Here is a 288358-nt window from a genome sequence, read left to right as displayed (position 1 = left end):
CTCAATTTACAAATCGGCAGTAAACGGGGCAAGAGTGGGGGCAGGGAGAGATTGCAGGAAACAGAACAATTTGCATTTCAGCAAACACCAGTGGGAGGGAAGAAAGACTATGGAGCTTTCTTCACCACCAGACTCCATGTTGCCTTCCTCACAGGTTGAATAAACTTTACTTTGAGGGGTAATCCTCAGAAGATTCCATTTCAATGGCTTACTGGTCGATAAAGATAGGGGGGTTGAACCTTAAGTGATAAGCAATTGATTTAACTCATTGTACACAATATTACTGTATTATAAAAGTGTATATAGAGTGAGGGTTTTCCTGAAAGCCAGTGTCACACTGGTGATTAACATCATTGTGTAATGTGTGTACTAGCACTATATGAGGAAATATGGAAACAATGCCATTATGCTTTTAAGTCTGTGGCCAAACAGAGAGAAACAGATTTCCTCTCAGATGGGAGAGAACGCAGCTATCTACCTGACATCTATGTAAATGAAGCAAGGTGTGACCAAAAACAATGGAAGCCTCATTTACATAGAAAATCAGCAGGGGAATGGGAAGTCCACAGGAGAGGAAGAACGGCATGAGGTCGTTCTAACTCTTGAAGCAAGGTCATTGATCTTTGGAAGATGTAAGCAAAGACAGAAGCCATCTTTGGCATCCATCACTAGACAGATACCGGGGTCAAAGCTCATGTGAGCTAAGCAAGATGGGTCTTCACACAAGGTGGGAGGATTTGAAGCATAGGTGCCGATTTCTGCTGGTGCCAGTGGGTACTCGACCCCCCTCTGCCCCTGGCCCCGCCCCTACTCCACCCCTGCCCCACCCCTCCCATCTCTTCCCACCCCTTCTCCAAAATCCCCACCCCAACTCTGCCCCCTCCCTGCCCCTACTCCAACCCCTTCCCCAAATCCCCATCCCAGCCCTGCCTCTTCCCTGCCTCCTCCCCTGAGTGCACCGTGTTCCCACTCCTCCGCCCCACCCCCCGGAGCTTGTTACGCTGCAAAACAGCTGTTTTGCAGGAGCAAGCGTTGGGAGGAGAAGTGGGGACGCGGAGTGCTCAGAAGAGGAGGCGGAGGTGGGGCGGGGAGGGGAGCTTGGCTGCTGGTGGGTGCAAAGCATCCACCAATTTTTCCCAATGGGTGCTCCCCATGCATCTGACAAAGTAGGTATTCACCCACGAAAGCTTATGCTCCAATACGTCTGTTAGTCTATAAGGTGCCACAGGACTCGTTGTCGCATATTTATCTTTGTCACCCTGTATTAATTATCCAAGAGAATATTTTGTCCTGTCCATAATTCTGTTTATATTTAAAAAGTGTAGTAACGATAAATCTGTTAATTTCAACATCAGGAAACAAAATATTGTTTAAAAATGTAATACTTCTCATGAGTTCAAATGGTGCAATCATGCAACAGTGTATAACTGTTCATTGTACTTCTATTAAATCCAGCCTAACCTCGTTCTCATTCTAAATTTGAATAAAAGACACACTTAGAATGAAAACTATAGACTATCCATGAAAATTAATTGAAATAGATGTTGAAGAAGAAATGTACATGTTAAAATCATCAGTCTAACTATGATATGAGGGGTTAATTCAACAACTGCAATGGCCTTGGATCTTCTTAAAACATGCATATTTGTTATTAAATATTCTAAAAGCACTATTAATTATGCCAGCACTGAAAATGTAGCTACTATGGGAATGAACAATAATATATAAAGGCTAGTATAAAACTACGGCTTTTCTTGGCAAAATATTAGTGTTAAAAAAGGAGAACTTTGACATTTTTAGGTAACTGGAAAGTTATTGAAAAAAGAGAGAAGTCAGTCCTAGATTAAGCCAGCTTTTGATCTGGTATTTATAAGAGGCAATATGCACTGTGATCTGATTTACATATTAAACAAATATAACAGATTAACTCAAAAAGTAATTGCTTTTTTAAATCATTTCTTTTGAAGCACTAAGTTCTCCAAGCAGTAAGTGAAACATCTACTCACAGAAATATGGAAGTTAAAGATGATAGTGTTTATACTTTTACTACTTTGGGATATGGCACACAAACCCATTTGGGACCCAATTCTTCACTTGCGGGTGTGTAGGTAAAGCCTAACCAAACAACCATGGCACCCTTTTGACCCTGATTAAGGAAAGCATCCCATTCAGGGAAGCACTGAAGTCAATAGGACTTAATCACATGCTTAAAGATAAACATATGCTTAAGTGCTTTCCTCATTCAAGTCTTAATAAGAGTTAAAAGAAAATGCAACATTGTTACTCCAACTTGAGAAACAGGATACTGAATTTACAAACATAAGAAAAACATTTCCTTGTTTTACTGTTAGTGTAAAGGAACACTTAAAAGACTTGTATAACCAGTTTTATCAGCTGGGAAAAATGGTACACAGCAGTCATGGGAGAGAGACTCTCAGTCCTCAGGGGCTGAGTGGGCCCAGAGGGCGTTGTATATAACAGTGACGGACAAATTACGAAAGTGCTGAGGCATTGAGGAAGACCTCTGTGACTGCATGGAGCACTACTGACTTCAGCGGTGCCCTGCAAAACAAAGAATCCACCAGCACGTATAAGATTGCAGAATCAGGTCTAAAGGACAAACAAAAGGACTCTAATGAAACACTGCTTCAATACTGTAGTTAATGTATCAGGAGACAAAAACAGTGAAGAATTACAATGTGAAACATTTTTGAAGGGTAGGAATAGAAGAAGTTATTGACAACCAGACGGTAACAAAGTAATGTAAAGAGTTTAACTTTAAATAGTTCTTTTATTAATTAAACTTAAGGGGACTGATGCCGCTGTCCTTGAAGTTGTTGACAAAGCTTCAACTGACATAAGTGGGTGGAGAATTGGAGCCCAAGGCTCTGATTCTGAAAAGCACCCACCCGCGCCCAACCCCTGACAGCAAATGAGAATTTTTTATTATTTTTCCTTAAGGAGTCTAACATGATATTAACATTTGGTTTGTGAGAGCATTTCTGCTAGCAAAACCTAACTGCCCTGATTCAGAAAAGCACTCAAACCACAAGCCTATGTGTGTTGCTAAAGAGGGACAGACTGAAAAAGTGTAGGTATCATCACTCGGGGAATCAAAATTTTAAATTATTGTTCCTGAAAAGGAGCTTAACATTTGGGTTGTGAGAGCATTTCTGCTAGCAGAACCCAACTTCACAAGGGTTTACAGAAAGTGAATGCAAACTGGATGTGAACATGGCAGAAACAATTATATTTTAAAAATAAAATAATATATAAAAGGATTTTTTTTAACTATTCACCCAACTCTAGTTTAGGGAAACATTAAAGAGAATATTAGCATCATGTGACAAGCTGAGAATGTTAATTGTTGACTGCCTATATAAATTATAGAAGTTCTTTAACTGGATATAGAAAACTCCATGGAAGAGGAAAGTTATTCTTACTGGTTTCTTTTAGAAAAAGGGGATCTTGTTTAAGAAATCTTTCAGTCTCATTGGACACTGCAGATCTGTAAGGAAACATAGGTGTTATTATGTGACCGATCAAAGTAATGAAGATATGTTTTATTGATTCAAATAGCCAGGAAACCTAAAATAATATTTATATTGTTTTATAAAATATATATATATAAAATGGTTGCAAAGGTTTGCAACCATTTTATATAAATATCATCTTATACTATGTTATATTATCATAGTGAAGAAAAAAAGTGGTGTATACACACACTGAAATCTGCTATCACCAAATGCCACTCCATCTAGCCAACGTTCTTTGAGTGATGTCTTTTAAGTGACAAATAGTTATTGAAGAAAGATTTGAAAGAGGAAATAGAAGAAGTCTTGTGGATTAATTCACAGAAATCAAGTCACATGTAAGGGGCAACTCAGAACGAAGTTGGGGGCTGAAGTAGAGCTATTGTATAATGCCTTAATCTAATCACGGCCATCTAATCTAATACATACTGAACTTAATTTTCTCTTGTCTTGTACCTTGTGCAACCATTTTTACAGCAGTTCAAAGTGGCCACAAAATGCTACCCACTCACCATTTCATTTCAAAATGCTTTACCACTTCTATGTACAAGGTGCAGGACAGCAGAGACTGATGTCTACTGTATTATAAATACAAAATTAACAACAACTTTTGACTATGTAGTGTGTCTTTTCCTACAAATTATAAGAAAGTCCCTTAAAACTAAAAGTAAAACATTTTCTGAGAAAACGGAAGCCAACAGAAGAAATTTAATAGGATGGTAACTGCTGAAAGTTTGTAAAGCCTACTGCATGATGCCTCATATACCTTAAGGGTATTACAAGTGTTTTGAATTATTCTTTTTTTCCTACCCAGTAATTTCTTTTGGATCGAAGAAAATGGATAGAAACATGCCCCTTGGTGCTATGTAATCATGTTTGTATCTTTATAATACATACAGTGCTACACTTAGAAAAATACATTGTTTATCTTACTGGAACCCATATCCCTGCGTCTCTTGATGACAATATTGCCACTTCCCTTTCTTTCTCAGAAAGGTGAGAAATGCCTTTTTGCATTGCTTTTTGTAATAATATTAATTACCTCCAATCTCAAAAATGTTTACTAATAGATAGAAAGGTAACTTTCCCCAAGGGTCTGACTTCTTTAGAGGTGAGTCTAGATGAGAAAGTAGAGCTAGATCTGCTAGTTAATATATTATTTGGTTGGAATTAAGTCGACATGACTTTTAAAACACCTTTGTTTGTCTGAAATACTGGCTGGAAGATACTGCTTCAACCTTTGACAGCGTGATGATGGCCACACAATGACACACTCCAGCTTACCTTCATTTAACTTCATATGATCTCCAGTTTGATTTGGGCCCAGCTTTATTATTTCTATAGATCAGTAGATGTACACAGTATTCTACAATGAGCAAACATGCCAAACAAATAACAGAAAGCCTGCTCTGAAGTGCTTATTGTCTAAATGCATGACATTCTAACAGAGAACGATAAACACAGAACCAACAAATAGTACATGTGGTCTTCTTAGCAGGATCCACACCAGTCAGCCGCCTATCTGTCAGATGTATAAGGAGATCTCAAAAATGTGTGGCAACTTCCAAAAAATAAGGGTATTATTTTTTCTCTGTTTTTAGTGATATGCTTAGCACCTGCACATTTCTCTTAGCCATTAAAAATCCACAATAGTTGCTCTATATTTCTAACTTATTCCCTCCTATCAACTCTTCTCATTTTCTTGCTTCTCTCATCCACTTATTTTCTTGCTCCCTCCTTCCTACAGACTTTTTCTGCTCTGGTTTTTCACTTCCCTTTTTTCTTGAAACCATTTTCTCTCTCAGTTCCTCCCCTTATCACTCTTTACCTATTCTCCCTCCCACAGCCACCTGCTTCCACCTCAGCCTCAGGCTCCTCAGAAAAGCTTCCAGTTTCTGTACTTGCTGCACCCACAACAGATCACATTGAGAGAGGATTCCCAAATTCCAGAATATTCCTGTCCATTCACTTTTAAATTATCAGGCAAAGTGTAAAATAGACATCAGATGGCAAGAACTTTTGGTCAGTATCTGAGACATATTTAATCTAATGATTTATAAGTACAGGCTTCATATAACATTACTAGTCCAGAATCCATTCTACTCTATTCAGGTTCACATAATGCGCCCATTACTATCATACCTGAGAGCCTTCCAGAAGTGTACTAAATTATGTGACTAGCATCTGTCATGTGTGATAACTTCCTTATCTCCTCCCCCCAAGGGACAATTCTGTGTGGATATTTTCAAAATATTACTTTCTATTGTAAATACAAAAAATTAAGTATGCTAGCCTAGGGGATTCAGATCCTGAGAAGTCTTTCTGAATGCAGGAGATCATTTCCGTGAAGGAGGATAATTCTTTGGAATGTTTGACTCTGCGTTCTGATGTGGACTGTAGGCCATCAGGGTTGATGAAGTGGTTTACTGCTCTGATATGATTTGGTGGCTGTTATAGAGGCCAAAGGAGTAAGTTCTGTGGCGTTGTAATTCATCCGTGGCATAGGCTTGGATAAATCCTTTGTGTTTCACCCTGTCTATTTCAGTCTTCATTTTCTGCCACCATCACTCAAGCATCTGTCCCTCTCATCTTCAAACGGTGAAGGTTATCCAAAAACCAAGGAGCTCTTGGGTAGACAATGGGGGAAGAAGAAGCCATGTAGAGGTCAGAATGTCACTATTTGTGGCTAGAGTAAGATGATGATAGTCAGAACTGGTCAAAATATTTTCAACAAAATGTTTTTTTGGCTTGCAGGGGTGGAGGTGGGAAGAGACTCTCACACTTTATAGCCTGCTGGTTAGGACACCTACTTTCACATCCCTGCTCTGTCTTAATCAGCATGATCTGGGATGAACGCTGCTTTGAATGAGGCAGAGCAAGGACTTGAACCTAGGTGTCCCACACCCCAGACCAGTGCCCTAGCCACCACATTACTTAGACCCTCTTCTTGAATAAAACCACCTCAGGTTTTCAATTTAAAACAGTGACATTGACATAATTTGGTTTTCATGAAAATGTTTGAAAGGTTTTGATTTTGTTCCAGTACAGAACAAAAATAATTTTTGAACCCTCAAAAGTTGTCACAGAACAGAACTATCATCCTTCTCTTAGCTCTAAAATTGGTGCCCAAGATCCTGAACACCTTGATGTGCAGGTGGAGTACTACTTTCTTTTAGCATGTTCTGGAAATGGACCCTGTTATTTACTATACTGAACTAGATTGTTCCTTCCAACGGGAAGAGGGTAAAGACTGTCCCACTTCCATGAAAATGCAGAAGGAACTGTATTTAATTTTTTTGGGCTATGTTTATGGGTATAGCTGAATGATGGTAATAAAAAAAAATCCAAAGGCTCATGAGAAAGAAGTAGTATGGGTAGGAGGAAGAATGATTTCTTAGACAGAAGATGTGGCAGAACGGTAAATTCAAAGGGGTGTCAGAGTTAGAGGCTGGATTTACATTAATGGAAACTGAGACAAGGTGGGTGAGGTAATATCTTTTATTGGGCCAACTTCTGTTGGAAGGGACAAGCTTTTAGCTTCACAGAGCTCTTCGGAAGTATAATGTGGTGCACTCACCTCATGGGCGCCCCCTGGCTGAGTGTGTATGCCTGCCCCCTCCCCCTCTGTGTTTGTGGTGGGTCTTCACTGACTCAGCCCTCCAGTCAAGTCATACATTGTCTGTGAGATAAAAGCAAAGCAAACCCCCTCTGGGGTACAAGTCCAACAGGTACCTCTCTCAGAGCCCTCTGTAATGTCTCTCAAGTTGTCCCTGCTCTGGTAGAGAGCGGTACCCCAGGGCTCCCTCCCTGGAGGCAATGTCTTCACCCTCTCAGGGCCTTTCTGGCTGCAGTTCTCCAGCTGGGCCACTGAAGTTTAGTTCCCATCCTGGGGTGTATCAAAGTCCAGGCCACTTTCCCAGTGGCTGGTGGCGGGACCCAGACCCGCCCTCTATGCCAGGTCCCAGCCCTGGGACCATATAGATAGCAGTAGTGCTGTGTCTCTTTATCTAAGCTGCACAGCTGCTCTAATTCCCTGGGCCACTTCCCAGTGGCTCCAGCACATTCTTCATCCATATCTCAGGGCCTTGTCTTCATAGAGACCCAGCAGGCAGCCCGGAGCTCCTTCGTGTTCCCCTTGGCCTCTGCCAGCACTGCTCTGTCTGAGGTCCTGTAGCTCCATCAGCTAGCCAGGCACACCAACTACTGTCCTCTAGGTCTAGCAAGGAACTGATCTCACACTGGCCCTGCAGTGCTTCTTATACTAGCCTGCTGGGCCCGATTGGCTGCTCTCTACAGCTTCTGATTGGCTGCTTCCCACATAGCCGCTCTGGGCAGCGTGGAGGACCTCTCTACTACCCTTTTTCTGGGGTGGGGTGTGGCAGTGCCATAAGGCCTCCAGCAGGGGGCCTCAGGGCCTGGTCCACCCCATCACAGGAAGAAAACAAAAATGTCACAGCTAAATATGAGCTGGGACAGATTGTTATATCCTGGGACCAACATGGCTAAAACAACACTGCAAACAGTAATATAAATTAACACCTTGAACTCCTTTCCACCTTGAATATAATGGGATAGATTTTTTACCTGGGTTTGTCTGAAGACTCTCCAGTGGTAGTAAATCTGCATGGGAAGGGCCACAGCAGTGCATACCATCCACAACCTTTGCTTCATTGAGAGTCCTGAAGCTGCCTGGCACAATCCTCAAAGTGGATGGGCTCAGGCAGTAGTGGAGCCAAGTTTTGAGCAGTGGCGATGGGTCATTAGTGATGCCACCTTTAATTACACCTATTGGCTTGAAAAGGTGCCACATACACACACTTAAAAGCAGCTGGGGAGACAGTCACCCCCCACCTCCAACCCACTATTAGCTCCCTCACTGATACCAGGTAGAGAGAGGCCTGCCCAATGATTTAGAGCATCTCTCAAGCTGTGCCCATGGGAGTGAAACTTGTCCCATACAGACAGGAGAGTTGTGTCAGCAGAGAATCACATCAGCAGTTCCTCCAGTCTTTATACATGCATCTCACCCTCTTTTCCCATTAATAACTCATCATGTGACCATGCGTGGTAATTACAATGTGCTTTAACTCATTTTTAGGTTTCACCAGAGATCTATATTTCCACAGACAGATCAAGGAGTTCTCTTCTCTAGACTAAATCTGGCTGCAGTACTTTCCCCAGGGACTTGTGGCTCACCCAACACACAGTGAAAACTGTTTACTGTTGTATCCAATAGGGTTAATAAAACTATGCTAATTTAGTGTCATTCAGCAAAAGCACACTGAAAAGTGCTCTGAAATATGTCCCTCTCACTGCAATCACTGTCATTCTTGTTTTGTTACAATGAAATATCAGCATGCTTCAAACTAACATAAGCTGCAGGATTCTTTTCAGAACAGTTTTTGATAAGAAGTGCATGGATGATTAGTAACTGCAAAGACTGGTGCATGTTTTTTCCCTGCTGAAATTTTGGACAGGGAAGGCAGAGTGAAGGAACTTTCTCTGAGAACTTTCTCTTACACTGACTTACACTAAATACTATATCTACAATATTTACACACTACCTGGCATCTAAAGTATTTACCGTACCTTTAGGATATTATAGACAGAAGACATTCCAGTCTAGATTTTATTCTTTCACCCTATGCAAAGGGAGCAAATAGCCAGGACAAAATCATTGAAGAAACTCTAAATGATCTCTGTGTGTCAGTATGCTCCTGGGCCTAGGGCCAGATTCTGCGATACAGCACTGGAAGCACAGCTTGTGTGCTGTGTGGAACAATGGAGACTTTATACCATCTTTGCATCTCCACCATTGTGAGATGGGCTAGGGACTGGCATGGCTTCCGGTGTAAGACAGAATAGCTCCAGGGCCTGCTCTGTTATAAGGGTGGCTTCTCACAGCTGACAACAGGCTGCTCCATAAGCCAGAACAGATGGTGCACACAGCGCACTCATACTCAGCCACTCCTGTGTATGCTCCTGCACTGGGGTTAGATGCATCCCAGGGAGATGAAGTGTGTCAGAGTGGGTGTGTGGGGGTATTTGTAAGGGGACGCTGTCCTCACAGGAGACTAGTCAGGAATCTAAGGGCTTGCCTTCACTGCAGTGTTAGCTTGAGGTATAATTTGAGGTTTGCCCCTAGCCCAATTCTGGCCCATACATACAAATCTGTCCCTTGAGTTATGTGATACTCTAAAACGTGAGCTAACTGGCCCATCAGGGGCTAGATGTTGAAGACTGAGTGCTGCTAACACTCAAGCTGGTATTGCAATGGGGATACAGCTACTCTGTGCTGCTAATCCAAACACTGTGTGCTGCTTAAGTGTTGTTCTGCAGTGTGGATGCACTCACTCAGGCTAGGATAACTTGGGAGGAGTCACCTCAAGTGCAAATAACTCGAGCTAACTCCGCAGTGAAGACATACATTTAATAGTAATGGGATGAGAAGCAAAGCACTGCCCTAGATCAGAAACTAGCTAAGAGCCAGGAAACAAAGGAGGAATAAATAGCCAATTTCCAGGTGCCCAATGTTCCAGCCTTAGGACTTGTGAAGATAAATCTATTAGTGATGTGGAGAGAAGGGATATCACCAGGTGAGAAAATTTGCAGATACCACCAAATAATTAAGTTAATCAAGATTAGAGGTGTCTGTGAGGAATTTCAAAATGAAAAATGAAAGGAAGCGGAGCACGGGACTGCGCCCCAGAAGCAGCTGTGCCTGTCAGGCATACAATTTAGCCCTAAATTAAAGATTCTGTCAATCTTTAGATTTTTCCTAGTACTCTAAAACTGAAATTTTAAAAGCAAACATCACGAATGCAAACTTATCTGTGCAGTTCATCTACAGAGAATTCTTATCAATTCCAGCACTAACAGGGAAGTTTCAAACCACCAGAAAAAAATAGCGTGAGCAGTAAAACTTGAGGCTGTCATTCCAAACATCTCTCACAGCCAACTCTGTCTGAAAGGGGGATAACTTAGAAAGTCAGGAAAACAGAGTGGGAATTGCTAGGGAGGGATTTTTGGTATTTGAAAGACACATACACTCATGAGAAGGTAAAGCAGCTGCATAGATTTCAGAAACATCCTCCGTTTCTCACTGCTGAGCTTTATTACAAACTAGAGGTCAGTTTTGTTTTCTAAAGGCCCTACTCTTCTGCCACAGAATGTGAGTAAATCCCATTGTCTTCCGTGAAGTCTTTGGCAGGAGAAAAGGACCCTCAGACCTTACTTCCCTTGATCTGACATGGTTTCCGAAAAGGAGTCATTGCAGTTTGATTTGTGCATTTTAACCCACAACCAAAAAAAGACATGCAAAATCACCTCTCCTCCAACACAAGTGAAGCAGTAGATATTTGCTTCCATGTTCAAAGACAGTTGCAGTCCTCGGTGATTAGCTGTGCTTTGGATGCAGTTAGTGGTGAAAAAATCAGAGAAAAACTGTTTGCCATGTCCCTCTGCTTAGAGGTTTAGCTATGTATTGGTGGGGAAGGGAGGTCACAGGATCTTGAGAGGACTGCTGAGCACTCACACTGACTTTCCCATTGACTTTCAGTTGGCATTGAGGGACCTCATGACCCCTCAGGAGGCCCGCAGCTGCTTGCAGAATCTGGTTCTTAGCGCAGGAAAAGAGAACACTGGCGGCTGGTCTGAAATGACATATGAAAACTCACCATGCCACATTTGGAGTGGATTTGACATTTATTTTATGCACCCAGACCAGGCTGGAGTCTTGATTACTTCTGACTGCATCTGAAGAAAACTGAATCTCAACCTTTGGCCTATCGTTTTCCTTTCACATGTCAAAAATATCAAGTTTAAGAACCTTCATTTTTAGAAGCAGGAATGAAATGCTAATAAGACATGTTGAACAGACATACAACGGAAGCACAGTTGGAAACACGGTATTCAAAGCAGGGATTGTAGGAAAACAATGTAGTATTCTACTGAGACCCTTCACCAAGACTGGAGAAAAACTTGTACAACTGAAAAAGAAAACAAAACAACAGAAATGTAACAGACTGAGTCACAGTAATGACTTGCCAAGTTTGAAGTAGATCAACTATTTCTATCTACACAGGACTGGATTCTCGGGATAGTACCCTGACAATGTGTAACTTTGAAACTTTGTACTTTTTACACGTTTAGTCACTAACACTGCATTTACAAACGCATTTCAATACACACACACACTACTTATGAAGAAATTGGCAGCCAAAAGTATAAAACAACTTCTTGCTTTATAAAAAATATAGAAGACACAATTATGTCTGATTTGTAATCAATTTGCAGCGTGGTGTTCTTCATGTGTACTCTGCTAGGGAATTTGTTTGAACTCTAGACTTTGTAGATGATTGTCTCCTCATTTTAAATATTTTTTTCCATTCAAAGAGCAAGGATGTCTTTCAGGGCTAACTTAACATTTCTGTATTCCCATAGGTGAAAATTCACAGACCTAGAAAGTAAAGCAAAATAAAGCATCTGTTTTGTATTGCACAGACAGGGAACTCAAATCCTGGGAGTTAGACTTTTACAAGAAATATCTTTACCTCTTATTAGTTCTGAGGGAAAATTCACCTTCTAGTGAAGAGGCCTCCAAACCTACAGTGAGGCCTCCTTGGTTCGACTGCAGAGTGAGTGGGTAACTGCCTAGCAAGCAAAAAAAAAACAACAACAACAAAAAAACCTTAACTCTACCTATGCTCAACACAGATGGCTTTACATCAGCTCTGCCCAGGCCAGCACAGAGGGGAGACTGGGGGTGGGCAGGAGTGGGGACCGGCCAATGTGCAGAGGCAGTGGTTACAAAAAGCCCAGGAATGCAGCAGGGCACAACTCCTATTCCAACACAGAGGTTGAAGAAGCAGCTACAGGGAGCTCAGGAGCCACTCCATTCGACACCTTGTCTGCTGGGTTAGGTGGCTAGGAGTCACTCTCACTGGACTACAATGTAGTTTACTAGCATATGTGATCTTGTGTTCACCTGAATTCCACCCTCCATGCCAAATGAAACAGTCGGATGTCAGCACAAGTTAAAAGGAATCATCAGTTCCTTAACAGTTTTTGAAAGCAAAAGTGGAAAACAGTTCTTTTGGACTCAAAACATATGATATGTTAAGAAAGCAAACTGGGGAAAAAACAGATCAGCCTTATTCAGGTATTGAGCTAAATTTAGCCCTGGTGTAAGCAGGCACAATTCCCCTGGACTTAAGTGAGAGCTGTGCACACCTATGCAAGGACTGACTAGTTCAGGATGCTTATAAACACAGCTATGTTAGAAATAGATCAGATATTTAAAATGGTTAAGTTGCAAAGGACACAATTAAGAGTACCTTGGTCACTTAAGAATGAGCATGTAGCACTCCCAGAGCACATGTTATGGCTCATTGTATAATAGCAACTGTAACTTTGTAATATACTTCCCTAAAGTGGCCTTTGAGATTGATTAAATGCTTCAATTTCATATAATCTATTAATCTGTTTCAGTGCTTCTTATGACTTTGTATGCTACAAATCAATAGAGATTATTCCTTAAATAACCTTTACAAAGTTGAGCAAGTGATATAGCTTTGCACTGTCCAGCATGCATAGGGCTCTCAGAAAATTATTTTCTGTGATTTAACTGGGGGAAACACACAAGGCTTTCAAACTAGGCAGGAAGTGTGAGTTTTTTTAAAATCAGAAGTGAAAGATGGATTACCTGAGTGTGCTTGATGATGAGCAAACAGTGATGCATGGTACCACTCAGCTGGCAGCAAGACAAGGGCAAAGAAAACAGACAATGCCTACGCAAGTTATCCAGTGAGTATGCTTAAGAAAATGATAGTATTATATGGAAACCATTATAAGGAAAACTAGAATCAATAGAAAGATCAGCCCAACCATGGCAGGCCCCAAAAGAAAGAAACCAACTAAGTCGTGGCTGAGAGCTATGGATCCACTCAAGAAGAAAAGAAACCCTGTGAAGGAATGCAAGGACCTTTCCAAATTATGTCCCTTCCTTCTCTGTTCCCCTACCCTGAACCCCCACAGAGAGCGAGCAGAATGAGAATCCTTGAGCTCAAGGAATGAAAGGACCCTGCAAGGCTAGTACAGCTACACCCACTTCCTCCTCTGCAAAAATAGCGAGGCTGTGGCCACATGCCACAATCCAGGCCAAAGACCATAAGCAAATAACACCCTGTTGTTCACTAGTCATGATTCTCCAGACTTCTGGTCACTCAATCTTGCCCCCCTAAAGCTAGTGGCACAGAAGCCAGCTGTAGCCTGTAACTCTCTTGTGAGGACAAGCAGTTTGGATCCTTTCTTTGGCTTTTTAAAAAATAATGAAACAAGGGATGACATGTTTCTCTTGCTGGGAGCCTCCTTCTCTTTCACTCAAACCTACTTCCCCCAACTTGAACTCCCATATACAAGGTTAGGGCAGTCGTCACAGATTCTGACCTTGGAAAAGGGGTATTGTAGAATGCCCTGATTCTGCATTCCCCAGCCATAGAAAAAGGCACATTTCCCTCCTAAGAATGAGCCAGCAGAAATAATCAGAATATCCTAATGGTATCAATCAACTGACTGAAAATCAGTAAGAAAGTTAAACTAAGAACATTCACAGCCTTTTAAAAAACAGCTAAAGGTTATTCTATACTTAGTTAAACAATCTGCAGGTTTGGAGGTATCCTGTATTCTTGCATGTAGTGGAGAGCACATCTATTATATCTGTCACTTCATCCACTGCTCCACTGGGCAGTAAAGGGTTTAGAGGAGACTATATAACCATTTGCATTTTTTAAAAGAAAAATGCCTCATCTTTAAACATATTCAGCCTTCAAAATTCATACATGCCACTTATCTATTATAAAACAGAATAATTCCTTGAGAGATCATGCGGGATGTCTTCATTGATTAAAAGAATTACAAAATCAATTGGTGATGCCATTAACACTCAAGATGCATATAAAGCAACGTTTCGTTAGAGCTAACATGGGACAGCCAGAGAGGTCAGGATCAATGAACCAATAGAAGTGAGAGGAGTGACACTTCCAGTGTCTGGTGAGGCACCGAAGCCTCACTGCAGAACTTCATGTGTCGTGTTTTTTGTTTGTGTAATTTCCCCCACCCCAGCTTGTTATGGCTGATTCTTTTAGTACACAGTAGCATAATATTTACAATGCCAGCTAGACTAGGCAGATATAAGCATCATTGTAGGGTGTGAAACACTCAATGGATTTTTAATTCCCCCGGTTCCACTCAATTGAAAAATTTTGTTAGGACAGTAGTTGCTATTAAAAACAACATTTGTCATAGAGACATAGGACTGGAAGGGACCTCCTGAGTCCTTGACTCCAGTCCCCTGCTATCACAAGCAATCCTATCCTATAATCCCATTCATAAACAAATCACAATCCACTGCAGGACTAGCTAGTTTTTTGCCCCTACTACTATTGTAATGCTGTTCCAGAACCTCACTCCTCCGATGGTTAGAAACTTTCTTTTAATTCCTGGCCGAATTTGTTCATGACCAGTTGTACCCATTTGTTCATGTGTCAACATTGTCCTTTAGCTTAAATAGTTCGTCTCCCTTCCTGGTGTTTACTGCAGTTACGTATTCATAGAGAGCAATCATATCCCCTTCAATTTGCTAGGATAAATAAGCCAATTTCTTTTAATCTCCTCCCATAAGACAGGCTCTCCATTCCTGTGATCATCCTAGCAGCTCTTCTCTGCACCTGTTCCAATTTAAATTCATCTTTCTGCAACATGGGTGACGAGAACTGTACACAGTATTCTAGATGAGGGCTTACCAGTGCCTTGTACAATGGAATTAATATTTCCCTATCTCTAGTGGAAATACCTCACCTGATACATCCTAGGATTGCATTTACTCCCGTCCCCCCTCCCCCAATTGTGTTATACTGGTGACTCATAGTCATTCTATGATTGACTAATACACAGAGGTCTCTCTCTTCCTCTCTTGTTTTCAACTGCTGAATCCCCAATTTATAGCAGATGTTTTTGCTGTTAGTGCCCAAGTGAATGACCTTGCACTTTGTATTCTTAAATTTCATCTGATTTTTATCACTCCGGTCCAACTGGTCATCCAGTTCTCTTTTCAGCATAACCATTTCCAATCTTCCCGTTAGCCATTTCCTTACACACCTTACAATTTTTGTATTAATCCCCATCTTCTCTCATTTAATTAGCAATTTTCCATGTGGTACTGTATTAAATGGTAAGTCAGAGAGGAGGGCTGCAAGAATTAGGGCAAGGGCCAAAGACGAAGCCAAGGCCGGCAGTGGGAGTGGAGAGGAAACTAGGAAACTGTATTTTAATTTTCCCCACTGGGCAGAGAAAGGAATTTAGATGATCCACTATCTGATTGATACTAGGATTTTGGCTTCATTCAGAATTTGAAGGAGATATTTGGCACACTGTACAAGCTTCTGACTTTCTTTTGCTTCTCACAAGTAAGTAAGCACTATGTTCCACTCTGAATCATGAATAACCCCTTCATCTCTCTTCTAGAATTTCCTGTAGCCTAAAAACAATTTTCATTTTTTCTTTGTAAATTATTAACCAAAACCTGCATGTTACAGGGACAAGGAACTGATCGTAGATAGTTTTCATAGCAAGAATTCAAGCTGTTTAGATAGTAACAGCACATCTTGCTATGACAGATTTTGAGAGAGAGAGAAATGTTTATTCATCATCAGGCCATTGATATATGCCAAATATTCACCAATGTACAAAAGGAGTATTGGTCTCCCCTCCATGTATGAATAAACCACAGTGCTCTCTGAAGCTCTGCAGGCATCAAAAGGAGAAAGGAACCATTTAAAAATATGCCCTAAATGTAGAGATCACCAATGTGCTTGCTGCCTGTGTTGGGACTGTTCTCTGTGTTTAAGGTTTTGGACGCTGGGCTGGCCAAGGAAAGGAGGCTTCCGTGTTCTCAACACTTAGGGCTGAGGAGGCAGAATGTAAAGGCAGGACATAGACAAAGATAATTTTAGAGTTCAGGCCCTAGGGTGTCATGTCACTTTAGCTGTGCTCCATTTTTGTTAGCTACATTTAATTGTGTGGTGTCATTTTACCCTGGCTCACTGCAAGATCCGGTCTCTGCTATACGTGGCATGTATAAATGTGCACGTACAAACACTCCTCTAACTGCAGCCTGGTTTCTTGACAGGGTAATCAGAACAGGAGAGCATCATAGAAGATAGTGGACTTGTGCATAAGGCCGGGAAATAGCATTTACATAGCTGCAGCAGAAAGGGTAATTCTCCTCAGAGGAATAAGCTGCCACTGTCACTCTGAAGCCCTAGGAGGTCTGCAGACTTCACAGCCCTGGAAGGACTTTCAGGCTGGATAATATAGTTTCATGATCAGGTTAAAAAGTATATAAAAAGTATAAAAGTCTTGAGGTGAATTAGAAAAAGAGGAAAATGTTTTATTATGGATCTTAATTCAAATACATGAGCAGACTACAGAGGTGAAATATTCTCTCAACAGGAGATGCACTTTGAAGTACAGTAGTGCATTCCAACTTCTTATGCTCCAAAACTCCCCCAGCAAGGATGTTAACGTATGAGCATTATGGACCAGATCAACTGGGGTAAATCAATAGTAGCTCCATTACTTCACCAGAGCTATAGCTGATTTACACAAGCTGAGGATTTGTACCTCTCTCCTCTCAGTCTCTGATCAATCAGAATTGGCCTTTAAAGACAACACTTTCATACACAACAGAGCTTTAGAGGGTGAAAATATTCTCCAAAGTGAGCCTGGAATGAAAAACTATTCACTGTTGCACAATCAGCTGTAGATTGGCCTTTTCAGCTCTAATTTGAACATAGTGAGCACTGAGTGCTTTCAACACTTCATGTCTATCTAGAATTCAACAGCAGCTCAACTACACACCAGAATGTCAGCCCTAGAGGCAAAGTATAAAAGACAACTATGCTCTATCTCAACTGGCTGGGAACGCATCTGGAAATTACACGCAGCACTCTTCCAGTCTACATATAGCTTTACCAGTCACTCATTTCAGTTTAAATTTCACTGGGACCTGCTGTTTCCTTCTGACACCTTTGTGCATTCTTCTGGCTTGCCAGCTTGACTTGGCCATTATCTTCCTCAGTAGAAGGGCTGACAAGGTAGTAACAAGATTAGCACTGTCTGATTAGAGTATAACAACTGTCGACAAAGGATCACTTCACTTGTCAGTGGAATATAATTTAAAACAAAGTGAATAATATATTCAGTAGGATAAAATAAAAATGTTCACTGCACAATATTAATAGATTCTTTTCAAACAGACATGCTATTAAGTGAACCTATTAATTTATTACAAAATTACTTTTCTAAAGCTGGTCCTTCACATTGTACAAGTGATGTACAACCGAAATAAATTAGTACAGGGGGAAAAAAGATGACAGCACACACATCTATCCAGGCATCTCCAGGTTAAATATAGTTCTTCTGACATCTGGAGTGAAAACATATTGTCAGAAGAGGAAAGAGAAGAACTGCACTCTATAAAAGCCCTTTTACTAAATCCTTAAATGGACATATGCATATTTATGTGAGACAAGATCATTCTAAGTAAATTGCGGGGGATTTTGAATTATGGCACATGCCATTTTTCCCAGTTAGATTAGATCACTGGCTGATGTGAGCAATATTTATTTTGACTTAACATAAAATCAAAACATAAAGTACTAGGGTTTGACCGTGATCCTATTGAAGGTTGTCATGCTGTCTGGAGTGGCTCACAACTGAGTGTGCCTACCTCAGGGCAGATTGTCAGAAAACAGAGAAGATACCACAATTAGATTTCACCAAGCCAGTGACAAATGTGAACTCCTGGATCACCATACCAGTCTTACCATGGAGTCGTAGGCAGTCCCCGTAGAATCTCCAGTCTATCTTGCCACCCAGACAAACTGGACTCAGTGATAAAAGGTCATTTAAACCAAAATCACACCACATCAGGTTGCTTCCAGACCCAAGAGACCAGTCATTTCCCCAAACCAATTGGTACTCTAGATCTTATACCAAAGACAACACTGGCAGCCAATTCTATAGTAAACTAACTAAAGGTTTATTAGATAAGAAAAGGATATGAGAGTTATTGAGAGGTTCAAGCAAGTAAAATATATGCACAGGTGAGTCACAGTTTGTAATTCCAGATGGTGGCAGTGATGTAATAAACTGCCAGTTTCCCAAAAGTCTTTTCAGGGTACCCAGATTGTTCCTGGGGACCTCTGCTTTGGATCTGGTACATTTCCCTGTAAGAGTCCAAACAGTCCAGAGATGTAGGATCTTTCTTTGAATCCATACTTATAGCATCTTCTCACAGAAAACAAGCTTACAGTGTCACTACCCACATGGACTTTTCCTTTGATGACGAGAGTGAGGAATGCATTGTGACCTCCGATCATCACACACAATGACCACTTGATTTGAAATTAGCACTTTTCTGTTAAAGTCCTTTATTTAAACAAGGCTTCTTTCTTCTTGTTTGATGGCTTGTTTGTTGGGTTATTTAGTTACAGGTGTATACACAAAGTAAATGTCTGCTCCTACATTATAATGGGATACAGATAAGTGAAAACAATGCAAGTAACATCCCACTAGTTTTCATGAAGTTTAAACACCAAATACACTCTTATATACATTTAACAATCACTTTCATCTATACTAATACACAAGTGAATTGGCCAGGGGGCTCTGACATGAGCTGATACCTGCTCTGCCAGCATCACAAAGGTAATGGGAAAACTACAGTTGACTTTAATGGAGTATTATCAAGGCCCTTAATACTTACTATAAATTACAAAAGGGGGTTTCTAAATATCATGTATTCAGAAAGGAGGATAGGCCAAAGGATTTGAAATCTTAATATTTCTGAGTTGCACTCATCTAGCTCCATGAGACTTCATTTCCTTTGGAAATGATTTCAATACAAATTCTGTATGCAGCAGGCTGGTAAAATCGAACTCTACATGCTATGCCTATAGGAATTACTTCACTCATTTTTGAAACCATCTTTAATTTAGAATTCTGGTAACAAGAAAACCAGAATAGGCTAAACTGTAAATGCAAAAATACTAAGCTTTAGAGAGAAATAAAAAGTGCTCAGAGTTTGCTTGCAATCTTGGCAGTTTCAATGCCAACAAGGCAGAAATTAGCATTTACTTGTTAACCCGTCCTCCCCCCTCACATACTATGATTTCTATAATTTTTAACTATGTCAAAATAATGTAAATGTTTATAATTTGGGGGACCACACAGATGAGCCACATCTGAATCAATTACACCAGCATAAATCTGAGGTAACACCAGTGAAACCAATAGAGTAACTCTGGACTTACACCAGTGCAATTGAGCGGAACGGGGACAGGGGGAAGGAGTGGAACGGGGTGGGACCATGGGTAGAACAGGGGCGGGGTAGTGGGGGAAGGGGCAGAAGGGGTGGAATGGGGGCGGGATCACAGGCGGAAGGGGTGGGGCAGGACCATGGTTCCAGTGCTGGGACCCCCCACTTCCTCTGGCTCAGGGCCCCAGGAGACCGTAATCCGCCTGTGATCCTAAGCCCTGTCTGTCTCATGGAGATAGGTGGCTAAGTCAGGCTGCAGGCAGGTGCCTATCTCCTCTAGTGATTCGTGAACCAGAGCAACCTAGACACTCATCCACTAAACTCATATGCGGGGCCTGATCTGATAGGTGTGCTCAGAGGCTACCTAACCAGGGCCGCCCAGAGGATTCAGGGGGCCTGGGGCAAAGCAATTTCGGGGGCCCCTTCCATAAAAAAAAGTTGCAATACTATAGAATACTATATTCTCGTGGGGGTCCCTGTGGGGCCTAGCGCAAATTGCCCCACTTGCCCCCGCCCCCCGGGCGGCCTTGTACCTAACTCCAACAAAACAGACAGTGGGGTGGGGAACAGGACTTCCCCTTATTACTGTTAGCTCAGTGGTTAGGGTACTTACCTGTTCAATTCCCCCCTCTGCCTGAGGCGAAGGGATTTGAACAGGGATCTGCCACCTCTACAGTGAGTGCTCCCTCCACTGAGCTGTGAGATATTCTGATATGCATCTCCCTCGTTCTGTACTGTTGACGTTTTTCCACTTGAAATAAATAATTGAATAATTAAATATTAATTGGGCCAAGGGAGTGAAATTCACTCTGCAACACAGTGGTTAGACCATATACCTGAGAGGCGGCAGATCTCCATTCAAATCTCTTCTCACCAGGCAAAGGTGGGGACTTAAACCAAGGGGTCTCCCACATCCCAGATGAGTACTCTAAACACTGGGTAAATGTAATAATGGGGAAGGCTTTCTCTGCCACTCCCCATGTGTTTTGTGTGGAATTACAGGGCTTCTGAGCCTACCGGATCAGGCCCTGCATCTGAGTTAGGCAGAGGAGTGCCTATCTTTCCCTGGTTTGTGGATCACTTTGGGGCTTAGGTGGGAGAGAAGCACCCAGGCACCTAGAGTGACAGCAATGCACATGCTCAGAGGCAGGAACATAGGCACATAGGGAACTTTTACTGCAAAAACTTAGATGTCAAGTAAGTTTAGGCACGTACAGGGTTAGGTGGGAGCTGAGCAGAAGTTTTGTGGGAGCTGAGCAGAAGTGGTGTCAAAAACAGGACTTGGACACCTAAGTATCTTTGTGGAACCAGGCCTAAGAGCTTCCAGTTCTTTAACTGGCATGTGTGCTAGGGACCGATGCCAACACAGGAGAAGCAAAAAAAAAAAAAAAAAAAAAAAAGAGAACTCCACTGACACTATTTCCTAAAGTCAGTTGAAGTTCAGTGTTTTGAGGCTGAAAACTGGAAGCCATTTCGGGCTATAAGAATATTGGACTGTTACATTGTACAAATTACATAAACCATCTAACACATCTTTGCTTTAATACTGGTAGCCAAAACAGAAAATCAAGTACACAATCCCATGCAATTTCAGGAGACAGTTTCCAGTGTAAGGAAATCATTGCCTACTGTTTCTTGGAGATTCAGGGGTGGGAGAGAGAGAACCCAAAAACTACCACACCAAACACCTCAAAACTCTCTGCTCTTGGTTATACTCATGCAAACCCACTGACTTCAATGCACGGATGTGTCAGAAGGCAGAATTTAACCCAGTGAATACTCTCTGTTATTCAAATTCTCACCTGACTTACACAGGTGCAACCATATTGACTTTAGATGAAAGTCTGGCTGTTTAAACTTGACAGTTACTGCATAATATGGGTATATTTAGAGCTCTGTAGTCGTGACAAATTATTACAGCTGCATAAAGCGAGAAAATGGTTTCTACATAAACCCTACATTTCTGACTGCCAGATACTGGGACTGGGTGATGGAGGATGGATCACTGGAAATTGCCCAGTTCTGTTCACTCCCTCTGAAGCATCTGGCACGGCCACTGTTGGAAGACAAGATACTGGGCTAGATAGACCATTGGTCTGACTCAGTATGGCTGGTCTTATATTCTGCACATTTTTCCATTCTTAAAATATAAGACAGTCCATCAAAGTAGTTGCTGCCATCTAAGGCATTTATTAATTACCAAAGAGACTAAATTACTTCCTAAAACCTATTATAGATTCCCCTTATTACTAAGGAATTTCATCTGCATGATTTATGATTTTCTTACGCAAAGGTAAGCACTTACTTATAGTGAATGGTGGTAATAGATTAAGGTTGCTACCGAATGATGCTGAAATGAATAGACTTAAATATATGGGTTTGAACTTGAAGTGGCTTTTAAAAAGCGTACTAGGGAAAAATCCAATTTTGCTTTTGCTATTTCAGCAGATGGTAATTTTCTGAAAGGAATAGCTCCGTATGGTAAAGGACAGGATACTTTTCCCCATGTAAATGTACTTCATTCTTCCTAGAAATGTGCAATAAAAATGATTAGAGGCATATAAAGACTTCCATGTGAGAAGATACCACAAAAATAGGGACTGTATAGTTTATGAAGGAAATAGGGCTGTCAATTAATTGCAGTTAACTCACGCGATTAACTAAAAAAAAATTAATCGTGACTAATCGCACTTATAACATAGAAAACCAATTGAAATTTATTAAATATTTTTGGATGTTTTTCTACATTTTCAATATTGATTTCAATTATAACTCAGAATACAAAGTGCACAGTGCTCACTTTATATTATTATCTTTTATTACAAATATATGCACTGTAAAATTGGTTAACAAAAGAAATAGTATTTTTCAATTCACCTCATACAAGTACTGTAGTGCAATCTCTTTCTCGTGAAAGTGTCACTTACAAATGCAGATTTTTTTTTGGTTATATAACTGCACTCAAAAACAAAACAATGTAAAACTTTAGAGCCTACAAGTCCACTCGGTCTAGGGTGACCAGATGTCCCGTTTTTAAAGGGACAGTCCCGTTTTTGGGGACTTTTTCTTATATAGGCACCTATTACCCCCTACCCCCTGTCCCGTTTTTTCACAGTTGCTATCTGATCACCCTAAGTCCTACTTCTTATTCTGCCAATCGCTAAGACAAACAACTTTGTTTACATTCACAGGAGATACTGCTGCTTGCTTCTTATTTACAGTGTCACCTGAAAGTGAGACAGGTGTTTGCATGGCACTTTTATAGCCGACGTTGCAAGGTATTTACATGCCATATATGCTAAACATGCGTATGCCTCTTTGTGCTTTGGCCACCATTCCAGAGGACATGCTTCCATGCTGATGATGCTTGTTAAAAAATAATGCGTCAATTAAATTTGTGACTGTACTCCTTGAGGGGAGAATTGTATGTCTCCTGCTCTGTTTTACCCGGATTCTGCATATATTTCATGTTATAGCAGTCTCGGATGATGACCCAGCTCATGTTCGTTTTAAGAACACTTTCACAGCAGATTTGAGAAAATGCAAAGAAGGTACCAACGTGAGATTTCTAAAAATCTCGACCCAAGGTTTAAGAATCTGAAGTGTCGTCCAAAATCTGAAAGGGACGAGGCGGGGAGCATGCTTTTAGAAGTCTTAAAAGAGCAATACTCTGATGTGGAAACTACAGAACCCAAACCACCAAAAAAGAAAATCAATCTTCTGCTGGTGGCATCTGACTCAGATGATGAAAATGAGCATGTGTTAGTCCGCACTGCTTTGGATCGTTATCAAGCAGAACCCATCATCAGCATGGTAGCATGTGCTCTGGAATGGTGGTTGAAGCATGAAGGGATATATGAATCTTTAGCACATCTGGCACGTAAATATCTTGCAACAGCTACAACAGTGCTATGCAAATGTCTGTTCTCACTTTCAGGTGACATTGTAAACAAGAAGCAGGCAGCATTATCTCCTGCAAATTGTAACCAACCTTGTTTGTCTTAGTGATTGGCTGACCAAGAAGCAGGACTGAGTGGACTTGTAGGCTCTAAAGTTTTACATTGTTTTATTTTTGAATGCAGTTTTTTTTGTACATAATTCTACATTTGTAAGTTCAACTTTCATGATAAAGAGATTGCACTACAGTACTTGTATGAGGTGAACCGAAAAATACGTTTTTGTTTTTTACAGTGCAAATATTTGTAATCAAAAATAAATATGAAGTGAGCACTGTACGCTTTGTATTCTGTGTTGTAATTCAAATTAATATATTTGAAAATATAGTAAACATCCGAAAATATTTAAAATACATGATATTCTATTGTTGTTTAACAGCGTGATTAATCGCGATTAATTTTTAAAATTAAACTAATTAAATTAATTAAATTAATTAATCGCTTGACAGCGCTAAAAGGAAACAAATAAGAGGGAACATGATACAGCTATATAAAACACTTAGAGAAGGTCAGTTCAGCATGGGGACTTATGCCCACTCATAATACAACAGCAAGACGATTTCTAATAAAAATTAAAGGTAATACATTTAAAACAGATAAAAGGGTTTTTCCAAACACCCCCATGCACCAGATACTTTCAGTAGCATGCAGGTGGTTATTTACATGTGTCCACAGTAAAAGCAGACATTTATTATCCCCATCTCCTAAAAGATTCAAGTCTCTCTGAATCTGGTATCATCACTGTGCATTACATCTCAGTTGACTCTAACAGTATATCTTAAGAACATAAGAAAGGCCGTACTGGGTCAGACCAAAGGTCCATCTAGCCCAGTATCTGTCTACCGACAGTGGCCAATGCCAGGTGCCCCAGAGGGAGTGAACCTAACAGGCAATGATCAAGTGATCTCTCTCCTGCCATCCATCTCCATCCTCTGACGAACAGAGGCTAGGGACACCATTCTTACCCATCCTGGCTAATAGCCATTTATGGACTTAGCCACCATGAATTTATCCAGTCCCCTTTTAAACATTGTTATAGTCCTAGCCTTCACAACCTCCTCAGGTAAGGAGTTCCACAAGTTGACTGTGCGCTGCGTGAAGAAGAACTTCCTTTTATTTGTTTTAAACCTGCTGCCTATTAATTTCTTTTGGTGACCCCTAGTTCTTGTATTATGGGAATAAGTAAATAACTTTTCCTTATCCACTTTCTCAACATCACTCATGATTTTATATACCTCTATCATGTCCCCCCTTAGTCTTCTCTTTTCCAAACTGAAGAGTCCTAGCCTCTTTAATCTTTCCTCATATGGGACCCTCTCTAAACCCTTAATCATTTTAGTTGCTCTTTTCTGAACCTTTTCTAGTGCTAGAATATCTTTTTTGAGGTGAGGAGACCACATCTGTACACAGTATTCGAGATGTGGGCGTACCATGGATTTATATAAGGGCAATAATATATTCTCAGTCTTATTCTCTATCCCCTTTTTAATGATTCCTAACATCCTGTTTGCTTTTTTGACCGCCTCTGCACACTGCGTGGACATCTTTAGAGAACTATCCACGATGACGCCAAGATCTTTTTCCTGACTCGTTGTAGCTAAATTAGCCCCCATCATGTTGTATGTATAGTTGGGGTTATTTTTTCCAATGTGCATTACTTTACATTTATCCACATTAAATTTCATTTGCCATTTTGCTGCCCAATCACTTAGTTTTGTGAGATCTTTTTGAAGTTCTTCACAATCTGCTTTGGTCTTAACTATCTTGAGTAGTTTAGTATCATCTGCAAACTTTGCCACCTCACTGTTTACCCCTTTCTCCAGATCATTTATGAATAAATTGAATAGGATTGGTCCTAGGACTGACCCTTGGGGAACACCACTAGTTACCCCTCTCCATTCTGAGAATTTACCATTAATTCCTACCCTTTGTTCCCTGTCCTTTAACCGTTCTCAATCCATGAAAGGACCTTCCCTTTTATCCCATGACAGCTTAATTTACGTAAGAGCCTTTGGTGAGGGACCTTGTCAAAGGCTTTCTGGAAATCTAAGTACACTATGTCCACCGGATCCCCCTTGTCCACATGTTTGTTGACCCCTTCAAAGAACTCTAATAGATTAGTAAGACACGATTTCCCTTTACAGAAACCATGTTGACTATTGCTCAAGAGTTTATGTTTTTCTATGTGTCTGACAATTTTGTTCTTTACTATTGTTTCAACTAATTTGCCCGGTACCGACGTTAGACTTACCGGTCTGTAATTGCCGGGATCACCCCTAGAGCCCTTTTTAAATATTGGCGTTACATTAGCTAACTTCCAGTCATTGGGTACCGAAGCCAATTTAAAGGACAGGTTACAAACCTTAGTTAATAGTTCCGCAACTTCACATTTGAGTTCTTTCAGAACTCTTGGGTGAATGCCATCTGGTCCCGGTGACTTGTTAATGTTGAGTTTATCAATTAATTCCAAAACCTCCTCTAGTGATACTTCAATCTGTGACAGTTCCTCAGATTTGTCACCTACAAAAGCCAGCTCAGGTTTGGGAATCTCCCTAACATCCTCAGCCGTGAAGACTGAAGCAAAGAATCCATTTAGTTTGACGTGCTCACCCAGATCATCCTATTGGATATATCATGTAACATTTCTAAAGAACGCCCACTAATTAACTAACTCACAGGAAACAGGCTGATCTTCACATATTGATCATCAAGGGATCATTTTTGTAGAGTATAGGTCATACGCCAGGAAGATTTCTGGCTCTTGGGAGGCAAGCAGGTCAAGATTCTTGGGAGAAGAGCATGTGAGAAGAATAAGATGAGGTTGGCAAACAAAGGATTTGAGGGAGTAGAGAAAACATGAGCCACAAAAAGAAGGGGCTGGAGTCACAGACAGCAGGGTTAAGGGAGAGGGATTATTTTACTCAAGAATTATTTTATTATTTTAGCAAGCAGGAAGGAAGAGGTAGAGGCTCCTGCTGGAGGGAAGGGGATATGAAAGATATTGTGGAAACTAGTTTAGCCCCCATCAGCCGCTCAGCGTAGAGGGTTTGGGATTAGCACTGTAAAGATTACGTGAGGTTTCCTTCTGTGAAATCTCCCTTGCCTAATGAGTTATGCCCTTTGAAGTGTTCAATCCTACCAAAATTGTTCCCCAAAACTGATTCTATTCTTATGCCTTTACAATGGTGGGAGAAGCAAAATCAGTTTACTAAATCTGCTATATCCTTGTCCTATGACTCCAGTTCCCACATTATCTTTTTTAGTGCACCAATTTTCCTTATCATCACTTCAGTCTTTTTGAATAAACTTTTATTGTTAGTTTAGGGTATTTTCTGTAGTTTAAACAGTAAATATGTATATATTTGCTCCTAGTTATCCTTCTAACTTGCACCACTTCATATTTACAGATCATTCTCCACACTATAGTGCTTGTCTTTCTGAAAGTTCTCCACTTATTGTTTTCATATACAGCTGGTTTATTTTAATTACAGTATCTTCGATATTTGTAATATTATCTGCAGACTTCTTATGTTTGTAGAAACCCACTTAAAATTCCTTGGTGAATTAGATATTTCCCCAAAGACAGATGTCCTGAGTCAGATGTCCTGAGTAACAAAAGTATTTGTGTTTATTTCTCTACACCAGAACCTTTAAAGACTACAGGTCACTATACAAATTGTTCTAGAGCCACTACCTTCCAACACTTTATGAATGACATCTTCAGGGATATCCTTGATCAGTTAGTGGTCACCTACCTAGACAACATTCTCATCTTCTCTGAGAACCAGAGCTCCATGACCACCACATACGTATTATTCTAGATCAGTTTTGCTAGGATCAACTCTATGCCTAGCCCAAAAAGTGAGAATTTGATACAGACACAGTGGAGTCCCTGAGTTACATCACTTCCCCGGCAGGGTTCACAATGGGCCCCTGCAAGGTAGTGGCAATCATAATATGGAAGGCTCTCTCAGATATGCATGTGGTACAACAATTCCTGTGCTCTGCAAACATTTACAAGTGATTCTTGAAGAGGTTTTCCAGCCTGGTTGCCCCCTTAAAGTCCCTCCTCAAGAAGGGGGTCAGATTCGCCTGGTCTGCCAATGTGCAGGCTGCATTCAATGACCCGAAAAGAACCTTCACATCTGCCCCCCATCCTAGTCCACTTAGACACACTCAGGCTTTCATCGTTGAAACTGATGCTTCAGACATTTCAGCAGGCTCAGTCCTTTACCAGCTTGCAGGTCTCACCCAGTTACTTTTTCTCCCAGAAACTGACTCCAGTGAAGCAAAACTTGGACAAGGAACTTCTGGTGGCAGATCTCTATTCAAATCCTTACTCATCAGGCAGAGGGGAGGGACTGGAACTGGGCCAATTCTTTTCTTCTTTTTCCTCTCTCTTTTTTATTTGCAATTTCAACGATTTATATGGATTTTTATTTTTAAGATTTTTTAATTACTTTTAACTACTTTTATTTTTACAGTTGCGGGAAATTAAGGAGGGGATAAGGTTGGGATTAGGGTTAGAGCAGTGCTGACAGTGGAGCTGCAGGGGGCTAACAGCATGTTCCCAATCCTGACTCTGGTTCTGACCTTATGACGCGGCTCTTGGACCCTGACTCCAGCTTCACCCTTGGACTGGTACCTGACTCCTGGGCCTATGCTCACCAGTGCTCCAAACTGCTGCCACAACCACCAGTCAAAGTCCTGTTCCACCCACACGGTAGGACACCCACACCCTGGCAACTTACACCATCTACTGCACATGATCAGAAATTATTCTGGGCCTAACCTAGTAAGACTAGTGTCATGAACAAGCATGGTATCATTTAGGGATAAATCTTGCAAGAGAGAGTAATGATAATGTGGCAAAAGACCACCTTGGCTTAACCACGAGATCTTGCATGATCTAAAAAATAAAAAAGGAAGCCTTGATGTTGTTGCTAATACTACCAGAAATTAGAATCTGTCTGTTATTACATAACGTATGAGTAGTGCATTGTTTCAAACTTAAAATTTCTGTTCACATCTAAGGCAAATATTGACATTTTAGCTTAAAAAAACACACTGATCATACTATATTTATTTATTCTGTGCTCTGGATCTTGCATGTACTAGGCTACATGAAAGTAAGATTTAGTCTGTAAGAACAGGCCATAGCTCTGTTGCACAAACCTTCACCATTTCTATCTAAGCACCTGTAGTTAAATAATAGTAAAAGGGTCACTCTAATTTTTAAAGATCATTAACCCTGATACCGTTACAGTCTTGTATTAACCAGTTCTCCAGAGGAACGCTGAATTGCTTACTGTAGGTGGACCTGGCCACGACACCTCTTGAGAAGGTTTTGATAAACGTTAACCAAGGAAGTGCCAGCCAAATTGCAAGTATATTTACACCTATTGAAGTGTCTCAACCTTTTATATTTGTAGTTGTTACTAGGTAACATTTATGTCAATATGTACAACAGGCTCATCCCTGTTTCACCAGACTAATCGATCAGCCTTTTGTTTTCACTAACATCTATACTTTTTGTGTCTGGATAACTCATCACTCTCCTGTTAGCTCATCCTACTTTTGCAGAAATGGTCCTCAACAAAGAATACACCATACTTTGCTTTTATCAATCCATTGAATTGTGCTACAACTTACATTGAATTGCAATCGATACCAACCAGTAACTGGAACCTACTTGAACACAGTTATGTCATATAGAACTTTGCTGTACCTCCATTCTTCCACAGATTCTCCACAGTTATCCAGTTTCTGATGTTTGCCCCATCCTGTGTTTTCAGTGTGGTCTCTTCAATGCACACATCCCACAGCTGTCCTTGCTGGTATTCCTCCCATTCTGTAACTCATACATTTGAAGCATGCCATATGTCATCAATTTAACCCTTCAGACTGTTTGTCTTGTGAACATCAACTTGTATTAAGCACTCTGATTTAATCTCTGAACACTACTACCAGAATTTTGTAAAAAAACTATTTTCCACACTTTTTACCTTTGAGAACATTTTACACGTAAGCATCTATTACAAAATCTGTTGCCAGTTTTGTAAAACTTAAATTGCTTGTGGATAATTATGCACTGCCTACTTTACTAAGAATTTCCCCCCTTATCCCATTGGGGGCCAATTTTACCTGTGGTGTGACCACCTGCTTCAGCAAAAACAAAATGTTCTTTTCTAGTACAGACTTCTGCAAAGCCTGGTAGAAAGCCGAATAATTTCCAGGTTCCCTCTCTCACCTCAGTCCAGACGTTATCAGGGCTGCCTCATGAATCAAGCAGCAGGTGTGATAAGATTAACTTTGCATTTACCAACTATACCTCGACATCTGAAGAAACATTATCCCCTTCTACATGGAAGGGGAAAAAGTAATACAAATATAAGCGGTGCTAACGCCGAAGAAAATCTTAACCATTTGTGAGAGTAGTGGGTGAGTGGCGCCGAAAGGGGTTTTGGCTACTAGGTTCACAAGGGGGGATTTAGGTGCTGCATTGCTGAGCCTAACTTTTCAACACCCTATACGCTACTGGAATTCGCAACCCTGAGTTAGATGCCCAGGATCTGCACACAATGCCTGAGGTTAGTTAGTCACCTACAAATGGGATTCACAGAAGCCAGAAAGCTGAGTGGGAAGCCCCTACACCAGCCAGTAGGAAATGTCAAGGAGAGGTGTTTGCCCTAGGCCCTGTCTGTGAAAGGGAGTTAGGTGCCAATCTCTATAGCCATGATCCCTCTCCAGGAGTGAGACACGTAAACCAAATCAGTCATTTAAAAAAAAAAAAAAAGGAGGCAGTGCCCCCTTATAACCTTTAGCCCAGTGTAGAGCACTTGACCAGCACATGGGACACTCAGGTTCACTTTCCCCAGGCTGCTTGATATGGAGCAGATATTTGAATTTGGGTCTTACCATCCAGGAGAGTGCCCTAATCATGGAGTTATGGGGTATTCTGGAGCAGCTTTCACTCAATTTCTCCTGTTGAAGTCGTTTCACTGGGTAGAAATAATTAAATATTTGTTGGAGAAAGGGGACTGGAACCTGGGTCATCCACATCTAAGGTGTCCTAGCCACTGGGCTATAAAGAATCAGTCTCTCTCTCTCTCTCTCCAGCCCAATGCATATTTAATTATTTATACATAGTGGAACTGTTTCAACAGAAGAGAGCCCGGGGCCCCATGAGCAGCATCGTTCTGGCTGGCCAGATTCCCCACACCAAACCTCAATGCTTTTCAGTGCCTGTCTGGCTCTCTATAGGTTCTACTCCCCTTTTCCACTACTTTTAGGCTCATGGCACAAAATTAGCATATTTTTGTTACTCTCTGTACCCCAGACTGGATGGAACCATTTAAACCCATAGTATTTCATCTCAGCATATTTTATTTATTGATATAGAGAAACAAAATATCTCAGGCTCTTTATCTCAGACATTAAACGTGCTCCCAAGCTCACCGATTATTAGGACAACCCTAGATTCCTCCTTAAGTATGAACATACTTTCCCCACACATCCTCATTGTCTGTCACCATCTGTGAAACCTTTCTAAAATTTATTCTTGGATTGCCCCTGTGTCTGCTAACATGCTTATCCATTTTCATGTCTCAAGCACTTCTCATTTTGACTATTAGTCATCCTCTGCTAAGGCCTGCATAAGTTCGTATATTCTATATGTCAAGGGCTCCGAAATACTGGTGTCTACAGACACTGCTCAAGGGCCTGGACCTTATCATCCGCTTTCCTTACACCTCCTTGGCATTTTAGCCATTTCCAAATCAAGTTTTCCTCCTATTTTGCAAAGTTCTCAGTGGACTCTCTGACCTTCCCATCCTGCTTACTCTGTGCTTCTGATCTTGTCCTCCTTTTTGTCTCCTCCAATGGTCTTTTATTGGTGCTACTCTATATAGCTGGAAGATTTTCCCACTAGCTGAGCCACTGGATTGTCTTAAAATTTTCCTTTTCACTTTAGCCTTACGCCTGGATCCACAAAGGAATTTAGGCATTACGACATTCCGCATCAGAATGCCTAACTTTTAGATGCCTAGAAAAATCACAGGAACAACACTGATTCACAAAGCCCGAGTTAGGCAATGAGGCTCCCAATACAATGAATGGGGAAGAGATAGATGACTGAGAATGTGATCCATGAAGCTAGCACAGTATGCAGGGAGCCGTCTAAGCTGGGTGACTGCGTGTCACTGGCCCTGTGGCCATGCTGGGAGCCCTCTGCAGCCCTGACAGTGCAGAGGGCTCTCTACGATGATACAAGGCTGGTCACACCCAATCCCTGGATGTAGAGCCATCCCTAGATAGGTGCAGGGCCTGGGACACAAGCATCGAGTTTCTAATCTGCTGGGGTGCTCCCCCCAAGGCCCCACCCCCACTCCACCCCTTCCCCCAGAGCCCCACCCCGCCTCTTCCCACCCCTACCCTACCCAGTTCTGCCCCCTCCCCCCGAGCGCGCTGCACCCTCACTCCTCTCCCCTCCCCGCCCAGTGCCTCCTGATGCCCTGGGTGAAACATCTGATCCACGCTAGGCGCTGGGAGGGAGGTGGAGGCGCTGATTGGTGGGGTCTGCCGGCAGGCAGGAAATGCTGGGGAGAGGGGGAAGTTCTGGTAGAGGGGCTCCTCCTTGTTCCCCACACCCGCCTTCCTGCCACTCGCCTCCCCGTTCGCCTCCTCACCCCACTTGCCTCTTGCAGGGTCCTCCAAAGCAGAGGTCACCCCAATTCACCGTACCCTAGGGACGGTTCTGCCCGGACAGACATGGAGGGGAGGCTGCACTCCTGCCAACTGTTACCAACCAGTATTTTTTGTCGTTTATTTCAGTGTCAGCTGAAATCAATATCTAATGACAGTTATCGATTTCAATTGAATCCTGCCAAGCCTGGATATAAGGGGAATGTCCTTGTCCGCCATGCTCCATTCCCCTCTCCCCAGCTGATTTGGGTGGAGTGAGGTAGCCTCTGAATATTCCTACCCAGTCAGACCCCACACGTCAATTTAGGCAGACAAGCGCCTGATTCGGGAATTGCTCTGGGGCAGGAGATAGGCATCCAGGCACCTAGATTTAGGCAGCACTGCACATACTGAAAGGCAGAAACACAGGCACCTAGGGGACTTTTACTGCAGAAAATATATGTGCTGAGTGAATTTAAGCAACTCCAGGCTTAGGTGGAAGCCAAACAGGAGTTCTGTGGATCAACGTGGTGCCTAAAAATGGGTCTTAGGTCCCTACGTTGGATCTGGTCCTTTCATACTAAATCAGGGTCCACTTTTTCAATCTCTCTCTCTTTACTATATTCTTGAATTCTCCTCAGACTAGTTAGTTTCTAGAAGTTTCAACTATTTGCATCTTTGCAGCTTTTACATTTAAGTCTTCTGTCCTTTTATTTTTTGCCATTTCCATGTATTGGTTTGACTTCTCTGCTGATGTAAGACTTGCTGCTCACAGCTCGGTGATGCATCAACTCCCTAATGCACCTCTTCCTGTATTGTATTCTGCACAAAGGGCACCATATAAAAATAGATGGAATTGCATTGTATCACCTTTTATTATGGATGAGAAACATACAGTTTGTTGCCGTGCCTCTTTTTTGTGTTATTACTCAGGTTATTTCCTCTCATTCTTTTATCCTCGTTGGCCTTCTTGAAAAGGATAATGGGGGATAGTAAATCCCAGTGTCATTTGCTACTACAAATCACTACTATAAATCACCACATCGGAAGAAATGACATAACTCACCAGTCAAAGCTGTATGAATTATCTGTAACAGTGGAGTATCAATTAACAGCTACAATGTGCCTGGACTAGCTGAACTGTGTTTCTCTATAGCTGCATTTAATGTAGACAGAAATACACACACTTCCTCCTTTATGGGGTTGTTAAACTTCTAGGGTATATTATGTGGGAATACATAACAGTATTGTAAAATGAATTGCAATTTATTTCACAACCATTATTTAGTTACTTTAGGCCTAATCCTGTACTCCTTGAGCCATTCCCAGTGGCTTCAGTGGGAACTTTGGGTATACAATAAATGCAAGGTCAGGTCTTTTATGGTGCAGCTGGTTCTCTACCTAAAAATCTGATGCTGAGGTCTGAGTTCTAAAATTAATCTGGAGAGTGCGTATACTTTCTATGGTATTTTCTTCCAACTTGCACAACATATTAATGATCAAATCTCAGAGTATTCATTCCCACATTGAGTAAAATTTCTCTTATGAAATGATGGCTTATGATGACTCAGAATATTAAATATGCATCATTTATACAATTATTTACTCTTATGTGAATGTCACCGGAATAAATTCAGAGAAAATGTTTTCCCCAGGAAATTAAGTTTTAAAATCATTTAAAATCTGGCAGGAAACCTATCCCATTTTTGAAATGTGAAGACACACGTATCCTTAAAGGGTATGCAGATTATAGCAATAGTTTTATTTGTTTAGGACCCACTTTTGTAGCTGAAGGCGCAGCAAGGTTTTTCATTATTTCCCCACCAAAAAGTACTATAAGGGGTAATTGTTCACCTGTAGTTCTGCTTCTCTGAAGATATTCTTTGACTGGATTCCTACTTTTTGGGTCTCAGCTCCCTAATGTGACACAGAAAACACAGACCACCATGAGCTCTCAAAAACATTGGGCTCATTGAGGCAGTGGTAATGCAGCTCCCTTCTGACACCAACTGGCAGCAGGAGCATCATGTCAGAAAAATTCAGGGTATTGTGTCTGTATCGTGTCTGAACATTTTATGTGATTTTTATTATATCCTGAAAAATCAGGGGTGGGTGGGAGGGAATGGAAGACATAATGGAGCATATAAAGCTATGAAAAGTCTGGGGGCACAAACCAATTGCCCCCCCCCCCTTGCTCCATAGCTAAATGACACGCTGGACTACAGGCTTTGGATCCTCTTTCTGGAACTTTCTGGTTTGGTTTCTTGATAAACAGGAAGCAGAGAGTCCATCAAGGTCTAAGTATAGAAGACAATTGCATGGTCTTTTAACCGTCTTCATCTTTAACTTGATTTTCAGTTTAGCAATACAAAGGTCTTTGCCCATGTCCACAGAATATAGACATATAGTTTGAGATAATCAGAGTGTAACAGGGCATAGCAGGGCCCCCGTTGGTCCTGCCTCTGCTCTGCTCCAGAAGCCAGTCAGAGCCCCTCAGGTTCAGCAATCACCGGTGCAGTTTATTTACAGTATGCAATCCCACCACCTTCTCACCAGCTACAACTTAGGGGTTTCAGCGTTAAGGGCTTCTCAATCTCTGCAGCCAGAAGGGATGAGCAACCCCTCTCCTTCCACTCTCTGGCTTCCCCTTTTCTACCCAGCCTGGCTTCCTTCCTCTGAGGCTTTTATGCAGCCCAAGGCTAATTAGGCTGGTAGCTGTTTCCCCTTTGCCAATCAGGCACAGATTTCTCTAGGCAGCTCCAATCTACCTCCCTTAATTGGAGCTGGCGTGACAGAGGGCTGGCTCAGCTGTTCGTACCCAGCACCCTGTCACACCCCTCCCCCTCTTACCTAACCGCCAGGTTCATCCTTGCCCGTCCTCTCTTCCCTCTACCAGATGGGGGAGTGTCCATATGTGGACAGCTCCAAATAATGAATAAGAAGCTGTGGCCCTAAGAACATACATGGGGGGCTGTTAACCGCATCATGTAAAACAAACTTACTATGGAAATGAACACCAGGATCCATAGTTGTGTTCAGCAGTCTTAAACAAGAGATCAACTTCATGTGATGAATACAACAGCCATTGGTCAAACCCATAAGGAAGCCCATGTTTTGAAAAGTCACTTGCTTAAGGCCAGATCAGTAAGGAAAATCAGATTTTGGAATGTGAGAACAATGTATGAAACTAAAAAAACTGCTCAAATAATTCAAGAAATGTACAGATACCATCTTGATGTCCTTGGAATCAGAACAGGTTCAAACAAAGTACACTTTAGGGAAACAAATAAGACCACCATGTACTCCAGGAATGTGGATGATAGACATTAAACTGATATAACAATTCTAATATTGAATGAAGCCGAGAAGACAGACTGAGTGTGAGTCAGTAAGAAAGAGTTATTAGAGCTTGCTTTCAAATTGGATTCTTCAAACTAACAGTCATACACCTATCCACCAACCAACAAAAAGTTAGCTGAGGAACAAAATGCCTTTTTTGATTTGTTACAGAATGTGTTAACGGAGGTCCCAAAACATTATATCATAGTGACTGGGTGATTTTAACACAAAGATTGGAAGTAACACTGATGGCTTGGATAAAGTTATGGGCAAGTACGGCAGGGGTCTAGACGTGAATCAAAATGGTGAATGATTAGTAGAAATTTGTAGTGTGACCAGCCTACTGATAGGCGGAACAATATTCCCTCAAAGAAATCCATAAAGTGAGACAGAACTCCCAAAATGATACTACAAAGAAGCAGATCGATCACATCCGCACATATTGGAAGTTTTACAGTTGGCAGTGTGTACAGGGGAGCAGACATGGACAAAGACCTTTGTATCGCTAAACTAAAAATCCAGTTAAAGAAGATGAAGAAGATTAAAAGAAGATGCACCAACAGTGCTTAATTAAAAGACCCAGTCATAAAAAGTGTTTTTCAGCTTGAACTGAAGAACAAGTTCAGTGCTCTAATGAAGTCAGCTGAAGAAAACCAAGACATTGATACTCTGTGGAAAAACATCAGAGACTGCTATCTAGAAAGTTAGTCCTAATAAAAACAAAACCTAAAGAGAAGAATGGATTATTAATGCTACCTGGGTAGCGATGGGAAAGAGAAGTGTAAAGCAAAAACTCATGAATGCTAAGACATATGAAGAGAAAAACAAGTGGCAAGAAGAATACAGAGCTCTAGACAGAGCTACAAAAAGGAGTGCTAGCAGAGATGTAAAGGTATATATTGACAGAAAATGTCGAGAGGCTGAAGATGCTTGCCAAAGAAGTGACCTTACAACCTTGTATAAGACAATCAAACAGCTAATAGTGGTACTGGAGACCCTAGTGAAGCTGCAAATGGAAAAACTCTTAGTACAGAAGAACAAAGGAAAGGATAGGCAGAACATTTTCAGGCAGCTTTAAATAGACCAAGCCAAGCGAACTACTAGAAATATGTGATGAAGCTCTACCAACAGAGCTTGATATTGATTTAGGATATATTACAATGGAAGAAGTTAGAAAAGCCATCAGTAAACTTAAAATTGGGAAAGCAGCTGGAGAGGATAGTACTGGAGAGATACTTAAAGCAAGTGACAAAATAGCCCTCCAGACTTTCCTGGGGTGGAAAAGAGGCCTCATAATAAAACACACACACACACACACACACACACAAACACCTTACTAACTGCAGTAAACGGCAAGGAATCCATGTTACTCTCAGTGCCTGGGAAAATCACGCGGGTGACTTTGGCTTCGAGTAGGCTGACGAGAGGAATCTCCATGAACAAGGAGCATCCCACTGAGTCCAAGGCCGCTTATATGGGTAGGGCATTGGTGGTCAGTAGGAGCTGGGCCAGGGACCTCCATCCCAGTCATGAGCCACATGCCAACCCTGAGAGCCAAACTGGTCCATTAGCGGTCCCTTGAGTTCATTGGGTGATGAGGAGTGGGAGTATGATGACTGACTCAGAATCAGAGCCCTGGAATCTCAACGATGTGGGCGGAGTGATGCCCGAGGGAATCAACAGGTGGCCTGATTCATCCATTGCCCAGAATGAGGCAGAAATCGGCACCCCCAATGAAGGTGATGCCACAGGCAGAGTAGGTCTCGGCACAAACATTGTACTGGTGCATCCAAAAGTGTCGTTGTTGATGGTGGTGAGAGCCACCATGGGAGTACTTGCGGCATAGAATGTGATAGGGCCAAAGAGAGTTCCAGTGCTGAGATGTCCTACATCGATCCTGGTACCCTCTCCATCTCCATCACAAGAAGAGCATCTGGATGCAGTGCCAACAGACACAGATTCAGCAGCTCAGTTAATCGGAATAGCTATAACTGGTGCAGCCCTGGAAAAATCCTGGATCAACGGAGAGGTCGGGACTGAGAGGCAGAGGAGGTCCGGCAACAACATGGACCCAGTCAGTACTGGCATCTCCATTGGTCGTACTGGACTCAATGGATGCCAGAACTGGAGTCACTTGGTATTGAGGAAGGGTCAGAGGTACCCACGCCATCCCTTGTGCTGGTCTGTGCTTTTCCTGGAGGAGGCAGAGGAGTTTCCCCGTGACCTGGAGTAGTCCTGATTGGTCTTATGACATTTCTTCTTCAGCGCCAATGCTGGACAACGACTCCTCCAACTCTTTGGCAAGGTGCCTGCCCCGGAACAAGAGATGGCAGTGCTCACTGAGCCTGAGGGCGATCTTTGACTTGAGGAGGGCCTTGGTAGTGGATCAGGACACATGGTCTGGTCAAGCAGGTGCTGCTTAAAGTGAAGGTCCCGTGCCATCCGAGTCTGTTTCTTAAACGATTTACAGATCGAACAGTGCTTTTTAAGGTGGGCCTCACCGAGACAAAGCAGGCACCGCATGTGGGGGTCGTTGTTGGGGATCAACATGAAGGACAGTGTTTAAATCCCGATGAGGGCATCACTGGGAAACACTAGCTGTTAACTAACACTATTTAACTACTAATTAACACTAATTAACTATATACAATAAACTAGGCTAAGACTAAATGCGAAGTTGTGAGAATACATCCACATAGAGCTCCGATTCCACACATGCAGTGAGAAGGAACCGAGGGGGGTTGGGGCAGCGCTGCCTCATATAGCCAGGGGAGGCGCCACAGCCACGAGGCAAGTGCCACCCCTCTATGGATACTGCAAGGCAAAAGTCTCCAGATCTGATGCGCTGGGCGTGCACACAATTAAGCGGAATGCACGTCTACTCGAAGAAGAACTGACAGACACCCATGCACTTGACAGTGCAGGAGGATAAAGAATTAGATACTCTGAAGGCTTCACCAAGACCTGACCCCCTTACACAACTCATAGGTCTCCCTCCACCTTCAGCAAACAGCTCTTATTTGACCTATTATCCCTTCTTAAGGGATGGGAGCTAGCTCTGATGATCTGCTTGTCCCTATGGAAATTTGCTGGGGTGGATGCTAGGTGTTTTCAGGAAGAGATGGCAGTTTTGCTCCCATCTCAGGGTATTGGTAGGAGCATGTAAATGAAGGTGTTATGCCCCATACTAACTTCACGCTTTCAACTTATTTACCCTAAGTTCCTTCTTGCGTTTTCTTTACCTGAGGTTCCCTTTTCCTCCATTCACCACTCAGATGATGTCCTCATTCCAACCATGTGCCCCCAGTCTCTCACCTTCTGCTCCCCACTCCCATCTCTCTGGTTTCCCTTTCCAAAGTTCCCTTCGTCCCATCAGTTTTCTGGCCCCCAATCTCTTCTCCTCCCACCCCCAAACTCCTCTTATCTCCCTCGTTTCCCTACGTCCCATAAGATTCCTTTTCTGCCGCGGCACTCCCCATCCTTAATTGCCTTCTGCTTTCCCATCTTTGGCTCCCTCTTGGCCAGACTCCCTCTGTTCTCCCATGTCTGGCTCCTCATATTCTGTTCCCCACACAACCATCCTCAATGGCCTTTCCTCAATGTTCTTGAGAGGGCAGTGTCTCTCTTCTCCTGTCTCCCTTCTCACTGTGTTGGGCCTGATCTAGTATAGCTGAACCTTTTCCTGACTAGTGTAGGAGGCCAAGGTCTGTGCCTCCTCTTTCTCCCTCTCCTCTCTGTAGTGAAGCTAGCAGGAGGGAAGCAGCTATCACTGACCCTGCTGGCTGCTGGTGGTGCAGCTTTCTTTCTGTACTATTGAACAGGAGCTCATCCTCTCTATTTAACACCAGCTGATTGGTGGGTCAGCTGGAAGCCAGAGAGACTAAGTAGGCTCAGCTGCTGGACTTCTCTTTTCCCTCCCCAAGTTTCTCTCTTCTTGATCTTGCACAAGGAGCTGAAAGTTGTGGGGAACATATTGTTTCCCTCTAAAGTTATGTCCCTGGCATCACTTCTGAGGGCTGGTCTACACTGGGGGCAGGAATCGATCCAAGATACGCAACTTCAGCTACGCGAATAGCGTAGCTGAAGTCGAAGTATCTTGGATCGAATTACCGGGGGTCCAGACGGCGCGGGATCGATGGCCGCGGCTCCCCCGTCGACTGCGCTACCACTGCTCGCTCTGGTGGAGTTCCGGAGTCGACGGTGAGCGCGTTCGGGGATTGATATATCGCGTCTTAACAAGACGCGATATATCGATCCCGGATAAATCGATTGCTACCCGCCGATATGGCGGGTAGTGAAGACGTACCCTGACAGACATAAGGATGAGAGGTCCTTAGCTAACACCTTCAGAAAGGAGCAGAAACAAAATGTGTTAGTGGTACTGGCACAACAGACCTGAACTACCTGAATATAAACAAGCCATAGATATAGATTGAAGATATATACTGTCTAGATCTTGTCTTTAAAGAAAAAATTCCACCACCCCAAACTTCATTCACACCATTTAAATGGTATCTCAAGACGCAAATGGCAAGTCCTGACCATTAGGAATGTACTAGATCAGAGGTGAGCAAACTACGGCCCGTGGGCCACATCCAGCCCACGAGACCCTCCTGCCCGGCCCCTGAGCTCCTGGCCAGGGAGGCTAGTCCCGGCCCCTCCCCTGATGTTCCCCCTCCCCCGCAGCCTCAGCTCGCTCCGCCGCAATGCTCTGGGCGGTGAGCTCCTGGGGCAGCACAGCTGCAGAGCCGGGGCCTGACCCGGTGCTCTGTGCTGTATGGTGGTGTGGTTGGTTCCAGCCGGGCAGTGCAGCTGTAGTGCCACCAGCCACCTGTGCTCCAGGCAGCGTGATAAGGGGGCAGGGAAGTTGGATAGAGGGCAGGGGAGTTCGGGGTGGTGGTCAGGAGACGGGGGTGTGGATAGGGGTCAGGGCAGTCAGAGGGTGGGAAACAGGGGTTGAATAAGGGCAGGGGTCCCAGGGGGCAGTCAGGAAGGAGGGGTTGGTTGGATCGGGGGGCGAGGGCAGTCAGGGGCAGGGGTTCTGGGGCAGTCAGGGGACAGGGAGTGGTTGGATGGGGCAGGGGTTGTGGGGGGGGCAGTCAGGAATGAGAGGAGGGGTTGGATGGGGCGGCGGGGGGCAGTCAGGGACGGGGGTTCTGGGGGATGTCAGGGGACAGGGAGGTGGATGGGAGCGGGGGGGGGGGTGGATGGGGCAGGGGTCCCGGGGGGCCATCAGGGAACAGGGGGGGTTGGATGGGGCAGGAGTCCGGGGGGGGGGAGAGGCACATCAGGGGGCAAGATGCGGGGGGTGGGGCTGGGCCACGCCTGACTGTTTGGGGAGGCACTGCCTCCCCTAACCAGCCCCCCATACAATTTCCGAAACCCGATGTGGCCCTCAGGCCAAAAAGTTTGCCCGTCCCTGTACTAAATGCACACTTAGTCAGACAGTACAGATGGCATTGTTATTGGTCCTGAATTCATTCCTGCAATAATAAAAAACGTATTAAACTGCTTATCAGATAACACAATCTGTCAAACTCCAAACCCCTGGCATTACTGTAATTTAAAGGAATCAATCACCAAAGCCAGGCAGCTTTTTTAGATGACAGGAATAAGACTATTATCAATATGTTCATTTTGCATTGCCGTCTAATGTTCTCACACATTTACTTAAATGAAATGTAAGCTTTGTCTCTTATTCCCTTTGGCCCTCCAATTGTTTATGTCCCTTACTACCAGAACATTTTCTTTATAAAACACTAAAACCAGTTAAATATACAACGCCTTAGCATGGTTCAGGGACACTGTTCAGTTGTATCTGTGCTACAGTAAAGAACTATATGCAGTTGGGTTGCTTAAAACAGCTGAGCGTATGACATAGATGGGCCTATATTAGCAGTATGCTCTGTTTCCCAGTTCATTTTTTCTGGTATCTGGAGTGTTTACCTGTAGGTTCCTTGGAGCTGGGACTGTGTCTGCCTTTATGTTGTTTAAAGCAACATGCACAATGTAGGCACGTAAAGTCGCAATTATTATTCTAACTACTATTTATCTTTTCAATAGAAAATGATATTTAAGTTATGTTTTAAATATGAAAGCTTGGGACTAGACAGTGCCTCTATGGCATTAGGGCCCATTGAAACTGGTGCACAATGCCTCATGGAGTTTCTGGGGAGCAGAGAGATTGTATGACTCCCTCAGAATTGCAATATGTGTTTCCCTTCTAGTAGGTAGAGCTCCACTGACTGATGGAGAGAGAATGCATAATCATGTACCCTCTTCCTTATTCCACTTTGAGTGACCTGAGCTCAGCGGCACCAGTAGAAAGCAGTCCCTGTTCAGGGCTTGAAGTCACAACATAAAAGAAGGTCTTCTCTATATCTCATTTCTGTGATAAACTTGAAATATAAATACTTTCCCCCCTTGCTCCTACTGAAACCAGAATGTCTTATTTACTACAGAATTGGGCCCCTGCTGAGCAAATCGATACAGAAATTTGCAGTATTTTAGACACCACAAGGCTTCTATATTTTTGTATCAAAACAACTGAGCATGACTAAAATATTGAACATGAAACTACTGAAAATGAATGTACACTGAATACAAAAGTAAACGATCAAAGCATGTATTAAAACTAAAGTTCAAATTGTGCTTTCTCATTCATACCAAGATTTTCTTGCATGGATAATTTCATGAAAATCCAATTTAATTTCACTGCATTTTTGCACCTTCAGCTATATTGTATATGATGCTAGGAATAGTATGTCTGAAGACCACCACAAAATTATTTTGTTTCAACTCTTGGTATCATGTCCAGTCAATTACCCAGATTTACCCTCAAGTTTGTTCCTGTAGCAACTCAAAATAAATGTGGTTTTATTTCCTTTTTTAAAAAGAAGAGTTTACTCACCCTGTGGAGTAACTGCAGTTCTTCAAGATGCGTCCCCCTATGGGTACGCCACTTCAAGTGATGTGCCTCTTGAGCCCTTGATTGGTGATTTTTCCACTAGCTGTGCCTGTTCAGCCCACTCATATGCCCTATGTCTTCTCATGCGGGACACTGAGGCTATATAGGGATGCACAGGTGAACAGCCCTCAGTTCCTTCACCACCCGAACGTCTCCACTGAGAACACTCTGGAGCAAAGCGGGAGGAAGTGCAGGTAGTAGAGCACCCAAAGGGACATACATCTCCAAGAACTGCAATTACTGTATACGGTGAGTAACCTCTTCTTCCTCCAGTAGTGTCCCCATCGGTGCTTCACATCAGGAGACTTCCAAGCAGTTTCCCTAGAGGGAGGAGGGTGTTCAGAACTGAGTCCAGAACTGAAGACAGTACTGCAGTACCCAGAGCTGCATCAGATCTGATGGCCTGGATTAAAGCGTTGTGCTTCGAAAGTATATGTACCAAAGCCCATGTAGTGGCCCTACATCTCTCAGACACCGGTATATTCTTAAGCAATGCTGTGCATATTGTTTGTGACCTGCTGGAATGTGCTAGCACCTTTTAAGGAGGAGGAATGCCTGTAGTTTCCTAACGAGTGACAATCCTTCCAGATATCCATCTTGAAAGTCTCTTAGAACAGCTCATGGATCCCATGGATCTATTTGCAAAAGAGATGAACAACTTGGGTGACCTTCGAAATTGCTTGGTCCTATCCAAGTAGACGGTCAGAGCCCTTCTATCATCTAGGGTATGAAAACAGGACTCCTGAAGAGAGAGATGTGGCTTTGGGAAAAATACTGGTAGATGAATAGATTGGTTACGGAGGAACTCCAAGAGAACCTTAGGTAAGCATTTAGGATGTGGGCATAAAGAAACTTTATCCTTGAAGAATACTGTAAAGGGTGATCTGCCATCAAGGCACCAGTATCCCCAGCTTTATGGGATGATGTGATGGCTACTAAAAAGGCCATCTCATAGATGAAGAGCTGAAGCCATGATGTCCCGTACATGACTATTACTGTGAAGATGGACTATTACTGTGAAGCAGTGTCTTCAGCGTTCAGAGATGTTTGCAAAACAGTCCTGGCCCAATAATTGGCACTCAAATGATGGACAGGAATTGCTCCCTATATTCCTGTGGCAGGTGTTCAATAAAGGCTGTCAACCTAGTATAGTTTGTGAAATTGTATTTGGCCGTGACCACCTAATAGTTCGTGATCCTGAACTGCAGGGTTGCTGGCACATAGGATTCTGTCCAAACCAATCCAGTCTCTTTTGGTCCTTGTCATGTGGAGTAGATGTGGAGAAGTGTTGCCTGCCCCACTCGTTTACCCCATCCATTACTAGGGAGTTAAGTGGAGGTTGTGAGAACAAGAAATCAGGGGAATATAATACTTTTAATCCACCCTTTTACATGTTGGTGGGATAGTAGCAGGTGTTTGTCAAACAGTCTTAGCTGGATCCAGGAATGCCTCATTGATGGGTAATGCATGGAGGGCGTTGCTGACTGTGGAAGATCCAACAGCTTGTGTTGTGAATTTTTGACCTCTTTAGTGGAATCTGAAGAGTGTCAGCTACCCTCTTTATAAGGTCTTGAAATGGCTGAAAATTGTCAGCCATGGAAGGCGGTGGAGGCATAACTGCCTTGTCTGGAGATGTGGAGAAAATGGGTGTTTGAGAGGTGGCTCAGCTTGAAGAGACTGAGTTCAACTCTGAGTTCACTTCTGCAATGCTGACTCATACAAGTAGCCCATACTGAGGTGAGCAGCCCCACTGATTTGAGAAGATTATTCGTATTAGCAAGGGTTGCAGAATTGGATCCAAAATTTTACACTATTTTCCTCAAAATCCTGATTCAGCAAAGCACTGAAGCATGAGTCTGACTTTAAGCTTATCAGAAGTCCTTTGGAAGTCATGTAACTACTCATATGCTTAAAGTTAGCTATGTGCTTAAGTATGTTGCTGAATCAGAGCCCAGATACCCCTGGAAAGAGTTGAATTTTCACATACAGAAAATGGGCAGTAATCTACTATAAACCAGTTGCAAATACAAGTGGGGCATATGGGCACATTTTGGAGGCAGTTGAAAATGTAAAGAAACAGGTGACTGTCATACCATTAAATACATTAACATTTTTAAGCCAATGCTTACGTTTAATGTTTCCTGTCTTATTTAAATGCAATGTGCTTTTTCTGTAATTATTGCTAATTAAAAAATTAGATTTGTAACTGGTAGGAATATAACTTTCAATAGGGTTGTGGGGCTTTGCATTCTGATTCTGTAGAGGGCTCGAGAAACTCAAAATGAGCATGAAGAAGGCATTAATAAAGAATTGCTTGTGCATTTCATCTTTCCCTTAACTCTTGCATGCTATGTTTTTCTGATCCCTTCAAGTTTTATCAAGCCTTATTTACAATGTTTCCTCCTAGTGATGTTCTGAAAGAAGAAATGTAATTATGAAGCATAAACTTTACTAGCTATTTTAACTGTGCCACAAATGCTCTTTGAATGCTACATAACATGTGGTAGCAAACAGCTTTGTCCCCTTTGGAAATTACCTTTAGACTTTGCACCCCTAGTGTCTGTTAGGTTGTTAAACAGATCTGGTTGGAAACTTTTTGATGAAAGTTCTTCCTGTTGAAAAATGCAGAATGATCAAAACTGAAGCTTTTTGCAGGAAAAGGTTGATTTTAATGAAATGTGTTAAGAAACTTTTCTCAGGTCCAGGATGGAATTTCTGGTCACTCCAAAAATGCCTATAGCCCAAGTGATTAGAGCACACTCCTGGGTTGTAGGAGACAAAGATTCAAATCCCTGTTCTGCCTGATTCAGACCCAGAACTTGAATGAGGGTCTCCTATATCCCAGGTGAGTCCCCTAACCGCCAGACTATTAGCTATTTTGAGGCAGGTCTTTCTCTGGTTTTGATTAGAAATTCCAATCCTGGACCTGAGAACCCATCCAGACAAAATTTTGTCAAAAACAATCAGGGGAGGCTCTGCCTTATTCAGAGCAGGGACTCAATCCTGGGTCTCCCAAATCCCAGATAACTGCCCTAACAATGTGGCTATGGTCTCTCTCTCTCTTCCTCTTTCCTTTTCCCATCCCTACACCCATTGGATTCTTTCCACTTTGCATAAATAATTAAATATTAATTATACCATAGAGACTGACTATAGAACCCAGTGGTAAGAGCTCTTACTTAGGCTGTGAGAAAACGTTTGTTGGGAACATTTCTCGGGTCCATGGGGGAATTTCTAGTCAAATCAGGGAGAACCTTTTCGCTGAATAGCCAATAGTGGGGTGGTCAGACCACTCAGCTGGGAGACGGGAGACCCAGATTCAACTACCTGCTTTGACTCTGGTAGAAAAGGGATTCGAATCTGGGTCTCCCACCATCCAGGTATGTTCTCTAGCCACTGGACTACTGGCTGTTCTGGGGCGTGCTCATTGTCTGTCTCGTTCCACATCAGAATGGTGACAAATTTCAAAACCTCAACATTTTTCATGACATGGAATACTTGTCTTCTGGCCAGCCCTATCTTTAAACAATCTTTGGGCAGCTGCAAAAGGCAATCAGTAAATGCTTATGTAGGTGCATAATTATGGCAATTTCCTTGCCCCTCATCACTTCTGCATTGTACTCCCGTAAATGGAGTGGCAGCTTCTATTCCCAATGGCATTATTTTTAAATAAACTCCCTTAAAGGCAAATAGAAATATGCAACAAAAAAGTAGATTAATGTTTTTTCTTAAGTGTGGAAACTGCTCCTGCCTAATCAAGCACTAGGGTCATTGGGAAATCATAATTTTATTGAGTGGGAAATGGGAACCAGTGAGGCATTAGGAAAGCTTTTTAACTGCCCCATCAGAGGATTATGCTTCCGTTATAATTACTACTTATTCTTACAAAGATTTGTACATTAATGGGTTCCAGCTCATTACTGAATAGCATTTGTTTCAACAGAGCTCATTGTTGACATTTGTCTAAACAACTAGGAGCTGCAGTTAATGGAATCTGATCTGCTGAATGAAATATTTAACACTCTTTCTCCACTGAGCCATTCTCAGGGTAAGGCCTTCTTGAATATAAAGTATTGAAACAGTCTTGCTTTATAGTAGATTGAGTGTTTGTGAGATATAAGGTATGTATAGCTAGGTTCTGAATGACACTATACTGGAATGCAAACAATGCTAGCTAAGGTTCAAACTGGAAATTGAAGAAAGTGAGAGACAATAAATATAGGTATCCTCAGCAACCCAGGTAAATATTATCTCTAAACCTATCAAAACAACATGGATGTCTTCCTCCCACCACACCAGCAAGGGGGACAGGGTAACAGAAAAGAGTGATGAAACAGCAGAGAAGTTAAAGGATGGTTTTGTATCAGGCTCTCCTCTAGAACACAAGAGGGAAATTCTGGTACAAAGTAATCAGGGCATGGCTGTGAACAGCTGATTCTTCACAGTTCCTGCCTCAGGATTGTTCAGCCCTCTCTATAACTACCTTCATTCTTACATGGCAATGTTTTGTGTGTGAAAATAATAAAAGATGGCTGATAAAGGATGCAGTGGGGCTTAGAGGACAGAATACTGGATTGGGTCTTGAGAGACCTGCGTTCAATTCCCGGCTCTGCCACTGGCCTGCTGGTTGACTTCTGGCAAGTCACTGTCTGTAAAATGGGGACAATGAAGTTCACCTCCTTTGTAAAGCAATCTGAGACTTACTAATGGAGAGCTAGGTATTATTATATGTGAATTTTTTCTTTCTTTCCCTTTTTACATTTTTTAACTTTCTGAATTGTGAGATATTGGCCCCTTCTCGAGACAGAGTGGCCCTGATTCTGCAAGGTAGTATGCACAGGCCTAAATTTAAGAAAATGAGTGGTCCCATTAAAGGGACTTGCTGAATCAGGGTCTTTATCAGGGACAAACCTTAACCTGATACAACATGACAAATCCTCTGTGGAAAATAAGGAGATTTTCAAAGGCACAAATGACAGTTAGGTGCTTAACTGCCATTTGTGTCTTTTAAATTCGCTCCTTAAGGTTTTCTCAAACAACTAGATGAGTACTATGGATGAGAACTGGTTCAGATAAACAAGGCCCCTCAGCCCAAACGGAAATCAAACTTGGAAAATGTCTGTTAATAATTCCTTACCTCACTTTGCATGCTTCTCTGCTTCCTGCTTTTGGCAACGAGTAGAAATACTATCAAAATAACTGCAAGAGTAACTTTTCCTGTGTATTCCAAAACTAGAAACTAGTATAGGATATCTGAAAAGAAAATGTTATCTCAAGTTTTTACCAACATAAAGAAATTTTTATTGGTTTACAGAGGTGCTGGAACTAGGATTGCTAGGGGTACTGCTGCACCCCCTGGCTTGAAGTGGTTTCCATCATATACGGGGTTTAGTTGTTTCAATGGCTCAGAGCACCCCCACTATACAAATTGTTTCAGCACCCCTGCTGGTTTAGTGTAGCTTCCCCCCACCCTGCTTGAGGGTGTGAGAAGAGCAGTTCTTAGCAGTTCCCACAGACAGCGACACAGAGGCGGGGGGAACTGAATAAGAGACTGCCTGCCAACTCCCTCTGTGGGGCCAAAACCAGGAGTCCATCTGACAAACAGGCAAACCAAATGTTTCTCCTCCTGAAGCCAATCTGATCTTCCAGGGTGGTAGGACTCCTTATTCCTCCCTTCTTGAGGATATGGGTTACATAAGCAAAACTGGGGGATACATAAGCAAAATTGAAGTAGAAGGCTTATTTCAAAGTAAGTGTCCTCACTCAGACTTGCACCAGAATAGCCAATGATCTGAATTAAATCTGAGTTAGTTGTTTTGGTGGAAGTTTGTGTGTAGACCAGCCCTTAAAGAGTGGTTCCTCCATTCTTGTTCAGTTTATATATAAGAGATTTTTTAAAAATAGGCTGCCAGTCTTGCAAACTCCCCCTGGAATCTGAAAACGAAGTTAATGTCTTTTCTTCACATCACTACCAGTAATAAAGATTCTGTAGGAGAAGATTCTGCCTTTGGTTGCACCTATGACACCTCTTTGTTTTCATAGAGATGGCAAAGCTTTAATTGATTGACTTTAAAATAAATTTAGGCTCTGAAAGTTTGCAGGCTGAAATGTGCAGATGGTCCCCCAGACCACACCGAACCACAATGAAGGCAGTGGAGCTCTGTGCATCTTGTAAATTGCAGAACTGGAACTGAAGGTCACAATTTTGTAGGTGCATGTGGTGAACCCCACATCAGCCAGGAAGGGATCAAAGGCCTCCTCTGGGCACAATCAGCCACAACTCAGCACACCGGCGAGGCTTGTCAAGCCTGGAGATGAACAGGTCCTTAAATAGCAGATCCCTGCTGAGTGTGGGGTGCCACTTTGAAGGAGCAAGGTTGGAACTCAGAGCTCCCCAGCTCCAGAAAGCTGGAATTTCTGACTGGGGAAACCTCTTGAGAGTGTTGGCTGCCCACGTGCCTCATGAAAGGAGAGGGTCCATTTCTTTTCTCTTTTTATTTTCTCCTTGGTTTTCCAAAGGGCTTTTGTGGGTTGCGGAAGCATCCTGACTTTTTTCATTTGGACTGCTTTACCCCTCCCCCTATAAGGGGAGCAGACAACCTGAACAGCACAATCCTCCAGACTCTGAGACAAGAGCGATGCCTGGCCTTTCCTCAACAGGGCGCCAGAGATATATAACCTACTACAGTGTGCAAGAAAGGACAGAATTCAGTATACTGTCCCATACTTGTGGTGACTCTGCAGTGCTAATCGGCAGAGAGGGCAATTAGAAACAAAACACCCCAAACACCATTTTTGTTACTACATAAAGGATTCTCACTGTGCACAATGAAGAGCTCAGATCTGTGTTTAAAAAAATGCCATTTTTATATTCCTGCATTTCAGATTACAGCTATTTCATTAAACTGCAATTGCAGTGATTTTTCTGAACCACAAAGAATCTTTCAGTCTCTTGAAGTTCTCTCATCACTAAAAGAAATTTGGCTTACTCTGTAAATATTCCACTTGGAAAGACTCTCAGACATTTCAATACATTTTGTAATTCTTCACATAATTACAATTTGTAATTCAACATACATATATTGTATATGCTAGAAAAGGACTAGACCCTAAATCTTGGATCTGAACAACCCCAAACCTTGCGTGTGGGAAAGTTGATCTTGCATACAAATACCTCTTGTTCTTACAATGGGCTGAACCACACCTGAACACCGCTCAATTTCTAGGTGTTAAAAATCTAGTTATGAAGTTTGTGGCTTACTCTTGTCTCTAGGATAATAGTAGAGCTCTTCCATTTACCAAGGCAAATAATTCCTTTTAAAAATAGTTCTGAGAAGTGAAAATTAAGATGGTCATGTTATGGGGTTCTCACTCACCACAAGTGGCGCCTCCTCCTGGATGCTCAGGGGGATTAGCTCTCTTCCAGGACCAATGCCTTCCCGTGTGGTCTCGCCATCTGTTGTCCTCTTTTTCACTCCAGGAGGTGCAGCTTCCTCTTCGTGACTTGGCCTTCTGGCCAGGTTACTATGTGGTTTCCCCTTCGGGGTATGCCCTTTCCTCAGGCCAGGCTCCTAGGGTCCTACTCTTTTCCTGGGTTACCTTCTTCCCTCTCTAATACATAGAAGGTGGCTGCATATTTCCTCACTGCCACCATTTCTGTTGCCAGCTTCCTGGCTTTACACTAGCCCAGCCCATACCTGTTTAAGTGAGCTTCATCTTCCAGTCAGAGGTTGTGCCTTCAGCCTATTCCCTCATGTGGGGCCAAGCACACTAACTGGCCCTTTCTGAGCTTCTTTAATCCTTTCAGGGTTTGTGTGGGATGGATACCCCATCACAGATGGTTCTGATGCTGCCTTTTTAACCAGAGGTGATGGAATTTGACAGAAAAAAGAACATGTAGCTTTAAAAAAAAAAAAACCTACACAGCAGCACAACACTTGTGTTATTAACCATCATTTAAGAATTGTAAATAAAAATGCTCCATTCCCTGTTCAAACTCCATTAATGGGAAACCATGTCCTATAAAAATTACATAGTCTTAAAGTGTTGTAAACTGTGAAAAGTAATAACGTTAGTTGCAGTGTCAACACAGTCACCGATTAGAAACAAACACATTCTTTGCGTATGGCACTAACAACACCCTCCCATATACTAAGAATAGGAAAAATAAAAATTGATTTTACTGCTCATTATTTATTAAGTTTGTTTGCCTCTCAGACTGATCTAAGGAAATCAATGAACTCACGCCGCTTTACTTGCAGGCTCTCTGTGCTGCAATGTTTCGGTTGGAAACACTTCAGGAGAATGACGGTTTAAAAACAGCTGTTTCCACCGTAACTTCAACCCACCTCAGGTTTTATAAAAGCCTGCTTTTACAAAATCTGCTTTGAGGCCCAGTTTCAACTAAAAAAAGCGTCCTCTACACAGGGCAAAGCTACAAGAGTCTTATTTTTCTGAGCTATTGCACTTTTCCCAAGGTTTTAACTATTTTACTTTCAGTTGTTCCCACTTACAGTAGTAACTGTTTCCTTTAGGACAGATGATAAATATCAGAGTTGATATAAAGATAAGCTCATTGGTGCTTATCAAAGATTTAAACAGGTGCTGAAGATGGAACTTGAATATATACATACAACTGGCACTCTACCTTTGATGATCCCATCCCAGGGGTCTGGCTCACTCTCCTCCAGGCCTTAGGCTGACTGCTCCATTCAAACTGCATGTACTCTGAAGGCTTCCGCTGCCTGATACATGCAATACTCCATGTGGACTGAAAATTGTCTAAAGGAGCATAAATAAAGGGTAGTGACAAATGGCAATGGATTGACTGGGCAGCTATCTTGTGGTTTGAAGAGGCTGCTAGGGCTGGCCTTATTTAGTGGGAGTAAAGAGCGTATTAGTGACTCCGATGATAATATCTTGGGAGGAGTTACAAACACAAATAAGTACACAGCTATACCAACGGGGACACAGTGATTGGAGCCATAGAACACAAAGATATTCAGTCACTGAGCAAACTAAACTTAATCCATATGGGAAGAAAATAATCTCAAACATACTCACATACATCCCTGGCTGAGCTTCCCTATTTCGATGGTTACCAGGATGCTACATGGGACCCAGCCTTTTTAAGCTTACTGGGTCTGAGCAGTTCCAGACACGGACTCTATATTTGGTCTTTCAGGCATTTTCCACTCCTGTGCTGGTACCTCTTCTTGGTATGTGGAGCCCAGCTGCCCTACACATCACGACTTCCCAGTCATGCATGCATGCCCCCTGAAGAGCTCTACCCTCAGAGGAGCCCTCGTTTGCCATTTAACTCTCTGAGAAGTATGCGACAGTTAAAGCAAGGGACACACAGAATTTGCAAAGGAATTTTTAAACCAGACACACTCACCTCAGACAAAGCACAAGAGATACACAGATCTATGGAAAAAAACAACCAACAGCTGCACACAAGACCCTGCTTTCACTTTCCTCCTGAGAGCTTTTAGGGTCTTAGTCAGCGTCCTCCAGGATCTTTCTGCACCATCTTCTCCTGCCCAGTCTTGTTTTCAGTTTCTCCTTGCTAGAGAGACCCTCCCTTTTAACAGCAGATTCTAACAGCTTTGTCTCTTCCCATCCTTCCTCACAGGTTTTTCCATTCACGAATCCTCTGTGTTTGTTACAGTGGAGAAGAGTTATTAGCAAGTCAATAGTTTTGGGGCAGTAGTCTTCACTGCCCAACTAGGGCCCTAGATCCATCCTATGCTGAATGTGGTTGTGCCCTTCTTGGACTTGGACAAAACAACAACAGCTCTTGACACTTGTACTCTTTGGTTAAGCATCAGTGATTGGGCTATCTATAACCATTCTCTACCTTACTGCAACCCCTCAGGAACAAGTTAACTCCTTTCACCCATGTAGCAGACAGCAGGATAATAACCAAATAGCAACAAAATATTCATAAAAATGCAGACATCTCCCACCTTCTTCACAAATACATCAGGGAGTGGGGACAATCTCACACAATCAATGGGAGGGAGAACCCAGGGAAACTGTAATGCAAAAAGAGACCTATTGGTGATAGTGGACAGCAAATCAGAGAATGCAATGTAATAGGGCTGTTTGCACAATTTTGGGCTGCATGTGTAAAGCATCATGATGTGGACAAGAAAGGCAACAATCACTAAATACAGTGCAGTGCAAGTGCTCCCAGAGCTGGAATGTTGCATTCAGTTCTAAGCCCCACTTTACCACAAATATATTAACAAATTGGTGCATATAAAAGCAGCAAAAATTAATGGGTGGCTGACTTTCATGGAAAAATTCAAACTGCTAATAAAGTAAAAAATGTAAGATGCGAGAAGGGACATAAAATATTAATGGGCATGTACTCCTATTTATCAGAGCTTTGTAACAGTTTAGAATATCACCTGTACATCTTGAAAATAACGATGTGCTATTCATTAGTTGCAAAATGATTAACGAAGCCTTTCTAAGTTCTAATCTTCATTAAAGTGTTTCCAATTGTTTCAGGATTTTTTTTGTCACTGAGCCTAAGGGCAGCTTCAGTGATTTGGTAGCCACAGATGTGTTTCCAAATGTTGTTTTTTACAAAATGGTCCTTCAAAAGGCAACAGGTTTTGGCAACAATTTCATAAGTAGCTGAGAATAAAGGTTACATTTTAGACACATAGCTGAGAAGGGTAAGGTCTCCTTATTGCCTCTTTGTTCCTTCCAATTGTCAACAATCAATGCAACCAGATCAACGGAAGGTGAAGAAATAAAGTAAACTCAGAAGCAAAATAAAGAGGAGAAAGCGCTTATAGGAGCTTGTTCACCAGAGTTCAAATCTTTAGTGGAGTTCTTGCAGATCCTCTTCTCTTGGTTTCTGTCATATTTACTCTGTGGGACCCTCAATATCCATCTTCCTCCTGAATCCTGCATTACCTACAAAGCAAAACACTCATTAAGGCCTGGTCTATACTGGGGGGGGGGGAACGATCCAAGTTACGCAATGTCAACTATGTGAATAACATAGCTGAAGTCGACGTACTTAGATCTACTTACCGCGGTGTCTTCAGTGTGGTAAGTCGATGGCTGACGCTCCCCTGTCGACTCTGCCTGCACCTCTCACCCTGGTGGAGTACCGGAGTCGACGGGAGAGCACTCGGCAGTCGATTTATCGCGTCTAGACTAGACACGATAAATCGACCCCCGCTGGATCGATTGCTGCCTGTCAATTCAGTGGGTAATGTAGACAAGCTCTAAATTAGCTTGAGTAAGGAGTGCAGGATATGTCCCTTAATTATGTTGGGGGGGGGCACACACAATGGCAGCTTGTATAAAGGTGAACAATCATGAAAAATTGAAGCAGATAGGGTGGACTCTTGGATGGTTCACTTTAAGCTGATCATGCATTCTCAGTGTTTCTCTCTAGTTCTACAATTGCCAATCAGTGTATAGGTGAATGTTTACATGTTAAACAGGTATTATCAAATTCACTGCATGAGCTATATGAATTCAGCTGCAAAAGTAACAGAACAAGTTAATGGTGGTGATGGATGTTGGATGCGGCATTTGTATTTGGTCTTGTCACAGAGCTCACCAAAACCCCAGAAATGCTACCTTTCTTTCCTGTTAAAAACCATCAGGGAACTTTGAATGAAACAGGATCATTAGTTTAGCAGTGAAGTGTTTGAGTATTTTTTAGTGGCCCTTGCTATCCTTTCCAGCATTATTGGAAACTAATGAATGAGTAAACAAGAAGTGTCAAAAACATTTACAGTGATATACCTGACTAACATGTACTTCTTTATACTGCTTGCTTGAATTATTGCCTAAAGTGATTCTCATGCTATGGTATAAATTTGCTTAAACAGATTTTCCTTCTCATTTTGAGGTAAGAATTAGAAATGTCAAACACAATCCTCAAGTTTATACTGGAGTCAATTCACTGCTTGCAGCTTAGTATGTCAATTTTATTTTATATAGTTACTTGGGAAAAAATGTGAAATGGGAGTATTCTGCACAAAAATATACAATATATGTGAAAATGCTTATAACTGTATCTTAGTTTAAACTACATAAGAATTTGGAATCAGATAGTATTCATACCATGCAGGCATTTTCTTCTGCTTCTATTAGCTAATATATCAGTATATTTTTAAGGCATGAGTATCACTCATTGAAATCCCTCTTGCAAAAAGATTCTGCAGTAACACCTGGCCAAATTTCTGTCTTTGATGGTATATCCCTGAACTACACATAAAGTGCATGCAAATATATAATCCAATGTCCTAATTGTGGCAGATGGGTAAAGCTTCAAAAGTTTGCACTGTTTGGTATTATCCACCTAACATTTTATATAATTCCAGAAAGAGAAGCAGCAAGGGAGCCCTTAAATATGTTTGTTTTACCCATTTCAGCAACCAGTGTGAAAAGATAGCATTGCTAAAATCTCTTGTCTCAGACTTTTAAATTTTCTTTCTGGGCTCTTGAAAATATCAGTAAAATAAATCGCAATTTGACCAGATTTCTGAAAGATCATCTACACCTCATCTCATCTATAGCATGAGGGACCTTCTGATAAGCTCTGTACCTGAAATAACTCCACCAAGCAATGGAATTTACTGATGTTAAATGAGGAGAGTTAGGCCTGAGATTTTCATTCACTTACAAAATCTTTAGTTTGACTGTCTCTTCTTTAACTAAGTAATAATCATTTACGTAAGTCTCTGACTCATGAGTTTTTGACTCAATTCTTTACAAAAACTACAAGTGTCGGAAAACTGTTTCCTTGGGGTAATTAAACTGTCCTCTCATCATGTATTAATGATCAGTCATTTTTTCTAATTCAAATTTGTTAAATAAAAAAGCTATAATGGTTAAATTAAATTAAACTGAGCAGTGATGGAGGGATGTTATCTCTGGACAAAGAGTGTGTGGGACAAGTCACTATTGCACAGGTGAAGAGGCTCTTTGTATCCTGCAATCCTGATCCATACAGATACTGATGAAGTCTCTGGGAAAAATTAGAGCCTCCTTCAAAATATGAGCCATCCCTAACCTGAGTAATTATTTGATTTCATTCATGGAACTCTTGTCTGTCCTCATCCCAACTCCTTCCCTAATGTCTACACTGCAATTGGAGGTGTGATTACAACTTTGGTTAGGCACACCACAGGCTTTAATCTAGCAAGCACAGTAAAAATAGTAGTGAAAACACAGTGGTGCCGGCTTCATCGAAGGCTTACAATACAAGTACATACCCAGGGTCTTGTACAGCCTGTTGCCATGTCTTCACTGCTACTTTTAATTATGATAGCTTGATTAAAGCTAGTGTGGGTATATGCCTAGCTGAACTGCAATCACACCAGCAACTGCAGTGTAGACATACTAAGTGTTAACGTCACTTGCAGAGTCAAATTTTAAAATTAGATCATTAGCTCTTTGAGGCAGGGTCCATGACTTTCCATTTGTTCTATACAGAGCCCCCACCTTTTGGGTGCTCTAAAATACTAATAACTGAAAAAAATAAGAATACTTTGCAATATTGTCATGAAAATTTACCAAACCATGCACACAATCTATGCACATCTCCTTTGTTATGACTGATAATGAAAAGCTAAGTTATTTCACTCATTAACAATGAATATAATTACTTGGCTGGGGTGTGTGAGCAAATAGTTTTGCAGAGCTGAAGTAAAAATTGTTGGTGCCATAGTCAGGGAAAATACAAGTGCTTCATGTTCAAAATGTTGCTCCAGGACTACAAATTAGGACCAAATTAGCATAGTAACTTGCATAACTTGATTGCTTGGATGACCATCTTCTGGGATTTATTCAGACATCTGCTACCCTTAATAAAAGGGAGTAGAATTTTGACAGAATCAGTGTTCCTCAATTTGTGCACAAGGCAGCTAAATGTTACGCTGAGAGTCACATTAGAAATCTTCAGATGAGGGTGTCAAACTTTCAGTTTGCACACTGGGCCTGGCTATTTGATGTTTTTCCATGGCACCCAATATTCAGATTCAGATTATTTTTATTGTTAAAGCACTCAGACACTATGCTAGGGGCCAGAGAGGCAGATTCTACAGGATGAAAGCATTCATTAATTTTTTCTGAGTTCTTAAAGTTGTGAAGGTAACCCTTGAAACCTCAAGAGAGATCCTGAGATAAGGGAGGCTTTGCACTGTATCCAGTACAGCTCAGTACTTTAACTGTATAATCTGTCTTTTAAATAGGTAATTTCAGGATATTTTAATCTCAAGAGCAGCATTTTCAGATGAAGATTTTTTTAAAAGTTAACAAGTTCAACTAAATTTGTCATAACAGATTGCTCAGCCTTACCCTAGACTATAATCTTTTATAGGCATTTACCATACACCCTATTAAGGATGATTTTTTCTCATTATTTTAATGAAGGATTTACAGTAGAATCAGCCATTAATGCTAACCGAGGTTATGTTCAGCAAGTCCCTTGGAGTAGAGTTCAAACCAAGATCAGGGTTATTTTAAATAACACAGATAAAAAGATTGTAGATTCTTCTCTTTTTTTAAAATAGTGAATCACAAGCCTCTTTTTAAAAAAAAATATGAATTGAAAATTCTTACAGTTGCTTTAAAATAGTTTCAACCACAATAAGATTTCTGATATTAAATCAGTCCTTTAATTATTTACCCTACTGTAATTCCTGTTTTAGATATTTATGTCCCAAGTTGGCTGCTTACTGAGTTCGGAATAATTGAATAAGGTCTTGAAGAACTGATAAAATATGAGTAAATAAGGATCCCAACAGTTAATATTTTTTCCTTATAAAGCAGAAGTAAAATCATCCATTAGTCCACAGTTCCCACACCAGATACAAGAATTTAAAAGCCTTTTTTATTTATACTTTCCTGTCTATATCAATAAGATACCAAAAATGAATTAGCCACTTCAGATACTGTTTAAAACTAGCTAAAGCAAATTGGATTTCGGATTAAATGATCTTTTTTACAGATATCAATACTGAATTTGCAAACCTAGTTACTTTGGAACAGTAAAGAAACCTGAATCATTCATTACTGGGAAGTTGCCAAATAGCCTAGATCATGATCTTTCACTGATGTCTTTTAAGCAAGTGATATTTTAAGGATCTGGTCTCCTCATAAGAACATGATTAAGAGCTGCCCTACTGGGTCAGACCATGGTCAATCTTGCCTAGTATTCTGTCTCAGACAGTGACCTGTACCACAGCTTCAGAGGGAGCATACAGAACAGGGCAATTATGCAGTGATCTATACCTGTCTTCCACTCCTGGCTTCTGGTACTGTACGATAGTAAATTATAAAGCATTCTTTTCATTTTGATAATGAGTGGTAATCCATTAGCTACTGAAAGGGAGAGAGAAAGATTACTAAGCAATTAATTGGTAAGGTAGAATTTCCCCTTGTATTGTATGCCAGGACATACAATAGATTGGAGTGTTAGTCACTACTGCAGTTCAAGAAAAACAAATCATGTAGATCATATGAAAAATACAAATATATACCAATCCACAACAATGACAAGACTGTTAATGACAAGATAACACCAATTACCATAATTGGCATTGTAGGTAAAACTTTCTGGTCAATGAAATAGTCTTTGGAGAAGAAGCAGATGCCATTTCAGCAACAGTGAAAAGGGAGTTTTTTCTTAAGTACTAATTTCTCTCCTGTAAAACAGGACACAACCATTAATTCTAATACTGGAGTGTCTCCTTCCTTGCCAGATGGAGAGATACACAAAACTGTCAGCCAACTAGGTGGCTACTGGATGGATCACAGTGTCCATGAATTTTGGAGACAATTTCAAACCTCTAAACAGCTGTATATTAAACTATTAGGCTTTTATGTTACCGCTAACTCTGTGCTATAAAAGAACTCTGAATATACTGAACTGTTAGAAATACAATTTACCGAGCTGCACATTACAGTATTTATAATAAAATCTTCCCATACATAAGGAAGGGCAGATTGGCATAGCAGAAGAGTGGACTCACCACTGGCACACCCCTCCATGGCTGTGCGTGGCATAGCGGGCTCTCCACATCTACCACCTCTGTTGACAGCTGCTCCAGGCCTGCTGTGGTCTGCCTCTTCTCATGTCTCAGCCCTCCAGACACCTCAGTTTAAAGTCTGACCTTTCTGAGGCAACAAAGTCCAACAAACAATAATTCTGTAGCCTCAGTCAGAGTCTTTGGCCCAAGTCCCAACACAATAGCCCTTCCATGACTGGTCTCTTCATACTACCTTTTCCGGTGGCCAGTAAGGGAACTCAGACTCTCTTCTCCAGGTCCAACACCCAGGGACCCTGTAAGAAGCAGGCAAGGTCTGTCTATTCAGGCCCCCTGCTTCCTCCCAGGGCATTTTTCTACCTTTTCCCTCCAGCCTCTTCCTGGGCTCACTGCATACCTGAGTTTCTCTCAGGCTCCCTGATATCTCAAGGTCCCTCCTTCCTTCAGGGCAGTGGCTCACAGGATTCCCCACTGGAGTTCTCCAAGAAATCCCAAATGAAAAGTACCAACTTAAACCACATCCATCTATCCCAGCCTTGAACTTTAGTTCTTCACAAGTCTTCCCTAATACTCTTCTCCTCAGCTGAATGATAACATCTCAGGGCTGCCTCCCTGGAGTCTTACTCCTATTTTGAGACTCACCACAGAAGTGAGCTACCCTTTTCTATCATGCCACTCTTAACAGTCAGGAACTCCCAATCTCCTCTCTCCCAGTTCTTTTAAGGAAACCTGACTCCTTTCCAGAATGACCTGCTCACTGACCTGCTTAATACCCCTCCAGGTGCCAGGAGGTGGGTTAATTGTCCTCTGAGGCTCCTGGTAACTCAGCACCAATGTGGAATTTATGCCCCACCACAGGCACCCGTATGGTTTTTTTTATAGAAGAAAAATTATCAGGCAAGAAGAAATGCCCCTTCTCCTGGCAAAGGCCACAGCTAGTAACCATAATAGTGAAGACATAGCTAGAGATCAGTGATGTGCTACCACAAGTTTTTAACAAAGGACTCCCTAAAAATATATATATATATATATATATATATATATATATATATATATATATATATATATATATATATATATATATATATATATATATATATATATATATATAAAGTTCTGCCCTATTTGTGATATATGTGACAGCCCCTAGGTAAAATACCTTTCCCCTACTTCCAAATATCCATCAACTCAACACTCCTACTTCTGTAAAAATGCATCAATTCCATAGTAATTCCCACTCCCCAGAAAACATCAATTCACACTCAACCTATTCATAACCCATCAATTTCATAATTTTGCCCTCCAGGCTCTGGCTGGGGTGGATGGTCAGGTAGACAGTGCTGTTTGGGGAATGAGTCCACTTTGGTTCTTGAGCTGGGTGGGTCTAACCTGGCTGGTGAACTCCCCTAACTAATGTGCAGGGTGGGGAAAGGCTGCACCATGGCAGGTGTGTGGGGATTATTCCCTAGTGATGGAAGGGAAAACGGGGATCAAGGCTCCTTCTCAGTACAAACTCTTTAGGCTCTTGGCTGGGTGGGCCTGCAACAGCAGAGAGAACAGCTCAGTGGCTACTCAGGGCAGCAATAGAAAATTGCTTCCATCTCCTCTATCTTATATGCAACTGGAATGGACAGGGAAGAAGGGGGGAATGATGCGAGGACTTAGTTGCAGTGATGGAGATAGCAGGAGGGATATTCCTCTTATGACAGCTGCCATGGCTGTAGCAATAGCAGATACAGCCAGCAACAGCTGGCTTGGTTGCAGCTTCAGAGAGGAGCAAAATCGTTGACAAGCTGAACCAGCATTTTTGGCTGGCATTTCAAAACAATTTCCCAAATAAATATGATCCTCATCTACCTTGATCACATCATCATAGACAAAGCTGTCCTAAAGATTTTGGGAATAGCATGTATGTGTTTGAACGGGCAGCTTCCTTGCATAAATAGTGAGCACTACAAAGCTTTTATAGCTAGCATTACCACTCTGCCGTCATTTAGAGGATATTTATCCTTTATTGACCCGAAACTGTGAGAAGAAAATTCTTGTGTGTTACCCAACATAGCAGGCTCACATCCATTGTGAGAGTCTCACCCCACATTCTCTGGATGCTGTAAAAATATACCTGTCATACTTTGCTTTCCCCACCACAGAATCTGTGACCCTAGGGGTACTGTAAGTCTCTTTTCCAATGAGAAGCCATTGGATTAATATTTGACAATTATTCTCTCAAAGGTTCTCACATGAAGATAAAACCACACCAATGTGCTTTTACAAGAAACCATGCCCCAAACTTTGAAAGTTACATAATAATGACTTGGATATTCTATTCTCGTGGAACCTGGGTGACAGAGTTAACCTGCTCCCTAGCCAGAAAGGTCCGACCCCAGATCCTTTTATGAAAACTCTAAGGTGACTCAACCATCAAGTTGGTGTGAGCTATTTTCTAAGTTTATCAAAGACACACACAGAAATCCAATATGTCTATGTCTAAGACAAAGCTTTGATCCGTATAGGAGAAAATATATATCCTGTCCTTTGTGAGTCAAGATGCAGCTACTGGCATTTTTTAAAACACTCAGTAAGAAAGGTACCATCTTGAACTGGTAGTTGACCAATTGCTGAATCTGCTCGCTCTCTCTCAATTACATCTTGAAGTATTAAGATGACTTGCATTTTGCCATTTTTCAAACTCTAATTTTCTTCAATTGTCCCATTTTTTTCACTGAAGCAAAAGCATTTTGGGGAAAATACTATTTCTTGAGAAAACTGATCAATTATTGCTAAAAAATGACACCCAATTTATTCTCTTTTCTGCCCATGGGAGGAGTGGAGATCTTTAAAAAGTTTATACCAGCTCCCTTTTGCTTTGTTAAATCTCAAGCAGACTGCGAAGAGCTACACAAGGATCTCACAAAACTGGGTGACTGGGCATCAAAATGGCAGATGAAATTCAATGTTCATAAATGCAAAGTAATGCACATTAGAAAACATAATCCCAACTATACATGTAAAATAATGGGGTCTAAATTAGCTGCTACCACTCAAGAAAGATCTTGGAGTCATTGTGGATAGTTCTCTGAAAACATCCACTCAATGTGCAGCGGCAGTCAAAAAAGCAAACAACGTTGGGAATCATTAAGAAAGGGATAGATGGATAATAAGACAGAAAGTATCATATTGCCTCTGTATAAATCCATGTTATGCCCACAACTTGAATACTCTGTGCAGATGTAGATGCCCCATCTCAAAGAGATATATTGGAATTGGAAAAGGTTCAGAAAAGGGCAACAAAAATGATTAGGGGTATGGAATGGCTGCCATATGAGGAGAGATTAATAAGACTGGGACTTTTCAGCTTGGAGAAGAGATGACTAAGGGAGATATGATAGAGGTCTATAAAATCATGACTGGTGTGGAGAAAGTAAATAAGGAAGTGTTATCTACTCCTCCTCATAACACAAGAACTAAGGGTCACCAAATGAAATTAATAGGCAGCAGGTTTAAAACAAACGGAAGTATTTTTTTCACATAACACACAGTCAACCTGTGGAACTCCTTGCCAGAGGATGTTGTGAAGGCCAAGACTATAACAGGGTCTTGTTATACCCTGTTATAATATCAACGGCTATTAGCTAGGTTGATGTCCCTAGCCTCTGTTTGCCAGAAGCTGGGAATGGGCGACAGGGGATGGATCACTTGATGATTACCTGTTCTGTTCATTCCTTCTGGGGCACCTGGCATTGGCCACTGTCGGAAGACAGGATACTGGGCTAGATGAACCTTTGGTCTGACCCACTATGGCTGTTCTTATTTTTGTTCACTTTCTGTATCTCTCCTCTTTTTCCCACCACCCTGGGACTTTTACCTTTTTCCTCCAACACAATGAGTAGAAGAGTTGACTAAGAAAAGAAAAAACAAAAAAACAAACAAACCCCAAAAGCAAACCCCTCAAAAAGTAATCATGCTAGTGGATGAGTGGTTGACAAGCTTAAAGTAGATATCTACTAAATTTTATATCTGTAACTTGTCACTATTGGAATTAGCTGATTTTCTGATGTGGCTATTCAGGAATAGTAGTTCATCTGTTTTATACATCAAATGGATTTTTGTTGAAATTAATATAAAACATGAAAAAAATGGTACCCCATGCTATAACTAAAACCCAAGTTTAATAACTCGAACATAATACTAGAGAGTGGTAAAACAGAAATCACAAGACAATTGCCTTAGTGGCCCAGTTATGCCTATATAACAGGAGTGTTGTTCTGTTGCAACATTATTGCAAAAAAATATTAGTATTTAGAAAATACAGTTTTGATCATTAAAATAATATGCATTCACATTTAATACAAACATCTTTCCAATGTTACTGAAGAGGTGTTTCACTGAATTTTAGTAACAGATAAAAACAGATTAAAATCAATATGAAGCAAACTTTGTGATGGGAAGAAACTGTTGAAATATTTAAAATATTTAATTTATAAGCAAATCTCACTAATAGAACTCATAATGATATTAATATTGTTTGATCTCCCTGAGAAAATTGTAATGTATTTGGAGGGTAATTGCTAAAATGTAACAAAAATTCTGGATCACTGTAATAACTGTTGGGCCCAAATTTTAAAGTTTTTATGTTTAAGAAGATTCCTACTAAAGTATATAAATATTTATGTAAATCCTGTATAAAGAAATGAAAATCCAAAAATTAGATACAATGTATGAACATTTAAATGGGATTTTATCTGTCTAACTTAGGATTTTTAGGTCCAAGCAATTACAAAATGAGCTAAATTAATACAGGTGCAACTCCGTTAACTACAGCTGAGTTAATTCAGAGTGAATTTGGCTCAGTGTTTATGCACGTACAATTAGTGTATATGCAATGTTTGCTGAAAGTGAGAAATGGATAAAAATAGACAAATTAAACATTGGTTATATCGGACATAAAACAAATATTTTGGTTAAGTTGGAGACTACAATAGACCTAGGAGAATGTGAAAAAATTATCTAAGTTATAGCTGTACTTAGCTAAAATCATTTTTTCTGAATATAACAAGGCTTCTGCATATGAATATATATCTATTTCCACCACAGCATACAAATCTTTGCTATATACAATTTAACCTTAACATATTGGCCAAGATTTAAAACAGTAATAAAATAAAATCATGGATGCCTACAGTTAGGCTTGTGAGTACATATTTAGGCACATAAATAAATGGTCTGATTGTCAAAAGTGCTGAGTATTCAATAGCTCCCACTGAAACATACAGAAACTTCTGGATGAGCAGCGCTTTTGAAAGTTATGCCACTTATTTATGTGCCTAAATATGGATTCATGAGCCTAACTGGAGCACTCAATTTTTTAAAGTCTTGGACTTAATCTAAAAGTTCATTTTACTGACTTATTCTAAATATCACATAAAATGACTTTGCTGCTCAACTTCCATTCATGTAGACAATGTAATACACAGGAGTTTCCATAATAAAAGCCAACATTTACCCACAGTTACTACACCGTGGCATTCAAGATATCACTCTTTTCTATATGAAGAATGGAAAAACAACCACATTATCTTAGTTATTGTTGTTTAGTATAATCATTGAAAGTCTTTCAGTAGTGACCATTTTCATGCTCTGGTTTTCCACAGCTATAATGAATATACTGCTAAAAAGAAGCCTGGCTGTTTTAAACAATTTGCATTTGAGATGAGTTCAAAAGAGCACCCAGTCTCCACATATAAACTGAAAACAATGGGAATTCATCAGCAAGATGGAGAATAATTTGATCAAGGTTCTGCAGAAATTTGTTTTTTTCTTCTCCATCACAGTCCGAGCTTGAAATGTTACCTTCTCCTGTCCCCTTCTGAAGAAGCTGTTCCAAAATCATGCAGAGAGAAAAAATATTCTCATATTGGGTAACATTATACTTGGCCTCGATCTAGAAATAAAGAAAAAGAAGTGCATAAGCATAAACTGAAAATGCTTTTGCAGTGCATCAATGCTCCAGAGAATGTTGTTAAAATTCTTAGCAATGTTTATATTGATATAATTGAGGATAACTGTACAATTATTTACATTTCCCCACAAAAAAATAACCTTTTCATTATACATGCCACCCTCCAAGCAATTAAATATATTTTAAAATCCAAAGCTTACCAGCTTCCATAGTAAACGGTTTAAGAAAGCTTATTTTTCCACTTAGCCATAGAAAGACCATGACATACTATAATGATACATGGATGTGCCAATCAAAATCAATGCAGTGGTACCTTCAGATCAGCTTTTTAAAACAAATATATTATAAACTGAATAAATCTTTGCTTAAGCCCTCAGATACCAAATAGCATAGTGTTATACTTTTACATGAGAAATTAGGTAATTTAACACCAAGGAATTAGACATCATAATGCACAATTATATTTCCCATGGAAAAAACAGTCTTGAAGGCTACTGAATCTCTCTCAGGCTACAAGATTGGGCACAGAAAGACAACACCAGTTGTTATGATGGATGATTTCTTACTGTCTATTGAGACATTAACACTCATTCTCCTGGACCTCTAGCTGGCATCTGATACCACTGATCACCAAACTATTCAGAATCTAGCTTGGGAGTAGAAATAGCCTTAAATGGAATGGTTCCTCTCAGACTGAACCCTGAAATTTGTTATACCAACTGTCCATCCACCTCCAAAAGCCTCTGACTTTCTCTCACTTATTATTCAACATCTACATACACACTTTGCATGGAGTATGCAGTGGTAGTGTCATCTTTAATTAAAATAGCTTAACAAAAGAAAGACTAAAGGGGGACATTATTACAGGCTACAAGTACCTATATGGGGAACAAATATTTAATAATGGTCTCTTCAGTTTAGGAGAGAAAAGTATAACATGATCTTTTGGCTGGAAGTTGAAGGTAGAAACATTCAGTTTGGAAATAAGGCATACATTTTAAACAGGAAGTGTAATTAACCATTAGAACAATTTACCAAGGGTTGTGGTGGATTCTCCATCACGGACACTTTTTAAATTAAGATTTGATATTTTTCTAAGAGATATGTTATAGGAATTATTTTTGGGGCAGTTCTATGGCTGGTGTTATAAAGGAGATCATACTAGATGATCTCAATAATCCTTCCTGGCCTTGGAATCTATGAAGCTCAACACCTGCTTCTTCAGACCCGGCAAGATTAAAAAGCCAAGGTCATAAAGGGGAAAATAAAAGGACTGAAACATCACAGAATATGAAACTATACGAGATAAACCCAAAGCACCAAGGATAGGTGGGTACATGGAGTTACAGTCAAGGTTTGTGTTGGAACCTTAAGTTCAAATTGCCTCAGTTTCTTGCATTTAGAATCTCCCTCTCGCCCCACTCTAATATAACATTATTTTAGTGTTATAAAAGGATAATACATTCTCAACCATAACTCCCACTTATTGTCCTGGAACAACTGTTGCATAGTCAGGACTATATCTTGAATATATTGTTCACTGTTTTTCTTCTGGCACCAAAGCTCTCCCTGGGACATCTGCAGGATAGGCGAGAAAAACCTTTCCATCCTCCGTTTGCTGATACCTTGGAAACTCCACAAGTGTGAACTCATGGAGTTTTTCTACTGTGGATTTGGGATATCCCAGTCATTCATTTAGTGACGGGAATGGGGACACAGATTTAATTGGTTGTATAATTACAAACGTGGACACACGCACACACACACACAAATGAAAAGAAATGTTACAGAATAATGAACTAAGAAAAAATGAATTTGTGGTTAAGGTACTGGAGGTCTGGGTTCAACTCCAGTTTTTCCAAATATTTTCTGTGTGACCTTAGTCAAGTTACTTAGGATGGAATTTTCAAAAACATCTAAGTGAGTAAGGGGCACCAGTACCACTGCTTTCAATTGGATTGGTATTCCAAAAATCACTGACTTTTGGAAAATCCTACCCTTAATGTCTCAATGCCACAGTTCCCCATTGGTAAAATGGAGAGAATACTTCCCATTGTCATAGGGGTGTTCTGAGGATAAATTCATTAATGTTTGTGAGGCACTCAAATACTACGATGATGGAACCCATGTAACCACCTAGACAGAATACTGCAGTAGAGGGGTTCACAGATTGAACCACATTCCATTTTGTTACAAAAACTCCTTTAAAATAGATGTATTTCTTTTTTTTAGCATGACCTAGGTCAGGGATTGGTAACCTTTGGCACACAGCCCATCAGGGAAATCCGCTGGCGGGCCGGGCTGTTTACCTGCAGCGTCCGCAAGTTCGGCCGATCACAGTTCCCACTGGCCGTTCCAGGCCAATGGGGGCTGCGGGAAGTGGCGCGGGCCAAGGGATGTGCTGGCCGCTGCTTCCTACAGCCCCCATTGGCCTGGAACGGTGAACCGCGGCCAGTGGGAGCTGCGATTGGCCGAACAAATATATATGGAGACAAATCTCTTCAAGACACCATTTCCTTGAATTTTATACAAGAATCTTGTATAAAAGAGACTGACAATATAGACATGAAGTGCTGTATATAAAATCTTGTGACCGATAACCATAGAATGCTGTCTCTCTTGAGGGACCACTCTCACAATAAGGTTTTCTTCACTCCTAATATTATTTACAACTCTTTTCCTCTGCTGTGGAAAAGAGAATAGGTACCTGCTATTCATATTCATCACATGTGGTCTGATAGTTTCCGTTCATGTTTTAATCCTGGTGGTGTTTCCAAAAACATCCTTAATATATTGTAAAAATATGTTCATTTGTAAATGCACTAAAATTCTAGGGCAGAAAACACTGATATTGTTGAGATATTTTGTACAATTTTCAAGAGTGACTAATGACTTTAGATGGCTCTATTTTTGAATGTCCAACTTAAAGGGACCCAATTATCAGAAAATGTTGGGCATACCTGCTCTTTGAAAATCAGACTCCTTTTAGGTGTCTCAACTTGGGCACCCAAAAATGAAGTCACTCCAAATCAATTTTCACTTTTGAAAACTCAGCCCATAATATACATACTATGGTAATGTTTTGGTAATTGCATTTTGTATTACATTACAAAACATATTACAATTTTAAAGTGCTATAATGGAAATATCAATTTTATTGTACAATTACATTTGTTATTGTATCATGTTGGCAAGCATATTAACCTGTGGGCATCACTAATTAAATACAAATGAATAATTATATACAGATTTATAGGCAGTTTATCATAATTGAATTCTGTTCCTGAGGATTATGAATCCAATCCTGCTCCTACTCTGCACTCAGTTGCAAGACTGCCATTGACAAGTAGTGAAGGATCACAACCTAAAAGAGTGACAGAGAAAACTTGTGGTTTCTCATAAAAGAGTTAGCCACCAACCTGGAGATCATACCAGTTTTGGCCCACCCAAGGAGAGAGGTAAGCTGGGTAGTCTCTCCCTATTGCACTCTACAGACCCTCAGGAGAAACAGTCCAATTTTGTTTAGTAAACTATCACCGTTAATGACACAATCAGAAACCTGCCCAAACCTAACCAATTAAAACTGCTAACAACTATAAAATGAGGAGGGTAGGAGAGATGTCCTGGAAGCCAAATTTAGGCTGCTAGGGAAGAGACTGAAATCCAGGACCTCTATGGTGGCATTTTCAGAAATGCTCCTAGTTCCACGCGCAGGGCCAGGTAGGCAGGCAGAGCTTCAGAGTCTCAATGCGTGGATGAGACGATGGTGTAGAGAGGAGGGGTTCACGTTCATTAGGAACTGGGGAAACTTCTGGGATGGGAGGAGCCTATACAGGAGAGATGGGCTCCACCTAAACCAAAGTGGAACCAGACTGCTGGCACTAAACATTAAAAAGGTTGTAGAGCAGTTTTTAAACTAGGAGATGGGGGAAAGCCGACTGCTGCAGAGGAGCGTGTGGATCAGACACAGACTTCTCTTAGGGGAGAGTCTGATGATAGAGAATCTCCAGGTTATAGTCAGGAGCAGAGGACTGAAAAGTATAATGTAAGGGCCGGATCAGATGACAAACAGCCACATAAAAAAGAATCTGGCACATCAGAAAAAGGCAGGCTAATAAACAGGGACAAGTTTTTAAAGTGCTTGTACACAAATGCCAGAAGTCTAAATAATAAGATGGGTGAACTAGAGTGCCTTGTGATAAAGGAGGATATAGATATAATAGGCATCACAGAAACCTGGTGGACTGAGAGCAATCAATGGGACACAATCATTCCGGCGTACAAAATATATCGGAAGGACAGAACAGGCCGTGCAGGGGGAGGAGTGGCACTATATGTTAAAGAAAGTGTAGATTCAAATGAAGTAAAAATCTTAAGCGAATCCACAGGTTCCATAGAGTCTCTATGGATAGAAATTTCATGCTCTAGTAAAAATATAACATTAGGGATCTATTATCGACCACCTGACCAGGACAGTAATAGTGATGATGAAATGCTAAGGGAAATTAGAGAGGCTATCAAAATTAAGAACCCAATAATAGTGGGGGATTTCAATTATCCCCATATTGACTGGGAACATTTCACTTCAGGACGAAATGCAGAGATAAAATTTCTCGATACTTTAAATGACTGCTTCATGGAGCAGCTGGTACGGGAACCCACAAGGGGAGAGGCGACTCTAGATTTAATCCTGAGTGGAGCACAGGAGCTGGTCCAAGAGGTAACTATAGCGGGACCGCTTGGAAATAGTGACCATAATACAATAGCATTCAACATCCCTGTGGTGGGAAGAACACCTCAACTGCCCAACACTGTGGCCTTTAATTTCAAAAGGGGGAACTATACAAAAATGAGGGGGTTAGTTAGACAAAAGTTAAAAGGTACAGTGACTAAAGTGAAATCCCTGCAAGTTGCGTGGGCCCTTTTTAAAGACACCATAATAGAGGCTCAACTTCAATGTATACCCCAAATTAAGAAAAACAGTAAAAGAACTAAAAAAGAGCCACCGTGGCTTAACAACCATGTAAAAGAAGCAGTGAGAGATAAAAAGACTTCCTTTAAAAAGTGGAAGTCAAATCCTAGTGAGGCAAATAGAAAGGAGCACAAACACTGCCAACTTAAGTGCAAGAGTGTAATAAGAAAAGCCAAAGAGGAGTTTGAAGAACGGCTAGCCAAAAACTCCAAAGGTAATAACAAAATGTTTTTTAAGTACATCAGAAGCAGGAAGCCTGCTAAACAACCAGTGGGGCCCCTTGACGATGAAAATACAAAAGGAGCGCTTAAAGATGATAAAGTCATTGCGGAGAAACTAAATGGATTCTTTGCTTCAGTCTTCACGGCTGAGGATGTTAGGGAGATTCCCAAACCTGAGCTGGCTTTTGTAGGTGACAAATCTGAGGAACTGTCACAGATTGAAGTATCACTAGAGGAGGTTTTGGAATTAATTGATAAACTCAACATTAACAAGTCACCGGGACCAGATGGCATTCACCCAAGAATTCTGAAAGAACTCAAATGTGAAGTTGCGGAACTATTAACTAAGGTTTGTAACCTGTCCTTTAAATCGGCTTCGGTACCCAATGACTGGAAGTTAGCTAATGTAACGCCAATATTTAAAAAGGGCTCTAGGGGTGATCCCGGCAATTACAGACCGGTAAGTCTAACGTCGGTACCGGGCAAATTAGTTGAAACAATAGTAAAGAACAATATTGTCAGACACATAGAAAAACATAAACTCTTGAGCAATAGTCAACATGGTTTCTGTAAAGGGAAATCGTGTCTTACTAATCTATTAGAGTTCTTTGAAGGGGTCAACAAACATGTGGACAAGGGGGATCCGGTGGACATAGTGTACTTAGATTTCCAGAAAGCCTTTGACAAGGTCCCTCACCAAAGGCTCTTATGTAAATTAAGCTGTCATGGGATAAAAGGGAAGGTCCTTTCATGGATTGAGAACGGTTAAAGGACAGGGAACAAAGGGTAGGAATTAATGGTAAATTCTCAGAATGGAGAGGGGTAACTAGTGGTGTTCCCCAAGGGTCAGTCCTAGGACCAATCCTATTCAATTTATTCATAAATGATCTGGAGAAAGGGGTAAACAGTGAGGTGGCAAAGTTCGCAGATGATACTAAACTACTCAAGATAGTTAAGACCAAAGCAGATTGTGAAGAATTTCAAAAAGATCTCACAAAACTAAGTGATTGGGCAGCAAAATGGCAAATGAAATTTAATGTGGATAAATGTAAAGTAATGCACATTGGAAAAAATAACCCCAACTATACATACAACATGATGGGGGCTAATTTAGCTACAACGAGTCAGGAAAAAGATCTTGGCGTCATCGTGGATAGTTCTCTAAAGATGTCCACGCAGTGTGCAGAGGCGGTCAAAAAAGCAAACAGGATGTTAGGAATCATTAAAAAGGGGATAGAGAATAAGACTGAGAATATTATTGCCCTTATATAAATCCATGGTTCGCCCACATCTCGAATACTGTGTACAGATGTGGTCTCCTCACCTCAAAAAAGATATTCTAGCACTAGAAAAGGTTCAGAAAAGAGCAACTAAAATGATTAAGGGTTTAGAGAGGGTCCCATATGAGGAAAGATTAAAGAGGCTAGGACTCTTCAGTTTGGAAAAGAGAAGACTAAGGGGGGACATGATAGAGGTATATAAAATCATGAGTGATGTTGAGAAAGTGGATAAGGAAAAGTTATTTACTTATTCCCATAATACAAGAACTAGGGGTCACCAAAAGAAATTAATAGGCAGCAGGTTTAAAACAAATAAAAGGAAGTTCTTCTTCACGCAGCGCACAGTCAACTTGTGGAACTCCTTACCTGAGGAGGTTGTGAAGGCTAGGACTATAACAATGTTTAAAAGGGGACTGGATAAATTCATGGTGGCTAAGTCCATAAATGGCTATTAGCCAGGATGGGTAAGAATGGTGTCCCTAGCCTCTGTTCGTCAGAGGATGGAGATGGATGGCAGGAGAGAGATCACTTGATCATTGCCTGTTAGGTTCACTCCCTCTGGGGCACCTGGCATTGGCCACTGTCGGTAGACAGATACTGGGCTAGATGGACCTTTGGTCTGACCCAGTACGGCCTTTCTTATGTTCTTATGTTCTTAGGATTCTTTACAGATTTGTACAGTCTAAGGCCAGAAGGAACCATTGTGATCATCTCCTCCACAATGCAAGCCATCAAGCTTCCGCAAAATAATTCCTATTTAGTTTAATTAATAAAGCAAAGGTTTTGATTGGATTAAGAAACGGCATAAAAATAAACAAACTGGTGGATGTCTCTATTATGGGAAACTAAAATTACAAGAAAGAAACATTTCCCCTCTTATACAATGACAATCACCAGTTGGGATGACACTGCTAGAAAGTAAAAGCAGAAAGATAAAGTGCTTCTTGGGGTGGAGGGCGGGATACAATTCATAATCAAAACATATATTGTTAAACGAAAATTCCTAATTCTTTGCCATTACTAAATAGTGAGGGAAGTCATCTTTGTTGAATGAAGTCATATACCAAGGTGGTGATTTGTTACAAGTGTGACAACTGTATACGTTATACAATTATCTCTATATGCAAATGGCAGTTTTGAATTCATTGAAGGCCTTCTTAGGATCATTATATATTAGAGTATCTAAAATCCTCTGGGCATTGGGTTTATTAAAGTAAAATTTTAATCCCTTTTTATGACCAGCATGTGGAGTTGCCTTTCCATTTCATATTAGGCTGTCAGGAACAAAAAGGAACAAGAAGAGAAAATGAAAAGGCAGTGTCCTGCTTAGTAGCAAAACCCATTCTTTTTTTCAGTACTATCTTGTCCTGAAAAGACCATAATTATGACGGTTAGATGAATACAGTTCCTAGCTAGCTGATTCTTCTAGCTAAAACAATAGCTTGTAGGAAATCAACTTTATACATGAGAAAGTTGAAAAATATGTTTGGTAAGGGTTGAAAAAATGGTTTGGATCTCTGGCAAACCGCATGTTCATATGCATACAAGCAGATCTCAACCTCTAGTTTCTGACTGTTTGGGCTATAGCACCAAAAATGTCGGCACTGAATTTCATTATGGCACAGATCATACAGCAATAAAATAGTGTGAAATAATACTTGAATGAGAACTGTTGGTCACCTCACCACTTTTGAAAAACCGGGCAAGTGCGTAAATGTGGATTTAGGATCTTATAACTTTAGCTTCCAATTTTATGAAAATTGTGACATAAGAGAGGACAACAGTTTTTTCATGTTCTTTGTGACAAACTCCTACTGATGGCAGTACGAGCTCTCCTGTAATTAAACAGTGGTTTATGGCCCTAACCTTGCTTGCTGCTCCCATCCAGGAACCATAATTAAAAATGTAATTTGGCTCCTTCCAGAAAATATACCTCTTATTGTAATCACCCTCTTCCAATTTAAATTTCTCACCTTATTGACTGGCTTTTTCAAAACTTGATGAATTGGACAAACATCCCTCATTGCTTCCCACAGCAAAATGGGAGAGGGAGAAGTTACCACCATGGCACGACTGAACATTGTGGTCTTCTTAGTATGGCAGCTGATAGGAACCTTTGTAGCACCGACCACAGATTCCTTTTTGTGATAAATGATAGCCATAAAACATACAAAGAATACTATCGAGAATTCAGAAACAGCAAAAGGAGAACATTTGAAATGCGACAAGACACTTTGAAATAAATATAGTGTAGCAAAAAGTGTTAAATACAACTTCAAACACTTTTAAAAAATACTACAAAAGCAAGAGATCACTGAAGGAGGAAATTAGAATGTTACCTAATATAAAATGAAGTCACAGAGCATGGCAAAATACCTAAAATATTAAATTAGAATTTCACTGATGTACAGTTATACTCCATCCAATAGCCAGAATCCTGACATGCAGTATAAATGAATCTAGCACCTGCATTCAATGGTGATTAAACTTCTTGACCTGGAATCCCTGAGTAATTCCCCCCCGCCCCCACAAATTTTTCTCCACATCCAAGCAAACACCTTCACTCATTCTGATAAAAAAGTATTCCCCCCACCCACTCCAATTACTAGTGCTTGAGGGCTCACAGATAAGCCTTTTCCAAAATTGTACTAGAAGATACAAAGTAACCTGGGACAGTATCTTTTAGCAAGTCTACATTGTAACTGGCTGGAAAAGGAGGGGACATAAACCTTTAGGATGTGTCTATACTTGCAACTGTACATTGATACATGTGCATTCTTGTGCCAGAATTCCCTATGTTCACATCTGAAGCATGTTTCTGAAGGATAGTCTTCTGTGTGAAAGTTAGCATGCATAAGGGGTGTAGGTATGTACATGCCTCTTTGAACCCAGGAAGAAGCACTTGGGAATTCCTCCCTGTGGGGTACCCTCAAGACCTTTCATCCCCCCCCCCCCCGGGGAAGAGCTGAGAAAACAAAGAAAATTAGCTGTAGTTATCAGCTAATCAAACAACATGCACAAACCTCTTAGGACACCAAAAATCCAATCCTGTCCTTTACATTTTATTAAAACAAAAAGGAAAAATACACATCTCGAACTAAGGCTTTGTCTTCACTACCCGCCGATCCGGCGGGTAGCAATCGGTTTTTCGGGGATCGACTTACCGCGTCTAGTCAGGACGCGGTAAAATCGATCCCTGATCGCTCTGCCGTCGACTCCGGAAATCCACCTCGGCAGGAGGCGGCAGCGGAGTCGGCGGCAGCGGTCGACTTTCCCGCGTCCTCACCGCTAGGTAAGCCGACCTAAAATACGCAACTTCAGCTACGGTATTCACGTAGCTGAAGTTGCGTATCTTAGGTCGGAACCCCGCTGCAGTGTAGACCTAGCCTTAGGCTTTTTGCTAGATCCTAAAAAAAACAATTACAAAAATTAAGCACCCAAAACAGCTTTCTTGGGGGTTCAGCTTACAAGCAACAAAAGCATCTGAGGTTAGCACAGAGGAAATCCACAAGCCTTAAAAAATAAACAAATAAACCTGATCGCGTCTATCTAAACATTCTGATCTACTTACACATTTGGAGTTCAGATAAGTAGTTCTAGGCATGATCTGATTTATGATCATACCTGACTTAAAGTTGCTTATAGCATGGCTGCTCTGTCCCTCCAGCCCAGAGAACAACAGACAAAGGGAAAGTTTCTTTCCCCATTTTAAAAAGTTCTAGCCTTCCCATTGGCTCTTTGGTCAGGTGCCCACTTTTTTCTCTTTACCGGGGGGAGGGGGGAACTTTTTAACCCTTTTCAGGTAAAGCAAGTAAAGAACAGCTACCAAGAGGGACTTTATTGCTAACTGGCTGGCTGTCCATAAAAGGAAGCTACCTCCCCACTTCATTTATCACAAGTGTGGATTGGGGTAAAGAGCAGGTACCATGTCACAAGTAGTAGCAAACTGTGCTTCAGAACAAGTAATCATGGTTTGAGTGCAGCCTCAGGGTCTCCGGAGCACACACGAGTACTGTTCAGTGCTTGGTCTCTGAATCTGAAGTGACTCATGACCCCATCCTTAACGCCATCAGCTGCATCATATGGCAGGATATTGATGAGTGGCAGGGCAAGGAGGCAGCAGAGACCTCTAACAATGCCCGAGAGGAAGCCCAAGAGACCCGGAGGAAGAGGAGCATGTGATTCTGCACCTTTACCTGGAGGAGAGGAATGCTGAGTTTCATCCTGTCTCTGCAGACCAGCCTGTGCTCAGCCCCCAAGCCCCATGCAGAAGACATCCCCATTTATTGCTTCCACAATATTCCGCGAGTGTTCCTCCCTTCTCAGAGAAATGGTGAGGGGAAGAATGAGGAGGCATCTCTACAGAAAGCAATGCTTGCCATTTTGGGGGGGAATTTGGCCTTTTTTTGGTTCATTTGTTGTTACAAACTGTTCTAGCTCTGTTTTTCATGCACATATGTAAATAAAAGTTACTGTTCACTTCAGTTGTATGTGCACCTTGTTTTCTGACTATGATCAATGGGATACTTCCCCAGAGGTTTGGGCTGAGGTAGCAAGATTCACAGCACGACTGTGTAACTGCATGAAAAATCTGGTGCCATGGAAATGCTCCTGAGCACCTGGCATCATGGATCTTTCCCATGTGTCCAACGTTCATGTTGATGAACTAACCACTCAGGTCCACTACACCCTGGAGAACTAGCGAATAGTAGTTCACATATTCAAAGGCCCCTTTTGGTAGGCAAAGTATAGGAATGTGTGTTCCATTGATGGCCCCCCACACAGTTTGGAAACCCCATCCTCTGAAATCCTGCTATAATTTCAGATATGGGTAATGTCAACCACCAGTGGGTAGAATATAGTATTGATAGCCCGGCAACCGGTACAACTGCCACTCTGACAGCTGACTTCCCAACCACAAACTGGTTGGCAACTGACCGGTAGCTGTCAGGTGTTGCCAGGTTTCAAAGGGCAATAGCCATCTGCTTGTGCACTGCTATGGGTTTCCCAAATCAAATGGTTTGGCACTGGAAAGTTGATGCAAGCTCCTCATGCAACTCAATGAAAGTCTGCTTCCTCAATCTCAAGCCATTGGTCACCATCTCAGGTTTCTAAGATAATGTGGTCCCACCACACATCCATGGGTGTACTGTTGCAATCCCGGCATTCAAAACATCTGTTCCATGGGACCTGAGTGGATTTTCATTCCTCCTCTAGGTCAGCCAACTTTACCATCTGACAGATTTCTGGACTGATTCCATCCAGTATCTGGTACTGCACTGCATGAACATTAATCCTGGGAGCAGTAGCAGAACCACATCTTCATGGACTTGCTCCATGTCTCTAATACAGTTTGGCAGAAGGGAGAGATGAGCAGGAGCTGCTGTCATCAAATGTGTGAAGGCGGCATACAGTTCCATCAACATGCAGCAAGGCAGTTCCTAGAATGTCTCCTGTGATGCACAGGACTCTGGGATACTCTTCCTGAAATTTTAGCACTAACACCACATATCGAAAAGGGGCAATATGGATGTGGGCATATGCCAGTGCACAGCATATACCATGCCCAGCAGAGCATATTTGGACACTGAGCACGTGTTCCAGAAGTACACACACAGGTAATCGTGTACACTAACACGTGTCGATGTTTGGAGAGCTCTGTGGATATGCTCCCCATGATACCTGCCATTATATACAATGGAGTGCATTCCAAAGACATATAAACAAATAAATACATGAAAATGTTCTGCAAAAGTATCTTTAAAGGCCCACAGATGAGAGACTGTTCTACTAAGCAACAGAGGGTCCTGTGGCACCTTTAAGACTAACAGAAGTATTGGAGCATAAGCTTTCGTGGGTGAATGCCCACTTCATCAGACGCAAGTTCTACTAAGGATCACTTAACAGTACTCTAGAGGCAGGGAAATCTCTGTCAGACTCCTGTTCATTATCTGTGACGCACATTAACAGGAACACTGTATTCATGTAATGACTACATAGGCTATGGACAGGGTCAGTTCAACCACACAGGTAACTCTTAAATAGGGACATTGAAATATTAAGAGGTAACAATCAACACCTTTTTTCTACAAGAAATTTGCATGGAACAATTCTATTGGAAGTAATGATTCAGTAGTATAACAGACTGGATGTGTGTCAAATGTTCTCCTGGATAGATTACTTGGCACAGGAACTTCATAGGAAGCACAGCACTGGATCAGTCTAGTAGCCTGGACAGTGCCCAGTGCCAGATGCTTCAGACAGAAGATGTAAAAAACCCTGCAGTATACAGATATGGAATAATCTGTCTCCAGCAGTGAGTCTCACCCTAACCCCTATTTATTAGAGATTGGTTTAAAACCTAAGGCATAAGGTTTAATATTCTTTCCAAAATGGGATTAGCTATTAACAACTCTGAATATTCATCATATCCATAGAAGTATCCAAGCCCTTTTTAAATCTTGCTACATTTTTTAATCTCAATAACATCCGGTGACAAGACTCCAACAGCCAAACTACATGTTGTATGAAAAAGTATTACCTTTAAAATTTTGATTTTGCCACTCTAACTTCAGTGAATATCCCCATGTCTTGTGTTATGAGACAGAATGAATAGAAGCTCTTAATCTACCTTCTCTATACAATTCATTATTTTATACAGTTTTATTGCATCCTTTTTTGGTCTCCTTTCTATGTTAAACAATCCCAGTCATTTCCTATTTCTCTTTATAGGAGAGTTGTTCAGGCTTCAAATTCATGATGGTCCACTCTGAACACCTCTAATTCCATAATATATTTTTGAGATGGGGTGACCAGTTTTTCACAACCGAATTCCAGATGAGGCCACACCATGATTTGCATAATGGTATATTTTCAATATTATTCTCCATCCCATTCCTTATGCAGCCTAACATCTCATTTGCTTTTTTTCCACTGCTGCTCCTGCTGCATATGGAGCTGAGGTCTTCACTGAGCTGTACACAATGTTGCTCAGGTCCCTTCAATGAGCCCCATGGTTAATTTAGAAACATGTAAGATGCACAAAAATATTATTTTTTCTCTACAATGTGTATTTCTTTGAAATTATCAAAACTGAACTAAATAGGGTATCAATTGCCCTTTTTCTGTGATTGATTAAATCCCTCTGAAGTTCCTCACAATCCTTCTTGGTCTTCACTATCCTTGACAAATTTGTATCATCTGCAAACTTTGCCATCTCACTGCTCACCTCCTTTTCTAGGTCTTTAATAAATATATTAAATAGTGGATGCCATCTTGCTGTTAACCTTTCACCACAATAAAAATGGACTTCTTAATTCTTTGTTTCCTGGCTTCCAACCACTTCATTCCTGACCATACTTTGTGTCTCACCCTCTCACTGCTTAGCTTCCTCTGAACTGAAACTAATCTAATTTTACTTAAACAAAATGCAAACGTAATAAGGTATGGAAATACACAGTTAAGACACTAAACTACCTTATCTCGGTCCTGTACTGAAACCATAAGAGGAAAAATATGAAAAAAAAACCTAATCTCAGCTTCATCTAACCTGAGACTACACACACTAAAATGTCTTAGTCATAACTGTAAGGTTATTGCACCATAATTGTAAGGTGTGACAAGATGGCCAACGTAGTATGGTGGGTCCTGCGCTTTTCTTGGTGGGGGGCACTTGCCCCTGCTCTTGGGGCACCAAGGGCCCCACTAGTGCCCCATGACGGTGGTAAAGGAGGGAAGCGGGGGAGGGGTCTTGGTTTGCTCCTTACTCTGAGCCCCAGCCCCTCTCAACCCCTGCAGGTTCTTACCCTCTTCCCCCTTGGGTGGGGTACCTTCAGTCCTTAAACACTGAGGGAGGCAGTCTCCCTCCCCTGCTGGGACAGGGTCTCCCTTACTCCGGTTTTCTGATCTTCAACATCTCACAGCACACCTCCAAGCTCCAGTCCTCTCTCCTTCCTCCTTCTCCTCTGACTGCCTGAAGCAGGGGGTTTTATTAGGTTGCTAACAGGGCCTTAATTGACTACAGGTGCTCCAATTAACCTGTAGCAACCCTCCCTAGTCTACAGGGAACCACGCCTTAATTAGCCTAGGGCTTATATACTTCCCCTCTCCCACTGCTCCCTGGCCCTCCTGTATCACAAAGGTTATTGTAAGGTTATCCCCGTGTAATTCTTGGTATGGGTAATTACAACATCCCTGTAAATGTTTTTCATTATATATAACTGTAGATTGGGTCCTACCTTTGTTGTTATGGGTTGGGCATAACTGTCACCATTCATTCAGGTAACTGTAAAGCAGTGGCTGAAACCAAAGCAGCAGCCCCCAAAACATACATATGGAAAAGCTTGAGTAGAAGCTGAACCAGGTGGCCCAAGGGGTTTCAAATACAGGGGCTAGTGCTTTGATTGTTGGAACTTTTTTTGTCTGGGTGTTTGTGACAGAAGGGAGACAGAATTGGCCAGACAGCCGCACAGACAGTAACAGAAGTGTTGGTAATGTGGCCCCGAGGGAAAGCTTTTGGGGTACAGGGTGCTGGTGGGAAAGGCACATCGGGAAGAGCAAGCACATGAACTGTATCCTGCTGTTTGACTCTTGCTGTGTTCAGGGAAATAGGACTTTATGTATAATCTTTGTAAATAAACAAGTCTATGTCAAAGAAAATACCTGGCTCTATCATCAGTTTATCCTCCTAGTGGGAACAACCCATAGAGTTTTGCATAATTAGTCCCTTGGGTCAAAAGGGGAAACAACATTACACACACACAAATACAGAATGCACATGTAATATACATACATACAGGCATGCATAGATGTGATATTCATGTGAAACAGTGCAGATTCATGCAATAGATTGATCACGCACCTTTGGCCATCTCAGCCCATTGATTCGTTTTCCTGGGACTCATTCCAATACTCTGACTCACTGAGCAACTTCAAGCAAAGAATCTTTTGAAATGTGTATGTTTATCTGTTAGATGAATCTTTCATTTTCCTCAAAAAATATTCCAGCAGAAACCAGAATGCGCAAGACTGAGTCCTAGGATAGCTCTTTCCATACATTAAAATATTATGACTACAAAAAGTGTTATCTTGGGCTCCTATAGGGCTAGAAACTTGACCTTTATAATACTGGAAAAGGGAAATTCACAGTAACTTATGGCACCGACTTCTAACCCAGTAAGGATCTGAGATGAAAATGTCAAGACTATGTACACAATGCTATTTTAGGTTATTTTCAGAGGTTTTATGGGCTCTCATAGTCATGTTCACAAACTCCTGAAGTGCAACTTATTTCAGCTGCAGGAGAACAGAAATCCATGCAGAACCACAGTGGCACAGAAAGGAATTCTGATAGTCTGGAACAAGAATTGTGTCAGACAAAGCTTGCCAGTATCACCATTTACTTTCAGGGAACACCTAGCAACAGTATACCAAATGTTCCTTATATTATTGCAGAACTGTCTTTGTGTGAGTAGGTCCCCTTTTGTCTGTCTCTCTTCGTTGTCCTTTCTTGGAAGCTGCCTCATTTTCCTATTGTTGCCCTTTTAATGATGACAGCAGAATTTGGGACCTTGTACGTAAGTTTCCCATTTAGAGCCAAAATCAGTGACACCGAGTCAGGAATTTTCTTAGTGTAATTTGTTTATTTACAAAATGTTCACACGTCCTGTTTCTGTGAATAAGGATGATAACAAATGGCACACAGGAGACTCCCTCTTGCGGAAACTTTAGATAAGGCATCTCTGTCCTGTCCCAGAAGCAGCTGTCCGGAACCTGTCTCTCTGCTTACCTCATGCCTCTTTTCCTCCCTAAACCCTTCCACTTTGCACCTGGGAAACCTCAAGGGCAAGGCTGCTCATTAAGACTATGTATCCTGGAAAGTTGTACCTGGTCATTTGCCTACTTTTTGTGCACTGCTCTGCATACAAAAGAACCTCAGAAAGGTCCAGGTGTGTGGAAAAAAATTGCTTTAACCCACACAATTATTAACTCATTGAGTGCAGTTACTGTCTAGAATCTTTAACTGTTTATTTTGGCATAACACTATTTTCCTCTAAAGGCAGTATGGGGAAGAGGAAAGATATGATCAGCCAGGGACTGCAAACACTATTTTTTTCAGAAGGTGAAGGTAAAATAGCAGACTTAGCTAGGAGGGAAGCAGGAAGGATTTATATACAATCTACAGCTAATTAATTTACCTTGTTTTCAAATTATTGAACAACACAGCTTGCTGTTCTAGATAAATCCTTTGTAAGATGGGAGAAGAGAGCACTGCCTCTGATGCGGATGAATCATAGGTGCTGGAACTAGGGGTGCTGGCGCACCTCCTGGCTTGAAGTGGTTTCCATTATATAGAAGGTTTACAGTTTGGTTCAATGGTTCTCAGCACCCCCACTATAAAATTGTTCCAGCATCCCTGGAACAAATATTGTTTCATTGTTTACTTGTACTTCTCTGCCTGTCTATATCTATCAGTTGTCTTCTGTCTTACAATTAGATCGTAAGCCTTTTGGGGCAGGGACCATCTTTTTGTTTGTACAGTACCTAGCACAATGGGGTCCTAGTTTATGACTGGAGCCCCACGGGCTAAGGTAGTATGTATGTATGTATGTATAAATAAATATTTTACTTATTTAAACCTAAAAATTTAGTTCACAATCAACATTTTGGACCTGGTGATAGAAATATGTGAATGAGGAGTAGCTAATGATCAGTGCTGGTCACTAGATTATTTTTTTCCACAAGTAAATCATGTTTCAATCTTATCTCATAAATTTAAATAATTAAATGATTTAATAACAGGGAGTCAGGCTTGAAAAGTTTAATTGGTGAAAAATCAAAGCAAGTTGAGAAAAACATTGAAAATGTTAGATTCAAAACATAAGGACCTACAAGAGGCCCATTAATAATAGGAAATATATTTCCAAATATTCAGTGAAGCAAAATCAGCAAGAGCTGCTCTCATAAGACTTCTGTTCAAAGATTACCCAAGAGAGCATCAAAATCTGCTCAACCAGGCACAAGCCAAAGACTAGATAAAAATTTCCTGGAGCAGCATCAGTGACTGCCCAGTCACACAAAAGCCAGAGGCTAAATAAAAATTGCCCAGAGCAGTGTTAAAGGGTGCTCAGCCAAGACTTAGATAAATTTGCCAGAAGCAGCATGAAATGCAGTCTGTACAAACAGCAGATACAAAGATCAGCAGGAGTTAATGAAAACAGCATGACATTTCCATGTGTTTAGATAGTTGACTAAATTCAGATCATCAATCCACTTTTAATAATAGTCAATATGTCTGTTCTTCACTGGTGACTTATCATCAATGCTTCATCCTAAATAAATTAGTCTGTCCAACTTTGGCTCCTTTTCTTTACTGCTAAAAATTGCAATGATGAGTTTATTTTTTTTAGAAACTACCATTGGGATAAATTAATCTCTTTTTAAAAAATGTGCTTAAGAAGACCTGACATATTACAGCACTTTAAGCTAAACTCATTAAAAACAAGTCAAAATGAACGTAAGTGCTGAGGACTTCTGAGAAATTGTTGTGCAGTGTTAGTGCTACAAAGTGAAGAAACCCCAAATAAGTTTTATGAAGGCAAAGAAATGTCACACTTTGAAGAAAGTGTTGACGATGACATGACAGTCCAAGATCAAAATAATCATGATTACAGTAGTTGATGCTAGCAGTATATAATGGTCAGAAATGAGATACTGTTTAAAAAAGAAATGTTTTAATAAATTACATTTTCTTCATCTATTTCCATATTCATCAACAGTCTCTTTTTAATCTTTATTTTCTTTGTGACCTGCAAGTTTCACCACTGGGTAGCTTCTTCTCTTTAGACTACAGAGCTCTGACAAATAGCTCCTAGCCATTCAATTTCACAATATGGCAATTTAGAACCACAGTTTAAATTCTGAGTTTTACTGCCAAAAATGTTGTACAATGATCTTCTGTCAAGAAATAGAAAAAACAGTAACTAACATTTCCATAACTGTTATTCTTCAAAAATGTGTTGCTTATGTCCCTTCCACATTAGCTATGTGTGCACCACAATCGGAAATTTTTCCCTCAGTGGTATCCATCGGGTGAGCTCTAGCATCCTCTGGTGCTTATGCACCAATATAAGGGGTGCATACGCCAGCCCCGTACCCTCTCAGTTTCCTTTTTGCTGGCTAACTCTGACAGTGGGGTAAGAGGGTGGGTCATGGAATGGACATGAGCAACAAAGCTCAAAGAATAACAGTGTTCTGTTATGGAAAGGTTAGTAACTGTTTTTTTTTCTTCTTCGAGTGCCTGTTCATGTCCATTCCACATTAGGTGGCTCACAAGCAGTACCCAAGGAGGTGGGCTTGGAGTTCATGGACATGTGGACTGCAACACTGCTCTCCTGATCCTGGCGTCATCTCGAGCATGTTGGGTGATGGGGTAGTGGGATGAGAAGGTATGCACTGATGACCAAGTTGCGGCCCTGCAGAGGTCTTGGATTGGAACTTGTGTGAGGAACACTGCTGAAAAGGCCTGAGCTCTTGTAGAGTGAGTGATCAGGATGGCCAGCGGTAGGACATTTGCCTGCTCAAGCATGCCCAAATATAGGAGGTTATCCAGGATGAGATTCTCTGAGCTGACACTGGGAGGCCTTTTATCCTTTCTGCTACTGCTACAAAGAGTTGCATGGATCTGCGAAAGGGTTTAGTCCTCTCGATGTAGAAGGCAAGGGCACTCCGAACATCCAATGTGTGAAGGCGCCGCTCTTCTGAATTCTTTTGAGGCTTTGAGAAGAAGACTGGCAGGAAAATGACCTGGTTGCTATGGATCTCTGAATCTACCTTTAGCAGGAAGGCTGAGTGGGGGCGCAGTTGGACCTTGTCTTTGAGTAACACTGTGTACAGTGGCTCTGATGTAATGGCCTTGATTTCAGAGACCCTTCTGGCTGAGGTGATCGCTACCAGGAAGGCAACTTTCCAGGAGAGAAGCAGCAGAGGACACGATGCTAGCGGCTCAAAGGGAGGGCTTGTGAGCCTCGATAGGATCAGGTTTAAGACCCATGGGGTGATCGGCTCACAAACCTGAGAGTAAAGTCTCTCCAATCCTTAAAAAACAAAAACAAAAAAACAACAACACTGTCATCTTGTGACAGAACATTGACCTACCACCCACTGGCTGGCAGAAGGCCAGAATTGCTGCTAGATACACCTTGATGGATGTGAGGGCCAGAGCTTGTTGCTTTAGATGGAGCAAGTAGTCCAGGATAGACTGAAGGGAAGACTGAGTTGGAGAGATGTCTCGTTGGGATGACCATACAGAAAAATGCTTCCATTTGGTGAGGTAGGCAGCTGTAGTGGACAGCTTCCCACTGCCCAGCAAGATCTTAGCCAGGATGGGTAAGGAATGGTGTCCCTAGCCTCTGTTTGTCAGAGGGTGGTAATGGATGGCAGGAGAGAGATCACTTGATCGTTACCTGTTAGATTCACTCCCTCTTGACCTGGCATTGGCCACTGTCGGTAGACAGGATACTGGGCTGACCCAGTACGGCCATTCTTATGTTCTTATCTGTCAAACTTGTTGCGAACAAGCCTGCTCTTCTGTGTTTAGCCATGCAACTTCCATGCAATTAGGTGAAGGGAGCCTTGGTTTGGGTGGAGTAACCAACAATGGTCTTGTGAGATCAGGTCCGGATGGAGCAGTAGCGGGGTGCTACTAATAGGTCTACTAGCGTGCCGAACCAGTGCTGGCGCAGCTATGGGGGGGCTGTAAGAATAGCTCTTGCCTTTTCCCGCTTGATCTTCAGAAGGACTTTGTGAACCAGGGGAACTGGAGGGAATGTGTAGAGTAGAAGCTCTGTGAATGGAAGCGGGAAGGCGATAGAGAGGGAGCCCAGGCTGTGCCCGCGTCACAAGCAAAACTGATGGCATTTCCTGTTCTGCTTGTTCATGAAGAGCTCTATCTGGGGAGATCCCCACCTTTGGAAGATGAACATGGTGACCTCTCGGTGAAGAGAGTGTGTGGTGAGAGGAGAAGGATCTGCTCAGGTGATCTGCCAGGGTGTTCCGGGCTCCTGCTAGATGTGAAACCTTGAGGTGAATGGAGTGCTTCACACAGAAGTCCCATAGACAGATGGGTGGAGGATCAAGCTCCTCCCAGCTTACTGATGAAGAACATGGCCGCAGTTTTGTTCGTCAGTATCTGAACTACCTTGCCTGTGATCTGGGGAAGGAACCCGCCCTGAGCTCCCTGACATTTATGTGCAGGGAGAACTTTTCCTGGGACAACAGGCCCTGCGTCCTGAGGCAGCCGAAGTGGGCTCCCCAACCTAGCTCTGAAGCATCAGAGACTAGGGACACTGATGTCTGGGGGATAACAAAGTGAACACCAACCATTGCTGACCGGGGGTCCTTCCACCAATTGAGGGAGGCCAGGAACAGTAAGGACCAAATCCCAGTGGTGTGTATTCAGGGAGTACACTGAAGCTAACCTCATCAACAGGGGCCTGAGGTGGAACCTTGCATGCCAGACCACATGAGTGCATGCAGCCAGGTGTCCCATGAACTTGTGGCAAATCCAGGCTATTGTAATCTGGTGGGTCATGACCTTAGATATCAGGTCCAACATAGTCTGGGATCAGGTCTCTGGAAGGAAGGCTCTGGCCTGGGTCGAGTGAGTACTGCCCCAATAAATTCTATTCTTTGGACTGGAATAAGAGTTGACTTGTGCTTGTTTATCAACAAGCCCAGCACTTGGAAGGTGGCTTGGACCACGCTGATGCTGTCCTTTACGTGAGCCTCTGAACTGCCCTTGATCAGCCAATCATTGAGCTATGGGTAGACGTGAATGCCTTGCCATCTGAGGAAGGAAGTTACCACTGCCATGCACTTTGTGAAATCTCCGGGGGCTGTGAACAGGACAAAGGGAAGAACGGTGAATTATTAATGAGTCTGGTTTACAATAAATCTGAGGAATCTTCTGTGGCCATGGAAGATGGAAATGTGAAAGTAAGCGAACCAGTCCTGTAGATCCAGGGAAGGGATGATGGAGAACAGGGAGACCATGAGGAACCTCAGTTCTGCAAAATAATTGTTGAGGTGATGTAGGTCCAGTATGGGTCGAAGGCCCCTTTTGGCCTTTGGGATTAGGAAATATCGGGAGTAAAACCCTTTCCCTCTCAAGTGTTGAGGTACCTCCTCCACAGCCCCCATCTGTAGGAGAGATTATACCTCCTGGGCTAGGAGTTGCTCATGAGAAGGGTCCCTGAAGAGGGACGGAGTTGGGGGGTAGAGGAAGGGGTGGATGAAAACTGAAGGGTATAATCATCCACCACTGTATTTAGAACCCAGTGGTCCAATGTGATGCAGGACCACACTGGGCTGAAGTGGGACAGCTGGACCAAAAGATAAGGGAGAGGCAGAGTCTGAAGTGGGAACTGGTATAGCACCCTCGGGCGCACCTTCAAAGGCCTCCTTGGTCCACCAGAGTCCCTATGCGACCCAGGCAGTGAGACTGAGATGGATTGAAGTAGTTGACAGCACTTGTAATCTCTGCCCTTTCCCTTGTAGGTGTCCTGTCTTGGAGGTAGGGCCGACAAGCAGGGCAGTTGTTGAGGCCTGAAGTGCTTCCTCAAAGTGGATGGAGCATAAAGGCCCAGGGACCTGAGGGTGGCCCTTGAGCCCTTCAGGTCGTGGAGTTTCATGTCCATCTGCTCTGCCTCATTAATGGGTAGAGCCACCTTACATGGTGCTGCTGCAGCCAGAATGTCAATGAGGCTGTGAGATGATTCCTCGACCTCCCCATTCTCTAGTGGGTTCCATCATGCCAGGATGTATGTGGTGCTGGAGGAGCACTTCACCCCAAGGCTGAAATGCTCTGTGCCGAATCTGAATGGCTTGGCTCCGAAGCCAGTCTAAGAGCGGCATCCATTAGGATAGCCTTCAGTCTGATCTCTCTGACCTTCTTTGTGCGAGGCTTGAAGTCCCGACAAATTCGACAGTGGTCTCTCATGTGAGATTCTCTCAGACACTTCAGACAAGTGGAGTGTGGGTCTCTCAAGGGCATAGGCTTGTCATGTAGGCACAAGGTTTGAAGCCTGGAGACTGGGGCATGCCTGATCCCAAGGGCAAAAGGAGCCCCTCGACGATAAGGAGCGGGGTTCTACCTATATTAGTACTATTTGCAATATATACACTACAACTATACTAAGACTAACAAACTATGATACAGAGAAAACCACTCAAAAGAAAGCCTTGCTGAAGCAAGAGGAGTTGTTTGAAGTATAATATACGCTGTATAAAAGAGCAAAGGTTCTCTACTAGAACTGAAAGTTCTTATCTATTTTTCTTTATTTAGAACTCTGATTCAAAACATCTTATCAGAGCCAGAGAAATTTCTTTTTTGCTCCCTGACTTAATAAATAAATTGGATTTTAAGCAAGAGAATTAAGTGAATGTTATTTCTTCAGATAGTTGATTATCAACCCTTACTTCTTTCCTTAATCTTCATTTTTAATTATTTCATTTCATAAAATTAGATGTTTAGACAGATTCTGTTCACATAACTTTTTAATTCATGTTTCAACCTTGTTGTGAGGAAAATTTTGTTCTTAAAAATGTTTGTGGAAAATAAGCCAAAATTCATGTAAAATCACAAAATAAAATTAGCTACATGAGAAAATGAAATACATTTCAGGCAGCAATAGTTTATAAAGGTTAGGTCATTCAACCAGGGTACAGAAAAAATATCCCATGTGACTTTACAGTGTTGGCATTAAAGCATTTTTCCCTTTCTAGACCTTACTACTGCATGCCCTTTGGTGCTTCTTAATTCAGATGCACTCAATAATAGCAGTATTCCAAAAAGAAATGTCTGTTTATCACAGATTCTCTGCAATCCCATTTCTGATTACAAGGTGGCAATACACATTTCTATTAATACATTCTCTTTGTTTAGGGTGGGATTTTCAAAGGAACCTAAGAGAGTTAAGTACCTAATTCCCATTAAAATCCACTTGGTTCCTTTGAAAATCCCAACCTTATTTCTTAATGAAATGGTCTAAAAACTCTATTGACAAGCTTATTGTAAATGTTATGCAAGGCTCATCTCCACCCCCATTCAACAGTAGTCAGTGGAATTGCTACCCTCTTTCTGACCATGAATCTTTCTTCCTGCTTACCATCACCCACTTAGATTGCTACACGCAAGTCAATCCTTTCAGTCAGCAATGAAAAACTGCACCTTTTTCAAGTACTAAACCCGTTCTGAATTACTTACTAAAATGAAGAATATTGACCATATGACAGGTGAATAACATGGGGTACATATTCCGAAGAATGCAGTTTGGTTTGTGAACCACACTGTTTGTGAAAACTTAAGAGTATATCAAATAAATGATGCCCAACTGTTGGATTTTGCATTTAGGATTTCAGAAGCTAAACAATGCTCCTTTATTGGCTATGCAGGGAATGCCTGGAAGGGTCATCTATTACGAATATCTAATATATAAAACAATGTTGTGAATTACATGAAATTCTTAAACCTTCTTAAGCAGTATTACTCTTATTTCTAATATGATTTCCTTGATATATTGTGGGACATTAAATATGCTAGCAATAACATATTAAGACTTTCACTTTGGAATGGTAATTCTAATAGTAATCACCTTAGAAGCAATCTGACCAGGAAACAAAAAGATTAACAAAACAAATTCAAATCAACATTATCCTTTTAAAAGACAGCTAAAATATGAGTCACTAAGAAATCTCATTTAGAGAGAAGCATACTTAAGGTGAATGTATGAGCCTGCTTTTATGTCCCTGTGGTAACAGGACTAAGAATGCCTAAACCAATCTCCCTCTACTTTACGATGCAAAAACCTCAACTGTCAGAACTGACATTCCATTATGTTATTTGTATGATGTATGCCTAGAAAAATCAATATCACTCTTCACAGCTGATGCTTGAAATACATTTTATAACAGAAAAGCTGAAATAGTGTAAAACTGGCTGCTAAAATACTTTCTCTCCAAACTAGAGGGAACCGCTGAGGAATATTCCTAGTTGAAAAGGTTTAATTTATTTAGGGCTGGTTTATTCACTCCAATGGAGATCTTAGGGGAAGAAGCACAAGGACAAGGAAACTCTAAGGATGATTTCATGGAAATTCTCAATTCTCAATTCACTGCCCTCAGATTGGACAGTGGGATTTTTGGGAGGGGGGGAGGGGAGAACAGCTCCCTACTCCTGGAAGCCCACAGAGGACAGAAACTGTAATCCTGCAGAGAGAGAGAAAAAGGGGGTCTGCAGAAGGCCGGACCTTCAAGACAGTTCTGTTGGTCCCCGCAAGCAGCACAGTTCCCTCTGGAATGTTACTTAATGCTACTTCAAAAGCACCACTGGATACACAAGAATCTGGGGCAGCAAGAGATGGTAACACAGTATGCTTTTCCATCCCTCTCCTTAAAGTCCTGTAGTTCACGTACCCTATAAACTTTCAATGGAGGAGCTTTCGTATGGTCAAGACAGGGAGGGTTGATGATGCTTCAGATGTTGCTCTCCCTGAGTAAATTCATCTGAGTAAGTTTCTACATGCTCTTGTTAACAGGGATAATGGGTAAAAATGTAAATAGTTTTAACATCAGGGTTTTTTAATAAGAAGTTTAAGAGTGAAATCCTTACTCTTCTCATACAGACGAAAGAAAGGCCTGTAAATGGGGGAAAGTCTCTGTGACACTCTCCTCCTCCCCAGCTGCTGGCTCTGAGGAAGTGAAGAAAGGGCTCCAGGGGGGTCTGCTGTTTCTCCTTTATGGTCAAGTGTCCTTTGAAGGGATTGGAGGTTGTTGTTCTTGATAAGAGCTCTATTTTAAACAAGTTTTTCTTGAATCTTGCTGTGAACAGAGACAGTAATGAGAGCTGCTCACTCTGCTTTGGAGTGAGCAGCTGCAGACTCTTTGCTTGGAGGTAGTAGAACTTAGTGAGTGCTGCATTTGGTCCCTCTGTGGGTTATTCCCACTTGCTGCGATCAGCTGTTCCGTGGCATGCAGTAGGCGCTGGGGGGGAGGCAGAGGAGCAAGAGCAGGATGCACTTGGGGGGAGGAGGCGGAACAGGGTGTGGGTGGAGCTGGGCCAGGAAGAGGCAGGGAAGGGGTGGGGCCTTGGGGGAAGAGGTGGAGTGGGGAAGAGGCGTGGGACACAGCAGGGGGTCAAGCACCCCATGGCACAATAGAAAATTGGAGCCTCTGCTCATGGGGGGTTAGACTCCAGTGTGTCCCCGAGTGTGCTCACCAGGCTCTTTCCTCCACCACTTGTTAGCTTGATTGCTTTGTTTATCTTATACGTAAACATACTTTCATTGTCCTCTGCTTGTAATTGAGCCAGGCAGACAGGTAAATCCACATTCCTTTATCTAAGGCAGACTTGATCTATTCACTACCTCCAAAACATAACGTATTTCCAGGACACATACATAACTCTTTATAGACAACTGCACATATATCACACAATGATATTATGACCAGCGTGTCTCCAATTGTTGTATGATACCTTACAAGACACTGTTTGACTAAATACTCTGACAACAATGTGCTGTGTGTACCCTTTGCCAGTTGGCATAAAGAAGCTTTTAGGATCACAAACAGGTTCTGCTCCATCCTCATTGGCAGACAGTAGGGAAACAGTATTTCCTTAGAGAATTAACCCTTTTGGGGCCCAACTTCTATCTAGTGTGAAGCTGCCACTAATGGCAGGTCATCTAACAAATATGCCGAGTACCATTCTGAGTGCTGTACTTGCTCATCTAGGATAGCTGATCCATAGTACATGCATACTTAATTTTTAGAGGTTGGATATATTGTAATATTTTTAAACCTATTCACAAGAGCAAGGATTCAGTCTGACTGAAAAATACCATTTATGGTCTCAGAGAAGTAATAATGCCTCTATGCCCCAGCCGCTATCAACGTAAGTTATTTTAGATCAGAAACTTTTCTCCCTCTTCTAGGAAAGGTCAAAAGACTCCCAGTAAGAGACCTTAAGAAAAGCCAACAGCGGGCCCAATGTGGAGGAAATAACTATGGCAAGAATTTAACCCACTTTCTGCCTGGAGAGATATTAGCAACAAAGGGCTATTGAATCTATTTGCAACAAAGATAAGCCACACCCCTTATTGTCTTTTGAACTGGTGGATGTCTGGGAAGTCATTTTGAATTTTCACTCCAAATAAAGAAATGGTAAAATTAGCTTATCTGTAATGTAATGTTTTGAATGGGTGTCCAATGCTTTATCAGGCCTGGATGCTGTATTTTGCCTACTCCTGTGGAGGCAAAGCAAATTGTTCCTTGTTCTTTTCACAGGGATCCTGCAAGCACCTCAGTCTTCTGCCTCAGCGTTTCTCTCCAGACTTCTATCTTCCCATTCATATGCCGAGATTCCTCCAGAGAGTTTTCTTTCAGGGATTTCTTCTTGAAATATTCCTGCACTCCCTCCAAAGGTTAATCTGAGTCAAATTCTTTCAATCAAAGTAATGAAACTTCACCAAATCGATGTGGTTGCACCAGTAAAATTTACAGCATAATTTTGAACACAGGACATTATTTTTTCCCAATATCTTTTAAGAAACGGATAGAACCATTTATGGGTCCAGCATTGATAGCACATTTCATATAAGATAATGTTATCTAATTGCAATGTATTTGTGCCCCCACTTCTTTTGAACATTTCCCACTTAATAGGCTCCTAAAGTGCTTGTTATGCTGGAAGGTTACCGTCTTGCATCTAGATCAGGGATCAGCAACCTTTGGCACGCGGCTTGCCAGGGTAAGCACCTTGGCGGGCCGGGCCAGTTTGTTTACCTGCCCTGTCCGCAGGTTCGGCCGATTGTGGCTCCCACTGGCCGTGGTTCGCCGCTCCAGGCCAATGGGGGCTGTGGGAAGGGCGGCCAGCACATCCTTCGGCCGGCGCAGCTTCCCGCCACCCCCATTGACCTGGAGCAGCGAACCGCGGCCAGTGGGAGCCGCGATCGGCCGAACCTGCGGACATGGCAGGTAAACAAACTGGCCCGGCCCGCCAAGGTGCTTACCTTGGCGAGCCGCATGCCAAAGGTTGCCGATCCTTGATCTAGAGGAAATCACGGATCTCCTTAAAACTGATAGGCTTGCCACCCACCTTTCATTCAGCCTGAAACATTAGAAACCATTGCCCAAGGCACTGGGCCACAAAGGAAGACCTGAGCAAGCACTCACACAGAGAGAATAAGAGAGGTTCCCTAGGGACTGATTGCAAATGGAGGGGCTGGTGCACTGATTGGTTGGAGCTGTGTGTGTGGCTGTGTGCAAGTGAGGAGCAAAAAACAACCAGAAAGTCAAGAGAGCCCACAGACAGCAAGAGAAACAGTTGTGACCTTCGGAGAGGCAACAGTGACAAAGCTCCTTGGCACAGGACTGGCTGAAAAGGCAGGCTTGTATTTCTGAGCAATGAGACTGCCTGCTGTTGTTTCTTCCTGCTGCGTTCAGGGAAACAGAACTCTGTGTACATTCTTTGCACAAAATTGCACGAAAGATTATAATAAATTTCTCCTCCTAAAGAAAACAACCCAGCAAGGCCCCACATATTGACTATAGTCCACCAAACAGCCATTATTTTCTAACAAGTTTCTGACACTAATACCGAATACTGGATTCAGTGGGAAACCTAAAGGGGCATGGTGCAAATATACAATTTCATGTAAAATCGAGAAGAAAATCAAGCTGTACTGCTTTTCTTGTTTAGTTTATGCAAAAGTTATGCAGGGGGTAAGTCTCTGAAGAATAAAAGCCTGAATGTGTGAAAAATCAAATTCTGAATAGAATATTAGGATTCAACAGAGTTAAAATGACTTAGCAGTTTAGCCGAAATCTGTGAAAAATTAAAAATTATAAGAACAGAATATTTGATTGCAAACCCTATGAGGCATGGAATACAATAAATTGGTACATCTGAAAGATTAAAACATGCTGTAAAGCTTAATTTTGGATGCAATTACTCCTTCTACTACAACATGACGACATTGATGGAAAAGTCAATAGATTTGTTTCTAATGTCTTTTCTGGACTTTCTATAAACTAAAATGGTCTGACTGTGACAGAGTAGGGTTTCTTCTACAACTTTAGTTTGCCATTAATCGTTTCATTATAGATCTTCTACATCTCAAAGAGAAACTTCTAAGTGTTTTCAATTTTTTCATATCAACATAGTGTTGTAGAAAGACAGGGCTAACTGAGCTTCATAGCTCATATTTGTTCATATTTGTTCATATTTTTGAACAACAATGTGCACTGACACAGAGAGGCAGTGACACACAGCCACACACTGCCCTCCTCTTGCAATTCCGGGAGGCATTCCACAGCTCCTGGGAAGCACAGGAACTCCCCTGACACTCCTTAGGAGAGAACAATGTGCAAATCTCTGCCAGGGCTACCATTGGAACCATCCTTCTGTAGGGATGTGTGAACACTGCATCATCATGCTAGTGCCAGAGAAAGCAAAATTAACTTGAACGGGGATTAAAACTAGAACCTTTCTTCATTATCCAAGCTGAGAGATATGCAAAAATTAGACAGCATTATGTAGCAAAAAATAGATATTTAGAATTCCTCCACTTTTAGTAAGTTAAAATATTATTGGTAACAGAATAAAGAATTTAAAAATAATATAAATTAATATAATAAATGAAGGGCCATATTCTGCAAGCCTTACACAGTTTTAGCTTAAACATATGGTTATCAACCTCTGACAAATCTCCAGCTTTGGGGCAAATTAATTGAGAAGGTTGTGATGAAGCCACTCCAGTAGAATTTGAGATCCTCTGATTTCTCTGACCTGGCTCAGACAGGTTCAAGGTTTGTGTATGGTAAGAAAAGCATGCTGGTGTTAGTGATCTGATTCTAATAACAGAGGAAGATAAAATGTGTGTTGACTGTTTTATATCTGTTGGCTGCTACTCTTACTCTCTCTTTCCCACTGCCCCCCTGGAACTTAGAAGGTAGCAATGGACTGTTGTATCCAACCTCGACTGATGATCCCATGTAGAAGAACATCAAAACCAGGGAATGTTGTCTGTCCATTAACAACTGCACATCAACATTCTGGTGAGAAGGGGGATCCTGAATGCAGTAATGAACTTCAGAGACCTGGTATTTTAAGACAGTCATCAAACCAATATCATGTTCTACATCAACTGCCAACCATACAAAAAAGGTACAATTGGTTCAGAACACAGAAGCCCCTCTATTCAGCAACACAGAATACAGAGAGCTAGCACCCCCAGGCTCCCCTTTCTTTACTATTTCTCCACTGAATATGAGGTCAAGCTCAAGGTTTTGGTACTTATCTTCAAAGCCTTCCATGGAGTGAACCCAAGCTACATAAAGGATTGTCTCACCCTACATGATCCGATATGTGCTACTTGTAAACTTCAAAAATGAAACTCACATCTGCAAAAGATCTAGTTTTCTTGCCAGCTGACCCACAAATCTGGAAGTTACTCAAACAAGAGATCAGGATGATAAACTGGATGTATAAACAGTGTCATATCAAGTATGAGCAGGGAGTGTATACTGAATTAGTATGATGACTACTACTGGAATACTCGGTGTAATTCTGAAGCACACATTCGAGAGACAATGTAGTCCAGTAGATAGGGTATTCAAGAGGGGCTCGGGAGACCCAGGTTCTAATTCCTGGATCTGCGATTTAAGGTACATCAATTCACCTCTCTGTGCTTCTGTTTCTCCTCCAACTCTTATCTATTTAAACTAATCTCCTTGGCACATGGACTGTCTCTTACTATATGTTTGTACAGTGCCTAGCACACTAGGACCTCTAGGCATGGCTGTAACAAAATAATAGGAAAAACTGAAAGGGTTCAGAAAAGAGCTACAAGAATAATTCAAGGTCTGAAAACATCCCTTAAAATGAGAGACTTGTGGAAATAGTTCTATTTACTTTACCTAAGTAATGGTTAAGAAACAACTTAACTATACTCTCTAAGAACTTATACCCAAGGAAAAGGTGTCTGATACAAGACAACTATAATCTAGCAGACAAAAACATAGCAGATCCAATGGCTGGAACTGAAGATATAAAACTTCAAATTCAAATCCACCATGACCCCCAGATCTGAAAAATACTTGGCGATTGTGGTGAATAATCAGTTGAACATGAGCTCCCAGTGGGACACCGTTGCCAACAAGTCTTAATGCAATTCTTAGATGGATAAACAGGGGTATCTCGAGTAGGAGCAGAGAGGTTATTTTACTTCTGTATTTGGTACCGGGGAAACTGCTGCTGGAGTACTGTTTCCAGTCCTGGTGTCCACAAATTCAAGAAGGATGTTGATGAATTGCAGAGGGTCCAGAGAAGAGCCATGAGAATGATTGAAGCTTTAGGAAACATGCCTTACAGTGATAGACTCAAGGATCTCAATCTATTTAACTTAACAAAGGGAAGGTGAAAAGGTGACTTGATTACAGTACTGTACCTACATGGTACATGTTAATGGGCTCTTCAATCTAGCAGAGAAAGGTATAACATGATCCAATGTTAACTTCAAAAATGAAAGGTGGGAGTTGAAGCTAGACAAATTCAGATTGGAAATAAGGTGTACATTTTTAACAGTGAGGGTAACTAACCATTAGAACAGATTACCAAGGGTTGTGATGGATTCTCCCATCACTGACAATTTTAAAACAAAGATTGGATGTTTTTCTAAAATATATGCTCTAGGAATTACTTTGGGAAAGTTCTATGGCCTGCATAATATAGGAGGTAAGACTAGATGATCACAATGGTCCCTTCTGGCCTTGGAGTCTATTAATCAAACTGGAAATAAGATGATTTAAAATGCATAATCAATTATGATAATTACCACTGGAAAAGCTTCCCAAGATTGTGATAGATTTTTTATCACCTGAAGTCTTTATATCAAGATATGGAGTGTTACTAAAAGATATGCTCCCATTCAACTGCAAATTGTTGGGCTCAATGAGGGAATTACTGGGTGAAGATGTAAGGTCTGGGTTATGTAGGTGGTCAGACTTAGATGATCATCATGGTCCCCTACTACCTTTAAAATCTATGAATCCTGAACCTCAGCAAAACAGAAAAGTTATTTTTTTGATCTGGTCTTCCCATAATGCCATCATTTTTAATATATCTCAAAATAAAAAAGATAAACAAATAAAAAAATATTTTTATGTCTATGTTTTATAACTCTTGGAGGAGCTGAGACACCATAATTAGTGCCATTTAAAAATCTGACAGATACTTGCTGCTACAGTGAATAGTGGATTTTGAAAATGGAACTGGGCAAGGGTGCTTATCCAAACAGTTTCAGAACTAAACAGAGCTTTGTGGAGATTAGATAAGGAAACATTACTGATATTTGGCTTTAGAGCTCCTTTGTTCATCCCTACCAATAATGTTAAACTTTAAAACATCATCCAAAACTTTATGTAAATGTAATGGTCCCTCACTCTCAAGGTGCTTGCATCAGGCAGCAGCACTCAATTTGGGTACCGTTGGCGGGGCCGAACAGCAAGCAGTCTATAGCTCATAGCCTCCTAGCAGGGACAATCATTAACAGTCTGGAGTTCTAGCCCCCTTGGGCAGGGCAGAGCAGTACAGTCTTTAGCCCAGCATCTCCCGGCTAGAGCTGCTGCCAATCAACAGTCCAGGGCTCTGACCCTAGAGCACAAGCAGTCTTTAGCCCACAGCCTCCAGGATGCTTAACAGTCTATCAGGGAAGCTCTGGCCTTTGGGTTGGGCAGAGCAGGAAGCAAGCTTTTGCCTAAGTCTCCTGGCTAAGGCAGCCTGCAAGCAAGCAGTGGGGCCCATTGTCTACTGGCTGGGGCAGACCAAAAACAATGAACAGGCCTTCTGGCCTGGGGTGAATAGGCTGCCACATCAAAGGTAGGGTTGACGGCAGGTGGTAGGGGGACCCCAAGCTCACCCTACTCCACTGGATCCCAGTCCAGGGTACTAACAGTGGCAAAAGATTCCATCCCCGGGTCAGCGGAGATCTTACCAAAACATGCTGACCTGTGCTCTTGCCACAAAACTGGACTGAAGTCTGGCCTCCCTGGGCTATTTCCTACCACAGTCTGGATGGGGGGCGGGGGCATTCCTGCAGTCCAAGGGTCCTCTGTCTCCTCAGGGTACACAGCAGATGGCAGTCCCAGCAACTCCTCTCCAGGGTCGGTCTCCTGTGGGCAGGGTGCTGCACAGCGCAGGCTCAACTCTGGAGTTCTGCAGTAGTCAGGAGACATCTGCCTCCTTCCCTGTCTTGCTCAACTGAGTTGCGGGGCCCTCCCTTTTTACTTCCTGCCCCACCGCAGAACTTCTGGCCAAGGGGGAAGAGTGGGGTGGGTTTGACCCTGCTCACCAGGGGGAGTGTAGTGGTCCCTCACTCTCAAGTCTGGAGAGAGGCTACTACATCTCACTACAGTAAAAATAAATAAAATGTCACAGCAGGAGAGTAGAGGAGTTAAAGGTGTTTGGTATGAAGAATGGCTTCTCAGAAAAGATTTTTTCCTTTTTGCATAACCAACAGTGCAACCTTCTTCAAACTATATTAGATGGACACAGGCTAAAAAGTAATAGCTTGTAATGGATTTAAAATGTGTGATGACAAAACGGGAAGTGTTAGGTTTAGAATATACAAATTGTGATTATTTTGTATTGATAAGGTTAGAAAAAATCTTTAAGAGCTGCAGAGAATGACTAACCTTCCGAAATAATATCTGAACCTCACAAAAGAGGAGGTGGTTTACTTTTGCTAAAGTGCATTCTTAACTAAAAGAAATCCTTGCATCTTGCCATTCAAAAACAAGAGACCCAAGATATTAAAAATGTGCTAAATTAGAAATATATGCTACTCAATTCTCTCCACACTCATTGCTTGTGAGTAGGTAATTCTATCCAATAATTAACAGTGAAATTACAGATAGCAAATACTTAAACTTTGTAGATGTGTAAATAACTAAGGCTTCCTTTACAATGCTTTTAACTGCACATGAACAGTGTTCTCTGCTCATGCATTATGCTTTGTTATTTTAGACAGATATTGTAGAACTATCAAATGTAATACATTGAATGTAATTTATCATGATTTCTTAAATTATTAAGCATGATTAAAGCCACTCTATTCCCAATAAATTAGTATTGTAAAAATTGCAATAACGTAAAAGTTCATATTAACAAATCAAGCTAAAAATACAGACCACCTATGTCTTCAGAATGATTTCAGCTAAACGCTGAAAGCATAATAAGAAAAATGTGACAGGAAGTTACCATAAAATAAATAATTAAACAGATAGGGATTAAACAAAGTCAAACCCCATCAAAATTAAGAAACACAAAGCTGCCTTGCTAGACTCCAGTTGACACCTAATAAATTACTGGTTGTAATAAGGTTAAACACCCATGAGGAATAATAATCAGAACAGCTAATAAAATGAAGCGCATGGCATAAAAAGCAATATAAAAAGTCAAGAGTGATAATGCAGGCATCAAAGCACCAAAAAATATAGGCGCTGAGGCAGCAACAGAAGTACTGCAAATAGAGGCAATGAAGTTCCAAAGCAGGCTCTCCAACTAACAAAAAGCAATGAAGTGGGACCTGAATCATGGAAGTAAGGTACTGAAGCATTAACAAAAACCTGAACAAGGGAACCAGAGAGAAAAATAGGCATGAAAGTGCGGCATCTGAAAACCAGCCAAAGTGCCCAAGGCAAAAAACCTCACTAAAATAATGTAAAACATACCTGGATCCACTTGGAGGAAAGGGACTTTTACTAGAAAAGATACCTGATTGATTTGAGCAATCCAGGGAGGAAAGATGAAGCAGAAAAGAAGAGCAGCGACAGCAGAGGATTAGCTCCTTGACAGAGCATTTTTACCGAGTGCCATTACAGAGAGATTTACTGGGAAGTTTCAGAGGCAGTTTTTAAGTCCAACAGCTGGTGCGCTACCACCAGTAGGGGAAATGGCAAATGCTCCATCCTGCTACTGGTGCCCTTAGTGAGTTCTACCAGTCTCATGTGAGCGATCTGAAACTGAGAATCTGCCAGGTAGTTTGTTTAAAGAAAAAATATCCTTTTATCAGATTAAATTTGCTGCCTCTCCATTTCAATGAATGCCCCCTAGCTCTTCTATCATGAAAAAGGGTTAATAGGAGTGCCCAATTTACTTTCTCTATACCATTCGCTGTTTGTATATTTCCATCAATAACCCTCTTATCTGTCTCCTCTTTAAATGAGCAGTCCCAATCTTTTCAATCTTAGCTAATAAGGAAGCCTTTTGATGCCTCTAATTATTTTTGATGCCCATATCTGAAACCACTAGTAGTATAAGGGCCCTACCATCAATCAAACCCTAACCCCGCCCCTTGACCCCTTAAACCCCGCCCCTTGACCCCTTGGTCCCTCCCACCTGTCACCGGAAGTCCCACCCCATGGGGGTATTACTTCCGGGGTCAAGGTGCCACCTGACCGGAAGCAAGGTGTGTCATGTGACCCCTCTAAGAACTCCCCCCACCACCCTCTACCAATCAGGAGGGGTTTCGTCCCGATAGGACCGCCCCGAGAGGAGATTTTGACCAATCAGGGTGACTTCTGGGGCGGGGTGACCCATCCGGAAGTGGGTCGTGTGACCCCTCTAAGAACTCCCCCCGCCACCCTCTACCAATCAGGAGGGGTTTTGTGCCGAAAGGACCGCCCCGAGAGGAGATTTTGACCAATCAGGGTGACTTCCGGGGCGGGGGTGACCCGTCCGGAAGTGGGTCGTGTGACCCCACTAAGAACGCCTCCCAAGGCCCTCCGCCAATCAGAGTGCAGCACCATTACCCCATAAATCCCAGCGCCAGACAGAGGAGGCGGCCATCTCTTACCAAGGACACGTGTTTTCGAAAGCGCGGAAAGGCTGCTGAGAGGAAACATGGACTCCTTCACCACCCCCGTGAGAACTTCGGACTTTGTTTTAGCCCCGAGGGTCTTTGACCGTCCGCGGAGAAAGCGCTACATCAGCGACAGTTCCGAGGAGGAGGAGGGAGCGACCGAGGGGAGCCCTTTGGCCCAGCCGTTGCTGGATACGCCGGAACCTGACCCCGAAACCCTCGTGAGACAGCCCGATGAACGTGACGGCCTTTCTTTGTCCACCCCCTCAGAGGTGGAAGGCGATCGCGGCTCGGGGGAGTCACCGGCGGACAAGGCGAACGGAAAAGACAGCGCTCAGGTAAATGAATGCTTAAGAAGCGATGGTCGAGGAGGGGTTGGTAACTCTGAGGATGATGGCTATGAGGAGTTTAAGAGGCTTTGCATAGAAAGCGTGGAAAGGCTGCTGAGAGGAAACAGGACAAGGCGAACGGAAAAGACGGCGCTCAGGTAAATGAATGCTTAAGAAGCGGCGGTCGAGGAGGGGTGGGTAATGGGTTAGGAACCGGGGGTTGCGTAAATTAAAAAACAAGCAGCGGGGGTGCTTACACGGTTTCTTTTCTGAAAATTTCTCAACAGGTCGACGATGCCTTTTTAGAGGCCTTTAAGAACTTACACATTGGAAGCCCTGTGGGAGTAAACATATCCTGCGTCAGCTGTTTTTGCTCATGTCTGAGACACAGATCTCAAGCCGAAAAGGACAAAATGGAAGAATGAACCATCTGAGACTCCCTTAGGGTAGGGGGTCATGGCATCCATTTTACAGGTGGCTGTAAAAGGTCGTGTTAAACCAGGCGATTAATAAAACTTATTTAAATGTGTCAATATGAATGTGTCCCCTTTCATACTTGTGGTAGTAAAAGACGGTACCAGTAACAGTCATGTCTACACAGACGGCGCTGTTAAAGAAAATATATTACGCCCCCGGGGAAGTTGGGAGCTTCGGCGGGGTCAACCCTCTTTTTCAAGCGGCCAGAAAGCATAGTAAAACTTTAAACAGAAGACAGGTAACAGCATGGCTTTCAGACCAGGATGCTTACACTTTACACAAACCGGCTCGAATACGTTTTAAAAGAAACAAGACCATTGTTTCAGAGGTGGATGCGCAGTGGCAGGCAGATTTGGTGGATATGCACCGGTTCTCCAAACACAACAGCGGTTTTCAGTACATCTTAACAGTGATAGACATTCTATCCAAATATGCCTGGGCCTTAGGCCTAAAAGACAAGACGAGTGGTGAGGTATCCAAGGCCTTTAAAGCTATTTTCAGTGAAGGTCGCGTGCCTCAAAAATTACAAACCGATCGGGGGAAAGAATTTTTAAACAAACCTTTAAGTGGATTGTTAAAGCGGCATGGAGTTCACCATTTTGTTACCAATAATGAAGTCAAAGCTGGGGTTGTGGAGCGATTTAACAGAACTTTAAAAACTAGGATGTGGAGATATTTTACAGCCCATAACACCTTTCGCTACATTGACGTCTTACCTGACTTTATAAAGAGTTACAACCAGAGCGTTCACAGAACTATACGTACCAGACCCATTGATGTTAACCCTTCAAATTCTCTGAAGGTATGGAAAACGGTTTACGGAGATGATTTTAAAATAAAACCGGTTATTGCCCCTTTTAGAAAAGGTGACCACGTGAGACTATCTAAAACCAAAGGCGCTTTTGAAAAAGGTTATGAACAGACGTTTACCGATGAGATATTCATAGTGGATGAAGCCTTAACCAGGGGCCAGAGACCTGTATACCGCTTAAAAGATTACGAGGGTGAGGCAGTTACTGGATCTTTTTACCCTGAAGAATTACAAAAAGTAAACCCCAAACAAGACAGGATTTACAGGATTGAAAAAGTTCTAGCAGAGAAAGGAAAAGGGAGAAAAAAGCAGCTACTGGTGAAATGGTTGGGGTGGCCTGATAAGTTTAACAGCTGGGTGGAAGCTTCTCAACTCTGTGACATCTAGACACGAACAAACAAACAAATAAACAACAACAAAAAAGATTCCTTCTGCAAGGACAGAGAGAGAGAGAGAGAGAGAGAAAAATGAGCGACGGCGGGTTTTACATTACTTTGCCCAGCAATGCCAGCTCTGCAGTTTTTCCCCAAAACACCATCTCGAACTTTACAATACGGCTAATTAAGCCCTTGGATCTCCCGGGTGCCTGGGAGGTGGGGTTAGTGGAAATACAATACCCGCACAGCTGGAATACTATCAACGAAGACACCCCTTTCGAAATCACCTTTGGAGCTACAACGTGGAATTTTATCCTACGACGAGGTTATTACTCGACCATACCCGAATTACTGGAGCATATGAACAGCAACGTGGCTCGTCATCCCGGACCGCCTGAGGTGGTCATGAACTACGATCCTGTGGGTAGAAAAGTGAGACTTAAATCTACCGATTTTATGTACGTGTTTTCTACTGACGGGGAGCTAGCTAACATTCTGGGTTTGGGCCACAAACGCAACGTCCAAAAATTCCCCTTCTCGGCAGACATCACAGGAGGTTTTAACTCCTTGTATGTATACACGGATATTGTAGAACACCAGTTTGTGGGGGACTTCTCTGTTCCCCTGTTACGCTGCGTCCCTGTCCGAGGAAGGAACAACGAGTTTGTTACCATCACCTACGACAAACCTCATTACGTCCCTGTCAGTAAACACCACATCGACACCATCACCATTGAAATAAAGACAGATCAGAACAGAGATGTCTCATTTCGCTTCGGCAAGGTGATCGTCAAGCTGCATCTGCGGCCGCGGAGAGAGCGAGGTTTCTAAAAAAAAAAAAAAAAGCAAAACCCTATTATGGCGATCCCAAAAAATTATGGCGACCCCACCATCTACAGGAACTATTACAAAGCCCAGGCTGGATACGCCCTTCCTGGATATCATGGGGCCCCCGTGATGTACGGGGCGGGTGTGGGTGGAATATTTCGTAGCCTCTTTCGAAAAGCCGTACCGCTTTTGAGGAGAGGGCTAGAGATTATTAAACCCCACGTAAAAACCGCCGCTCAAAACATAGCTAAAGATGTGGTAGGTCATGTCTCCTGGGCTGTTCTGGAGAAGGTGGGGAATACAGCTTCACAGGAAGGCTCGGGGCTGATGTACATTAAAAGGAGGAAGAGAAAGAGAAATACGTCATACCCGCGACGCACAGGTCCCCCGAAACCCTTTAAAAGAAGGGCTTTGACACGCAGGGCCGGCCATAAGCGAAAGTCCAAGAGGAAGCCTGGGCGAAAGAGGAGACGCGCTCTGCCTGGTAAAAGAGACATATTTTAATCAACATGGCTTTTGTTCACTGCGGGTCTGAAGAGTGCACCAAATCCGAACTAGACTTGTTTCAAATAGCCCCTACGCAGACCAGCATCGAGAAAAGCATCTACATCGAGGTGCCGCCTCTATCGGCCATTACGGAGTCTGCCCCCATTGACTTTTTTATAGCAGGGAATGGCATAGATTATATGGATTTAAACAACACGCTGCTGTACCTGTGTTGCAAGATTGTAAAAGGAGACGGAACTGAACTCGCCGCGGATGCTGAAGTGGGTCTGGTGAATTACCCCGTGGCCTCTATTTTCAGTCAGTTGGATGTCACGCTGGGAGACCGCCTCATAAGCCAAAGCAACAACTGCTACCCTTACAGGGCCTTTATAGAATCGGTGCTCAATTACAGCGACGACACCCTCGCCACGCAATTTTCCGCCGGCCTGTTTTACAAAGACACTGCTGGACAACATGAAGAAACAGAGTTGGATGGAGAGAATCTAGGGTTTGTGAGGCGTGCAAAGCTGACGGCCGGGAGCAGAACGGTAGAGCTGCTGGGCCATTTACATAGCGACCTGTTTTTTCAAGAAAAACTTTTGTTAAACGGAGTGGATGTGAAAATTAAACTGACGCGCAGTAAAGACGCTTTCTGTTTAATGGGCAGTGCAGCTGAAGGCTTTAAACTGCGCATTGTATCAGCGTCCCTTTTTGTGAAGAAAGTACGGGTGGCCCCGGGAGTCCGTCTGGGGCACGCGGAGGCCCTGCTTACCGCTAATGCTAAATACCCCGTGGACCGTGTGGGAATGAAAGTGTTTAGCATCCCCGCGGGCAGCAGGGTCAGTAACCAGGAGAACCTGTTCTTGGGACAGTTACCCAAAATGCTTGTCCTAGGGTTTGTGGATAACGATGCCTTTAGCGGAAGTTACGCTAAAAATCCCTTTCATTTTAAACATTATGATATTAATTTTGTGGCCTTGTATGTGGATGGTGAACAGATACCGACCAAGCCTCTGCAACCGGACTTTGACGCAGGACGCTGCGTGAGAGAATACATGAATTTGGTACAGACAGCTGGTAAACACATGAAAGATCGTTCTCTGTTAATCGACCGTGAGGAGTTTGCACAGGGTTACACCTTGTTTGCCTTTGACCTGTCTCCCGACCAGGAATGCGCTGATCACTATTCCCTGATTAAAACCGGGAACCTGAGAGCAGAAATACGTTTTGGGAAGGCTTTAACAGTTACCGTCAATATGATTGTTTATGGGGTTTTTGACAATGTCATAGAAATAAATCAGAGGAGAAACGTTCTGTTTGACTACATGTGAACATGGACACCGTGCAGCTCTCACGTGTCTTATCAACGGACCCTTACACGAAAAAGAATTTCTTAGATGTGTTCCCTTGCGATTGGCTCCCAGGAGGCAAGCTGTCTCAGAGACCCCTAGGCTTGGTGGTGAACACGCATCCACACAACCAACCGGGTGAACACTGGCTCGCCTTGTATCTGGCGGAGCGTAACCGTGGAGAGTTTTTTGACTCATATGGGCACCCCCCGAACAGTGTGTTGTTTCCTAAAAGCATTATGAAATTTTTAAACAAAAATGCCACAGACATGGTGTTTCACAATAGACAATTACAAGACCCCCGCTCCGTTGCCTGCGGCTATCACTGCGTGTTTTTCTTACATCATCGTAGCAAGGGTTTATCTTTTGATCGGATTTTAAATTTGTATTCTAACGACTTAGTGCAAAACGACCGGATGGTGATGAATTTTGTAAAAAGTAAATTTAAATTCTTGGGCATGCCTAGCCTTGCTCAAAACATGTTTCAACAAGCCCAGACATGTGTATCTTGCAATGATTTTCATAGCCATGTTACCCAATAAAGCACCCCAGGTGAGGGGTTTAAAGACAAATGATGTTTGGTGTGTTTTTTTGTTTGTTTGTTTGTTTGTTTGTTTGTTTTTTAAAAAACCAATTGAGGAAAAAGTACACAGATTTTTTTTTTTAAATTATAGAAATGTTTTATTTAAAGCAAAACATTACCAGTTTTTTAAATTTAGAATGTGAAAAATGTTACACATTGAGCCATTCGGCTCTTTTAGCCAATTTTCGTTTTTTAGACGGCAAAAAAGGGGTCATGGTTTCTCGATCCACCCCGGTGTCAGCAGCCGAGGCCTTGAGGCGTTCCAAAAGTTCTCTGTTGGCCGCATTGCCCATGACGGAAGATGGTACGTTCAGTTCCGCCATGGCATTCATAAACACATCCCAACCTTTAGGTACATGTCTGCTAGGAACAGAGCGAGTCTGGGTGACGGCCCTGACTAAGTCGAGCATGTTAGAACCATTAACCACAGAACCTTTGTACACAAAAGACCCTTTATCGTTCCATGAAGAGAGATTTTTATCCTGGCCCAGCTTATTTAGCAAGACTATTGCATTTTTCTTATAACGCTTATTTACGTTATCCAACACCTCCTGAGCAACAGAGTCTGAGTTCTTTGGTGTTTCTGGGGGTTTGGCAGGCCCGAAAACCTATGGGTATAAGCTGTCGGGTGGAAAGGCCTGTATGAAAGTCAAAGGTATTACCCTAAACGTAGCAAACTGCGAAAAGATCAACTTCGACAGTTTGAAAGATCTAGTCTTGGACTATTGCACGGGTCTGCAAGAAAACACCTCAAAAAAGATAGAGGTGCAACAGCCCTCTATCGTAAGAAACAAAAACCAGTGGCAAATAGAGACAAAAACCCTTAAAAAGACACAAAAAGTGGTTTACAACAAGAGGGTCCTAGGAGAAGGTTTTAAAACCCTGCCCTACGGCTTTTGAAAAAAAAAAAAAAATGGATACGAGGTGGAAACACCCCTTTTCTGCAATTCTCGCGGGGCCTAGCAACTGCGGGAAAAGTTACTTTATAAAAAACGTGTTGGATAATGCCAAACACACACTGTCTGTTATGCCTGAGAATATCGTGTGGTGTTACAGTTGTTGGCAACCTCTGTATAAAGAACTGCTTTGTAAATATCCCTTTATCAATTTTGTGGAGGGTCTGCCTGAGGCTTTTGACGATGACAGTTTGTTTCCTACTAATAAAGTAAATATGATTATCATAGACGATCTGATGAACTCGGCTTGTGAAAGCGATGAAATCGAGAAAGCCTTTACCAAGTACGTGCATCACAGAAACCTGAGCATTCTGTATATAGTTCAAAACGTATTTTGTCAGGGAAAAAAGAGTCGCACGATTAACCTAAACACAAAGTACATGGTTCTGTTCAAAAACCCCAGGGATAAATTACAAATTGCTACGCTCGCTCGGCAAATGTACCCCGGCAAAGCTCAATTCTTTCTAGAAGCTTTTGAGGATGCTACCAAAAGACCTTATGGCTACCTGGTGGTGGATTTAAATGCTTCCACACCAGAAGCTTATAGACTAAGAACTGGTCTTTTCCCTCCAGACTGGCCGGCGGTTTATACTTTGAAAAGAACAGCCGGGTATAAAAAGAGATGACTTATCGTCAGGCCCCTTTTTAACAGCCGGGGCTGCTGACTGAAAACATGTCTAGCTGCGTGAAGAGAAACCTGGGCCTTTTAAAATTACTTAGCAAATCGTCCCCACAGCAAAGGAGGGCTATCCTGTGTTCGGCCTCTGACGATCTAGTAGCGGCCATCTCAGAAATAGCGCTCAATACCTTAAAAGGAAACGTCCCTTTAACACAGAATCAAGTGCGTGTGCTGAAAAAGAAACGCACGCTTATAAAAACTTTGTGTAATAAAAGGGTTTCACTTAAAAGAAAAAAGCATCTGGTAAAGCAGTCTGGGGGGTTTATCGGACCTCTGTTAAGTTTTGCTATCCCTCTGATAACGGGGCTTTTAACTAATCGATAATGGAGTATGCAGAAAAAATGTTCCTGGTGCCCAGCCACCAGTTGGAGCAATTAAGGGCTCCCCCTCCGGCAGAGGAAAATATCAGAACAACTGCAACTCGCTTACTGGATGCTGAAATGAAGTCTGTTCTTCAAAGAACTGACTTGGCTGAATATGAAAAGGCTAAACTTTACAGCGCCGTGCTTCAAAGGTACCTAATGTACGTGAAGCAGAGCGATGCGGATAAAGGGAAAATAAGTCTGTTTCTACCGGAACAGGAACAAAGTGTGACTGCCAAACCCCCAGAAACACCAAAGAACTCAGACTCTGTTGCTCAGGAGGTGTTGGATAACGTAAATAAGCGTTATAAGAAAAATGCAATAGTCTTGCTAAATAAGCTGGGCCAGGATAAAAATCTCTCTTCATGGAACGATAAAGGGTCTTTTGTGTACAAAGGTTCTGTGGTTAATGGTTCTAACATGCTCGACTTAGTCAGGGCCGTCACCCAGACTCGCTCTGTTCCTAGCAGACATGTACCTAAAGGTTGGGATGTGTTTATGAATGCCATGGCGGAACTGAACGTACCATCTTCCGTCATGGGCAATGCGGCCAACAGAGAACTTTTGGAACGCCTCAAGGCCTCGGCTGCTGACACCGGGGTGGATCGAGAAACCATGACCCCTTTTTTGCCGTCTAAAAAACGAAAATTGGCTAAAAGAGCCGAATGGCTCAATGTGTAACATTTTTCACATTCTAAATTTAAAAAACTGGTAATGTTTTGCTTTAAATAAAACATTTCTATAATTTAAAAAAAAAAATCTGTGTACTTTTTCCTCAATTGGTTTTTTAAAAAACAAACAAACAAACAAACAAACAAACAAAAAAACACACCAAACATCATTTGTCTTTAAACCCCTCACCTGGGGTGCTTTATTGGGTAACATGGCTATGAAAATCATTGCAAGATACACATGTCTGGGCTTGTTGAAACATGTTTTGAGCAAGGCTAGGCATGCCCAAGAATTTAAATTTACTTTTTACAAAATTCATCACCATCCGGTCGTTTTGCACTAAGTCGTTAGAATACAAATTTAAAATCCGATCAAAAGATAAACCCTTGCTACGATGATGTAAGAAAAACACGCAGTGATAGCCGCAGGCAACGGAGCGGGGGTCTTGTAATTGTCTATTGTGAAACACCATGTCTGTGGCATTTTTGTTTAAAAATTTCATAATGCTTTTAGGAAACAACACACTGTTCGGGGGGTGCCCATATGAGTCAAAAAACTCTCCACGGTTACGCTCCGCCAGATACAAGGCGAGCCAGTGTTCACCCGGTTGGTTGTGTGGATGCGTGTTCACCACCAAGCCTAGGGGTCTCTGAGACAGCTTGCCTCCTGGGAGCCAATCGCAAGGGAACACATCTAAGAAATTCTTTTTCGTGTAAGGGTCCGTTGATAAGACACGTGAGAGCTGCACGGTGTCCATGTTCACATGTAGTCAAACAGAACGTTTCTCCTCTGATTTATTTCTATGACATTGTCAAAAACCCCATAAACAATCATATTGACGGTAACTGTTAAAGCCTTCCCAAAACGTATTTCTGCTCTCAGGTTCCCGGTTTTAATCAGGGAATAGTGATCAGCGCATTCCTGGTCGGGAGACAGGTCAAAGGCAAACAAGGTGTAACCCTGTGCAAACTCCTCACGGTCGATTAACAGAGAACGATCTTTCATGTGTTTACCAGCTGTCTGTACCAAATTCATGTATTCTCTCACGCAGCGTCCTGCGTCAAAGTCCGGTTGCAGAGGCTTGGTCGGTATCTGTTCACCATCCACATACAAGGCCACAAAATTAATATCATAATGTTTAAAATGAAAGGGATTTTTAGCGTAACTTCCGCTAAAGGCATCGTTATCCACAAACCCTAGGACAAGCATTTTGGGTAACTGTCCCAAGAACAGGTTCTCCTGGTTACTGACCCTGCTGCCCGCGGGGATGCTAAACACTTTCATTCCCACACGGTCCACGGGGTATTTAGCATTAGCGGTAAGCAGGGCCTCCGCGTGCCCCAGACGGACTCCCGGGGCCACCCGTACTTTCTTCACAAAAAGGGACGCTGATACAATGCGCAGTTTAAAGCCTTCAGCTGCACTGCCCATTAAACAGAAAGCGTCTTTACTGCGCGTCAGTTTAATTTTCACATCCACTCCGTTTAACAAAAGTTTTTCTTGAAAAAACAGGTCGCTATGTAAATGGCCCAGCAGCTCTACCGTTCTGCTCCCGGCCGTCAGCTTTGCACGCCTCACAAACCCTAGATTCTCTCCATCCAACTCTGTTTCTTCATGTTGTCCAGCAGTGTCTTTGTAAAACAGGCCGGCGGAAAATTGCGTGGCGAGGGTGTCGTCGCTGTAATTGAGCACCGATTCTATAAAGGCCCTGTAAGGGTAGCAGTTGTTGCTTTGGCTTATGAGGCGGTCTCCCAGCGTGACATCCAACTGACTGAAAATAGAGGCCACGGGGTAATTCACCAGACCCACTTCAGCATCCGCGGCGAGTTCAGTTCCGTCTCCTTTTACAATCTTGCAACACAGGTACAGCAGCGTGTTGTTTAAATCCATATAATCTATGCCATTCCCTGCTATAAAAAAGTCAATGGGGGCAGACTCCGTAATGGCCGATAGAGGCGGCACCTCGATGTAGATGCTTTTCTCGATGCTGGTCTGCGTAGGGGCTATTTGAAACAAGTCTAGTTCGGATTTGGTGCACTCTTCAGACCCGCAGTGAACAAAAGCCATGTTGATTAAAATATGTCTCTTTTACCAGGCAGAGCGCGTCTCCTCTTTCGCCCAGGCTTCCTCTTGGACTTTCGCTTATGGCCGGCCCTGCGTGTCAAAGCCCTTCTTTTAAAGGGTTTCGGGGGACCTGTGCGTCGCGGGTATGACGTATTTCTCTTTCTCTTCCTCCTTTTAATGTACATCAGCCCCGAGCCTTCCTGTGAAGCTGTATTCCCCACCTTCTCCAGAACAGCCCGGGAGACATGACCTACCACATCTTTAGCTATGTTTTGAGCGGCGGTTTTTACGTGGGGTTTAATAATCTCTAGCCCTCTCCTCAAAAGCGGTACGGCTTTTCGAAAGAGGCTACGAAATATTCCACCCACACCCGCCCCGTACATCACGGGGGCCCCATGATATCCAGGAAGGGCGTATCCAGCCTGGGCTTTGTAATAGTTCCTGTAGATGGTGGGGTCGCCATAATTTTTTGGGATCGCCATAATAGGGTTTTGCTTTTTTTTTTTTTTTTTTAGAAACCTCGCTCTCTCCGCGGCCGCAGATGCAGCTTGACGATCACCTTGCCGAAGCGAAATGAGACATCTCTGTTCTGATCTGTCTTTATTTCAATGGTGATGGTGTCGATGTGGTGTTTACTGACAGGGACGTAATGAGGTTTGTCGTAGGTGATGGTAACAAACTCGTTGTTCCTTCCTCGGACAGGGACGCAGCGTAACAGGGGAACAGAGAAGTCCCCCACAAACTGGTGTTCTACAATATCCGTGTATACATACAAGGAGTTAAAACCTCCTGTGATGTCTGCCGAGAAGGGGAATTTTTGGACGTTGCGTTTGTGGCCCAAACCCAGAATGTTAGCTAGCTCCCCGTCAGTAGAAAACACGTACATAAAATCGGTAGATTTAAGTCTCACTTTTCTACCCACAGGATCGTAGTTCATGACCACCTCAGGCGGTCCGGGATGACGAGCCACGTTGCTGTTCATATGCTCCAGTAATTCGGGTATGGTCGAGTAATAACCTCGTCGTAGGATAAAATTCCACGTTGTAGCTCCAAAGGTGATTTCGAAAGGGGTGTCTTCGTTGATAGTATTCCAGCTGTGCGGGTATTGTATTTCCACTAACCCCACCTCCCAGGCACCCGGGAGATCCAAGGGCTTAATTAGCCGTATTGTAAAGTTCGAGATGGTGTTTTGGGGAAAAACTGCAGAGCTGGCATTGCTGGGCAAAGTAATGTAAAACCCGCCGTCGCTCATTTTTCTCTCTCTCTCTCTCTCTCTGTCCTTGCAGAAGGAATCTTTTTTGTTGTTGTTTATTTGTTTGTTTGTTCGTGTCTAGATGTCACAGAGTTGAGAAGCTTCCACCCAGCTGTTAAACTTATCAGGCCACCCCAACCATTTCACCAGTAGCTGCTTTTTTCTCCCTTTTCCTTTCTCTGCTAGAACTTTTTCAATCCTGTAAATCCTGTCTTGTTTGGGGTTTACTTTTTGTAATTCTTCAGGGTAAAAAGATCCAGTAACTGCCTCACCCTCGTAATCTTTTAAGCGGTATACAGGTCTCTGGCCCCTGGTTAAGGCTTCATCCACTATGAATATCTCATCGGTAAACGTCTGTTCATAACCTTTTTCAAAAGCGCCTTTGGTTTTAGATAGTCTCACGTGGTCACCTTTTCTAAAAGGGGCAATAACCGGTTTTATTTTAAAATCATCTCCGTAAACCGTTTTCCATACCTTCAGAGAATTTGAAGGGTTAACATCAATGGGTCTGGTACGTATAGTTCTGTGAACGCTCTGGTTGTAACTCTTTATAAAGTCAGGTAAGACGTCAATGTAGCGAAAGGTGTTATGGGCTGTAAAATATCTCCACATCCTAGTTTTTAAAGTTCTGTTAAATCGCTCCACAACCCCAGCTTTGACTTCATTATTGGTAACAAAATGGTGAACTCCATGCCGCTTTAACAATCCACTTAAAGGTTTGTTTAAAAATTCTTTCCCCCGATCGGTTTGTAATTTTTGAGGCACGCGACCTTCACTGAAAATAGCTTTAAAGGCCTTGGATACCTCACCACTCGTCTTGTCTTTTAGGCCTAAGGCCCAGGCATATTTGGATAGAATGTCTATCACTGTTAAGATGTACTGAAAACCGCTGTTGTGTTTGGAGAACCGGTGCATATCCACCAAATCTGCCTGCCACTGCGCATCCACCTCTGAAACAATGGTCTTGTTTCTTTTAAAACGTATTCGAGCCGGTTTGTGTAAAGTGTAAGCATCCTGGTCTGAAAGCCATGCTGTTACCTGTCTTCTGTTTAAAGTTTTACTATGCTTTCTGGCCGCTTGAAAAAGAGGGTTGACCCCGCCGAAGCTCCCAACTTCCCCGGGGGCGTAATATATTTTCTTTAACAGCGCCGTCTGTGTAGACATGACTGTTACTGGTACCGTCTTTTACTACCACAAGTATGAAAGGGGACACATTCATATTGACACATTTAAATAAGTTTTATTAATCGCCTGGTTTAACACGACCTTTTACAGCCACCTGTAAAATGGATGCCATGACCCCCTACCCTAAGGGAGTCTCAGATGGTTCATTCTTCCATTTTGTCCTTTTCGGCTTGAGATCTGTGTCTCAGACATGAGCAAAAACAGCTGACGCAGGATATGTTTACTCCCACAGGGCTTCCAATGTGTAAGTTCTTAAAGGCCTCTAAAAAGGCATCGTCGACCTGTTGAGAAATTTTCAGAAAAGAAACCGTGTAAGCACCCCCGCTGCTTGTTTTTTAATTTACGCAACCCCCGGTTCCTAACCCATTACCCACCCCTCCTCGACCGCCGCTTCTTAAGCATTCATTTACCTGAGCGCCGTCTTTTCCGTTCGCCTTGTCCTGTTTCCTCTCAGCAGCCTTTCCACGCTTTCTATGCAAAGCCTCTTAAACTCCTCATAGCCATCATCCTCAGAGTTACCAACCCCTCCTCGACCATCGCTTCTTAAGCATTCATTTACCTGAGCGCTGTCTTTTCCGTTCGCCTTGTCCGCCGGTGACTCCCCCGAGCCGCGATCGCCTTCCACCTCTGAGGGGGTGGACAAAGAAAGGCCGTCACGTTCATCGGGCTGTCTCACGAGGGTTTCGGGGTCAGGTTCCGGCGTATCCAGCAACGGCTGGGCCAAAGGGCTCCCCTCGGTCGCTCCCTCCTCCTCCTCGGAACTGTCGCTGATGTAGCGCTTTCTCCGCGGACGGTCAAAGACCCTCGGGGCTAAAACAAAGTCCGAAGTTCTCACGGGGGTGGTGAAGGAGTCCATGTTTCCTCTCAGCAGCCTTTCCGCGCTTTCGAAAACACGTGTCCTTGGTAAGAGATGGCCGCCTCCTCTGTCTGGCGCTGGGATTTATGGGGTAATGGTGCTGCACTCTGATTGGCGGAGGGCCTTGGGAGGCGTTCTTAGTGGGGTCACACGACCCACTTCCGGACGGGTCACCCCCGCCCCGGAAGTCACCCTGATTGGTCAAAATCTCCTCTCGGGGCGGTCCTTTCGGCACAAAACCCCTCCTGATTGGTAGAGGGTGGCGGGGGGAGTTCTTAGAGGGGTCACACGACCCACTTCCGGATGGGTCACCCCGCCCCAGAAGTCACCCTGATTGGTCAAAATCTCCTCTCGGGGCGGTCCTATCGGGACGAAACCCCTCCTGATTGGTAGAGGGTGGTGGGGGGAGTTCTTAGAGGGGTCACATGACACACCTTGCTTCCGGTCAGGTGGCACCTTGACCCCGGAAGTAATACCCCCATGGGGTGGGACTTCCGGTGACAGGTGGGAGGGACCAAGGGGTCAAGGGGCGGGGTTTAAGGGGTCAAGGGGCGGGGTTAGGGTTTGATTGATGGTAGGGCCCTTATACTACTACCACTTATTTCTACTACTTTTTTCCCCTTGAGATGAGATCATCACAATAGGCCAAATCTCCCTAACTCAGAATTTCTTACTTTATGGGTATATCTCATAATCTTAATGATATTTTAATACAGTTGCTTTGCATTTAAATATACTAGCTCAAGATCTGTTTTCTGTACTTGTTAAATGACAATAAATTAAATTTATCTTCAGGAACAAGTTCAACCTGTTCAAGTATGAAACAAAACAATCATATACCACAATTACAGATAAAATTACGACTAATAATCTCTTCAGATTTAAATTTACGAGAGCTTACATAAACTTGCTACACTAATTGATGAAAGGCTAACGACACAAAATAGTACTATGCTTACAGTGATTTTTAATTTACTACAGTTGCTTTGCAGTACAATTTATTTTAGCTATTTCAGAAATGTACTTAACAGCATATCAAGAAAAGACAATACAGTATGTGAAACAAGTTTATTAATGCAAATGTATGTCATGATTCATACTGAAAACAAATTACAATGGTTTAATCAATAAAAATGAGTTTATAACAAAGATCTATCTCATATAAAGTAGCATATTAAGATTCTACACAGAGTGCAATTGCTGTTATGCTGGCTGTATAATATTTATGTTTGTAAGCAGTTTTGAATCTCAGTCAATTATCTAGTCTTTCTGAATGCTCCCCCTGCATCTCTTTATTACACTCCTTTGAGAAATTAGTGACTGAATGACAGGGATCATTCTGCAGCAACAAAGCTTTTCATGTTTTATGTTTATACTAACCCCACACGAGTTTAGGTATGACATATTTTTTTCATAAAGTTAAATGGTAAAAGTACAATATAATTAGGTAAAAAGAGTGATAGTTCTTTCCCAAACCCTTGAAAAAACTGGAATTTACACAAATGCCAAGATGACCACACTCATTGAACTGAACTTCCTCTTTTATTTCCAGCTTCACCCCCACTCTCAGAACTAACTACCTGAAGCTGTTTGTAATTTAGCCTTATTCTATTCAGAATTATTGCTGTTATATTACATATAATTATGGGGCACCTACTGATAAGCATCTAAGAACCATACAGAAGAACAATACAAAATATTTAAAATCAAGATGAAGAGCAAGTCAGCCCAAACATACAACCAAACCAAAGGATCTAGTATAAGGGAACGTAACAGCCTTCAAGCAAGCCACACCATCAGTTGAAACAGTTAACAATTCCCAGTTAAAAAAGAAGAAGAGAAGGTTGCAAAGGAGTAGTAGGGAAGGGATTAAAATAGCCAAATATTATTATAAATACTTGCACATGGTATAGTGGCATTGATAAGAGACTCTGATTAACCCCCTTCAAGTGAGAGTTCATCCTTCTTAGAAAATCCTATCTACGTCTCAGCCTTAGATGGCAGCTATCAAACAGGAACACAGGATGAGGGGCAATAACAGGTTTGATATGGCTCTATAAAACAGTTATTTTTTTAGTTTAGAAATCTAGTAAAAATATATCGTAAGGTGACCAGAAGATTATCTACTGAACAATGCTTGTAAATGGTATCTCTTTAAGTTGGTAATGGAATAGATGCTATTACATTGTACTTTCACTTTGAATGCAATATATTTTCATCATACAATGCATTGTAACTAAGGCTATAATTCCATGTAATGTATAACACAAAAACAGTATTCTTGTTTGCAGCTTCCCTGCTTAGTCCTAAATCAATTCTGAAGTTTCTCGTACATCTTGTAAGATAGATAGTTACTTTACCTTTCCTAATTTGTACATTATTTCCATTTGTAGAGGGTCAAAAATTGCTATTTAATAGTAGCTACTTTAATCATCCTTGAAGGGAGATACAGTTGTAAATCAAAAGTGTGGAAAAATAAACTAAACATGTACATCAAACCCATATACATTTTTCATAAACATTTTTATTGAAGTTTCTAGATGAAAGTAGAACTCATGCAACCAATGCAGTAATATCATTTCAGCATAAACTTTACTGAAGTTTTTGGTTATCTAGCAATGGCTGTGTTCATTCTAGATAAGCGTCAACCATTTAAGAATTCAGCAATAGCTAACGGTTTCATATATGGCCTACTTCTGAAAAAGGCTAATGTAGTGCCCACCTTTAAAAAAGAAAAGGAGGAGGATCTGGGGAACTACAGGCCAGTCAGCCTCACCTTAGTCCCTGGAAAAATCATGGAGCAGGTCCTCAAGGAATCAATTCTGAAGCACTTAGAGGAGAGGAAAGTGATCAGGAACAGTCAGCATGGATTCACGAAGGGCAAGTCATGCCTGACTAACCTAATTGCCTTCTATGACAAGATAACTGGCTCTGTGGATGAGGGGAAAGCAGTGGATGTGTTATTCCTTGACTTTAGCAAAGCTTCTGATATGATCTCCCACAGTATTCTTGCCAGCAAGTTAAAGAAGTATGGGCTGGATGAATAGACTATAAGGTGGATAGAAAGCTGGGTAGATCGTCGGGCTCAATGGGTAGTGATCAATGGCTCCATGTCTAGTTGGCAGCCGGTATCAAGTGGAGTGCCCCAAAGGTCAGTCCTGGGGCCAGTTTTGTTCAATATCTTCATTAATGATCTGGAGGATGGCGTGGACTGCACCCTCAGCAAGTTTGCAGATGACACTAAACTGGGAGGAGTGGTAGATATGCTGGAGGGTAGGGAAAGCATACAGAGGGACCTAGACAAATTAGAGGATTGGGCCAAAAGAAATCTGATGAGGTTCAACAAGGACAAGTGCCGAGTCCCGCATTTAGGACAGAAGCATCCCATGCACTGCTACAGATTAGGGACTGAATGGCTAGGCAGCAGTTCTGCAGAAAAGGACGTAGGGGTTACAGTGGACGAGAAGCTGGATATGAGTCGACAGTGTGCCCTTGTTGCCAAGAAGGCTAATGGCATTTTGGGCTGTATAAGTAGGGGCACTGCCAGCAGATTGAGGAATGTGATCATTCCCCTCTATTCAACATTGGTGAGGCCTCATCTGGAGTACTGTGTCCAGTTTTGGGCCCCACACTACAGGAAGGATGTGGAGAAATGGGAAAGAGTCCAGCGGAGGGCAACAAAAATGATTGGGGGGCTGGAGCACATGACTTATGAGGAGAGGCTCAGGGAACTGGGATTGTTTAGTCTACAGAAGAGAAGAATGAGGGGGGATTCGATAGCTGCTTTCAACTACCTGAAAGGGGGTTCCAAAGAGGATGGATCTAGACTGTTCTCAGTGGTACCACATGACAGAACAAGGAGTAATGGTCTCAAGTTGCAGTGGGGGAGATTTAGGTTGGAGATTAGGAAAAACTTTTTCACTAGGAGGGTGGTGAAGCACTGGAATGGGTTACCCAGGGAAGTGGTGGAATCTCCTTCCTTAGAGGTTTTTAAGGTCGGGCTTGACAAAGCCCTGGCTGGGATGATTTAGTTGGGGATTGGTCCTGCTTTGAGCAGGGGGTTGGACTTGATGAGCTCCTGAGGTCCCTTCCAAATCTGATATTCTAGGATTCTACTTTTAATGTTCTTTCAATAGGGTTGTCCACCTGGATCTGCTACTACTGATCCAAATTCAGTTGAAAAAAATTGCACAGCTTTCTGAATAAGCCTCAGAATAACATTTATTCTGCTTAGCCTGATGAACAAGAGGGGAAAACCTCCAAATTGTCGCACAGGATAGAATTGGTGAGAGAGAGGTGGAGGGATATGAATTTCATTTACATCCACTCTCCAGAGAAGCTCTGTGGCTCCCTGCTGCAGAGCAAGCTAAGATTTATTTTCTTTCTTGCTCATCTAGTCAACTAAGGTAAATTGTAGTGCACACTCAGAGCAAAATAAGTAGATGTAATAAGAAAAGTAGAGTTCTAGAGGGACCTGCTTTCTTACACCTTTCTAGTGAATGGCTAACACACTGCCAGCCAAAAGCTAACAATGGAGTTTCTGTGGGAGTTTGGCCTGAGAGGAAAGTGGTCATTTTGTGTTCTGTTCTGAAGGTGCAGGGGATTTTTTTGAGTGATTTGTTCCAGGTGTGTGGCTTGATTTAGTGCTTGCAGATATCCCTTAGCAAGGAGGTGATGTTGGAGGTGATGTTGACCTAGGTTGGCTATATTTAAAAGTTAGTAACTAGCGAACATAAAAACTATCTGAAATTTGCATCCCAAGAAAGGGGAGGAAATTGTAGGGAAAGACTCCAGACTGTGCCGGATGAATAACCACCTCAAAAAGGTTATTAGGAACAAGCAGAGAGCCCATAGGGAATAGGGTTTTTTTGTTATATACGTAGGAAGGAAGGATGTTGTTGGCCTTCTATGCAGCATGGATGGGAAAGAAATTAAAGAATCTAGGTATGGACCATAACTAAATGAATGTTTTGCCTTGGTCTTCAATATGAATGATAACATGAAACATGCATGAAGGCAGTATGGCAGACAAAAATGAGTGTCTAGAAATGGAAATTACCGCCTCTGAGATGGAAGAAAAACACAAACAGTTTAATGCACTCTAATCAACGGGATCGGATAATTTCCATCCCAGAATACTGAAAGAACTGGCATATGAGATTGCTAGTCTGGTAGAAAGGATTTTTAATAAACTTATCTATTTGGGGAAGACTGGAGAATAGCTACTGTCATATCTATATTTAAGAAAGGGGGGAAAAGCAATCTGGGCAATTACTGACCTCTTAGTCTGACTTCAGTAGCATGCAAGACTTTAGAACAAATTGTGAAGGAAATAATTTAATTCATAGAGGTAAGTGGTAAAGAGGTTGTAATTAGGGCTATCAATTAATCGCAAAAATTAATTGCGATTAAAAATTAATTGCAATTTTAATCGCACTGTTAAACAATAGAATACCAATTGAAATGTATTAAAAAATTTGGATTTTTTTACATTTTCATGCATATTGTATTCTGTGTTGTAATTGAAATCAAAGTATATTTTTTATTATCAATATTTGCACTGTAAAAATAAACACTTTTACTGCAAACTTCACAAAATGCAAAGAAGGTACCAACGTGAGATTTCTAAAGATAGCTACAGCACTTGACCCAAGGTTTAAGAATCTGAAGTGCCTTCCAAAATCTGAGAGGGACGAGGGCTAGAGCATGCTTTCAGAAGTCTTAAAAGAGCAACACGCCGATGCGGAAACTACACAACCCAAACCACCAAAAAAGAAAATCAACCTTCTGCTGGTGGCATCTGACTCAGATAATGAAAATGAACATGCATCAGTCCACACTGCTCTGGATCGTTATCAAGCAGAACCTGTCATCAGTATGGAAGCATGTCCCCCGGAATGGTGGTTGAAGCATGAAGGGACATAGGATATCTTTAGCGCATCTGGCACTACAACAGTGCCATGAGAATGCCTGTTCTTATTTTCAGGTGACACTGTAAACAAGAAGCGGGCAGCAGCAGCTCCTGCAAATGTAAACAAACTTGTTTGTCTGAGCAATTGGCCAAACAAGGAGTAGGACTGAGTGGACTTGCAGGTTCTAAAAGTTTACCTTTTTATTTTTTAATGCAGGGGTTTTTGTACATAATTCTACGTTTGTAAGTTCAACTTTCATGATAAAGAGATTGCACTACAGTACTTGTATTAGTACTGTGAATTGAAAAATACTATTTCTTTTTTTTTTTACAGTGCAAATACTTGTAATCAAAAATAAATATAAAGTGAGCACTGTACACTTCGTATTGTGTTGTAATTGAAATCAATGTATTTGAAAATGTACAAAACATCCAAAAATATTTAAACAAAAGGTATTCTATTATTAACAGTGTGATTAATCGTGATTTATTTTTTTAATCGTGCAATTAATCAAATTAATTTTTTTAATCACTTGACAACCCTAGTTGTAATACAACATGGGTTTACCAAAGGTATACCATGCCAGACTAACCAGATTTCCATCTTTGAGAAAACAACTGATTTTTTAGATAAGGGAAGTGTAGTAGATCTAATATAGCTGGTCTTCAGTAAAACATTTGACATGGTACTACATGGGGAATTATTAGTTAAATTAGAGATGATGGGGATGAGTACTAGAACTGAATGGTGGATAAGGAATTGGCAAATGAGAGAAGGCAACCATTTGTGCTGAAAGGTGAATTATCAGATGGGAGGGAAGTTACTAGCAGAGTTCCACAAGGATTGGTCTTGGGACCAATCTTATTCAATATTTTTATTAATGAAGTTGGCACAAAAAGTAGGGTACTAATGTTATTAGCTGATGATACAAAACTGAGAGGCACTGTCAATTCAGAGTAGAATCAAAATATTCTGCAGGAAGATCTGGATGACCTTGAAGAGAGTGGAGTGACAGAAGTCCGAGGAAATTCAATAGTGCACGGAGTAAGGTCATGAACTTATGGTCTAATAATAAGAATTTCTGTTATAAGCTGGGGGCTCATCAGCAGCGGAGGAGCACGGAGACCTGCATTGTGGGCTGATAACTGGATGACTATGAGCCACCAATGTGATGCAGCCGTGGAAAAAAAGGCAAATGCGAACCTAGGATGTATCAGGTGGGGCACTTCCAGTAGAGATAGAGAAGCATTAATGCCATTGCACAATGCACTGGTAAGATCTTATTTGGACTATCATCTACAATTCTGGGCACCCATGTTTAAGAAAGACTAATTTAAACTGGAACAGACACAGAGAAGAAATATGAGAATCATCAGGGGAATGGAGGGACTGTATTATGAGGAGACTGGGAGAACTTGGCTTGTTTAGTCTAGCAAAATGAAGGCTGAGAGGGGATATGATTGTTGTCTATAAATATATTGGGGGTAAAGATAAATACCACAGAGAATGAAGAGCTATTTAAGCTAAAGGACAATGTTGGCACAACAACGAATGGATATAAACTGGCCATGGACAAATTCAGTCCGGAAATTAGAAAGTTTCTAAACATCAAAGGGGTGAGGTTCTGGAACCACCTCCCCATAGGAGTTATGGGTGCAAAGAACTTAATTCATTTTGAGAGCGAGCTGGACAAATTTGTGTGTGATTGTATAATGGGGTTATTTGTGATGGTAGCAGGCAGGGCTCAACAGCTCTGGAACTCACTTCTGGTTTAGATCTTATATTCACAAAAGTTCATGCCTCAGGACTTCCGCTGGCCACCTGCAAGGGTCAAGCAGGGATTACCCCCAAAAGTGTTCACTCTCTTTTTTTAATCTCCTTCCTCTAAAGCCCCAGGGATGGCCATGACTGGAGACTGGACACTGGATGGGTGTGGGGGGGGAGGGAACTCTGGCACTGAGCTTTCTCTCTCTCGTGCTCAGTTGGCTGGTTCCTGTTCAGATGGTCAGAGTTTAACTGATTGTCATATATGGGGTCCAGAAGGAATTTTTCCTCACATCAGATTCGCAGTGACCTTGGGGTGCTTTCGCCTTCCTCTGCAGCGTGTGGTTGCAGATCACTTGCCAGGATTATCTGGGTATATCTCATTTCCTCAGTTCCTGCCATTCTAGGGGCCTTGAGCACTGGTGGTCCTTGGTCTCTCCTATTCTCTGCCTGTGGCACATAATAGTTTAGTCTCTTGTGGGCTGTAATACTTTGGTCTCATTTCAGTTGTTGGGTTTAGTTTGCAGGTGTTGGGTGGTGTGGGCAGAGGTCATACTACATGATCTGGTCATCCCTTATGGCCTTAAATTCTCTGCTGTTCTTCCTGTAACAATCTTTCTGTTCCTTGGCACATGAGCTACACTTATCTTACACACCAAATAATGCCAAATTGTTACAATTTACACCTGTAACCCATTTACATTAGCACATACAGTCATCACTGGATTGTCACAGAGACTGCAATGGCAATTGGAATAGAGTTCCTTTCTCCTGTCTCTTACATTTATATTTATTGGATCTTCTTTTCGGGGTCATGTCTTGCAAAGAATGTAAGCCTGTCACACACACAAACTCTGTCTCTGTACAGTAAGCATAAAGGGCAATGAGAACATAAGCATTAACAGCATATTCAGCAATTCGTTTGAGCCATAACTAAGTCAACTCATTCATGTGGGTTTTATTGAGCAGGTTATGGACGCTATAAGCCTGTGATAAAGGTTTGAGTAAATATAACATTATAGTGGAAGTCACAAGGTGGTGCTGTTAGAAATTTGTTTTCTTAACACTGATCACTGTTCAGTCTTTGAAGAAATGCTTGTAGTGTTGCTAGTTTTCTTTTGCAGTTTCTTATTTGGGGAGCTGTTGCAAGAAGTAGGAGAGGTTGTTCTCTCATTACAGGGAAGAGTTGCTCCCTGGACATTGGGCATTAGCATTTTGGCTGCAGTTCCTGAAACAGGGAACTGTGTGCAACTTCTGACCACTTTTATTCAAGGACTTCCTATAGCACAAAATCAGCAAGTTGCACTAAGAAGATATCCAGACTCCACATCACTGATTTCTGCTCAATGGTGAAGTGACCTTTGGATTAAAACCAATAGTAAGAGGTTTTACAGCCATATAAATAGGAAGAAAACAAAGAAAGAAGAAGTGGGACCGCTGAAGACTGTAGATGGAGTGGAGATTAAGGATAATCTAGGCATGGCACAATATCTAAACAAATATTTTGCATCGGTCTTTAATGAGGCTAATGAAGGGCTTAGGAATAGAGGCAGCGTGACAGAGGGGAATAAAGGAGGGGGGGGTTGACATTACCGTATCCGAGGTAGAAGCCAAACTCGAACAGCTTAACGGGACTAAATCGGGCGGACCGGATGATCTTCATCCGAGAATATTAAAGGAACTGGCGCGAGAAATTGCAAGCCCATTAGCGATAATTTTTAATGAATCTGTAAACTCGGGGGTGGTACCGTTGGACTGGAGAATAGCTAATGTGGTTCCTATTTTCAAGAAGGGGAAAAAATGTGACCCGGGTAACTACAGGCCTGTTAGTTTAACATCTGTAATATGCAAGGTCTTGGAAAAAATTTTGAAGGAGAAAGTAGTTAAGGATCTTGAGGTCAATGGCAATTGGGACAAATTACAACATGGTTTTACGAAAGGCAGATCGTGCCAAACCAACCTGATCTCCTTCTTTGAGAGAGTAACAGATTTTTTAGATAAAGGAAATGCGGTGGATCTAATATACCTCGATTTCAGTAAAGCATTTGATACGGTACCGCATGAGGAATTATTGGTTAAATTGGAAAAGATGGGGATCGATATGAAAATCCAGAGGTGGATAAAGAACTGGTTAAAGGGGAGACTGCAGCGGGTCGTACTGAAAGGTGAACTGTCAGGTTGGAGGGAGGTTACCAGTGGAGTTCCTCAAGGTTCGGTTTTGGGTCCGATTTTATTTAATCTATTTATTACTGACCTCGGAACTGAATGTAGAAGTGGGCTGATAAAGTTTGCGGATGACACAAAGTTGGGAGGTATTGCCAATTCGGAGAAGGATCGGGATATCCTGCAGGGAGACTTGTAAACTGGAGTAATAGTAATAGGATGAAATTTAATAGTGAGAAGTGTAAGGTGATGCATTTAGGGATGACTAACAAGAATTTTAGTTATAAACTGGGGACGCATCGGTTGGAAGTAACGGAGGAGGAGAAGGACCTCCGAGTCCTGGTTGATCGCAGGATGACTATGAGTCGGCAATGTGACGTGGTCGTGAAAAAAGCTAATGCGGTCTTGGGATGCATTAGGCGAGGTATTTCTAGTAGGGATAAGGAGGTGCTGGTTCCGTTATACAAGGCGCTGGTGAGACCTCATTTGGAGTACTGTGTGCAGTTCTGGTCTCCCATGTTTAAAAAGGATGAACTCAAACTGGAACGGGTACAGAGAAGGGCCACTAGGATGATCCGAGGAATGGAAAACCTGTCGTATGAAAGGAGACTCGAGGAGCTCGGTTTGTTTACCCTAACCAAAAGGAGGCTGAGGGGGGATATGATTGCTCTCTTTAAATATATCAGAGGGATAAATACCAGGGAGGGAGAGGAATTATTTCAGCTCAGTACTAATGTGGACACGAGAACAAATGGATATAAACTGGCCGTCGGGAAGTTTAGGCTTGAAATTAGACGACGGTTTCTAACCGTCAGAGGGGTGAAGTTCTGGAACAGCCTTCCGAGGGAAACAGTGGGGGCGAAAGACCTCTCTGGCTTTAAGATTAAGCTTGATAAGTTTATGGAGGGGATGGTTTGATGGGATAACGTGATTTTAGTCAATAGGTCAATAACGTGCCATCGCTGGTAATTACTATCAATGGTCAATGTGGGTCTGGCTGGAGAATCTTGCCCGCATGCTCGGGGTTCTGCTGATCGCCTATTTGGGGTCGGGAAGGAATTTTCCTCCAGGGTAGATTGGCAGAGGTCCTGGAGGTTTTTCGCCTTCCTCCGCAACATGGGGCAGGGGTCGCTTGCTGGAGGATTCTCTGCGACTTGAAGTCTTTAAATCATGATTTGGGGACTTCAACAGCTGAGTTAAGGGAGAGAATTATTCCAGGAGTGGGTGGGTCAGCTTTTGTGGCCTGCATCATGCGGGAGGTCAGACTAGATGATCATAATGGTCCCTTCTGACCTTAAAGTCTATGAGCCTATGAGTCTATGAGACCTGCAAGCTCTTGGACTCACATCTGCTATCAATTGGCATTGGAGTGACAACATTATTCAGTACAGCTGAACAGAGTTGCTTCATTAGGTTCCTACACCAATTAATATAATTGAGATACTGAAAAGAATGTGCAAGAACATTACGTTCTTTTGCAGCAGCTGCTTCAAGTACACTTTTGAATGTAATTCTGATGTTTTTTCTGCCTGTACTATGGTGCACCTTCCCAGCCTGTGAAACCTAGTACTTCTGTCAAAAACAAGATGCAGTTTATGTCTAGCATGCCATTATTTTAGGGTTACCATCCGTCCGTATTTCCCCAGACATGTCCGGCTTTTGCGTCTCTAAATAGCCATCCGGGAGGAATTGTTAACAAGGTTAAAAGGTCCGGGTTTTTTTCCCTCCTCGCCTCCCTCCCTCCCTTCCATGCAGAGTGCGGCTGCTGATTGGGTGGCTGGGCCGATTGAGCCGCTCCCATTGGCCTCCAGCAGCCAGAGCCCTCCCCTGCTCCCACCTCCCCCTGCCTGCAGCCCTGTGTAACACACAAACAGACCCACCCGGCAGCATGTTTTGCCTACACGTGGAGCCAGCATAGTAAGGGGAGTCCCGGGGGGGGAGTCAGGGAGCAGGGGGAGGGTTGGCTGGGTCCCCGGCCTCCACCTGCCACCCCCCCTCCCCCGTGGGTCCCCCCTCCCTGCCTGCCTCTCCATTGCCTGCTTGTACTGCCAGAGCCAGCAGCAACTGCTGTCTGCTGCCCCCGGGTCCTAGTGCCCCCCATCCACTAATGGGAAGACAGGCTGCCCTTACCCTGCCCTTCCACCCTAGCCCTGAGCCTCTCCAACACCCCAAACCCCTCATCCCCAGCCCTCATCCCCCCACACCCTAATCCTCTGCCCCAGCCCTGAGCCCCCTCCTGCATCATGAACCCCTCATCCTCAGCCTCAGCCAGAGCCCTCATCCCCCTGCACCCTAACCCTCTTCCCCAGCCCTGCATCATGAACCCCTCATCCTCAGCCCCAGCCAGAGCTCTCATCCCCCCACACCCTAATCCTCTGCCCCAGCCCTGAGCCCTCATCCCCCCGCACCCTAATCCTCTGCCCCAGTCCTGAGCCCTGATCCCCCTGCACCCTAATCCTCTGCTCCATCCCTGAGCCCCCTCCTGCATCATGAACCCCTCATCCTCAGACCCACAGCCCTCACCCCTGCACCCCCTCCTATCCCCAAACTCCCTCCCAAACCCCCTCCCACACACCACCTCCTGCCCTCAAACTCCCTCCCAAAGCCTGCACCCCCTCCCTTTGCACCGCCTCCCACCCCCAAACTCCATCCCAGAGCCTGCACCCCTCACCCCCTCCTGCACACCCACCCCCTGCCCCAGCCCGGAGCCTGCACCCAGCACCCAAACTCTATCCCAGAGCCTGCACCCTGCACCCCTCCTGCACCCTAATCCCCAGCCCAGGACCTGCACCCCAGACCTCCTCCCCCCACCCAACCCCCCTCCCAGAGCCTTAGGCATGTGGGGGGGGGGCGGGTTCTGGGCACCACCAAAATTTCTACAACCCTGCCACCCATGCGAGTGGATAAGGGTCGGGGCAGTCAGGGGACAGGTAGAGTCCTAGGGGGGCAGTTAGGGTGGGGGGGTTCTCAGCAGGGGGCAGAGGACAAGAAGTGGGAGGGGTTGGGGGTTGTGAGGGGGGAAGTCAGGGGGTGGGAAGTGGGAGGGAGTGGATGGGGGCGGGGCTTCCCCCCCCCCAGTGTCCTCTTTTTTTATTGTGGAAATATGGTAACCCTACATTATTTGCTCCTTAACACTGGAATGTTCTTCTCATGGATGCATAACTAGCACCAGGGTAAAGCACCATCTTGCAGTGGCTGAGGGGTCTTTATGCCACTGACAATCTGAAAAAGCAATAACCCATGCTAGAGAACAGAAATCCTTTGATGTACTAGAATCTGGCTGTTGCTCCTCTTTATATTGTTGCAAGGTAGCTCCATTCCCCGGTTTCCAAGTTTTAGCACTCAGCAAAAACCCCTCATGCTGGCAGACTCCCCTTTTTGAGCAAACCTTGGATCAAAGTTCCTTAGCCTCAAACAAACATTAACTCAAAAAAAAAAAAATAATAATCCTGAAACATACCTGTAGATACATTAACTGCAGGTATAGACATTTATACCCTGGTGGAGTTTCCAGACTACTAGTTTCCCTCAAAGAAAATTACTTTATAAGGGAGGACTAAGATCTCTCCTTCTGTCTGTGAGGAGCTCACCAATCTGAAATCTAGACTGTAATTAACAGAATCCCAGGTGAACCATAGGCAGATTTAGGCTTACGCAGGAATGCTGGGAAGGGGTGGTGTAGAGGGCGTGTGACTTCTCTTAGACCACAGTCCTGATAACTGTGTTCAACACAGTTTCTAAAAATGTCAAACAAAGGTGTGTACTGACCTCCAAATCATTGCCTGGAAGGATCAACGCTGCATAAACTCTTTCTGTACATACCTCTAAAGCAATGACTTGGCTCTGCACCCAGAAAGTGAGGAAGCCCTTCTGCTATGAAGAGCTCCTTAATGTTAATACGCGGCCATTTTGCTAGGACTGAAAGGGAGCACACATCCCACCCCATATTTGTACCAGGAATAGCATGGAAATAGAAGTTCACTTTGCAAAAAATGCTGGGATCAATGCAAAGAGAATGTTTATGGTTTGGACTGCAACTAAGGACCGCCTAGCAAGATCTTCAAACTAATAGATATGATTAAATACCAAAATCTTATTTTACACTTATGAAGTTAAAAATGATATGAAGAAGTGGATAAGTGATATATACTATTCATGGATGATCATTGCTGGGACTGTAATTATTTCTTAAATAGTATTTATAACATTCCAATTTATTTTAAGTGCCACAGTTCACTGCTCATGTTTCTGGCTACAATTGGCAGCTAATAAAACTATGGTATTCATCCAAGTGTATGTTTTATTTATTAACTTGGTAGAAGTGCATTTATTAGGTGTCACATTAACTGTTAATATTTGACTATGGTAAGGAAGCAGGTCTGAAGGTTTTGTTAGAAATAACTCAACTAGAACAAAACAACATTTTTCTTCATTGTTCAGGTGCAATCCTTTATACTTTGCTTCCATGAAGGACTTTAACAAATAAACTTCTCAATTATTTGCCAATAGTGAAAACAGTTTTAATAAGCCAAGACAGGTTTCATATACTCTTTATATGCCAAAATAAAAACTGACAGGCATTGATTTAAATATTTGAAACAAGCATTTCCGCAGATTGAGCTGGACAGTGCTACAAGCGGGGGGAGTAGGGACGCTACTTGGTGAAGCCACTGCTGCAGCATTTCTGACAAGAGCAGGATTTCATGAGATGAGCCTTAGAGGAGAGACAGTGGAATATACATCTGCTGCTGATCTAGACAGGAGCAGCATGCTGCTGACTGGCATAAGTGCTAGCCAAATAAGGGTGCTGGACATACATCACAGCTGGCAGACCACACTCTCCCACAGTTCTGATTAATGGTGGATATCGCAGGAAAGAGAAAAGATGGGAAGAGTGAAACTGATGTGACCTATTCATTAGTGATGAGACCTGAGCAAATTGAGACTCGAGGTTCCTAGCAGTAAGTTCCTCACTGGTGAACCTACACAGGCAGGTGATTCAGCAGTATGACCTGCTGTGCCTCTAGGCAAGGACTGTTGAAACCTTCCCCTACCATATGTAGAATGAAAGAAATAGTGAGTGCTATATGCTGCACTAGAGTTGACTAATTTAAAGGTTGGTAGGAACCTATGAAAACCTGTTTGAGAAAGTGGGATTACCACTTGCTTATTATCATTGTTAAGTTAGGACCAGTTAATTGGGTCATATAATTTAGGATTTGATCTAAAAAGCTGTAAAACAAATCTCCCCAATCCTAGCACCATTTAAAAAGTAGGGCAAAGACTAAACTGACACAGCAACTAGAACTGCCTTTATTATTTGTATCATGGAAATGCCCAAAGGTTCCAGTTAGGATCAGCCAAAAAAGAAAAAAAAAGTCTTAGTAAGAGACAGTCCCCACTTTGCAGGGCTTACATTCTAATTTGAAACAAAACTCAGTATGTGTAACAAACTATGCAGAAGGAGGGAGGGAGGGAATACAAGGATAATGTTAACATGATCACAAAGTTACATAGGCTAGCTATGCAAACACAAATCATTGTTTTTTTATATACAAAAGAAAAAAAACCAAATATGCTCACCTTCCACTCAACACAGACATTATTAGCTAGTCAGTTTCTTACAGGAATCACAACAGTGCTGGATGTTAAGGAAGGGCTTGAAGGAGAGTAAGTCCTTGCACATTAGTTCAAGGAGAACATCCCATGCATGAGAGGACACATGGAAGAAAGCATGGAGATGTTAAACAATGAAACAGATAGATGGACAACCAAGGCTGGCTGTCATTGATGGAACAGAGGCAATACCATAAGAGACAAGAATACTTAAGACTTTTAAATAGTTTTCGCTAAACTTTTTATTTTAAGCCCACAAACAACAATAATGACCTTGAATGATTTCTGGAGTACAGTCAATAATAATTATTTATGTACATGGAAGAGAGAAAAGAGATTCTCTAGAAAAGTAAAACTGAAGAGACCGTTCTGGGCACAAATAGATGATGTTCTTAGATGTATTCTGAAAATAAATATAAAAATAATTGTCACCTTCAATAAATGTCACATGTTTCATTTAGATGAAGAGCAGAAGTTTCACTACAGGCTGGAAAAGTGCACATTATTCTCAAGAGCAATGGTAACCTAATGCTTGAAAATTCCTGCTGAATATAAGAATTTCATTGCTAAAAGTTCTTAGTAAGATGTTTCTGAAGAGTTGATTTTTCTGAACTACAATAAATGCTATAAAACTGAGCAGACAGCGAGCCGTCGATAGGGATGTCACAATTACCAAAGTAACTGCACCTCTGAGCTCTTTGTAGTCCTCTTTGAGGGCACCCCATTTAGGTTTCGGGCCTTTAGCCATCACCTTTCTCAGGGCAGAATCCCATTACTCTTTCCCTCTAGGCTGGGGATTTAGGCTGCAATTTCTCCTACAATTCAGTGTGGTCACCTTACCAAGTCTGAATTTAGTTCAGTAACTGCAATCCTGTTCTCTCAGGGACAATGACAGATTTAAACAGTGACCAGCCAATCTTCATAAAGCAAAGATTTATTAAGAACAAAAGTATTGCAGAGAAAATGTATTCTGAAAACAATAAACAGCTTATATACAGGTCTTAGCTTACCATCTCCTGTATATTCTCCTATATCAAGTTGGTCACATACAATTTTTCAGTCCTTTGTTTGCCAAGCTTCTCTAACCAGGTATAACAAGTCTATGCAATTTCCCTCCCAGTGACTTTAGTTCCTGCAGGAAATTCAGGCCACTCCCCCTAGCCCATATAGATCATATAATACTTATAAAGTCGATACAATGGTCTTTGAATATCCTATGATTCTATAGCTTACTTCCCAGGTTCCCAGTTCCTAATAGCTCATTCATGCTTACATGACCTCTCCACAGTCACTGCATTGCTTGTCCTGTTTTAAGAAAGAAATTGACCTCTTTACATCTAGCAGGTAACAATTCAATGTGAAAGGGGAAACTGAGTCACACATTTTTTCATAAAAATAAATGATACGTTCCCCAGTTCTCCACAAGCTTCACAGCACACACTGCTGCTAAGAAGCATGAGTAACTAAGGGGAAGAAAATTCATAGATTCATAAATTCTAGGACTGAAAGGGACCTCGAGAGGTCATCGAGTCCAGTCCCCTGCCCTCATGGCAGGACCAAATACTGTCTAGACCATCCCTGATAGACATTTATCTAACCTACTCTTAAATAGCTCCAGAGATGGAGATTCCACAACCTCCCTAGGCAATTCATTCCAGTGTTTAACCACCCGGACAGTTAGGAACTTTTTCCTAATGTCCAACCTAAACCTCCCTTGCTGCAGTTAAAGCCCATTGCTTCTTGTTCTATCCTTAGAGGCTAAGGTGAACAAGTTTTCTCCCTCCTCCTTATGACACCCTTTTAGATACCTGAAAACTGCTATCACGTCCCCTCTCAGTCTTCTCTTTTCCAAACTAAACAAACCCAATTCTTTCAGCCTTCCTTCATAGGTCATGTTCTCAAGACCTTTAATCATTCTTGTTGCTCTTCTCTGGACCCTCTCCAATTTCTCCACATCTTTCTTGAAATGCGGTGCCCAGAACTGGACACAATACTCCAGCTGAGGCCTAACCAGTGCAGAGTAGAGCGGAAGAATGATTTCTCGTGTCTTCCTCACAACACACCTGTTAATACATCCCAGAATCATGTTTGCTTTTTTTGCAACAGCATCACACTGTTGACTCATATTTAGCTTGTGGTCCACTATAACCCCTAGATCCCTTTCTGCCGTACTCCTTCCTAGACAGTCTCTTCCCATTCTGTATGTGAGAAACTGATTTTTCCTTCCTAAGTGGAGCACTTTGCATTTGTCTTTGTTAAACTTCATCCTGTTTACCTCAGACCATTTCTCCAATTTGTCCAGATCATTTTGAATTATGATCCTGTCCTCCAAAGCAGTTGCAATCCCTCCCAGTTTGGTATCATCTGCAAACTTAATAAGCGTACTTTCTATGCCAATATCTAAGTCGTTAATGAAGATATTGAACAGAGCTGGTCCCAAAACAGATGCCTGCGGAACCTCACTTGTTATACCTTTCCAGCAGGATTGGGAACCATTAATAACAACTCTCTGAGTACGGTTATCCAGCCAGTTATGCACCCACCTTATAGTAGCCCCATCTAAATTGTATTTGCCTAGTTTATCGATAAGAATATCATGCGAGACCGTATCAAATGCCTTACTAAAGTCTAGGTATACCACATCCACAGCTTCTCCCTTATCCACAAGACTCGTTATCCTATCAAAGAACAACTAACAAAATCATCCAAATGGGAACTCAAAAGTGAATATGGTGAACACTCAAATTAATAAAAGGAAACTGATTTATATTTCTGTAACCAAACCCTGAGTCTATCATTTTAAATACTTATCAACATATTATTTTACAGGTAGCTCCCTGTATCACAAACATGATACGAATACCAAACCATCAGATCAAAGTCTCTATCCAATCCCCACTGAAATCACTGGGAATCCTTCCATTAATGGCAGGCTTTGAATCAGGGCCCCAAAAATTTAACCTCTGAGTTAGTACAAGCTTAGTAGAATACAGAATGTGTATAAAACATGTCAGAAATGCAAACTAACATATTTTGGCTATACTGTGTGCCTTTGCGAATATACTAAAATATGCAAGAACACACATGCATGAACTGGTTATACTAACATTTTTGTTACCACTAGCTAACTTTTCTAAACTAAAGGCTCTCTCTGAACAAAAAACCCCACGCTTGGGTTAATTTTATTGACTCAAGTTCCTCTATAAAGTTTTAGCTGCTTCGTAAGCTGCTTCATAACCTTTACTTGTTTAAATTGATTTTTTTCACCCTTTTTAACCGTATTTTCTAATATTTCAGCTGAACCATGTCTGCCAAAGCAATAAATCCATGTGTTAAACTTAAGATTTTAATGTGTAAGTGATGCATAGGTAGAATGCTAAATCACATTCTTGCCACAAAAGAACAAATGGTGTGTAATTTGAAAGAGTTTTTAGAGAAAGGTAACAGTATATTCCTGGAGATGAAGCAAGAGTACAAAAGAAGCTTTGTTGTGTCTGATTCACTGGCTGGCAAAATTAATTTGTTCCTGTTCACATTCTAAAAAGAACACTGCTCGGTGTCTTACGCAGTTGTAATTTTTAAGTCACTGTCAGGACACCCTAGAGCTTTCGTAAAGGAATTTTTTTTTTACTATTACCTAAATTGAAAGAAATAAAATAAATACATTTCAGGGCTAGAAAGTCAGACATTGTGAGCTGCTCTTAAGCTGGGAGGAAAATAATCATTATAAACAATGGAGAAAATCAATACATTAGATACCTTATTTATTTTGTCTTTCAAATATATGTTTAAAACTGTATGCAAACACATTAAGACGTTCTGAAATTTTGTTGTACACTACATATTTCAAACACAGAACATATTGAAAATAAATCTTTATTTTCTTTATTGTGTCACTAATGTATATTTAGAATAACATGGTTATGATGAAACAAAGTATTTAAAGTTAAGATGAACAGTATGCTATAAATAGCAAAAAAGAAGAATTTAAATATGGTGAATTCTGTGATTAGCAAAGTACTACTCAACTGTACTCAGTTGCTATTAATTGATATTTATAAAAATTCTTATATTGACAGACATCACCTCTGTAAGCACCACATTACAATCAACACTCCACTAGTTCTCAGCTAATGTTTCTGCCAGTTTTTGAGGGATATACTTTATCGCATTTAAAATATAATACTATTGTATATCTATTATATTACATGTTCAGAGTTACAGAAAGCAATAATTATATGACAGACAAGTCTTACAGAGAACTGTGAGTACAGGCTGAATTAGCACAGAGAAGCTGCTTCAGAACACAGTAGTCACAGGACTTCAAATCACAGAAATCCAGAAAACAGATGCTTGCTCTGCAGCAGAACTGACATTCAGAAGCAAGATCATCCAGCTATGATATTCCCCTCCACCAATCTATTCCACAGCTGAACTGCACAACTGTTCGAAGGAGAAGGGAGTTTGACTCTCCTGTGTTTCACAAATCCCGATTTACCGGCCTGCCAATCCTTTTTTAACTTACATGTGAAAAATTCTTACATTTTTGCTACGCCCTTCTCCATTACCATGGCAATATAAAAATAATGTTCTTACCTTAGCCTTATGTCAGAGTGCTCAGCACCATGCTAACAAAACAAAACAAAAAAAAAAGCCACCACAAAAAAAGTCCTGAAATGGGGTTTTACCAAGCTAATACCCTAGGGTCCATATAAAGCTAACAATATTAATAAATTCATTAATTTCAAAGTATTAAAAACTTCCACTTGTGGATTGTTGTACTCTGTTAACTTCAGAGAGAAATCAAATCCAGTCCATTCCCAGTTACACCCCTGAAACTCTACTGAAATCAGTAACAGTGGTATAACTCCAGTAAGGACCTTAGTTGATAAAATGGTACCTTTCCATTAAATTCAATGGGCTTTGGATCAGACCCTTAGAGCAGAAGCTCATACAATATCTCTACTCATGACTGATCTACACAAAGCAGCAACTGTCGTCCAAGTACAACTCCTAGGTATGCACGGAACAATACTACAAAACAATAAAAAGACTTGAGTTTGGTAAGTCAACATTATAACACTTTCTGAACAACTAGGTTTTGTCTATTTGTGCCCCCTTAGAAATATATTGATAGAAGTTGAATATATGGAAAATCATGTGCAAGGTTCCTATCAATGATGGGGAGTGCTGTATTTCCTGCACGTACAGATTTTTTTACAAAAAATATCAAATGGGTAAAGAGTGACCATAAAAGTGAAGAAATAAAAGCGTGTAAATGACATGGCACTATTTTTGGTAAATTGAAAACACTCGCCATTTAGATCAGTGGAGTCTATAAATCATGTCTAATCTCGTTATAAACTAAAATGAGTTTTAATGAACAATAGACAACACTCCATGTCATTAAACCACCTCACACAGTTTTGCATATTCCCTAACATTATCTGCATGGAAAATAGATGAGCTTAGGAAAAAAAGTAATAATGATGCTTACTACTTATATAGTAAGTACACTACATCGATATCAAGTGATGACCCCTAATGTGACAAAATATTCTGGAAAAAAAAGAATTATGTTGTTTAATTTCCATATACAGTCTTCAAAAACCAGTACAGCAGCTAAAATCCTGTTCCTTTTCTTTAAACTTTAAATCAAGTATTCTTAAAGAAGTTTCTGAGGCATTTTACTTCCACTGAAAGAAAGTTAACTTTTTTTCACCAACTTATACATTGGTATCTATACTGGGGGGGGGGCATGTTTTTACAGTGAGATTGCTATCACATGATAGTTATATCACTATATCACTGTAAAAATATGCCATTTTCCCACTGTAGATGTAGCCTACCAGGATTTATCCTGAAAAGCAGTTCAAAGAATAATCACTTTCTTAGTGGAATACTGGCAAGTTAACTACATAACTCTCTAATTCTTGTAGAAGGACTAGTCAGACCATTATCTCTAATATTTCAAATTAATTCTCTCACTTTTATACAGCTTTTCTATATACTGGTAACTAGCTGGTTTCAATCATGAATAGGAAGATCTAAAAGCAAATGAGTCTTTTGCCTGTGGAACCTTAATTCGGCCTACTTGCCTGTATGTACGTAGTATAATAGTCTTTAATTACATGATCACATGCTATTTTTTCCACAGGGCCCCTACCTCATTCAGTGCACAAGATAAATGGTGCTCAACTGATGAGCAGCTATTAAATATTTCTTTTATCTATATTGTTAAATGAGGCCTTATACACTGCAAGCCTGTCAAACTATGATCTGAATAAAGAATTCTTAATTTCCTCATTGGCTTTTCTAAGACACTCATCACTACAGTATCTAAGAGCTTCACAAACTTTAATTAATTTATCCTTACAACATCCCCGGGAAGTGAGGGAGTGGGTGTTACCCACTTTTTACAGATGGGGAACTGAAGTACAGAGACACTGAAGGCAAAAATGTTCATTAATTTTGGGTGCCCAATTTGAGAGAAGACCTGATTTTTCAGAATACTTAACATTATATAGAATTTTATATGTTCAAAGTGCAGCTCCCATTAATTTCAGTTGCAACTATGACTGCTCAACATTTGAAACTCCCTCCCCCTCAAAAAAAAAAAAAAAAAAAAAAAGTCTGAGGCAGTCACATGGCATGGAAAATTTCAGTCAAAATGGTTAAAGTTTAGCAAAATTATAAACACCTGAAAATAGGGTCTTATAATGAAAAAAGTTGGACAACCTTAACAATATGGTTAGGCGACAGTCTAGCTCAGTTTCACATCTCCAGAGCCATTTCTGTTTCCTTAGCAGCTAGGTGAACTAAGTGGGAGAAGCATCCTTCATACCTAGTATACCTGTGACCTTTTTTGTTTTTAGCAGTCAGCACACAATTAGCCTCTCAACCATAAAGCATTTATCTGAAACAAATGCAACACACTATCCAGACTTAGCTAAAAGTGCTTATGGAAATACCATACGGAATCATATGTCCGTGATCTCTGATAGAACACTTGGTGAATGGCCTCTGGTTATTTGGAAGGAGAAAGCAAAGAGTTTCTCTAGCTTTCAAGTCTTCATATAGCTCTTGTGTAGCAACTGGAAAATATCACCATTATGCAATACCTAATGGCATATTTCCACTATACTACTTGTGCTTTATGTATTTCAAAGGTTTTAGGAAGGTAAATTTGCAGTGGGATAAATTAACTCATTTGCATGTCCTGCATGAATAATTTCAGAGACCGTCATTGCTGAAAGAACAATTCTCTGTCAGGAGCATTCCCAGCCTGGATGTGGGCTGCTGCTGCTCTACTTGGCTTCATTCCAGGCACCTTCACTCTCTAGCTGTTGCAAAGTGAGAGAGGTTTGGACTTACTGCTTTTTCAAAACATTTCCTAGGCCAGAACATCCTCCAATCAATTTTGCAAGTTAAACGCACCAGGTGTATGATGAAAGTATTGTCTCGTGTCTATTAACTCAGACAACTCATTATAATATTTATGAGACATTTAAGTTTCTTGACTCCACAGACAGAATGCCTGAAAAAAATTATTAGAAGTTCCAGGGATAGCTAACTTCATTTCAACTTCTTGAAGTTAGAGATGGATAGAGGATCTCCTGTGGTCCATCCCATACAGCATTTGAACTATAACTTTCTCCAGAAAGATAGAATCAAGAACTATGTGCACAGATGACTTTTGGGATATTTCCTTATGGTAAATTCCATTCCATAAGCTCAAAGGTACTTTACAGCTGATGACCCTTTCTATAAGAAAAACTGTCAGTTTTCCCAATACCAGCATAATATACACGTGTGGCTTTTGCTGTAATTGTTATATTTCAAGGTTAGAAAAAAGTCTCACGCGTCATCACTTCCCAACATAGAATCATAAAATATTAGGGTTGGAAGAGACCTCAGGAGGTCATCTAGTCCAATCTCCTGCTCAAAGCAGGACCAACACCAACTAAATCATCCCAGCCAAGGCTTTGTCAAGCTGGGCCTTAAAATCCTCTACGGATGGAGATTCCACCACCTCCCTAGGTAACCCATTCCAGTGCTTCACCACCCTTCTAGTGAAATAGTGTTTCCTAATATCCAACCTAGACCTCCCCCACTGCAACTTGAGACCATTGCTTCTTGTTCTGTCATCTGCCACCACTGAGAACAGCCTAGCTCCATCCTCTTTAGAACCCCCCTTCAGGTAGTTGAAGGCTGCTATCAAATTCCCCCTCACTCTTCTCTTCTGCAGACTAAATAACTGCAGTTCCCTCAGCCTCTCCTCATAAGTCATGTGCCCCAGCCCCCTAATCATTTTTGTTGCCCTCCGCTGGACTCTCTCCAATTTGTCCACATCTCTTCTGTTGTGGGGGGACCAAAACTGGACACACTACTCCAGGTGTGGCCTCACCAGTGCCGAATAGAGGGGAATAATCACTTCCCTCGATCTGCTGGCAATGCTCCTACTAATACAGCCCAATGTGCCGTTGAGCTTCTTGGCAATAAGGGCACACTGGTGACTCATATCCAGCTTCTCATCCATTGTAATGCCCAGGTCCTTTTCTGCAGAACTGCTGCTTAGCCAGTGGGTCCGCAGCCTGTAGCAGCGCATGGGATTCTTCCTTCCTAAGGGCAGGACTCTGCACTTGTCCTTGTTGAACCTCATCAGATTTCTTTTGGCCCAATCCTCCAATTTGTCTAGGTATCTCCGGACCCTATTCCTACCCTCCAGCGTATCTACCTCTCCCTCCAGCTTAGTGTCATCTGCGAACTTGCTGAGGGTGCAATTAATCCCATCATCCAGATCATTAATAAAGATGTTGAAAAAAAAACGGCCCCAGGACCGACCCTTGGGGCACTCCGCTTGATACCGGCTGCCAACTAGACATCGAGCCATTGATCACTACCCGTTGAGCCCGACAATCTAGCCAGCTTTCTATCCACCTTATAGTCCATTCCTCCCTCCCATACTTTTTTAACTTGCTGGCAAGAATACTGTGGGAGACCATATCAAAAGATTTGCTAAAGTCAAGATATATCACATCCACCGCTTTCCCCATATCCACAGCCAGTTATCTCATCATAGAAGGCAATCAGGTTGGTCAGGCGTGACTTGCCCTTGGTGAATCCATGTTGATTGTTCCTGATCACCTTCCTCTCCTCCAAGTGCTTCAAAATGGATTCCTTGAGGATCTGCTCCATGATTTTGCTGGGGACTGAAGTGAGGCTGACCGGTCTGTATCACAGTACAGTATCACCAGGGAATGATTGTCATTGATCATTTCCTTTTGATTTACACAGTTGGAACCACTCTTTACCATAACAATGGGAAAAATTCTCCACCACATGCAGTTACTTTTGGGTCTCTCTTTAGCTGAAATCTGTACGTAAAGCTGGAATCAAGCATGTAATTGTTCCTAAGAAAATCCAAATGGTGAGTTAAACATGTTCTAAAGGGTGACTTGGATCTTGCTGACAAGGAGAACCTTGTCCATTGGAAGGAGTCTGACCTGTTCCCGAAGTGCACCCTTGTACTTGGATGAACACATGGGCAGATCACTGAAGAGGGAAATGAATTGTCTGCTGGTAATACTCATGCCTGAGTTTATCCTAAAATGAGAATTCTGAGGCCAATTTGTTAAAAATGTCCATGAATCTGAAAAGTTGGACTAAAAGTAGAGGAAGCAGAAAATTACAAGCAACAATTGGCTTGAAAATGAAGCCTGGCAGTAATTGCATTTACCTCCATAAATCCAGTAAAATCTGGGCATGTTTGCACCACTGTTGGTGTCTATAATATTTCCCACTGAGATTTCTGCTGCAGTGCTAGATCAATGAAAAGTGTAAAATTAATAGCACTGTTTCAGTGCTCAGTGGCACACACACAACGGTCAGAAAAGTAAATCTCAAAACCAATTAAAAGACTGATGTCTGTTCAGCATAGGTGAAATTGACCCAGAGCTGCTCAAGCCACTCCATATCACTTAAAGCCCCTTGTGTAAGGTGGGTTTGGGTGGCATGGCCACACAAGTTGGGGCCTCTAACACCTCCACATGTTGTGGAGGGAGAACTTTCTGTTGGCTCCAAAAAGGCTGCAATTGGCTTGGATGGGTTAGTGACAACAGGAGTTGCTTGTGGATAGGGTGTGTGAATTCTGCTTCCTTCACCTATGTGAGGGGAATGTGCATTTTACCCAAATGACTTCTTCAAAGTCATTTAACTGGTAGCAGCAAGTATTGGCTACAGAAGAAGGTAACACTTACAGATGAAATAGTAATTGTAAACTGAATTAGGTAGTATCCCTGAACCAGACAAATTGATCGACCTGTTCCCCAGCTAACGAAGGAAATAGAACTGAGGCTTCTGGCACTAACGAATGCCCTTGCCTTAAATGATACCCATTTTTCTCCGGCTACGTCTTCACTACGGGGGGGGGGTCGATTTAAGATACGCAAATTCAGCTACGCGAATAGCGTAGCTGAATTCGACGTATCGCAGCCGACTTACCCCGCTGTAGGGACGGTGGCAAAAATCGACCTCTGCGGCTTCCCGTCGACGGCGCTTACTCCCACCTTCGCTGGTGGAGTAAGAGCGTCGATTCGGGGATCGATTATCGCGTCCCGTTGGGACGCGATAAATCAATCCCCGAGAGGTCGATTTCTACCCGCCGATTCAGGCGGATAGTGTAGACCTAGCCTCCTACTGGCAGGAATAATCCCTGAATTAGTATAGGGTGCTAAAGCCAAAACATAACCAAACACCGTCCATTATATTTGCTCTATTCAATGTATTGTTCTTTCTCATCTTCTCTGCACACTTGAATGTACTATAATATGAAGGAAAGCTGCTAATGCATGTGCATGCACGCATACACAAGAAGGCACTCTATAAACACAGGGACAATTTGTTTTTGTTACATGCTTCATTTGTACATACAGCAAATTATATTGCAAATGTACACCTTGGATTTCACTCTCCCAAATGGGGAATAAGAATATTTTTTTTGGCCTGATATGACTTTGAATGTTAATTGTGAAGGCTGAACTAAGGACAAAAGCCGATTTATTATAAAACAGTATGAGCTTAAATTCTCCCTCTGCTCAGATCTTAATTATTTATATAGATTTACTATGGGTTTATTTCCAGTTAATTTTGGAAGTCACTTTAGGAAATCTAAAATAGCTTTATCTAATGCTCTGCAATTAACCTCCTAGTGTTTGAGATAAATTACTGGAAACATGTGTAATTCAAAATTGAAAATAAATAAGGGAACTGGTAATCAGAAAGGGTTCTTTACAACTGGAATTTGAGCTATACTCTGAAAACCCAGATAAACTAAAAGTAACTTTCATTAAAGGAATTAATTTTGAGGAAGGTACTGAGCCAAACAAATCTTGTTTCAAAACAAGAATCCTAGAGATACAATAGGATTTTTGACCAACTCAGTTCAAGGGGTAGCAGATGCCAGCAACTACAAAACATATTAGTTAATTTTCAAACACTGCTCTTTAAGCATGTACCGGCAATATACTTAACTTTGAAAGAAAAAAAAAAAGGCTGCCTGAATATAATTTACATACCATTTTATAGAGTAGCACCTAAGGTTACTATATATGAAAGAAATTAGAGACAAATATTGTCCTTTATTTTTCTCCAATTTGTTTAATTTGTGACTTTGACAGTGCTCTGTATGTAGTCCAATTCTCCTGTTTGTCTGGATTTTCTATACTGTATTAGGGAGACAAACCCCACTGTAAATAACAGGAATGTGTGACTGGAACACCTGATATGGATTCAGATGTACAGGTACTCCCTGGAATTAGTTTAACTCTATTTTATTAATTTATTTTTGCACTATAGTAGAACCTCAGAGTTACGAACACCAAAGTTTTAAACTGACCAGTCAACCACAATTTGGATCAACAATTCATTTGGAACCAGAAGTACACAATCAGGCAGCAGCAGAGACAAAAAAATAGCAAATACAGTACTGTTGTAAACATTAACTACTAAAAAAATAAAGGGAAAGCAGCATTTTTCTTCTTCATAGTAAAGTTTCAAAGCTGTACTAAGTCAATGTTCAGTTGTAAACTTTGAAAGAACCATAACATTTTGTTCAGAGATACGAACATTTCAGAGTTACGAACAACCTCCATTCCCAAGGTGTTCATAATTCTGAGGTTCTACTGTAATTGCATTTCAACTCAACAGCGACCTTCTGAATGCACATTTGAGCACGTAAATAGCAGCATTTTCAGAAGAGTAATTTAAGCACATAATGTGGTTGTAAATAAAATGAGTGTGTGTGTCATCTTGTGTATTTAACAGCTCACTCGGCCCTGTGCTATGATGATGATAGCTTTACAGTGCTTAGTTATTAGGTTTTGTACCAGTTTATGTTTAATATCAAACCTTAGATATACAATTCACATTTTTCCAAGCATTGCACAATCGTCAGCTACTCCTCATAACACCCTGGTGAGGTGTCTAAGTAGTGAGAGGTTTCAGAGTGGTAGCCGTGTTAGTCTGTATCAGCAAAAACAACGATGACTCCTCGTTGTTTAAGTAGTGAGAGTTATTCATAAACTCTATAGGTAAATATAATGCAGTATGTTTAAAAGTTCTCTCTTCAGCAGAATTTTTAGTAGGAATTGTGTCCCCAAAATGTGGGTCACTTGGCAGGTATAGGCACTATTTATTATGTGCAGCATTTTTCCAAACGTTTAGAGAAGAATGAGAACGGTGTGTGTGAGTGTGTGTCATAAATATAAAGGGAAGGGTAATCACCTTTCTGTATACAGTACTATAAAATCCCTCCTGGCCAGAGGCACAAAATCATTTTACCTATAAAGGGTTAAGAAGCTCAGATAACCTAGCTGGCACCTGAACAAAAGGACCAATAAGGGGACAAGTTATTTTCAAATCTGGGGAGGGGGAAAAGGCTTTGTTTTGTCTGTTCTTTGTCTGTCTGTTCTGTGTGCTTGCCGGAGACAGATCAAGAAAGCAAGCTATCCAACTCCATTAGTAAGTACTAGCGAATAAATGCGTTAGATTACTTTTATTTTGGCTTGTGATTTTCCTTGTCTAGAGGGAGGTTTATCCCTGGATTTGTAACTTTAAGGTTTTGCCTGGAGGGGAGATCCTCTATGTTCTTGAGTCTTTTGTTATTCTGTAAAGTACTTACCATCCCGATTTTATAGAGGTAATTCTTTTACCTTTTCGTTAATTAAAATTCTTCTTTTAAGAACCTGATTGATTTTTCATTGTTTTAAGATCCAAGGGTTTGGGTCTGTGTTCACCTGTACCAATTTGTGAGGATATTATTCTCAAGCCTCCCCAGGAAAAGGGGTGTAGGGGCTTGGGGGGTTATTTTGGGGAAGGTAGGGCTCCAAGTGGCCCTCCCTAATTGTTTGTTTAAATCACTTGGTGGTGGCAGCGTTACTTAATTCAATGAATAGGGGAGTTTTTAACCTAAGCTGGTAGAAATAAGCTTAGGGGGTCTTTCATGCGGGTCCCCACATCTGTACCCCAGAGTTCAGAGTGGGGAGGGAACCCTGACAGTGTGTATGTGAGTGAGAGAGAGAGAGAATAAGAAATCTTGTACTGTAAAAGCAGCAACACTTTTAAAATGAAAAATGAAATTAAGATCTGATTGGCAATCCATTATCTTTCCATAGTTCTATATTTTGTATTTTAATATACTTAACAAAATTGTTATTTATGGGCAATTTAATAATTAGCTATGCTAAACAACCATAATTAATGCTAGAGATACAGATTTTATGACTTATGCATTAATACCAGCAACCTTTTTCCATAAAAGTGGAAACATTTAAATAGTTTTTCACTATATTAATGAAATACATTTTAAAGAATCAAAAAAGTAACAAATAGGTACAAACCCATATTGTAAATCTATTGTGTAAGTATTTGTAACCACACAGATTGGTTTGGCTATAAAAACTAAGAAAAGCTCTTCTAATAAAACTCTGTGATGCATTCCTTGTCTTTCCTCCCCCAATACCACCCATAATATTTGCTATCATGTTTCATATCTATATTTCAATGACAATGTCTTTGAGGTAGGGACTTTGTATTGATACTGGTTTCTATAAAATACTTCAGTGAGGGCTGTCTTAAAATAAACAACACAGATTTTTAACAATCTTTTAAAAATATAGTTAAAACATCAAATCTCAGATTTTTCCAATTTTGTTAATTCCAAGTGTAATATTAAACACATCTAGAGATAGAGGGTCTTTTAAAATATAGCTATCAGTTGTAACTTAAATATTTTAACTACCACAAATGTACGTTTCCCTTTGTAATACCCTTACTTGCACTGACTCCTTGAATGCTACTCAATGCAAGTAAGGGTTTCAATATCTAATCAATGTTTGAAGGAAGCAGTGCTTACTTTTCTCTAGTACATTTCTTTTTGTAAATAAGCAGGAATGCCCAGTGAACAAAGCAGGTTAAAAGGTAGAATTCTGTCTTGTTTTCATTCAGCTATCCATCACACAGAGGAATTTGCCGAGAGGAAGCAAGCAGTAGTCAGAGGGAAAAAAAGGCAGTAATTAACACAGACGGTATGAAAGTAAAGCCAGAAAGCAGCATCCAGCTAGATGTTAATCACATTCCTTTTCCCTGTTGCAAGAATTAAAATTATTTATAGTAATTTATAATCATGGTATGGTGTGTCTTTTTCAAATCATACATAAAATATAAGCACAAAGGCTTCCAATAACATAAACCCATTTGTCTGTTATGATACAGTACATTCTGATTTTTACAATGATGGCTTTCCTCCCCCTCCATCACTTATTCTCTAGTGAATGAGATGACTCACCAACATTGAACTCTTCCAGCAAATAATTCTCTAGTCAACAGTAATAAAGAGATCCTTTCTTTCTTCATGAAATCGATATCCCTGCTTCTTCTATTCGCAAAAGCACCTGAGTTTTCTGATTATGTGTCATCTTCAATTTTGCGCTATGCCTAAGTATAGCTAAAGCAATGTTACTTCTCAGCTGCCTAAGAATACTTTAAATTCCTCTTTCCTTACTAGATTCCATGATAGTGTCAGGGCGAATTGCGCGGTTGTATGGCCCATTTATCACTTCCCTATTTGTCTGGCATGCCACATTATTTTGTATGTATCTTGCAATCTAATCTGGAATTGCAGAAGACATTAGCAGTAAAACTAGACCCCCAGTCTGCAATGTGTATGGCACTTGTGACCAGTATCAAGTTTTGACTGAAGAGGGGCAGAGTTTCAGATAAGAGCACTTCCCTTCCTATGGGTGATGGGAGAGTGTATGTAGTGGGGTGCACTATCCCTTTAAGGTACAGTATGAAACCTCCAGCCAAAACAGTCTGGGCACAGTCAAGGAGAACCTGGCTTTGCCCTGAGGCTGGGGTTGTATCTGAACAGGAAAAAGAAGCCGAGCAAGGAAGAGAAGGGATCAGAAGCCATGCTGGCTGCTATGGGTTGCAGGACCCAGGACACTAGCCAAACAGTACATTAAGTCTTTCAAGGCCCTATAGTCCATCAACATACCAAATACAGCTCTGGCATCTCTCACCATGCTCTGGCTCTCCAGTACAGCATTGGTGTCTCTCACCATGCTCACCTCTTAAGTACAGCTCCAGCATCTCTCACTGCCCCTCTACTAGGGTGCTTCCCCATCCTGTTTCTTTTTGAGGTATATCTCCAGCTTTTGCCCAGAGACATCAGTGGGCTCAGAGCACTGATAATTTCCCAGCCTTCAGCCCCCTCTGGCCTGGCTTTCTGGCCTGGAGAAGTTTGTAGGTGATTTCCCCCCGTCGCCCAAATTCCTTCCCACCTTCTCCTTTCAGAAGCTTGATCTACCTCCACCACTCACTAGGGAACTCTTACTTCTCCCTCCTGCAGGGGCACCCCCTCCCTGAACCTCTTAACCTAGTTCTGGTCATCTTCTGGCATCTCTTCCTCGGCCCTCTGGGTTCTGAACACTCCCACCTTTGGGCTCTCTCCCATTTTGTAACTCCAATGGGGAGCCCCACCCTCCTCATTATAGCAAACTAGGCCTCATCTGAACTGGAACTAGAGGGTTGTGCCTGGTTTCATTTAAGGGCCAGCTACCCTGTCAACTTTTGTTGTTGTTGGTTTGGTTTTGGTCTCCTGCTTCTTAGATCCTGAACAGTTTTGTAAGCTCGAAAGCGTGTCTCTCTCATCAACAGAAGTTGGTCCAGTAAATATCCTTGGACCAACACAACTACACCACCACCAGTCCAACTGGACATTTAATATCTCACTGACATGCATAGCTCTCAGAAAGTGTGGTTCCCTACCCACTGAAATAATTAATCTCCTTGTTTATTTCAGTAAGAAACTATTGCCATCTGTCTGATATTACAGTGACATGACTACCCGTTAGATAGTGTTGAAGAGCAAGCAGAAGAATATGAGATATTCTCAGTTCCACTAAACACATTGTACTTACGCTTCCCTTTTTTCAAACTTTCCTTGTTACCCCAACAAATAGTTGTTCCAAGTGATTTCTCAGTCTAACAGAATGTATTTGATGCAATAACCTCTGCATGTGATCTAGACTAGAACATGAATTGCTGCAGCACTTTTATCCTTTCTGTTTGCCCTGGTCCCAATTCAGCAGTCCATCTCTATTTAACAAAGCATGACCTTAAGTGCTTTGCTGAATATGAGAGAGACACGCTGAGTGAGGTAATATCTGTTATTGGACCAACTTTTGTTGGTGAGAGAGACAAGCTTTCGAACTTACTATGGACAGACTTAAGCAGGTGCTTAAATACTCTGCAGAACTGGGGCGTAAGTTAATAAATGAATCACTGTGAATGGAACTTGAAGGTATATTATAATTCTATCTTTTCCACCAGATAGGTAATAGGAATTTCTTATGTAGCTTTGCATAGGTTAAGATATCATATAATGTTTTTGTACACTTAACTCTCACTTAAGTCTATGATAGCTTTCCATACCGAAGGTCTGCAGAATCAGGTCCTTACTGACAGAAGAACTACATGCTTCCATGTATATTTTTGGCAGTCTTCCAAAGTAGTGGTAGTTTTCATAATATATATATATATGTGTGTGTGTGTGTGTGTGTGTGTGTGTATGTGTGTGTGTGTGTGTGTGTTTGCATGCACACACATTATATATATAAAAAGATATACAAAAGTATTTGTTAGCATGAAAATTACCATTTCAAAAATGTCACTAAAAATGCCTAAAATAAATATTTTACATGTGAAGAAGATATGGACAGCAACTATGCCTATTTGGAAAAACAATGTATACAATTTATATACTGTGCAAAAATGTTACTAATCTAACTACCCAGTAGGAATAATTAAACAAGAGCCTAAACAGCTTTTTAATAGCTTACATCATATCTGGCCCACACCTGTTCTCAAAAGTTAGGTAAGACGTCCTTGTGAGGTGAAACCTAGTATTATCAAAAAAGGTCTCACCAATTAAGTTCAACTTATTTTCTATTTAACAATTCTTTAAAAAAATGAAAATCTGAAAGCCTGGCAGGTTAGAAACATTCTTTCAATCAATACGTGCTTTCCATTTCTGATCCTGTGTCTCTGAAGCGATTATGAGGCATCGCCAAGGAAAATGTGCTACATAAGCACTCTGATTGAAGGAATAATCTACATTCTATAATACAGTTCTGGAGCCATAAATTCCATCTGCTCTACAGAGTAAATAATATTAAGCAACTCTGATTTTTTTTTTTTTTTTTGGTAAACATCAAGACACTCCTGTTCCTGCAGGATAGGTGTGATGTAAGGCTCTTACAATCAATTACAATTATTAATTATACAGCACATAGGTGGGCATGTTGCTTTTCAGTCAAAGACAACAAGCCATATACCACAGAAGTAACAATCAAAGAGGCCCAATTCTGTTTACATTAATATATGTACCTAAATAGAAAACAATGGCCCAGTCTGATGGGGTATACAAAACCCACACTGGGCTGGAAGAGGTTAAAGGACAGTATTGGGCCCAGCTAGCCTCATCCCTCCAATCTTGCAGAGGGTGCTCCAACTGGAGACAGGGTTGAAAAGCTCGGAAGGCTGGAGAGGAGTACATACCTACCCTGAAGGCACCTGCCAAAAGAGGCTAGTGATGAGTCCGGCTGGGGCTGACTGTTTGGTTACCTTTTTTCTTAACTGGTACCGGAAGCGGAGAGAAGTGGTAGGAAGTATCTCTGGGAGGGTAACTCTAATCCTGCTATCCTTCCTAGGGCCCTGGGTCAGAGGCTGGTGGAGCAGGTGGCCCCGGGCTCCCCTACCACTGCCCCACAAGTGAGTGGATGTTAACCAGTAGGCCTCCCAGCCCACCAAAGACCCTATTACACCGTCATTCAGCAAAGCATTTACGTATGTGCTTAACTTTAAGCACATGATTAAGAACTTTACAGAATCAGGGGCAATATGAGTAAAGTTACTCACTTGCTTTAGAGTTTGCAGCACTGGGCCCTTTAATTAGATATAATCCAATACACAATGACTGAACAAAAGCTGTGAAAAAATGGTATTCTGAGGATGAAAGTCAGTAAAAATTTAAAAGTGGTTTATTGCTATATAAGCATCTTAGCTGGTTTTATTTTATATATTAAAATATGGAGAGATGTGTTATAAAATGTTAGGCAAACCTTCATTATTCATACATTTCTCTTTCATTTGTGGCCTCTAAGACCACAAGATTTAACTATTCGTGAGGTTTCTAAAAGATCAGTATAACAATTTCAGGTAACAATTACTTCTTCTTTCTTGTTTCATTTGATTTGATCCATTCTCCTATACAGAATCTATTTTTTAGTCGGTAAAATTCAAGTTCAACATACAGCTTTGAAAAAGCTGTGAGATCTAGAGACATAGGTCTAGGCTCAACTGACACACCTCCGTTCTTTTTAGATCTTTTGGAATTCTTAAGTCAAAACCTGTCACACACTATAAACCTAGCTGGATCATAACTAAGATTCAGATTCTCGATTTTGTTCTGTTTAAACAGGATATCTGAAATGCCTATTGGAGCCTGATCCTGCAATCAAGCAAGATGTCCTCTGAAGTCAATGATAGTTTTGACAAATGAAGCAGGATCTGTCCATCTGTCAGTTAGTGACATTTGGTCCAGAGTATCATCTTTCTGCAAACTGTAATTTAAATGTTGATGGAGGAAGATCTTTAACATGAATTCTGTGCATTTGAAAATGATTTTATATTTTTACTTTGAGCAGAATAGCATACAGGATTTATATTAACTATTTTAATCCTTTTCTGAACTATGATACCTTTGTTAAACATAATTTCCCAAAATACTTATTACATGTAGGAAAAATATATACTTGTGTTTATAAGTTATTATAGGGACATTTTATTGAAACACTGGTAATTGTGCACATTTGAGGCTATTTTTGTGATCATTTTTTCAGAATCAGCAATTATACGGAAAAAATTAAAATACACAATTTATAAATTAATATTGAAAACAACTTTCATATCTAAGTAAATAGAATGAAATTTTACTTCAATGTGACAAGATCAAAGCTGATGTCATTTTTCATTTAGAATTCTGGTTTAATAAGACAAGCACAGGAATTATCCTACAATTTATTGTACTGGCTATTATGTAGAAAATTGTTTATGGATTAAAGTATCAACTCTTCTACATTTACAAATGAATTTAGTAGTGCAATATTCTCAAACCACATCATGGCTTTACAGAACAGCACTAACTGTATTTGTCATTGGAAAATCCACCTCTACGTTACACTATTAAACAGTATAATTTAAGGTTAAAAGCCATGGTGTATTAATTTAGCCCTGTTTATCATCTGCAAAATACACAATTTATAAACTCTCATGCCATAATCTCTTCATCAAACATAGGATTCATTCCAACTAAGTCTTACATACAACACAGAATAGCAACACACACAAAAAAATCTGTATGGCAAAATGAAATGAACTATCATAATTCTTGAGCTCAACACAGTCTTCCCAATAACCCAACAGAACCCTTACATCAACATGGAGCATAATGGATGATGCAACACACTTGATATGTGCTGTGTCAGCACTGGTGACAGCAATGTGCTGAAACAATGGGTGCATAATCTTGTGATTTTTACACAGGTGGGATTTAATCATGCCAGAATAGGTTATTTAATTTTTAAAAATTATTTTTTTAAATTACATATTTATATTTTTAAATGAAATGTACAGATTTTTGTTCAGTTTCTTAGATACTATCAAGAATGGCAGCATGTCACCAATGCCTTACTATAATGCAGGAAAATCTCATCCCTTCTTTTTCCTTTCATTCAATTTTTGCTGATCCTTATAAAGAATTTCAGGAATTTCTTTGTAATCTCATGTTGGTAATTACCTACCTGTTTTTGAGTAGCCAAAACGTATGTTCCACATAATATCATAATTAATACACAAGTAGTTCAACAAATGTATCACTCAAACTGAGCATAATGAAAAAAACACTACAATTAAGGTTGTTTTTTTGGAATATTTAATGTTGAAGAGAGAGGTGTTTATATGTTTGTAACAGAAATAAATGACATGGAACTCGATTAGAATATTTTTCTCTATGACTTTAATGAGTCATTTAGATACTTTTCAATACCTTGGGCTTTCCTTTTTCTCCAGATATTATGTTCTTGTTATGTGTTTTTTGTCTGTAGAACTTTCCAGAGCAGTGTATAAGGGAGCCATACTCTAAGAGGAGTTTAGGGGTCACTAGGAGTACAGTGGAGTGTCTATGTTTCTGCATGCAACTACAATAATGCCTTGGGATCTACTGGATTTCCCTGATCTCACATCTGTTCAGCAGATACTAATGATATATATATTTTCCCCTGGAGGTAATTTTTTTTAAACACTTGTTTCGTACTTGAAAAAGTATCCTTAGCCCAAGTATACAATCATTCTATTTCAAAATACAGCCAGCACAAGAAATCTTAAATTAATCTCCTATGAAATGAGCTCTGCCCAAGCCACAACCTCCATTCCATTCTGTTCTCCATACCTCATTCATTGCAATAATCTAATCTTGTGTTAACAAGGGAAGGGATAAGGGCAATTTGCCTGGTATAAATATTTGTATAGCTAGATAACCAATGCAAAAGCCATCTCTGAAAGGAAAGAATGTAGCTTCCCTGTCTGTGCCAGATCATGATAAGCACATAGCTCCTTGGGTATCCAAGAAACTCCCCAGGTTGCATGTCTGCATACCCCAACATTCAGGGATGCTGATACAATGTTTACCATCTCTTTCAGTTGCTTCTCAAATCCTGTAAGCATCATCTCAGTCTTGTATTAACTACTTGCTCTACAGCTAGGTAAATCTCCACATCTATAATTTCTGTTAGCCAATTATAAAGCTGCTCCACTGCACCAGCAGGGACAGAAAAGAGATATAAAATTCAGTATTAACATTCTGAAGGCTTCTCAAGACATTCTTCCTCAGTAACCCCCTACAAGCCCCATGCATACATTTAACAGAAAGGGTAAAAAGATGGAATCTGTGGGACAACATACAAGAACAATAGCCACAGATAAACAATTGCCCTTTGGGATCTCCCAGAAAGAAAGCCACTCAAGAACAACCCAGTCAGCTTTAATGAGGGTCAGTAAACAAATAACAATACCTTGTGCTCAATGGTATCAAAGATACCTGATCGATCTAAAAATGGATGCCTGAACTCCATGAATCACTAGGAAAGGATCAACCACAGCCACCACCAGTGCAGTTTCTCCTCTGTGGTTTGAGCATTGGCCTGCTAAACCCAGGGTTGTGAGTTCAATCCTTGAGGGGGCCACTTAGGGATCTGGGGCAAAATCAGTACTTGGTCCTGCTAGTGAAGGCAGGGGGCTGGACTCGATGACCTTTCAAGGTCCCTTCCAGTTCTAGGAGATAGGATATCTCCATTAATTTATTTATTAATTTAATTTTACAGCATAACCAGACCAAAACAGGTGTCAAACAGATCAGAGGTCTATTGTGCATGTATTTGAATTTAAGATATTTTGAGACCTGGTCCTAGTTGGGAAATTTCAATTTGCTGATCTTTCACTTAAAAGAAAATCACACGGTATTTTTGTAGAATGAAAAATTTAACTTTCAAAAATATCTGAAATTTGGTAGAAGATATAAATTTAAATCTGAAAGTCAACAACTTCTGTGGATCTTTTTGTTATTTTAAATTAAGAGATTGAAACAGAGCTCTAGTGTTAAAAAGTTGTACCATTTAAATAAGTATTATGGTTTACTTTGCTTCATGACAAAATTAAAATTTCAACAGAACAGTACCTGGTGGGCTTGCTGCAACTCATCAGCAAATTGATTTACTTCAGATAACAGCAGAGATATTATAGACTTTCTTAATATGTTGCATCTTCCCAGCAAAACAAGAGTGTGGGACACGGGATACTGCACCTGAAACTGAATATAAGTATCTGTAAGTTCCATCTTTTCAACATCTGTCCAAACCCCTACTTTGTATGATCTCTTTACTTATATATACATACATACATACACACACACACACACACACACACACACACACACACACACACACACACTTTTAAATTAAAAAATAAATATGTAAAAAGGAAGACATGAAAAAATGAAGATAAATTCAAAACTTACTTTTGACAGCTAAAAACTACATCACACACACACACACACACAGTAAGGTTTTAAATGTGAGGATCTTGGTGTCTTTTGGAAATGGGTGGGTGCTAGTGTGCCCAGGATCCCTCCCCCCCAGCACCCAACCAATACATTCAAGTTTCTCAGATTTAATATCTCACTTTGGCTGTCTCAACAGGTTTGTGTGCTGTCCGTTAGGAAACTGTAAGCTCCTTGGAGCAGTCATGTCTTCAGTTCCTTATATACTGCAAAGCACACTATCATCAACAATAATCAATGGCAGAATGTTCAGAACAGGTTGCTGACAAATCAGTATAAAAATATTGTGTGGGGACAGGAAGAGGTTGTACAAATTAGTTCACTGTGGGCAGAAAATAGTAATTTGCATTTCTAATCACACTTTCCATCTCAGGCACTCAAACCGCATTACAAACATTAACAAAATTAGCCTTTACTTCCCCATGAGTTAGTATTTAAGATTTTATAGAAGAGGAAACAAGAGGCACAGAGCTTAAGATCCTACCAGAAAGTGTGGCAGAGTAAAGAAGAAAACTCAGCCCTCCCAATTCACCTCTTGTTCCTTAAACACAAAGCCATGCAGGACATATCCTCACTAAACCCAGAATGGCTATGTGGCCTCCGTGCATATCAAAAGTATACATAAATCACATTAATCTTACTGCCTTATGCCAAACAAAATAATATAGGAACATGACTTCTTATAAAACCTTCAGAAATGGATGGTCATGAAGGAAACAATGAACCTCTACTTAGTAAAAGAAAAAAATTATGGAAGTAGAAGAGAATGGAACATACATTTATAACTGTGTTCACCTCCGCATATTTTGAAAAAACAGATTCACAGAAACCAGTGAAGGAACAATAGCATCTAGAGCACCTAACCAAGATTGAGATCCCATTGTGTTAGGCACTGTGCAAAACAGTACATGACAGTCCCTTTCTTAAAGAAAAAGCACTCGCAGTCGAAATAGACATGACAGACACATAGTAAGGGGAAAGAAATATACACATACAAACAGAGTGATGGTTCACAACCAGCATGAGTGACATAATTGTTTGTTTGGTTTACATATCAATTTGGGGGGTAGTTATTTTTCATTTCATGACATTCAACCAATTATAGGACAAAGGCAGTTAAGGAAGGGACTTAACTAAAAGGAACAACATAGGAATGGAGAGAGGACAATGAGGGGAGGGAGGCAACAGTGGTAGGGGAGGAAAGGAAGGAAGGATGGAGTGAAGAGACAGAGAGGAGCAGGAGAGAGATAGCAGCTACAGCCAGTCAGCCACAGCCCACCTATAGCTGCAATGAAGCAATCAGTCAAGTTGGAAGGAAATACCATACTGTTTTCTATCTTGGTCTGCCCTACACCATTTGAACAAGTTGTGCACGTACATTATCATTCATTCTACCCCTCCTGATAGCCATCTAAAAAGTTGGCATAGGGCTAAATCGACTAATTTGCCGTACTCAGGCGCATTACATATCAGACAACACATACCTACTTGTATAAAACGAATAGTAATGTGAGCAGAGCTGAAGAAAATTCACACAAATCTATAACACTAACTGTTGATACACATTAAAATATGGTTTTGCAAGATTATAGCTACATTGTGAAAAAAGTCTAGCTTTGAGCTGCATACGCGACAACATTTTCAACAACTCGCTCCTAAAAGCATAAATCAAACTGTGAGTCTAAACAAGGGAAGTAAATGGGGGTAACCATATATTTAATCCCCGCATGCTGCTTTTTTGTTTGTTTTTTGTTAGTTTTATGTATATTTGCAGTTTTCAAATATGATACACAGATTCTCATCTGTATATTTCCAGATCCAACAAAACCTGGTTGTCATAATACAATAGAACCTCAGAGTTATGAACACCAGAGTTACGAACTGACCAGTCAACCACACATCTCAATTGGAACTAGTAGTACCCAATCAGGCAGCAGCAGAGACCCCCCTACCCCAAAAAAGCAAATACAATACAGTACTGTGTTAAACGTAAACTACTAAAAAATAAAAATAAAGGGAAAGCAGTATTTTCTTCTGCATAGTAAATTTTCAAAGCTGTATTAAGTCAATGTTCAGTTGTAAACGTTTGAAAGAACCATAACATTTCGTTCAGAGTTACGAACATTTCAGAGGTATGAACTACCTCCATTCCTGAGGTGTTTGTAACTCTGAGGTTCTACTGTATGCAAAACTCATTCACAGATTCATTCAGTAAAGTCACTTCTACTGTCACTAGAAACCAAACCAAATATCATCATCATCATCATGACAGTACGAAATATACTGTAAGGTCCTCTAATATGATTACATTTTCACAGATAACAAATGGAAACAGTATAAATATGAAATTTATGTGAGGAAAAGGTAAATAAACGTCCAAACAATTAAAATTTCTTGGAACTTTATCATATTAAGAGATAGATCATATAAAACTGGCAACAATATTATCTTAAAACTTTATAAAGCATGTGTGGAGTTGATTGCAAACAGTCTTCAGAGTTATAGACTTGTCATAAAATAACATCTCATATCTTGACTCCTTCAGGATGTCCCATCACACCATATTACTTTACACACACATTTACTAAAGAGGAAAATCATGCAGGAAGTAACCATCCATTGTTTTCTCGACTGTCCCAGTGCAGGGCATACACATGGAAGGTGTTTTTTTTGTTTGTATTTTTAATAACACACCCCCCCCACACATCCCAAACTATAAACAATACTATAACTAGTTGAACAGCATAAGAGTACCTCTTGCTCTGATAGGGTGAAAGTACGCCAGAAAGCTACTATGTCTCCTTCATGCAAGACAAAATGATTCAATTTCCATTAACAATGAAGTCTATGTAATTGTAATTTGAGATCACAGGCACGTTGATCTTATATGGCCTTAAACCAGGACACAATGATATGTGGCATTTGTACAAGACATCATTCACAATGCCCTTGTTGCACTTTGCAGGAATAATTTAGACAACTACAGTTTTGAAAGATTTTCCGGTGTATCCACTAATAATATATAACTGGAGCAGCATTTGTTGTATGTGGCTCATTCTGCCTTCTAGACAGCTTACATAATCCCTGCAGATCTAAATAAGGTTAAGTACATTACAAATTGTTACACAGAGGTTTAGGCAATGCCACAAACAAACATGTTTCACATTTTTAGCGTGCAAGTCATCTTTACTGACTTCATTTCTCATTTTTATGCATTAAGGCTGGATACATATTTTACAAATTCTACATCTTTTACAGTATAACCTTGAGCATGTTAGCAAACTAACTTGCCTTTGGCAGTCAGGTATACCAAACCACCATGATTTCCAATGTCATTTATTTCAGGCTATAAAAAGTCAATTTCTGTATTATTTACACATGTTCTATCAGCCTAGCAAATATTTCTTGGGATGGAAAAAATATAAAAGAAATTTTATTAAAAAAATCTTATTACCTACAACTAGAGCCACCTCAAATACTACCCAGCATTTCATTTCTAGCCTTAATACAGGATTCCTAGTCACTTTGCTTTAAATAATTAGTCATTGCCAGTGCTGTATTCAGGTGTCTCACTAAAGTGGCCACCTTCAAAGTGAAGCTGAAATTTGACCATACTCCTTCAATTTATTAAGTTGGCTTTGAGCTAGTGTTCTAGTAAAAAACAGACTCAAAACCAGAGTGACTGGTCAGATGATTCCCCACAATGTAGGGAAGAGCCACTATAGCAGCTCCTGTGCTATCCGTCTCCCAGTATCTGTTGCAGCTCTCATGGCTGGGGAACAGAGTGAACAGTTGGTGAGACCCTGTGATCTCTGGGACCATTGACAACTTGCAGAGGTTAGAGCAGCATACTAATGCTTGCCTTGTAGTTACAATGAAAAGTTGTATATGAAGTTGTATGATAATTTCCTTATATACTATTGGATATGGGTTAGTCAAAGCAGAGGTAATGTAAACATTATACAGAATTCAGGTCTAACTTCATACAAATTAGGGTGGATAAAAATCAATGATTTTTTTTTAATCAAAAAAATCCTCCAAATATTAATGATTAACCTGTTGAATTGGAGATAGTTCACCTCCCAATGACTTCATAAATATCTGCTTCAATTACCTTTGGTAAATGAAATAACCAAACAATCATTCATTTTCTGATACAGCTGTAAAACTAATCCGAAAGTTTTCAAAATAAATCACTTAAAAATATATAGTGTATATCTTCTAAAAATGAAACCTACATCTATCTCTGAGTTGTGAAGAATTAAATCAAGTCTTCCTGACTAGTGATTTAAATCAATTTGATTTAAATCAAACCCACCGATACAAATATGTAGCTAGTCTATGAACTCCCACTTTATGAATACTATTTTGTTAATAGATATAACAAACAATAGCTTTTTACATTGTGGCAGTTCGCACAAGTAGCAGTCGTATTCAGTAAGTAGTGGCAAATGATCGATGAGAAAAATCTGCAATTACTGCTTAAAACTAAAAGATTAAAACATCACTGATGCAGATATAGGAAGAAAAATAAGCAAACTAACTGTCATGGAATAAAATAAAGCTTTGAAGAGATCTAGCTTTTCCCTCAATAAGCTCTTGACTGCAGAGAGTCACTGAATCACTCTCTTTAAACAGCGAAGACCATCACCTACTTGATGATTTTTTTCCTGGCTCTGGTCATTAATAATTCTACACAAAACCTCTGGTCTGATTATGTTAAATAAATTTTAATTCACTCCACTCTGTTATTTAAAATCCTTGGAAAGTTAAAAAGGGACTATACTTGGAATAAAGCAGATTTTGCTACCGTTTGTCCCAGATAATTCTACAATATATTGGGGTTTACTATGTGAGCAGCACAAACAAAGTTGACAACACTAATTAAAAGTTGTCTTACAGAACAGATTCCATACCCTCAAAATAATTCTATACATCAATGAAATTCCATCTTAGACTTAAGGTAATACCACATACCTCTTAAACATGGCAAATGCACCTGAATCAGTGAAAGCTGAGAAACAGGATTTCAATGAGAGTTTGACCTACTTTAGGAGCATAGGACTAGACCTTTGATGTTGTCTTTCTCCAAAGAATATACAAGCATAATGAACATTTTTTTAAACAATTAACACGTTAATATCATTTTTCCTTCGACTTCCTCACTTTTCTCCCTTCTTATTCTTACATTATAGATTTTTTCCATAGTTTATAAAAGCCACTGAAATGGCTTTTATATAAATCTATACAAATGTTTTTAGAAATTCTTGTCTTGATTTCCAGAAGCATTGGACACTCACAGCTCCCAGACTTCAATGAATCCTGCTACCAATGTAGCTAAATTCTAGGGCTGTCAATTAATCGCAGTTAACTCACATGATTAATTCAAAAAAAAATAATTGTAATTAAAAATATTAATTGTGATTAATCGCACTGTTAAACAATAGAATACCAATTGAAATGTATTAAATATTTTTGGATGTTTTTCTACATTTTCAAATACTGATATATTAGAATATATTAATTTCAATTACAACACAGAATACAAAGTATACAGTGCTCACTTTATATTATTTTTATTACAAATATTTGCACTGTAAAAAAGATAAACAAAAGAAATAATATTTTTCAATTCACCTAATACAATACTAGGTGAAACTTTTTATTTCACGGACCACTTGAAAATTGCTGAGGGTCTCACTTAATGACCTTTCCAAATGTTGTTTATACCCTTAGCTAACTATTGTAAAGCGCGTTGGATAAAACCGCTATATATAAAAAAAAAAACTTAATTTTTTTTGTTCTACAAATAAAAGCACACAACTCATATTTTAATATCAGTAGTCTTACCTTTCTAATGCAATGGATGTGCCCTCTCTCCCCCACCGCAGCAGCCCCCGAGCTGGCGGTTGGGAAGGCGGGGGGTCTCTCCCCACCACTGCAGCCAAAGATCTGAGGCTGGGAAGGAGGGCCGTCTCTCCCCAGGAGCCACAGCCCTGGAGCTGGGAAAAGTCGCCTCTTTCTCTGGCCACCGCAGCCCTCCACATCCCAAATTCCCCCCACCCCCTTTTCTCACCCCACTGCCTCCTATTCACCCAAAGGCCACCACTTCACCTTATATGTGCATCTTTTCCAGGGTCCAGGCACCTAATTAGTGGAGCCACACCTACATGGCTCCACTAATTAGGTAGGTGGCCCTTCATTCTCTCATGTGCAGCTGCCCAGGCGCACACCTTAGAGGGAACTATCCATGGACCACTTGAATGGAGCTTGCGGGCCACAGTTTGAGAACCTCTGCTGTAGTGCAATCTCCGTATCATAAAAGTTGAACTTACAAATGTAGAATTATGTGCAGAAAAACCTGCATTCAAAAATAAAACAATGTAAAACTTTAGAGCCTACAAGTCCACTCAGTCCTACTTACTGTTCAGCCAATTGCTAAGAGAAATAAGTTTGTTTACATTTACGGGAGATAATGCTGCCCGCTTCTTAATTACAATGTTAACTGAAAGTGAGAACAGGCGTTCACATTGCATGTTGTAACCGGAGTCGCAAGATATTTACGTACCAGATACGCTAAAGATTCATATGCCCCTTCATGCTTTGGCCACCGTTCCAGAGGACATGCTTCCATGCTGATGACACTCTTTAAAAAATAATGCGTTAATTAAATGTATTACTGAACTCCTGGGAGAAAATGGCATGCTTCCTGCTCTGTTTTACCCGCTTTCTGCCATATATTTCATATTACAGCCGTCTCGGATGATGACCCAGCACATGTTGTGCGTTTTAAGAACACTTTCACTGCAAATCTGACAAAATGCAAAGAAGATACCAATGTGAAATTTCTGAAGATAGCTACAGCACTCCACCCAAAGCTTAAGAATCTGAAGTGCCTTCCAAAATCTGAGAGGGATGAGGGTGGAGCATGCTTTGAGAAGTCTTAAAGAGCAACACTCTGATGTGGAAGCTACAGAACCCGAACCACCAAAAAAGGAAATCAACCTTCTGCAGGTGGCATCTGACTCAGATGATGAAAATGAACATGCGTCGGGCCACACTGCTTTGGCCAGTTATCGAGCAGAACCCATCATCAGCATGGAAGCATGTCCTCAGGAACGATGGCCGAAGCATGAAGAGGCATATGAATCTTTAGCGCATCTGGCACATAAATATCTTGTGATGCCGGCTACAACAGTGCCATGCGAACGCCTGTTCTCACTTTCAGTTGACATGGTAATTAAGAAGTGGGCAGCATTATCTCCCTTAACTGTAAACAAACGTGTTTCTCTTAGCAATTGGCTGAACAGTAAGTAGAACTGATTGGACTTGTAGGCTCTAAAGTTTTACATCGTTTTATTTTTGAACACAGGTTTTTTTTGTACGTAATCCTACATTTGTAAGTTCAACTTTCATGATAAAGAGATTGCACTACAGTACTTGTATTAGGTGAATTGAAAAATACTATTTCTTTTGTTTTTACAGTGCAAATATTTGTTATAAAAATAAATAAAGTTCACTGTATTCTGTTGTAATTGAAATCAATATATTTGAAAATGTAGAAAACATCCAAAATAATTAAATAAATGGTATTCTATTATTAACAGTGCAATTAATCATCAATTTTTTTTAACTGATTGACAGCCCTACTACATTCCCATTTACTTCAATTGCTACAGGATCAGCTTCCAAATTATAGAATCAATCAGAGAATCACAGAAATGTAGGGCTGGAAGGGATCTTGAGAGGTCGTCTAGCCCATCGACATGCACTGAGGCAGGGGCTAAACCACCCCAAGCATGTGTTTGTCTAAACTGTTCTTAAAAACCACCAATGGCAGGGATTCCACAAACACCTTTGGTAACCTATTACAAGAATTAAATATCCCTATAGTTAGAAAGTTTTTCCTGATATCTAACCTGAGGCTAGGTCTACACTGGGGGGGGGGGATCGATTTAAGATACGCAAATTCAGCTACGAATTCGACGTATCCTATTCGACTTACTCCGCTGTGAGGATGGCAGCAAATCGACCGCCGCGGCTCTCCCGTCGACGGCGCTTACGCCTCCTGACGAGGTGGGAGTACGCGTGTCGATTCGGGGATCGATTTATCCCTCTACATGAGACGCGATAAATTGATCCCCGAGAGATCGATTTCTACCTGCCGATCCAGGCGGGTAGTGTAGACTAGCCCTAAATCTCCCTTGCTGCACATTAAGCTGATTACTCCTTGTTCTACTGTCAGTGGCCATGGAGAATACTTGATCTCTATCCTCTTTATAACAGCCCTTAAGAAATTTGAAGACTTACCAAGTCCACCCTCAGTCTTCTTTTCTCAAGATAAAACACACCCTTGTTTAAAAAAAAAAAAAAAAGTCCTCATTGCTCAGGTTTTCTAAACCTTTTATCATTTTTGTAGCTTTCCTTTGGTCTCTCTCCAAATTTGTCCACATCTTCCCTAATGTGTGGCACCAGGAACCAGACACAGTATGCCTCACCATTGCCAAGCAGAGCAGGACAATTACTTCCCGGGTCTTACATATGACACTCCTGTTAACACACCCGAGAATGATATTAATCTTTTTCACAACTGCATCACGTTGGTTGACACGTTCAATTTGTTCACCATAACCCTCAGATTCTTTTCTGCAGTACTACTCCTAGCTAGTTAGTCTCCATTTTGCATTTGTCCATTTGATTTTTCCTCCCTGAGTGCAGTACTTTACACTTACCTTTATCAAACTTTAATCTTGCTGATTTCAAAACAATTTTTCAATTTGTCAAGGTCATATTGATTTCTAATACCGTTATAACAGACCCAAAATAGACACCTGCAGCACCACACTAGCTATATCCTCCCAGTTTGACAGCGAACCATTGGTATTTACTCTGAGTATGGTTTTTCAACCACTCGTGTACCCACCTTAGTGTAATTTTATCTAGACCTCATTTCCCTAGTTTGCTCATGAGAATGTCATGTGAGACTGTGTCAAAAGACTTAATAAAAACCAAGATGTGTCTACTGCTTCCCCCATCCACTAGGCCAGTGTCCCTGTCAAAGAAGGAATTTAGGTTGGCCTGGCATGATTTATTCTTAACAAATTCATATTGGCTACTGCTTATCACCCTGTTATCCCTTAAGGGCTTATAAACTGATTGTTTTATAATTTGTTCCAGTATCTTTCCAGGTCTCAAAGTTAGGCTGACTGGCCTTTGTTCCCTTTTTAAAGATATGTACTTCATTTGTCCTTCTCCAGTCCTCTGGGTTCTCCATGAGTCCTTGAAGATAATCCCTAGTAGTCATCTGAAGGGATCATCTAGATGACTGTCTTTATTAACTGCATCAATTCCTAATTATATAACATGAGTTGCCATTATTAAAAAGGCATATTCAAATATAGTCAAAGGTCCACTTTTAGGTAGATCTAGGCCACCAACATTACAAAAATATCACCCGTCTTAAGACAACTAAACTCACATTACCATCTTTACTGATGTCTTTGTATGTATTCACTTGTCTAGAAGATCTATAGACGAATAAAGGATTTACTTTCCACTCAACGCTACACAATATTTTCTCAGGAACAATTTTTCATAATGTCACATTTATTACATCAAGGAACTGTTTTATGACAAATAGACATTACAGTGTTTAGGGATCATGGATCTGTGGAATTAATAATAAATGTGGGTATCAGTCAAATAAAATCAAATGAGCAGAGAATAAACTCCTCTCTATTAAGGAACAAACATTTTCATGCATGATAGGAAGCAAATTGGAGTCTTTTTTCCAGAGTTAAATACAGGTATAGTTAGACCCTACAAAATGCTGGGAAGCTGAAATGGATTACATTAGAGAGGATATAATCAAGGAAGTAGATACTTAAGAAAGAAATAGAAAGTGCTGAGTACTGAAATTGAAAGCTTTAGAAAATATAAACAGACCATAAAACACAGGCTGTAGAGAACAAAGCAAAACTGCAACATTACGAATTTCACAAAGCATCTGTCAAGCTACCGGTGCAATAATTAAATGAAAATTCAACTGGAATTTCTGATTTAGAAATAATCCATAGAGTACTTACTTCATCTCTTACATCAACAAAACCAGCATTCTAAGACTAAAGGCCTGTATAAATATGTTGCTCCTAAAAAATAAAAGTTTGAGACCACCTTCCACATTACAATGACAAAATTATTGGAAGAAAACTGAAAATTCAGAACAGCATATTACATCGGATGAAGAGAAGAACACTTTAAATCAGAGAAAATCAGAAAGAATACCAGTTGGTCTCTGGCTCTGAAACTCCAAACCTCATCCCACCTCTGTTTTTTCCCCAATATAGAGTCCCCTAAAAGACAACAGAATGCAGACACTGCTGTCCTTCTCCAGTAGCAGCCTGCAACATCTCATCCAAAAGGGTATGCTGGTATAACATTTAGATGGTGGAGGCAGAGAGGCAGCAGATCCCTCCCATACAGGGTTGTAAGCAGCACCATCTCCATGCATGCACCCAATCATGATAAGGCTGCATAATTATCACAACCACACCAGGAAAATATGGTGGCATTTTCCTCACATGGTAAAAACGTCTGTGTTCTAAAAGGGGTGAAAGAAAATAGTGGGGCTAAAGAAAAAGACAGAACGATGGACCATGTGACTTGTACAAGCACCATTACATTGCAGAACCATGCATACAGATTAATTGTGAGAAGGAAGCCACTAGAAGCAGCACATTAGCTGAGCCTGAGAGGCAGACTGACTGACCTCCCCGATCCCAGGGACTCCTGTAATCTGATATCCAAGCATCTCAGAGATTTCCCTCTACCTCCCTCAGCTCAGCACGCCTTCAGAGCTCCTAAGGGCCAGGTGAACAGAGTGTAGAGCTCTCTGATCCTATAGCCCTTTTAGGTGCATGACTCACAACTGGCTTCCTTGAGATAGCTGCCTCCTTCTTTCCCACTCTCTCAGTTCCATATCTTGATTCCTGTGCCCAGTCCTAGGTTTTCCTGACTGCAGACTTTTTAACATCCACAGGAGCTGCTGTGGATCTTAGTATAGTTCACATGGGTCTGGCTGACCTAATAAGGCTGGACTTTACCAACATACAAAAGGGCTTTGTCACATGATGCGGAGATCTATGTAGATTCCTGAGAACTTCGAAGGAATCAACAGTCTCAGAGGCCAAGTTTATAACCAAACAGAAACCTTATTTCAAATTAATCCAAAATGAAACTAACAGTAAAAGCTCCACTGCCATGAAATAAGAGGGCAACAGAGAAGTCCAGCGATGAAGTCCTCTCCATCATCCACTTCTTAATGGTTACTGTACTGGAAGTTTTCATATTCATATTCTCTGACCTCCCCATAAAGTCTCTTTGGGACACCTCAGGCTCTGTTTTATCAGCAGAGGAGTGGGAAAGAACACAGCTTCTATTACAGAGCAACAAAAGAAGAAACTAACCTTCTTTGAGAATATTTCAAACTAGAGTTCAGTTCTTTGAGCTCCTGCCTGCAAAAAGCCTAAGATTAACTAAGGCTTACTGGTTCAGGTACCTCCTAAAACCTAGTGAGTATATCCTATAAATGGGTTTAAATTAACAGGAACCACTGAGGAAAAAGATGTGAGTTTGTGTTGACAGCTCAGTGAAAACATCTGCTCAGTACACAGCAGAATATCAGAGAGCAAACAAACTGTTCTGTTGTATTACGAAGGGGATAGAAAAACACTGGAAATACTATATCGGGGTCGGCAACCTTTCAGCAGTGGTGTGCCGAATCTTCATTTATACACTCTAATTTAAGGCTTCGAGTGCCGGTAATACATTTTAACGCTTTTTAGAAGGTCTTTCTATAAGTCTATAATATATAACCAAGCTACTGTTATATGTAAAGGGTGGCCTGCTGGGACTCCAGGCCCGAAAGCAGGATGAGCAAGGGCTGGAAACCAAGATTGGCAGCTGAGGTGAGTGGAGTAGGTGGCTGGTAGGCCTGAGCAGGGCTGGAGGCCTGGACCCTGTCTGCAAGAGAGCCTCCAACCGGAAGCAAGATGAGTGGAGCTGCGCGGTAGAGACCCCTGCTGGCGAGGGGCCAGCAGCCAGAACCCCAGAGCAGCGACTGGCTCGGCCTGCCGCTACTCTGGGGTTTCTGCCCCCAGCTCCTGCCAGCTGAGGTCTCAGCCCGCTGCCAGCCTGGGGTTCCTTCACCCAGGCCGGCAGCAGGTGCTGAGCTGGACCCGCGGGGACCCTGGCTGGCAGGAGCCGGCAGCGGGAACTCCAGAGCGGGGCGGGCTGAGCGGCTCAGCCTGCCGCGGCTCTGGGGTTTTCACCGGCGGCTCCTGCCAGCCGGGGTCTCAGCAAGCTGCCAGCCTGGGGTTCCTTCTCCCCCAGGCCAGCAGCGGGTGCTGAGTTGGACCCACGGGGACCCCGGCTGGCAGGAGCCGGCAGCGGGAACTCCAGAGCGGGGCGGGCTGAGCGGCTCAGCCCGACCCCCGCTCTGGGGTTTCGGCTGCAGGCTCCTGCCAGCTGGGATCTCAGCCCCCTGCTAGCCTGGGGGAAGGAACCCCAGCCAGCAGCCGGTGCTGAGTTGGACCCGCGGCGCGACCCCAGCTGGCAGGAGCCGGCAGCAGGAACTCCAGAGCGGCTCTGGGGTTTTCACCGGCGGCTCCTGCCAGCTGGGATCTCAGCCCGCTGCCAGCCTGGGGTTCCTTCCCCCCAGGCCAGCAGCAGGTGCTGAGTTGGACCCACGGCGGGTCCCGCAGGAGCCGGCAGCTGGCAGCGGGAACTCCAGAGTGGCGGCGGGGCTGAGCGGCTCAGCCCACGCCGCGTGCCAGGAAAAAATCGGCTCGCGTGCCAACTTTGGCACGCGTGCCGTAGGTTGCCGACCCCTGTACTATATAAATTGATGGTACTATAATTATATGTTGATTGTGGTAACACTACATTCAATTTTGGTCACTACATCTCAAAAAGCATTCACTAGAAATAGCAAGGGTTTAGAGGACAGCAAAATAGATGTTTTAAAAGAATTCTTATTGAGGTTGCAGGAACTAACCATCCCGACGTGTAGAAAGAATAGTAAATATGGCAGGCGACCAGCTTGGCTTAACAGTGAAATCCTGCTGATCTTATACACAAAAAAGAAGCTTAGAAGAAGTGGAAGATTGGACAAATGACCAGGGAGGAGTATAAAAATATTGCTCAGGCATGCAGGAGTGAAATCAGGAAGGCCAAATCACACTTGGAGTTATCCTTAACATCCCTTGCTAGCTGCAACAAGAAGGGTTTCTTCAGGTATGTTACAACAAGAAGAAAGTCAAGGAAAGTGCGTGCCCCTTACTGAATGAGGGAGGCAGCCAAGTGACAGAGGATGTGGAAAAAGCTAATGTACTCAATGCTTTTTTTGCCTCTGTCTTCACAAACAAGGTAACCTCCCAGACTACTGGGCAGCACAGCATGGGGAAGAGGTGATCAGCCCTCTGTGGAGAAAGAAGTGGTTCAGGACTATTTAGAAAAGCTGGACGAGCAGAAGTCCATGGGGACGGATGCACTGCATCGAGGGTGCTAAAGGAGTTGGCGGATGTGATTGCAGAGCCATTGGCCATTATCTTTGAAAACTCATGGCGATCCAGGGAGGTCCCGGATGACTGGAAAAAGGCTAATGTAGTGCCCATCTTTAAAAAAGGGAAGGAGGAGGATCCAGGGAACTACAGGCCAGTCAGCCTCACCTTAGTCCCTGGAAAACTCATGGAGCAGGTCCTCAAGGAATCCATTCTGAAGCACTTAGAGGAGAGGAAAGTGATCAGGAACAGTCAGCATAGATTCACCAAGGGCAAGTCATGCCTGACTAACCTAATTGCCTTCTATGAGGAGATAACTGGGTCTGTGGATGAGGGGAAAGCAGTGGATGTGTTATTCCTTGACTTTAGCAAAGCTTTTGATACAGTCTCCCACAGTATTCTTGCCAGCAAGTTAAAGAAGTATGGGCTGGATGAATAGACAATAAGGTGGATACAAAGCTGTCTAGATCGTCGGGCTCAACTGGTAGTGATCAATGGCTCCATGTCCAGTTGGCAGCCGATATCAAGCGGAGTGCCCCAAGGGTCGGTCCTGGGACCGGTTTTGTTCAATATCTTCATTAATGATCTGGACGATGGCGTGGACTGCACCCTCAGCAAGTTTGCAGATGACACTAAACTTGGAGGAGTGGTAGATATGCTGGAAGGTAGGGACAGCATACAGTGGGACCTAGACAAATTAGAGGATTAGGCCAAAAGAAATCTGATGAGGTTCAACAAGTACAAGTGCCGATTCCTGCATTTAGGACGGAAGAATCCCATGCACTGCTACAGACTAGGGACCGAATGGCTAGGCAGCAATTCTGCAGAAAAGGACTTAGGGGTTACAGTGGATGAGAAGCTGGATATGAGTCGACAGTTTGCCCTTGTTGCCAAGAAAGCTAATGGCATTATGGGCTTTATAAGTAGAGGCATTGCCAGCAGATAGAGGGATGTTATCATTCCCCTCTATTCGACATTGGTGAGGCTTCATCTGGAGTACTGTGTCCAGTTTTGGGCACCACACTACAAGAAGGATGTGGAAAAATTGGAAAGAGTCCAGCGGAGGGCAACAAAAATGATTAGGGGGATGGAGCACATGACTTATGAGGAGAGGCTGAGGGAACTGGGATTGTTTAGTCTGCAGAAGAGAAGAATGAGGGGCATTTGATAGCTGCTTTGAAGTACCTGAAAGGGGATTCCAAAGAGGATGGATCTAGACTGTTCTCAGTGGTACCACATGACAGAACAAGGAGTAATGGTCTCAAGTTGCAGTGAGGGAGGTTTAGGTTGGATATTAGGAAAAACTTTTTCACTAGGAGGGTGGTGAAGCACTGGAATGGGTTACCTAGGGAGGTGGTGGAATCTCCTTCCTTAGAGGTTTTTAAGGTCGGGCTTGACAAAGCCCTGGCTGGGATGATTTAGTTGGGGATTGGTCTTGCTTTGAGCAGGGGGTTGGACTTGATGAGCTCCCGAGGTCCCTTCCAACCCTGATATTCTATGATTCTATGTTTGGAAAAACTTTCATATGTGAAAGGTATATGAAGGTTAGAACTATTTAAATGAGAAAGGAGACAAGAGATGACATGATAGAGGTATAGGTCTTGAGAAAGTCAATCAGACACTTCTTTTCACCTCTTACAATACTAAAGCCAGGAGACATCCCACAAATTTAAAACGGAAAAGGAAATTTTTTAAAATGTATTTTTAACATCACAATTAACCTATGGAAATCACTTTAGGGAACAATCCAACCACTATTTGCTTGGGGTTGGGAAAAAGCTTCTCTTTTAGGCAGACCATTCTGCCTGTTCATTATGGAGTGAGTTTGTTTTCTTGCAAAATCCTCTGAAATATCTAGTATAATTCACAGTCAGAAACACTATTGAACTAGATGGATCACTTGTATTGCTATACTGGATGATACCAATGTGTCAATGAATCCCTACCTCTTTGAAAGAGACTCAAATGAATAATAATTTGTATCCCAGGGTCCCAGTTATGATAAAATTGCATAAGCTTGGATTAATCATGAAACTTGAATTATATTTAAATCTAGCTACCTAACACAGAATTGCCTCCATTTGCTAGAGACAATAGTAAAAATATTCAGTTTTACAAATATGTGCATGATGCAAATTGTAAATATTGAGCCTTTTACATATTTATTAATGTCTCTACCAGCTGATAGAGATGCAGTAAACCCACTTGCCTGAACTGGTACAGGAGGACGTTTGAGTATTTACAAGGCAGCTTCATCATTAATTGCATTCAGGCTAACCTTACATTGTCTAAGAAAGAGAGACCAGAGGGGTGAAGCAATATCTTTTATTGAACCAGCTTCTTTTGGTGAGCGAGACAAGCTTTCACCAACAGAAGTTGGTCCAGAAAAAGATACTACCTCACCCACTTTGTCTCTCTAATATCCTGGAACCAACACGGCTACAAATGCAAACAGCATTGGCTAAATAATAAAGTTATCTACAAACAGTGAACATATATAAAATTTCATCTCTCAGTGGCCTATTCATGGACCATCTTTTAGTTCTGTCTGGAAATAATGGCAAAATGAATTTGTCCTTAAATATTCAAATTGATATACTGTAAAATTCAAAATATTACCTGTCTTTTATTAGTAACAAAAATATAAAATATACTGAGCTCACAAAAATATACAGTACAAGGAAAAGAAACAAGAATCCGTTCAGTCTGTTCTTGGGCTGGATTAATGGTTTGGATCCAATAAAACCTATGCTGTTAGGAATCTATAAGCTTTTGTTTGTTTGTTTGTTTTTAAATCTACTGGCAAAAAAGTTATTGGACTCTGGACTTCTTGATAGTTCTTTACCACAGGAAAAATCCCAAGATATGAATTATTCATTTTAGAATTAGTTTGATCAGACTGTATTAAGACACCTCTTTCTGAAAAGGAGTTATCTGAAACTCAGAAATATTAACCAGTAGCAAGTTTCATAAAGGCAAATACTCTGAGTACTAGCACAATTCATGTTTCAACTCTGCATGGTTATCCAAAAACAAGTGCACTACATCAGAAACTAAGGAATTGTGTGCATACTTGTATGTTTGACTGATATACACCTTTAACTCCTTGGAGACGCAGCACCTGAATGACTAGCTATGCTGGTATTCCTAAACACTAATTTTAACATTTACTTTTCGATTAATCTTTTTTTGTTTTCTCCACTTCACTCACTTCGATTCACTTGCGTTGACATTTTAAAATTCTCACTCTTACAGGGATGGTATTCATTGTAACTATTCTTTCCTACCATTATTCTTTTATTAGCCTCCACCTTGCCACCTGCTTCCTTTATTAATTTTCTCATTAGCTTCTTACTGTAACTCACTCTTCTATTGTCATTTTAAATATTATGCTATTTCTCTTCTAAGCTTCAACTCCTTGGCATACTTTACTCCATTTTACTCATATTCTTCATCACTGTAACACTCATCTCAAGATCTCTCTCCCTCCCCCTTTTTAAAACTCCTTCTTGTAATGCTTCCTTTAAAGCTCCTTCTCTTCATCTTTTCCTAAACACAATATTTTATTCTCCCCCAGGACTACTTGTTGATGGTGTGGCCTTTGTTACCATTTTGCAGTGCTTTGAATAAAACATACTAAAATGCAGCAAAATATACAATGCTGCACTAGGAGACAGTGCTGGGCTGACACTGCTGGCAAGGAGTAGCCCTGAGCCACTGCAGGCTTCGTAGAGGGAGAGATTGGCAGCTGCTCCATGGTCAACAGTCAGGGCTCTATTCTATGTCCTCCCACCACGACCACCTTAGTTCTAAAGTATGGGACATATCAGCCAGAAGAAGGGAAGGCAAGAGAGGGTGCAATGAGACAAGGCTTGTGCTTAAAATTCTAACCCATCCATTTGTCTGTTTAGGTCATCCTCTGGACCACTTCACTGGATTTGGTGATTGTTTTTAGACTGTGGTGTTTTTCATAAATGATTACTATTTGACTTGAATAGCTATCTCCAAAGGAGATTGTTAAATTCAGTTAAATTTTCTAAGCAATTAGCAGACTCAGCCATTACCTCTCTCGTACTAGATCACAAGTCTGGCAAGACCACTCAATATTCCTATGACATAACTGTTGTTCTGTCATATAACTGATGTTCTAAAACCAGTCAAAATGTGCTGCTTCTCAATCGTAAATCCCCTTGGGTCTCAATTAATTCAAGGAAAGAGAAGGTTACTTACCTGTAACTGGAGGTTCTTTGAGATGTGTGGTTCCTATCTCTATCCCACTGTGGGGTTATGCATGTGCACCATGCATCCGGAGCATTTGAAAATAGTGTCCGTTGGTCCATGCACGCACCCTGGCTTACCTCAAGCCTCCAATACAGGGAATAAAGGGTGGGGTGGACCGACTGCCTCTCCAGTTCCTTTTCCACTGTGAATCAGAGATGCTCCGAAGCAGAGGGGAAGGAGGGTGGGCAGTGGGATATAGATAGAGACCATGCATTTCGAAGAACCTCCAATTACACGTAAGTAACCTCTTCTTATTCGGGTGATGGCCCTTATTATATTCCACTGTGGGTGACGGACAAGCAGTACCTAAGCAGAAGCAGAGTGTGAGCAGGTAGACAGTAGGGCTAAATGAAAGACAGTCATTACAAAGGAGGCATCAGCAGAGGAGTTGTAGACTACGGCACACAGTGTCTCATAAACATGTGAGCAGAGCCCACGTGGCTGCTTTACAGATCTCAAGGAGGGATACACCTCCTGAAGCAATGCCATAGTCGCTGCCTGTGCTCTCACGGAATGAGCTCTTACTCCATGGGGGTGGGGGGAGGTTCAATAGTTGATAGAGTAGAGTGCAGCCAGAGAACCATTTGGAGATCCTCTGGGTGGAGAGTGCTTGTCCCCTGATTCTTTCTGTTATAGCAATGAACAGTCTTGGGGACTTCCTGATTGGTTTTGTTCTGTGTAAATAAAATGCCAAGGCTCACCGGACACTGAGGGCATGGAGTCTCTGTTCCCGTAAGGAAGCATGCTGTTTAGGGAAGAACACAAGTAAGTGGATTGGTTCAAGTGAATTTCTGAAACAACCTTGAGGGTGAATTTGGGGTGTAAACATAATGAAACCTTATTTTTATGGAATACAGTGTAAGGAGGATCTGCCATCATCGCTCCAAGTTCACCAACCTTGTGGCTGAGATGATGGCTACATGAAATGTGACCTTCCTGGAGAGAAGGGACATGGAGCAGGAAGCTAGAAGTTCAAAGGGTGGCCTTGTGAGTGCAGAGAGAATAAGGTTCAAGTCCTACTGAGGGGTAGGTTTGTGAATAGGCAAGAAAGTTCTGATTAGGCCCTTCCAAAATCTTGAGGTCAGTAGGTGAACAAAGACCGAGTGGCCTGAGAAGGAGGATGGTACACACTGACTGTTGCCAGGTGGACTTATAAGGAGCTGATGGATAGGCCTGACATCTTTAGAGAAAAGGATACAGTCTAAAATGAGAGGAAAAACAACGAGGAGTCCTTGTTGCACCTAAAGGACTCCTCACTGTTTTTGCTGATACATACTAACACGGCTTCCACTCTAAAATGAGAGGGATATCTGTATTTTCTGGAAGAACATTATTTTGATGTGCTCAAGAAGAAAAACATTTCCACTGAGCCAGGTAATATCGTCTTGGGGAATCCTTCCTACAGTTGGAAAGTATGCAGAACATGAGCATTCTAAGGACGGTGCCCATCCAAAAATCAAGTCCTGAGGTGAAGCGAATGCAGATCAGGCTGATTTATCTTACTGTTCCGCTGTGTCAGAAGCTCAGGAAACGTCAGGAGGATGATTGGTACTCAGCATGACATGCACAGAAGATTGTGCATGTCATGTCAACCAAGATTGTGCATGTCATGTCAACCAAGATTGTTGGGGCCAGTAGCGAGTAATCAGTATAACCCGTGCCCTGTCCTACCAGATTTTGTTTAGAATTCATGGCAGAAGCAGTAATGAAGGGAATGCACAGTTCAGGTTATCTGACCAAGAAAGAAGTGTAGCATCCCTTTGAGCACGGCAACCTAGAACTCCTCTGGAGCAGTATGTGATGCATTTTCAGTTTGCTATAGAGGTGAACAGATCTCTGGTTTGGGTTCCCCATAGACTAAAGATGTTGTGCAGCACCAAGTCATGGAGTTCTTGCCCATGGTCGACAGCAATATGTCTGCTGAGAGGCTCCATGAGTGTATTTAATTTCCTGGGAAGATAGTGAGAGTTGGTTGCTGACGCACCAGTTCCACAAGCTGACCACAGTCACACACAGGGAAACAGGATTCATTCCTCCTGCCTGTTGATGTAGAAGATGGTCATGGTGTTCTCCGACAGTATCAGTGGTGAGCATCGATGAATGGAAGAAAGCTTCGCATGCCTTCCGGACTGCTCGTAACTCTAAAATATTGATGTGCATTCTGGACTCTCGGGGCATCCAGGTGCCCTGTGTTTTCTGGCTGTCCATGTGGGCTCCCCAACTGAAAAGAAATGGGTCTGTGGTAATGGTCCTGTCTGGAGAGGAGTGGGGGAGAAAGGGACACCCAGGCATATCTGTCAAGGATTCATCCACCACAGTAGGGAAGAAACCATCTTGGCAGGGATTGTTATCATGAAGCTCATGGGGTGGTGGTTCAGAGAACATACCAACTGGAGCCACGCTTGAAGACAACGAAGGTGGAGTTTTGCAACTGGCATGACATGAGTGCATGAGGCCATATGACCTAGGAGAGACAGGCATGTCCTGACTGGTACTCAAGGATTCTTTGTGATCTGGGCTATAATGTAGCTCACGGTCTAAAACCGGTCTGTGGGCAAGTAAGCTCTTGCAGTGACTGAATCCAGGGTGGCCATGATAAAGTCCAGAGATAGTGTGGGTGCGAGAACAGTTTTTCTGGCGTTTATACTGATCCTCAGGGATGAAAGGAGGTGTAGCATCATTAGAGTTGACACATGGGCCTCCTGGTGTCACATGGCAACAAGGAGCCAATAGTCAAGGTAGGGAAAGAAGAGAGAGACCAAGGCATCTGGGGTGAGCTGACACTATTGCTAATACTTTGGTGAAAACTCTGGAGGTGGTCGCTATCCCAAAAGGGAGTGCTCTGTACTGAAAATAGTCAGAGCCCACCACATATCTGAGGAAACATCTGAGAGCAGGATGAATATCGACATGGATATGCGTCCTTCATGTCGAGAGCTATAAACCATGTTCTTTTCTAGGAATGGTATTATAAAGGCCAGGATGACCATACAAAACTTGAGTTTAAAATGAAGTGGTTGAGGTCGAGAATTGGTCTTCATCTGCCCTTCTTTTCGGGTATAAGGAAGTAAGCCAAGTAAAATCCACTCCCTTGGTATTGAGGAGGGACATGTTCTATCACTCCTCGGTCTAACAGGGAGTCCACATAAGGCTATAATGAAGCACAGGTAGATGATCTGTGCCACACAGCCCTAGCTGGCTCTATTATAGCCTCATTAATGGGGAGCGCTATTTTGCCTGGAGGATGTCTAAGAGTTTGTGCTTGGATTCCTGAGCCTCTTCAAGAGGAATCTGAAGTTCACCAGCAATTCTACAAAAATGATCCTGGAACTGCCTGAACAGATGGCAGGGGAGAGGGAGACATAAGGGTTACCACCTCATCCAGAGATGAAGATGGCAGTTTTGCTGGTTCTGGAAGAGCCGCTAGATCCAGTGCATCTTGGTCTTCCTATTTGGAAGGATCGGGGGAGGAGGAGTCTGAGTGCCTCTTTCAATGGGAGGGATGACTCTAGCTAACCTGACTGACTCTGGTTTCAGGGCCCCCAATGTGGCCAGCAGGAAGGGTCAAAGGGGGACGCAGAGGCCCACATGGCATGGGGTGCCAGCAGCTCCAAGCTAAAGGTGGAGGTTGGTCTCACAGTGATGTAAGTCTTTTGGGTGGCAGAGAATACATAAGGTAACAAAACTTATGCTCCTCTTGATTGCAGTCTCCCAGTGAGGAGAAAGCTGATTCATGTTCTAGAGGTGGTACCGCCAGTGCCATTGGAGGGAAGTTGTATTTCAAGAAAGGAATGGACAATAAACTTCTCCAACCAGTTGACTCCACAGGTGGTGTTATGACATCCCTGGAAAGGAATCCAGATCCAGGAATGAGGAGATTTACTCCAGGGGGAGCCAGGCCTCATGCTTCCCCACAGGAAGAGTGGTTGTCTGTGCCCAGACCAGTGGAGCTGGAAAGGGTGCTGTCAAAGGCGGTGCCATGGATAGGGTGTGAACAGTCTTTTGTCAACGCCAATGAATCCCAAGGTTTAGGAGGGGCCAAGGATGACCGCACCAATGGATCATGTTCCGGTACCAATGGAGCCTGATGTTTTGGGGCTTTCTTGTTAAGCCTCTGGGACTTATCATAGAAGATTAGGGTTGGAAGAGACCTAAGAAGGTTATCTAGTCCAACCCCATGCTCAAAGCAGGACCAACCTAAGTCTTCTTGGGCTGAGGTACTGGGCTTGCTCAGAGATTAATCCGAAAGTATCAAAATGCATTTCAAGTAAGTTTCATGTGTACTAGTGCTTCCGGAGAAAATCCCACCAGGGAGTCTATGGGAATCGATTCTCTGGCACCAGTGTCAGACTTAGCAGCAGGAGGCTCATTCCTTCCTGCGTCAGGCCAATGTATAGGGGAGGAGGGTTCCTTGGCCTGGGTCCAATTAAAGTCTCATGGCTTTGTCCATGAGGTGGTTTTGGAGACAGAGTTCCAGCCCTTCTTGAGTACAGTTGGGGAATGAGCAGCAGATACTGCACCTCACTACAACGTGGGCTTCTCTGAGGCAGTGTAGGCAGCATTGGTGGATCATGAGCAGGAAACACAGAGTTTGAAGCCCGGAGTGTAGGGCATCATACAGTACCCACAAAAGGTATGGGGGACTGTTCCCCCAAAAGATTAATCTAATACTAAAACGAGGAAAACACTAAAACTATAAACTGTATACAATGCTAAAACTATTTACAAAGCTAAATCTTATCTTAAGAGATGAAGACGAAGCCTGTTCTGACCTGGACAACAGTGAGAAGAAACTGGAGAGGTAGTCGGTCTGCTCCGCTGTTTATCCCGTCGGTCAGTGGCACAAGGTGAGCCAGGGTGCATGCACAGACTAACATACATGATTTTCAAATTCTCCAGCTCCACATGCATGGTGCGCATGCATAACCCCACAGTGGAGACCATCACTCAAAGAAGAACTGAAGCCCACTAGCTGTATACAGTAGAACCTTAGAGTTACAAATACCTTGGGAATGGAGGTGGTTCGTAAGTCTGAAATGTTCGTATCTCTGAACAAATGTTATGTTTTTTTCAAAAGTTTACAATTGAACATTGATTTAATACAGCTTTGAAACTTTACTATGAGAAAAACGCTGCTTTTAACCATCTTAATTTAAATGAAACAAGTACAGAAAGGTTCCTTACCTTGTCAAATCTTTTTTTTTTTTTAAACTTTCCCTGTATCTTTTTAGTAGTTCATATTTCACACAGTATTGTACTGTATTTGGGTTTTTTTTGTTTAGTTGGGCTTTTTTGGTCTCTGCTGCTGCCTGATTGTGTACTTCCTGTTCCAAATGAGGTGTGTGGTTGACCAGTCAGTTTGTAATTCTGGTATTCATAACTCTAAAGTTCTACTGTAGAAACAGGATAACCTTGATCTATTTTTAAATATTATCTGTCCCTGAATAGGGAGGCTCTTGTACATTGATGAGTCAGGTAATGTCAATGTGACTGCTGACAACACAGACAGCAGGTTACAATTGTATACAGAAATTTAGTGTCACCTATAGCTAGTTTAGTTATTGTGTAACATAATAAAGCTATCTATATAAAATTATGATTTCTCTTTATTTGAAAATCTTAATCCTTGGTGATGCATATAATTATACCTGACTATGACACAGATTCCTGATCTTTTAGGCACTGTTTTTGACTACTTTAAGGTATATTTTTATATATAAACACACACACACACAATTCATAATTTAGTTGTCTGTTCTTGAGTTATCCAAAATTCTGTTTTGTGTTTTTCATTATGCTATATTTCAACATAATGATGTTTCCCAAAGTATTCAGGCTACCCGGTTGTCAAGCCCTTTAGTTATAAAGACATTAATCCCATGCTTGCAATTCTTGTATCTGCATTCCTGTTAAACCCATTATCAATCACGTTAGATTGTATTAAAATCTTGCATACAACCCATCTACTTTAAAGCTGAGCAGAAAAGATAGTTAAGACAATACTTTTATTACATTTCCCTATGGTGTTAATTTACATTATCTAGAATTAAAATGTGATGAATAATACAGAATTCACTTTTGAGTTCCATTTATGTTGCTTGTTCACGTTTCATAATATTTTCTTGATAATGTTTACCCCCATACTTATTTTGAAATATTGATTCATGCTTTTATAGTGTACTACAAATCTTTTTTGGAGAAGCTTTCTGACATAATTACATATAGGTTTTAACCTTCTTTTATAGCACTCCAGCAAGCATTTTGCAAATTTAGGAAAGCGATTCTATTAGTTGGCTCACTGTAAAATCCATAATAGTCTTTACCTTATCCTGAAATTATTCTGTTGCTGTGACATATAGTCTACGTATGAGATATTTCCCCATAACTTATTGGTAAAAAGCAACTGTTGGATTTTATGAATGTGCAACACACCCTACAATTGAAATTCATGACTCACACTTACATAAAATGAATCTCTACTGAACTGCTGTTGTCTCATGAAACACTATATATTTAGAAACAATAATTTTTGCTGGGCAGTTGCAAAAGGTAACTAGATAACCCATTCTGCAGGTGGGGATCAAATGTCTCCCCAACTTGAAAAGTTTCCGATTTTCCCCAAAACCCTGTTCACCCTTCCCTTGCAACTGTGTGTGTGTTTGTAAGCAACCCACAAAGAGGTAAAGCTCCTGAGAGCAAAAATTCTCCTCTTCAAACAAAGAGATGACTATCACTGTCTGATTTTAAAGAGACTGTCATCTCTCTTCAAACCAACAAAGAGATGTAGAACAAAGCTCTGGAGAAGACAACAGTGTTATAAGGAAAAACCATTTCTTACATTCCTTCTTTGCAGGGAGGAAGAACTTTAACAAAAATGTAGCAAGCTAGAAGATAGGTCACGTTAACACCAAAAACACGATTTACAGCAACTCTGAAAATGAAGAACTGTATGCTGGATTTTATGGACATTCTTTCCTGATAAACTCTAGACCTACAAGCCAAGTCACCCATTAATATAGAAGGCTCCCTAATTTAAAAACCTAGAGGACAGCAGGGCCCCATGACAATCCATCTTTCCAAAATTTCTGAACATCCAGATGAAACAATAAATCCTCTAGACAGTGTAGAGAAAAGGCGAATTATTTTGCCATGTGCAGAGAATTTATAGTAAGTTTAAGAAGGCACCTGAGACTGTGTGTTCAACAAATTATAGAAACAAGATAAATAATAAATATTTAACTATACAACCTACACAGCTCAACTCCAAGACTCCTGCAAAACTCTGCTTTCATAAAAACCTCAGGCACAGTCAAACAATTTCCCCTGCCAATGTGTGGAATAAATAAATACATCTTACAGCAGGACCTGCAAATCAATAGAGCCAGGCTATTTGGACCTTACTTATGGAGTCCAAGGGAGGGGAAATAGGTATTGCAAATCCTATTCATAGGAACAATGAAGGGAGTGAGAAGCATTCTGGTACCTCTTTGGACTGTCTCCCCCACCCACAATCTTCCAGCTACCATCAGCCTCCAAAAAATAATAATAATAATAATTCATTCAGCAGAGCATGGTGACATACTTCACCACGTGTTTTCTGTTATTCCTCAATGGATTTCTGAGTTAGCTTTAAGTACTACTTTAAGTGCCCTATCATTCATGCTTATTTAAAAAGGTGAATTCAGTGTTGCCAATACATCTATTATGAACAGTGGACTTCACACAAGTGGAAAAAAAGTCAGATTCCAAGCACCAGGGAATTCCCATAATTATTAATAATTTATGCCATCATTGAAGTAACTGATGTGACAGACTTGTGGCATGGGAGTGAGTTTCTTCCTTCAACAATAATTTGGAAACAGTAGGTTTTATTGTAAGCTAAATGATTGTTCAATTATTTTCATGGTTCAGAACTGTCGAAGGCAGAGTGGAGACATTTACAGCAAGCGGATTGTCGCCTATAATTGCACCCAATAGTTAAATGGTAAAATCCTCAGTTTATGTCTAGTGGTATGTTCGAAAAAGGATTTTTTTATGATGTTGGACTTTCCTTGTTGTTTTTGAATGACATCTGCTATTTTCAATTCTAATTATGAGGAGACATAAAAGGAAAGTAGATACAGAGCTCCTTTTGTAATTATGTACTATTCTATAATCGACTACTACCAAAGCATAGCAGATGATGTAGCTAATAAAAGCCTTTGCTGCCCACTAACTTCTATGAGATGGACCTGACTATATATACTATTTTATGTCAGTGAAATGATGCAAACCTACCGTACTTGAGTAGGCTGAAATTATCACAAAAAACTGCTTTCCAGTTATCAAATTTTTTAAAATAAATACTGTAAAATAATTCCACTGTGAAGTAGTTCTCTAACCCCAAAGAAAAACTTCATTTAAATGTCAGTTTATATAGACAGACAATTTGATATTTTTAACTATAGTTTCACTGAATCTTAATTAACTATAAGCATATTCCAACTTCATAAACACTTAAAAACTATTAAAAACAAACAGTTACTGTATTTAACATGCAATTACATTGTGGCCTAATTTAAAAAAAAAATTAAAAAGTGTCCTTAGGGATAGGTTTTGGCAACAGCCAGATAAGAGGCACAGCAAAAAAAACAGCTCCACTACAGAACTACTGTAATCCTGAAAATGAACTGCATGGAATAGAATTATTCAATTTTCAAAACTTCCTACAGTTTTGTGGGTTACTGTCCCTTGTCTTAAAATGGAAGAAATAAAAACACCACCAAACAAAATTAAACAAACACCACAACTGCCTTCAAACCAGAAGGCAAGCAAACCCCTTGAAGCACAACTCACCATAGACTGTAATCACTGAGAAGGTCAGGGAGGACACAAAGACTTAAGAAGTTTACCTAGAGGAGACTAATGCCAATCCAAGCAGATTTTAAGGAATTTGTAAACACCTTCGGTGGAAAAAGACAAAGTAACCCTTCAGATTACCAACTTTACAGTTACATGGATTCTCTGGGAATTGATCTATAGGACACCTTCAAAAAAATCTGTGCATCTCTCTGAAAATTATGCACCTATGAACTATTTGCCAAAGAAAAAGGAAATGGAAGTAGCTACTGTCTTCTTTTATTTTAGAGTTATACAAGACAAAGAGGTTTTATATTTTAAAATTAGAAGTATTTTCCTTAATTCCATCTACCTCATCCTGAAGAAAAAGCAATTTTTTCTTTAAATGTGAATTTAGAATTTCAGACCAAAATTTTGTATTTGAAGTGCCTAACTTGAATAAGTGGTCTTATCGGTTCCTACAGTATATTTTCTAGTGCTTTGTCCAACCTAGTGATAAATAACTCAAGCGATGAGATTCTTGTAAGTTACATCAAATGTCTCCGCCTCATTTTTTTCTCCCTATCTATACTATGGGGATATTTCTTCCCCACCTCTCAGCAATTTTTTAAAGTATTTAAGTCACTATTTGTAAACTGCTGAGATCCTTTGGTGCTCTAAGCAGTTACAATTAATATAATCCACAGCCAGATGGACCAAATTTCTGAAGCAGGTCTTGGGATTCTGTGGCACTCTGGGTGCATGGAGTGCATTCATACCCACAGTAGATTACATGTAGGGACTAGCACTTGAATAAGAATGGCTGGATACTTCTACTAACATGATCATCAGTGAAATAGCTAAGTGTTACTCTAAATTGCCATCACTAAGTTTCAGTTATTCTCTGTTGAAATTAATGGAAAGTTCACACCTTTTACAACTATTATTTCAGACTGTCTGCAACATCAAAGAGAGAATGCTGCACTGGTTTGTACTGGGTTCGCGTTTTCAAAGTCATCCTCATGAACATTAAGATTAGACGTTAAAAAAAGTTTCTACTTTATTCTGAAGGTGTTTAAGTGATCTGAAGTTTTCACCAGCTGCCAGTTTGCTACACACTAGCTATCTTGTTTTAAATCAATACCCTCCATATTTCAATCACTGTTTGGGTAAATAGCGATAATTAAAAGCTAAGCAAAAATGTCCCTGGGTGATATTAGATAAAAGACATATTAGTCATACAACTTCTATTAAAAATTCTACACTCCATTCTACTTAATTTTTTCCCCCCAACGCTGAGGCTGAAACTGAAACTAAAAATAAACTGTTCCATTTTTTTCTACTTAAAGTATCACTAAAACATCATTACTGGTATTAACTATATCAATTTAAATAGTTTTTCAGAAACTTAGCAATTACTACAGCATGGTTAACTAATTAATATATGTTTAAACAGATGTTCACTCAAACTACTTGAATGCAGTAATGAGTTCTATTAATATACTGTAGAGCATATATCATTTGTAATTTGGCAAAAAGTTGTCTATTTCAATGTACCAGTAGTTAAATAGTAGAGATGAAGCTGACTTGGAACTCATGAGTCTTCTTTCTGGGTTTGTCCAACGGGAAACACTGCTTCCAATCCCACACCCAGCTTTCTTCCTATGTAAAATATGCTAACTCCACCTCCCACCCGAGCCATGGTTCCTTCTCTCTTCTTCCTCCCCATCCCAACGATGAATCCCTCTTCCTGGATTCCCTCCCATATCCTCCTGATTCTATTCAAAAACAAACTCCACCTAGTTTCCACAGATTGTTTTTGTTTTTTTGGTGTGCTGTTGTGATGTATCATTTCTTCAGTTTTGTTTTTTTTCTATAAAAGTCCACTTGTTCTCCTCACCCACCCACCTCCAAGTAGGGAAACTCTAGATACAATCGATCCTCAAGAAGCCCTTGAAAACCACTCGACATCTGCTCTTCTCCCATCTCTTTAAACTACTCTCATTATCTTTGCTGTTGGCTCGTCTGCTCAGAAGTACAATGTTCCAAGAACTTCGCTCTGCATCAAGAGTCGAGAGTGGAGGGACCAGGAGCAAAGGAAAGAGAAGTCACCTGCTTTAGGAAAGGCTCAATGTACAGTACTTCCTCACTTAAAGTCGTCCCGGTTAAAGTTGTTTCATTATTAAGTCGCTGTTCTATTGGAGAACATGCTCGTTTAAAGTTGTGCAATGTTCTAACACCCTCCACCACCACCACCAGCGCCTGCTGGTGGGCCCCGCAGATCAGCGCCTCCCCTCTCCCTCTCCGCACCTCCCGCAATCAGCTGTTTCATGGCATGCAGGGAGGCTGGGAGGGGGGAGGAGTGAGGACGTGGCATGCTCAGGGGCGGAACTGGGCAGGAAGAGGTGGAGGGGCCTTGGGGGAAGGGGTGGGATGAGGGCAGGGTCTGGGGCAGAGCCAGGGGTCAAACACCCCCTGGTAGTTTGAAAAGTCAGCGCCTGTAGCCCCAGAAGCCTATGGCTGTCTCCAGCTGTGCAGAGATCTAGAGGCCTAGTGCCTCTGCGTTGTGTGTCCCAAGCGTACCATGCAACCTGACAGATTGGTTCCCTTAGGAGACGACTGGTCTCCCCAGCACCCTGGGGGTGGGGGCACGTTCTGGGTGACTAACTGGAGCAGGCATTTGTGTGATCTGCTGCTCAGAGACTGGCAGACACATCCCCATCAGTGCTGGGGAAGGATGCAGCACAGTGTCACTTCCTATGTGCTGCCGCTTGCCTGCTCTGCCTGGCTCCCATGTTGAGCCCAAACCCACAAAGCTTGCACGGAGAGGATTCTGCAGGCCTAGGAGTAGGGGTGTTGCTGGCCCACACCCTCACCAGAGCTCTGGGGCCAGAGGATATTCACTTACCTAGACACAGCTGTGAGTCAAACCGCACATAATGTCTTTTGTCTGGCAAAATTTTTTTACCTGGAACCTAACCCCCCCATTTACATTAATTCTTATGGGGAAATTGGATTCGCTTAACATCGTTTTGCTTAAAGTCGCATTTTTCAGGAACATAACTACAACGTTAAGTGAGGAGTTACTGTAGTCAGATCTATGCTGCTCTATTCCTTATGCCACAAGTATAGAATAGTTGGAATTCTCAAGCCCTTCCAAACTACTCACTAGCTAATAAATAGATGGGATGCTGAACAGAACACAACAAAGAAATCCAATTATGAGAACGTGTTGAAATTAGACATTTAAGACTCTGATCATGGAAAGACTTCTGCACATGAGTAGTTCTGCTGAACACTTTTCCCCTCAGTAAAACATACTGTACAATATTTAGACCCTTCCCCTTTCTTTTATATTGAAGTGGATTTTTGTATGTACTTAAAATACTTGAATTCTACATATTGTGTTCAGTTCTCATTACTCAAGAAAACAGAGCAGAAATGGAAAGTTCAAGGGCAGGGATTGGAAAAACCTCCACATGGAGAAAGACAGGGACTATTTAATTTGGAAGAGACTGTTACTTGGGATTTTTTAGAATTTAAAGCCGTGGTAATTTAATTGGTTTTATTAGGCAGTGTTAGGAATAAATTATTAAGGTGCATAGCTTGTTTGATATGTGATATAAGCAAGTGTGCTTTTATTTAAAGTTATTTATTAGATTTTAAGCATTATACACACGCACACACACAGACGTGCAATAGGTTTAGGATATTTTAGATATAGTTATTTATAGTTTGAGATGGTTTTGAGTGATTATTAGCCAGACTTTTAGGGGCTTTTTTTTAGTATAGCTGATGGGGAATTTAGATGTTAGCTTTTTGCTTGAAGAAATGCTTTTTTGGACTGTTTTAAAGCAAATTATTTATTTTTATAGTTAATATGAATACAAAATATATAATTTATAGTGATTTTCGTATAGTAATTTTATTGGGTTATATTTAATAAATTTATTATTTTAAAATGTTTTAGCATTTTAGTTATAATAATATGTTAGGAGTATTTAAAATTAAGGTTATTTATTTTTTAAATAAACAAAAAAACAAAATTAACAAAAAAAATTTCATTAGCAAACTGAAAGTATGCAGCTGTTTGACCTTGTCTTACAAAGACCTAAGATTATTTTTCACTCTGTGGTATTTGTTTTTTAGCTGGCAGTGGTTGAACATACAAAATGGCTGACAGCAGTACTGTCAAGTTCTGGGGTTCATGCAAGAATGTCAAATTCTGAGGTAACAGAGACAACTAATCAAAAATAGCATGATAGAGAAATATAAAATGATGTATGGTATACAAAAGGTAAAGTATGCACTCCTCTTTACTCTCATAATAGTGAGCATTCAATTCCTATGTTCCTTTCTTAATTCCTGTGTTTTATTTTTAAATATTATTTTCAAGCTTCAGGAGACTGGATCCCCAGATAATGTGAGTCAGTATAATTCCACAGACTTCAATGCAAGTATGCAGATTTACACCAGCTGAGGATCTGACCCCACATCTTTAATGCAGGCAAAAGAAAAAAAGATCATTGGACATATTTAGTAGCTTGTGTCAAACTATAAAATCGCCTCATGCAGCAAAGCAAAAAAAAAACAGTATTTATTCTGGTTTCCACAAATTTGTTTTGATCTGCATATAACCGGCTAGTTGGAGGATAAACCCTAAATTTGGGGCTGGAGGAGAACTTTGCATACATTCAGATAAAAGATTTTCAAATGCTGATATTCACTGAAATCCTATTCTTAAACAAGACGTGTGCTACAACATGCTCTCTTTTTTACATATTTACTTTTTCTTAGTCTCTGTTGAAAGTTCCAAGGAGGCATAATATTTTATTTCTAACTAACAATATTATTATTGTAAACTGTATATTTGGATTTCATGCTAACGTAGATAATGAGGTTGGAAGTTATTTCACTTACCCTATTGATATTGCTGTTGCTTAAAATAATCTGAACTAGGTTTTTCTTAAATTCTTCTAGCTTCTCAAAACACATTTTCAGAACATGATTAGATAAATTAGCATCAGTTATTAAATTGATCAAAACAGAAACTGCTTCTGTCAGAAAATTTGAGACAGGAAATTTAGGATTCTTGTAAAAAGTAAGCAGGCCATCAAGCAATCGAGAGACAGAATCTGATATTGTGGAGCAGTCGCTTTCAAGCTTTGTAAAGACTGTTTTCAGACCTCCTGCTTCTGTCAGTTTTCGTAGTTCAAGGAGATGTTGCAAGAACTGCATGTGAGCAGCCAGAGTTTTTTCCTTGCTAGTACAATGGGTATTCAATATGGGAAATATTTCAGAATTAAATGTACAAGATGAAGTGTTACAACTATGCTCAGAGTGCCCAAAGTTATGTGATATGTCTACAGTATCAAATACACAGTCACTAGATACATCACACCCAGAATCTTCTAGCTGACTTGAGCAATTTATTATAGGGTTTATATGTTCCTGATCCAGCAGAATTTCAGTAAAGGCATCTGGGTTTCCTGAAATACAAACAAGAAAGTTATATTTATATTTCTGAGACACTTTCACAAAGAATGTACTATATCTAATCCAATGTTAACATAAATCTTAAGTACAAAAAATGAATAATACAGTATAGGTTGTTTTCCAGTCATCAATTTTAATACTAATGGAATTTAAAACACATTTTAATAAAGTTAGAAATCTCTGAAAACAATGCTTATTGAGATTCTACCTTAAATAGATAGTCCAAACTGTATCTCTGATAAAATCCTTTGAGCATTTTAGGAGTAGCAGTTTTAAACTGATTTTAAATATTTTGATGGTTCAAAGACTTCATATAGTAAGTTTAATTGGTTGTACAATAGGACTTGCACTCCTATCAGTTCCAAAGGAGAGAACTGTATAACATTCCCCATCTTCCACTACCTTTTTCACTCTTTTTCCACTTAAAGAATAGTATTTTTGTAAATTTTAAAGTTAATTAACATAATTGTATCTACTAAGTAATCTCTTTCCAATTTTTAATTTGTCAAATATCCCTGAAAGTGACCTATTTACTTTGTCATTCAAGCAAATCAAATTATGCTTTTCATGGGAAAACACATGAATGTTCTACTCTCTTCCGCACTACGCAATGGAGGACAGCTTACGAGTATGAATCACATTATGGGTGCTGTTAGAAAAAAAAGAATTCTCGGTTTTGTCTATGCCTGGAAAATGGATTATTACTACTTTTTATTTGCATTACCGTACCATTCTAGAATGTGTTAACATGCTTTAAATAATATGTTCTTAAACAATTTAGAAGCTAATCTAGATTCAACTGGTTAAAAATGTGTAACTGATCACAATTAACCTTTAAAAAGAGAAACATTCAATCTGGGGGGAAAAAAGTCAAAGAACATTTTGGACGGAAATGTGTTATCTACAGTTGTTATAAGTAACACCTAAATACGAGAACTGAAAAAAAAGATTAGAGCAGAACGTTTCTCGGTTTTTTTCCCCACTTTACTTTGTGCATTTAAAAAACTCTGTACAGTCTCTGATGCCATATACTTCCTATGCACTAGAACAAGAGTCAGGAACAACTAACTGAGGGTATGTCTACACTATCGAGACTATACCGGCATAGCTAAATCTCCACAGCAATGCTGGCATAATCCCACAGAGTAAATGCAGCCCACATTGACATAATGGTTTTCCCCACTCGGGTAGGAAAACCACCTTCTTGAGCAACAGTAGCTATGCTGAAGGAAGCATTCGTCCATCAACATAGCTGCATCTTACTGGGGGTTTGGTCAGCAAAGCTACGTCAATCAGGGGTATGGATTTTTCATACCGCTGACCAACAAAGCTATGTCTACCTAATCAAATAGCCAACATTCAGAGCAGGAATTTTCCTTTCCTCTTTCAAACACACAGTAGCCTAATCAACACTGAAGAAAAATGCCCTGGGTACATCAATCCTAGCCAACTACTGCCCAATGTCAAACCTCCCATTCCTGAGCAAGATTGTAGAGAAGCTAGCAAATGGCTACATCAAGCTCTTCTAACTGAAGTGAACATTCTATATACATCTTATTCTGTTTTCAGGCCAGGACACAGAACCAAAACCACCTTAGTGGCACTGATGCATGATCTCCTCCTGTCAATGGATAGAAGACAGACATCCATCCTCATCCTCCTGGACCCCTCTGCAACACTGGACACTGATGACCATGATATTATGCTGTCTCAAGAACATAAGAATGGCCATACTGGGTCAGACCAAAGTATCCTGTCTTCTGACAGTGGCCAATGCCAGGTGCCTAAGAGGGAATGAAGAGGTAATCATCAAGCGATCCATCCCGTCACCCATTCCCAGCTTCTGGCAAACAGAAGCTAGGGACAACATCACTACCCATCCTGGCTAATAGCCACTGATGGACCTATCCTCCATGATGTGTCTCACATGAGAGAGAGGGCAGGGGTCCAGGATAATCCTCCAATTTGTCTAGGTCACTCTGGACCCTATCCCTACCCTCCAGTGTATCTACCTCTCCCCGCAGCTTAGTATCATCCACAAACTTGTTGAGGGTGCAATCTATCCCATCGTCCAGATCATTAATGAAGATATTGAACAAAACCGGCCCCAGGACACAGCATGATCTTGTCTGTGAAGACCGAGGCAAAAGAAGTCCCCTGCTGAGGGGTGCAAGGACGAGGAACAGAAGAGATACCGAAGGGAAGAGACGAGATATGGAATGGTCAGCCAGAACCAAGTTTGAGGCCATCCCCCTCCCCACTCCAAAGAACAGGCAGAGCATGTACAGTGAGCTGCTCTTATCACTGGGAGACAGAGTACTGGGCACATGACTCAGTTCCTGATCATTTAGGAACCAACACTTCTATCCCAGGATGACCAGTCTCCATAAATGCTTACAGATGTGGATACTCAAGAGCAGCACATTTCCAGACTGATGAATAGTGTGAATATAAAAACACCTAGAGAGTCACACTTTTTTCCCTTGATAATTAAAGAAAAGTGTGCAAACTTTAGCTCTGCCCCAAAATAAATACTATTCTTTCATCAGCAATCTTAAAATATCAGTATATATTTATCAATTAACATTTGTCACTTAACTTTGAAAATATTTTGATACCAAAATCAAGATAACAAAAATATATTTTTAAAAAAAATACAGGGATCAGAGTTAAGATTGCTGGGCTGAAATGTCCATTCTTTTTTACTTGATACAAATGTGTTTACATTTATTATGTGGGCAATTTGTTTATGCTAAAATTTTCAAAAGCACCTTAAGAATGAGCCTAAATCCCATTGACCTTCGATGGCTTAAATGCCTTAGTTGATAACATGGAACGTAGGTGGTTTTGAAAATTTTATGTTTATGTACTTAGATACATATCCATGCTTGTAAATGCTTGGATTTTGTAAAAGGTATGATAGGTAAGTACAATGTTGTCACTTAGGAACATTAAATGATTTTTTGAAATAAAGTTGGGGTTTTTTAGAATAAATTAAGCTTTACATCTCTTAAGTAACTTCTTTTTAAAAGCTGGGATGAGGTGGAACTCTGTTGTAAACAGTGAAAGGCTTTAGTTCTGTAAATATCATAGCTGATCAGAGAAGGGTCCCCAATCATAAAATACTTTAATTTCAATGTTTAGCATATCATCCCTGTGGCAATTACAACAGTTGCTTAGCTGTTAGGAATATATTTTTGGTTGGTAATGCAGGAAAGGAGGAGGGAGATCCAGCACCACGTGATAGCTAGCACCTTTACCACCATCTTGGGCTCCATGAACCGCAGTTTGGGAGCCTCTAATTTAGCTCAACTTCTTCTGAAAATCAAATGGTTGCCAGCAAGGATCAGATCTAATAAAACACAATGAAACTAATAATAAAAAAAAAAAACACTTAGGAACAAAAACAGATCCAAATTATTAATACCCACTTTGTGAATCAAACATGAAATCACTAGTCAATACATTCAGAAAAGAGAGGGGAACCGCACACCCAAAACCAGAATGTTTATTTATTTATTTTTTATTGCTGTCTCTCTTTTCACATTGAGGCATCCCTGTTACCCTTCATTAAGTCTTCAGTGACTGAAATATTGGTAGGTAGACTTTCATGAATGATGAATCAGGTTTATTCACTTCATTTTTCCACCCTTTCAACTATTTGTTTTTGTGGCTTTTTTTTTTTTTTTTAAACTGGCTTATTATGTAAGCCTCTCTCTACCATATTACTTTTTTGGTAACTATTGCATTCATTAAAAGCTAAGCTACTGGGTTTGCAAAAAAAACCCTCCTTCACAACTTCAAGAACTTGTATCTGTTTAGCACACTAATATGGTTATGGCAGTTATGGTCCCTTGGAAACAAGATCTGCTTTCATAGACCTTATTCCTCCCAGGACCTATTTACATCCTCTATGTATTATTTCAGAATAGTTCTGCAGATAGTAAATGCTTGCAAGATTCTCTATATTGAGCAAGCAACACATTTTCTCTTTAGAGAGGTTTTACATCAAGTACTCTAGGGTTTGCTTATATACTTCAGTGGACCTTTACAAAAAAATTAAAGAAAGGACAGTCTTTTCTGATTAAAAAACACAGGGCTGCGATTCAAGAAAACTGGTTGTACTACAGATTTCCCATTTAGGAACAGACTCAGAGAAATGAGCATGAATCAGACATTCAGAATTCCCAAATTCTAATTCTGATTCTGCACACACTCGTTGTTTGGTATTTGCCCAAGTCTCAGAGTCAGAATAATTCAAATTCACTTTCCTAAAATGACAGATTCTGATAAATAATACTTTGAGGAAAGAGCACAACAATTTCTCCTACAGCAGAGCCTGGTAAATCCCACTTAACAACGCACAACCCAAATCTTTGGATGTCAATTGCTCTCTCTATTCTGGATGATCCACATATCTGCAGGGTGAGCCAGGTCTTATTACTTGAAAAAAGGGATTTTTTAGATAAGCACAGGTATGTTTTCCTATTCTTCTTTATGCTAAGCACCACAAGTCTGTTACAGTGAGATTTTCATAGCAGTTTACCTTCAGTGTGAGAAGCAGGATCACCTTTTACAGAACAACATCCGAAACGAGGCAGATATACGTTTAAACCTAGACATTAAGATATGAAGAAGAGTTCTACCAAAAGAAAGGAAATGGCATTGTGTAGGCCAAAAGCCTAATGGGGAGAACTTGTCTCGTGTAAATTGTACTCCGTTTTGCTAGCTTTGAATTAGTAAGAAGAAATTGTTTTGGTTTTATTCTTTGCTTTACATGTTAATGATCGTTTTTAGAAGGATAGAAGTGTTATGGCTGTAATTCTTGCTTTTGAAATTATTTACTGTTTTGTGTATGAATGAAGAACGTATGGCATGCTAACAGAGAAGAGACAGGAGGCGCCAGTACTAATGGGCCAGATGGTCGAGAGGGGAGTGGAGAAGTTGAGAGGCACCAACCTTATTATCAGAATCACCCGAATGGCAGATTGATGACCCTAAAACAAGGCATACGCCCCAAGGACAAGATAAAGAGTGGAGCCAGAGGGACGAGATAAGAAACCGCTGTGGATACTCCCAGTAACAACCCAATATAATGCTGACTGGGAGCAGCCTTGACTACCTCGTGATTAACAGCTCCGACGAGACACAGCAAGGTCCATAGACTTGTATGGGAACTTATTACTATAAAAGAAGGGTGTATTGCCAGGGAACTCTGGGTTCGTTCTTCATCAACATCGGAGCTTCCATCGCGTCCAAAGACACAGCTTCAGCTCCTCCTCTCCCTCTTATGCTGTTTCAGCTGGCCACTGAAACTCAGCAAGCAACACTAAGGACTGCTAACTATAAGATCCAGCTGGTGTGTGTGTGTGTGTGTGTGTGTGTGTGTGTGTGTGTGTGTGTGTGTGTGTGTGTGTGTGTGTGTGTGTGTGTGTGTGTGTGTGTGTGTGTGTGTGTGTGAGAGAGAGAGAGAGAGAGAGAGAGAGAGAGAGAGCATATCCTGATTTTAATGCTTAAACTGTACTCTCAATAAACACCGTGGATTGCCTTAGACCCTTGAAAAAGATTCCGTGTGCTTCTTATAAGCATAACAATTATGTAAGATTGGATAATCAAGGTGCAGAATTTGGAGAATTAATGTACATCTAATGGATCTCAATCTAAGAGGCACAACTACTCTGCCCTGAGACTGTCAGTGCTCCTGAGGACTGGAATTCGATGCTTAACTGGAGAAGCAATGTTTGTTGAATTTAGTTATGGAATGAATGCTATGATAGTTGTGAGAGCTAGCTGTCTGAATTTAAAGTACTATATAACATCCCATTAGAGAATGCTCCCCACTTTAAATACAAAGCCTCGGCTGATTGGAGATAGTCTTCAGGACAGGAAACGTAACAATGCTTCCTGAAGAGGTCCAATCTGGGTAGTGCTGTGAGGAGCAGAATGAGGTTCAAAGGCCATGCTCTTTCTCCTTGCAAAGTTGGAATAAGGTCAATGCCCGCCCTATGGAAGCATTTAATGTTGGGATTTGTACAAAAAAAAAAAAAAAATACATCTGCCCACCCCTTGCCCAGCAATTAATTCTGCCCCCAAACCAATCCTGTTCTCCTAGTTCCCACTTCAATTCCACCCCCACAATTGCCTATCATACCAACTGTCTGTCCTCCAGCTCCCACAACTGCCCACCACCCATAACAATGCCGCACCCAGGCCCACATCTACCTCGCCCCCAGACCCACATCTGCCAGGCCTCCCAACCCCCCATCAGTTTTGCACCCCCCATCATCACTTACACTTCTTCTGCAGCCCCTGGGGTTCTTCGCAGCCCCCCTCTCCCGCACCAGCCTGGGGGAGCTGCAGTGGAGCTTGTCCCCATCCCTCCTTCCCAAGGTGGGTGTTGCAGTGAGGGGAGAGGAGGCACAGAGGAAGAGAGGCGTGGGGGAGCAGCACTGTGCTGTGCTGCTGAGCTCTCTGCTCCCTCCTCCCCCTCTCACTTCCTGCGAGTGCTGCAAGTGAAGGGACAGACTCTTCCTGCAGGGATGAACTTCAAGAGGGAGCTGAAGCTTCTCGCATCATCACAAGAAGAGTGCCTGTCCCCTCTTAAATCCCATCTCTCACAAAAACAAAACAAAAAAACCAGGAGAATCAGCAATAGTGTGTTCATCCTCAGCCCAAGCCTGTGATTGGCTTCCCTGGCATCACGTGTCTGGGTCTGTCCTAAATCCAAGATATTCCAGGAACCATCCCACTCCATGTGCTTGCTTTCGCTCTCACTAATCAGAGCCCAAATCAAAGAGTTTGTCCAGGAAGAGATAAGTGAATGTCCTTCTTCCCTAAAGACAGTACTATTGCTACCATGATTCTGGAGAGAGACCGGGGGCAGGAGACAGCACACATCTAAAATGGTACGGTAAAGCTTAAAAGCAAAAAGCTCTCCATCTGATGCACTGTCCATCTGGCTTCACTCCCCTACTGGAAGTGGGAAAGCAGGGGCTTCTTGCCCTGAAGTCAGTTGTTCCCTAATCCTACCTGGTTTCTTTCTTGTTCTGCCCCCAAGCTGTAAGCAGACTGGAGTAATGTATCGCTTTTGCGAACATGGGCTGCTAACAGGGAGTTTCGCAAGGGAGTTGGGAAGGGGGCGAGGGTCCCTTGCTGGTTCTATCTGTTTTCCCTTTATTCCCCTTAAAACCTATAAACCAAATACATTCAAAACTTCTTGCTTATACAACCCTTTCAGCGGACAGGGGGCTGCAGACAGGGGAATTTGAGAGGGAGGCTACGATGGTTAGGAAGACCCGTAACACCTGTGCCAGCACTGCTTCTGTCTCCTCCACCTGTGCCTGTAGCCAGACAGAGCGCCTGAGCATGGATGCTTCTACCCAGATCCTGGTGTGGTTTTGCAGAGACTGTAACTTGCAATTTCCACTTACTGTCATCCAGGCTGGGGGAACCATCCAATGTGAAAGGTGCCTGCTGGTGGAATCTCTCAGGCAGCAGGTGGGAGAGCTACAGGAGGAGGTGGCTAGGTTGAGGAGCATCTGAATCCACGAGCAATTCCTGGACAGTGTCCATGTGGAGACAGCTGAGGTAGTTGTCCCAGTACACAGGACTGCTGATACACCACTGGTGGAGGAGGAGATGGCTCAGGGTGGACACTGGCGGCTGGTTACTTCTGGCAGCAGGCAGTGCTCCACCCCTGCTCCGAACCCTCCCGCCATGGTAATAGGTAACCGTTATGCTCTTCTTGATACAGGAGAGAAGGAATCACCTCCTACAGTAAAGGAGGAGAAGCCTCGTACCCCTAAGGCTGGGAGGTCTGCTGCCACCACTGCGAATAGGAAACGTAGGGTAGTGGTGGTCGGAGACTCTCTGCGGGGGACGGAGGTGCCCATCTGTCGCCCTGACATTTCATCTCGGGAGGCATGCTGCCTGCCGGGGGCCCGTATCCAAAATGTTACGGAGGCATTGTCGAGGATTATCCAGCCCTCTGACTACTACCCCATGCTACTCATCCACGTGGGCACAAATGATATTGCGAGGTGTGACACTGAGCGGATCAAGAGTGACTACAGGGCTCTGGGAGTACAGGTGAAGGAGTTTGGAGCACAGGTGGTATTCTCTTCGACTCTTCCTGTCAAAGGTAGGGGCCCGGGCAGAGACAGATGCATCATGGAGGTGAATGCCTGGCTGCAAAGATGGTGTCGCCAGGAGGGCTTTGGCTTCCTTGACCACGGGATGCTATTCGAGGAAGGACTGCTAGGCAGAGATGGCGTTCACCTTTCGAGGAGGGGAAAGACCCTGTTTGGACACAGACTGGCTAACCTAGTGAGGAGGGCTTTGAACTAGGTTCGACGGGGACAGGTGAGCAAAGCCCACAGGTAAGTGGGGAACATGGAGACCTGGGAGATGGGTCGGAAACAAGAGGGAGTGTGGGCTATAATGGCAGAGAGAAAGGAGGGTCAGGGCAAAACTGGGAGCCAAGGTCGAACCAGTATCTTAGATGCCTATATACAAATGCGAGAAGTATGGGTAATAAGCAGGAAGAACTGGAAGTGCTAATAAATAAATACAACTATGACATTGTTGGCATCATTGAAACTTGGTGGGATAATACACATGATTGGAATGTTGGTGTGGATGGGTACAGCTTGCTCAGGAAGGATAGACAGGGGAAAAAGGGAGGAGGTGTTGCCTTATATATTAAAAATGTACACACTTGGACTGAGGTGGAAATGGACATAGGAGACGGAAGTGTTGAGAGTCTCTGGGTTAGGCTAAAAGGGGTAAAAAACAAGGGTGATGTCATGCTAGGAGTCTACTACAGGCCACCTAACCAGGTGGAAGAGGTGGATGAGGCTTTTTTTAAACAACTAACAAAATCATCCAAAGCCCAAGATTTGGTAGTGATGGGGGACTTCAACTATCCAAATATATGTTGGGAAAATAACACAGCGGGGCACAGACTATCCAACAAATTCTTGGACTGCATTGCAGACAACTTTTTATTTCAGAAGGTTGAAAAAGCTACTGGGGGGAAGCTGTTTTAGACTTGATTTTAACAAATAGGGAGGAACTCATTGAGAATTTGAAAGTAGAAGGCAGCTTGGGTGAAAGTGATCATGAAATCATAAGAGTTTGAAATTCTAAGGAAGGGAGTACAGCAAAACAGAGACAATGGACTTCAGGAAGGCGGATTTTGGTAAGCTCAGAGAGCTGATAGGTAAGGTCCCATGGGAATCAAGACTGAGGGGAAAAACAACTGAGGAGAGTTGGCAGTTTTTCAAAGGGACACTATTAAGGGCCCAAAAGCAAGCTATTCCGCTGAATAGGAAAGATAGAAAATGTGGCAAAAGACCACTTTGGCTTAACCACGAGATCTTGCATGATCTAAAAAATAAAAAGGAGTCATACAAAAAATGGAAACTAGGACAGATTACAAAGAATGAATATAGGCAAACAACACAGGAATGCAGGGGCAAGATTAGAAAGGCAAAGGCACAAAATGAGCTCAAACTAGCTATGGGAATAAAGGGAAACAAGAAGACTTTTTATCATTAGAAGCAAGAGGAAGACCAAAGACAGGGTAGGCCCACTGCTCAGTGAAGAGGGAGAAACAGTAACAGGAAACTTGGAAATGGCAGAGATGCTTAATGACTTCTTTGCTTCGGTCTTCACCGAGAAGTCTGAAGGAATGCCTAACCTAGTGAATGCTAATCGGAAGGGGGTAGGTTTAGCAGATAAAATAAAAAAAGAACAAGTTAAAAATCACTTAGAAAAGTTAGATGCCTGCAAGTCACCAGGGCCTGATGAAATGCATCCTTGAATACTCAAGGAGCTAATAGAGGAGGTATCTGAGCCTCTAGCTATTATCTTTGGAAAATCATGGGAGACGGGAGAGATTCCAGAAGACTGGAAAAGGGCAAATATAGTGCCCATCTATAAAAAGGGAAATAAAAACAACCCAGGAAACTACAGACCAGTTAGTTTAACTTCTGTGCCAGGGAAGATAATGGAGCAAGTAATTAAGGCCTTGTCTACACTACGAGAGTACTTCGATTTTAGTTAATTCGACTATGTGGAATCGATATTACTAAGTCGAACGTGTGTGTCCACACTAAGGACAGTAATTCGACTTTGTGAGACTTTGTGAGTCCACACTAACGGGGCAAGCGTCGACATTGGAAGCGGTGCACTGTGGGCAGCTATCCCACAGTTCCCGCAGTCCCCCCTGCCCATTGGAATTCTGGGTCGAGCCCCAAATGCCTTCTGGGTAAAAAAATGTGTCGAGGGTGCTTTTGGGCGCCTGTCGTCATCCGTCCGTCACTCAAGCCCTCCCTCCCTCCCTGAAAGCGCCGGCGGGAAATAATTTCGCGCGCTTTTCTGATTACTGACAGCGCGGACGCCACAGCAGTGCGAGCATGGATCCCGCTGCGACCATCGCTGCAGTTGTGGCAGTTCTCAACGCCTCGCAGCTTCTCCTCCACCTGTACCAGAGGCAGCTGCAGATCAATCATGAGAGGAGGCTACGGCACTACCGTGACGGCATGAAGTCGGACACTAGCTCCGACCTCTCTGAGAACATGAGACCCAGCGCCCAGGACATCTCGCTGTCACTGGGTCTTGTTGATACTGTTGAACGGCGATTCTGGGCCCGTGAAACCAGCACGGAATGGTGGGACCGCATAGTGCTGCAGGTCTGGGATGAATCCCAGTGGCTGCGCAACTTTCGCATGCGGAAGGGGACTTTCATAGAACTGTGTGAGTTGCTGTCCCCTGCCCTGAAGCGAAAGGACACCCGGATGCGGGCAGCCCTGACTGTCCAGAAGCGAGTGGCCATAGCCCTCTGGAAGCTCGCAACGCCAGACAGCTACCGGTCCGTCGCTAACCAGTTTGGCGTGGGCAAGTCTACCGTGGGGGTTGCTGTTATGCAAGTAGCCAGGGCAATCGTCAAGCTACTGCTATCTAAGGTAGTGACCCTGGGAAACGTTGAGCTCATCAGAGATGGCTTTGCCGAGATGGGATTCCCAAACTGCGGTGGGGCTATAGATGGGACTCACATCCCTATCCTGGGACCGGACCACCAGGCCAGCCAGTACATAAACAGAAAGGGATACTTTTCCATGGTGCTGCAAGCACTGGTGGACCATCGGGGACGTTTTACCAATATCTACGTTGGGTGGCCTGGCAAGGTTCATGACGCTAGGGTGTTCAGGAACTCTGGTCTGTGTAGACGGCTGCAGGAAGGTATTTACTTCCCGGACCACAAAGTAACTGTTGGGGATGTGGAGATGCCTACAGTCATCCTCGGGGACCCTGCATACCCGCTAATGCCCTGGCTCATGAAGCCCTACACTGGCGCACTGGACTCAGGGAAAGAACTATTCAACTACCGGCTCAGCAAGTGCAGAATGGTGGTGGAGTGTGCTTTTGGCCGTCTCAAGGGCAGATGGAGAAGCCTACTCACTCGCTGTGATCTCAGCGAGACCAATATCCCCATTGTGATAGCTGCTTGCTGTGTGCTCCACAATTTGTGTGAGAGCAAGGGGGAGACCTATATGTCAGGGTGGGAGGTTGAGGCAAATAGCCTGGCTTCTGATTACGTCCAGCCAGACAGCAGGGCGATTAGAAGATCACAGCGGGACGCACTGTGCATCAGGGAGGCTTTGAAAGCCAGGTTCCTGACTGAACAGGGTCTACAGTGACTTTTTACTTTGTGGACACAGATGCTGAACCTGCCCCCGTTTCTTTACCCAGTTACTGTTGACTATCCTTCCAAGTTACATACCCCCTTCCCCACCTTCCCAACAAATAAAATCTGTTCTGTTCTGTTAATGAACAAGGTTCCCTTTTCTACTGTTTTCGCGGGAATGTTTTAAACCGGGGACGCAGACTGTGGGGGGGGGCGGGCTTACTGTTTTGATGCAAATGATGCTTCTAAAGTCCGGGAATGACAGGCTCCGCAGTGCTGCGTTGGTTGTTTCAACGCAGCCTGCCAGCAGTCCTGGGCGGGACTGGATGTATGTGTCGGCCAAGTGACTTTCTGGCAGGGGGTGGAGGGTAACAGATCCCCTGCTGCGTGGCTCTGTGATCCAGGATAAGGACCGCGGCATAGGATCTCTAACTGCCCTCCCCCGACACAAAGTCACAGATCAACCCCCTCGCACCCCAGAACAAGAAAACCGCCTCCCAGACTGACCAGGGTAACTGGTGACTGTGCTGTGTATGTGTCCTGATGCTGGACCTGCCCCCGCCTCTGTAGCCTGCTACAGGTGACTGTCCTGTCCAAGTAACAAACCCCTTCCCCCCCTTCAGACAGAATCCCCTCCAAAAGACACTCTCGGAAACAGTACTTAACAGAAACAGATGTTTTATTACGAACCGCACATGAAAGGGGGGGGGGGGAAGGAAACTTGGACATGGGCTAGTGTGAGATGGGTAGGAAAGGACTTTTCAAAGTTTGGAACGAGAGCCTTCCATTGCTGCAGCAGTGTGCAGTGGCCGACTGACAGTTTTAACGGCCCTTGCCGCCCCTCCTTCTTTGTACTTTTGGTGAGGGGGGTGTGGGACTTGGTGGCGGGGGAGGGCGGTTAGAGATAGACAGCAGCAGTGCTCTGTCCTCCTGCCTCCGGTCTTGCAGAACATCCACTAGGCGCCGGAGCGTCTCCGTTTGCTCCCTCATTAGTCCAAGCAGGGTTTGAGTAGCCTGCTGGTCCTCCTGGCGCCACCTCTCCTCCCGTTCCATGACTGCTCTGTGCATTTGTGACAAGTTCTCCCTCCACTGTGTCGTCTGGGCTGCCTGCTCTCGTGAGCACTCCATAAGTTCATAAAACATGTCTTCACGAGTTTTTCTCTTCCTTCTTCTAATCTGCGCTAGCCTCTGGGAGTGTAATGCCAGGCTGGGTTGGGAGACAGTCGCAGATGTGTCTGTGGGAATGGGAAAAAGGGAGTAAATTCCTGAGCCAGATAAATGAAGTTGCTAACAAAGAGCATAGTCTTTCTCTGTGAACAACACCATGCACTGCACCTTTCACATGCGCACTCAGGACAAGGTCGAATTTTCGGCCCTCGCCTTATGTGTCTGGGGTCCTGCAGTTGCGATCAGAGAAGCGTTGCAGGACACCTCTACTTCTGCTGCGGGCAAACATGGTAAGCCGTAGACTTGTGGCAGCTTAAACATGTAATAGTAGCACTGGGCTCCTTTCGCACTGAATGCAAGGCCACTCTCTGCTGGCAGCAATCAGGGAAGCATGAGCTCTGCCCCTGTCCCACCACCTCGCGGCTGTCCCCGGGAAAGATCCCTGTATGCTGCCCCTCTGCCGCCTCCACCGCGTGGCTGTAAAGCAGTCCAAATACTAACATTCCCCTCCCTAATTTAAAGCAGGGCGTCATGTGACATAACCCTCATGAGGATCTCGGAGACCGAGAGGGGAAGGATGCTGCGTGAATGCATGCAGAGGCCTGGGCCATATGCCGCCATGCTGTGCCGCGCACTGATCCCCGACTACCTCATGGACTCATGGCGTGGGAACGTGTGCTACCACGGGGGACCAAACAAGATTGCCCTGCCGTTGAACCTCGTGCGCATGCTGGAGCGGTACCTCCAGGAGAGCTATGCGGAGCTATCCCAGGAGGACTGTCTGTCCATTCCCGGGCACATTGACCGCCTTTTCCTTTAAGTTGAGCATAACGGACTACAGAGTGGAGGGGCCGTGTTGTGGACTAATCATGAATATCCGGACAGTACTTGATTTTCTATACATAGTTAGTACTAAAAAGTTTACTAAGCCAAATAAATCATGAACAACAAATTACTGAAATAGTTATTATTCCTGTTTTGTTATAAATAAAAGTTTCTATGTTTAACTGAGTGACTGAAAAGCCCATTCTTAACAATATAAATATTCCACTTATGTTAAAATGAAATGTTTAGATGTTTAAAGCACTCACTGCTTGATCCTTCCCCTGATTCGGTGTCCGGGGTAAGGGCTGTGGACGGTTGGTAGGGGATCTCTGTAAGGGTGATGAAGAGCTCCTGGCTGTCGTTGAAATCAGCGGTGCAAGCGCTGTCGACTGCCTCGTCCTCCTCATCTCCTTCCTCATCTTCCCCGTCACCTAACATTTCCGAGGAGGAACCGGCCGTGGACAATATCCCATCCTCGGAGTCCACGGTCACTGGTGGGGTAGTGGTGGCGGCCGCACCTAGGATGGAATGCAGTGCCTCGTAGAAACGTGATGTGTGGGGCTGGGATCCGGAGCGTCGGTTTGCCTCTTTGGTTTTTTGGTAGCCTTGTCTCAGCTCCTTGATTTTCACGCGGCACTGCGTTGCATCCCGGCTGTATCCTCTCTCTGCCATGGCTTTAGAGATCTTCTCATAGATCTTTGCATTCCTTCTTTTGGAGCGCAGCTCTGAAAGCACGGACTCATCGCCCCAGACAGCGATGAGATCCAACACCTCCCGATCAGTCCATGCTGGGGCCCTCTTTCTATTAGATTGCACGGCCAACTCTGCTGGAGAGCTCTGCATCGTTGCTAGTGCTGCTGAGCTCTCCACGCTGTCCAAACAGAAAATGAGATTCAAACTGGCCAGACAGGAAAAGGAATTCAAATTTTCCCGGGGCTTTTCCTGTGTGGCTGGTCAGAGCATCCGAGCTCGAAGTGCTGTCCAGAGCGTCAACAGAGTGGTGCACTGTGGGATAGCTCCCGGAGCTATTACCGTCGATTTCCATCCACACCTAGCCTAATTCGATATTGCCATTTCGAATTTAGCGCTACTCCTCTCGTTTTCGAGGATTACAGAAGTCGAATTTAAAAGAGCTCTATTTCGAACTAAGTAGCTTCCTGGTGTGGACGGGTGCAGGGTTAATTCGATGTAACGGCGCTAAATTCGATATAAGCTCCTAGTGTAGACCAGGCCTAAGGAAATCATCTGCAAACACTTGGAAGGTGGTAAGGTGATAGGGAATAGCCAGCATGGATTTGTAAAGAACAAATCATATCAAACCAATCTGATAGCTTTCTTTGATAGGATAACGAGCCTTGTGGATAAGGGAGAAGCTGTGGATGTGGTATACCTAGACTTTAGTAAGGCATTTGATACGGTCTCGCATGATATTCTTATTGATAAACTAGGCAAATACAATTTAGATGGGGCTACTATAAGGTGGGTGCATAACTGGCTGGATAACCGTACTCAGAGAGTTGTTATTAATGGTTCCCAATCCTGCTGGACAGGCATAACAAGTGGGGTTCCGCAGGGGTCTGTTTTGGGACCGGCTCTGTTCAATATCTTCATTAACGACTTAGATATTGGCATAGAAAGTACGCTTATTAAGTTTGCAGATGATACCAAACTGGGAGGGATTGCAACTGCTTTGGAGGACAGGGTCATAATTCAAAATGATCTGGACAAATTGGAGAAATAAACTTCATCCTGTTTACCTCAGACTAACAAAGACAAATGCAAAGTGCTCCAACTTAGGAAGGAACAATCAGTTTCTCACATACACAATGGGAAGAGACTGTCTAGGAAGGAGTACGGCAGAAAGGGATCTAGGGGTTATAGTGGACCACAAGCTAAATATGAGTCAACAATGTGATGCTGTTGCAAAAAAATCAAACGTGATTCTGGGATGCATTAACAGGTGTGTTGTGAGCAAGACACGAGAAGTCATTCTTCCGCTCTACTCTGCGCTGGTTAGGCCTCAACTGGAGTATTGTGTCCAGTTCTGGGCACCGCATTTCAAGAAAGATGTGGAGAAATTGGAGAGGGTCCAGAGAAGAGCAACAAGAATGATTAAAGGTCTTGAGAACATGACCTATGAAGGAAGGCTGAAAGAATTGGGTTTGTTTAGTTTGGAAAAGAGAAGACTGAGAGGGGACATGATAGCAGTTTTCAGGTATCTAAAAGGGTGTCATAAGGAGGAGGGAGAAAACTTGTTCACCTTAGCCTCTAAGGATAGAACAAGAAGCAATGGGCTTAAACTGCAGCAAGGGAGGTTTAGGTTGGACATTAGGAAAAAGTTCCTAACTGTCAGGGTGGTTAAACACTGGAATAAATTTCCTAGGGAGGTTGTGGAATCTCCATCTCTGGAGATATTTAAGAGTAGGTTAGATAAATGTTTATCAGGGATGGTCTAGACAGTATTTGGTCCTGCCATGAGGGCAGGGTACTGGACTCGATGACCTCTCGAGGTCCCTTCCAGTCCTAGAATCTATGAATCTATGGGCCTTAGCAAAAAGAACAAACTAGTTTTAGAGGTACAGAAAGATTCCTTCTGCTACAGCAAGTATCTCCAGTAATTCATATCAATTGACTCTGATTAGTAAAATGAGCCAAATTAGAAGATGAGGGTGGGGGGAATGTACCCCTTGATGACTTTTGCTAAGATACATGTTGGCTAACTGAATTACAGCCCTTCAAATGCATTAATCTAAAGCTGTATCAGCCAAGGCAACAACATCTACCCTATAATACTCCATTCACCAGATGTATGCTAGAACGATTGGAGCCAATCTGCAATTTTCTGTCCATTCTAAGATTAGCACTGCCTTTTGAGCTGGAATACCAGGTGCGAGCTTTTCAAATCTCTGCTACAGAGACTGACTCACTTTTTTGCCAAGAAGCAACATGATTCTTGATTTGACGAGCTCTAATGATGGGTAAGGAAACCTGCCTCAGAGGATAGCTAAATGTATCCACTTTGTCTTTTGTGCTTCTCCAAACCAAAGAGAGACAGTCAGCTGACCTGAATGTTTTGTGTCCTTTTCCCTGGAAAATTGCCAGAAATCCCGTCTTTGTCATATTTCAGGTTTGAGCAGAAGAAAGGGGAAAAAACCTCTTGATTAATATGAAACCTGAATTCTTCCATGAAATGAAGCTTGGCACAGTTCTCAAAACTGTTAGGATAAAAGGTAACAAATGGAAAATTACAAGAGGCAGCTAGCTCATTTCTTGCCTGGCTCAGGTAATCACAACTAGGAGTGCCACTTTGAATTAAAGCAATTCTAAAGAAATAGTGGCCATTGAACAGTGGTACAGTGTTTTAAATATTAGACTGAATTTCCAAGGTGAAACAATTTCATGGAATATATGCAGGGCTTGATGGCTTTTAGAAACACTTTAACAAGGCATGAAACCCCACAAAGAAGCCATCCATAGATCCTCTGGTAGTAGTAAGTGATGGAATTTGACTCTTCAGGTCAGGGGAGGGCAAACTCTTTAGGTCAGGGGAGGGCGGGATTCCCAGCCCCGTGGTACAGCCGGGGTAAGGCAGGCTCCCTGCCTGCCCTGGCCCTGCACGACTCCCGGAAGTGGCCAGCACCATGTCCCTAGAGCCCAGGGTAGGAGGGGGGACAGAGGGCTCATGCACTGCCCTCACCTGCAGGCACCACGCCCCGCAGCTCCTATTGACCAGGAACAGGGAACCGCAGCCAATGGGAGATTCGGGGGGCGGAGGGGTGGTACCCGAAGGCGAGGGCAGCCTGCGGCAGAGCCGCCTGCCCCACGCCACCCCCAGGAGTCCCTGCTGGACATGCTGACCACTTCTGGGAGCGGCGCGGGGCCAGGGCAGGCAGAGAGCCCACACTCCAAACCCCTCCTGCACCCCACACCCCGAAACCCCTGCCTTGAGCCCCCTACCACACCTCTCCTGCATCCCACACCCCTCCTGCACCCCAACCCCCTGCCCTGAGCACCTTCCCGCACTCTGCACCCCAACCCCCGCCCTGAACTCCCAACCCCCTGCCGAGCCCCGTGCAACACCACGTACCCCTCCTGCACCCCAACCCCCTGAGCCCCCAGCCACACCCGCACCCCAAGTCCCTGCCCTGAGCTCCCTCCTGCACCCCAACCCCTTTCCCTGAACCCCTTCCTGCATACCACACCCCTTCCCGCACCCTGCGCTCCCTCCCGCACCCCAACCCCCTGCCCCAGCCCTACATTCATGGCCCTACATACAATTTTCCCACCAAGATGTGGCCCTTGGGCCAAAAAGTTTGCCCACCCCTGCTTTAGGTACTGTGACACAATTATTCTTTTCTGGCTGAACTGGAGAAAATTAGAAAATTCATAGGTAGCATATGAAAAGGGGAAATGCCCCCTATTTGCACAGCACAATGTAGGGAAACTCCAGACTCTTCTGTACTAGTCAGTGAGATTTGATAAAGTATATTGATGTCCGAGTTGGACATCTGGAGTTGGATGCCTGATCTGCAGGGATTAAAGGACTACTCTTCTACAACAGACACAAGTCCATGTAAGGACGAAACAAAGAGTAACTTGGCTACAGTCATCAAGGTGAGGTATGTGAACCACCTTCACTATGACTAAACTAGGGCTGAGAGACTCAATATCTCTTGATAGAGACTCCATTTCCCAGAACATATCTGCTCTTCTCTGCCTCAGGATTAATAGTGCCTCTCAAAGCAGAGCTTCACTCCTAGCCACTGGTTGATTGAGGAGGTAAGACGCCTCCGCGGACAAGATCGTAAAATACAAAGCTTGAAATGCAGAAGTTCCAGGTGAACTGATTTAATTTCCAGTCGGTCGACATGTTCTGCAGACCACACATCCCCAACTACAATATCCTTGGTAGCCAATACAGAGAAGCAGTCTATCCTGATAATGAGCCTCCCACATTCATATCTTTCAGCTCTTCAGAATACTAAATCAATCGCTGGCCATCTGTGACAAGAAGAGTGAGAGTTCCTCTTCTTGAAATACTGCTTAAAGTATGGTAGTGTGTATGGGATGGGGGTATGGAGAAAGGAGGCTGGGAATATACCAAGAAGGGAAGCAGAGATGTACAAAAAAGGGGACAAAGTCCAGAAACTGCCAGAATGGAGACCCCAAAATAACACTGAATGCGGAAGAGAGATGAACAGTATAAAATTGCCTCCTCCCCTCCTCCCCATTTCAAAAATTAGGGGAAAGAAACTCCTCCCATAGACAAAAGTTAAACTAAAACACTGGTGTGAAAAAAAATCATGCCACTACATAAAACTTGACCACATTTTGTTTTTAAAACAGACTGTCCTGTGAGCCAAATCACAGACAGGTGCACAGAGATCTACCAGCATATTGCACTAAAGCCTGCAGCATCTTGCAACGCAGTCTTCCTCCCCACCAACCAGTCACAATTTCTGGTCTCAGAACTTCTTAGACTTAAGATACATCAGACTTAAGATAAATTAGAAAATGATTAAGATATTATCCTCTATCATTTTTTTCACATAGATCAATATATTACATATTAGGCCCAATGCTCTGTTTAATGTGCTTAGAGATAGAAAACTAAGTTCATAAGGTAGAGTTCCAAATTTAAATATGGTACATTAATGTTCCCATTAAATTAAAACTAGTAGGCTATGCTGTGAAAATTTAAAAAGTCTTGTCATGATATCTTCTGAAATTATCCAATATGCTGTAGACAGCAACAACAGACTGAAGATTGACAGCCAAATCCTATGGTATTTTATTTTCTACTGTGAATAAAGTTTTTTTTTTTATTAACTCTGAGTAAATCTCAAAATTTTTACATTAATTCCTGTTATAACTGAAACTAGTGTCTCGCCACTGTACACTTTTTGGAAAAAAACAATAAAGATTCCTGCATTTAAGACAGGATACGTCTTACCTATGCATAAAAAAATACTATTGCTAAGCAAAAACATTCTGATATTTTGTCTTTCAAATGTTAGTGCAGTGTTGGATGTTATTCAAAAACAACTTCAGAGACTTACTATTTTCCAAGCAGAATCTTGGACAGATCTTGTTCAAAAGAAGCTCCTGACGTAATCTAAGGACTTCAGCTTCTAATGCTTCAACTTTTGATCTCCATTTAAAATCCTGTCCAGAAATAATTTTAGCAAGTTGCTCTGTGTATTCTTTGCTGCTTTTTTCTGGAGGCTTTGAGTGGATAATTGCCAAAGCCAGTGCCAGCTTTGATATTTTCAAGTACCATGCTTGATGTTCTTTTCTGTCTTTTATTCCTATCATATAATGAAAAAGTCACAGTAAGTTTTTTTGTTTAGTGAGTATGTTATGTATCTTATTTACTGATGGCTATATTCCACAGTGAAGCTAATTATCTTTTTCTCATGTGGCCTTAGATCAATCAACAGAAACACAAATCTAAACAATCACATATAGTATGAACATGAAACATGCAAAAGTAGCACGCAGGCAATGTCAGTAATCAAATTCAGTTTGGTAGTTTGAAAGTAATAGTGTGAATCTCAAACAGGCTTACCTTAGGAGGAAAAATATTCTAGTGAATATTTTAATGCACACTTTATCCCAACACTAAGTTCTAACCTCATGGTTGCAGAATGTGTACTGGATCGTACATACTTTATACAGTACATAATTTTGTAAAGTGTTAAAAATAAAGGAATATTATAAAAAGATCTTTATAAAATACCCCAGCTTGTCTTTTTGTACACTTGATATGTTTGGATCCAATGACAGTGACTCCATAATTCAGGCCCAGATACTGCAAGAGGATCCATGCACAAAGGCCCTCTTGCAGGATCTGTTTTAAATTGAACCCAAAAAGTTAGTTACAGCCTAATTTTTACATTCCTGCCTTCAACATCCTCAAAACACATCCTTTGAATCTGACGTGTCTCGAGTTGTTCTAATTACTTATACAGCCCCATAGGTGCATATTGCTCTTTATGAACATCAAATAAGCCCCTACTACTAAGGGGCTTACAGTAATGATGCCAACAGGTGAAAAAGCTTTCTCCAAAAGCTTTTCTCCCTTGGCAAACTATGAGAACAGAGTTACTATCGAAGGCAAACTGGGTCTTCAAGGTAATGACAAAGAATAGTGATGCGATACAAGACGAGGCAAAGAGCCAATGAAGAATTCCAAGGTGAGGAACCTGGTCTTTGTGGAAAGAGATTTTGGCAGCAGTACTTTCAGTAGGCAGGAGGGAGGCAGAGGGTCAGAGAAAAGAAGGTTGCTCTAGTGAGGAGCTAAAATGACTAAGGCATGAACAAAGTTTTTGGTGGTGTGAACAGAGTTAAGGAATAAGGTTGGGAAAAAATTAACAGAAAGGACAAGCAGATGTGTGCCAATAAGTTAAATTAGAAATTCTTAAAAATCTATTTTCATTCTGTACTTCACTGTAGCTTTTATTTTATTTATTACTGCCAGAATATTGAACAAGTGCTCTCTAAGATTTGACACTAGTCTCAACAAAATTGATTCCAAAAACAGCAATGCAGGTAACTAATTTCTCCCCCTCCCCTTTTTGCAAATTGGGGGTATTGTCACAATTACTATTAAAGTTCTCTGAAAATAAAAAAAATTACTAATTTACTTACTGTTTCCTTTCTGAACAATAACATTGCTTCAGAAGACTCAAACCCTTGACCTAGATGGTAATATTGCAGCCTTCCATGCAGACAATTTTGAGTTGCACTAACCTCCCACACACAACACAAGTCATACTAGCTCAAGTTTTCTTATTTTTAGGGCATTCTAAATTAGGGCTATCAAAGGATTAAAAAATGTGATTAATTGCAGTTTGAATTGCACTGTTATATAATTTATTTAAATAGTTTTCTACATTTTCAAATATATTGATTTCAATTACAACACAGAATACAAAGTGTACAGTGCTCACTTTATCTCGTTGTTTATTACAAATATTTGCACTGTGAAAAAGAGAAACAAAAGAAATAGTATTTTTCAGTTCACCCAGTTCACCTCATACAAGTACTGTAGTGTAATCTCTATTGTGAAAATGCAACTTACAAATGTAGAATTATTATTTTTTACATAACTGCAGTCAAAAATAAAACAATGTAAAACTTTACAGCCTACAAGTCCACTCAGTCCTACTTCTTGTTCAGCCAATTGCTAAAACAAACAAGTCTGTTTACATTTATGGGAGATAATACTGCCCGCTTCTCATTTACAGTGTCACCTGAAAGTGAGAACAGTCATTCACATGGCACTTTTGTAGCTGGCATTGCAAAGGTATTTACATGCTTCAGCCACCATTCCAGAGGACATGCTTCCATGCCGATGATGGGTTCTGCTCAATAATGAAGCTTCTACACCAGCCGTCCCCAAATTTTTGAGGGTTATGCCCCCCCTTGCCCCTGTCCGCACTCCCCCATCCCCTTCCCCTCCCTCCCCCCGGAGCCAGGACCTGGCTCTGGGGACAGGGGGGGAGGGGCGTGGACAGAGGTAAGGGGGCAGAGGCTGGGGCCACAGCTGGAGGTAGGTCTGGGCCTGGGAACGGGGCTGCAGCCAGGGCCGAGACTGGGGCAGGAGCAGAGCTGCAGTCAGGCCTGCGGCGGGGGCCACCAGCCAGGCCTGCGGCCAGGTGCAGCTTCACTCCCAGTCTTGCCCCTAGCCGGGAGCGGAGCCACGCCAAGGCTGGGGACGGGGCCAGGTGGAGGGCCAGGAGCTGGGGACACAGCTGGGGGTGGGAGGCACGGAGGGACTGGGAGGTGCTCTCCCCCCACTCCGGTCAGGGATGACCCATGCCCCTCCGTGCCCCCCAGATGTTCCTCCACATCCCCCTAGAGGGGTGCACCCCACACATTGGGGACCTTTGTTCTACACAGATATAACTGGGAACCCAACAGCCTTTGCAGCTACAGGTGCCTAAATGAGTGTCCTCAACTGTTCTGGATGAATCAGCTGCCAGAGATAAGTTTGAGGTGAGGTGTTAGGGAAGCTGTCTTTAATCTCTTCATAACAATGGTTTGAATGGAATACCATTAGCAAGACCTCACCACATCAACTGGATTTTTTTTTCAGGGAACTTCTGCATTGGATCATGGCAAGATTTTCATTTTTTTTTATAGAAATAAACATGACCTCTCCAAGGGCAACCAAATCTAAACTTTGCAGTGAATAAAAATAGATTTTTCTCTTTTTAAAAAAAAAATTTTTTTTTACTTTTTTAAAATTTAAATTAAAATACGAGTTTATTTTTTTAAATATGTCAACTTAAAATTGAATTTTAAATAGGTAATCTATGTTAAGGTCTAAACTTATTATAGTCTGTTAAAATCATTTAAATTAAATACAAAAAATAATATTAAGCAGTACACGTGTGCTACCAAGTTTAAAAGTCAAACCCCTCAACTAGTGGAAGTCACTAGCAAAACACCTGGAACCAGAGTTTGTTGAAGTGCTAAAACCAGCTTTTGACAGCAGCAGCCTCTTCTGCAGGTGCAGAGAATAGTTTCTTCATTTCAGTTTGATTCCGTGACTACTTCATTCAAAGTTAAGAAATCATTTGGAAGTAGAAAAAGCAGAGCAGCTTGTTTCCTCTTCTAATCTATGATTAAAAACTAGGTGTGAGAGAATGAGATCTGCTAGTTCTAAAATCTTGAAAGACAGTGACCAGAAATCATCAGTTCAATTCACTAACTACAGACACTTCATAGAATATCAGGGTTGGAAGGAACCTCAGGAGGTCATCTAGTCCAACCCCCTGCTCAAAGCAGGACCCCAACTAAATCATTCCAGCCAGGGCTTTGTCCAGCCGGGCCTTAAAAACCTCCAAGGAAGGAGATTCCACCACCTCCCTAGGTAACCCATTCCAGTGCTTCACCTTCCTCCTAGTGAAAAAGTTTTTCCTAATATCCAACCTAAACCTCCCCCACTGCAACTTGAGACCATTACTCCTTGTTCTGCCATCTGCTACCACTGAGGACAGTCTAGATCCATCCTCTTTGGAACTCCCTTTCAGGTAGTTGAAAGCAGCTATCAAATCCCCCCTCATTCTTCTCTTCTGCAGACTAAATAATCCCAGTTCCCTCAGCCTCTCCTCATAAATCATGTGCCCCAGCCCTCTAATCATTTTTGTTGCCCTCCACTGGACTCTTTCCAATTTTTCCATATCCTTCTTGTAGCGTGGGGCCCAAAACTGGACACAGTACTCCAGATGAGGCCTCACCATTGCCGAATAGAAGGGAATGATCACGTCCCTTGATCTGCTGGCAATGCTCCTACTTATACAGCCCAAAATGCCGTTAGCCTTCTTGGCAACAAGGGCACACTGTTGTCTCATATCCAGTTTCTCATCCACTGTAACCCCCAGGTCCTTTTCTGCAGAACTTCTGCCTAGGCACTCAGTCCCTAGTCTGTAGCAGTGCATGGGATTTTTCCATCCTAATTGCAGGATTCTGAATTTGTCCTTGTTGAACCTCATCAGATTTCTTTTGGCCCAATCCTTTATTAAACAAACTTCCTATGTTTAATAACCGTTAGTTTCAAATGCAAAAAATGTTTTGATAAACATTTTTATAAATCCAGCATATTTAACATAGTTTTATTTAATTTTTTTAAAATGTTGGTTTTGTACATTTTAATTAAATTTTCATCCAAATGAAATGACACAAAACACAAGTAAAAAATTAATCATCGTCCTGTAAAATGAGAAATTCATAATTCACCATTTCTAACATAACACAAAATGTAAAAATCAAGAGAGTTAATGTAAGTTAAGCTATATATTTATTTAAATAAATAATGCATCACCCTGGTTAGCAAAAGAAGCTTCAAATTTAGTATAGAGACTATATTTAGTTGCAAATCAACAAATTTTAATGGTTACCAACCAATGAGAATCAACCACTCTTTAGGAAAGTAACTAAAATGTACAAATACAAAACATGATTAATATTGATTATTTAAATCAAGGTTTCTTGCTTGCTGATTTAAATCTATGACTTAAATAATTAAGCGCTACCAAATGGCAATAGCACCCATAATGTACTTTGGGTAACAATACATACTTCACCAAGTGCGGGTCCTGAAAAGGAATTCAGACAAAGCAAGGGATTAGACAGGCAATTCCTTCATTTACAACCTCAGTTCAGATATTCCAGTCAGTTTTAACACCAAGCAAGGATATAAAAGAGCTTGATCCTGAGAGGTATCGAGTACTCAGGCCTCCATATAGCGAAAGCACTTGAGCATATGCTTAACTTTAAACACCTTAGTAGTCTCGCTGAAGTTGGTGCAATTTATGCATATTCTTAAAGTCCTTTACTGGATTGGGATAAATTCAAAACCAAGATCATGTACAGGTCCCGAAAAAGTTTATATATTTTGTAAGTTGCATTGAAGAGCCTTAATTTTGCCATACATTTTAGATGACAACATTGTAATTTAACAATGTAGAAACACATAAACAAATGCACACTGAATTCATTTAAATGAGTTAATTTAATCATTGTGAAAGATGGATGATGTTATATGAGAAGGTATGTTATCCAATTTTTCATCTACTTGTTTAGGGCAATTTTACTGCACATTAAGGATTCAAATAAATATGTTTATCAATCATTTCTGGAAGACTTGACGGGTCTGTCAAAAATGAAAACCAACTTTGTACAGCCATTATATGCTGGAATTATATTTTCAGAACCATGTAATGAATTTGCTTCTTTTAACTCCAAACGGTTAAAAACAGGGAAGAGACTACAGTATGTTTGAGAATAAGTCTGTAAAACTTGTTTTTTTCATTTTGTTCTAATACACCTCTACCCCGATGTAACGCGACCCGATAGAACACGAATTTGGATATAACGCGGTAAAGCAGTGCTCCAGGAGGGCGGGGCTGCGCACTCCGGCGGATCAAAGCAAGTTCGATATAACGCAGTTTCACCTATAATGCAGTAAGATTTTTTGGCTCCCAAGGACAGCGTTATATTGAGGTAGAGGTGTACTTTCTTTTGTTTTTGTACTGGAGTTTAACTGTTATGTACCGTGAAACCTCTCTTCCATGGCTAAAGAGACCAGTAAGAAACTGGTCTTTAGGAGTTGAATAGTTCTCTGAAAAATGCATGGTATACTTAGAATTATTCTCCTAAAATATGGTTCCAATTTGAGATGTCATTTTTGCATAACTTATTTACCAATCTGCTTCCTGCAAGTTTTCAGTTATATCTGAAAACGTCAGTGGAAAAAATAAAGTTTAATAAGTTTTACTACTTTTTTAAACACAGTTCTGGGATAGCAACTGGATTATTTCCTGATTCATACATCAACAGAAGTTTTCTTGTTCCAATTGCAGGGCCATGTGTGCAACTCCACTGCTTTCAAAATTATGACCTAAATTACACCTGTATAACCCCACTGAAACAATAGAGCTGCACAGGTATAACAGATGGCAACAATTACAATTGCAAAATCTTCTACTGTGATCCTGAAAACTGCTCTGCATGGATCTCCATAGGACTCTAGTAGTCAATGGGGACCAACATAGGGATCTGTCTGTGCAGAGCACCTTGCAGGGCAAGGATCTTTATTACTAGGGTGACTGCTTTAAACTATTCATGTGCAGAGAGAGCCTGAGCAATTTTTTCTTTATGCTATACTGCATAAAGAGGCTGATGTTCTCTAGAGCTAATTATTGGAAAACTTACACTTCCTTGAGCCTGACACGGATGTGAGCTTACTGTCTCAGCCTCGTTGACTTGTGACTATCCCTAATTTAGTGGACTTAATTTAACAATAATTTAGCAATATTTATGGTTCAGAGATTCAGAAAACGTTAAGCATGCCACCCTTATTGCCCCTGACATGTGGGAAGAAAAACAAGGAAAGTGGTTTAATTAGGCCGCAACTTCATTAACTGAACTCATCTGGGAACTATCCCACAGTAACTCATACAGTGCAGGTCATGATTCCTTCCTTAATAGTTTCCACCAGGTGGAAGGCTGCCATTAATCTCCTACTTCTCTGCAGCTGGTTCATAGCCTGCTGCTGTGACTCCTCTGCCCATGCTTTGAATGAGGGTTAAGGGGCTGGAAAAAGGGGGTTGTCTCCTTGCTGTAGCTCCACTTCCATTCCCTAGCTTCTTTAGGAGATGCCTTCCCCTAAGTCCCATTCCAATTCCAGTTTATCAGGGAATTGGACCCTCTGTAGAATGAATACCTGTGCTAGAGATGCCATCAATCAGAGTAGCTGGGCTGCCTCCTTCCCCAGAGGAATTCCCAGATAGTTAACAAAAATATATCCACTCCTCGGTTGGAAAGGTGTACCCATATTTCCTGAATAACACAGGTATCAAATATATTTTTGTTGTGTAATTACCGATCCTCGCTGTTCATGTACCATCTGGCCTTGTTAACCTGTGGAGGCTTGATGGTTCCCCATCCTACCCTCTGCTGCTGCATTTCAGACTGGAGGGAAAGGTCCCTGATCGGCCCTAAATTTCTGTTTGTCCTAATGACTGGGGCCACTTCTATACTAGAAAGTTGTATCTGTAGCATTTGTGCTTGCAAACAGTGGTTGACATAGCTATTTTGCTAGAGTTCATTTCAACTTTACTGGTGCATTGCACTCTCTGAGTGACAGGTTGTATCAGCAAAAGATGGGTGGCACTGCGGGTAAGCATCCAAGTACACTGCACCACCATCTGGTTTGCTAATTTCAGGGAAATTTTTGCAATGTATCAGTTCTCTCAGGAAATCATGCGAATTTGGGGACAAGTTCCTGCAGTTCCCTTTGTCCCATCTGACAGTCTTTTTCTCATGCTTAAAAAGAAAATTCCCACATTCTTTGTTACATCCCATAATATGATCTCCTGCAATCTGGCTGCCATCTCACTGTCAAAAGCATGGATGATGAACTGGTCAGTGGAGTTCTGTCCATTTTAGAGACACGGTGCCTGAGTTGTCATCTTCTATGTGGAAGTCGAGCTACCAGCACAGCAGCTGGTCATGCAGCAATGGATATGAGAAAACCGAGGAAGAATGGATGATGAAGACAGTGAGTGAAAGTGACTAGGTGCAGCTGTACACAGTGGAGCAGTGCTTCTGGTCCCGGGAAACAAGTTTCAAATGGTGAGATCAGATCACAATGCAAATCTGTGAGGACCAGCAGTGGCTACAGAACTTTTGGATGCAGAAGGCCACAAAATCTTGGAGTTGTGTGCTGAGCTTGCCTCAGGCCACCGGTACAGAGATACCAAAACGAGAACTACTTTGACAGTGGAGAAGTGGGTGGTGATCGTGCTGTGGAAGATTACAACACCATTGCTATTGGTGGTAGGCAATCCATTCCATGTTGGAAAGTCTGTAATCAGAGCAGTCGTCTAGATATGCAAGCCCATTAAAACTGTCGTGCTGCACTGGATTATGACTTTGGGCAATGTGCAGGTAACAGGAGGTGGGTATGATGCAATGGGCTTCTCTAACTGTGTTGGTGGCGGCATTGCTTCTGAGAACATAAAGAGAAAAGGGGGACTTTTCCACAGTTATGCAAGCTTTGGTGCATCACTGAGGATATCTCACTAACATTAACATTGGGTAGCCAGGGAAGATGTATGAAATGTGCATCTTTTGGAGTACAGGACTTTTCAAAAAGCTACTAGCAGGGACATTGGCACTGCAACCCCTCCAATGTGGGGACCCAGCCTTCCCTTTTCTTTGCATCATAAAGCCATACAGAACAGAAGCAAGGAAAGATTTAACCTGAGCGGTGCAGTATGACCACGGAGTATATGTTTGGCAGATTAAAGGGCCACTGGAGATGGTTTAGCACTAGGCTGGATCTCCATGAGCCAAATGTTCCCGTTGTTATTGCTGCATGTTATATTTTATATAATATTTGCGAGGCCAAGAGGGAAGTGTTACAGAAGGGTAGAGGGAGGAATTGGAAAGACTGATGATTTTGAGAAGTCTGGCACAAGGGCAGTTTCCAAAGCCTGTTGAAGCACATTACAGCTGAGGGAGGTCTTACAAGCTCACCTAGACCATGTGCTGTTTTTTATGTTTTGTATTACTTTGTGAATAAACAGTACATGTCCAGATTATGAATGATTATAAACGTTTATGAATCTGATGAGGGACTATTGATTTGGAGGGTTACATCTCTATTGTTAGAGGTGTAGCTGCCCCATTGCACTCCATCTTAGCAGAGTGTGGTTTTGGAGGTGCTCCCTGCCTCAATTTCCCTTCAACGGGCTTTTCAGTCTCAGGGATTCATATGGCTCAGCCCTCTGGCTGGATCCCACTCACAGTTCAATCCCCTTCCAGGGTAACAGAAGTCCAAACTATCAAAAGTTCTCCTCCTCACTTGTGCTTCTCTTCAGCTTGCCCTCTGCGCTCAGTTCTCAGCTCCTTCTGGGTTACCTTTCTGTCTTTCCTGCTCTGGGATACAGCTCTGACTCCACTGATTCTTCTTGACCCTGCTTTAGGGCCTGTTCATAGTAACCCAACTTGCTGGCTGTGGTTCCTCTACCAAACTGAGTTCTCTGGCATTTTATGAGGCCCAGGTGTTTATCAGGCTATTATCTGATCCCAGTTAGTCCTCCTCTGCTTAGCCTTGGAGGCAGCAAATTATGGCACATATGGGCTTATTGAACAGGGCTGACTAGCCCCAGGCCTCCTGGCTCTTGAAGTGCCAGGCCACCCTATTCTAAAGACAAAATAAATCCTGGTTTTCACCACACAGAATTATTGCAAAGTAGTAAGCAGACTATTAAAGATTAAAAAACAAAATGCAAGGTGCATTTTGCTTTGAGATGCATCTCAGGTCAGTGTAGGTGCAAGTCATAGCAATTCTCCTTTTTTCCCCCTACTGGGGTTGAGTAGAGGAGATACTGTTGCAGGGAATGCTCGTGCCTTGAGTGGAGGGATGGATGGCCCAGGCCTCATGAAGAGGATATTGTCTAGGCAGTGTAATGGCTGCTGTGGTGTAGGCCTTCAGAGGCTTTTCTCAATAATACTTTGGAGCATCTGAGTTTGCTGTCTGAGGATGCTGTCTTTGTGCATTTCCTGATACACACCTTGGTCCTTCTGCCTTTCCTTCAGCATGTGCCCCCTCTATTCCCAGTGATGATCCTGGTGGGTATACTGCTTATGAGGGTGCCAAAGGCCCAGAGAAGGTAGGTCCTTGAGATGGCTTGAGGTCACTGGGGCCATGTGCTACTGGCCTCTTTACAGCAATGGTGCCTCTGGAGCTGGTTGTAGAGGTGTGGAGAAACAAGGCCCCTAATCCACTCAGTGTGGTTGTAGTTGCTGGCATCTAGGGCTAAAGCAAAATCCATCAACAAGGTACAAAACCCTCTAATTTCCTAAACTGGTCTCCTCAGTTTAATATTCATGCATTTTACACAAACAATAAAGATGAGATCATCTATAAAGATGTTCACATTTTCTTTTTATCATATCCATGTCTAAACATTACCAAAGTATACTTGAATAGTTTAAAGCAGTTTCATTCTAAAATCACCAAACTTGGCAAAATATGAAGACCTTAATATAAAATGCATGCTTTGGTAAGGTTGGGAAATTTTTGGTAAGCATGGGAATTTGGGGAAATACCTCCAGGTTCCCTGACAGAGTCCAGTGTCCCTACCCCTATTATCCAGGGGCTCAGTAGACAGGCACTAAGTAGCTGGAATAATGCAAAAAAAGGGCTGTCCCTGGACCTTGCTAACAGTATTCAACGTGTGGGTGTACCAGAGATTTCAATAGTGGCATTATGAAATTTTCTGACTTATTATCTATCCTTTTCCTAATGGTTCCTAAGATTGTCAGCTCTTTTTTTTTGGCTGCCACTGCACATTGAGCAGATGTTTTCAAAGAATTATCCAGGATCCCATTTAAAAAAGATCTTGGAGTTTGCAGATAAGTTAGACCCCATCATTTTGTATGTACAGTTGGGATTATTTTTCCAATGTGCACTACTTCACATTTGTCAAATTTCATCTGCCATTTTGTTGCCCAATCACCCAGTTTAGTGAGATCCCTTTGTAACACTTGGCAGTCAGCTTTGCAATTAACTATCTTGAGTAATTTTGTATCATCTGCAAACTTTGCCACCCTACTGTTTACCACCTTTTCCAGAAAATTTATGAATATGTTGAACAGCACTGGTCCCAGTACAGATCCTGACCATTTATTCCTACTCTTTGTTTCCTATCTTTTAACCATTTACTGCTCCATAAGAACATCTTTCCTCTTATACCACGACCGTTTAGTTTGCTTAAGAGCCATTGGTAAAGAACTTTGTCAAAGGCTTTCTGAGAGGTCAAGTACATTATATCCACTGAATTACCCTTGCCTACACACGTGACAACACCCTCAAAAAATTCTAATAAATTGATGAAGCATGATTTCCCTTTACAAAAGCTATGCTGACTCTACCCCAACATATCATGTTCATCTATGTGTCTGATAATCCTGTTATTTAGTATAGTTTCAATCAATTTGCCTGGTATTGAAGTTAGGCTTACCATCCTGTAACTGCCAGAGTCGTCTCTATAGCCTTTTTAAAAAATTGGTGTTACGTTAGCTACACTCCAAGTCATGCGTTACAGAGGCTGATTTAAGTGATAGGTTACATACCACAGTTTGTAGAATTGCCTCTCCCCTTATGGGTTCAAAGACTAGCTGCTCCAAGCAGTCACTGATGGTATCTACAAATTTTATCTCTGCATCCAGTCCTGAGGTGACATGTATTCAGTCAATATGGGGATAGCTGAAATCCCCCATTAATATTGGGTTTTCTGTTTTTGTGGCTGTCTGTTTTATGACACTAAGTAACATTTAAATAAACTTGGTTTAATTGGTGCACCCAGCATGTTGCTAGTGTTTTATTTATGTAAAAAATAAACAATAATAATGGGACAACTGCATAATCAGGATGGACTCAAATCCACCTTATGTTCCAATTAAGCAGCTTCTAGTGTATAAATGTGAATTTATACTTGACTATGTCCTTTTTCGATAACACTTAGCAAATATATCCACAATGTATATCTGTAAGAGAAACTAAATCAGTTTTACTAACTTGAGCCCAAAATGAAAGCTCCAACATACTCATCTTTTTATATGGTGAGCATGTTCAGTTATTTTGCAAACTATAAAAATTAAAATATTAGGTCATATCTTGATCAAAAGGTGAGTTGGATTGATATCTTCAAACACTTCAACTCTAAAGTTATTTCAGGTTTTAAAAATAAGCCATTTAAGTTACCCACGTTTTTCTACTTTCACCAGCTACAATTTTCAAAAGTGCCTGAGACCCTCGCTCCTCACCAGATCTCAGAGCCCAGGCTCCAGCCTGAACCAAAACATCTATACAGCTATTTTTAGCCCCATAGCATGAGTGCAACTCAGGCCTGGTCTACACTAAAACTTTACTTCGACATAGCTACGTCTTTCAGGGGTGTGAAAAATCGACACCCAAGAGACACAGCTATACCAACCTAATCCCTGGTGTAGGCCAGCACTAGGTCAATGGAAGAATTCTTCCATCAATTTAGCTACCACCTCTAATGGAGATTGATTGCCCATGCTGAGGCGGAGAAGCCCTCCGGTTGGTATAGGTAGAGTTTACACTGAAGCGCTGCAGCTTTGCTGCTGCAGTGTTTTAAGTGTAGACAAGCCCTCAGTTGACCTGGGCTCTGAGATTCACTGCCATGGGTTTTTTCTTGCTGTGTAGACATACCTTAAGTGACATAAGAACCCAAATTCTACATTCAAAAGAGAGGAAGGCCACTGACTTTCAATAAGACTTAGGTGGCAACATGGCAACTCCTACAGAAAATGAGACTTGGGCTCCAAAATAACACCCTTTTGACCATTTTAACCTACACCTTGAATAACTAAAAAAACAAATCCATAAATTAATCTCTCTCTCTCTATATATATATATACTGTATATATATATATACACACACACAGACATATACACACACACACACATATACACACACTTTTTTTTTTTAAAAGAACCCCTCTGTTAAAAAGAAAGTTAAGGTTACAAAATCAAGCATTTAGAAGTTACCAAAGAAACAGAATTAAAGATGCATGGGCCACCTTAGTTTGCCCCGCTTGCACAAAGGACATGCATTTGGACTGAAAGGTTATATGAGAAAATTTTAGTTCAAGGTGATATTTTTCCCATCAGAAAGTTTATAAACCCCTATTTTAAGATGTTTTCTCATCCATAAAACTAATGTTGCTACTACAACTCTAAGATACATCTTGAATTAACTCCAGAAGTTTGGACAGGTTTGGCTTAGTGCTTTTTGATCAGATTCAGCTGACAGGTTTCTTAGTTATCATATCTCTGGCGTATTGTGTTTAGTGACATGCCCACTAGAGAAACGTCATACAAATTTTACATATAAGAATATGTAGTCACTCAAGACTTCAAGTCCCTCAATAACTGAAAAGACTTTAGATGTGTTGAGGCAAGGGAGACTGTGTGCACTACTGGAGCCTTACAGAGATAAAAGGATTCTTTTTTTCAGTTTTATTCCCATTAGAATAGGCCAAATATCAAAATCCTAGTGTAAGCTTGAGATTTCTGATCAATTTTAAGTTATGTATATATTCTCCCTACAAGCTGTTCTTCCTTTTGTGATCCCTTTATCTCCCATGACAAGCTCTCTTTGCTGTGTCATTTAGAATGATATCTACTGAATCTGGCATGCACTATTACCACAGATTTCCCCTGCCCCACCTGTACTTACACACACAGGGACGTCTTCACTACCCGCTGTATCGGCGGGTAGCAATCGATTGATCCGGGATCAATATATCACGTCTCGTTAAGACGTGATATATCGATCCCCGAACGCGCTCACCGTCGACTCCGGAACTCCACCAGAGCGAGCGACGGTGGCGCAGTCAACGGGGGAGCCGCGGCCGTCGATCCCGTGCCGTCTGGACCCCAGGTAATTCGATCCAAGATACTTCGACTTCAGCTACGCTATTCGCGTAGCTGAAGTTGCGTATCTTGGATCGATCCCCTCCCCCAGTGTAGACCAACCCACACACACACACAGAGTTACACAGGGACGTTGTCCCACAAAGTTCACTCTTCAGAAACTAAAGAATGACTTAGTGGTGCAGGTTTCTAATCTATCCTGTCTACATCCCTCTAGAATTTCTCTCTCTAAACGCATAACAGCAATTTTATTTTAGTTTTTTGTGGTTTTTTTTTAAACCTGAAATGGCCTAAAACCCCTTCTGTTTGGAGACATAAAATTACATTTCTTATCATAGCTTTGTAAGACAGTTCATATAACACAGGCCCTATATCATGTGCCTAGTTTCATGCTTGCTGCTAATCTTCCTTTGGATAAACTATAACTCCACCATAATAAAATATAAGACTGTAACAGACATTACTAATTCTAGGATTAACTTCAAACATGATTTTTTAGTTCATTTTACAATTAAATTTGCAAATGTATCCGGACTGACAAAAATTAAGAGTGAAAGGTTTCTGTTGATAGATAAAGAAGAAGTGAGCAGAAGTCACAATAACTAAAAGTCAAGATCTAAGGAAAGGGGGAGAACACATAAACATGGAGAAAGTCAGTACTGGAAAAGGTAAAACAGAGAAGAGAATAAAATACAAACAGAAAGTGCCCCTATGGAATTTAAATGATGAAAAAAGAAAGACTAAGTTTATAAAAGCCATTTGGGACTGTAGGAAATTACCGGTATATCCTCCTTTCTGTTTGAACAGTGCCATATTAGAAGGAGAATGTGGTGGTACATACCAAGCTCCACATGCTTAAGAAAATACTCCACTTACAGCAGATCTTTAGGATTCCTCCTTAACCTCTTTCTTTGCTTTGATCAGCCTTCAGGATTATTCACATAAGTAAAGGATACAATCCTGCAACTGATAATCACTGTGCATTTCTCCTTCTCCAATATCAAATCAATACACTGACCAAAACCCCATTAACCTCTTCCTTACCTATCATTCTCACTATGTCACCTCCCTATTTGAATCCCTCCATTGATTCCCCATCTTCCAGCAAATCATGTTCAAGTTTCTCATCTTCACCTTCAAATCTTTGACAGTCTGCTTCCTTTCTTACCTGATTTTGTGTCTTTTCTGATTGTCCCCACCCTTCTGCCCCATCAATTATCCCAGCCTTTGGCCCTTCGGCCTCTTTTTCGAAGAGACATTTCCACACTGAATGCCCTCCCTGAACTGGTCTGCAAGGCAGGCCCCTAACCTCTTCTCCTTCATCCCCTCCCTGTTATGATCACTTCCACCATAACACCTACAAGAAATCAGCTGGAGCAGCAATTGGGGATAACGGTCTCTTCCTTTTTAATAATAAAAACATTGATAGTATGTCAAGTATCAGGGGGTAGCCGTGTTAGTCTGTATCTACAAAAACAACAAGGAGTCTGGTGGCACCTTAAAGCCTAACAGATTTATTTGGGCATAAGCTTTTAGGCTTTAAGGTGCCACCAGACTCCTTGTTGTATTGATAGTATGTTGTCTCTGATCTTCCCCATCCACCCCTTCACTTGTTTTCTTCAGTTGTGAGCTCTTTGGGGGAGTGACGTGCCTCACTATATGTCTGGAGAGTGCCTAGCATATTGTGGACACAACAGTAATAGAAATAAATAAAACAGTAAATATGCCAAATATTAGTTTGTCTTTCTGTCTTAACAGCAAATGTGTCAAACTGTTGCCCAGATTTATTTCCTGAAATACAAGCAATGCCTGTTTGAATATTTTAAAAAGTGTCTCTTCACTTTCCATTCTCACTCCCATGAGACAATTTTCCATGTGCCTTGATCTTCACCTTAATCTTAAGAAACAATTAGTGCTCTTCCCCTTCCCAGACCTGCCTATAATAAATAGTGAGAGTTAAACCCACCCAGTGTTGATATACTGACTTATCTTTAACATAAATGTTAATCGGATTTGTGATGTGACACAGATTGTTTGACTATATTAAAATAGAATTATTTAGTGCATTTAGTCTCTGTTACTCCTATTACTATCAAAGACTGTCTCATTTCTAGAAAAACTGCTGCAGTTTAAGACCAAAAAAATGTAAATAAAAATTCCACCCCAATTGTTTTGTACTTAACTAATTTATAACAAACTTCTTGGCTTACATTTTTACATAAGAACAGGAAGATATTAATTCCTATGTATAGAACACACATGCCAATTTTCAGTTCAGAAACTTTGTTTTAATGAAGTTACAAGGAACAGAACTCTGTTGCATTCTCATTTTAAACTTTAAATAAGCTGGTGGACACTACCATTATTTATGCATTATTATATTAGCAGCTGTAGAGATAATTATGCAAGTGAACACCGACAAGCTTATAAAAGTTTAAATTTTAACAAGAATCTTATGAGATGTCGCAGAAATTACAAGTCTACCAGATTAATGCCTCTTAATGAGTTTTCTCTTAGAAGCAGTTTGTCGGAATTTAAGGCCATAATTCTCTACTCTAAAAAGCAACAGAGGGTCCTGTGGCACCTTTAAGACTAACAGAAGTATTGGGAGCATCAATACTCCCAATACTTCTGTTAGTCTTAAAGGTGCCACAGGACCCTCTGTTGCTTTTTACAGATTCAGACTAACACGGCTACCCCTCTGATACTTGAATTCTCTACTCTGTTACACCCATTTTATATATATCAGTAACTCGACGAAATGTAAAACGGGACTGCTTGGAGATGAGGGAATATCTGTAGAAGAGGTCAGAAGAGAGAGAAAAAGGTTGCTGGGAATCTGTTACAGTGACTAATGTACAGTGCCTAGAATCAGTCCAGAAAAAGGCAACGGCAAACTAGGCATAACTGGAGGGTGTGCTGGAGATATTTTTGGAAATGTGTATGTTGTGGCAGATGGAATAGTGATGTCTTGAGATCAGATGCAAATTGCTCAGGTTTAACTCTGGTGCAAGGGGATGGAGAATGAGGCCTGGGCTGCAGATTTACCTATAGTATGCAAACAGGCCAAGAATACACAACTTTTTTTAGAAATCAGAACTAAAAATGTCTGAATCTCTATGATCTATAATGCTTTGCACTGCCATAAGACCTTTCATTCAAGAATTTCATTTACAGAGATTAATTAGGCCTCTAAACATCCTTGTGTGGTATTTAAGGAACGTATTCGCCTAGACCCCTACATAGAGCAATTACCGGGATCTAAAGAGGCAGTTAAGAACAGCCCATAGCAAGAGGTCAGTACACATGGCGATGAATGCTGTACCCAATTGATAGAGCCCTGCGTGGATACAAAATTTGTATCTACACCCGTTCAGCAAAAAAGGTCCGTGGATAAAAAGCAGATAGAGCCCTGCAACTCTGCAGCTATCAATTGCAACGGCAAGGAGAATTTCTACAAGCAGAAGGCCCATTTGCAGACAGGATACCGGCCCTAAACTTATGAAAATATGTCACGGGTTCTTTACTGATACTGACCATAGCTGGGACCTCTGTTGTATCCCCTCTGCAAGAGGGGCGGCCTCCATGAGTCCAGCACTGCCAGCACCAAAGGGGCAGACCCACCCCGGCCATGCGCGCAGCTCGCCAACCCTGACAGAGCCGCGCCGGCTGACAGCAGGCGGGAGCCCGCACTGGGCAGCGCTCAGCCACGCCCAGGGCCAGGCAGCCGGGCTAGCAGGAGGGAGCGCACGGGGCTTGCGGCTGGTCTGCAAGGCCTGCACGTCGCCCGCGGCCCCCCGGCATCAGCCCCGGCCCCGCCCCTCAGGGCGGTAATCCGCGTCCTCGGGGCCACGCCACCCCGCATCGGGGGCACCGCGGCCGCATCGGGGCCAGCCAGCTCCCCCCCGACACCCACCTGCAGAGGAGCCCGGGACGCCCTCGCTGCCCGCCGGCTCCATCGAAGGCCTCGAGGCTAGGAGCCGCCGCCCTCACGTTCCCCCGCCTCGCTCGGCCCCGCGGCCCCCTGCAGGGCCCCGCCGGGCCGGCACCCGAGAGCAGCCCCCACGCGGGAGGGGGACAGGCGGCGAAGTGGGTCCCGGCCGGGACTGCCCGCGGTGTCGGGTCCCTGCGCGGGCCACTACTGGAGACTTTCTGTGGGGTTTCGTGACCGTGCAAAGCCGCAGTTACCCTGCTGAATTAATGGGCACCCTGCACCTCTGCTGAGTGTGCGCTGCCTTGAACAGGTGGAGCCTCCCTAGGGAATCGGCAACTCTCCCCACACACAAAAAACCCTCATCCAACAAACCTGCAGCACCCTCCCCCCGCACCTGCTCTGCTACTCCCCTGGCCAGGAGTCAGGTCTGGTAGGGGCCCACCCACCTGCCACACCACTCACTATAACAGATGGCCGGTGCCTGGGACTCTTTTCCATACCCTCCCTTACCTCTTACAATTTCATATAGGCTAACTCAACCCCTTTGGGTGGGCCAGACCTGTTTCTGAAGGGGAATAGTTACCAGATTTCCACTCATCTTGTTTATCTCAGTGGAGTCAAGGTACCTATTTGTCACCTGAAATGGCCCTGCTTATAATATTTTGTGCTGACACAGATATTATAATGGGCATCTAACACCAGAGTACCCCACTTCTCCAAGTGATGAGGTGCTTAAACTTGAGCTACTCCCTCATCAGTCTGTCTGTATCCAGCTGTTTTCCCTTCTTTTATACTTAGATTGAAAGCTCTTTGGAACAGGCACTATCATTTTGTTCTGTTTCTACAGTGCCTAGCACAATGGGGTCGTGGTCCAGTAGTACAAATAAACAATATTGAAGGGTATGGACTCACTGCTGCTAGAGTTTGGAGGATACAGACACAGGAGTTATTTGTTTGGGAGAGTAAGAACCTCTCAAACGTTAGGTATGGGCCCACACTCCTCTGTTAAACGGGAAATATATTTTTCATAGTATTTAACTTTGTTTCTTCAACTGATTGTGAGGTACCAAGGGAGCTTTTAAAAAGAATTTTTCACTTAAATAATTTTTCAGTCACTTGTGTTTCGATAACTCAAAAATAGCTTTGTTTCTAAAACTTCAAAACAACATTTATGTAGCTCTGCATAAGAAATGCAGCAAAGAGTCCTGTGGCACCTTATACACTAACAGATGTATTGGAGCATGAGCTTCCGTGGGTGAATACCCACTTCGTCAGATGCATGTAGTGGAAATTTCCAGAGGCAGGTATAAATATGCAAGCAAGAGTGAGTCAGGCTAGAGATAACGAGGTTAGTTCAATCAGGGAAGATGAGGCCCTCTTCTAGAAGTTGAGGTATGAACACCAAGGGAGGAGAAACTGCTTTTGTAGTTGGCTAGCCATTCACGGTCTTTGTTTAATCCTGAGCTGATGGTGTCAAATTTGCAGATGAACTGTGCTCGGCAGTTTCTCTTTGAAGTCTGGTCCTGAAGTTTTTTTGCTGCAGGATGGCTACCTTTAAATCTGCTATTGTGTGTCCAGGGAGATTGAAGTGTTCTCCTACAAGTTTTTGTATATTGCCATTCCTAATATCTGATTTGTGTCCATTTATCCTTTTACGTAGGGACTGTCCAGTTTGGCCGATGTACATAGCAGAAAGGCATTGCTGGCATATGATGGCGTATATTACATTGGTGGACGTGCAGGTGAATGAACCGGTGATAGTGTGGCTGATCTGGTTAGGTCCTGTGATGGTGTCGCTGGTGTAGATATGTGGGCAGAGTTGGCATTGAGGTTTGTTGCATGGATTGGTTCCTGAGTTAGAGTTACTATGGTGCAGTGTATAGTTACTGGTGAGAATATGCTTCAGGTTGGCGGGTTGTCTGTGGGCGAGGACTGGCCTGCCACCCAAGGCCTGTGAAAGTGAGGGATCGTTGTCCAGGATGGGTTGTAGATCACTGATGATGCATTGGAGAGGTTTTAGCTGGGGACTGTATATGATGGCCAGTGGAGTTCTGTTGGATAAATGTGTGCTTTGCTTTAAGAACTGTGATAAAAGCTTACCAGCTTAAAGACATTCAGCCACTGTGTCCCTAACTGGAGTAAGAAGCTAAGATAACTTTGATCAGAAATGATATTCTTTACATAAGTTGTCTTTTACACAGAAGATATTGTTATTCACCAGTAGACATTATAAGGATTATAACATAGAATCATAGAAGTGTAGGACTGGAAGGGACCTGGAGAGGTCTTTAGTCCAGTTCCCTGACCTCAAGACAGAACTAAGTATTAACCCATCTTAACATGCAATTCTAAAACTGAACAGGAAAGAAATATACTACTATAACTTCTGATGCCAAAAATAAAAATAAAAATCTCCCATTCAGAAGCAAGGCAGGGGAAGTAAGCTTAATTTTGGGAGAAGTGAAAGAAACAAATAAAATACCCTCATAATATGTAACAGCTTGCAACTGGTTATTGTGAAACTCTGTCCTGGGCAGATATCTAATCATACTTAATTTACATTTTGGCACCTTCTGTATCCTTATTATGCTAATAAAATCACTATTGTTTATATTTGGTAATTCTAAAAGGCCCCATTGTGTTACGTACTGTACTAATACTAGAAAGAGGGTCCTTGTCTTAAAAGTTTACAATCTGGAAGACACTAGTAAGGGTGAAAGAAAAGCATAAAACATATCAGCAAGTGGTCAGGATGACAGGCAGACTTCTGTGGGACTTTTGCTTAAAAATGGATGGGACGATATGGCATTTGCATTTCACCACTAATCGAAGGATATCAAAACACTTTTGGGGATTATTTTATTCTCTCCATACAAAACAACTGACTTCTGGCAAAAAAATAAAAATAAATAAATGATATATAAAAGTAGTTGTCATTGCTCTTATAATCTATGAAAGTCATACAAAAGTTTTGAATAATCTATGAAAGTCATACAAAAGTTTCAGAATCAGAAAGGAAGAAATAGTAGCTATAAAATAGTTAACCCATGATATAAAAGGTCCATGTTACACATTCACATCTGGTGAAAGAAAGATTTTACACCTCGTTTATAGTAGATCCAGAGAACGGTTCTCACTTTGGGGCTATTTTTTACATTCTTTACCTCACATATATAGTTGCATGCTACATAGTCCTGTTTCTGTGGAATGAACATTTGATCCAGTTTAGTCCTCACCGTTGATACTCTGAAAAAGTGAAGTGTCTTACATAAACTTTGTTGCTTTACCCTTATAAATAGTGGGGCAGACTCTCGGCTGGTGTAAATTGTCATATCTGAATTGAAGTCAGTACATTTGTTAAGCTTAAGATAATCAGTTAGTTTTTCCTGGTATCAAACATGGTTACTGAATTAGATGGTCAAAAATTTAGCATCTCAAAGCGCAGAGAAGGAAAGGTTTCTCTGTGTCCACCACACACAGAGAAGGAGGTAACAACACTGGAATGCTCACGGAGTACTAGCAAAGATAATAAAATACTGCTAGTGTTCTCAGTGCAATATTTAAACAGATTAGGTAACATTTTTAAAATGAAGTGGAGCAGTTTGCCATAAAAAGCTATGGAATTAGAAGTCATTTTTGTTGCCTGGCCAACAAATTTCAAACATGTCAACATCAGGAGATAAACAACGCATACTGTAATTCAGTGGTGCTCAAACTTTTCCAGCTGAGGGCTGATCATATTATTTCAAAAAGGTCAAGGAGTCACAATCTATGCTTTAACTTTTCCCCTAGGCTCAGGAAGAGCCAGTCAAGCTCTTATCCTGCTCTTCCTGGGGCTCCCACAGCCCACCAGAGAGACAGGCAATAGAGCAATCAAAACTTCCCTCTCCTCCCTCCCAGAAGCTGACCAGCTGAGCAGATGCAGCAGCGAAGGGAGAGCAGCTGCTTACAGCATTCTCAGATCACACCATTGTGGCTCATGAGATTGCAGGAGAAGTGGTGGCACTACCTCAATACAAATAATAATGAAAAAAATAATACCACCTCCTCCACTTATTGATGGGGCTGATTCAAACATATCAGTTAAAAATCACATGGTATGGCTCAGGAAACATTTCCTAATCCTAACCAAATACAAGTTTTCTTTCTAATACAGTTGTCCTTGAAGACCACTGTTTAGAGCAGTGGTCCCCAAACTGTGGGGAGCGTCCCCCTAGGGGGGCATGGAGCAACGTTTGAGGGAGCATTGCAGGACCTGGGCCAACCCCCAGGTGGGGCAGGAAGGGAGCGCCACTCAGGCCCGCTCTGCTCCAGACCCACTCCCAGCCATGGCTCTACTCCAAGTCCCAGCCCTGCCCCCAGCTTTGGCCCCTGACTGTGGCACAGCCATGGCTTCCGGCCACGGCCCCAGCTCCACTCCTACCCACAGCTCGGCCCCCAGCCATACCCCCCCAGCTGCTGCTCCACTCCAGGTTCCGGACCCAGCCTTGGTCCCCAGCCTTGGCTCTACTCCAGTCTGCAGCTTCTTTCCCGGCATTGCCCCTAGCTGCGGCCTCATCCCCCTTATCCCTGTCCATGCCTGCCCCCCAGGAGCCACGGCCTCACTTCTGGCCCCAGCTCCCATGGGTGTGGACAGAGGTAAGGGGGGGGGGGCATGACCGTGAAAAGTTTGGGGACTACTAGTTTAGAGCCTCAAGGTCCATCAGTGGAGCCTCAAGTCGGACACCACTGCTTTACTGAAAACTGTATCAGCAGGGAGAGCTGATGCCTTTACCACTGTGGAAAGATACCAATCAGCCTCCCTGACTGCATCTTAAATTTTCCCATGGAATGGACAGTCACCTATCTGCTAGGATTTATAGCTTATACTGCCTTTAACCATATTTGTTCTCAAAGAGAAAAACTATACTTGACTATAACTTCACAAGAAAATATAAAAGTTTTACAAGGTTGTCAACTCTGCTTCCTGAAAGAATTATTGAGATAGCTTAGCAGTTTATTCTACAAACACCTTATTGGATGGAAAGAGAATGCAATTAAAATGATTCTAGGTTTTACAGTATGCATACCTTTACAATTAAATTGAGCTGTCGTGACTTATATCATCACTAAAACCCCTCTGTGGGACATTTCCTTGTAAATCCATGAAACCTATGTTACGTGCATAGTTCATAAACAAAAAGTGTTATATTAATTGCAGTGCTCCTTTTATGTTAGGGTTTGGTTTAAATAAGACTTATTTTTCATATTATAATTTGTAAAATCAGTTTGGTTATTGATTTTAACTGCAAAATTTGATTTAAACTGTTCATGTACTAGATTTTATTATACACTTAACTGGTAAGTAATATATTTAGTTGAAAATGTTTTTAATTCTTTGGGTTCTATGGAAAAAGGGAAGGAGAAAACTGCAGTTTAGAAGGGGCAATTGCTTACTTTGCTGATTTGGGTAATTAGCATGAGAACATAAAGAAAGCTGAGTTCTGTGTAATATCTTGATATATGTATTACATAGAACTTACTTAAGGTTTGTAAGGAGCTAAACTGGAATTTAATCAGTTTATCTCTGAACTGATCTCTGGTTACCTAGGGTGAAATTGTACCATGTGAAGTATTTGTAGAGATAATCCTCTTATATCTATGGTTAGGTTAATTTGGAACTTAGTTTTTTTTCCTAGAGACATAACTTTCATTCCTTGTTCAGCTCCAGTATTTTGTAGTTTGCATATAATGTTAATATTTTATGGCCAAATGCTGCACATATATGTGCATGTAAAACTCCCTGTGACTTCATTAGAAATCAAGCACATATCTCAGGGAAAAATGGGGTCTCAAACTCGAATACGTATGTGCAATGTGGCACTGTTATGATTAGGTTTTGCAATTTTAAAATGTGTGACTTTATTATTTCCAAACCAGATTTCTCCAAACATGCCAAAGGCAATTGACTAGTAAGCCCCATGTTAGCCTGTAGAGATCCCCATAATAAATTGAAGTTACTGGAATTAGTGCGTAAAAAGGCACCTGAAACATTTTTCAGATGATGAAAAACACTATTTTTTCATATTCTCATAACTCACAACCAGCCAGGTTGAACTCTACCACATTTTCCAAAAATAATTTGTGTTTGGATGGTGAACAAACATGAAAAATATTAGCGCTAAGGGTCATATTTTTGACAAGTTCTAAGTACCATAAAATAGGATTTTATAATAGAACTGCCTCCTCAACCATAACTGTAGCCATTGCAAGAGAGATTCTATGAGCTACAAAATCTATTTTGTTATACATTCAAATTCTCTTAATTTTAAACATTTACTTTGACAGCCCCCAGAACAGTATATCTTGCTGCTAAATACCTTCAAGGAGCAACATTTTAAATGCTTCCAAGTATGAAGGGCTTTTAAGACACAGTCCACGTCGAGGGGAATCTCGGCTGGAACTAGCATTTTTGCCAGACCTGAGAAATTTTTTGCTGAACATGTTTCCCTCCAATCCAAAAGTACTTACTCCTGTCCCTGTTTTCAGGACTTGTTCTTGTCAGTTTTAAAGAAAATAGTATTTTGCCCTGTGTGACTAAAAGCACCCTTGTATTCACACCCTACACATCATCATCATAATGTTTGTGCAAAATATGTCTTCTGAGGTATCATTAAAAAACTAACAAACTGATTATTAATATTCTTGTGTAATGTATGTTTGAAATGCATATTGAATGATGAAAACAAGCTTAAATTATAACTACAATGTCTTTAGCAGACAAGTCTGAGGAGTGGGTAAACTGATTTCTCAAAGACAAAGGACAACTCAGTGTCTCTAGCCAGGTGTCTCTAGCCAGACTCCAATGAGAAACTGCAGAACTGAAATTAATTTGCAAACTGGACACCATCAAATTAGGCTTGAATAAAGACTGGGAGTGGATGGTTCATTACACAAACTAAAAACTATTTCCCCATGCTAATTTTTTCCCCTACTGCTACTCACACCTTCTTGTCAACTGTTTGAAATGGGCCATCCTGATTATCACTACAAATGGTTTTTTTTCTCCTGCTGATAATAGCCCATCTTAATTGATTTGTCTCGTTAGAGTTGTTATGGCAACCCCCATCTTTTCATGTTCTCTGTATATATATATCTTCCTACAGTATTTTCCACTCTATGCATCTGATGAAGTGGGTTTTAGCCCTCGAAAGCTTATGCCCAAATAAATTTGTTAGTCTCTAAGGTGCCACAAGTACTCCTCATTCTTTTCGCTGATACAGACTAACACGGCTACCACTCTGAAATCTTTAAGTCAGGTTGTAGCCATATGTGACCTCACCATTTATTTCCTCCAGAGATATGCATGTGGTAAAGGTGCTCATGATTTCTTTCTCTTAAAACTTAGTTAACAAATTAAATTGTTTATAAATTAAATATATGTATTCTTACAGATATCAGAGTCATTAATCCATATTCAATCCTAAAGCTTCAATCTGAAAGAACTCACATGTGAAATTGCGGAACTATTAACTATGATTTGTAACCTGTCCTTTAAATCAGCTTCTGTACCCAATGACTGGAAGATAGCTAATATAACGCCAATATTTAAAAAGGGCTCTAAAGGTGATCCCGGCAATTACAGACCTGTAAGTCTAACGTCAGTACTGGGCAAATTAGTTGAAACAACAGCAAAGAATAAAATTGTCAGACACATAGAAGAACATAAATTGTTGGACAAAAGTCAACATGGATTCTGTAAAGTGAAATCACGTCTTACTAATCTATTAGAGTTCTTTGAAGGGGTCTGTGACGGGTTGGATCACAGAAACCCCCCTGGGAGCTGCCACCTAATGTACCAAGACTACTTCTATTTCTGTTTTCCCTGCCAGCTCAGGACTCCAGCACCCTGTCTTGCTGAGCCAGACACTCCCGTCTGCTCCAACAAAGACCCAGGGTCTGAATCACTTGTCCCAAAGCTGCAAATTTACCTGAAAACAGCTCACAGAAGTGTGCTCATCTTTAGCACTCAGATGCCCAACTCCCAATGGGGTCTAAACCCAAATAAATCCGTTTTACCCTGCATAAAGCTCATAAATTGTTCGCCCTCTATAACACTGATAGAGAGATATGCACAGTTGTTTGCTCCCCCAGGTATTAATACATACTCTGAGTTAATGAATAAAAAGTGATTTTATTAAAGAAAGAAAGTAGGATTTAAGTGGTTCCAAGTAGTAACAGACAGAACAAAGTAAGTTACCAAGCAAAATAAAATAAAATGCGCAAATCTATGTCTAATCAAACTGAATACAAATAATCTCACCCTCAGAGATGCTTCAGTAAGCTTTTTCTCAGACTGGACACCTTCCAGGCCTGGGCATAATTATTTCCCCGGTACAGCTCTTGTTCCAGCTCAGGTGATAGCTAGGGGATTCCTCATGATGGCCCCTCTCCCGCCTTGTTCTCTTCCACCCCTTTATATATCTTTTGCTTAAGGCGGAAATCCTTTGTCCCTCTGGGTTTCCACCCCCCACCCCCCCACTGGAAAAGCACCAGGTTAAAGATGGATTCCAGGTCAGGTGACATGATCACATGTCACTGCAAGACTTCATTACCCACTTGCCAGCACACACATATACAGGAAGACTAACAGGTAAACACAGCCATCTGCAGACAATGGTCCTGGTTAATGGGAGTCATCAAGATTCCAAACCACTATTAATGGCCCACACTTTGCATAATTACAATAGTCCCTCAGAGTTATATTTCATATTTCTAGTTTTAGATACAGAGTGGTACATTTATACAAATAGGATGACCACACTCAGTAGATTATAAGCTTTGTAATGATACCTTACAAGAGACCTTTTGCATGAAGCATATCCCAGTTACATTATATTAACTTATTATCATATTTTTATAAAACTATTCCAGTTACATTATATTCACTTCTTATTATGTTTTTATAAAACCATCTAGACTGCACAACGTCACAGGGTCAACAAACGTGGACAAGGGGGATCCAGTGGACATAATGTACTTAGATTTCCAGAAAGCCTTTGACAAGGTCCCTCACTAAATTAAGTCCCTCACATAAATTAAGTTGTCATGGGATAAGAGGGAACATCTTTTCATGGATTGAGAACTGGTTAAAAGACAAGGAACAAAGGATAGGAATAAATGGTAAATTTTCAGAATGGAGAGGGGTAACTAGTGGTGTTCCCCAAGGGTCAGTCCTAGGACCAATCCTATTCAACTTATTCATAAATGATCTGGAGAAAGGGGTAAACAGTGACGTGGCAAAGTTTGCAGACGATACTAAACTGTTCAAGATAGTTAAGACCAAAGCAGACTATGAAGAACTTCAAAAAGATCTCACAAAACTAAGTGATTAGGCAACAAAATGGCAAATGAAATTTAATGTGGATAAATGTAAAGTAATGCACACTGGAAAAAATAACTCCAACTATACATACAATATGATGGGGGCTAATTTAGCTAAAACTAATCAGGAAAGAGAGTTTGCAATCATCGTGGATAGTTCTCTGAAGACGTCCACGCAGTGTGCAGCGGCAGTCAAAAAAGCAAACAGGCTGTTAGGAATCATTAAAAAAGGATAGAGAATAAGACGGAGAATATCTTATTGCCCTTATATAAATCCATGGTACGCCCACATCTTGAATACTGCGTACAGATGTGGTCTCCTCATCTCAAAAAAGATATAGTGGCATTAGAAAAGGTTCAGAGAAGGGCAACTAAAATGATTAGGGATTTGGAACGGGTCCCATATGAGGAGAGATTAAAGAGGCAAGGACTTTTCAGCTTGGAAAAGAGGAGACTAAGGGAGGGATATGATAGAGGTATATAAAATCATGAGTGGTATGGAGAAAATGAATAAGGAAAAGTTATTTACTTGTTCCCATCATATAAGAACTAGGGGCCACCAAATGAAATTAATGGGCAGCAAGTTTAAAACAAATAAAAGGAAGTTCTTCTTCACACAGCGCACAGTCAACCTGTGGAACTCCTTGTGAAAGCTAGGACTATAACAGGGTTTAAAAGAGAAATAGATAAATTCATTAAGTCCATTAATGGCTATTAGCCAGCCTCTGTTTGTCAGAGGGTGGAGATGGATGGGTGGACAAAGATCATTTGATCATTACCTATTAGGTTCACTCCCTCTGGGGCATCTGGCATTGGCCACTGTCAGCAGGCAGGATACTGGGCTGGATGGACCTTTGGTCTGACCTAGTATGGCCATTCTTATGTTCTTATGTAAATATCATCTGTACATATTCAAGCTACAGTATTTACAAGTTTTTAAGAGAAAATAAATTTTGCACCATTTGTAACTAAAAGAGATACCCTTAAGTTACATTAGTTATATATATTCACTACAATACACTTGCTAAATAAGTCCCCTGCACAACGTCTACATGGTTTCACAGAAACCCTTCAAAATCCTGTCACATATACGAAACCCCAAAAGGATTATAGATCCAACAATGCTGTAAAAGCCCTTGAAAATAGAACTTTGTAATGGAAATACCAAAAGGCCCTTAACTGTAGAGGCATAAGTGCAATACTGTAATCCAAATAATACTTTTATAAGCACTTAGACAGTGAGTGTTAAAAGTAGATCCTTGAAAGGGATTTTTGAGGTATTATTATTAGAAAAGCATTTTTTTTCCTGAAAGTCACTCTAAACAGTTCAAGCTTAAAAGGCGAAGTGATGAAAGACAGTTATTTTAGATAAAGCATTAAAATAAACAAGCCTCAGAATAATTTTGAAATCCAGTGCTCCATAAAACCAAAATGCTTAAAGGCACAAGCTATTTATAGGACTATTTTTTTCAATGTAGATTGGTAAAGGCTCATAGGTTTTGTCCATTTCTAATATCTCTGATCATTTCTTAGAAATTGCTTTGAAGTTGTTCAGAAGGTGCTTTTTAGTGAGATGCACACCAAAAAGACCCCTTCATTTCAAAAAGGGGGGAAGGGAAGAAAAGTGGTATGCTGTTTTAATTTTTTTAAGCTTTAGCTATATTAAATAAACTATAAATACTATAAAAGAAGATACACAAAATACACAGAAAGGGGAATCTTTGATTCAAAACGATCCAATAATGTTAAAGATAACATCAGTAACCATTTCCTTTTAGAGTGTCCTGTGTTTTATCTTTTCACTCAAGTTACCTGCTTCATAATATCTAACCTGAAAATATATTGAAAGGTCATAACATGACATTTTCTTGGTAAACAGCTGCTAAGGACATTTTGGAACTCAGGGCTTGTCTACGTGGGAACTGGAACTGAAAAAACCTCAATCAGTTGTAATTCACATCTTTAGTTATTTTGGTGCAAGTCTCTGTGTGGACATATTTCAGAATAAGAGTTCCCTGTTTCAATATAGCTTAAGTCAGCTCTTTACTGACTTAAGTTGGATCAAAATAGAGCACTATTATTCCAAAATAAGAATGTCTATATGGAGACTAACTAAAGGTCTGAATCACAACTTATTTAGTTGTTTTGGTTCCATCTTCTACATAGAGGACCCACAGTCAGCTGAGGCAATAAATAAAAATGAAGTACATCAACTTCACCATAAAATATCACCTAGTTGATATTGTCACACAGGGCACAAATCTTCCATCAGCTTTACTGAGAGCAGGATAGTGTCCTGAAGTGGCACATGTGGCATAGAGTACTAGTGAACTCATTATTTCTGTCGTTTGGCCACACCATCATGCCAGGTAATCAAGGTATCTAATATTGTACAGTAGGAGCCTATGGTAAATGATATGGAGATCAAGGAATTAGAATTACTGCAGGTAGAATTTGGTATCTTAGTATAAACTATTAAGTGTATACAAATTTATTTTTCATATTATCTTTTTCACAAGTTGTATAAAAAAAGATTGCTTCGATCACCTGTCTTTCACATGTTTCTTCTTTTAGAATTAAGCTCTTTGGAGAAGACATTAGAAGTCTTCCAACTTCCTATTGAAATAAATGGAAAGACTCTCACTGACTTAAAAATGGGCACTGGGTGTTGCTGTACATTGGCTAGCATTAAAGTAATATTATGGAGCTACAGTAACCACTTCACAAAGTAGATCCCCTAAATTCTCCCAAAATAAACGGATCCTCCTGAAATTCCACATGATACATCATAACTGATGTTGAAATTTTCTGTGAAGTTTGGGGGGGGGGGGGGAGGAAATCAGAAGACACCTTTGAATGATAGTGTTTTTAAAACATCTACTTGTTATTGACTTTTTGATACTCTTGCTAACGGCTTGTCAAAATGGCTTGGCTTCCAAATTTCATATTGCTTTGTTTTGTTGGTCTTGTTGAGGAGAAGTGCATTAATGCAAAATGTAAAAATGTATTTTACATCAGTGGGTTAATAGGAAAATTAAAGATGTATAATATTTGCAAACAACAGTTGCTGTCAAAAATAGAATTTAGGTTGAAAGTGTGTTTAAATGGAGTCCAGCTAACACCTCCAAACAGCAGCCTCTAAACTGGAACCATGTGTAGACCCTTATACCTCCACAGATGCCCACTAAAGACATGGGCTAGTCTGAACAGATCCAGTGCAAGATCATGGCCATATTTAGCACATCCAGATTTGTCTCTCATGGCTTTCTGCTAGTGATACTATCATAATGTTTATTAAAAGTAACATTTCAATTTATTAAAAATAACACTTAATTTATAAAACTGACGAGCTTTAGAGGCAGGAATATCTATTGTACATTTCTTTACATTCACTAGAGTCTCTAAAAATCACAAATCCATTTTTTTCTGCATGGTGAACTTACAGCTTATATTCAAACGATTAGAATATTAAGACCTTTGCTGCCATATTATTTTTAGAATAGAGACCTCACCAAAATTAATATTTTAATTTGATTAGAATCTAGGTTTTTTTCTAGATCCTCTTTTTGTTCTGTTTGAGTTTTTGACTCGTAGATTAAGTAGTAAGCAGTTAGTTACCACAGTGATGGGAGACCTAATGAAAAGATAGAAGGGAGAACATTTAGCTGGGAACAGAAGGATTCTGGTAGATACCAGGGCAAAATTATTTCCTACTGGAAAGATGAGAAGAGCAAATTTGGCTACAATAAGGAATCAGATGACAGTAATTAGAGGCAAGTATGGCTTAAACAAATAATTACCTTCACTTTATTTTTCACCACTGATCATTTGAATTAGCAAAATAGTGATGTGAGTCAGAGAAATATTACTCAAAATCATAAACTGAAAAAAAAAAAAACTTGAGATGTGATTTTCAGAAGTGCTAAATGTTGACCAAGCTACATTCACACTGAGGTCAGTGGTAAAACTCTCATTAACTTCAATAGAAGCAGAGTTAGGCTAATGCTGAACACTTCTAAGAATCCCAGCCTTCAAGTCCTGGCCCTTTAAGATTCCTTCTGCACTGCAGGAAAGGAATGATTTTTATATTGGTATTTGCCTGACAGAACACAAAATTCCTTGTAGAACAGAGTGAATTGGAAAGGGCTGGGAGTATAAAATGAAAGATTAGGCCCTAATAGCACAATGGGCTCTGAGCAAACTGACCCTTCTACCACTTGGGAGTCCAACTGACTACACTGGGGCTCAGCACAGGTGCAGGGTTTTGCTTGCATGGCATTCACTGCAAGGAAACTTGTCTGTATTGAGCAGGGCTATTGTTTGTATTGAGCGGGAATATTGGGTGATCTCAAAAAACATGCATCTGAAGAAGTGGTTTTTTACTCACAAAAGCTGATGCCCAAATAAATCTGTTAGTCTTTAAGGTGCCACTGGACTCCTTGTTGTTTTTATGTAAGTATATATTCAGGTTTGCCAGATTTCTCTTAACAAAAGCCTTCCATTTTCAGTAGTTCACTGAAAATTATTTTTCTATAGTGCAGAAAGATTAGTGTGTTTGGATACCAGGCTCTTTGGGACAGATTTCTAAAGGTATTTAGATGCTTAAAGTTCCAGGTAGGCACCCAGTGGGATTTTGGGAACTACTATTACACACACATCTTAGTTCCTCACTGAATTTTTTTAAAATCAATTTTATATGTTCAGATTTGGGGGCATGTTTGGAATGAGAACTAAGCTAGAGGTCAATGGTGGCAGGCTAATAATGCAAGACATTGCCATTTTCTTTTTCTGGGAAATGTAGAAACTTAACTATCATGACATAAATATTTTCCTTTGGGCTCTGACTTGCCTCTCAGAGCAGTACTCGCTCAACCTTATCATCGGGCACAACAGTGCTACTTAGACTGTAAGCTCTTTGGGGCAGGGACCACCTTTTGTTCTCTTTGTATACAGCATCCAATACAATGGGGTCCTGGTCCATGACTGAGGCTCCTAAGTGGTACCAAAATACAATTAATTAAATAATGATAATAACATTTAATGTCTCAGTGGAAAGTATATCCTGAATTTCAAGCTAAAAACTCATTACATTGGAGTTAAGGTAGGTATCTATATTTTTTTTAAAAATGGGGTGGGGGTCTTTAAAAGAACTTAGTGCACTGAAAAATACAGGACTATTGGTTTCAGGTAGAATTTTGCCCAAATAAGAAGAGAACAAAGATTTCAGGATTTGATACATATGCTCTGCTGAAGCTCCCCTGCCCACCCAAAATAACTGATAAATGTTTACAGCCTTGTCTTGTTTAATGACTGTTGTTAGTCTGGGAATTGCCTTTCAAAAACAAGGTTTAGGACAGTTCAGTGTCAGGAATTCCCCCAGAGTTTAAAGACTGCACAGGCAGACTGGTATAGTTGGTAAACTATGTCTGTGTGGACTCCACCTGGTCTCCTTGGTTGGCTGCTGCCCAGTCCCCTAGAAGGGAAGGAGAGGACATGCAAAGTGGTTTTATTTCGGGAATGGTCTAGAGACTGCTAAATTGAGCCCTCTTTGCTCTCCAGATAGGCGCCACGTATGGCTGGCTTTCCCCACACAGAATGAAAAGTAAACACAGAGAGATTAGCTTCCAAGCATTTGAACTGTCAACTGCTGTAAATACAGAATGTATCTGTGCCTTTAAGCCTTAGTAAAGAGGGAATTTAGAATTCGCAGGAGCATAATTGTTTCACAGTAAATCTAAAAACCACCCCCTCCTCCTTCCTCTCCCCAAAGACAGTTCCATTGACTTTGAAATGTTCAAACACCTGTACTTGTCCCTTTTCCCCAAATGTTGGTACCTTAAGTAAGACTGATTAGCATTAGATTGAAGCTTACTTTGTAGTTCAAGCCTCCAACATTTGCTAATATTACAGACTAATAACCAAAATGAAGAAATATTAACATGAAACCTAAGGCTGCCTTTGTTACTGTATTCTTAATGTGTTAATTTTCAAAATGTTTCTGTATTCTTTCTAATGCTAGTCTTATCAAAGTTAGAAGTTTTGTTAACTGACAACATTTTTCTTTTCCTCATGTTACATGTTGCCAGAGGCGAGAAAATGAAAAAAGACTCAATCTCTTTTGATATGCTGAAGGCTGTGATACTCTCCTTTCAGTGTCCTTAATCAGATAGAGCAGGTTAGTTTTGATGCATTGTTCTCATAACTTAATGTATTATTGACTTCTAGTTACTGAAGTCTTTGAATTAGAAAACAGATGAATTAAATGTAAATAGCTTAAGAGAATCAGTTAAATGGTCCTGTAATTAGCTAAATGCCTACAATTCCAAGGGGGCCTTCTGTCAAGGCAGATCCTTTCTGGACTGTTCCTGTTGGTTTCTTTGAGTTCTTGCAATCTTGATTTTCGGTTGTGTCATGGGGCCCACTCACCACTGGGGCACGTCCTCCTGGTTTCTCTGAGGATTAGCGCTTTACAGGTTCCATGCCTCCTTCTGTCGGTTCCTCTCCCTGTGATCTCTCTTTTTCTCTGGAAATCAGGGTGCTCCTTCGTGATTTAGCCCTCCAGCCAAGTCACTATAGTCCTCCCCGTCTGGGGTATCAATGTCCCTCTATACAAAATGACAGTCTTGCCTTCACTTGGATTAAACTCATCTGTAATTCAAACACTCTTATTCCAGAATAAGAGCATCCACATATGGAATTAACTGGGAATAGTAAATCTGTTTTAAATTCCCAGCTTACTTTATTCCAGATTAACTTTCATGTGTAGAGAAACTCTAAAATGCTACACAGCTTTCTCCTTGCTGATATCTTGCATTCCAGTGGTGCCCATGGGTTTATATTTCTTCAGAGCAGACATATTACACTTTGCAGTAATCTTCTGTTCCACCAACTGACACTGTTGCATGCCCTGCCCAATTATTAACTACTTCACAAATGCTGCTTGGATTACTGCTGTTAGCCATAAGATTGATTGTTTTTACAGTGCTGGTGTCAACACACTTTGGCCAAGATTGTCAAAAATGGTTGCCTAAAATTAGTCTCCCAAGTTCATAATTAGGTGCCTAAATGAATGGCCTGATTTTCAAAAGTGCTGAGCACACAGCAGCTCCTACTGACTTCAGTGTGGCCCACACATAGGCAGATAGAGGAGAGAACGGCTAGACTATGATTGCTGGCAGGAAACTGGAAATCTCTTTCCAGTCACATGAGCACTGTCAGGGTTCAGAAGGTTAATACTCCCATTTATATTAGAGGGGTCTTTATCTACTGATTCCATTGGCTGCAGTTAAAATGATCACTCACCAGTACTGAGAATGATTCAGGTGTCAACAGAATAATGCAAAGCAAATGGCTTTCTGCAGCAGGAATTCCTACTAAACCAAGAAACAATGCTTCTCACAATCAAAATCTCTAAATACAAGAGAGATTTCTCCCTTTCTATGCAGTTCCTTAGCTCACTATCGGGGCCAAGCCCCATTCTTTAATGGCAAGGCTCTTCAGTGGCAGACTCCCGTTAACCCTCTGCTCAAAAACTGGAATTTACACACTCCACAGATACAGTCATCACTACTAGCACATGTTGATTTGAATTGTTTGCACTCCCATCATCTAAGTGATTCTGCCAGTGAAAAGTCTCTTTAAACTTGAATGAGGGTTGCAGAAAAACCCAGCTAGTGGAAGCTGCCCAAAGACGCACTGTGCTGGTGCTTTTTTGAGGTAACGGTGAGTCCAACCCTGGGCACCTAGCAGAGCAGGAGTTAGAGGTGGATTGAACAGCTGCAACCCACCTCTAGGTAAATTTTCTGCCACAGGAATTCCACACCCTGGGTTTCACCAGCAAAAACCATCTGGAAGTGAACTGAGCCCCTTTTCTGTATACCTTGTCCCACAAGGGCAGCAAATCATCAATGTCTAGTGGGATGGAACAGTTTATCACTTTATTTTTTGTTAGCACATCAGTTTTTATGTCCTATGTTCCAATAATTTTTCTAATTCACTCTACAGAAATTCTCTCAATGCCTGCAAAGTATTTTTTATTAAAAAAAAGTCAAAGAAATAGATATGAAATGTTTTGAAAGTCCTGCAAATTCACTTACTTAACACTAATAGCATTTGGCTGATATTTCCTGCAACAAAGGTAATACATTTTTTTGGTAAGCATCTAGGACCCGCTGGTGCTAAGGGATTATTAAATCAGTTGTGTTTTTTCAGTATTTTGACATCTGTCAAAGTATTTTAATCTAGCTAGCTGGATGCTTTTCTGTGTGTTGTGTATGTTTTAATAGCTATTCTAAGATAACAAACTTCAACTCAACTTCAGGATAAGCTCAGTATAGATTCTTTGAAGTGCTGATGAGTGGACAAGTATGATCACCCTTCTCTTCCCTTTCTGTTTCTCTGATGTGATGTGATGGGGTGATGCAGAGGTTGCTGTGTTTACAAAATCAGCAGAGCTGTCAATTTAAGATGTGATCAAGGGTTGCTTATAAACTATGCAATCATTCAACTCAGTAAATGCATAATATCTAAATGGAAAAATATGGAAAATTTAGAAAATACTGGGATCATAATTTAAATGATAAATTAATTTATCTAATCTCTCTTTCTCTCTAATCACGGTACTTATCTGCCCCCTCTCACTGTAGTATCAGAGTACCTCTCATGTATTTAAAATGTTGTGTTGCCACTAAATTTTAAATAGGACAGGGTGGATTTGATTTAAATCATGATTTAAATCACTAGTTAGGAAGACTTGATTTAATCATGGATTTCTACATAAAAGTGAATTCTTGTTGGTTGTTATAACCTTAATACATGTTCTTCACAACTCAGAGATAGACAGTGATGAGCTGCCAAAATCTTAACAACTGGTTCCCTATAAAAAGTTCTGATCTAAGGGATGTGCCACAGTATGTATTTTTTGTACCAATAGGTTTACCATACGTCCATATTTTAAAAATTCCTCCCAGACAGCGATTTAAGAACCAAAAAGCCTGACATGTCCAGGAAAATACGGATGTATGTTAACCCTACCTAAAGTTCTTTTTTAAAAAGATGGGCCTGAACTAGAAATGAGCTCCGTTTCGCATGTGTGGGTCCCCGCCACTCCCTGGGGGTGTGCTAGGGTGACCAGATGTCCTGATTTTATAGGGACAGTCCCGATTTTGGGGTCTTTTTCTTATATAGGCTCTTATTACCCCCCAACCCCTGTCCCAATTTTTCACACTTGCTGTCTGGTCACCCTAGCGGTGTGCACATGTGTGGTTCCCAGCTGCTCTCTACCTCCCTCATTGAAGCAGGTTTGCAGGGTTACTGCCCTGGGAACTGCAGGGCACCAGTGCACGTGGGGCCGGCTGCAGACAGGGGCGTGGGGCAGGGCCAGCTGGAGGCAGGGGGTGCGGAGCTGGCTGGAGACAGGAGGGTGCAGGGTTGGCTGGAGACAGAGGAGTGCGGGGCTGGCTAGCTTCGGCCATGGGGGTGCGGCAGGGGTTGGCTGGAGACAGGGCAGGGGGTGCGTCAGGGGCTGGCTGCGGACAGGGGGTGTAGGGCTGGTGCAGGCAGGGCAGGGGGTGCGGCCCTCCGGCTCGGCTTTTTTTTTTTTTTTTTTTTGCTTCGGCAGCGCTCCGGACCTGCCGCCCCCCATGTGTCCCGGTATTTTGTTCATGTAATCTGGTCACCCTAGGGCAGGGCATGGGGTGCGGCAGGGGCTGGCTGCGGGCAGGGGGTGCGGGGATGGTGCAGGCAGGGCAGGGGGTGCAGCTGGGGCTGGCTGCGGGCAGGGGGTGCGGGGCTGGCTGGAGACAGGGGCTGGCTGCGGGCAAGGTGGCGGGTACTCACGGGGAGAGAGGCTTGGAGCAGCCCGAGCAGCAGGACGCAGCCCACGCCCAGCAGAGCAGCCGGGGACCCACCAGGCACTCCTCCGACCCCTGGGCCAGGGGTTGGGGGAGCAGCAGCAACAGGGCCCATGCCCAGGGCCAGGCAGCGGCCCACATGGCTCCCGCAGTGCAGTGCCCCCGGCGGCCGAAGGAGGAATTACATCACTTCCCAGCTGGAACCCATCAAAGCCGCAGCGCCCCCTCGCAGGGAAGCGGGTTAACAACCGGTTCTAAAACTGCTTCAAAATTTAACAACCGGTTCGCGTGAACCGGCTCCAGCTCACCACTGGAGATAGATGTAGGTTTCATTTTTAGAAGGAACACACTATACATTTTTAAGTGATTTATTTTGAAAACTTTTCAGATTAGTTTTACAGCGATATCAGAAAATGAATGATTGTTTGGTTATTTCATTTACCAAAGGTAATTGAAGCAGATATTTATGAAGTCACTGGGAGGTGAACTATCTCCAATTCAACAGGTTAATCATTAATATTTGGAAGATTTTCTTGCCATGCTGTATTAGGAGGAGAACGTCACCAGATAGACATTTAAATTGTTTTATTTAACTAAAACAACAATGTTATGTATTCTGGATTTTTTTCTTCAACACCAAACATAATATTTTAACAAAACAAGCATATTAATTTTTGAATGTAGTTAAACGTTCAAGTTTTTTAAAATCAGATTTGTTTTTGTTAAAATTGTTTTTAACTAAAATAGTTATGAAATTTTAATTTTTGTGTTTTAAAAAAAAACAAAAATTAAATCGGCTATGTCAGGCATTTGCAGGATCGCTCTCTTAATGAGTAGATCTTGCCAACAAAGAATTGGCTACAATCCAAAATGAGAACGTATACAGTGAAAACTGTCAGACGATCATTTTTTCCCCTACAGTAATGATCTCTCAGCATGCGTAGTTGTACATATTGATTTTATCATCATCTCTGGAAACAGTATTGAGTAAACACATGAAAAGGCACAACGTATGGAAGAGTTTGACACGGACATCTATTTATTCAAACTTCATCATAATATTGGGAAGAAGAAAATAAAATAATGATGACAAACTCACAGCCAGGTTTGTATCGGATGACATACATAGAGGGATATACACATCCTGAGAGCTAATGGAACTAACTCTTGGGAACTGACATGTGAATTACAGAATAATATTTTCAAAGTAGAATAATATCAACTGAGGCACTGTTAAGTCCATGAAGCATTGTCCCAGACACCGCAAGAAGGCAAGAAAAGACATCAGGAATGTGGTTTAGCTAGGCTGCAGCTTTATTAAGTAACAGTTCTGGGAACTATCTGGCAATAAGTCATCCGGTGCATGCCATTCTTCCTATTGTAACCTGTTCCATCTGGTGGAGGGCTGCCATCATCCCCCCTCCCCTTCTGACCCTGTTAACTTGGTTCCAGCACCATTGCTGAGATCCAACTGCCCTCACTTCATCTGAGGTTAAAGGGGTGGGCAAGAGGGATTTGTCTCCTACCAGACATTAAGAGCCCCAACCCTGTTTCCCACCTTCTTTAGGGGATGATTTCTCCCAATCCACTTCAAATTCTAATTTATCAGGTAACCGGACACCCTACTAAATGATTACCTGCACTGGGCACCTGCAACCAGGAGGCACCAGTAATATGTGTGGCTGACTCTCATCTTCCTCACTAGATTCCCAGATTTTTAACCATTCCTTCCCTAATAGCAGCAAGAATCATATCTACTCCCCAGCTGGAGAGGTGTACTACCCCTTCCCTGAATAGCTCAGGTAGTGGATGTGCAATCATCATGATGGGCAATCACCAACCTTCTCTGCTCCCATAATGTAGCCACCAGCTGATTTTCTTCATATTCTGGTCTTGTCCACCCACAACTGCCTTGCAGCTTCTCCTCTTCTGCAGCATCTCATGCTGGTTTACAATTACCTCCCGGCAAGGGCCCAGCTCCACCCCCTCCCCAATCTTTGTCTTACCCGTTACCAAATTCCCAAATTGTTTCCCCCCCAGGTACACACTGATCCATTCATGTGGACTCTACGTGGACAATGAATGTAAGATGGCATCCGCTGACCTCATTGCATGCCCCTCCACTTATGCCAGCTCAGAGCTGCCTTGCTGCTGAAGCCCAGTAATAAACTTGCCACCTGCCTGTGGGACAAATGCACAGTATTGTGACCACACATCCAGTCACCAATTCCTGAGACCTGAGCACTTAAACATGTGGGAAGGGGTAAATCGAAAAGGTTTAGCACATATATACCCCCACACAGAGGTCTCCAAACTTATGCATACATTTGGATGCCACCATTGACAGTCATAATCCACTGGGCTCCTATTCCAAGCTGTGCTGTGGATGTAACGACTCCAGTCCTGCACAAATGGGATCCTAGTTCACCAGGGGCACCTCAACAATATGTGCTCTTTGACATCGCCATAACTGAAATTTCCTTTTCTGAGGTAACTTCTCATGAAGAGAAGCCTCATACCAGCAGCCTCAGCACTAGGCAAGTCTGTACTGTGTTGACTGGCCAAATCCGAGACTCCCACACCTGCTAGTATTATTACTCACCTGGCCATCCTTTAATTGCTTTTTTTGACACTCTGAAAACCAGTGACTGATCTTCCCCCACCCTCCCAATAGCAATTCCCTAAATTCCAAAGCCCTGTCTGAATCCATCTCGCCATTGGCTTCAGTGAATACAGGATCAGGCCCAACAGTCCATTAAAAAAAGAAAGCTATTAAAGAAATTTACATACATAGAGTAACTTTGACGAGATAAACACTAGTCCTCTTTAAAGCAAGCATGCATATGTAACTTGTTCCTTGAAAAAGGTTTACAACCCTTGAATATGTTATTAGAAAGACTTGTCAATTACATCATGGTATCAGATTGAAAAAAAACCCACCAATAAATCTGATCAGATCTAATGTAATTGCTTACTTTTGCATATCATCACAACAAACAGTGAGAGCCCAGTAGCACAAAAATAAAAATACATTTTTAAGAAAATTTAGTTTGGCAAAATAAAAACATCACAGAAGCAGATCATCATCAGCAGGCTGATGTTTGCTGTTATGGGAAACTTTGGACCCTGTGCTGTACAGGTGCTGGGTTATGTGCATGATGAAGAGGGCATACATCCATGAACACATCCATGCAGGACTTCAGAGAAAAAGGATCCTGGATGTCTTAATGCAAGAGAAAAGGGAACTGACTCTTCAGTGAGCCCAGGCACCATGGTCTCAAAATGGGTGCAGTGTGGTCAGGAGGTTATGTCCAACCGCTTAGCTATGTGCCTCAGTTTCCCGCTCTGTAAAAAGGAGATAATGATGTTCCTTACCTGCTTTAAGAGCTACTGATGAATAGCACTGTATGAAAGTTAGGTATTATTATTTTTATTAGATAGCATGTACACAGTGATCAGTAGCTAGTTCAGGGCATATGCCACTACTTTTATAAAAAGCAGCAAAATGAATATTACACAAAATCCTTCCAGTCCACTGAGCCATCCTGCCCTCTAACTGCAGGACAGGAAAGTGAGCCTGGCACCACATCCCCACTGAGCAAACTGTGCCCTGTACCTGATCTGACAAGCTCACATGCCAGAACTACAGCAAATATCTCTTCAGACCCCTCCATATCTTTTTCCACTTCCCTCTTCCTCCAGTTTTCATCTCTTACTTTGCTTTCCCACTTTCTCTCTTCCTTTTTTAGACTTTCCCCTCCATCCTCTTCACTTATTTTCTTTCCCACACAATTCATCCTTATTTCCCTTTATATTTTGTCCATATTTTCTCTCTTTTTTGTTTCTTCTTCATGTTTGATTGATTTTTAAAATCCCTTTACACAGATAGAGCTAAAAAGTGGTTGGGCCATGGTCTGGTTAGCCCTCCGCCCTCAGCTCCATGGCAAATGTAAAGCTAACCTGGGAATGTCTACACATGCTGCATTCACACCTCTGGCTGCAATGCAGACATACTCATAGAGATATCATTCTGATTCTACTTTGTAGTAGAATCATGGGATTAGAAGGGACCACAAAGGTCATCTAGTCTAACCCCTGCCAAGATGCAGGATTTGGGGCTAGATCAAGTTACATTTCTATGTGCATCTCTGAGCCACTCTTGAGATGATGCACTTGGTCTTTGCCAACAGAAAAATTCTGGGAAAACTGTGATGGAACTCTACCAAGTTTTCTTCATCTCTGTTCCTCTCACATAGATTTTTCAGTAGAAGAGAGTGATTTCACCCGTTGTAGTGATTTTGGAATGCAGCACCATTGGTAACTTTGAGAAAGTGCAAAGGCAATTAAATTCTGTAGTGGTGGCTGTTATGTCAATGAGTTAATTAAAAGTGCAGCATTTAAAATACAGGAGGATACAGACTGAATATATTATTATTTGCATCTGGTGAAATAAAGGTGTCTAAATTACATAGAAATGCAATATTCTTTACATTTATTAGACATACAGACCTCCCAAAAGACGCATTGTTGAAGATTTTAGCAAGCTATTGCATTCAGCTTTATGAAAATTATTGATTCAGAGATGGGTATTATCATAGCATATCAGGATTGGAAGGGACCTCAGGAGATCATCTAGTCCAACCCCCTGCTCAAAGCAGGACCAATCCCCAATTAAATCATCCAACAGATTTTTGCCCCATATCCCTAAATGGTCCCCTCAAGGATTGACCTCACAACCTTGGGTTTAGCAGGCCAATGCTCAAACCACTGAGCTATCCCTATTATTGGAGAATAGGAACATTTCAAAAGTCAAGGGATCATTGCTTTTGCTTACCTCTAACATGCCAAAATATAGATAATGGTAATTGTACAGAAGTACGTTTTTTGTTTTGAATTATATTTATGGCACATTAAACTCTTCTAAATTAGTTGCCTTGCAACATCTTTAACTTGTGTTTGTTGATGTGATAGGATTATTTATTAAATTTCAGATTAATTTTCTGCAAAGCAATGCTCTCAGACTCTTTAAGAAGGGAGTTAAGGGTCAAAATGCACAACAGGTTAAATTGACAAAGGGGACTTAAATGCAGCATTGCAGAACCTAATGTTTAGGTGCTCTGCCGGCTAGTGAAATCCACAAACCCTGGGTTAGGTTCCCAGACTGCCTATAAAATGCATGGGGAAAGGTAGGCACCTAAAAATGGGATCCACAAAAGGCAGCCAGCTGAAAGGGGAACCATCCAAGTTAGCCAATAAGAAATCCTGGGGGGTGGGCATAGGTCCTAAGCCCTGTCCCTCAATGGGAGTTTGGTACCTAAGTCCAGAGCAGAGAAAGAGCAAGAATGACTGTGTAGCCCAGTAGCTAGGGTACTTATGTGGGATGTGATAGACCTAAGTTCCTCTTTTCCAAGTATTTTATACAATGTGAAACAGCTTCAACAGAAGAAACTGAGAAACATCTACCATAGACTAGCCTGTGGCTAGGGCACTCCTCTGCAATGTTAGAGACCCAATTCAAATCCATGCTCCATATCAGGCAGAGGGCAGACTTGAACCCAGGTCTCCTACAGCCTTGGTGACTACCCTAACCACTGAGCTAAAAATTATACAACCATTATCACCACTTCTTCCTGCTTCTGCAAATGCCCACTGGATTAGGCCCCACAGGCAAGATAAGGTAGGGAAACACCTAGTTTGAGGATCGCACTGAGGCTTAGGCATGAGCTAGGGGCAGCAGAACTTAGCTGTCTGTACACATACGCAGCGGCAAAAAAAAAAAAAAATAGGCCTCTACAAGGGGGTTTTGAGGACCTAATTTTGTATAGAGGCTCCTAAAGTGGCAGCTAGGCACTTAAATCCCTTTGTGGATAATACATTTATTACATTACAATAAATACATTTGATAAGAATATGGACTGGGGAGATGATGAGAATACCACTGACGACTGAGAATTAATACAACAGGATCTAGTGAGGCTAGAAATATGGAGAAAATAGATGGATGCAGCAGACAGACAGGGCAGCACAAGATGAGACAATACTAGTATGATAGTCAGAACTAATGGCTGAGCTCCATTTATGCTAAGATACTTAATATGTATTCCAAGCTAAAGTTTCAGTTGAATGGATAAAGCCTTTGTAGGAAGATCTGGGAGAATCCTCCCCCCAAGTAAATTTAAAACCCCCTTGTCTTTTGGTGTTCACCAGACATATGTAACCCTTCTCCAGGTGTTGTCAGGAACAACTTTCTATGGGTTCCTACTAAACTTACATAACATTGGCTTGATCCCCCACTGCCCCACTCCCACCCCAAACTCAGAAACATGGGGAAGGAAGACTGGAATAAACTCAGGAAACCCAGCAATTAATACATTTGCAATGTCTATTAGGTAAGACTGTCCCCAAGGTGTCTTAACCATAGTCCCAACCTCTCTCCTTCTTCGGCAGCTGTGAGTGGCTAATATATTCTACACACTTCCCTCCTCCCCAGCTCCCCACTCACAGTTTGTTGTCCTGGATCGGTGGAATCCAAGTGCTGCCTGGGCTGTGCTAGGGCCTCTAGCACCTGACCCAGCTCAACAGATTTCAGCTTTGATTGCGGGGTAGGCAGACCCACACTGGAATCCCTCAGGCAGACTGCTGTTCTCTCCACACTATCTGTCACCTCAAAGTTCTCCCAGCTCTGCATTGTCCACTGTTTTGTTGCTGTCTTAGCTCTCTAGAGAGAAATCAGTGGTATCTGATTAGCATAACCCTTATCACGAGAGACACTCCGAGCAGAAGACAGGAGCTTTCTTTTTTTCCCCCTCCCCTCTCTCCTTTTAGCTGGTCCAGGCTCCTTTGCCCAACTGTGCTGGACTGCAGTCTCAGCCAGGATGACTTCAGGTGTACCATCTCTTGTCCTTTCATTTCCCATCAGGGATAACAGCATTTTACTTTCCCCAAACTCAAAACTCAACTGAATTTTAATCCAAAATTCCCTAAGTTGTCGCATAAGTGAAATTCAAATGAGGCCTGGCCCATTCAGCCATTTCCCCTGGCTCACCAGGAGATGCTGACAGAGAGTTCCTGCCTCTGTACATCTGAAGTTCTCAAGCAGCTCTGGGCCATCCTTCTCCCATTTCATCAACAGGTGTCAATGGCCTGAAGCCCCAGAGAGCTCTTCAGAAATACCAGTATGAGATAAGGAGATCCAAAGCAGGGGACAAATGCTATTAAAGGCAGGTAAATTCCCACTGATCGATTTTAACACTTTTTATCAATGGAAAAGCACTACATACACTGTGACAGATATGTTACAATTGTTATTTTTTTTTACTATAGAACATGACTACCATTACTACTGCAGCAATATGTCAAGAAACTAAAAAACTCCCAAAATGTTAACAGCAAACACTAGAGCAGGGATTGGCAACGTTTGGCACGCGGCCCACCAGGGTAAGCATCCCTCGGCCCACACTGCTTCCCGCAGCCCCCATTGGCCTGGAACAGCGAACCGCGGCCAGTGGGAGCTGCGATCGGCCGAACCTGTGGATGCAGCAGGTAAACAAACCGGCCCGGCCGTGGGCCAAAGGTTGCCGATCCCTGCACTAGAGAGACAAGGTGAATGAGGTAATATCTTTTATTGAACCATTTCTGTTGGTGGGAGAGACAAGCTTTTGAGCTGTCATTCTCACCAACAGAAGTTGGTCCAGTAAAAGACATTACCTCATCCACCTTGTTTCTCTAATACCCTGGGACCAACACAGGTACAACTACACTGCATACAACACCAAACACTGACATTTTAAAAAACCCCATAAAATATCTTAGCAAAAATATTTGAAATTAAATAAACTTTAATTATTACAGCTTTGGGGTTTTTATTCACTTCTCAGTTTTTCTTCATTTTCATCGCCAGTTTAATATATTTTCTTCTAAATCTACTTACTTCTGTCATCTTCTCTCTTTTCTATTTATTTTCTGTGTCTGCCATTTTCATAGTCATCCTTTCTACCCACCTCACCTCTCTTTCTCAGGCACCATCCCTTTCCTTTTTATCCTCATGCTTTCTTCTTTCCCCAAGAACTCCTGGCTCTCTCTGCAGGTCCCTTATCTCATAATCTTCCTATTGCTGGGTTTCTCCTTTCTGTATCACAGTACCCTGAGTACCCCTCTCTGTGCCACACACTCCTGTATTTCTTTTCCTCTGCCTTTCTTCCCCCACCTGCATCTTACATTTTCTCCAGCTCTATCACCTCTTCCTTCAACAAAGCATCGATCCCTTCAAACCTCATCCTCATGCTCACTCCGCTTCCTTCTTTGGGATCCGCAGCCTCACCATTGCTGTTCCAGCTCCACTTGCATACTCCCAGTACACCAAATGGTCCTTTGCAGTGCTCTGCATTCTTTCTCACTCAGCTTCATGGGATTCCTGTGCTGAGCCTAGCTGAGAAGCAGCAGTATACATCACAGAGGAGTGGGGAAAGCGCAGTGGATGGTTAGGCAGGAGAGAGGTAGCTGGGACACATACAGCAAAGTTACATTACCTTGCACTGTCTCACACTCCCAGATAGCATGTTAAAAGGGGTGGTCATTTTGCTGCTCCTAGGAATCTAGATACACAAGGGGTGAAATCCTGGCTGGACTGAAGTCAATGGGAGTTTTGCCATTGACTTCACCTGTGCCAGGATTTCACTGAAGGACTCAAAGCGTATGTCCACAAAGCAGTTAAACACATGCAGTTGGCCCAGGCCAGCTGACATGGGCTCATGGGGTTTGGGCTCACAGGGCTGTAAAATTGCAGTGCAGACATTCAGGCTCGGGCTGGAGCCTGGGCGCCAGGACTCTCCTCCTTGTACTGTGTTAGTACAGTGCCTAGCACAATGGAGTCTTCATCCGTACCTAGGGCTCCTAGGTGCTATGGTAAAGTAAACCCTAACAATTATATCATAGAACTTTATGGTTAGTTTGGCTTGTGAGATAAAAATGGGCACATATTTTATTTCTCATAGATAGAATAAACCAGGGGTCTCAAACACGTGGCCTGCCAAGCTCCCCTGCCCCCCCCCCAGAGTTATTTCCTGCAGCCTGCCAAGCTCCCCTCCCCCCCAACGTGCTGCGTCCCTGCTCCTCTGCCTACCTCCCAGCACTTTCCCGCCGCCAAACAGCTGTTTGGCGGCGCTTAGGGCTTTCCAGGAGGGATGGGGGAGGAGCGGGGATGCGGTGTGCTCAGGGGAGGAGGCAGAGAAGAGGCGGGGCCATGGGCAGGGATTTGGGGAAGGGATTGGAATGGGGGCGGGGAAGGGGTGGGAAGAGGCGGGGCAGGGGCAGGGCCTCATGGAAGGTTTCAGTGATGTGGCCTTTGGGCCAATGTATTAGTTCTCATGTGGCTCTCCTGGTGATTTGAGTTTGAGATCCTTGGAATAAACCAATTTTTTAAAAGCCTTTCTTTTGTAAATTATACCATTAACAATAAAATACACGAGAACAGCACACAAGTTTTATATAGGCCTACATCAAATAAATACATATAAACCATAGACCGTACATGTTGAAATAGTTAAGCAAGACTATCTATCCAAAACCTTATAATGGAATAGGAAATAGAATTATAAAAGAAAAATGAATTAGCAAAGGGTAGAATTAGCTCCCTGAATTTAATTTGGTTAAGGGAAAATTCCTGTTAAAAGAGATTCTGTTATAAACCAAAATTCTTGATATTTTGCAACTGGCTCTTTTACTTTCCTTTTACTGTTTCCACTGTTCCTTTAATACATAGGTAAAAAACAATAAGACTTACCTTGGAATAAAGTTTGTGTGATTAGTTGATGATACTTAGATTGTGAGCCAGTTCAGGCCTGTTGTAAGTGGGTGTAACTCTTTTGAAGTCAATGGAACTACATCTGCTTGCACATGACTTGAATTTGGACCCTTGGCTGAATTTAAAAAAAAATAATCTGTTACTTTTATAAAAAACATAAACCATGTTCGGTATGCAAAGAAAAATCTGCCTAAGCACAACAAATAATGTGTGTCTTTACTTTGTGTTCACAATGTGTGCAGTCTTTCTGGAGTCAGCATGGCAAGTTGCAAATGATGAACAGTGTGAAAGGAAAAATCCCTAGTGAGTCCATAGAGAGAACGCAGACCTTTCTGTGCTTTCATTCACAGCGCACAGAAGATAACAGTCACCCAAATGTGGACGGCCCATGTAAGGGACTCCATCCTATTTGCAGGGCCCCTCTGAGAGGAAAGGCTATAAGTTGAGTGGCCACAAGGGGTAGGAGGTTACTGAAGACCCTGTGTACCCTGGAGAGGTCTTCAAGCAAACTTATAATAATAGGCTATCATGGGCCAAGAGAGAGACTATTGGATGGATCCCTTACATGGATTCAATGGCCCAGAATTTGGTGATAAGGGACACATGGATCCTGAGGCCACTATTGTAAAGTATAGGATGAATTAGTGGCCATGTAGATCCACAGCCTGCCCCTGACCCCGTCTGAGTTCCCCACACAAAGATCACTTGCTCTGGTATGTGTTCGGAAGGGCATGTTCTCTCTGGGTGAAGTTCAGATCCTCCTGTACCATCATTCCTATTGCATATGCTCAGAGCATGCAGTTGCTCGTGTGTATCATGTTGCACTTGCACTCACAGGGAGAATGCAAACAGCTCCGGGCCTTTGTGAGTCTCTGCTGAAGTTTATTTTGAAATGTGAATTTCATTTTTTATGAAAAAGGGCCAGAGGGCAGGGAGATTAATGTTTTTGTGTTGAAAAATTAAACAAAATGTAACAAATCTATTAGGAGTTACAGGGAGGGAACAAATTAAAATGTTAGAGTGATGACTGTGTCAGACATTCTAGGCTAGTTCTTGCTTGAACCAGAAAGTGAGAAATAATATGATATTCTCTAATGAGCTGAGCTATGGACATAAGTAATTATAATCTAACAAACTCAAAATGGGTAATCCCCATTATAGTGTAGTACAAAGGATAGAAAAATGAAAATGACTGAACCAGACATTAAGAATGCCATTTACATGCTATGCTTTAGTCAGCCACATCAAGTCTTGCATTTACAACAACAAAGAGAACTCTGACTGCATGTGAAAGTTTTCATTTTTTTAATTGAAATTTTGTTTTTAAACTAGTCATTGGCTACCTACGTGCAGTTGTAACACTGACAGACCTTGGTCGTTGGCGGGCGGGATAGAACTGGGGACCTCTGAAGCTAAATGCATAAGCCTCTACTGCGTGAGCTAAAAGCCACATGGCTCTTAGGTGATGCTATAGCAGACTCATTAATCTCTAGGTGGTCTAGGTGCCACTACAGGGGACAGCACCACACCCAGTAGGGTGTGTGGGTTACATACTTCCCCTAGCTGAGGAAGTGTATCCCAAGCTTCAGAGACTTCCCAGATGAGTCCCCACTTGTAACACCGACAGACCCCAGTTGTTGGCAGGCAGGATTGAACCTGGGACTCTACTGCACATGGCTCTTAGCTAAAGCTGTAACAGACTCATTAATCTCTGAGTGGTCGCGGTGCCACTAGAGGGGTCAGAGTACCACACCCAGGAGGTTTATGGGTTACACAGTAACTAAAATATAATTTAGCTTACTGAGTTCAAATGTAATCACAGAAAGAATTATGCAGATATTGTCTACTACTAAAGGCAGTATACGTCTTTGCACTAGATATACTTGTAATTACATCTTTTTTAATAGTTTTATATTATATTTTATATTTTAATTTTAGCTCAATCTTTCTCTTTTTAAATCCAAAAATATTAACTGAAATAAAAATTTAGGCTGGTAGTTTTGAAAAAGCATGAAGAAGTCAGGTGTCTGTATCCCTTTGAAATTCAATGGAAGTTGGATACCTAACTTCCCAGACTCCCTTGAAAAAACTTTCAACCTTACTGGCCAAAAGGTTGCTATGAAAATGTTCCTAGTCACCATACAATCCAGAATGCCAGGACAGGACCACACTTGAGGCTTTTTAGTTGTATTTGCTTTTTCTACTCTTGTGGTAGTAGCCTACATGGCTTACCATCCGATGAACATGTCATAGAACACACAGTGGGTGCAATCCTGGTTCCACTGAATTTCGCTCAGTGGCAAGAATATATATGCTATATTACCACAGATTTGCATCAATGCTGAAGATTTTAAAAACTTTTTGTGGTAGATTTTTACCACAATTTGGGCATGACTCACACAGAAATCTCATTGTTTTACTCTTTATTCAAATTGCCCTTTAGATCAAGGTTGTGTTATTAATAATAATAATAACATTTCACTTACATAATGCTTTTAATCCAAGTATCTCACAACACTTTATTAACATTATCTCATTAAACCAGTCACAATATCCCTTGTGATGTAGGTAAGAGTTTTGTAAAGTTCATTTCATCCACCACAGAAATGTATTCCCTTCTGGGGTCTAGTAAGGCAGCTGTTCAATTGCGCATGGCAACATAAAACAGCAGTTTAGGAAAGGAGGTGAACAATGCTATCTCTAACTGGAACTGTATGGGAATTTAAAGAAGAAAAACATAATTACCTATATTTGTGGCCAGAAATGAGGTGTTAACACTCCTACTCCTTTGAAAAGTGCTATAGGTTCTTTAATTGTATTTACCTTATGTGGCCACAAATGTAAATCTCTCTGCTCTCTATGTCCTAGACTAATTAAACACAGATTGTGCTATGTCACCAAACAGGATTTCTCTAAATCCTGGGATAGAAAAACAGTTATGGAAGACATTGCCAACTATATTTCACTGTTGAAAATCCACAATGCAATTCTCTCTTTCTGTGCATTTATACCATACAACGCTATAGTATTTGAGCAACTAGGTTGTCAGATACCAAGGGAGTGTTGGTTTATTTGCTCATGACTGTGTACTTATGCTATTACTATGGACTTTGGCAGATTGCTATGTGCTATCTGTCTTCCCTGTCTACCTTTTTCACTCCTCTCTGACTCCCCCTTCTCTATTGCTGCTTGTCTTCATGTTCAAGGCTCTTTGCAGTCTATCCCCACTCTCCTTACTATTAAGATGTTAATTCTCGCCTGTGATCGGGCCATAATACCCACGTCCGTCGCCCACTTCTTACATTTTCAAACATGTACCTGTAGGTTTTCTCCCATCCTGCCCCTCATGCTTGGGAGAAGCTCCCCATAAACAGCTGCAAAGTGACCTCATTATCTTCCTTCAAAATCCTCCTCAAAACTTTCTTTGCCATGATGCCTACAAAAAAAACTAGACAACGGTTAGGCTGTGTGGGTGCTGAGATTACTGCTAACCGAGATAGTCTCATTGTTTCCATGCACTCCCCAATCTGTCTGTGTCCATCTGCTGTCGCTTGACTTATACTTAGTTTGTAAGCACTTTGGACAGGGACTGTTTTTTGTCCTGTGTTTTGTACTGCACTTAGCACAACTGGGTCCTGGCCCATGACTAGGCCTTCTAGGTGCTATGGTAAACAAATAATAATAATAGCAGCCATACCTACACATTTCAGTCATTGCTATAATAGGTGTAACACAAGATCCCATTTCCTCCTTATGAGTTACAGGGCACCTATTTCATATGTTGGAGTATAATTTACAGATCTGTTATACCCACTTTTCAGACATTGGTCCTTCACATGCTTCCAATTTCAATGAGCAACAATGAAACATCTGAAACATTTTATGCATGTAGCTCACATACTATGTTTTGATAATATAGGTCAAAATGTACATCAGGTACAAGGGAGGGATGTCAGAACAGGCTGGTCAACAAAGAGGCACAGGACAAGCATAGTGACAGCAGCAAAAGGTGTTGACAGCTTGCTTGACATTTTAAAGGCAAATAAAGACCTATATACATCAAAAGCATTTTCACGGAGTGAGATGAAGGCAAATCTGTTCCAGCTTTGAGCTTTCAAGGTACTTTAATGGGTAGGACTGTTATACTGAAAGAAAAAATAAACAAGCTTAAAATGAGAAAATATTATCTTCTAATGCAATAAGGTAATGGAAAAAAGTCACCAGGAACATGTTAATGATTCCTACAGTCCCTATCATTTATTCTGTTATCTATTCTAGGTAAGAATCTACTTTCCAAATTTTTCTTTTTTTTTTAAAGTGCCTTTTTATAAATTTTGTGAAAAATATTACAAGAGCATGACATGTAAAGCTCATAAAATACATGCATATAAACAACATAGTATAAAAAATATATGTTGCATGGTGCACATAAGAGAAATAAAATGAAACATTGAACTAATATGTAAGGGACTAGGGTGTAGGTGGTCTGGCCTAGTGCTCACTGCTGGGCTTGTGTCCACACATCAAGGACAGCCACATGCCAATAGTTTGTGAGCAGAGGTCAGAGGAATTGCTAGAGCCAGGTTCAATAAGCAAAAGTCAGGGTCAGAGTCAGGTCAAGGCTGGAGACTGGCAATCAGAAGACAAGATGTTGTGAGGAGTCATAGCAAGCCAGAAGTCTGTGTGATTGCCCAGACAACTTCCTGGGGCACCCTCCAGGGTTAAATAATGTGCTTGACCAATCAGAGGGTAGTGTCACTTTGAACCCTTTGGGTGGTACTTCCTGCAGTACCCAATCTCCACAGAGTTTCCTGGATGTGGTTCTACCTGCCCTTCTGGTGGCAATGTCAGGGGTCCCAGGCTCTGCAAACCTGGGTTCTACTTCCACAGATCCTGACACGGTATTTTTCTCACCCAGTAATGATGTCACCTAGCAATAATGTTAGATTGGCCTCCATTTTATAGATGTTGATGAAATATTCATGATTTCAGTTGGTGGCTTTAATCAGGAAAGCAGACCTGAACATTCCTAGTAAATATGGGTAGTCCTTTATTACAGTGTCCCGTATTGGGACTAGAGTTGTGTGGAAAATGAAAATTCCATTTTGTGGAGGAATTTGAGAATTCAAAATTTGTTTTATTTTGATTTAGAATAGAACCCCCAGATTCTGAAATTCTCTAGGAATGAAAATTTCAGAAAAGAAATAATTTCAGATTGTTTTGTTTTGAAAAATTTGAATCATTCTGTTTTACTTTTTACCTTTTTATTTTATGATATATAATAAAATACAAAATTCAAACAAACCAAAAAGTTATTTCAAAGGGAAAAATCAAAATGTTTAGTTCTGAAAGTGTCAGAATGAGATGTTTTGAGTCAGACTTTTTTCATTTTCTCCAAGATGAATCTTCTGCAAAATTCATGATTTTGCAAAGCACTTCAATTTTGACAGAACTGCATCTTCCAATGGAAAATGGTTTGTTGAAGTTTTTCTAGTCAGCCCTATTTGTTACTTCTTAAAAAGAACTTCATGTTTTTGTAATATGATTTCCCCCCCAAAAAAAGAATCTTGACTGAACAGAGTGTTTCTTTTAGTGAGAATTCCCTAAACAAAAGGCCAAATTCTGCTCTCAGTTATACCCTTGTAACCTCAAATGCCCAGATCTCCAATCTACTATAATGAATCTGTTGTTTTCTGAGGTTTCATTGTTGTCACTAAACTGTATACCACGAACACTTGGAACTTCGTGGCAACATGTTTTGAACTCAAATTTTCTTCCTCCAAAACCACACAATCTTACCATTTGAGGTAAAGAAGAAACTCTACTAGTTTAGCAGTAACTCTACTAACAGTACACAATTGAGCAGTTCTGACCTCTTCCAATAGCACGCAGTTGTGCACATTAGTGAGTTCATTACACTACCTGCCTAAAATGGTTTTCAATAAAAACTTTTTAAAGCTCCTATAGATGCTGACATAACATATTCCTATACCCCATAAAAATCGATCCAAGTTGGAAAACTGAAAATGCTGATACCCTATTAACAACAATTGAGCAGCAACAATAGCAGTGCTGTTTTAAGGGTGTATTATAGTTTATTTTAAACTCCCATTTTTAAGGCTTAAATTCTTTTTATATGATATTGCATTTGGATGAAACTAACTGTAGCATCTAAAATGATCATCATTTAAATAGTGCTGTCACTGTTTATACTGCTGTAATATTATAGATGAGATTTGCTAAACAGCTGTCTCAAAAATCTTATGGTCTTAAGGCTTGGAACATACAACAACAGCTCAATACCTTAACCCAGAGGTTCTCAAACTGGGGGGCGTGGAATGTATTCTGTGTGTGTGTGAGAGAAACTTCAGGGGAAAAAAACCCTACTGCATACTGTGACAGACCCAGACCAGTGAGGTACAGGAGTCTGGTAGAGGACAAATATACTGGTCACTGGATGAGTAGTTTTCTGTTCCCTGAGTGACCAGAGCAGGGGCTGCACTAGAGTAATCAGGAACCTGCTAGAACCAGTTAAGGCAGGCAGGCTAATTAGGACACCTGGAGCCAATTAAGAAGAAGCTTCTAGAATCAATTAAGGCAGGCTAATCAGGGCACCTGGGTTTTAAAAAGGAGCTCACTTCAGGTTGTGGTGCGAGTGTGAGGAGCTGGGAGCAAGAGGCAGAAGGAGCTGAGAGTGAGAGGGTGCGCTGCTGGAGGACTGAGGAGCACAAGCGTTACCAGACACCAGGAGGAAGGTCTTGTGGTGAGAATAAGGAAGGTGTTTGGAGGAGGCCATGGGGAAGGAGCCCATGGAGTTGTAGCTGTCATGCAGCTATTACAGGAGGCACTATAGACAGCTGCAGTCCACAGGGCCCTGGGCTGGAACCCGGAGTAGAGGGCGGGCCTGGGTTTCCCCCCAAACCTCCCAATTGACCTGGACTGTGGGTTCTTCCAGAGGGGAAGGTCTCTGGGCTGTTCCCCAACCCACATGGTGAATCTCCGAGGCAAGAAAATCCGCCAATAAGCGCAGGACCCACCAAGATAGAGGAGGAACTTTGTCACAGTACATTTTATTCACAGCAATGAATAACTAGCAAAGCTGATTCCTCCAGACATGTCAGTAGGTATTTGGCCATTCAGTTCTGAAAGCAAAGTGGAGAGCGAAAGCAGCGGTTGATGGCCAGGAGCCCATCTCTGAAGGCAGCACTGTGGCCAGCAGCAGCAGAGAAGTAAGAGTGGCAATGCTTACATATAGCTGTGTGGCAGGTGGAGGGAGGCATAAACTACTACAGATGCAAAGAAGGGGGTTGCGATCAAATAAGTTTGAGAACCACTGCCTTAATCAACACAGAATGCGTAAAAGGCACTTCACACTAACTGAAATGTTTTGCACCTTAAATTATGCCAGTTCCAGTGTGTTATTTTTCAGTCAAAGATAAGAAATTGCACTTTTAGGAGAAGTATAGATGTAAGTTTGAGCCAGTTCTAGACTTGTTTGTTTTGCAAAGCTCCATCCAAAGTAATTTTTTGTAAAGAAAGATGTTAAAAGAGAAAGTTTATTAGTGTAATTGTAGGATTCAGTCATGTTGGTGTTCACTTACTGAGATTGCTTAGTGAAAAAATTGCTGCCTTGGCAATAAGAGGCTAAATTCTCCTCGCAGCTGACTTCAGTGGGATTGCATTGGTGTAGCTGAAAGGGAAATGTGACCATTTTCCTAACAGTGGTTTGTCATAATACTTAGTTCTGACACAACAAACTCAAGAGATCAGGCTTTCTGGGCCAAATTCAAACTGCACACAGTTCCATTGACTTCAATGGTGGTGTGCTCATTTACATCTGGGCAAAACTGGTCCATTGTTAATAAGGGAAAAATCAAAGGAAATATCAATGAAAATCAAAGGAAATGGTGTCAGCATGACCATGTAAAAAGAACAGGAGTACTTGTGGCACCTTAGAGCCTAACAAATTTATTTGAGCATAAGCTTTCGTGGGCTACAGCCCACTTCATCGGATGCATAGAATGAAACCTACAGCAAGAAGTTCCACCTTTTCATGTTCTCGGTATGTATAAATATCTTCTTGCTGTAGGTTCCATTCTATGCATCCGATGAAGTGGGCTGTAGCCCACGAAAGCTTATGCTCAAATAAATTTGTTAGGCTCTCAGGTGCCACAAGTACTCCTGTTCTTTTTGTGGATACAGACTAACATGGCTGCTACTCTGAAACATGACCATTTACTGGCTAAATGATGTTCATATAAACTATTTTATTGCTTTTGATACCAAAAGTATCTATTCTAGACCTCTAGGTGCTCCAACATACTTTACAAATAAACCATACAAATTAAGATTAACACAAGAGGAGGAGGAGGGGGGTGGTGGTGGGGGGGACTCCCTCCTCAGGGGGACTGAGTCATCTATCTGCGACCCCGACCGAGAAAACCGAGAGGTCTGCTGCTTGCCAGGAGATAGGATTCACGATGTGACGGAGAGACTGCCGAGACTCATCAAGCCCTCGGATCACTACCCCTTCCTGCTTCTCCACGTGGGCACCAATGATAATGCCAAGAATGACCTTGAGAGGATCACTGCAGACTATGTGGCTCTGGGAAGAAGGATAAAGGAGGTTGAGGCACAAGTGGTGTTCTCGTCCATCCTCCCTGAGCAGGGAAAAGGCCTGGGTAGAGACCATCTAATTGTGGAAGTCAATGAATGGCTACGCAGGTGGTGTTGGAGAGAAGGCTTTGGATTCTTCGACCATGGGATGGTGTTCCAAGAAGGAGTGCTAGACAGAGATGGGCTCCACCTAACGAAGAGAGGGAAGAACATCTTCGCAAGCAGGCTGGCTAACCTAGTTTAAAGCCCTCCTCACTAGGTTCACCGGGGGAAGGAGACCAAAGCCCTGAGGTAAGTGGAGAAATGGGATACCGGGAGGAAGCACGAGCAGGAGAGTACAAGAGGGGAGGACTCCTGTCTCAGACTGAAAAAGCGGGACAATCAGCGAGTTATCTAAAGTGCCTATACACAAATGCAAGAAGCCTGGGAAACAAGCAGGGAGAACTGGAAGTCCTGGCACAGTCAAGGAACTATGATGTCATTGGAATAACAGAGACTTGGTGGGATAACTCACATAACTGGAGTACTGTCATGAATGGATATAAACTGTTCAGGAAGGACAGGCAGGGCAGAAAAGGTGGGGGAGTTGCATTGTATGTAAGAGAGGAGTATGACTGCTCAGAGCTCCGGTAAGAAACTGCAGAAAAACCTGAGAGTCTCTGGATTAAGTTTAGAAGTGTGAGCAACAAGGGTGATGTTGTGGTGGGAGTCTGCTATAGACCACCAGACCAGGGGGATGAGGTGGACAAGGCTTTCTACCGGCAACTAGCAGAAGTTACTAGATCACAGGCCCTGGTTCTCATGGGAGACTTTAATCACCCTGATATCTGCTGGGAGAGCAATACAGCGGTGCACAGACAATCCAGGAAGTTTTTGGCAAGTGTAGGGGACAATTTCCTGGTGCAAGTGCTGGAGGAACCAACTAGGGGCAGAGCTCTTCTAGACCTGCTGCTCACAAACCGGGAAGAATTAGTAGGGGAAGCAAAAGTGGATGGGAACCTGGGAGGCAGTGACCATGAGATGGTCAAGTTCAGGATCCTGACACAAGGAAGAAAGGAGAGCAGCAGAATCCGGACCCTGGACTTCAGAAAAGCAGACTTTGACTCCCTCAGGGAACTGATAGGCAGGATCCCCCGGGAGAATAACATGAGGGGGAAAGGAGCCCAGGAGAGCTGGCTGTATTTTAAAGAATCCTTATCGAGGTTGCAGGAAAAAACCATCCCAATGTGTAGAAAGAACAGTAAATATGGCAGGCGACCAGCTTGGCTTAACAGTGAAATCCTTGCTGACCTTAAACGCAAAAAAGAAGCTTACAAGAAGTGGAAGATTGGACAAATGACCAGGAAGGAGTATAAAAATATTGCTCAGGCATGCAGGAGTGAAATCAGGAAGGCCAAATCACACTTGTTGCAGCTAGCAAGAGATGTTAAGAGTAACAAGAAGGGTTTCTTCAGGTATGTTAGCAACAAGAAGAAAGTTAAGGAAAGTGCGTGCCCCTTACTGAATGAGGGAGGCAACCTAGTAACAGAGGATGTGGAAAAAGCTAATGTTCTCAATGATTTTTTTGCCTCTGTCTTCATGAACAAGGTCAGCTCCCAGACTGCTGCACTGGGCAGCACAGTATGGGGAGAAGGTGACCAGCTCTCTGTGGAGAAAGAAGTGGTTCGGGACTATTTAGAAAAACTGGACGAGCACAAGTCCATGGGGCCGGATGCGCTGCATCCAAGGGTGCTAAAGGAGTTGGCGGATGTGATTGCAGAGCCATTGGCCATTATCTTTGAAAACTCATGGTGATCGGGGGAGGTCCCGGATGACTGGGAAAAGGCTAATGTAGTGCCCATCTTTAAAAAAGGAAAGAAGGAGGATCTGGGGAACTACAGGCCAGTCAGCCTCACCTCAGTCCCTGGAAAAATCATGGAGCAGGTCCTCAAGGAATCCATTCTGAAGCACTTAGAGGAGAGGAAAGTGATCAGAAACAGTCAGCATGGATTCACCAAGGGCAAGTCATGCCTGACTAACCTAATTGCCTTCTATGAGGAGATAACTGGCTCTGTGGATGAGGGGAAAGCAGTGGATGTGTTATTCCTTGACTTCAGCAAAGCTTTTGATACAGTCTCCCACAGTATTCTTGCCAGCAAGTTAAAGAAGTATGGGAGGGAGGAATGGACTATAAGGTGGATAGAAAGCTGGCTAGATCATCGGGCTCAACGGGTAGTGATCAACGGCTCCATGTCTAGTTGGCAGCCGGTTTCAAGTGGAGTGCCCCAGGGGTCGGTCCTGGGGCCAGTTTTGTTCAATATCTTCATTAATGATCTGGAGGATGGCGTGGACTGCACTCTCAGCAAGTTTGCAGATGACACTAAACTGGGAGGAGTGGTAGATACGCTGGAGGGTAGGGACAGGATACAGAGGGACCTAGACAAATTAGAGGATTGGACCAAAAGAAACCTGATGAGGTTCAACAAGGACAAGTGCAGAGTCCTGCACTTAGGACGGAAGAATCCCATGCACTGTTACAGACTAGGGACCGAATGGCTAGGAAGCAGTTCTGCAGAAAAGGACCTAGGGGTTACAGTGGACGAGAAGCTGGATATGAGTCAACAGTGTGCCCTTGTTGCCAAGAAGGCTAACGGCATTCTGGGCTGTATAAGTAGGGGCATTGCCAGCAGATCGAGGGATGTAATCGTTCCCCTCTATTCGACATTGGTGAGGCCTCATCTGGAGTACTGTGTCCAGTTTTGGGCCCCACACTACAAGAAGGATGTGGACAAAATGGAGAGAGTCCAGCGGAGGGCAACAAAAATTATTAGGGGGCTGGAGCACATGACTTATTAGGAGAGGCTGAGGGAACTGGGATTGTTTAGTCTGCAGAAGAGAAGAATGAGGGGGGATTTGATAGCTGCTTTTAACTACCTGAAAGGGGGTTCCAAAGAGGATGGATCTAGACTGTTCTCAATGGTACTTGATGGCAGAACAAGGAGTAATGGTCTCAAGTTGCAGTGGGGGAGGTTTAGGTTGGATATTAGGAAATACTTTTTCACTAGGAGGGTGGTGAAGCACTGGAATGGGTTAGCTAGGGAGGTGGTGGAATCTCCTTCCTTAGAGGTTTTTAAGGTCAGGCTTGACAAAGCCCTGGCTGGGATGATTTAGTTGGGAATTGGTCCTGCTTTGAGCAGGGGATTGGACTAGATGACCTCCTGAGGTCCCTTCCAACCCTGATATTCTGTGACAACCCCAATCCACATAACTAGCTGATCAACCAACCAGGCAATCAAATGCAGGAAGAACTCTCCCCAAGAAGTTATCTTGTTTCTCAACTTTGCCTAAACAACCAGGAAAATAGATGAGCCATGCAACATGCCCTGCAGATCAACAAATTCCCAATTTCCACAAGACAAGATGGAGCAGTAGGAAGTATTAAGAACTGCACAGCTACTATATTCCAGTGCTGTAATAATCATGTTATCCCCTTTGACCCAAGCAGTTAGCCAAAATTCAGGGCCCTGTGGGTTGTTTTGGTTAAGGGGAAAAAGTGATGATGGAGTCGGGTATCTCTGATGCAATCCTGTTTATTTACAAAATGTGTACAAAGTGCTGTTTCCCTGAACACAGGAGGAATGAAATGGGAAATGGTTTATTTGTTCATACCTCCAAACCCCTTTCAGCCAGCAGTCCGTCCAAAAAGTTTCCTCTCTTAGCATTTTCTCGGGGTCATGCTACAAATGCTTCTCAGGGGCTTCCTATCGGCCTTCCCTGTCTTCTTCTGTTATGTTTCTGCCACTTCTCCCTCCCTCACAAACACACAGCTCCATTAAACAAATACCCAGCCCACCTCAATTTGGATTCAAACTTCAAGGCTCAACTCGCACTCTAGTCGTGCATGTGGCCTATTGTTTCAACTTTCTGTTCCATAAATAATTGCTTTTTACATTTATCCTAAAGGAAGGGCAGCTGTTATGCCCACTATCTTCAAAAAGGTTTCACCCAACCCCTAGCATAACCATACATAGCTAAGCACCTTATGGGAATAATGAGGATCCTACTTAAGCTCTATCACCTTTTTTTCCTTTGTAATCTTGAGAATTAACTTTTTTATGTGCAGAATACTACAGCTAATGCTTAACCTCATATGCAGCCTTAAGTAGGCTATGCTCACTTGGACTGGAGCACAACGGCGTCCAGGCTTATGGCTCTTTAAATGCAGAAGATTACACCAAGTGCCTAACCTTTTTGGTGCCCCGGCCTAACCTCCACTTGCATGCAGGCAACCTGTTGTATACTGCATAAAGGCTTACAGGATCAAGCCCTGTAAGATGGTTCCAGAGGTTGAACAAGGAGATGGGGTTTCCCTCTTTAAAAGCTACAGACAGATAAAATAAAGATAGCTGAATTTAAAAATCAGGAGAGCTACGAGGTAACTTTTGTATAGTGTTTGTACCAGGGCATCATCCCATTCACAGTGTAGAAGAGCAATATATACTATACGATTGGAAGTCTTCCAGAGTGACAAGGAATAGGATGAGGGAAGCAGCACTAGAGCAGTGACAGAGGATTACTCACAGGATGCTAACTCTGCAGGATATCTAAAAGAGAAAACTGACAAAGTGATAAGGATTTAGAATCAGGGGATGTAGCAGAAAGCTGAGCTTGATGGAAGGAGCTAATATTAGCAGGCTCCAAATGGTAAGGTGCAGGGAAAAGGCACTGTTTGAGTTGTGTTGGTCAAAAGTTGAAGGCTGAGTCAAACTGTGGGTACTCAGATGAGGAGATGTTTGAAGCAGACAAACCAGCCCCTAAAAAAAATAATTGAGCATTTTGAATTTTTTTGTTTTGTCATGTTGTTTTTCAGGTGTGTGCAGGAAAAGCTTCTATGAAGGTGCCAAGAGAAGATAAACTGTAGATGAGTGAGTCACATCGGTAAGGTTGCTAGTGTCAATTGGCTCTTTTGACAGTTCTTAGAACATGATAAAAGAGAGAATCCTAATGTCTGGTCACAAAATTCAAAAATGATGAAAATCCCCACAAATATATTTCAGAGCTGGACTCAGCTTTAAAGGCTGCAAATGCAAAATTCAGTGGATAAAACAAATATTATGTGAAAATTCAATTTAATTTTAATTGAATTTGCTTCACCCATGCTCATGGCACTTGCATTCACTTTTCATGAAATATTAGCGCATAGTGGCACAAATGTTCACAGAAACAAAATGTCAACGCTAGACCATGAATATTCATAGGTACTGAAGTTTATATCCACATGCATGAGTGTGTTGGTCATCTAACTGGGGAACAGAAACAAAACCATGTGACTTGTCTGACCAGTCTCTCAAGTAAGCAGCACAACTCAAATAGGAAATTTGCAATTAATCCCGTGATTTAAAAACATTTGCAAAACAATTTGTCAAATGAATACAGAACAAAATCAAAGACATTTTAATCTGTTTGTGGATATTCTGTGAGCAGAAAGGCTAAATTTATATGATGAATTTTTCCCATAGCTCCAAGTTAAGACATTTCCCAACAAGACATGAAAGTTTAAAAAAAGTAAATACTGTTAGAAGAATGGACGGCAAACAAACAGAAAAAATATTCTCCTGAAGGAATATAAAGGCCATGAAAGCAATCAGTGCTGCAACAAAACTTGCAGAGATGCTATTCAGAAAGAACAGGGGAGTATGTAAAATGTGGCCTATCACATGACAGAAAATGCAAAAAACTAGGCAAGATATGCCTAGACTATGGCAATAGAGCTAACAGAGCCAGAGTATGTAAAACCAGATTAACTAGAACAAAAAGGGTAGAACGAACTAACAATCTACATTGCAGGGAAACAGTGAAGAAAAAAGTTATTAGGAAACATTATTTGGTGCGGTAATCCACAAGTCAAATAATGATCTGGATGCATTGTACTATGAGTGGTCAGGCTATTTGGATAATTTCTTTAAAAGTAGAATATGCAAAATGTACCTGATCTTGCCAACACTTAGGCTCATGCTTAAATTTACACAAAGAAGTAGTCACACTTACTTCAATGGCTCTACTCATATGTATAAATTTATGCATGTGCATTAGTGACAGCAGAACAGAGGCCCAAACTGGGCATATATTTAGCTGTACATTGATCATAATTGCTTGATAAAATGGAGTTTTTGTGCACACAAATTTCCATTTGAATGGAAAATTATGGCATTTCAATGAACAAACAGGCTCACGATTACATAAGGAATTCTGCATTTAGGCTCCTTTTTGCATGCAGATTTGCACATATGATGATGATATTTGCATACATAAAAGTAGGGGTGTAATATACGCAGCCTTCACTTCAATAAAATCTTATCCTATAAATAGACAAATCTTCTGCCAGCTTCTGGGGGGAAGATGGGAAAGACATACTGGGATATCAACAGAGGCCATATTTGGTGGCTATGGTATCTGACTAGGGGTCCTATAAAGGTAGCCAGCCAGTCAGGCAGCAGCATAGACAGCTGCAGTGGCACAGGAGCCAGCAAACAGAGCTGTAAACAGGGGAGTTTGAGTGGGAGTTTGTGGGGAAGACTAAGAGAGCCAGGCAAAGGAACAGACAGGGTAATGAAGGGAGTGTGTGGTGGTCTGGCAGTGTTTTGGTGCTCATTGGGGGTTTGTTTTGCTGTGGGTGGTGGTGTTTTGGTTTGGTTTGTGTTTCCCGGACTAACAGGACTTACATGAGAAGGCTATGACAGATACAGAGGCAGCAGTGGTAGTGACCCAAGCAGTGGAAGACACAATGAAGATGACTGGATGTGGAAGCTGTGGCATGTACATGATCCTGGAGGAGGTACCTGAAAAGAGTTTCGTCTGCATGAAGTGCTGCCTGATAGAGCTGATGGAAGAAAAGATCCGAGGATTTGAGATGCAGGTGGAAACTCTGAGTTTAGAAGGGGGTTCGAGCGGATGATGGAGCAAAGACATGAGGAGGTTGAAGGGAAAAGCTCAGACTTGCAGATGGAAGCAGGACCAAAGAACTCTGAGGGGAGACTGCTGGGTGAGGAAAGTGGACAGTGGAGGCATGTGATTAAGAGAACCAGGCAGAGGAAAAGACTGGCTAGTGAAGGAGAAATAGAGCTCAGGAACAGGTTTGCGGAGTTGGAAAATGAAGAAGGGGCACAGCAGGTGGTCACTGAAGGTGAGAGGGCAAGGAAAAAAGAAGAGAAGCTAGTCCTATAGGAAGAGGGGAAGAGTCAATGGAGATAACAACACCAAATAGCAGCCCTAGGAGGATACGGGATGGGTTGCAGAGGATTGCAAGGGACAATAGGAATCGAGAGGACTTGCAGCCAGAGGGAACAAGGGATAGACCAGAGAATCGCACCATCCCCAGGAAAAGACAGGTCTACGTGATTGGGGACTCCTTATTGAGAAGAATATACAGGCCTGTAACCAGAGCTGATCCAGAGAACAGAAGGGTGTGCTGTCTGCCGGGTGCTAAGATACGGGATGTGGACCTGAGGCTGAAGAGGATCCTAATGGAAGCGGGAAAGAATCCACTGATTGTCCTTCATATGGGAACAAATGATACAGCTAGATTCTCGCTGGAATGTATCAAGGGAGACTATGCCAGACTGGGAAAGACGCTTAAGGAAATCGAGGTTCAGGTGATCTTCAGTGGGATTCTGCCTCTTCCTAGAGAAGGGCAGCAAAGGTGTGACAAGATTATGATGATCAACAGATGGCTCAGGCAGTGGTGCTATAAGGAGAGCTTTGGGATGTATGGCCACTGGGAAGCATTCATGGACAGAGGACTGTTCTCTCGGGATGGACTTCACTTGAGTAGGGAGGGAAATAGACTTCTAGGATGGAGGCTGGCACAACTGATTAAGAGAGCTTTAAACTAGGAATTTGGGGGAGATGGTTGGGAGATGTCCAGGTAATCTCCACGCTGGATTTTAACATTGAGAGGGAAGAAAACGAAGTAAGAAAGGATACAGCTGTGGGTAGGAGAATGGACATAAGGAGGAAGGGTAGTGTAGATACCAGTCTAATAGGTTATACCGGCAGTAGAATGTCTGTGCCTAATCAGGTAAAGAATGTGAGAGAAGCCAAACAGCAAAAATTAAGATGTTTGTACACTAATGCGAGGTGCCTAGGTAACAAAATGGAGGAACTAGAGCTATTGGTGCAGGAAGTGAAACCATATATTATAGGGATAACAGAAACATGGTGGAATAGTAGTCATGACTGGAGTACAGGTATTGAAGGGTATGTGCTGTTTAGGAAAGACAGAAATAAAGGCAAAGGTGGTGGAGTAGCATTGTATATCAATGATGAGGTAGACTGTAAAGAAATAAGAAGTGATGGAATGGATAAGACAGTCTGTCTAGGCAAAAAAATCACATTGGGGAAGAAAACTACTAGAGCCTCCCCTGGGATAGTGCTTGGGGTGTGCTATAGACCGCCGGGATCAGATTTGGATAAGGATAGAGACCTCTTTAATGTTTTCAATGAAGTAAATACTAATTGGAATTGTGTGATCATGGGAGACTTTAACTTCCCACATATAGACTGGAGGACAAGTGCTAATAATAATAATAGGGCTCAGATTTTCCTGGATGCGATAGCTGATGGATTCCTTCACCAAGTAGTTGCTGAACCAACAAGAGGGGATGCCATTTTAGATTTGGTTTTGGTGAGTAATGAGGACCTCATAGAAGAAATGGTTGTAGGGGACAACCGTGGTTCGAGCGATCATGAGCTAATTCAGTTCAAACTAAATGGAAGGATAAACAAAAATTGATCTGTGACTAGGGTTTTTGACTTCAAAAGGGCTAACTTTAATAATTAAGGAAATTAGTTAGGGAAGTGGATGGGACTGAAGAACTTGTGAATCTAAAGGCAGAGGAAGCCTGGAATTACTTCAAGTCAAGGTTGCAGAAACTATCAGAAGCCTGCATCCCAAGAAAGGGGAAAAAACTCATAGGCAGGAGTTGTAGACCAAGCTGGATGAGCAAGCATGTCAGAGAGGTGATTAAGAAAAAGCAGAAAGCCTACAAGGAGTGGAAGATGGGAGTGATCAGCAAGGAAAGCTACCTTATTGAGGTCAGAACATGTAGGGATAAAGTGAGAGGCCAAAAGCCATGCAGAGTTGGACCTTGCAAAGGAAATTAAAACCAATAGTAAGAGGTTCTATAGCCATATAAATAAGAAGAAAACAAAGAAAGAAGAAGTGGGACCTCTAAACACTGAGGATGGAGTGGAGGTTAAGGATAATTTAGGCATGGCCCAATATCTAAACAAATACTTTGCCTCAGTCTTTAATGAGGAGCTTAGGGATAATGGTAGGATGACAAATGGGAATGAGGCTATGGAGGTAGATATTACCACAACCGAGGTAGAAGCCAAACTCGAACAGCTTAATGGGACTAAATCAGGGGGCACAGATAATCTTCATCCAAGAATATTAAAGGAACTGGCACATGAAATTGCAAGCCCCTTAGCAAGAATTTTTAATGAATCTGTAAACTCAGGGGTTGTACCATATGACTGGAGAATTGCTAACATAGTTCCTATTTTTAAGAAAGGGGAAAAAAGTGCTCCGGGTAACTACAGGCCTGTTAGTTTGACATCTGTAGTATGCAAGGTCTTGGAAAAAATTTTGAAGGAGAAAGTAGTTAAGGACATTGAGGTCAATGGTAATTGGGACAAAATACAACATGGTTTTACAGAAGGTAGATCGTGCCAAACCAACCTGATCTCCTTCTTTGAGAAGGTAACAGATTTTTTAGACAAAGGAAACGCAGTGGATCTAATTTACCTTGATTTCAGTAAGGCATTTGATACGGTTCCACATGGGGAATTATTAGCTAAATTGGAAAAGATGGGGATCAATATGAAAATCGAAAGGTGGATAAGGAACTGGTTAAAGGGGAGACTACAGCGGGTCATACTGAAAGGTGAACTGTCAGGCTGGAAGGAGGTTACTAGTGGAGTTCCTCAGGGATCGCTTTTGGGACCAATCTTATTTAATCTTTTTATTACTGACCTTGGCACAAAAAGTGGGAATAAAGTTTGCGGATGACACTAAGCTGGGAGGTATTGCCAATACAAAGAGGGATCGGGATATCATACAGGAAGATCTGGATGACCTTGTAAACTGGAGTAATAGTAATAGGATGAAATTTAATAGTGAAAAGTGCAAGATCATGCATTTAGGGATTAATAAGAATTTTTGTTATAAACTGGGGATGCATCACTTGGAAGTAACAGAGGAGGAGAAGGACCTCGGAGTATTGGTTGATCACAGGATGACTATGAGCCGCCAATGTGATATGGCTGTGAAAAAAGCTAATGCGGTCCTGGGATACATCAAGCGAGGTATTTCCAATAGAGATAAGGAAGTGTTAGTACCATTATACAAGGCACTGGTGAGACCTCATCTGGAATATTGTGTGGAGTTCTAGTCTCCCATGTTTAAGAAGGATGAACTGAAACTGGAACAGGTACAGAGAAGGGCTACTAGGATGATCCGAGGAATTGAAAAACCTGTCTTATGAAAGGAGATTCAAAGAGCTTGGCTTGTTTAGCCTAACCAAAAGAAGGCTGAGGGGAGATATGATTGCTCTCTATAAATATATCAGAGGGATAAATACCAGGGAGGGAGAGAAATTATTTAAGCTCAGTACCAATCAGGGGTGGCTCCAGGCACCAGCGCAGCAAGCGCATGCCTGGGGCGGCAACCCGCGGTGGGCGGCCTGCCGGTCGCTGTGAGGGCGGGAGTCAGGCGGCCTTCGGCAGCGAGCCTGCAGGAGGTCCGTCTGTCCCATGGTTACGGACGCAATTATGCGGTGGGTACGCCGAAGCTGTGGGACCGGCAGATCACCCGCAGAAACGCCGCCGAATCCGCGTGACCGCGGACCGCCTGCAGGCATGCCGCCAAAGGCCACGTGACTGCTGTGCTTGGGGTGGCAAAAAACATAGAGCCGTCCCTGGTACCAATGTGGACACAAGAACAAATGGATATAAACTGGCCATCAGGAAGTTTAGATTTGAAATTAGACTAAGGTTTCTAACCATCAGAGGAGTGAAGTTTTGGAATAGCCTTCCAAGGGGAGCAGTGTAGGCAAAAGACATATCTGGCTTCAAGACTAAGCTTGATAAGTTTATGGAGGGGATGGTATGATGGGATAGCCTAATTTTGGCAATTAATTGATCTTTGACTATTAGGGTGGGATCTGAGTTACTACAGAGAATTCGTTCCTGGGTGTCTGGCTGGTGAGTCTTGCCCACATGCTCAGGGTTTAGCTGATCACCATATTTGGGGTCGGGAAGGAATTTTCCTCCAGGGCAGATTGGCAGAGGCCCTGGGGTTTTTCGCCTTCCTCTGAAGCGTGGGGCACGGGTCACTTGCTGGAGGATTCTCTGCATCTTGAAGTCTTTAAACCACGAGTTGAGGACTTCAATAGCTCAGACATAGGCCAGGGGTTTGTTACAGGAGCGGGTGGATGATATTCTGTGGTCTGCATTGTGCAGGAGGTCAGACTAGACGATCATAATGGTCCCTTCTGACTTTAAAGTCTATGAGTCTATTACTAGAGGGCTTTTTTAATCAATAGGCTTACAGTATGTAAATGAACAGAAGTTAAAGAAATGGTCATTTCACCATTTTGTGGAAAGACCTACAGAGGAAGGGTTGTGTTGCTAGGAAAATAAACCTTAAAAAGGACATAAAACATAAAGTTGTAGCTGTGTTGGTCCCAAGATATAAAGTGGGTGAGGATATATCTTTGATTGGACCAACTTCTTGAAAGCTTGTCTTTCTCACTAACGGAAGTTGATCCAATAAGAGATTACCTCAGGCACCTTGTTCCTATAAAACATAGTTGCAGCACTACACATAACAAATAAAACAGACAAGGAAGAAATGTAGAAGAAAACAAACTGAAAGCACAGCTTACAAAATATTCCGCTTTTTAGAAGCATTAGTCATATTTATTTATATTCACATAAATAGTGAATCAAAAGTCAAAAGACGCACTCTATCAGCTCAGTACACAGCTCAACTGATTCTTTATTTTCCTAGGGTTTTTTAAAGTAAGCAACTCACGCAATTGAGTTTTCTTCTTTTGGGTCAAACTGTAGCTGGCTTGGGGGCAGATTAGAGTAGATCCAGCTCTTGCTGCATTTACAGATGTCATTGGGTTTGTGTGATCCATGTTGAAAATATAATTTACCATTTTGCTCATGAGTGGTAGCAGTAAGATGCTAAAAGTAATGTAATTCTTTTAATTGATTTTCCTCCTGTGGTCTGCTGCCATGGCAATTTGGCTTCCTTCAAGAGTCTGACATTAAATCTTTACCCACAAAAATATGTTCTTAAAAAAAAAAAAAAAAGGTATATAGAATCAGATTATTCAAACTGTGTTTTCTTGAAACACAACCTCCATATTAAATTCATGAATATGGACAGAACGCATAAATAAACTTAGAATTTTAGCTCATGGTTTGTATTGTTTAAATCAGAAGGGTTTGCCATAATGCTCTCAAGCACGAATGAAAGCTGTTACTGAAAACAATTATTTTGACCCATCAGTTTGTTTGATTTTAGACTAAATCCTTGTACTTGCTGAAAGTTTTATAGCAAATAAATATAGTAATTACATTAAAACAGTCTTGAAAAATGATTTTATGATTACATTAACTGTAAACAATATTTCTGTTCAAATTTATATACCCATACAATTATTTTTATGAGGAAGAAAGGGGCATACACGAAAATTGATACAAAGAGGCCATCAGTAACATCAATGAAAAAATCTTTAGATTAATGGAAGTTCAAAGTTAAGTGGGAAATATACTATAAGCTTTCTACCTTAATAAATTCACATTGGAACTGTGTTTCTGCTATTTATCAAAAATAGCTTAAAAGTGATGCATGGTGGAACTAGATGCTACTGAATTTTAAAATACTCATCATAAACACTAAGCTGCAGCATAGTATGTAGCCAAAAGATTAATCGGTGGCTATTTCTGGATAATGCCAAAAGCAAAATGCACCTGGATTCCATTAGTTTCTGAGTATGGATTTGGGAGCTATATCTTGCATGTAGATTCACATGTCTACTCTTGCATGTCTTGTCTACAGCTTTTAGGGGTTTTAACCCTTTTGTGATTTTTAACCCAGTCTTTGTGCTGCCTAGGTCATAAGTTGTTGGTATCCTTTGACTGCCAGGAGGATCATAAAGCATAGTTATTTATACCAATACACTAAACACATGTTAACTTTATTCATGTGAGTTGTTCCACTGAAGTCTACGGGACTCCTCACTTGAGTAAATTTAAACATATGCATAAGTGTATGAAGGAACAAGGCCTTTGTCATTCAAAGCGGTAAGTATAGCTTTTAACCCTTTATAGTCATCTATGTTTTCTGTCAAATATTAACCTATCCTTGCCCTATTCATCTTTGCCTCTTTCAGTATCCAACCTACTTGTAGGCAACACCAGAATAATTTATGTGGGGATTGTTCTCTCTGAACCAGTATCTTCTCTGTATCAGGCCAGCACTCAACAATTAATTCCCATTTTTCTGTACAAATAAAAGACAAATAATGCAGTGTTCAGTAAAGATAACAGGCAGTATGTCCCAATGTGCAGAAGCTTGATTGAATTCAGATTGGATAAAATAAATACATAGTTTGTTTCAAGATACAGCTGTGAAATTACACAGAAATTAAAGAGAATAAATGCATAATGCCTCACTGTGGATCCTTAGAAAGTCTGGTAAGAGTGTTATGTAAACTAGCTTCCATGGTAAAGGGTAAGTTTAGAATAAAGCAGTTGTAAGTCAAGCATCTTTGCTTCTCTCTGTCCATAATGTGAGGATGATAATAATGATGATGACGACATCATGAGCACCCTCTGCCCATGTCTCCGCCCCCCAGGTTCTCTGCCTGGCCCAGGGCAGATGGAGGTGGAGAGTCTGCAACTCCCCACAGCTGCCCATTCAGCTCTCCCTGACCCAGCTGTGGCTGGGGTGGGAGGGGCGGCCCTCAGAGCCACAACCCAGCCATGGTAAGCTGTGAGGAGCCGTGGACCCGTCTTCTGCCTTGGGTGGGGTATCCGGGAGGTGGGGACACAGGCCAGGGGCTGCTCTCCTTGAGCCCCCTGCACTGCAGGCAGGTGGAGGGTTGGCCGTGGCTCCCCATGGCTGCCCAGCCTTGCGTGCCTCTTATCATGGCCGGGCTGCAGCTCCAAGCTCCCCCACTGCTGGAGTCCGGTCAGGGAGAGCTGCGCAGGCAGCTGTGGGGAGCGGGTCCCTCCACCTGTCCTGGGTGGGAGGCCTGGGGTCAGGGACACTGTGGCAGGGGGCTGCTATTGGGGGCTCCCTGGGTGGGGGGGCATGGACTCCCTGCCCCCGCTCTGGCTTCCAGCTTGGCCGGGGACAGGGCCTTGGGGGGGGGGAGAGATGGGACAGGGCCTTGGGGGCTAGGGTGGCCCTGGCCCCCTGCCTCCCCCTACTTTTGGGAAGGCTCTGACACCTTTGGTTTTCTAGAATACTTTAACAAACTTTAAAAGAAATACATAATATGCAGAGAGTGCAATAAAAATAGAGACCTACAGCTCAGCATCAGGGGTCACTTCACTATAAACCAAAGTACCTTTCTGCCAAATGGGATGTCAGGAGAATTCCACACATGTAGTTGATAGTGCTAGTGACACTGAACTCCACATAACTGCCTTGTAATTCTCTGAGATGGAGGCCACCAGACTCCAGTTACTTTGGTTGCTTGAGTTATTCACAGAGAAAAAGTTCACCATATAAATGCAATAAACTTCCACAATGTATGAAAATTATTTGTTGCCCCAAAAACCAGAAGATTGACTGGTTTTAAAAAAATCTTTATTCCTTTCCAAATACATTTTAGTATCCTCTGAATTTCATTCTTTTCTTTAGAATAATTCTTTAGAATATCTCTAGAATCAGAACTGGTGAATTAGTGATAATTAAAAACAAAATTATACAGTGTCTAGAAGATTATGATATTATAGAGTTTAACAAGCAAGACTTTTGCAAAGGAAGATAGTGTGTCACTAACCCATTAGAATTCTTTAAAAGTGTCAACAAAACAAATAAAACATATCTCAGGGAAAGGAGAACTGGTTGATATAATTTATTTAGACTTTCAAATCACCTTTGACAAAGTTTCCCAAAAAAGACTGCTAAAGAAACTAAGTAGTCATTGGGTGAGAGGCAATTTACTGTGATGGATTAGAAACTGGAAGAGTATTGTTTAATCAATTATCGGGAAAAGCAGTGAGGTGGCAAAATTTACAGATCACCCAGAATTATTTAGGTCAGCCAAGCCCAGAGAAGGCTATGGGTATGTCTATCCCTGAAGGTGTAAATTCTAGATTGAGGGGACATACCTGTGTTAGATCTGATCAAGCTAGAGTGCTAAAAATAGAATGTAGCCTAGTACCTTGGCTGCCTACATACTTGGGGCAGCTAGCTCTTCCCGCTGCGGCAGCTATACTCTATTTTTAGTACACTAGCTCAATCAGAGCTAGCAGAGGTATGTCTCTTTGAGCTCCAGCTCAAAGTCTGAGGAACTCTATGAGGAACTACAAACTAGCTGAATGGGCAAAATGATGGCAGATGAAATTCAGTGCTTCCAAATAAAAAAAAAAAAATTCACATTGGATATAAGAATGGTCATACTGGGTCAGACCAATGGTCCATCTAGCCTAGTGTCCTGTCTTCTGACAGTAGCCAATGCCAGGTGCTTCAGAGGGAATGAACAGAACAGGTAATCATCAAGTGATCCATCCCTTATCACCCATTCCCAGCTTCTGGCAAACAGAGGGTAGGGACACTTCAGAGCATGGTTTTGCATCCTGCCCATCCTGGCTAATAGCCATTGATGGACCTATCCTCCAAGAACTTATCTAGTTCTTTTTTTGAACCCTGTTATAGTCTTGGCCTTCACTACATCCTTTGGCAAAGAGTTCCACAGGTTGACTGTGGAGGGAATAATTTGAACCTTCGCAACACAAGATTCTAAATTAACTGTATCAAGACAGAAAAAAAAAAAGATCTAGGCACCATGATGGACTGCTCAATGAAGACCTCTGCCCAGTGTGCAGCAGCAGTGAAAAACAAACACATTAGGATGCACAAGCAATGGGATGGGGAATAATATGGAAAATATGATGCCATATTTATAAAAAATCAGTCCTCCTTGCCTGGAATACCGTATTCACTTTCATCCTATCTCAAAAAAGATATAGTAGAATTAGAAGGGGTTCAGACATTGGCAATGAGAAAGATTAAGAGCATGGACAAACTCTTCTTCTAAGAGAGAAGAGATTGGGACTGTTTACCTTAGAGAGATCTCTAAAACTGTCTGTCTCTCCGAACTGAAGATTGGTTGTGGGAGAGCGGTTAGCTACCTAAAAGCAATTTCATTTTAGGAATAAATTTGTTTTTCCCCCTTAACAACATGGATTATGGAGCAAGAAGATTAAAATGTGTTAAAAATAATTTCAGTGTTGTCTAGACATTGAAGAAGGCCAGAAGAAGGAAAAAAATGTTTTCAGTGGATCTTCCTAAGTCCTTTCAAGTTTCTTCTCACAATTTGTAAAAGGAGCAATAGTTTGAAATGACACTTCTAGGTGCAAATTATCCCCCCCCCAACAGAACTAAAAATAGAATTGTCTAAAAATAAAGAAAAGCCATCTGCTGAAACAGCCAAATCATTATCTACTCAAAGGCAAATAACACCATCTTAAACTGTGGCTTTGGAAAACTACAGTACTCAAAGCAGCTAAGATTTCAAATAAGAAAAATAATTAATTCATATATGCATTGCAGGAATGATATCATTTTGATATAAAACCACTTTTAAACTATTTATTTTAGCTATGCTACCTTAGGCTGTAATCTTGTCACAACCGATAAACGAATCAGGTTAAGACCTGGTCAGTAGTTGGATGGTAGTCCACGTTGGAGAAGCTAGGTGCAGCAGAAGTGGCGTTGATTATTTAGAAGGTGTCAGTCTTCTTTCTGGTGTACTACGGAACCAATGCCCTTTGGTGCTACTGGACGTGTCATCTGTAAGATATGAGAAACCAAGTTCAGGAACATCTGTGGTCACTGAAGTTTCCATGGTACTTTTTACAAAAGTAGGGGTGTTCACCCCAATTTCCTCATTAAAAGGTGAATTTGGGAAATTATTTTCTGCTGATCTAAGGCCCCATTCTTGCAACACGAGGTGCTTAGGTGGACTGCTACACCCTCATTGAACTTCATGAAATCAATGGGGTTCCATGCAGGTACAGCAGCCCGACCAGACAGATAGCGTAGAATTGGTCCTAAATTTCCTATGCCGTTTCAGGTGGCTACAGTATTAGGCTTTGATCTTGCATCACAATCCCCCTAGTGCAGACCTCTGAGCCTGTGCAGAGTTCCATTGAAGTCTGCATGAGTTTAGGGGGTCCAGATTTGTGGATGATAATGCAGGTTCAGCGTGTTAGTCTTTCAATCTCCTGACCTAAACAGTTGCATAATATTACAGAAGAGATAGCATTTCAGTAGTGAATGATGTTTTCCCTGAAAACAGACTTAGCTACATTTGTGAAGAGCATTGTGTTCCTTCTAAATTAAAGGTGTGATTCAAATTGAAGTCATTATTCATTCAGTTTATAATTCTAAGAGAGTCAAGTGAAACAAATTCTTAAAATTTTTACCTTATCCCAACTCAGTATCCAACCTCTCCCCTCTCCTCACATTTCTATTTTAAGTTCCCAAATATTTTAAACTAAAGTTTCCCTGCAGTGGCTTCTGGTTTAGCACTTCCCATCCCCATCTCATTCTTCAAACCCAGATTAGAAAACTGTCAATTGGAATAAAAATGTTACAAATTACATAAATTACTTTCATTATTAACTAGAGTAAATGTAACTTCCTAATGCTTAATGCCTTCTTTGCATCATTCCCTATTGCTGAGTTCTGTTGTAACCTTTGACCTGGGCTGATTAGCCAGTGCATATTTTATTGGTCAGGGATCTGAATTTTGCAGTTTAGTTTGCTGGTTTGACCTGGCACAGAATATGCTAGAACTGTTGACAGAAGTAACATCAAAATAGATTTAATGGAATTAATTTGGTAATTGAGGGCAGAATGTGGTTTACTGTATTCAAGATTTTTTTCTAAATCAGATCTGAATAGCTGGATTGTGCCTAATGAGGATGGAGTTGGGAAGGCCTCATAGGTCACTTTAATTTTAATAACTAAAACCACTGTTGTATTGGGGAAGTGCTTGCAGGGGTCATCAAGACACACTATCTGGACAGCTGTTGCTGGAAAGATTCTGCCTATAGAGTGGTGAATCAGGCCGACGCAAGTTGTGCTAGGCAAATGTGCTCACAAGCAGCAGCTACTACATGCAGTCTCCCCAGAGCCAGTCTGCAAGTGTTATCAAGTACAGAACAGGGCTGATCCATTCCTTGCTTCCATCCAGACAAGTCTCCTTCAGAGCATGGAACACCTCACACATGTGATCTCTGACTCATAAGACTGACCTGGAACACAAACTCACCCTGTCCGGGTGAGGTTTTGTGGCAGGAGTTCTGGTTAACCGAAATTGACTATAATTTGACAAAAGTCTCCAGCATCCATGCAATTTTATACACAATACATTCAAAAAGTACAAACCATCCTGGGGAGCTGGTATGTTTTCCCACATCTCCCTTTTCCTGGGCAGCACACACCTTCAGAACAGCCTTCCTTTCTTCAAGGTGCTGAGCCTAAATGGGCTCAGCTACACCTAATGAGTTTCAGCTAGTAGTGACTCCCTGAACTACCTCTCAACCCTGGCAGGAAACTAATCGGTCACTGGCTGGCTCCACAGGGTGATATCATTGGGGTGGGCTGCAGCAGAGCTCAGAGGACACTGAAAGACTTGTGCACCTTCTCACATGGATAATGAGCTGAGAAAAGGAGGGTGGACTTCGAAGAAGGGAGCTCTGAAGATCCACCATTACATTATCAACATCTTTTATTGATCATAAATGTCAGATTAGAGAGAAAAAAATCTTTCAATAACTCTGCATTTTGACTGAGAGCCTCTGCTACGGCAAATTCGTCTTCACTAAATGCCACATACTACATCTACACTTACTGCACATAGCTAGTAGGCACGGCTGGCAGTTCCATTATATTTGCAAATGAAGCAGATCAGTCAGTCCTAGAGTCAGAAAGCAGTTTCCCTCTTTTTATCTTGCTGTTGCTAAGCTTCTCTCATCTTCTGTGCTGAGCATTTGTCATTTTTCCTCACTAAGAAGCAGCAGTTATGTATTCCTTATTACACACCACAAGAACAATTTTCCTAAGGTTCCTCCAGTGTTTCAAACACTTTCTTGGATACCTTGCTATCTCTCATTGTTGGAAAGCAAAATTAGTTTGAGCAGCAAAAACCTGACTCAAATTTTGGAGCATAATTAAGAGAGTCAGAATACCCAGGGGAAGACCTTTCTTCCTGCAGCTAGAAGTGAAGAGGAAATTCTCCTATCTATTTTAACTAGAAAGTGATATTAAGACATTTTTTCCACTCTAAAGGATGGTGAGAAAGAAGTAAAGAGGACTAAGAAAATAGAGCCCCTTGCTAGGTTGAAATCTGAACCGCACAACATGAAAAGTTTCATAGATTAAAAAGGTAACAGCTGATTGAGCAAAGCTGCAGGAGGAACATTTTGGTTTTTTTTAAATAGCGCTTTGGATCCAAGAAAGATTAAAGAGGCACAATGTAAATAACTTTATTAAGAATTTTTTTCATCAGCAGGAATTGAAAGTGAAGAAAAATTGAAGACTGAAATTTATTAAAATATCCAGATGTTGTATAAATAATTTGACTGCAAAAGTTCTGAATTTTCTGTTTCTTTCCTGCTATTTTAACTGCAATTTTGTTTGTCTGGTATATCTTGTCTTGATGACAATTGGACTACTTAAGGAGACCTGAATGATACTACTCAAATGTGTCAGGGGGTCAGAATCTGGATCTAAGGGTATGTCTACACTACGAAATTAGGTCAATTTAATATAAGTCGATTTTTAGAAATCGATTTGATACAGTTGATTGTGTGTGTCCCCACTTAAGACCATTAAGACCGTTAAGTTGGCGGAGTGCGTCCACAGTACCAAGGCTAGCGTCGACTTTCAGAGCGTGGCACTGTGGGTAGCTATCCCACAGTTCCCGCAGTCTCCACTGCCCATTGGACTTCTGGGTTGAGCTCGCAATGCCTGATGGGGCAAAAACATTGTCGGGTACATGTCGTCAGCCCCCCCACTCTGTGAAAGCAACGGCAAAAAATTGTTTCTCGCCTTTTTTCCTGGGTTACCTGTGCAGATGACATACCACGGCAAGCATGGAACCTGGGTGCTGCTGGCAGACATGGTACTGCAGTGCTACACAGCAGCAGCTCCTTGCCTTTGCAAGTTAGCAAAGACAGTTAGCAGCCGAATTGTACCGTCTGCTGCTGTCTCCTGGTTCCTCCTGGCCAGCCTCGATGAAGTCAGTCGGGGGGTCCTGGGCAGACATGGGTGCTCCTGGCCGGCCTCGGTGAGGTTGGTCGGGGGGTCCTGGGCAGACATGGGTGCTCCTGGCTGGCCTCGGTGAGGTTGGTCGGGGGCGCCTGGGCAGACATGGGTGCTCCTGGCCGGCCTCGGTGAGGTCGCTTGGGGACGCCTGGACATAAATGGGAGTGACTCCAGGTCATTCCCTTCTTTAAGTTTCATCTAATGGACATTCAGTCCTGCCTGGAATATCAGGCAAGCTTACCAAAGAACCAGAGAGGCAAACGGCTGCTCCGGGTCAGAGCCCCAGACATCCCTCTTCTATGATGAGCTGCATGCCATTCTAGCGGGTGCCCCTACAACTACCCCACCCCTGTGCTTCCCTCCTCCCCTACCCCTCCCGAGCTACCTTGGCAGTTATCCCCCCCATTTCTGTGATGAATTTGAAACAATGACTTTATTGCCTCTGCAAGCAGAGATCAAAGAGGGGAGGGGAAGGGAGGGTGGTTGGCTTACAGGGAAGTAGCATGAACCCAGGGGGCGGGTTTGCATCAAGGAGAAACAAACAGAACTTTCACACCGTAGCCTGGCCAGTCATGAAACTGGTTTTCAAAGCTTCTCTGATGTGCAGTACGCCCTGCTGCGCTCTTCTAACCGCCCTGGTGTCTGGCTGCGCTTAATCATTTCATCTTTTAGAACGGAGTTCTGCCTGCACGGATTCGTCTCCCCATACAGTGATCAGATCCAGTACCTCCCGTTCGGTCCATGCTGGAGCTCTTTTGCGGTTCTGGGACTCCATGGTCACCTGTGCTGATCAGCTCGCCATGGTGGCCAAACAGAAAATGAAATTCAAAAGTTCACGGGGCTGTTCCTGTCTATGTGGCCAGTGCATCTGAGTTGAGAGTGCTGTCCAGAGCGGTCACAATGGAGCACTCTGGGATAGCTCCCGGAGGCCAATACCGTCGAATTGCGTCCACACTACCCCAAATTCGACCCAGCAGGGTTGATTTCAGCGCTAATCCCCTCATTGGGGAGGAGTACAGAAATCGATTTTAAGAGCCCTTTAAATCGACAAAAATGGCTTCGTCGTGTGGATGGGTGCAGGATTAAATTGATCTAATGCTGCTAAATTCAACCTAAACTCATAGTGTAGACCAGGGCTAAGAGATTGGAAACTCCATGTGAAATTGGAAGCTTTGTTTTTGTTCCTAAGTGGTCTGGGCTGAGTAAAGATTTGGGATGAGCCATGAAAACTTAAGTGAAGGACCTCTCATTATCTCAAAAGACAAATTTAATATGGAAAGATTAGGTTTATAGTCCACAAACACAGGGGGAAACTTAGCTCCCAGCAGGAATGAAAAGCCCCATAATGCAATTAAATGACAATTTTCCCATTGTATTTGGTGAAAATGGGGCAGATATTAAACTAACTAATCAGTAAAACTGGTTGAAATTTTTTTTTTTTGATAAAACAGTTTTCTGTCAAAAAATGACGTTTAGTCAAAATCAAAATGTATCATAGGAACATGTGAATTTGATTCAATTTTTGATTAAATTGTTTGATTTCAATAATGATGAAATGTTTCATTTCAGCAAGGTAAAGGCTTTACTTTGACTTTATCATTTTGATTAATTTTGTTTATACTTCTATAATATAGTAAAATTACACTATTACATTTATATAATATTTATTATATAAGACATACTATATTTTAATATAATATAAAAGCTACAATGAATCAACATTATTAAAACAATGTTTTTACCTTGTCAAAATTTAAACAAAACATTTTGGTGGTTCTAAATAGAAATATTTAAGAATTTTTATTCTGCAGGAATTTTTGGCTTTTTATTCCAATTATGAAAAAAAAATTCAGATTTTCTAGCAGAAATTCCAGTTTTCAACCAGGAAAGTCTACTAATCAGGAAAGTCTAGAAGAGAGCAGCAACTGTACCTCCCTAATTAGAGGAAAAATAAAAGACAAAAGGAGGCAGAAAACAATACCAGACCATGTGTGATCCATTCTCTTAAAATCTCACACAAACATGGAGTAGGCCTCTAGAAGGAAAGTTACCAAAGTACCCTCAGTATGGACAGATCTCTAACTTCTCATTAGCCAGCACAAACAGGACAGGCTTTGAAATCTATCCCTAGCACCCAAGACTTTCTCAAGATAATCTGAGAAACGTTACACCTCTGTGGGGTAACATTGGGCATCAGTTAAAGCGCTGACTAGACAAGAGATTAGGGATTTGGAGTGAAGTCTGTGACAGTGATTTTCCTGTTTTTCTTTTTCCTTCCCCAAAGAGCCAGTGTTTACACTGAACACCTGACATATAAAAGTCTGTTAAACAAATCTGGCAAATTACTTAGTGACTAAATAGCTTCTGAATGAAGTTAAGGAACATTGAGGATGAATCCAGTAATCATTTATTGAATGAGTGTACCAATCAGAAAAAAGAAAGAAAGAAAATGTTCACACAGAAAATGGGCCTTCCTTTGCTAGTTGAACGCTCTGAATATTTTTACATGAGTGGAATTATAGTTTATTCTTTCCTGTATAATGACTATTGCCTTATTTCCTTAAGAAAAAAATAAAAGGGGAATTACACTAGAAACTTGCCTGGAGACCGTCCATTATCAGGTACTTTATGATTCATCATGCTGCTCTTCAGCACAGGTCATCACAGTCTGAGTTCACACTTGCAAATAATAGGAAGATTAATTTTAGTGCACAAGAAAATCAAGGGCTGGTGTAATTCATCATCAATCACTAGCCTTCCTGTTTATGCCAGGACTTTAAAGAGAATCCCGCTAACAAACAGGATATAAGGTGAGACAAGCTCCTGCACTCTGTCAGTGCGGTGAAGGACTGAAGGAGTGACTTTGAAAATTTAAATGCAAGTGGAAATAATTCAAAGGAGAAGGTGAAAGCTTTGATAAATGTGACCTACCTGCATCAACGGGTGGGGGAACTTGATGTGGATGGCGGTGCAAGGGGGGAGAACCCCAGCAGCAAGAGAGGAAGACACTTGGCAAGGGCCAATAGGTAGCTCCTCCCCCACTGGAACTCTTTGGCTCCCATTGGCCAGAGGGGCACTGATTGGCCAGCATTTTCCAACTCCCAGGACTTAATCCATCCGGGGGCCATGTGGAGTTTTTTGCCCTTCTCGTAGCACCTTCAAGCGACAATAGGTTAAGTATGAAATGCACTTAGGAGCTAACTGAGGTAGTGGAGTGGAGTTGTTCATTCGTTGCAAGTTGCAGCTGGTTTCTATTGAGGTTCAGAGAACAGAATGAATGATTCCAGGAGGTCAAACACCTGGGATTTTGGTCATGGGCCTTGGGCACATGTGATAGGGTGAGACCTCGTAGCCTTCATGGGTGGAGGTCAGACCTTGTGGCCCTCACTGGCTGAGGTCTCCACCCTTCTGTACCTGGTGTCCTTCTCATGGGGGGGGAGAGTGCTAGGATTCAGAAAGAGGCTGGGGAGGGGGGTAGGCTGAAGAGAGCCTACCCCAAATTATGGCTTATATGGTAAGGAGCCCTGTAACCGATTAAATGCCTAGTATAGGAAAGTGTGGGTGATGGGTAGGTAGTGCCCCTCCCCGTGTTAAAGTTTAATAAAAATTGTGGCCTGCTGCTTCATTCCATGCACGTGTCGGTCCTCATTTTGCTTCTGTGTCCACTTCAGACCACTCTGCAGTTTGAAACAAACGTTGACACCCTGAGTGAGCACCTGACAGAAGAATGTCTCTCATACAGACTTCACTGGAGAAGCACTGAGCTACTGGGTTGAGGGTGGTATCATGTTTATGAAAAACTCAAGGAATTACACTATCACCATTGAGAGTTCCTCTGGTTCTAGGACTGCCATGTAACCTACAGTGCCTGTTTTGGGGCCAAGACATTAGGTGAAATAAGACCAAACCTTTTCCTATGAGAATAATGTTAAATGCAAGTATAATATTTTCAAATGTGAGTACCTAAATTTCAGTACCTAAATCCATATTTAGGCATCTAATACTATGGGGTCCCAATTTTCAGAAGTGCTTAACATCTGCAATTTACTATGAAGAGAATGGTAGTTGAGGATGTGCAGTGCCTGTGAAAAATAGGGCACTTTTACAGTAATTAAGTGCCTAAATATGGATTTAGGTACCCAAGTTTGTTTTATAGACTGGCCTAGTAGTCAGAGCAGGAGTCAGGTCTAGTGGGTGGAGCAGGCAGCCAGGTTGAGGAACAAAGCCAAGGGATAGCACCAGAGTCAACTGTCAATTACCAGAGCCAGAGAAGTCAGAGTCAGTAATTGAAGATGAAGGCGGAGCTGAGGTCAGATACCAAATGCCAGAACCAAGGGGCAAGTTGGGATCAGAGCCAAGACTGGTAACTGATGATGGAAGTGAGGTAAGGGCAGGAACTGGGGGAGAGGCAAGGATCAAGCACGGAGCAGGAGCACAGTGGGAACAGGAGCGAAGGCAGAAGGCAGGAGCCAGAAGCAGAGCAGACACAAGCAGGGTCCAAAGCATTAAAAACAGGAAATAACCTTGTTGCTCAGACAACTTCCTGTGCCTTCTTCTGTCTTAAATAATGTGGTTGGACCAACTGGTGGAGCCTGGGCAATCCTCCAGTCAGGGCTTATGTGAGTGGTGCCTTGGCTGTAGCTGTAGTCCTACTAGCTTCTCAGCCCACCAGGTTTCAGTAGACATTGGGTGGAGGCCAGGGTGTGGTGGCTGTTTAGGAACTCCCCAGGTTCGAGTTAACGTCATAAGCAAGGCACAGAAATAAACAAATGGTAATGCCACAATAAAGGCAATGAGTGATGTTAAAGGTCCGCATCACCTTGAATGCTCCCTTAGAACATATGCTGTCTACTTATGCTGGTAAACTATCCTTACGACTTTGTATTTAGCTGTGATACCTTTCCTAGACCTGAGGAAGAGTTCTGTGTAGCTCAAAAGCTTTTCTCTAGCTCTCATCCACAGAAGTTGGTCCAATAAAAGATATTAGCTCACCCATCTTGTTTCTCTAAATGTGCAGAATGACACAGAAGTGATTACAATCTTAGAGAACAGCAATCAGATATTATCACAGAGGTGTATTCTAAATTCTGTTTTTATCCAGCTCTCCTAATGACCAAGTTGCATGTTAAGAAGAAGAGTAATGAAAAGCCATAGGTAGAGCTAGATGGAGAGTGGGAATTCCATTTTGTGGAGAATTTTGAGATTCAAGAGGGAGTTCTGGGATGCATGTCCCCAATATAAATGTCTTCTATGAAGTCCCTCTATGCAGGAGACAGCATACTCTCCTTTGCACTGTCAGAAAATTGTACAGTTGTGTGACAGTCTTGACCCAGGATATTCTGAGAGCCATGGATTTGGTCTTTGTAATGCTCCGCCTTGAATGTACTTACAAGCAACAGTCCTAATACCCAATTGGCACTGTTGCCAATCTTGCCTTCCTGAGATTATGATGCGTCAAAATAATGATGAAAAAAGATCATGGAGCTTTCTTGCTCAGACCTCATCTTCTGTTTGTGGGAAGTAGAAGATTTAGGCCTGTAAATTTCTTATTGTTGTAACAAAGGTGTAATCTAAACTTAACTACAAATATTTTGTCACTCCGTGAAATTGAACATCAGTTAACAGTTTCAAAAGCAAAATATTTATCTGGGGAAATATTAGACAAACATTAATGCATAGTGTTAGTTTATCTTAGTGTATATGATGTAACATATAGAGTTAATTTCAGCCTTGGTATACACAGATGCCACTTAACTGGCTTCAACTGCATCACACCTGCTTACAGGGCTGAATTTGGTCCATAATTTTTAAGTGTTATGGCCTACATTAGCAGTAATGCTATGCATGAAAGAATAGGATCAGCTATCCAGAACTTACTTTTCCCCCTTATTTCTGCTATACACATTATCTCAGGCTCTCCTACCTATCATCCATGTGAACTATTTTTCCTCTTTGTGATTTCAAGGGAGTTCCGCAAGCATAGAACAATTTAAATTCTGAATCCTCTTAAGATGCTATTATGGTTTGATAGGGACTCTGGCAAGCCATTTGGAGCCTGTTTGCAAGAAAAGCTCTTTTCCAGGCTTTTAATGAACAATTCTATTTTTAACAAGTGATGGAGATACAAATATTCCAGTGTAAAACCACAATGTTGTTTTAACCAGCCTGTTTACAGAGTACAGTAAGTTTGTTTTGTTGTTTTTAAATTATGTCTTTTTGCTAAAAACAATTAAAATATTTTTTCATTTCTAACAAACAATTGAGACAGGATAATAGTACCCTCTTCATATTGCAATGCTTTGTTGTAATCACTAATTTATTCATTACTGAAACAGAGCTATCGTCTAATAGAAAAATGTTAACTCCCTCTGTTTAGATGAGAGAAAATTCTGCCTAACTAGAATTTCCATTATTTTTATTCCCAGGGACATTTGTATAAAAACATAATGACCATTTCTGAAGCATTCAACTCCTACTACTTATTCCTTTTCCAAAGGCTATGTCTACACTTGTGACTGTACATGGTTTGCATGTGTGTTGTTGAGCCATAACCCCAGTATTGTCCACATTTAAAGCCCTGAAGCACGTTCCTGAAGGAGTGCGCAGTGCAAAACCTAGCAGGCATGAGGGGTATGGGTATGTACATACCTCTGCTATCACATGACCCCATACCTATTGTACAGTACAGTGTGGAAGAGGGCAAAGGGTGTGTATCAGGTCACAGTTAATAATCCTCCAGGGCCATTCCAACAATGCATTGATCCCTTTGCTAACTGACCCTTACCCAAAGGTATAAAGGTCCCTGACCCTCCTGTTGCCAGCAGTCATAGCGACCTACACTGAGCACCTCAGATAAATTATCTTGTGAACTCCTTTTCCAAGGAGACATTGTTAAGAGCACAAGAGCAAACTATCTCACTGCACAGGAAAGATAGGACATGTGGCAAGAGACCACCCTGGCTTAGCTAGAAGATCTTCAATGATCTGAAACCCAAAAAAGAGTCCTACAAAAAGTGGAAACTAGCTCAAATTACAAAGGATGAATATAAACAAACAAGCATTTAGGGACAAAATTAGAAAAGCCAAGGCACAAAATGAGATTAAACTAGCTAGAGACATAACGGGTAATGAGAAAACATTCTGCAAATGCATTAGAAACAAAAGGAAGACCAAGGACAAGGTAGGCCCATTACTCAATGGGGAGGAGGAAAATGTGGCAATGGCAGAAGTTTTTTGTTTCAGCTTTCACCAAAAAGGTTAATAGCAATTGGATTTCTAACATAGTGAACACAAGTGAAAATGGGGTAGGATATGAGGCTAATTAACTCACACAGAGAAAATGATAAGACAAAAAACACCCTATCGCCTGTGGGCAGAGGCGACACTTTGGGGGTGGGGGGCTTGCAGGGTCCAACATGCCTGCACAGATTGCTCAATCATATGGTGTGCCCAGCCCCCTTCCTGCAGAGCACCTGAGACAGTGGGCAGGGAGAGGCAGAGGCAGGAGCAGAGGAACATCTGGGAGCTGCACAGAAGGGCCACTGCTTTCTGGAAGGGAGGGGGCTGCTGGAAGGGTAGGGCGGAGTGACTCAAGCTATTCTGGGGTTGTGCCCTCCCCCCCACTGCCAGCAGACCTGGACCCTGGACTTAAGAGAAGCAGACTATGACTCCCTCAGGCAACTGGTGGGCAGGATCCCTTGGGAGGCTAATATGCGGGGGAGGGGGAAGAAGGAGTCCAGGAGAGCTGGCTGTATTTTAAAGAAATATTATTGAGGGCAAAGGAACAAACCATCCTGATGTGCAGAAAGAATAGCAAATATGGCAGGCGACCAGCTTGGTTTAACGGAGAAATCTTCAGTGAGCTTAAACACAAAAAGGAAGTTTACAAGAAGTGGAAAAGTGGACAGATGACTCGGGAGGAGCATGCAGGGGTGTAATCAGGAAGGCCAAAGCACAGTTGGAGTTGCAGCAAGCAAGGGATGTGAAGGGTAACAAGAAGGGTTTCTACAGGTATGTTAGCAACAAGAAAAAGGTCAGAGAAAGTGTAGGACCCTTAATGAATGGGGGAGGCAACCTAGTGACAAATGATTTGGAAAAGGCTGAAATACTCAATGCTTTTTTTGCCTCAGTCTTCACAGACAAGGTCAGCTCCCAGACTGCTGCACTGGGCAACACAGTATGGGGAGGAGGTGAGCAGCCCTCCGTGTTGAAAGAGCAGGTTAAGGACTGTTTAGAAAATCTGGACATGCACAAGTCCATAGGGCCAGATGCAGTGCATCCAAGGGTGCTGAGGGAGTTGGCTGATATGATTGCAGATCCATTGGCCAATATCTTTGAAAACTCGTGGCGATTGGGGAAGGTCCCGGACGATTGGGAAAAGGCAAATATAGTGCTCATCTTTAGAAAAGGGAAGGAGAATCTGGGGAACTACAGACCAGTCAGCCTCACCTCAGTCCCTGGAAAAATTATGGAGCAGGTCCTCAAGGAATCCATTTTGAAGCACTTGGAAGGTGATCAGGAACAGTCAACATGGATTCACCAACAGCAAGTGTCAGGGTCCCCCCCCCTGAACTCTGGGGTACAGATATAGGGACCCGCATGAAAGACCCCCTAAGCTTATATTTTACCAGCTTATGTTAAAACTTCCACAAGGCACAAATTCCTTTCCTTGTCCTTGGACGGTATTGCTACCACCACCAAGTGATTTACACAAAAATT

At 41.8% G+C, this 288358-nt stretch overlaps 1 protein-coding gene across 1 annotated transcript; it reads right to left on the bottom strand.

The window, feature by feature from the left end:
* Positions 1 to 64572: 64572 nt before the first annotated feature.
* On the bottom strand, positions 64573 to 244453 carry MEI4 (meiotic double-stranded break formation protein 4). The gene is made up of 5 exons (XM_065401400.1): positions 244273 to 244453; positions 203581 to 203829; positions 183265 to 183833; positions 151307 to 151438; positions 64573 to 64824 (listed from the first exon to the last, which is right to left on the bottom strand). The coding sequence occupies exons 1-5, from the start codon at positions 244451 to 244453 to the stop codon at positions 64573 to 64575; spliced, it is 1383 nt and encodes a 460-aa protein (XP_065257472.1).
* Between the last annotated feature and the right edge of the window lie 43905 nt (positions 244454 to 288358).

Source organism: Emys orbicularis, chromosome 3 (assembly GCF_028017835.1).
Source record: "Emys orbicularis isolate rEmyOrb1 chromosome 3, rEmyOrb1.hap1, whole genome shotgun sequence".
NCBI lineage: Eukaryota > Metazoa > Chordata > Testudines > Emydidae > Emys > Emys orbicularis.
This window is presented reverse-complemented; position numbering and strand designations above follow the sequence as displayed.

What these genes read in the sequence shown, in the direction of transcription:
- MEI4 (XM_065401400.1), bottom strand. Translation starts at nt 244,453, where the DNA reads ATGAATTGTGTGGGAAAGAAAATAAGTGAAGAGGATGGAGGGGAAAGT. An exon ending in AAGATTCTGCTTGGAAAATA is followed by an intron (nt 183,834 to 203,580) that starts GTAAGTCTCTGA and finishes TTTGTATTTCAG; the next exon opens with GAAACCCAGATGCCTTTACT. An exon ending in AGTTGCAGCAAGCCCACCAG is followed by an intron (nt 64,825 to 151,306) that starts GTACTGTTCTGT and finishes CTTTATTTCTAG; the next exon opens with ATCGAGGCCAAGTATAATGT.